This window comes from Vulpes lagopus, chromosome 12 (assembly GCF_018345385.1).
Source record: "Vulpes lagopus strain Blue_001 chromosome 12, ASM1834538v1, whole genome shotgun sequence".
Lineage (NCBI taxonomy): Eukaryota > Metazoa > Chordata > Mammalia > Carnivora > Canidae > Vulpes > Vulpes lagopus.
This window is the reverse complement of record NC_054835.1, coordinates 7,222,945-7,466,749: the sequence shown is the minus strand read 5'-3', so window position 1 is coordinate 7,466,749 and position 243,805 is coordinate 7,222,945. Positions and strand designations below refer to the sequence as shown.

At 44.5% G+C, this 243,805-nt stretch overlaps 6 protein-coding genes and 1 pseudogene across 15 annotated transcripts; 4 read left to right on the top strand and 3 right to left on the bottom strand.

The window, feature by feature from the left end:
• Positions 1 to 4,382: 4,382 nt before the first annotated feature.
• LOC121473173 (transcriptional adapter 3-like) lies at positions 4,383 to 9,595 on the bottom strand. Its single transcript, XM_041725212.1, is given in 3 exon segments — positions 4,383 to 6,539; positions 9,235 to 9,450; positions 9,506 to 9,595. Coding segments are annotated over 3 exon segments (1,626 nt in total). The 3' UTR covers positions 4,383 to 5,219.
• A 580-nt stretch (positions 9,596 to 10,175) lies between these two features.
• FNBP1 (formin binding protein 1) lies at positions 10,176 to 153,806 on the top strand. Its single transcript, XM_041723795.1, has 16 exons — positions 10,176 to 10,345; positions 63,741 to 63,856; positions 76,084 to 76,140; positions 76,842 to 76,989; positions 96,414 to 96,476; positions 96,897 to 97,001; positions 124,221 to 124,349; positions 125,657 to 125,803; positions 129,670 to 129,864; positions 130,814 to 130,996; positions 136,757 to 136,771; positions 140,848 to 140,957; positions 146,108 to 146,240; positions 148,010 to 148,131; positions 148,414 to 148,550; positions 150,328 to 153,806. The coding sequence occupies exons 1-16, from the start codon at positions 10,322 to 10,324 to the stop codon at positions 150,504 to 150,506; spliced, it is 1,863 nt and encodes a 620-aa protein (XP_041579729.1). The 5' UTR covers positions 10,176 to 10,321; the 3' UTR covers positions 150,507 to 153,806.
• On the top strand, positions 132,238 to 132,332 carry LOC121474320 (annotated as a pseudogene).
• Positions 153,807 to 161,302: 7,496 nt separating the features above from the next.
• Positions 161,303 to 204,324, bottom strand: USP20 (ubiquitin specific peptidase 20). Of its 10 annotated transcripts, none has more exons than XM_041726404.1 (28): positions 204,246 to 204,316; positions 198,777 to 198,928; positions 195,420 to 195,579; positions 191,511 to 191,652; positions 190,264 to 190,359; positions 186,361 to 186,414; positions 184,309 to 184,371; positions 183,798 to 183,929; positions 182,599 to 182,695; positions 182,053 to 182,122; positions 180,399 to 180,512; positions 178,909 to 178,987; positions 175,825 to 176,272; positions 175,303 to 175,443; positions 174,964 to 175,079; positions 174,513 to 174,685; positions 173,914 to 174,008; positions 168,777 to 168,810; positions 168,532 to 168,577; positions 167,451 to 167,631; positions 167,252 to 167,378; positions 166,587 to 166,756; positions 166,423 to 166,504; positions 165,313 to 165,421; positions 164,382 to 164,484; positions 163,112 to 163,183; positions 162,541 to 162,715; positions 161,303 to 161,502 (listed from the first exon to the last, which is right to left on the bottom strand). In XM_041726404.1, exons 5-27 carry the CDS (start codon positions 190,342 to 190,344, stop codon positions 162,555 to 162,557), a joined length of 2,748 nt encoding a protein of 915 aa, XP_041582338.1. In that variant the 5' UTR covers positions 190,345 to 190,359; positions 191,511 to 191,652; positions 195,420 to 195,579; positions 198,777 to 198,928; positions 204,246 to 204,316; the 3' UTR covers positions 161,303 to 161,502; positions 162,541 to 162,554. The 10 variants fall into 10 exon arrangements, with proteins under 10 accessions (XP_041582338.1, XP_041582346.1, XP_041582337.1 ...); XM_041726412.1 differs by lacking the exon at positions 204,246 to 204,316 and adding an exon at positions 204,123 to 204,142 and having other exon boundaries at positions 161,303 to 161,498; XM_041726403.1 differs by lacking the exon at positions 204,246 to 204,316 and adding an exon at positions 204,123 to 204,140.
• Positions 204,325 to 204,472: 148 nt separating this feature from the next.
• Positions 204,473 to 211,339, top strand: C12H9orf78 (chromosome 12 C9orf78 homolog). Its single transcript, XM_041726438.1, has 9 exons — positions 204,473 to 204,639; positions 204,980 to 205,039; positions 206,206 to 206,257; positions 206,389 to 206,459; positions 207,222 to 207,299; positions 208,045 to 208,242; positions 208,913 to 209,049; positions 209,143 to 209,241; positions 210,682 to 211,339. Exons 1-9 carry the CDS (start codon positions 204,557 to 204,559, stop codon positions 210,771 to 210,773), a joined length of 870 nt encoding a protein of 289 aa, XP_041582372.1. The 5' UTR covers positions 204,473 to 204,556; the 3' UTR covers positions 210,774 to 211,339.
• A 1,184-nt stretch (positions 211,340 to 212,523) lies between these two features.
• On the top strand, positions 212,524 to 219,789 carry TOR1A (torsin family 1 member A). The gene is made up of 5 exons (XM_041726436.1): positions 212,524 to 212,797; positions 213,226 to 213,491; positions 214,594 to 214,769; positions 214,867 to 214,994; positions 219,169 to 219,789. The coding sequence occupies exons 1-5, from the start codon at positions 212,620 to 212,622 to the stop codon at positions 219,417 to 219,419; spliced, it is 999 nt and encodes a 332-aa protein (XP_041582370.1). The 5' UTR covers positions 212,524 to 212,619; the 3' UTR covers positions 219,420 to 219,789.
• A 2,615-nt stretch (positions 219,790 to 222,404) lies between these two features.
• TOR1B (torsin family 1 member B) lies at positions 222,405 to 228,375 on the bottom strand. Its single transcript, XM_041726500.1, has 5 exons — positions 228,111 to 228,375; positions 227,243 to 227,508; positions 225,402 to 225,577; positions 224,641 to 224,768; positions 222,405 to 224,310 (listed from the first exon to the last, which is right to left on the bottom strand). The coding sequence occupies exons 1-5, from the start codon at positions 228,307 to 228,309 to the stop codon at positions 224,069 to 224,071; spliced, it is 1,011 nt and encodes a 336-aa protein (XP_041582434.1). The 5' UTR covers positions 228,310 to 228,375; the 3' UTR covers positions 222,405 to 224,068.
• Positions 228,376 to 243,805: the final 15,430 nt, after the last annotated feature.

The following is a 243,805-nucleotide window of genomic DNA, read 5'->3' as shown; positions in this document are numbered from 1 at the left end:
GGATCCCACCCTGGGCCGAAGGCGGAGCTAAACCGCTGAGCCACGGGGCTGCCCCTTATTTAGTTTTTAGATTCTGTTTTAGCTTGCCATACAAGTAATGCATGCAGTCTGCCTGAAATCGTTTAAGTAAAAGAGAAAGTAAAAACCACTAGTGTATTTTATGACAGAAAAGGATTCTTAACGTTTTAATTGGAACTAGGAACTGAAATTAACATCATATATTTTAATAGCCCTAACGGGCTGCACTCAGGCTAAAAAAAAATCAGTTGAGAAAATTGAGTAGGAGAAGGATGGATGAAGGATTCAGGGAAAGGGAAGGTCCTAGATTTATTATTATTTTTTTAGCTCTGTGCAATTTTGGTAAAATCATGAATCTGTGAATTCCTCCCTTGAATAAAAAACCGGTCCAAATTCTGACACACCCTCCCTAAGGACGAAAGTAGGGCACTAAGGTGGAGGCAGGAAGTTAGAGGCATTGTACTGGTGGGTGAAGCATATCTCTTTTTTTTCTCCAACCTATGATCTTCAGCCGTCTATTACAAATACGTAATCTTATATCTTTGAACAGAATTTTTATCCGATCTTACGCCCCCATTTTACAGATAAAGAAATTGAGAACTAGAAACTATATTTTAAGAATCCATAAAGGGAGATGATATTAGTTAAGTTTATTTAGTGAGTGATTAAATTTGCCAACTCTTCTGCTCAGTACTTCACATATACTTATCTCATTTAAGGCCACAAAATCCTTATAAGGTATATATTTTTATTCCTTTTTTAAAGGATGAGACTGAAAAAAAATAAAAATAAAGGATGAGACTGGGTTAAATTACTTCATTCAAAGACCTCTGCTCATTTATAAATGACCCAGATGGAATTCTCATTCAGGCCCCAACCCCAAAGCCCAGAACTTAATCTCTGTCCTGCATTGTAAAAAATCATTTGCATATTAGGCATGAAGGGTCCTTGGATAATCAACAGATCCATCTAGGTGTTTAACAAATTTGAAAACAAATCCGAGGACCTCAAATGACTTGCTCATGATAATACAACTAGTTGATAATTTTCTGCAAGTACCTTTAGAACCAGGACCAGAACCTCCTCTGCTTCAGATATGGGTCTGTGCTTCTTGCAGTATACATACATGGTTATCTAATTCTTATCATTTTAATCTTTCAAAAAAATAGAAGCCCAGAGGCACCTGGGTGGCTCAGTCAGTTAGGCATCTGCCTTTGGCTCAGGTCATGATCCTGGGGTCCTGGGATGGAGCCCTGTTCAGCAGGGAGTCTGCTTTCCCTCTGCCCTCTGCTCCTGTGTTCTTTCTCTAGCTCTCTTGCTCACTCTTTCTCAAATAAATTTTTTTAAAAAAATTTTTTAAGCCCAGAATATAAGTAACTAGTGTGTTATCAAATGCTAGAAAAATTTTCAGAAGGCATTTTAAAACTCAGCATTGTGAGAGAAGACAGTAGGAATATAAAATAAGTGATACTTTCCTTTTGGTATCAAGAGGATATTTCAAAGACAACTGATTCTCATTTCGGTGTGAAACTAGTTGTTCAAAGAAAAGGTGCGTTTTTTAAAAAGATTTTATTTATTTCAGAGAACGCGAGTGAGAGAGCATAAGCAGTGGAGAGGGAGAAGTAGGCTGCCCACAGAGCAGGGAGCCTGATGCGGGCTCAATCCCAAGACCCTGGGATCATGACCTGAGCCAAAGGCAGCCACCCCTGAGCACCACCCCCCATGCTTGAAAAGGTAATTTTTTTTTTTAATTTTTATTTATTTATGATAGTCACACAGAGAGAGAGAGAGAGAGAGAGGCAGAGACACAGGCAGAGGGAGAAGCAGGCTCCATGCACTGGGAGCCCGACGTGGGATTCGATCCCGGGTCTCCAGGATCGCGCCCTGGGCCAAAGGCAGGCGCCAAACCGCTGCGCCACCCAGGGTTCCCGAAAAGGTAATTTTTAATTACAGTTTCATTTTTAAAGACAGTCTGCAATGCTTTAGAGTATTTCTGTTCTTTACTTTTTAAAGCAGGGTACCATTTTTGAGACTCTCTGGTTTTAAATTTGAATATACCAATAGGCTTCTAAAAGTAGAACGATCGGGAAGAGTCTTAATTTCATAAAGTGATTTAATACTCATGAAACATTTAAATAGTTTATAAAATAGATAGCTTTTGTCTTTTAGTTTCTGGAAAACAATTTTACAAGGGATTAAAATTGGGTTCTTATTCTTTGCTTCTTTTCCCTTGGGAATTCTATGTGACCTTCACAGGGTCACATACCAATGGTATCTGTCCAGAAGTTTATAAGGAATAGCTTCCTTCAGGTATTTGAGAGCCATATTGTACCCATCATTAGTTTGAAATTGAGAGAATTAGGAAAGGGAACGCTAATTACAAAATGTTTTTAGACAGTTACCTTTCAAATTCGGTGCAAACTACCTTGGCAATTATATTTAGGCACATAATTTCAGAGTTTCAAGAAAAGATTATTTGCATAATCATGATGCTGTAACTGGAAACAGACATGTTGAGTAACAGAACAAGTTATGCCTGCTCCTCCCTGGCACCATTTTCAAAGGGACATTAAACTTTAAGGTATCAACAGAAAAAGCCTGGAGGGGCTGGAAAGACTCATCTCCTAAACTTGACTTTTAACCTCGCTCTCTTAGTCAAGTCTATATTGTTTTTTTTTTTTCCATTTCCTCTAACTTTGCAGGATCCATTAAAGTTTACCATTAATAGCTGAATTTATTTATTTATTTTTAAGATTTTATTTATTTATTCATGAGAGATACAAAGAGAGAGGCAGAGACACAGGCAGAGGGAGAAGCAGGCTCCATGCAAGGAGCCTGATGTGGGACTCAATCAAATTTGGTATTAGTTTAAATTTAATTTAATTTAAAATTCCGGAAATCTTATGGAAATTAGTGGGTTAATATTCTCTGGTTGTAATAAGATATACTTGGCATTTGTTTGTTTTGTTTTGTTTTAAATATTTTATTTATTTGAGGTAGAGGGGAGAGCATAGAGGGAGAGTGAGAGGGTGAAGCAGACTCCCTGCTGGGCAGAGAGCCCAATGCAGGACTCAATCCCAGAACTCCGAGATCATTACCTGAGCTGAAGCAGACGCTTAACTGCTCAACCGATGGAGCCGCCCAGGTGCCCTTGCCATTCATTTTTATCAAAAGAGTTGATATTTCAGACCAAAACCTCTATAAACACAGTGTGAAAAACCAGAGATGAAATTGGCAACTGGCGATACATTCAGAAGTCAAATGTCACTTTCATTCTTTGACTTGAAATACCATTTCGTGGGATGCCTGGGTGGCTCAGCAGGTGAGCGTCTGCCTTTGGCTCAGGGCATGATCCTGTAGTCCCAGGATTAAGTCCCACATCTGGCTCCCTGCTTGGAGCCTGCTTCTACCTCTGCCTATGTCTCTGCCTCTCTCTGTGTCTCTCATGAATAAATAAATAAAATCTAAAAAAAAAAAAAAAAAAAAAAAGAAATGTCACTTCTTGGGGCATGGGAAGCCAACCAAGTCTTGCAGGGAGTCATCTTCTTGGAAAAACTAGGCTCTGGCATGTCTTAAATCCCATGGTTTGGAAAAAAAAACTGTGAAGTTCACTTCTCAATTTGGTGGCACGGTATATAACTTGCTCAGGCCACAGGACACCTGTTTTTTTCCTGGTTTCATGCACAGCTTTGTAGATCTTCAGGGGAATTCCACCATCAGATACAAAAATTGGTTGCAGTTTTAAGATTCTACTCACCATAGAGTTGCTACTTTTATCCCACTCCAACTTTTTACACTTGACTGCCTTCTTGGGTCCTTAGTGAGAAGTCTGAATGCTAAACAAATGAAGAATTTTAAGGTAGAAACTAATGGAAGCTATTTTAAAGGGGAAGAAAAAAATCCTGGGAAGTTTGTTATGAATAGTTCCTCAGCAATAGACAACCAATCAATTGTAGTTCAGGCAAGCCGCTTTGCTGCATCAGAAGTGCTTAAAAGATTGCTTTCTTGATACAAGTAAAAATCCTCTAGAAAACAAGAGGAAAAGAAGAGGAACCAATATTGGTGTATTGGTGCTCTTACGTGCTAAGCATTTTACACGTATTCTTTAATCTTCAAAGTGCAACTACAAGTCTTCGTGACTTTGAAGTAAGTAGCATTATTTCCATTTCTTAGAGCTCTTCTGTACAGGGTTTTCCCAATCTGGCTATCACCAAAGATTGTGCGCAGTGCCAGCGCTCTCACTCAGCCTCAGAACAACCTACAAGCTACCTGTTTCACCAGTGAGGAACCTGAAGCTCAATTTAAGTTAACATGCAAAGGTCATACACACATCTAATAAGTGTGGGACACTAAAATTCCAATTTAGCAATTACAAAACTGATCTCCTGTAAAATGGATGAGATGAAGATAGAAATATCTATATATCAAAGGCCCTGAGTGAGATGTTTATTATTTGCTAGCAGTGTTAGAATCGTCAAAAAACCCTAGTAGAATTCTTGGCCTCTAACTACATAGCAGCCTGTACAGAGTCTCTAATAAGGTCCACATGGTCAGACATTTTGGTGTAAAACTATGTAGTCACCCACAGAGATCATAATTTTGTAAATCATTGTCCTTCAAATGTTCCTGAGAGGGGAATCAGGTGTGCTTAACCCAGACTGATCCTCTGTGTAATTCAAACATTTACATAGAGAGGGTTCAGAATACTCCCTATGAAAATTGAATCCTAAGTAGGTTAAGTCACAGTAATTTGTTAATTGGGAAAATTCTTCGTATTAGAATTATTCTTTTCCTATAAGAGAAACGGAAGTAGATTTAGTTCTTCCTAGAAAATACTGTGCTGTATTTGTTTTCTGTTTTGTTTTATTTTGTTTTGCTTTGCTTTTTAAAAAACCACAGCAGTCACTTTACTTTTAGCTTTGCACTTTACAAAACCACAAGGGAGAAGTCCTTGAGGGAGAGGGAAGTAGGAGTGGGGGATAGTAAAGAAGGGAAGCCCAGTAGGGCCTCCCATGTCCTGACTGTACAGAACTAGGCCAAAAGACCCCAGGGAATGGCCACAGTCCTCTAGAGACTGTTGCGATTTGACATTTAATAGGCAGCCACAGGCCTGAGGTTCAGGCAGCCCAGAGAAGGAAGTTGGCTTCCTACCCCTCCTTCCCCCAGGCTAGGGGAAGTCAGCTTGCAATTAGGGGTGAGGGCTACCCATCCAGCAGCTTTAGGATGCTCTCAGGCTCCTTCAGAGTCTTCCAGGCCTGGTCCTTCTCCTTGGTTGGGGTCTGCTTCTTCTGCCAGGCAGCCATGATCTTCCAGAAGGCGTCCATGACCTTGTTGTCTGCCATGTGGACCCACTGCCTCAGCTCCTGCTGGCTTACCTCCTCTTTTGCCAGCCTCATCAGGTTGTGCTTCTTGGTACGATTATGGGCACTGAGTGCCTTCAGCTCGGTCTGCAGTTTGTGCAGCTTGGCAAGGACTTCATCCTCCGAGTCCTCTGCAGGGCGGTCCTCAGACTCTAGCAGGCCCCGGGCAATCAGCTCCTCCTTGATGTGCCTCTCCAGGGACTTGGTATGTGGCACGCTGAAGGGCTTGTTCTGATTACAGGGAGCGGTGCTTGCCCCATTGGCCCCTGATTCCTTCCCAGACATGTCAGGAATAGGAGAATCCTCCATAGGGGAAATGATATTTTTCTCCACAAGGGCCTGTAGGAGGTGCTGCGTCAGAGCACCAAAAGGGTACCCATCTTCAGGCTGCTCGTGCTGGGCCTCAGACTTCTTCAGCAGGGCATCCACATCTTTAGTGTCCAGTTCAGTCAGTGGCCCCATGAGGCCTTTCTTTTTGTCAGCCACAGCTGCTGCCCGGGCCCCATCCTTCTGTTCCTCCAGCAGGTGCTCCTGCACCCAGCATTGGGAGCAGTGCTTCCCCAGGGGTGGGATCTTATAATGTTCAGCCTCGTCTTCTGGGGGTTTCAGTAGTTCCTCTAGTATGCGTACTTCCTCACTGGTGATATCAGCACAGTAGGGCTCTACAGAGGCCCAGAACCTGTTGGGGGCATCATTCCTGGGGATCTGTGGCATGTCAATTGGGTCATCAGTGAATTCATATTCCTGGATCTTGGGCTGAAGGTTTTTGGATTTGGGATGCCGGGGACCAGGGCCCGGCCCATGACCCACCTTCCCTTCCAGTTTCTGCTTCTTCAGCTTTCCATGTTTTGGGGGAGCTCCAAGCTCATGGTTTCGACCCAGCTTCAGGAATCGTCAATCACCTTTCTTATCCTGCCAATCAGTGAGGATCTGGGTTTCAGCTTCAAGAACCCACAGGCACCAGCTGGCAGAGGAAAGCAGGGTCTCAAGCTCCAGCTGCAGAGTTTCCAGCTCTTCAGTGCAGATGCCATCATCCTCAGAGCGGGCTAGCATAGCCGTGTAGCATGGACAGACCTTCAGGTGGTCCACAGACTTGAAGTCATGGAACTGCAATGGGCAGTCCTTCAGTACACTCGTGGTCCAGGATATGGGACCCTGTGACTACCCGGGATGTTCTGAGGATTATGAAAGGATGCTTGTCAAGAGCCCCATTCAGTGTCTGGCACAGAAGTGCACCTGTTTAATGGCTGTGCTGTATTTGTTTTATCTTTTTTTTTTCTCCTGCAGGCTTCTCTTTATCCTGAGCAGTGGTTGATTAGTTTAGTTAGTTTTCTTTTTTAAGAATTTATTTATTTAGGGATCCCTGGGTGGCGCAGCGGTTTGGCGCCTGCCTTTGGCCCAGGGCGCGATCCTGGAGACCCAGGATCGAATCCCACATCGGGCTCCCGGTGCATGGAGCCTGCTTCTCCCTCTGCCTGTGTCTCTGCCTCTCTCTCTCTGTCTCTCATGAATAAATAAATAAATTCTTTTTTTTTAACTTTTATTTATTTATGATAGTCACAGAGAGAGAGAGAGAGAGAGAGAGAGGCAGAGACACAGGCAGAGGGAGAAGCAGGCTCCATGCAGGGAGCCCTATGTGGGACTCCATCCTGGGTCTGCAGGGATCAGGCCCTGGACTGAAGGTGGCGCTAAACCGCTGAGCCACCCGGGCTGCCCAGTTTAGTTTAGTTTTGTTTTATTTTTAAATTTTATTATATATATATATATTTTAAAGATTTTATTTATTTATTCATGAGAGACACACAGAAAGAGAGGCAGAGACACAGGCAGAGGGAGAAGCAGGCCCCATGCAGGGAGCCTGATGGGACTCGATCCTGGGACTCCAGGATCACACCCTGGGCTAAAGGTGGCACTAAACCTCTGAGCCACCAGTACTGCCGCTAGTTTTGTTTTAGAGTTTGACATTTTCAAACCTTTTCCAGGTATTGCCCAAACTTAATGAAGTTAAAGATATTTGCAGTGCAGTCTAGTTAACCTGGTTTCATATAGTGCTGCTACGGTGGCTTCTAATGGGTTCTTATAACTGTTTCCTGCTTACTCATCCTAAAAGGTTTCGCCTTGATGTGGCATTTTTTTCTTCTGCTGTCCTTTCTTCTTCTTTCCCTTCTTTAGAGCAGCAGGTTGTCTTTGCTCCTGATTAGCATATTTTCAGAAATGGTCACTCTTTTTGAGAAGTCTCTAAGAACACAGTCAAGATTAGATCATTGTATTTGGAAAAATATTCAAGCATTGGCAGGGAGGAAAATTGAGTTGATTACTGAGCAAGATCTTTGTAAGCCAACCTGCATTTCACTTACTGTTTCCAAATAGCAAACTAAATTGTGCAGCATTGTTTGAAATTTTAAGCCCTCCAGTTCACTCTGGTTATCAGTCTGCCTTGGGAGTCAGTGGCTGGCCATCTTGATTGTTACATACCTAGCAGGCTTAAAGAGTTCTCAGACCTGGTAACAGTGAGAACAAAATATTTAAACACACACACTAAAAACAAACAAATAGGGGAAACTTGTAACTGGAAAAAAGACCAAAACAGTTTTGACAGTTTATTGTTAACTGTGTCCAACAAAGGAAGTAGACTTGTAGGTTTATCTGCAAGGGTTTTTCAGCTCCACCCTTTCATGGAAGAGAATGATAACTTGTTGATGCCGGTCGTGGTGGGGTGGTAGGTATGGGAGAGATGCATTACTGTGCAATATTTCTAAAATGGGGCCCATTTTAGTTCAAAGTTGCTCAGAAAAGTCATTATTTTTTAAGAGTTTTTTTTTTTTTTTAATTTATGAAGGGGGGGGTGTGGAGACACAGGCAGAGGGAGAAGCAGGCTCCATGCAGGGAGCCCGAAGTGGGACTTGATCCTGGGACTCCAGGATCACGCCCTGGGCTGAAGGCAGCGCTAAACCGCTGAGCCACCCAGGCTGCCCCATTATTATCATTTTTTTTTAAATTTATGATAGTCACACAGAGAGAGAGAGAGAGAGAGGCAGAGACACAGGCAGAGGGAGAAGCAGGCTCCATGCACCGGGAGCCCGACGTGGGATTCGATCCCGGGTCTCCAGGATCGCGCCCTGGGCCAAAGGCAGGTGCCAAACCGCTGCGCCACCCAGGGATCCCCATTATTATCATTTTAAAAAAAGATTTTATTCATCTGTTTATGAAAGACACAGAGAGAGGCAGAGACAGAAGAGGGAGACAGGCAGAGGGAGAAGCAGGCTCCCTGCAGTGAGCCCTATCAGGACTTGATCCCAGAACCCCAGGATCACCTGAGCCACCCAGGTGCCCCAAGCGTTCAGTAGTATTAAATCAGAAAAGTTGGGGAGACAGGACCCAGTGATTAAAAGAAAGTTGGAACTCCAAGAATTCAACATAGCTTCTTGGAAACAATTGTGTAGACCTTTGGAACAAGAGATAGAAAAGTACCTAGTGGGACACCTGGGTGGCTCAGCAGTTTAGTGCCTGCCTTGAGCTCAGGGCATGATCCTGGAGTCCTGGGATGAGTCCCACATCGGGTTCCTGATGGGGAGCCTGCTCCTCTGCCTCTCTCTCTGTGTCTCATGAATAAATAAAATGTTTAAAAAAAAGAAAAAAGAAAAGTACCTACTTAAAAACCAGCTCTTGTAGCACCAGGCTGGCTCAGTTGGTGGAGCTTGCAACTCTTGATCTCAGAGTTGTAAATTCAAGCCCCACCTTGGGTGTAGAGATTACTTAAAAATAAAATCTAAAAAAAAAAAAAAAAAAAAAAAAAATCTGCTCACAGTTTACCAACCATGGGCCAAGTAACAGGTGCTTATCTCCTGATCCTTACCAGCACATGTTGAGATGGGTAGTTACCAACTCCATGTGGCAGGCGGGGGCTCTGAACTTCTAGAGGGATGGAGCCCTTGTCTGTGGCCACCCAGCTAGTGCAGGTGGGAGGCCAGATTGGAACCCAACACGTTCTCAGTGGACCCAGCGCCTTTGCCACTAAGCGGCAACGTGATTTCACATCTGAGCGTTTCTTGGCCGAACGAGTTGGGAACCACTGGTTTCAGAGATTGGAAATCACGGGTTGTATGTCCCTGGATTCCTTCCCCAACCACTATGCTCGGAGCTGCTTGGTGGCTCTCGGCCTCCATGTCCCTATCTGTATCCTGCACAGACCTCACTGAACCAGGCCCCACGCCCATCGCGCAAGGCTGCAGGGCACCTCAGGCCTCCGCGGCTGCTAGGCAGTGGCGGGGGGGGCGGGGGGGGGGGGACAGGGCATCCCGAGCGAACTCTGGTCCGCGTGAATGGCTGCCAAGGAAAAGTATTGTCCTTAAGTCCAAATTGGTGCTTGGTGCGGCGGATCAACTTCAGGCCTCCGTAGAGCCCCGGTAATAACAGGGGCCGGCTCCGTTCAAAGGCGAGAGGTTGTTCTAAGAGCAGAGAGTGTGGTCGCTAATAATGAAGAAGTCGGCGCGGAGAGTTCTGCGGGTTCCAGGTCCCGGCCGCACCCCCTTCCCCACTTCCCTCCGCGTGCTCCGGGACCCCCGGGCGGCGCCCGGGAGGAGGGGGGCAGTGGGCGGGGCGCGCGCGTGCGCGAGCTGTCAGGCCGGCCCCGCCCCCGCCCCGCCCCCCGCCGCCGCCCCTCCCTCCTTTTCCCCCTCCCCTCCCCTCAGTGTGGGGAGGGCTGGCGGGCGCTGCGGCGGCCGCGGCGGCTGCTTCCCCGGGCCATTTTGCTGAGGAACGACGAGGAGGAGGAGCTGCTGGAGCGACCCACGGAGAAGAGCGGCGAGCTAGAGGAGGCGGCGGCCGCGCGCGCACCGGGCTTTCCTCGATCGCGGGGATCTCCAGGGGCGAAGGGATCGCCGGGGAGGGGGACCGGAGAGCCGCGCCTGCCGCGCGGCGCGCCCCTTCCCGCCCCCTGCACCATGAGCTGGGGCACCGAGCTCTGGGTGAGTGAGGGGCCGGGCCCGCCGGGCTGGGGGGCGGGGGGAAGGTGCATTGCGCGCCTGGGCAGGGGGCGCGGGCCGGGCTGCTTTGGTGGAGGCGGTGGCGTGCGGGTCGGGGTCCCCGCGGCCTGCGGAGGAGACGCGGGGCTGTGCCACTAGTCGGCCTCGGCCCGAGCAGGAGGTGCAAGCCCGATTCGCCCTTCCGAGGCGAGGGGAGCTGGTGTGGGTCCTCGGCCGCCAGAAGAGAGGGCACGGATCCGGGCCCCCCCGCGGCCTGGGCAGGGGGTGCGGATCCGGGCCCCCCCCCCCGGCGGCCTGGGCAGGGGGTGCGGATCTGGGTACCCCCGGCGGCCTGGGCAGGGGGTGCGGATCTGGATCCCCCGGCGGCCTGGGCAGGGGGTGCGGATCCGGCCCCCCCCCCGGCGGCCTGGGCAGGGGGTGCGGATCTGGGTACCCCCGGCGGCCTGGGCAGGGGGTGTGGATCTGGATCCCCCCGGCGGCCTGGGCAGGGGGTGCAGATCTGGGTCCCCTCGGTGGTCTGAGCAGGGGGTGCGGATCTGGGTCCCCCCCCCGGCGGCCTGAGCAGGGGGTGCGGATCTGGGTCCCCCCCCCGGCGGTCTGAGCAGGGGGTGCGGATCTGGGTCCCCCCCCCGGCGGCCTGAGCAGGGGGTGCGGATCTGGGTCCCCCCCCCGGCGGCCTGAGCAGGGGGTGCGGATCTGGGTCCCCCCCCTCGGCGGCCTGGGCAGGGGTTGCGGATCTGGGTGCCCCCCCCCGGCGGCCTGGGCAGGGGGTGCGGATCTGAGTGCCCCCCCCCCGGCGGCCTGGGCAGGGGGTGCGGATCTGGGTCCCCCCCGGCGGCCTGAGCAGGGGGTGCGGATCTGGGTCCCCCCCGGCGGCCTGAGCAGGGGGTGCGGATCTGGGTCCCCCCCCCGGCGGCCTGAGCAGGGGGTGCGGATCTGGGTCCCCCCCCTCGGCGGCCTGGGCAGGGGTTGCGGATCTGGGTGCCCCCCCCCGGCGGCCTGGGCAGGGGGTGCGGATCTGAGTGCCCCCCCCCCGGCGGCCTGGGCAGGGGGTGCGGATCTGGGTCCCCCCCGGCGGCCTGAGCAGGGGGTGCGGATCTGGGTCCCCCCCCCTCGGCGGCCTGGGCAGGGGGTGCGGATCTGGGTCCCCCCCCCTCGGCGGCCTGGGCAGGGGTTGCGGATCTGGGTGCCCCCCCCCGGCGGCCTGGGCAGGGGGTGCGGATCTGGGTGCCCCCCCCCCGGCGGCCTGGGCAGGGGGTGCGGATCTGGGTCCCCCCCGCCGGCCTGGGCAGGGGGCACGGATCTGTGTCGAGCCATCCACCCTCGTGCCCGGTAGGGGCCCAGGTCCCGCCGGGTGGCTGGGCGAGAGGTGCGGATCTGGGTCCCCCGCGGCCGGAGGAGGGGGCGCGGGCCGGCCTCCCCTCCGCGGCGCCCCGAGGCCAGTGCGGTGTGTAGAAGGAGCAGCCCTAATCCCTCGGGGCGAGGAACCGACGCGCGGCTGTCCAGCTTCGAGGGGGGCGTGGAGGCCCTCGGATTTTTGCGGGCTGCGTTAGTTGTTCGGGCGCCCCAGCGGCGAGTGTCTAGGGCTGTTCTCCCGGAGAGGTGCGGGCGGATCTGGCGCTTCTCTCGGGGCGGGGTGGCCTCGGCCCGGCCAGGTCTCGGGTCTTGGGTTTGGGGGTACAGGGGCGAGAAGTGGCGTCTTCCCTCTAGAGGCGAGGACTTTTGACCTGTGGCGGCGCGGGGCGCACTTGTAGTTCTGGAGGAGCAGCTCAGACGCCGGATTTGCCGTGGGGACTGCGGCGTTTGGCCCAGAGGGGAAAGTAAGCCGAGTTAGGGGGAGAATTTTGTGTGATCACCTTCAGGAAGAGGCGTTCGCGGGAACTGCTCGGAGGAAACAGTTTCGTACGGGAAAGGTTGGCGGCGAGGGGAGCCCTCGGAGGTCCTTAACCTGGGGCTGCGGATGGGTAAACAAGCAGCGCGGTGGCTGGAAGCTCTTGCTGGGAGCTGTGTCCCCGGAGCCGGAGCTGGGCGACCAGGGGATGCCGAGGCAGTGCACAGGCCGTCCCCGGAGAGGAGAGGCTGTGGCGGGTGGAAGGGAGCTCGTTTCTCTGCCTTTCTCTGGATTCCCGGGGAAATCCCTGGGCAAGGGATGGGCAGTGGAGGGTTCAGAGGGAGGAGTGGATGAAATCTCCATCATTGCACTGAAATGTTCTCAAGATGAGCCATTTCCCATGGTGAGCCGGGAAAGTGCCTCCTTTCGGAATTCCATTTGTGAAGGGTGTGGAGGAGAAAGTGTAGGGTGGTAGTTGCTGTCTGAACTGAGGCCAAGAAATCTCACGTCAAAATAAAACAAGGTTAGAGCAGCTACAGAAACAGAGCGCATCCTCCCTTAATTTTTTTTTTTTTTTTTTGGCTTTAATTGTTTTTACATAACCACTTCTTAGGCTCAGAAGCAGCTACTGTCATTGACACCAAAATCCTGAAGGCAATAGCTCCCTTAAATTAGAGTAATTCATTTTACAAACATCCTCTGTCCAAAGGAACTGGAAGATTTCAGGTGATGTGTACGAATATTCATTTTTAAAATAAAGTAACTGATGGCTTTACATATTTGTACATACATCCTTAGGCAAAATCTATCATGTTAAGGGCAGTGATTCTTCCCTCTTCTATTTCTTCTCTACTCCCTTTGGCTCTTAGCTTACCTGGGATGGGGGAACAGATCAGAAGTAAATTTTATCAAGATAAGAGAAATTCTGGCACGATCTCTTTTCACTTGTTCAAACAAGAGAAAGGAATTGAGGAGGAAAAAATACAGTATATTTTTAAGTGCAATAGATAGGGCTAAAGGGAGTGAACGTGATATGGACATTTCAGTAATGTTACTGAATGGCATAAAAGGTGATCAAGAAAGAGAAAGTAGCTATGCGAAGAAAATGGTACAGTAGCTCCAGTCACCTGCCTTGTTCTCTACACTTCTTTTAGGAGGCAGAGGGGTGAGAGAGAGTGCAAAGACAATTTTGTTGAAAATAAATAGGAACTGGAATATGTATGATATGTGATATGAAGCCTTGATTGGTTCAAAATAAATTGGGATGGTGGTGGGTAGGGATGTTGGCAAAACAGGAGTAGTCACGAGATGATAATTGTTGAAGCTTGGTGACCGGCATAAAAGGGCTCATGATACTATTCTTCTGTATATGCTTGGAATTTTCTGCAATAGAAGTAAGTGGAAAAGATTTTTAAGGGGTGGGAGTAGTGTGTACTAGACATTTTTTTCACTTGGTAACTTTACAAGAAAGAACACATCAGTTAGAATTTTGCATATGCAAGTATATGTCAATGAAGAGTTGCTGAAAAAAAGCATTTCACTAGAGTATGGGCCTTTGTCCTTGAGTGGCTTATAGTTTACTGGGGGGAGGGGGGGAGGAATGAACACATGACTTGCATTCATAAAAGAAGTGTACTAGCTGAGTTTTAAGATGAAATGCCAAGAAGTAAAAAAAAAAAAAAAGAAAGAAAAGAAAAAAAGAAATGCCAAGAAGTATAAGGGCAACAAAATGTCTCTTTTCAGCTTTTTTATTTTATTAGCACTTGAGATTTTTTTTTTTTTTTGAGTAATGAAGGATTCTGATAAAGAAGCTTCCAGTCCTTCAGTGGTAAGAAACTGGGTAAAGTGCCATGTTGGGCAGCACCACACAGCCCAGCGGAGAGCAGTCATTGAGGGTTTTCTTTGAATGGTGGCTTGGACTCATGCACGCGGGTAATGAGATAACGATGGGGTGCAAAAGCCTAAGTTGGTAGAATTATGTTTCTAGGTGGAGGGAGACTGTGCTATGGTTTGGATGACCATGAATTATTTGTAACAGGTGGTTGCAGCTTTTCTAGACTTTCACAAATACCACCAGGTTTTACACATATTTTAGGACTTTAGTCAAGATCCACACAGGCTTTTAAAACCTTCGGGCTTCTAATGGGCACTTTACACCCAAGGCTTGCTCTAAAGGCATGTCCTCCTTTTAGGTAGAGTAAAACCTTTCTCTCTCTCTCTCTCTCTCTCTTTTTTAACATCTCTGTAAGGGGTGAGCTTTTATATTCCAGGAAACTTTGAGAAATCATGAAATGTCAGGAAGTCATCATACCACTACAAAAATGAACTCAAACCCATAATTTGTAATAACTTTATTGGATTAGTTTGTATTTAAATGGGAGGCTATTTTTGTATCAGAAGGGTCATAACAAAGTACAAATGGCTGTTTTAAAGTGATTCGGATATCATTAAATAGTTTCTGTACAACTCTTAGTACTAGTCTCTTTTATTTTTATTTTTGGTGTTTTTTTTTTTTAATTTTAATTTTAAGGAAACTCCACATTACACATGGGACTCAAACTTAGAACCCCTAGATCAAGAGTCACATGCCCTACTGACTGAGCCAGCCAGGCACGCCCCCCCCCCATACTTTTCCCTTTTAATCGATTTTTAATTTTTTTTTTTATTGAACAACTACTGTGTGTAAGACACTGGATCTAACTCATGTTATATATATCAAAGGATATTAGCTTATTTTGGTGAAACCCTACAAAGTAGGTTTTAACTCTAGTCTGCAAAATCAGAGTCAAAAGAGAGATTTATGTTTCTAAGATTAACCCAAATGCATTTACACAAGCCTCTGTTACAAAAGGTAACATTAATAGGGTAAATTGATTATGCTGACTTGTTGAAATTGTGACTGGTCATTGGAGAAATGGCCAAGCAAGAATTTCTTACATTTGAATGTTTTTTGTTACTTACTTAGTAGGAGGAAGTAACAAGTTACTGAAGTATCACTTCAGCTTTTTATTCACTTGCTCATTAATGCGAAGTATAAATAAACCTGCTGGAAATTTTAGCATTCCTCATAATTATTCTAATCTTTGCCACTAACAAATGACTAAGTGGCAGAACCTAGTCTTGTGGTCTCCTGGTGTCCTCTCTGCCATCTTCATTTCTTTACTTTGTGTTAATAAGAAATTGGAGTAGCCCAAAATATCAAAAAGCAAGAAAACAAGCAGAGAGATTTTTTTAACCTGAAATTCCAGGACAATGCCAGACATGCTATGTATGCTATGTATGTATGTATGCTCATACATACATGCTATGTATGCTCGACTGTGGTGATATTGATTGTGGTGTGCACTTTTTAGAGGCAGCCCTGAAAGAGTTATCTACCAACTGTACTGAGAACAATGCCTGACTCATAGTAGGAGTTCAGTAAATATTTATTGGGTAAATGAATGAACCATTTTTCCCTTTTGTTTTAACATTTGCTTTTTTAAAGTAACGGGAGAGTAATTTTAACCGCCTTTCTGCCCTTTGGCAGTTGTAAACATTTTTGATAATTCTAGGCATCTTTTTTTTTTTAATAGACTTTATTTTTTAGAGCCATTTTAGTTTCACAGTGAAATTGAGTAGAAGGTACCGAGAGTTCCCATATACCTACCCTGCCCTCAAATATGCATAGTTTAGGCACCTTTTTTGCTTTTTTTTTTTTTTTTAATGTTTTATTTATTCATGGGAGACACAGAGAGAGGCAGAGACATAGGAGAGGGAGAAGCAGGCTCCCTGTGGGGAGCCGGATGGGGGACTCCATCCCTGGACCCAGGATCAAGCCTTGAGCTGAAGAAGGCAGACGCTCAACTGATGAGCCATCCAGGCGTCCCCTTTTTTACTTTTAAAGTAAAACTTGAAGTTTTTTTTTAAAGATTTTTAAAATTTATTCATGAAAGACAGAGGCAGAGACACAGACAGAGGGAGAAGCAGGCTCCTCACAGGAAGCCCAATGTGGGACTTGATCCCCAGACCTGCATCACACCCTGAGCCAAAAGCAGACACTCAATCTCTGAGCTGCCCAGGGGTGCCAAGGCTTGAAGATTTATTTTATCTCCTCTGCTGTTCATGTTACTTCTGCTGGCTAAGTATGTGCATTTTTAATATAAGAACACTTCACAGTGAGTTAAAACTAGGCAAACTATTTCTTTCTTAATCTTGGAATAATTGACTTAAAAGTCCCAGGTTTGGGTGAATGATTACCTTTTCTTACTGCAGAATCCTAAATGTAGGGCAGTATTAACAACAGGTTGCTCTTTTTGTTCTTAACCATTCAGAGATTTCCATTTGGGATAAAACATAACAAGACCAACAGAGGAGACAGATTTGTGGTGAGTGGAGCAGAACTGCCTCAGAAGATAGTCTAGGTTGAGTTTAATTCTGTCATCCGTGCCTTTCCATTAAAATAGGCTTTGCACCACCTTCTCTGGTTAGTATATATCAAACAAAACGTGGGAGGTCTGGCAGTCCTGATTCACTCATCAGTTTGTTGCCTTCACTCTGTACACTAGACGTAATCCTGAAAATTAGTATAAACTACATTTTTGGTCAATAACACTGTATTTCAAGCCCTATAAAGGAGTTTTGTAAATGTCGGTGCTTACTGTGTGACCACATTATAACTCTTGCTTTACGTTGGTGTGACCCGGAAAATGCTCTTTGGAGGACTATTCACGTATCACCCACTTCCTAGCTAAAGCTAATATTGTGTTTCCTGCAAGTATTACTCATACTTGTTTCATCAACACCGCCCACATTTAAAAACAAGGCTTTATTTTGACACTTAAAAATTGCAAGCTACCAAGAATACATGAATGCCCCAGGAAATTAATCTAATTAGATTTTAGAATGTGGGTGTGAAATCTTCTGGAATTAGTATTTATAATGAAATATTTGTTTCCTTTATTAGTAATCTATACTCATACTAGCTTCAGCCTAGTAATCTGTCTAGTTAAAAAAATATTAAAATCAGGGGCACTTGGGTGACTCAGTTGGTAAACATCTGCCTTCGGCTCAGGTCACGATTTTGGGGTCCTGGGATCCAGCCCTGTGTCCACTCTCTGCTCAGTGGGGAACCTGCTTCTTCCTCTCCCTCTGCCTGCTGCTCCCCTGCTTATGCTTTCTCTCTCTGTCAAATAAATAAATAAAATCTTTTTTTAAAAAAAGTTAAAATCAGGGGGGCCTCTGGCTGGCTCAGTTGGTAGAGGATGCAACTCTTGATCTTGGGGTCATGAGTTTGAGTCCCACATTGGGTGTAGAGATTACTTAAAAGTAAAATATTTTTAAAATGTTAAAATATTAAAAGGCCAAATACGTATATTATATTAGAAACCTATTGAGAGGGGTCGCCTGGGTGGCTCAGCGGTTAAGTGCCTGCTTTCAGCCCAGGGCCTGATCCTGGGGTCCCGGGATCGAGTCCCACATCGGGCTCCCTGCGTGGAGCCTGCTTCTCCCTCTGCCTGGATCTGTGTCTCTCATGAGTAAATAAATAAAATCTTTAAAAAAAAAAAAAAGAAAAGAAAGAAAGAAACCTATTGAGAGTATACAAATTTGGGGTTTTTGAGAGTATGCAGATTTTTAACATTGATTAATCATGGTCTTCCAACTGGACCAAATTTTAACTCCTAAATTTCACCCAGTTTGTGAATTCTGTGCTAATTTATGGAAAACTTGACTTCAGTTGTTCCATACTAGAAATAGATTTAAACCATCACCTCGGATCCCTGGGTGGCACAGCGGTTTAGCGCCTGCCTTTGGCCCAGGGCGTGATCCTGGAGTCCCGGGATCAAGTCCCACATCAGGCTCCCTGCATGGAGCCTGCCTCTCCCTCTGCCCGTGTCTCTGACTCTCTCTCTCTGTGTCTCTCATGAATAAATAAATGTTTTTTAAAAATCTTAAAAATAATAATAAAAAATAAACCACAACCTCCCCCAACAACAAAAAGATGACACTTCCAATTTCTTGTTGCAAAAGCTATAATACCTGTTCACATTTAAGCTATGATATCATAATAGCTATATTGTGTGTTTTTTGAAATTTAGAACATGCCATTCTAGTAATTAGAATAAAGGTTTTAAGTAGAATTTTTTTTTTTAAAGATTTTATTTATTTATTCATGAGAGACACCAAGAGAGAGAAAGAGAGGCAGAGACACAGGCAGAGGGAGAAGCAGGCTCCATGTAGGGAGCCTGACGTGGGACTCGATCCCGGGTCTCCAGGATCATGCCATGGGCCCAAGGCAGGTGCTAAACCGCTGAGCCACCCAGGCTGCCCTTTTAAGTAGAATTAGCTTGTAGACTAACATCTATGGTTTTAGCATATACAGTTCAGCAGCTATAGTCTCCATTTGTGCTTCTCTACCCTCTTTATGGGTTATAAAAGTAGAAATAGCTTATAAGTTGCATAAACTCTATAGTTCCTATAATATTTTCACATGTAGCATGCCCTATTGTCTTACACACACTGTTGAATAGTTACCATCCACATTGCTAATAATTGAGAACTTACTGTGTCCCATGTGCTTTCCATCCATCATCTCATTTAATTTTTCCCAAGAATCCAGTGAGTTAAGTACCATTTATGCCGGCATCTGGGAAGAAGATACTAAGAAGGAGTTAGGAGTGCAGAGTTTAACTGGGAAGTAACACACACCTGTGAAGAAAAGAGAGAAGAAGTGTAACTGGGAGAAGATCCACTAGACCAGGGCAAAGAGTACCCATTTAAGGAATCTCACATTGGACAGAAATGGCCAGGCTGTTGTACTGCCTTGCACATTCATTGGCCAAGGGCTACCCCAAGAACAGTGTGACCTTGGCTACTATCTTACTCAATCTTTGGCTGGTGGTTGCCACAAGAAGACTGTGACTTTGGCTCACAAGATAAGACAGACCCTATAGTTTGCTCACTATACTTGCCAATGGGCAGCAATTTCTTTCTGGAAGAGAGATCTGAGTGGCACATCTCTGCACTGGCCACAGCCACACCATTAATTTTTTTTTAAAATAAAAGATACATTAGAAAAGTGAGGTAGCAGGCTAGCATTACTATATGCAGTGGAGAAGACCAAGGTCTCTAAGTACACTATGTGGGGCCAAAAAGATAAGAAAAAGAATGCCAACATATTATCTTCAAGCTGGATGGTGAGTACATAAGGGTTCATAATATTACCTAATGTAAGTATGTCTGAAAATGTCCATAATAAAGAGTTCAAACAATAATATTTTTGAAAGCATTAACTTATAAGGTTTGCAAGAGAGGAAATTGAAGCTCAGAAGGGCAAAATAACTTGCCCAAGTTCACCGAGTAGGAAGTAGAGATTCGATGCCACATCTATGAGATACAAGAGCCCTCTTCCTCAACCTTTAAACTTTTTTTAAGTTAAAGGGATCCTGGCTGGCTCAGTTAGTAGAGGGTGCGACTCTTTGATCTCAGGGTTATGAATTGAGCCCCACATTGAGCATAGAAATTACTTAATAAAAAAATCAATTAAAATAAATGTAAAAATATGGGACACCTGGGTGGCTCAGTGGTTGAGCATCTGCCTTCGGCTCAGGGCATGATGCCAAGGTCCCGAGATCGAGTCCCACATCAAACTTCTTGTGGGGAGCCTGCTTCTCCAACTCTTCCTTGTCTCTGCCTCTCTCTGTGTCTCTCATAAATAAATAAGTAAACAAACAAAACTTTTAAAAATTAATTAAAAAATAAAAATTTATAAGTTAATGCTTTCAAAAATATTATTGTTTGAACTCTTTACTATGGACATTTTCAGACATACTTACATTAGGTAATATTATGAACCCCTTTGTTCTCACCATCCAGCTTGTAGATAATACGTTGGCATTCTTTGTCTTATCTTTTTGGCCCCACATAGTGTAGAGACCTTGGTCTTCGCTGCGTATAGTAATGCTAGCCTGCTACTTCACTTTTCTAATGTATCTTTTATTTTTTTAATTTATTTTTTAATAAATAGAGAGGGGGTGGGGGAGGGGCAGAAGGAGCTGGAGAGACAGAGCATGTTAAGCAGGCTCCATGCCCAGCACAGAACCAACCCTGAGATCATGCATGACCTGAGCCGAAATCAAGAGTCTGGTTTTCAACCTACTGACCCACCCAGGGCTACCTCACTTTTCTGAGGAATTAGGCAGAGAACCAAGATTCTTCTGCCTATCATTTAAAATGTGAAAACAACCTAACCAATTGTTATGTGCCCAGTATGCCTTTATTAGAGGATTTAAATGTATCCTTGTGTAAGCCAACAAAGAGCATGTGAGTTTAATAGTTTTTTTTGCCATCTTATAAATGAGTCTCAGAGTGGTGAAGCTACTTACCAGACTCATCAAACAACTAACGCTAGTATCCGTGCTATAGGTTTGGGTTGGTTGTGTTTTGTGTATGTGTGTGTGTGTTTTTCCTGATACCCGACAAATGTAGTTTTTAAAACTGCATCTTCTGTATTCGTAGCTTGCAAGCCCTTTTCTATCCATCACTCACTCATATTTCCCCATCATTGATGTAGGTTTTGCTTTCTAAAACCTTTGCTGTTACTCATATTGAGAAGCATTGAGAACCAGTGACTCATGGTATTAAGCCCCAGCGGAAACTGTTATGAATGAAACATATATTCCAGCAGGTGTTTTGAGTGTGTCTAGTGGTTCCCTCATTCTTTTAAATCCAAAGTTCTTTTTTTTTTTTCCTTTCTAGTTTAAAGAAATTAATTTGTAAAGGTATTAAGAGTAAGATCAAGTTTCTGGTATCAGGGATGCCTGGGTGGCTCAGGGGTTGAGGTCTGCCTTTGGCTCAGGGCGTGATCCAGGGTCCTGGGATCGAATTCCACATCAGGCTCCCTGTGGAGAGTCTGCTTCTTCCTCTACCTATGTCTCTGCCTCTCTCTCTGTGTCTCTCATGAATAAATAAATAAAATCTTTAAAAAAAAGTTTCTGATATCATTGTCTTGCAAAACTATGTCTGGTTGTAAAGTGTTGTTGAAAAGTATTTTTTTTATTAAACTGAGAAAGAGGGGATCCCTAGGTGGCTCAGCGGTTTGGCGCCTGCCTTTGGCCCAGGGCGCGATCCTGGAGTCCCAGGATCGAGTCCCACGTCCCGGCATAAAGCCTGCTTCTCTCTCTGCCAGTCTTTCTGCCTCTCCCTCTCTCTATATCTATCATGAATAAATAAATAAATAAATCTAAAAAAAAAAAAAACTTAGAATGAAGAGGTGGTTGATATGGACCATTCAGGGGTGCTCTGGCTATCTTGGGCAGGGCCTTCAAAGTTTTGGTTCTTGGGGACTAAGAAACAAAAACATTTTGGGACGCCTGGATAGCTCAGCAATTGAGCTTCTGCCTTCAGCTCAGGGCATAATCCTGGGTCCGGGATTAAGTTCTGCATCAGGCTCCCTGTGAGGAGTCTGCTTCTCCCTTTGCCTATGTCTTTGCCTCTCTTTCTGTGTCTCTCATGAATAAATGAATAAAATATTTTTAAAAAAGAAACAAAAACATTTCCCCTCTTATCTACAGCAAAAGAAAATGTGACACCTTTAAAGGGATCTATTCCCTTTATACTCCTGTTTGCACAACCAAAACTGAGAGCAGGTTCCTGAAATGCATTAAAATGCCCAACAGGTTCTTGGGAGAAACGGTGTGGGCTTTGCCAGGTGAGAGAAAGCACAGCAGGGCTCAACTTGGACCTCACTGCTTGCCTAACCAAATAACTTATTAGCACTGGGCAAGCCCTCACATTTCTGTTCCTTGGTTTCCTCACCCATAAAGTGGTTTGATGCTTGCTTCCTCTTCACAAGAAAGCAGAAAGGTGAGTGCTTGTTTGTAAAGTACTTTGAGATGGTTCGATGAGAGGTGATGGGTAAATATGAATTAGTATAATAATAGGAAAGAAAAAAACCCTGTTTCTTGGGAACCAATTGCAAAATTCTCCTGTTGTAAGCAAAACTCATGAAAAATAAGCCATTCACTGTCCTTGCGTTCTGGTTTTCACAGCAAAGGCTTTGTCCTTTGATTTAAATTTCTTTTATGTGTTAACAATAAAATAAAATAATAGTAGAAAAATGCCTGGAAATCATTGCTTTGGAAAGGAAGTCTGGATTTTAGGAGACCATGCATATTTATCTTTTTTCTGTAAAAGGTGTTTTAATATAAAATGCACTCCAGGGGTGCCTGTGTGGCTCAGTTGGTTAAGTGTCTGTCTTTAAGCTCAGGTTGTGATCCTGGGGTCCTGGGACCAAGCCCTGCATCCGGTTCCCTGTTCAGCAGGGAGTCTGCTTCTCCCTCTGCCCCTCCCCCTGCTGTTCTCTCTCCTTCCCTCTCTCCCTCTCTCTCAGATAAATAAATAAAATCTTAAAAATAAAATGTACTCCAAAACACTAACCATAATAATGCTTAGCAATATACTTGAGTCTACTTAAGATATAATTTTAATGTTACCTCTCCAGGGGAAATAGTTCTCTTTGACTATTATTACCACATTTTTAAAAAGGGTTTATTTATTTATTTGACACAGAGAGAGCCAGAGAACAAGAGTGCACAAGCAGGGGGAGCGGCAGGCAGAAGGAGAGGGAGAAGCAGACTCCCTGCTGAGCAGGGAGCCTGAGGCAGGGCTTGATCCCAAGACCCTGAGATCATGACCTGAGCTGAAGGCAGACACTTAAATGACTGAGCTACCAGGCACCCCACCACAATTCTTTTTAAAGTTATTCTGTCCTTGGGATGCCTGGGTGACTCAGTTGGTTGGACATCTGACTCTTGGTTTGGCTCTGGTCTTGATCTCAGGGTCGTAGGATGGAGCCCCTCATCTTTTCTTCTCTCTTCTCCCACTGGCCATCCCACTCTGCTCTCTCTCACTCTCTCTGTCTAATAAATAAATAAATAAATAAATAAATAAATAAATAAATAAATCTTTTTAAAAAATGAAGTTACTCTGTCATATCACAAGAAATTGTAATTCTGTATGTTAACTAGACTGTGATCATTTCACAATATTTACAAACAGAATCATTATGTTGTACATCCAAAACCAATAGTGTTTTATGTCAATTCTATCTCAATTTCTAAAAAAAGGTATACTGAAGTCACATTATTTCCCCCCAGAAGCTGGATGTTTGCTGATTGAGACATCTGATGAATTATTCTACACTTCGGCTTAGTTTGAGATTGATTTCTATTTAGCAAAGAAAACTAAGAAGCTTAAAAATATCTGCCTTAGGATGGATATATATGGAAATGCCTGGCAATGTTTGGGCAAAGAAATTTGGATTTTATGAGTGTTTGTGCATGTAAAATATATTTTTTACCATGACTTTAAAATTTTAAATTTAAATTTACTTAGCCTTAAAAGTAGGCTATCTAGTATTATTTGTTCTTATATATACTAATAATCTAGTATTATTATTCACTTCTGTGAAAAATACTAGCATTTTGATAGGGATTGCATCCAATTCTGTAGATTGTTTTGGGTAATATGGACATTTTAACAATATGGGACTACACAAAAATAAAAACTTTTGTTAAAAAAAAAAAAAGCTTTTGTATGGTGAAGGAAACCATCAACAAAACAAAGTACACTGAATGGGAGAAGATACTTGCAAACGGTATATCTAATAAGGGATTTATATCCTTTTTTTTTTTAATTTTTTTTTTTTATTTATTTATGATAGTCACAGAGAGAGAGAGAGAGAGAGGCGCAGAGACACAGGCAGAGGGAGAAGCAGGCTCCATGCACCGGGAGCCTGATGTGGGATTCGATCCCGGGTCTCCAGGATCGCGCCTTGGGCCAAAGGCAGGCGCCAAACCGCTGCGCCACCCAGGGATCCCGGGATTTATATCCTAAATATATAAAGAACTTGTACAACTCAGCACCAAAAAAAAAAAAACAAAAACAAAAAAAAAACAAAACTAGAAATAATCCAATTAAAAATGGACAGAGACAGAGAACATTTTTCCAAAGAAGACATATAGATGGCCAACAGACACGTGAAAAGATGCTCAACATCACTAATCATCAGAGAAATGCAAATCAAAACCACAATGAGATATCACCTTACACCTGTCAGAATGGCTAAAATCAAAAAGACAAGAAAGAACAAATGTTGGTGGGGGGAAGATATGGAGAAAAAGGAAGCCTTGTGCCCTGTTGATGGGAATGCAAATTGTTGCAGCCACTGTGGAAAACAGTATGGAGGCCTTTCAAAAAATTTAAAAAATTGAATTACCACATGGCTCAGTAATTCTACTACTATTTACCCCAAAAAAGAGAAAAACTCTAAGTAGGTTCCACACCCAACATGGGGCTTGAACTCATGACCCTGAGATCAAGAGCAGCATTATTTGCTATAACTAAGATATGGAAGCAGCCCAAGTATCCACCCATAGATAAATGGATAAAAGAGATGTACATATATACAATAGAATATTACTTAGCTGTAAAAAAGAGCGAGATCTTGCCATTACAAGAACATGGATGGATCTAGAGGGTAAATGCCAAGTGGAATAAGTCGGAGAAAGAGATACCATGTGATTTCACTCATATGTGAAGTTTAAGAAACAAAACAAACAAAAAATGAGTGACAATAAAACAGAATCTTAAATACAGAGAATATACTGATAGTTGCCAGAGGGGAGAGTGTTGGGAGATGGGTGAAACAGATAAAGGGGATTAAGAGTACACTTACCCTGATGAGCACTGAGTAATGTATATAGATTATTGAATCATTATATTGTATACCTGAAATGAATATAATGCTGTATGTTAATTATACTTAAAAAAAAGATTTCTCATCTGTACAATGAGGATTTAATCATTAAATAAAGAGAATAATCATGTCCCATTTTTTAAAAAAAGGGTTATCCCCTTATGTTTAATTTTCAAAAGATACTAAGGTGTACATGAAAAGTTTCATCCTAGGATAGATTTAATTCTTCTTTTTTTTTTTTTTTTTAAGATTTTACTTATTTATTTGAGAGAGAGCACACAAGCTCAAGGAAGGGAAGGGGGAGGGAGAAGGAGAAGTAGACTCCCCGTTAAGCAGGGAGCCTGACGTGGGTCTTGATCCCAGGACCCTGAGATCATGACCTGAGCTAAAGTCAGACACTTAATTAGCTGAGCCATCCCACCATCCTAGATTAGATTTAATTCTAGATTGCTGTTCTTGTTTTTGGTAAGAGGATTGGTGATGTTGGTGGCAAATAATTATGACTTTAGTATGTAAAGGAAAAAACTAAACAAAATTATGAAAATTATATCAGATGAATGATACAGATGTGATGTGTATGATTGAAACTTCCATATTTTGCCCAAAGTATCTTTTAAAAAAAAAGAATTTTATTGAGAAAGAGCAGAGAGTACAGTGGGAGCAGCAGAGGGAGAGGGAGAAGCAGACTCCCTGCTGAGCAGGGAACCTGATGCAGGGCTCAATACCATGACCCTGGGATCCCAACTTGATCTGAAGACAGATACTTACCTGACTGAGTCATCCAGGTGCCCCCACTGTACCTATTTTTGAGCATCTAAGAGCCAAGACATGATTCTTACCCTCTAGTAGTTTATAATCTAGTAGGGATGCAGAAATATAGACAAGAGATCACAGTGCAGTGTGAGAAGGACTAAGGTAGGGTAACTCCACGAGAATATGTACACAGGAATATAACTCAGTTGGGGAAGAAGTGTCTTCCATGTGGAATCCTAAAGGGCTAGTTGATTCCACAGGTGAAGGTGGGAGAGTCAGGTTGAGAGGGTGATCCAGACAGCCTTCCAGGAACAGGGAGAAATGCTGTGTCCAAAGGTCCATACACAGAAGAGGACACGGGACTGGAGAGCAAGCAAAGCCAGTCAAGAGGAGCCCAAGGTAGACTGAGGTTGACAACTATGTGAGCATTACGGCTTTGTCTTGAGGGCACACACGATACCCTTGAAGTGAGGAAAGCAGGTAGCCACGTGCTCAGTTTTGTAGTCTCCTTACTGCAGGGTGGGGGTTGGACAGAAGCTAGATTGCCTTAGGCCCTGCTAGGTTAAGAGCTGATTGGAATCATGGCAGGGGTTGAAGTATAGAGCACCCATTAGTATTATTTTTATATGGGTGGAATTAGGCTAGAATGAATTTGCTAGGAGACTTGGACGCCTAACGAAGGTCTAGCAGGGTACATCTTGAGTGGTGAGCTAGGGGGTTGGGAGGATGAGGCCAATTCATCTCTTTGGCTTGTGGGTTAAATAGTATGTCAGCCTCAGGTCTTTTTGTCCCTCAGTTGGAAACAAAACCAAGACTTACAGTCAATTCTTCCTGGTCCTCTCGTTTCTTGCTCACGTGGCACAGCCTTGACCAGGTTTGGGCAAGGATTTGTACCTCAGCTTTATTAAGCTAACAGATATAGTATTTTCAGTATGCCTGGAGGTGACTCACACTAATCAAATTCCCAAGACTGATGAATAAGCCTAAATGCAGATTTTAAATTTAAGCCTAAATGCAGATTTTAAATTTATAATAAGAAGTATATCCATAAAGAGACAAGCTATTCCTATTTGCTGATCTACACGTTTTCTCTCTGTAGGTTAATCTATGTGAAAAGCTAAATTCTACACAAAGTTTCTTGGAGAGCATAAAATCAAAATAGATTGGGATGAATTTAATACATTTGACACCAAGTTATGGAAACCTAAGGCATCTATCTCTTCTGGAGGGATGGATTTGCATTAAGGACAGAATAGAGTCTGTTTCATCCATGTCATTTATATGATTCCCTTTTTTTTCTTCTAAGATTTTATTTATTCATGTGAGACAAACAGAGAGAGGCAGGTATAGAGGCAAAGGGAGGATCAGGCTCCTTGTGCGGAGCCTGATGCAGGCCTCGACCCCAGGACCCTGGGATCATGCCCTGAGCCAAAGGCAGATGCTCAACCACTGAGCCACCCAGGTGCCCCAATTCTTTTTTGTTTAATCTATTCTTTTTTTAGAGAATCTACAGGGTACTTAATTGTGTTTAGACCTTTTAAATTCTAATCTCTGTTCAATCTTGGGTCCCTGAGATTACATCCAGGTCCCCTGATTGAATATTGGGTGCTCATCATCTCACTTTCCAACATTTCCCAGACTGGCAAATCTGAGAATCCGTCATTTGAAAAGCTCTCCTAGGTCATTCTCATGGCAGCACTGTTTCACATTTTGATTCCTCTTGGGCATTCTAGGTTTCTGCTCATTTCATTCTTTATAAGAAATGTAAAAGGTAGCCACATTTTGGAGCTCCTTTCTTAATCCTGCCAACCACTTACAAACATAACCATTCCAAGATACTTCTTGTTCATTATGTTTTTCTAGTTGTGGTTTCCTCAAGTACCCAGTTAAATCATCAATTCATTCAACAAGTATCATTGACCACTGCCAGACATTGTTTTAGGTAAAGGGAAAACAGCAGTGAGCCAAAAATGTAAAAACTTTTGCCCTTCTATGTGGTCTTTCTATCTCTCCCTCTTTCTTTTTTTAAAGATTTTATTCTTAAAATAATCTCTACACCCAACGTGAGGCTTGAACTCACACCCTGAGATCAAGAGTCACATGCTCTACCGACTAAGCCAGGCAGGCACCCTTCTTTTACATAACATATCTGATCGTGATAAATACTATGGAGAAAAATAAGGGTGTAGAGTGTAAAATACTGGGAACTAAAGGATTAGGATTGATGGGGAGGAGAACAAAAGTATAGTGCTGGACATCTTTGCAAGATGCCTATTAGATATTGAAATATATTTAGTGCCAAGTAGATAAATATATGCATCTGGAACTCTGGGAACAGGGCCAGTCTGTTTGGGTCAGATTGCCCAATATGAGTTTGGGTAATCAGAAAAACTAGAATTAAAATGATAAAATTCTGAGCTCTTATTAGAGTGATAGTCTGCCAAACTCTCTCTCCTTTTTAAGTTTATTATTATTATTATTTTAAAGATTTTATTTATTTGTTCATGAGAGACACAGAGAGAGAGGCAGAGACACAGGCAGAGGCAGAAGCAGGCTCTATGCAGGGAGCCCAACGTGGGACTCGATCCCAGGTCTCCAGGATCACGCTCTGGGCCCAAGGCAGGCGCTAAACCGCTGAGCCACCCAGGGATCCCCCTATTATTATTATTTTAGTAATCTCTCTGCCAAACGTGGGGCTTGAACTCACGATCAGAGAGCAAGAGTCACGTGCTCCTCTGACTGAGCCACCCAGGCGCTTCCCTCCAAGTATTCTTATTTAACTTTAGAACTCTGTCATTTAGCAAAACTATCATAATACACTGCCCTTTTGGACAGTGGCTGTTCTGTTTGTTGAACTGTTTACCTTACTAAAAATCATTATGTGGAACTTGTTTTATTTCGGGAGGAGTGTAGACTATTAAGAGTTGATTGGTTTGGGGCAGCCTGGGTGGCTCAGCGGTTTAGCGCCGCCTTCAGCCCAGGGCGTGATCCTGGAGACCCGGGATCGAGTCCCACGTCGGGCTCCCTGCATAGAGCCTGCTTCTCCCTCTGCTTGTGTCTCGGCCTCTCTCTCTCTTCTCTGTCTCTCATGAATAAATAAATAAAATCTTAATAGAAAAAAAGAGTTGATTGGTTTTGTAAATTGTTATAAAAGCCCAATAAACAGATCTTGAAGCTTTGATAGGCTTAGAAGTAAAACCAACGTACCATTTCAAATATGAGAAAAATAAAAATAAATGGCCACTGATAGGCATTTTGTTTTGGGTAATGATTGGAGAAGTTAACGTCACACGTGTATCATTTTAATAGGGTTTTGTAGATGGTCTAATAGGGTAGACTGTACCTGTTTGAGAGGTGCTTGTTCTGACATTTGGAGATGAATAGGGAATGCTGGGAATCATTCAATTCACACCTGTGGGCTGAGATCTCTGTTGCACCTAATATTGTTTATTTTCCTCTTTCTGTTTCTCAGAGGTAGTTTAAAATTGGTAATACAGGATCATTAAATAAATAAATCAGATTTGGGGAGAGCTCTACTTCAAATGATGACAGATTCTATTTTGCAAAGATTGCCACAATAGTATCTCCCATTCCACATGTTTTTGTTGTTGTTGTTGCTTTGTTTTTTGTTTTTAGATTTTATTTATCCATTAAAGAGAGGACATAAGTGAGGGGAAGGAAGAGTGAAGGGGCAGAGAGAGGAAGAAGCAGACTCCCCACTGAGCAGAGAGCCCGATGGGGTGCTCGATCCCAGGATCCCGGGATCATGACACTCAGTCAACTGAGCCAGCCAGGTGCCCCTCCCACTCCACATGTTCTTACAATGTAACTCCTTCTGTTCAGAGGAAAGAAAGGGCTTATGTCCCTTCTCCTTGAGCCTTGGCAGATCTTTGTGATTGTCTTGACCAACAGGGTATGGCGAAAGTGGTGCCTTGTTATTTCCATGGCAAGATCACACATATGGTGTGCACTTTTGCCTTGCTCTTTCAGGATGTTACTCTTGGAGTCCAGATAGTCCACATCAACAGACCATATGAAGAAGCCAACTGTAGAGGTTCCTGCTGACAGCCCAATTGAGGTCTCAACTAACACTGATAATCAGCTGCCAGCCATATGAGTGAAAGGCTTCCAAGATGATTCGAGCCCTTCACCATCGAGTCCCCACAGCCTTTAAGCTTTTTCATTTGGGGCCCCAGCCACAGAGGAGCAGAGATAAGTTGTCTTTGTCAGATTGCTGACCCATAATAAAATGGCTCTTTTCCACTAAGTTTCAGTGGTGATTTATTGTACAATAATAATTGGAAAAATATCCTCGGATGTCATAGTAGTTAATAGTAACACTGCCCCTTCTCTCTTTATTCAACAACAGGACTACCATGTATCCTCTTATTCTACCCTAAGGGGAAAAATAAGATTACTCTCTTTTTGAAGAAATCCCTCAGAATATGAAATTGAAAAGTGGAAGAATGTTAAAAAAAACATTAAAGATAACTTTTTATATATATTTTCCCTGAAGGTGATGGAATAGGAAACTGAGAAGCTCTGACATGAAGACTTATTGGAAGAAAAAAAAAAAAGAAACTTCTTAAACAGTTTGTTCTAAGGCTCTAGTCACAAGATTATGCACTTTGAATACAATGATTCTGTATCATTCTTTATAAAATCGTAGTTTGTACCTTATGGTCATATCCATCCACCTGCAGGAAAGGACACCTCATTTTGATTCCCTTTTGTAAGAAATAGTTTTACCAATTTTCTTCTCTGAATCCATCTCCTCCTTTTTTTTTTTTTTTTAATTTATTCATTAGACACAGAGAGAGAGAGAGAGGCAGAGACATAGGCAGAGGGAGAAGCAGGCTCCATGCAGGGAGCCCGATGTGGGACTAGATCCCGGGACTTCAGGATCATGACCTGGGCGGAAGGCAGGTCCTAAACTGCTGAGCCACCCAAGGATCCCCTGAATCCATCTCCTCTTTGAGATGGAAGCCATGCTGATCCACTTCAGAAGTGTTATTTGACGGGGGCACCTGTGTGGTTCAGTTGGTTAAGCATCTGCCTTCAGCTCAGATCATGATCCCAGGGACCTAAGGTCAGCTTTCCTGCTCAGTGAGGAGACTGCTTCTCCATTTCCCTCTGCCCCCACCCCCTCACCACCACCCCTCGCTTGTACTCTCTCTCTCTCAAATAAATAAAGTCTAAAAAAAAGGTGTTGTTTGAGGAATATCAAATAAAATGTAAATTTTTCTAGAGTTTCACTTTCTTTTAAAAAAAGATTTTGTTTACTTATTTGACACAGAGAGAGAGCGCACAAGCTGGGGGAGCAGCAGGCAGAGAGAGAAGCAGCCTCCCCCCTGAGCAAGGAGCCCTATGTAGGGCTTGATCCCAGGACCCCAGGATCAAAACCTGAGCCAAAGGCAGATGCTTAATTGATGGTGCCACCCAAGTGCCCCGGGAACTTCACTCTACAGACAATCCAATGTTCTGGAGGCAATGAATCTGCCAGACTAAAGCCAAACATATGGATTTAGTTCTGTCTCTGCTACTCATTCTCTCTGCATCTTCACTCTTTGAGTGAGGGACTGGGGCTAGATAGTCTCTGAATGGTTGCTTATTTAAAAATTGCTCTATTTTATTTTTACAAGCCTTCTACAACTTAGTGTGTCATATCATTCAAGAGTCAGGTCTAGAGCCAGACTACTTGGTTCGTAGCCTGATCCTAACTAGCTGAGTAATTCTGAGCATGTCATCTAACTTTGGTTCCTTCATCTATAAAATGGGGATAATCATAGTCCTACTTGACAAGTTCAATGAGAATGTCGAGTGAGTTAATGAGCAGTAAATGTTAAGAGTTAAGAGCAGTAAATGTCTGACACAATAAGCTATATGAGCATTGGCTGTCATTAGTCACCTTTATGTACCGCTGGTGGTGATATTTCATTCATGTCTTCAATCTCATGTCCAGAAGAAACTGAATGGGTACTTCCTTATTAGGGGATTGTAGAAGTGATCAATGAATTGGATATAAACTAGACCATGCAACCTCAAGTCCCTTCAACTCATGTATTCTAAGGTAGTCTGAGTTCTGGGATCAATTGATGTTGAGAAAGTCATCTCAGGAGTACTGATGCATTGTAAGTGGGGAACATGTCACTGTAGAGTAGCTATTTCCAAGACTAGAAACTCTATTGAGAGGTTTTATGTATAGTTCCCACACTGGAGCTCAATTGCTAATGTTAATAGGAGGCTTGTAAAAGGTTCAACAATTCAAAAAGTGACACATAAATAGAATCACTGGATACATTCCTTAAGTTGTCAGGCACTCGGTACGGATTGAATGTCTTGGGTGTGACACCATAGGCAAAAATATCAGGGACTGTTTTGCTCAACAAGAACTTTTTGGCCGAGAAACCTGAATGGCTTGTCGTTTGATTTGTCACTTTAGTAGATCAACAAGTAAATAAGGGAGGTAAATGATACCATTCCAGAAAGACTTTAGGCAATCAGGCACTTCATTTCTAGGTAAAAATATTCAACCACCTAATGGAAAAGAATGTAGGCTGATGGGTTCTTTCTTCTTCACTTTCTGGATTTCTTTGACTATGAAGTGCCAGTAATTGTCTAAGAAAGTGGCATGACCAGTCAATTAGAGGAGAAGAAAACTCTCAGGAGGAGTTGGAAGCTGAGTGGGCTGAGATAAAAAATGTTTCTGATTAACTCCAAGCAGATCTAGAAATTACCTTTGATTATTTAAAAAAGATTGAAAACTTTCATAGTCAACTGCAGAAATGTCAGTAGTGTTCAGTGAGGTATCACCAATATGTGGTAATCTATAGAAAAGATCTGTTTGTTTAAAAACACGTAGTATTGGGCAGTTTGGGTGGCTCAGTGGTTTAGCGCCACCTTCGGCCCGGGTCCTGATCCTAGAGACCCAGGATCAGGTCCCACGTCGGGCTCCCTGCATGGAGCCTGCTTCTCCCTCTGCCTGTGTTTCTGCTGCTGCTGTGTGTGTGTGTGTGTGTGTGTGTGTGTGTGTGTGTGTCTCATTAATAAATAAATAAAATCTTTAAAAAAAAAAACACATAGTATTTGTTTGGGGCACAGACCCCACCCAGATCATGTGCCTGGAGTGTGCAGGCTGGCTGTTCAATGATTGCCAAGGTAGGCCACGCTGAAGATGACACTTATCTTGGCTTTTTTAAAAACATTTTACTTATTTATTCATGAGAGACACAGAGAAGCAGAGACACAGAGAGAGAAGCAGGCTCCATGCAGGGAGCCTGATGCAAGACTCAATCCCAGAACCCTAGGATCACAACCTGAGCCAAAGGCAGATGCTCAACCACTGAGCCACCCAGGTGCCCCCTTATCTTGATTTTTCAGTGTAGCAGAGACTAATATAGCTCAAAGGGAGATTCAAGGATACTGTTGTATGTACTATTTACTTGGTAGTCTTTGAACTGTGTGTGGGCCAATCCTTAGACGCGAGGCAATCTCATATGGAGTGAAAATAAAGAAAGCAAAGGAGAAAAGACAGAGCCTAGGGGGCATGTAGGATTTGCTAATGTGGATGGAAAGCTGAGTTCAGGGAAACTGGGTAAAATGCTAAATGCCCAGAATTGAAAAGAAAAGAAAAAAGAAAAGAGAAAAGAAAAGAAAAGAAAAGAAAAGAAAAAAATAAGACTCGTCCTTTGGATACTGTAGGCAGCTCCAAGGGTGCTGTGGAGAGAACACTTAGGAACCTGGATTGCCTAATATGGAGTAGGTGAGTCTGGGACCTGAGTGCAAACCTAACAAGGCCCGAACGTCCCAGAGTTACAGCTAAATTTAGACAACCCCTAGCACACTGTCTCTTCCAGCCGCTTGTGGCTTCTTATCCTTCAGACAAGCCAGCCTGCTTGTGCCCCAGCTCTGTACTGCTTTGTCCTAGCTTTGCCTTCTGCCAGGAATGCTCCTACGCCAGGTAGCTCCCTGGCCCTTCCCCTCTTTCTGCTAGCCGTCCTTGCAGGATTTCAATGACATCCTTCATGTAGTTACACACTTAAATGAACTCTGATAGTTCAGCATGCTAGAAGTCTCTGTTAAAGATGCAAAATTGGGGAAAAGTTGTGATTCCAGAAGCAGGATTTATTTCTTAATTCTTCATGTATTTTTAAAAAGATTTTATTTATTCATTTGAGAGAGAGTGAGAGAGTGAGCATGAGCAGTGGGGGAGAGGCAGAGGGAGAGGGAGAAACAGTTTCCCCACTGAGTGTGGAGCCCAGCTTGAGGCTCCATCCCAGGACCCTGAGATCAAAGGTGGATGCTTTAACCATCTGAGCCACCCAGGAGCCCTCTTCATGTGTTTTTGAATAGCAACTTGTGCTCATGGTGCCTATTTCTCCCAGTTACTCTTTCCCTTCCCTGGAGGCAGCCACTGTTAGTAGTTTCTTGTGAATTCTTCCAGAGAGCTCTTAAGTGTTTGTAAATAACAGCCCCTCTCTCAGAGCCCCATAACAAACAGCAACATTCACACCTTTGGAACCTTCCTTTTTATCACTTACACTATCTTTGTTTTCTCTTTTCCCTTAGCTACCTCATTCTTCTTAATGTAACTTTTTTTTTTAAGTAAGCTCTAGACCCAAAGTGGAACTTGAACTCATGATCCTGAGATCAAGAGTCACATACTCTACTGACTGAGCCAGCCAATAGCCCCACAAGTATCAATTCTTCTTTTTAAATATATTTTTATAAGATTTATTTATTTATTTGAGAGAGAGAGAGAGAGAGAGAGACAACATATGCATGAGGATGGGGGGGGGTGCAGATGGAGAGAGAATCCTCAAGCAGATGCCCTGCTGAGCATGGAGCCTGATGCAGGATTCAATCCCAGGACCCAGAGACCATGACCCCGGCCAAAACTGAGTTGGGTGTCCAACCAACAAGCCACCTAGGCACCCCAATAGTATCAATTCTTAGTTAATGGCTACATAACATTCTATTCTGTGGATATATTGGAACTTACTATGGCCATTTAGATTGTTTTCCATATTGTTCCCTATTAAAAATAGTACAGATTAGGGGCACCTGGGTGGTTCATTTGGCTAAGCGTCTGACCTTGGCTCAGATCATGATTTTGGTCGGGGTCCTTGAGATAAGCCCTGTGTTGAGCTTCCTACTGAACTGATACACTACTTCTTGTCCTCTCCCTGTGCCCCTCCTCTTGCTTATGTTCTCACTCTCTCTGTCCAATAAATAAATCTTTTTAAAAAAGAGTACAGATAAATAGTCTCATACATTTGCATATGTATTTGGAGGATAGACACCAGGAGCTTGTATAGGCCAAACCACCTTCCAAAGAGTCCCCAACAGCCTGGGCTCTCTCTGGCATGTATTAGAGTCCCGTGGTCCTACATCTCCGCTGACAGTGTATGGCCAAATAGGTTGCTATCTGCTAATCAGTGGCTAAAAATGACATTTTGGTGTGGTTCTAATTTTCATATATCTTTTCAACGTTTAAGAACCATCTTCTTTTCTGTAAACTCTTCAAGTCCTCTCTTCAATTTTCCATTAGGTGGTGACAAGCAGGATGCAAATGTGGTTTACCAAGTGAGTACACTGCTAAGGGGCTGATGCAAAATGACCTCATCTTAGATAACGGCATAGTAATAACTCAGAAAAGAGAAGCTACATTAAATCTAATCTCCAAGAATGTTTTATTGACGAAAGCAAGCAGACTTAGATAAAAGCTTCTCTCTCTCTTAAGTTTGTTTGTTTGTTATGTCATCTCTACACCCAGTGTGGGGTGCAAGACTCACATCTCCAAGATCAAGAGTCACATGCACCTCCAACTGAGTGAGCCAAGTGCCCTAGAGCCTGTCTCTTTTATTTTATTTATTTACTTTTTAAAGATTTTATTTACTTATTCATGAGAGACACACACAGAGAGAGGCAGAGACATAAGCAGAGGGAGAAGCAGGCTCCATGCAGGGAGCCTGATGAAGGACTCTATACTGGGACCCCAGGATCACACCCTGAGCCGAAGGCAGAGACGCTCAACCACTGAGCTACTCAGGCATCCCAGAGCCTGTCTCTTTTAACACCATACCATTCTACATTTAGACTGACTACCATACCTGTGTCCTTTTTTGTCATACCTTTACTGAAAAAAAAAATCTCCTAAGACAAAGGTTTAGAACTGTATAACTTGATATACAATAGCGATGAGATTTCTAAAAATTGACTCACCATCTTTTCATGTGACTGGTGTACTGTCACAGGCAAAATCCGAGTCTTTTTCCAGTTTGGCAGCTGTCTTATTTACTGAGCACCTACTACATGCAAGGGACTATTCTAGGTGCTGGTGATACACCAGTTCAAGCTGTTATCTAACTCATGTGACTTCCTTTTTTTTTCTTTTTTTAATTTTTATTTATTTATGATAGTCACAGAGAGAGAGAGAGAGGCAGAGACATAGGCAGAGGGAGAAGCAGGCTCCATGCACCGGGAGCCTGACGTGGGATTCGATCCCGGGTCTCCAGGATCGCGCCCTGGGCCAAAGGCAGGCGCTAAACCGCTGCGCCACCGAGGGATCCCCTCATGTGACTTCCTAATATAGATTTAAAAAGTGGAGAGAAGGAACAGTTTTTAAAAAGGAATAGTAAAGATTAAAATTTATATTTCTCACAGAAGTGAGGGATAAAGGACCTTGGTTCCCTAAGGAGGTATACCTATGGCCAATAGTCATATGAAAAGATGGTGAGTGTCATTAGTCACCAGGAAAATGCAAATCAGAACCACAACAAGATACTACTTCACACTGACTAGAATGACTATACCCAATAAAGTGGAAAATACCAAGTGTTAGGGAGGATATGGAGAAATTGGACCCCTCGTCCATTGCTGATGGGAATGTAAAATGGCTTAGCCACTTTACATTCCAGCCAAATGGTGTAAAACCATTTGGTGGTCCCTCAAAAAGTTAATCATAGAATTCTCATGTGATCCAGGAGTTCCAGGACTGGGTATAAACCCCAAAGAATTGAAGATAGTATTTACTAGAGTAAATATACCAAAACGTTCACAGCGGCACTATTCACAGTGACAAAAATCTTGGTTGGTAAGAACAACCCAAATGTCCATTGATGGATGGCTGAATGAATAAACAAAATGTGGGATATCCACACAATGGAATATTATCCAGCCATAAAAAGGGAGTACTGACTTATACTACAACTTGGATGTACCTTAAAAGCATGAAGCTAAATGACAGAAGCCAGATGCAAAAGACCACATATTATATGATTCTATTTATATAAAATAACCAGAATAAGTAAATCCATGGTGACAGAAAACAGATCTGTGTCTGCTGAAGCCAGGAGAGGAAGAAATGGGGAGTGGCTGCTTACTGGGTACAGATTTTTACTTTAAGGTGATGAAAATATTTTGGATATTGATAGAAGTAGTAGTTGCACAATGTAAATTCAGTGCATGGCACTGAATTGTTGACTTTAAAATGGTTAATTTTATGTTATGTGAATCTCATCTCAATTTTGAAAAGAAAAAAGATACAAAACAGATTGATACTGGGCATCTTAGTTATCTTCATGATGGCAAAGAAGTCATTGGGGAACCACATTGGTTTTTAGAAATTCAAAAGCCATTGTGGGTGCTGTATAAAACAATTGATCTTTAGCTCTTCAGAAGGGTCCTGTAAATATTCTTCCAAGTAATTAAAGGATCCCTGTGTTGTGTTTGAAGTCTCCCTCCTGATGGTCTACATAATCTTGCTGCAAAACAGGTTGTGAGAGTCTGTTAGGCACTATTTAAAATCATAGCCACAACATCAAACCAGACTCAAAGAATTAACTGGGGGTTGTTCCTTCTGCAAATTAATTATCTGCCAATCAGTTGTTCAGCTCTCTGCTAAAACCAGTATGTTGTGGGTTTCAGTTCATCTGGCTAATGGCGGTTTTCCCTGAGTATGGAAAGTGTGGGCCAAGGTAGAAAGGAATGAATGGAGCTCACAGTGAGCGGTCAAGGTTGACTTTTTTTTAATCCCTTACTGGGATTACAGTGTGTGAATGAAAATCACCATTTAGTTCTTTTTAAAGGCTACTATAGTTAGATTGGTTATAAACATTATCCAGTTACCTGTGTTGCAACTTACCTCCACAAACTCATATTGTGCAAGGCACTGAGCTGGCTGCCGAGGGGGATAGATATGAAGATCTGATAGCCGTCCTTAAGTTTAATAGGGGTGAGATTTCTAGAAAGTACTATAATAATTTTTCATTACCTAAAACCCCATCTGTTCTGAATGACTGATTTTATGTGATCTTTTATCAAGGGTACTTTGGAAAAAATAGCCAACAATTTGACATTGTTTTGGAGAAGTCTTTAAGATTTTATTTATTTATTCATGAAAGACACAGAGAAAGAGGCAGAGACATAGGCAGAGGGAGAAGAAGGCTCCCTGCAGGGAGCCTGACACAGGACTCGATCCCGAGACCCCAGGATCAATGACCTGAGCCAAAGGCAGACACTCAACCACTGAGCTACTTAGGTACCCCCCCCCCCGCCCTTTTTAAAACAGAGATGGGAATCTATGTGTATCAGTTTACTAGTGATTTTAATTAGCCTTAGGAATGGAGGATGTTAGAAGTAAATCTGACTCTGCCCTGACATCTACACATTTTATGTTCTCTGACAAAGGGCTGAAAGCTGCTGGCCCCTTGGAAAAATGGGAGCCTTCCTAAGTTCTTGAGTGCTCACCTGCCTTGAATCTGTTCAGGCATTCAGAGCAGAGAGTAAGAAACTTCAGGTTTCAATGGGACTACATTTCTGCTGAGTTGGTGTAGCATATTATTCATTCATTGTTCTTGTTCGTAATGTTCAGTGTTTTCACTAGTACCTTTTGATTTTGTTGAAGTAGGGTAGTTTACATGTTGCAGAAATAGTAGGGGTTTTTTTTTGTTTTGTTTTGTTTTTTGTTTTTTGCTGTTGTTGTTAAGATTTTATCTATTTCTTTGAGAGAGAGAGAGAGTTAGAGTGAGCATGAGCAGGGAGGGGCAGAGGGAGAAGGAGAAATAGAGGGAAGCCCGGTTGGCTCAGCGGTTTAGCGCTGCCTTCCTCCCAGGGCGTGATCCTGGAGGCCTAGGATCGAGTCCCACATCGGGCTCCCTGCATGAGGCTGCTTCTCCTTCTGCCTGTGTCTCTGCCTCTCTGACTCTCATGAATAAATAAAATCTTAAAAAAAAAAGAAGAAGAAGAAGAAGGAGAAGACTCTCTCCTGAGCACCGAGCCTGACTCGGGGTTTCATCCCAGCACCCTGAGATCACAACGTAAGCCAAAAGCAAGAGCCCGACATTCAACCAACTGAGCCACCCAGGTACCCCTGGAAATAATAGTCTTAAGTGATTATTGTTCTGTTGGGTCTCAAATAGAAATTAGACAACATTTAGTGAACCAAAAAGGGAAGGGGGTGGTCAATGCCTAACACAAGAATAGTTAGAGGCAGTTCTAAAGTAGCCTGATAGGGGCGCCTGGGTGGCTCCGTTGGTAAAGTGTCTGACTCTTTTTTTTTTTTAATTTTAAAGATTTTTTGTTTATTCATGAAAGACACAGAGACAGAGAGAGAGGCAGAGACACAGGTAGAGGGAGAAGCAGGCTCCATGCAGGGAGCCCGAAGTGGGACTTGATCCTGGGACTCCAGGATCACGCCCTGCGCCGAAGGCAGGCGCTAAACCACTGAGCCACCCAGGGATCCCAAATGTCTGACTCTTGGTTTTGGCTCAGGTCTTGATCTCAGGGTGGTGAGATGGAGCCCTGTGTGAAGTTCTGCACTCAGAGAAGAATCTTTTTGCGATTCACCCTCTGCCCCTCCCCCTCACTTGTGCTCCTTCTCTCTCTTGTTCTCAATCAATCAATAAGAAAGCCCATGTTCACCTATATTGCTGATGTGAAAATAAACCTATATCACAAGGGTCTCCTAGGTGGAGTCACTGCCGTGGATACTATTTGTATCATGCTAGGGTTTCAAGAGCAAATTTGAATTTCCCTCTCATCATTCTCATTGAGAAATGTGACTAAAACAGTTCTGTTGCCTAAAAGGCAAATCAGCAGAACAGCTCTAAAGGGGGCTTGTAGTGATTACTTTCCAGTTCTGGAGACATTTTTATTTTTTATCTAGTGGAGACTTGTTAAAATAGTCCAGTGTTTAGATAGATAAAATCAGCATTGTGCCTTTGTTTTTTTTTTTGTTTTTTTTTTAATTTTATTTATTTATGATAGGCACACAGTGAGAGAGAGAGAAGCAGAGACACAGGCAGAGGGAGAAGCAGGCTCCATGCACCGGGAGCCCGACGTGGGATTCGATCCCGGGTCTCCAGGATCGCGCCCTGGGCCAAAGGCAGGCGCTAAACCGCTGCGCCACCCAGGGATCCCAGCATTGTGCCTTTGACTTCTCAAAAAAATTTGAGGTTTCTCCTTGGCCAGCCATTGCTCTGAGAACCTAACCAAACAACAAGACAAACAAATCAAACAATCGTTGACTTCTTTCCAGCTAATTATTGCCAAATTTGAATTTATGTGGCAGATTTTGGCTCCAGATGGAGCAGTCATGATGATCTGTTTTTGGAGCTTTACTCATTGATTTTTGTAAACATTACAGCAAATTTAAAAAATTGATATTCTGAAATATTTTCTTAAATCTCTCCTTGGACATATCTTTCATCCAAAATAATCACTATCAAACCCATCAAGAATTTTTATGAGGGGATTCCCTGAGTGGCTCAGTGGTTTAGCGCCTGCCTTTGGCCCAGGGCACGATCCTGGAGTCCCAGGATTGAGTCCCACGTCGGGCTCCTGGCATGGAGCCTGCTTCTCCCTCTGCCTGTGTCTCTGCCTCTCTCTCTCTCTCTCTCTCTCTGTCTATCATAAATAAATAAATAATAAATCTTTTTTTTAAAAAAAAAGAATTTTTATGAAACCGATGCATTTGAATTGTCAGCTTAATCCAAAAAAAAATCTTGGCTGGTTTGTGTTGACTTTTATCTGAGGAAAGAATATACCGGTTTGAGTGTCTTTTTTTGATGTATTATTTTATTATTTTATTTTTTCTACCCAGCAAAAGGTGATTCTTTCTTGGTTGAAATAAAGTTCCCACTTCGGGTTTTCAGGGGACAGAATTTTCAGAGTTTGTAGAAATTTTCTTAGTACAATCTAGCTATGCCCTATTCTTCTTTACCTCCAGCTTTATTATTTTTTTTAAGATTTTATTTATTGGGGCACCTGGGTGGTTCAGTGATTGAGCATCTGTCTGCCTTTGGCTCAGGTTGTGATCCCTGGGTCCTGGGATGGGTTCTGTTTTGGGCTCCCTACGGGGAAGCCTGCTTCTCCCTCTGCCTGTGTCTCTGCCTCTCTCTGTGCGTCTCTCATGAATAAATAAATAAAATCTTGTTTAAAAAATAATTTATTTATTTTAGAGAGAGAGCATGAGGTGGGGGGAAAGGCAGAGGGAGAAGGAGAAAATCCCAAACAGACTCTGTGCTGAGCGTGGAGCCCAGCGTGGGACTTGATCCCAAGACCTTAGATCACATCCTGAGCTGAAACCAAGAGTCAGACACTTAACAGACTGAGCCACCTGGGGAACCACTACCTCCAGCTTTATTGAGATATAACTGACATAAACATTGTGTAAGTTTAAGGTATATGAGTTTGAACACTTATTTATTGCAAAATGGTTACCACCATGGAGTTCCCTGACACCTTCATCATGTCACATAATTACCGTTTCTTTTTTTGTGGTGAGAACTTTGAAAATCTACTCTGTTGGCAATTGTCAAGTATATAATACAGCATTTTTAGCTAAAATCACCATGGTGTCCATTAGATCTTTGGCGTCTATTCACCCTGTAATGGGAAGTTTAGATTCTTTGATCAATATCTCCGCATTCCTCCCACCTTTCCCTTCTCCAGTCCCTGGTAATCACCACTCTACTCTCTATTTCTAGTTCAGCTTTTTTAGATTCCACATATAAATGAGATCATATAGTATTTGTCTCTCTCTGACTTATTTCACTTAGTATAATGCCCTTAGGGCCCATCCATGCTATTACCAATGGCAGGATTTCCTTCTTTCTCATGGCTAAATATTCTATATTATATATATAAACCACACCTGGGCAGCCCGGGGGGCTCAGCGGTTTAGCGCGCCTTCAGCCCAGGGCCTGATCCTGGAGACCCGGGATTGAATCCCGTGTCGGGCTCCCTGCATGGAGCCTGCTTCTCCCTCTGCCTGTGTTGTGTCTCTGCCTCTCTCTTTCTGTATCTCTCATGAATAAATAAATAAAGTCTTAAAAAAAAAAAAACCCACACCTTCTGTGACCATATGTACTTATTTTAGTAAGAAGTAACTAACTATATATAAAAGTGGATTCTCTATATGCTAAATACAATTTTGAGATAATGGAAATTAGAATGAACCTTAGTAATTCTTTTTTCTTCTTTCTACAATAATTTTTAATTAGCTGTGTGTGAAATGTCATTTGACTCTTCTCAAGACTACAGGTATGTTTCTAAGTTTAAGGAATTTCTCATTAACACTGGCTCTTTAGATATTATTAACATAACAGTTTTGCCAATATATTTATTCTGTCTGTTATGTCCTGGGGAATACAGGGGTGAACACAGATGGACAGAGGGGGCTGCCCTCATAGAGCTTACTAATCAGATAAATGTGGATTCATGCTCTGATCCATGCCACAAAGAACAGGATACGCAACATTGAGAACATTGAGACTGGACGTGAGAAGGAGCCAGCTAAGTCTGGGGAATTCCAAGAGGCTTCCCTAGAGAAGTGAATATTGTCTTGCTAATTTATGCTATCTTTACGAATAGGGCCTGAAAAAAGAATTACACAGCCATGCCTACAATTAAATTATTTGTAGTTCTCCAACAGAGAGGCTCCGTGTCCTTTTCTTCATTAGTGTTTCTTATAAATGACTGATGGTGCAGAGAGAACCGTCCAAGAGAAAGTTCACTTAATTTGAGGAAATCCTGACTTTTTTGTACTGTGTGCTTTAAAAGTAGTTCTGTAATTTTTTTTGTTATCAATATTGCTAAAAAGAAAGAAAGTAAGTAAGTTGCTAGGAAGAAAGAAAGAATGTTGCTAGAAACCAAGAATGTTGCAAGAAAGAAAGAAAGAAAATAAAAAAGAGAACAACCCCAGGAATTAAAAAGAATTTCTCTTTTTAAAGGTAAAATATTGGTGCACATGGATGTTTATAGCAGCTTTACTTGTAATTCCCAAAACTCAGAGGTGAGATACCCTTCAATAGGTGAATGAATAATTCAAGTGTGATGCATTTAGGCAGTGAAATATTATTCAAGCAATAAAAGAAGTGAGCTATCAAACCACAAAAAGACACGGAGGAGTTTTAAATGCATATTGCTAAGTGAAAAAGCTGTCTGAAAAGTGTACATACTATCTGATTCCAACTCTATGACGTTCTGGAAAAGGCAAAACTATGCGGGCAGTGAAAAGATTGCCAGTGATTGCCAGTGGTGAGGAGGAAGGAAAGGATGAATAGGTGAAACACAGAGGATTTTTAGGACAATGAGACTATTCTGTATATCATCATGGTAGATACAGGGCATTTTCCATTGGCAAAACCCATACAACACAAAGTGAACCCTAATGTAAGCTATGGACTTTAGTAAATAATAATGTGCCAACATTGGCTTATCAATTGTAACAAAGGTACCACCCTCATACAACATGTTAATAATAGCAGAAACTGGAGGGTTGGAGAAGTAGGTGTAGTGTATGGGAACTTTGTACTTTCTGCTCAGTTCTTCTGTAAACCCGAAACTGCTGGGAAAAAAGTATATCTTCTTTTGTTGTGTAAAGATTTATTTATTTATTTGAGAGAGAGAGAAAGGGAAAGAAAATCTCAAGCAGACCCCTGCTGAATGTGGAGCTGACTCTGACCTGAGCCAAAACTAAGAGTCAGTCTGAGCCATCAAGGCGCCCCTGGGGGAAGAAAAAGTATAATTAAATTAAAAAACAAATCAGTTTGAAGCACTAAGATCATTAAGTAACCTATTATATCATTGACTATGTTGTTGGAGCTGTTAGCTGTTGAAAAGGGAAAAAATTATCTACAGTTTTTCTTTTTTTTCTTTTTAAAATATTTATTTATTTGAGAGAGCGAGAGCACAAGTGGGGGTGAGGGGGGGGGAGGCAGACTCCCCAATAAGCAGGGAGCCCAACACAGGGCTTGGATCACAGGACCCTGGGATTATGACCTGAGCTGAAGGCAGGCACTTAACCAACTGAGCCACCCAGGTATCCATGCAGGTTTTATTTTAAACCTAAAAGAACCTTCCCCTACCTTTTAAAGAGACCTTGTGTTTTAGAAATTAATGTTTTATTGATGTATGATTTATAAAATAACATCTTTCTGAAGATTCCATTTATGAGTTAAATATTTCCTATTTTTTCTTCTATTTTTATGAAGGAGAAAGTGAAGTTGTATTTTCAAGAATATTTTAAAAAGTCAAGTTCATAATGGTGCTATATTGCAATAACGAGACTATGATCTGTTCGTGTGGTTGGCTTGTATTTCTATTCACATTTATTTCTAAGGAGTAAACAAATAAACAAGAAACAAACAAGTTAACCTTCAAGTTGAAGTTTATGTTAGAGGTGCTTCAGGTCAGTGAGATGAGAACGAGGCTATTTGTTTAAATATTTCTTGAAGCAAAACATAAACCTGACTTGTTTTAATTACTGTTTATAGTAATTTATGATGAGGATTGTAAGGTAACCTCCTCTTGTATGGTTGGAATTTATTTCCTTTATCTGGAATAAATGTAGGCTTAAAATGACGTGGAAATTTGCATTGCACTGCCTGAAGGACATGGAAGAAATGTAACTTTGTTTCAGTATTTTTATAAGATAACATCTAAACATTAAAAATTTTACATTTTACTATTTGCATTAAACTATACAGTTGAATATTCAAGAGTATTATTACTATCTTTACGGCTGGGTCAGAGGCCAGCTCCTTCCTTTCCACTTAAAATTATAAATACAAAAAAAATTTTAAATACACCCACTCAAAAATAAATAAATAAATACACCCACTCAACCTATGTGTGGTGGGTTTCTGACTTAGGTTACCACCATAAATACCCCCACCCCACTCCAACAAAGCACCTGAATCCTTCTCTCTTACCAATTTCTTTCATGAACGTTTTTCAACTCTTTTCCATCTCCATAGAGGCTAAAATTACAGACTTTGGAATCACAACTGGGTTCAGGTTCCAGTTCTGAGCTGTTAGCTAACAGCTATGATCTCATGTCAAAAAATGGATTGCCATGGGATTATTGTGGGGGCAAAAGATGCAAGATTTGTGAAGGACCTAGCAACATGTGGGCAACCAACACCAGAAGAAATCAAGAGCAAGGATCATTTTGAGCAAACTGTCTAGAGAAGAGGTTAAGTACACAGACTCTGGAGCTGTGGATTCAAATCTTATCTCTTCTAGTTAATAACTGTGTGGGCTTGGACAGGTCCTTTAACCTTTCTGGGCCTCTTTTACCCTTCTCATATAAGGGGGTAGTAACAGTGTCTGCTGCCTAGGATGGTTGTGGGAATTAAATGAACTGTGTAAGTGCTTGGAGCAAAGAGTGCACACAGTACAAACACTGGAAGTGCTAGTCATGATTACTACTATCACAACCTGAACATCTATACTCAGGAGACTGGGAACTCAGGATAGATGATGTCTGTTTCAAATGAATCTTACCAAATCTTTACCCGTGATTGCAAAAAAAAAGGGGTGGGGGCAGACTAGCCCAATTGATATGACTAACAAAATTAGATATATTGGAATTAAACCATTAACACCCCTGCCAAAAGATGTAGTCAGATTGACCCGGTAGATTATCTGAAATTACCAATACATCCCGGATCAATAGAATTGCTTGCATTTGCATAATGTTTTGAAGAAATATGGGCACTTCTCTCTAAATTAGGGAATTCTGATGGTCCTGCCAGAAATCTCTAGAACACTGGGATTTCTGCTCACAGATTCAGGGTGATGGTCATATAACCACCGGCAGTGTGGGATTAGTTGCTAGCTCACACCACGACTAATTGATGTGCCAAAAAAGAAAATGGAGTCCTGAGTTAAAGATGGTTTTACCTGCTCTTTTAGGACACAAATGTTAATGATCTGACCTGTTATGGTACTGCTATGATGTTCAATTTGTAGTAAGTTATTATTTAGCTACTTACTTCCTCAGTGCCAGTTTAAAGCACTTTATACTGTATTGACTCATTTTATGTTCCAACAGCTCTACCAAGTTGGTACCATATTTTTTTTTCATTGCCTCATTTTTGGTTTTGAGATCTCAAGAGAGTCCACCTCTCTAGAACCCCAAACCCAGATCCCTAAGTACAAAGTAGTCAGAGAAACAGTGTTTACCCTTGCAGTCTTTGTGTTAAAGCAGAAGCCTAGAAAGCATGAAATGGATACAGAGAGTCCATAAACAATATCAGTATAAATTCACTATTCTCAGAGCAAGCCAGTGACTTCCCAGCAGACTCCAAAAAATCCTTTTAATGGCCAGCATGGCCCTGGATGGTCTGGCCCAACATGATCTTTCTGACTTCTAACTCTTTTTCCTTTCTAACTTTTTTTTATTGTGGTAAAATACACATAACACAAAATTTGGCATTCTAACCATTTTTAAATGTACAGTTCAGTGGCATTAAGTGTGATGTTATGACTGTTTTCACTTCTGGGTGAGGAAACTAGCACAGAAGTGAAGTGACTTATGCTGGTGGGGCGAGAGTATTCGCTGGAGCATGGGCAGTCTGACCCTTGTGCCTCATGCTGCAGAATCTGCAACACAGCCCCCACCCTCCAACTCCTGCAGAAAAGTGCCTAGTGTGATCAGCAGTGCTGTGCATGTTCAGTTTACTGTGTGTGTGTTTTTTTTTTAAGATTTTATTTATCTGAGAGAGAGAGAGAGCATAAGCAGGGGGAGGGGGAAAAGGAGAGGGAGAGGCGGACTCCACGCTGAGCAGGAAGCCCACTGCGGGGCTCCATCCCAGCACTCTGAGATCATGACCTGAGAAGAAGGCAGCCCATTGACTGAGCCACCCAGGCACCCCTTCTTTTGTTTTTAAAGCATAGAATGCTTCATGTGTTGGTTACATTAGCATTTCCCCAAAATAAATTTTTAACTCAGAAATAGGAGCTCAGGGGATCCCTGGGTGGCGCAGCGGTTTGGCGCCTGCCTTTGGCCCAGGGCGCGATCCCGGAGACCCGGGATCGAATCCCACATCAGGCTCCCGGTGCATGGAGCCTGCTTCTTCCTCTGCCTGTGTCTCTGCCTCTCTCTCTCTCTCTCTCTGTGACTATCATAAATAAATAAAAAATTAAAAAAAAAAAAAAAGAAATAGGAGCTCAAAACATTGAAGTAAGATGAAGCTGAAATAATTTACAACTACTCCAAAAAAGAGCCAAGCGTGGTGGGTCTTCTTTGAAATATCTATTAATGGTTACTTCTAAAACTTGAATGGCTTCTGGCTATTAGGAGAGCTGACTACTGTGTATAGTTAATGAAAGGAATACACTTGTACTAGGATTATAGGTAACTAAACATTTAACTATCTCACATTCTTTGGCAACACCTTAGGAAAGGCAGCTGCGTACCAGAATGTTTTTGGTGTTTTTTTTTTTAAGATTTTATTTACTTATTCATGAGAGGTTTTTTAAAAAACTTTTTTTTTACATGGACCTTGGGGACTTGAAAGCTCCTAATGGAATGACTGGAAAAAAAATATATCATCTTATATATGTAAAATTTCATATGAGGGTGTGTTCTTCATAAATACTATTTTCAGTAGCTCCATGAGAGCAAGGCACTCTTCTGTTGCTTCCAGTTGGCATTCCTCAGCACTTTGCTGAGCAGCTGGCACACATTATCCTGAAATCCAGAATAATAAACTACGTATGTGAACTAAACTTACTTTGAACATGGGCTGCAAGGAATTACATGGTCGGATTACAGTGATGGTTGGAGAGGTTTCCATGGACTCATTCATTCATTCAGCAAATATTTATCAAAGGGTATCCAGGTGGCAGGTGGTTGTGCCATGTTAGTCTTGACTGATGAGGCAGGATGTGGAGTCAGGTACAGGTGAGGCATGCCGAGTGAGAGAGGTAACCAGTGTTAGCACTGTTGCTAAGAGTGTCACGTGCATGGGGTGCCTGGCTGGCTCTCTTGGTAGAGGGTGCAACTCTTGATCTCAGGGTTGTGAGTTCAAGCCCCATGTTGGGTGTACAGATTACTTTTTTAAAAAAGGTTTTTTTTAAGATTTTATTTATTTATTTATTCATGAGAGAGAGAGAGAGAGGCAGAGACATAGGCAGAGGGAGAAGCAGGCTCCCCATAAGGAGCCGAATGCAAGACTCAGTCCCAGGACCCCAGGATCATGACCTGAGCCGGAGGCAGACGCTCAACTACTGAGCCACCCAGGCATCCTCAGATTACTTAAAAATTAAAAAAAAAAAAAAAAAAAAAAAAAACTTACAACAGATTTGTGAACTCAGCCAAGCACAGTGGTGGCAGGGCCTAGCTGCTACAGAGAAGACATGTTTTAGACAATACTCATGTGTATGGGCAAAAAACTCGAGGACTGTATTTGTGACTAATTGTATAACAGGTTATTTTAGTTTCTGTTCTGTGGAAAGTGTAAAGCATTCCAACAAAGGGTTTTAATGTAGATTTTTTTTTTTTGCACCCATGCTGTTGATTGCTAAATGTAATAGTCTGATCATGACACTGAGTAAATGTGTCTTTAAAAAAAACAAAACAAAAAAACCAAAAAACTTTGAAAGAGTCGCATGTGCACCTTTAATAAGTGGCTTAGTGTAAAGGTAGCAGCACTTGGCAGTAGATTCAGGAATTTCAAGGAAAAGGCAGTTGAAAAGGAATCTTCGATTCCTTTTCTTTCTTTTTTCTTTTCTTTTTCTTTTTTTAAGTAGACTCCACACCCAATGTGGGGCTTGTACCCATAACTCTGAGATCCAGAGTTGCTTGCCTTATTGACTGATCCAGCCAGGTGTCCCTGAATCCTGGATTTCTACTTAATGTTATATGACATGTTGGTAGAGACACTTTTCCTTTTACTGAAAGTATTAAACTTGAATAAAATGACAGTGTTTATGCTATTTTGTCATTAATTGCTGCCAAGAAGGGAATGGTAATACAACAAAATGGAGGTAGAACTTACTTCATAATAGACATTTACTTATGTGATTTTCTTAAGTGACTTTAAAATAGTAATTCATGGGATGACTGGGTGGCTCAGTTGGTTAATGGGCTCAGCTCAGGTCATGGTCTCAGGGTCCTGGGATTGAGCCCCACGTCCAGCTCCCTGCTGAGCAGGGAATCTGCTTCTCCTTCTCCCTCTGACCTTCTGCCTCTCTCATGCTCACTCACTCTCTCTTATAAATAAATAAATAAATAAATAAATAAATAAATAAATAAATAAATAAAATCTTTTAAAAATATAGTAATTTGTAAAATTAATATTATACTATACTGATGATCAGAACAAATGCTCACTGAAGAAAATGTTGAACACATGGAGAAGTATAAAATAGTGGGGGGAACCCCTCAAGTTCTAAACCCTTGAGGTAACCATGCATTTATATGTCTCCATGCCAAAATGTATATAAAATTTATAATTAATCAAAGAAGGAACAACATGTATACCAGATATGACAGAGCTAGTATGACAGTCCCAATATATGAAGGGATTATGCAAGATATAAGATAAATACAGAGTTCCTAATATATAAATGAATAAAGATTAAGAAGAGAAGCTTGGTCGGTGGAGCAAGAGACTGTTGATCTTGGGATTGTGAGTTTGAGCCCCACATTGCAGGTAGAGATTATTTAAAAATAAAATAAGATAGAGTGCCTGGGTGGCCCAGTGGGTTAGGCATCTGCCTTTGGCTCAGGTCATGATCTCAGGGTCCTGGGATCGAGCCCCACATTGGGCTCCCTGTTCGGAGGCAGGCAGGGGGGAGCCTGCTTCTTCCTCTGCCTCTGCCCCTGCCCCTCCTCCCCCCTCATGCTCACTCATGCACTCTCTCTCTCTCTCTCTAGTAAATAAAATCTTTTAAAAAATAAAATATTTTTTTAAAAAGAGAAAGGAAATAATTCCAAAGGCTAATGAACATGACTGAAAAGGTTAATTTCTCAAATAATGAAAAGAAATGCATTTGCTTATCAAATAAGCAAAACTTTCTTCCTCTTGGTCTTTTTTGTTCGTTGGTTTTTGTTTTACAAATGGTGATATTCAGTACTGGTCAGGATTCAATAAGATAGTACTCTGTTGGGGAGTATGTTATTCGTTTGCCTTTCTGGAAAGGGATTTGGGCAACAATCATTTCACTTACCTTGGAATATCTTTCTTTCCATGACCAAAAGTTTTTAGTTTTTATACAGTCAGGTTTATTAATTTTTTTCTTTATGGTCTTAACTTTTATTTTTAGATCCTTAATCTATCTTGAATTAGCTTTTATATATTGTAAGAAAGAGGTTTGATTTCATTTTTTCCAAAAGACATTCAATCATCCAACACCTTTATAAAATTTTTTATTTGTTTATTTTTAAATATTTATTTATTTGAGAGAGAGAGAAAGAGCACAAGAGGGAGGGACAAAGGGAGGGAGAAACTTAAGTAGACTCCACACTGAGTGCGGAGCCCAACTCAGGGCTCTCAATCTCACGACCCTGAGATCTCAACCTGAGCTGAAAACCAAGAGTCAGATGCTTAACTGACTCTGCCATCTGGTACCCCTAAAGATTTTATTTTAAGTAATCCTTATACCCAATGTGGGGCTCAAACTCACAACCCTGAGATCAAGAGTTGCATGCTCCATCGACTGAGCTAGCCAGGCTCCCCTGTCCCAGAATCTTTTATTGAACAGCCCGTTCTTTCTCCATTGACTGATGATGACAGTAGTGGCAATGGTGATGATGTGGTTATAATTAACACTCACTGAAGGTTTACCATGTGTCAGGTAGTATTCTCGGCATAACATTTAATCCTTACAGTAACCCTATAATAGATCTTGTTTTTACCCTCATTTTTTAAGACAAGAAACAGAAACACAGAGAGGTTAAGTAGCTTGTTTCACGTGACATAGCTGTGATGTCAAAGAGCCAGAGTTCAAACTAAGCCATTCTAGCTCCAGAACCCAGGTCCTCAGCCATCCGTTTCTCTATGTTTTCTATATGGCTTCTTCTTTCCCATACAAAGTTGTTTTTGCATGGGCCTGTTCTGTTCTTTGCATTTGCCTATTTTTCTGTCCCTGGTCAGTACCACACAGCTTCTTAATTAACTTCATTATAAGTCAGTGTACAATATGGCTATTGCCCCACCTTGTTCTCCTTCATTGTGCTTGGCTAGTGTTTGACCTTTGCAGCTTCCATTTGAATCTTTGAATTATGTTCTCCAAAAACTTGGTGGGACTTTACTTGAAACTACATTGAATCTACAGATAATTTGGAGGAAGGTTGATGTAGTTACAGTAGATAGCCTTCCAATTTGTGAACATGGCTCATATCTCTCCATTTATTCCAGTTTTCTCTAGTGCTTTTTTTTAAGATTTTATTTATTTTTATTGAGAGAGAGAGATAGAGGGCACGAGCTGGGGGAAGGGCAGAGGGAGATAGTGATCTCAAGCAGACTCCCTGCTGAGTAGGGAACCTGACATGGGGCTTGACCCCACAACCCTGAGATCATTTCCTGACCCAAAACCAAGAGTCAGACACTTAACCGACTATACCACCCAGGCGCCCCTTGTTTAATCATTTTAAAACACAGGCTACAAGTCACAACCCTTAGAGAAAAAGAGGGATTGTATTAGTTGGCAAACACCCAAACAAAACTGTCCTATGGAATCCTGGCTGTGGTCTCCAAAGCCCTGGTTTATCTAGCCCCTGTCTTTCTCCTTCTCATACCTTTCTTCCTCTTTATCTTCACACTCAAAGTATATTGGATAGCCTTCATTTCCTCCAGTTTGCCGTGTTCTTTCCTTTCTGGAACCTCTGCACGTTCTCTTCCCTCTGCTCAGACTGTTTCCCCCTGCCCCACCTTTTCCCTAGCTGACTTCCTTCTCCTTTTTCAGCTTAAACATCACTTCCTCTGAAAAGCCTTTCTTAATCCCAGGTCCAGAACCAATCCCACACTTCTGTGCTCCCACTACCTTTTATCTTAGTTAAAACTCCACTGTCTTCCACTGTAATTCTAGTGCCTGGCACAGAGCTTGGGTCATGGTCAGCCCTCAGTAAGAAATGGTTGAATTATTGCAATTTATTGGAAAGAGGGTGTGTGGGTTAGATTGAAAGTAACAGAGACTAAGAAAAGTGGCTCAGATGATAAGAACACATATCATCTCACACTAGAGTCCAGAGGCAAGGAATTCTGGGATTGGTGAGTCTGGTGATTTCCTCTGCCATACTAGCATATCAGGGATGCTTCCTCCTCATGGTTGCAGGATGGTTATGGCAATTCCAACCATCACAGGCAGTTATGACCATGCCAAGTCAAGAAGAAGAGGAGTTTTTAGGGAGAGTGACCTTTCTCAGTAGTCCTACCCATAGATATCCCACACATCTAGTTAGCCAGGATGACAGCTCATGTCCATGTCCTAGCTGCAAAGGGGCGGGGAAAAGATATAATTGAAGTGCTCTGCCAAAGGCAAGGTGGGATGACAATGGGGTAGCTGCTGGACTGTCCAGCAGCAAGAGGGTCTGTCCCAAGGGATATCTTACAGAATCAGAGGCTGGAAGAACTGGCCGATCTCACAGAGGACTTCAATAAGCCAGTGCAAAGCTCAAAGGTATATCCATTTTGAACACCCAGGATAATGTCTCCCATCTCTGGAGACAAGTGGTTTTGTTTTTTTGTTTGTTTGTTGTTGTTTTTTTCCTAATTTGGCATGCACAGGGATAAATTTCACCTCTTAGCTTCAGCACCTGTTCCTGGAGAGCTTCTGGTTGGTCCAGTCTAGTGTGTTGTATGGGTCCTTTGGTTCAGATGCTCAACTGTGGCAGTGGGCTGGAGAGTTGGGATCCCTTGTCTTAAAAAGAGAACAACACATATGTGTTTGCTTAACCTTCTTTATTTAAAATTGGAAGTGAGCTAATTGCCAAGTGTTTGGAAGATCTTTTGCATTAATGTTAAAACTAAATTTCAGGTGACAGGGCCTAAAAATTTTTTTCCTATGATATTTTTCTAATATTTTACACCCCTTCCCCACACACATGGAAATACTTATAGAGTTTAGAAATGAGTCAGGACTTTAAAAATCTGTTTTTTTCTCTTCTCATTAAAAATTTAGCTGATACGCTTTGTTCTCGTTTAGGCTTTGGATTGCCTTCAAAGTTCTCTTGGTATTTAGAGTGTGGTTTCTTCCTTCTTCCCCCTCCCTCTTTTCTTCTTCCTTTAGGTTGGTCATGAACTTGTTTCCTGGGGGCGAGAATCACCTGTAGAGAGAACAGTGTGGGATGTTTGAGAGGTATACTTAGTTCTCCAAGATTTAAAGGAATGCGGGGCAGCCAGAGGGCAGGTAACTGAACTCTTGTGTCTGCTGATTGAGCAGGCTCAGGACAAGAGACCAGTTCATATTGAGTCAGGCTGGTCTGAGCGGATATATAGAAACCAGGAAATGAGCAAGTGGATTCCATTTCCAGGCTGACGCCAGACACTAATGATACTGAACATTTGTATTAAAGATGTTCATGTCACAATCACGACTTTACAAAGCCCCTCTTGCATTGTCACAGGGAGACGGCATTTTTTTCTTTTAAAGAGCAAGATTTTGCTTTCTGGGGCTCGTTTCTGTCTTTCATTAGAGCAGATTCAAGGCACTCCACTTCCGAGTTAGAGCCATCTTTCTAAACCCGAGTTTTACTGCTTTATCATCTTTAATACTTTTCCTCTTCTACTAAGATATTTGACAATGTCTGACTGAAGGAGTAATTTTTATTGTCACTTTAAAAATTACTGCTTAATTCTTTATTTTATTATTATTTTAAAAAGATTTTTAAAATTTATTCATGAGAGACACACACACACAGAGAGAGAGAGAAGAGAGAGAGAGAGAGGCAGAGACACAGGCAGAGGGAGAAGCAGGCTCTCTGTGGGGAGCCTGATGCAGGACTTGATCTCCCAGGACCCCAGGATCACGACCTGAGCCAAAGGCAGATGCTCAACCACTGAGCCACCCAGGTGGCTCGAAAATTGTATTCTTTGCAGTCTCTTTCCCTCAGTAATTTGAGGCAGGTAGAGGTGTTTATTTTTGTTTGTTGCTTTTACTGTATCCAGGGGAACGGAGGGGAGCCAAAAGTGATTGAGGTGTTCTAAGAACATTGAAATAATAGGTTTGAAGCTTATCGTGGCTTCCTAAAGGAATATATTCCGTAGCGATTTCCCCTCCAAATCTCATCAGACTCCAGGATAGTCAAAATTCTGGGGCTTTTGGTATAAGTTAAATTTTTCACCCTCTCTTCTCCTTTCAGGATGCAGTGTGAAATTTGGCATAGGACATCCCTGCATTCATCAGCCCCACATCTGCTCTTTTCCATGCCCTTCCATTTGTTCTACATCCAGCATCAGCCTCCTTGCTGCCCTTTTACACAATATAATTATTGTTATAAAAACATGAAAATGCAGCTTTCAGATTCTGTCTGCTTTTCTACATTCTTTATATCACTGACTTCATCCACATTCTGTTGCCTCTTAAGCTTCAGTGAAAGTTCTCTTGTGTGTGTGTGTGTGTTTTAAGTTTTTATTTATTTATCTGAGAGAGAGAGAGAGAGTGAGAGCAAGCATGGGGGTGGAGAGAGACAAGCAGATTCTGTACTGAAAGTGAAGCCTGATGTAGGGCTCAATCTCAGGACCATGAAATCATGAACTGAGCTGAAATCAAGAACTGGATGCTCAGGAATCCCTGGGTGGCTCAGTGGTACAGTGCCTGCCTTCAGCCCAGGGCGTGATCCTAGAGTCTCGGGATCAAGTCCCACGTCAGGCCCCCTGCATGGAGTGTGCTTCTCCCTCTGCCTGTGTTTCTGCCTCTCTCTCTCTCTCTCTCTCTCTGTGTCTCTCATGAATAAATAAATAAAATCTTAAAAAAAAAAAAAAGAATTGGATGCTCAACTGACTGAGCTACCCAGGCACCCCTAAAGTTTTTTTTTTTTTAACTCACACATATGTTTTCATCTTGTGTTTGTTTATATTCTTACTTCTTGGATTCAGAATACAATTGCTGGAAAGAATCATAAACAGAAGAGTTCCTTAGGATTTTCATTTTCACAACAGAGTTAGGTAGATTGTGACTGGTTACAGCAAATATGCCTTAATCAGTACCTGGTTTTCTGGCAATTTGTGGACTTCCATTTTAAGGAGATTCTGAATTCAATAAAGCCTTTCATTTTGTGTGCTCTTCCTTCCTTCCTTTTTTTTTTTTTTTTAAAGATTTTATTTATTTATTCATGAGAGACACACAGAGAGAGGCAGAGACGCAGGCAGAGGGAGAAGCAGGCTCCTTGCAGGAAGCCCGACACGGGACTTGATCCCGGATCTCCAGGATCACGCTCCAGGCCAAAGGTGGCACTAAAACCGCTGAGCCACCCGGGCTGCCCCTGCTTTTCCTTTCTAATTAAAATCTTTTGTATTAATTTGACTGTCCAACCATGACACTCTGATGCTGGAGCTTCTGTTTTGTCAATCATGTCACAGACTCTTGCTTTTCCACCCATCAGGACACCCTTCCTAATTCATAGAACCTATTTCAGAAATAGCAGATAAATGTGTGATTTTTACAGGATCTGTGTTTACTGGTATTGTGAAGCCAGAAGGTGTCTGTGCTCCTTAAAATAAACCCTCTATTGCTGTCCTTTGCCATTTGATCTGTTCTTTCTGTCTAGACAATGAACTTCCTTTGGTAATGTTTTTTTCATCACTTCAAGGTTTAACACTTTTATGTTGAAAATAGATATTTTGGTATTTCTGCCTTTTTTTCTTAAGATTTATTTGTTAATTTGAGAGAGAGAGAGCCAAATGGTGAGGTAGGAGGGGGAGAGGGAGAGAGAGAATCCTCAAGCAGACTCCCTGATGAGCATGGAGCCCAATGTGGGGCTTGATCCCGGGACCCTGGTATCATGACCTGGACTGAAACCAAGAGTCGGCTGCCCAACTGACTGAGCCACCCAGATGCCCCAAGGGTATTTCTGTTTCTAATATTATGTATGAGAAAAGTTCTTTTATTTGTCCACGGAGATTAATTGAAGTCTTTTTTCACATTTCAGATCTAGCATTTTGGGTGACATTCGTGATGACACATTTTTGTTTGTAAAGGTTTATAAAACTTTCCTATATATACAGCTACTGTAGTATTCAGAACCAAATTGATTTTTAAAAACATTTTTAATGGAAGTTTTGTTACATTTACTCTGGGTAAATCTATATGTGCTGACGCTTTTCTCTCAAAGATAAGAGGAAGCTAATACCAGTAATATTATCCCGAGGGATTCTGTTCAAATAGAGCCATTTAAGGTCTGCTTCTCAAAGTGCCCTAGTCCTTAGGAAAGTGAATTTATCCTAAATTAGAGTACCCTAAAACAGTGATCTAGACCACATGGATGGAAGTGGACCCATGATATAGAAGGGATAATTCTCTTCACTGAGTGAGTCACTTGCTGCAAGAAAGACATTTGTGGAGAGCTGGCCTCAGGCCTCAGGATACCCTTCCTCAGAGTCTGAGCCATTGATACTGGAGGCAACTTTAGCAACTTAGTTTCTTACCAGATTGGCTTGTTCCAGGGATTTTTTTTTTTTTTTTTAAGATATTTATTTATTCGAGACACAGAGAGGGAGAGGCAGAGACATAGGCAGAGGGAGAAGCAGGCTCCATGCAGGAGCCCGACATGGGACTCGACCCTGGGTCTCCATGATCAGGCCCTGGACTGAAGGCGGCGCTAAACCGCTGAGCCACCGGGGCTGCCCTGTTCCAGGGATTTTGAATTTGTGTTGGGGTTTAGTACACTTTTCAATGACAGGAAGTACCGTATTAAAAACTGACCCATACTTTGGAGAAAAACTTCCTTGTGGCTGACTTGGGTCTCCTCACTTTAAAGGAACTATCTTTTCTTGTCAGTTCTTTTGCATACTTGGAGAGAAAAATCAGATTTCAGAAGACTTCTTAAGCATAGCCAAGAGCAGTCATTTATATACTGACCTAGAGAGCCCAGTCTTGGCACAGACTGATGAATTGCTATTGTAAGTACATGAAGGCAAAATTTGTCTTGAATTTGTCATGATTCTTTAGGAACTCTGATGAAGACATAATGAACCAAACAATGGCCATGGTTCATACTTCTGGTTCAGTCTTCAGTGTGCATGTAACCAGACCTGAAAATAATTGGAAAATACAGTAATTGATTAATGTACATGTACTCTCCTCATTTGTCTCTGCAGCTTACTCAGCCTCTTGTAGCCAACAGCTCCTGGCACGAACCTTTGTTTGGTTTGAATTCAAGGAGCAATAAGAGGTCAAGATGGGGCCCATCATGTTGTACCCAGCTACTTGGAAACATCCATTTGAACTTCTCTTGGCAATTTCGGAGTTAATTCTTGAGTGTATATATAGTAGGCACTTATACATTAAACATAATTTTCCATTAGGTCATATATCATCTGACTTCCTTTCAAAGAGAAACTTTGAAGCTTTCTTTTTTTTTTTTTTTTTAAACTTTTTTTTTTCAATTTTCATTTATTTATGATAGTCACAGAGAGAGAGAGAGAGAGAGAGAGAGAGAGGCAGAGACACAGGCAGAGGGAGAAGCAGGCTCCATGCACCGGGAGCCTGATGTGGGATTTGATCCCGGGTCTCCAGGATCGCGCCCCGGGCCAAAGACAAGCGCCAAACCGCTGCGCCACCCAGGGATCCCACTTTGAAGCTTTCAAATAGAAATTTTAGAGTATGTATCATGAAGTAATTCTTAAAGTGTGATTAAAGTGTGATCCCTGGACCTCCAGAGGTTCCAGAAACCCTCTTATGGAGTCCACAGAGCCAAAATTATTTTCATAATGATACTAAGACATTATCTTTCTCACTATGTGGATGTTTACACTGATTGTACAAAAGTGATGGTGGGAAGGCCACTGGCGTGAATCAGGGCAGTGACTCCACATCGTACCAATAGCTCTTGTATTCTTCACTGTTAACTGTTTTTTTTTTTTTTTAAATCAGTTTTATCTAAAAATGTCCTTGATGAAATGGTAAGATTTCTGTGGTAATTTCAGTCTGTGGTAATTTTACTAAATCTGAACTGTTGAATTTATGACTTTTGAATAGTATGTACAACAAGATGGGAAGTACACCTAGAGCACTGAGTGTTACCAGGATACTCAGGTGATGGTGTTGTAAGCTGAAATAACTGCTTTTTTCATGGATACTATTTTTACTTAAGAGAACAATTGGTGGACAAACTCTTGGGCATTTGTCAGATATTTTCTCAAAAATAAGTGAAGTGAGCCTGTCACTTTAAGGAAACAACTATTTGTTGCCGATGATAAAATCCTAGCTTTTAAGTAAAAATTAGAATTTTGAGGGATGCTTGGGTGGCTTGGCGGTTTAGCGCCTGCCTTCATCCCAGGGCGTGGTCCTGGAGACCGGGGTTTGAGTCCCACATCCGGCTCCCTGCATGGAGCCTGTTTCTCCCTCTGCTTGTCTCTCTCTCTCTCTCTCTCTCTCTCTCTCTCTCTGTGTGTGTGTGTGTGTGTGTGTATGTCTCTCATGAATGAATAAATGAAATCTTTTTAAAAAAATAAGAATTTTGAAAAATTTGTATTTGCCACTGTGAGCTTGACAGGTCCCTGGTATTTAAAGACTCATCAGACTCTAGATCTCGGAGTCATAAATTCAAGCTCCATGTTGGGCATAGAGCTTACTTTATCAAAAATAAAATAAAAAAGACTCACTAGAGAATATGAGATAGTTAACAGTATAAACAAATGTGGTTTTAAAATATAAAATATTGAAATGTGAAATGTGTAAACACTTGGAAGATCTTGCAAGTATCAGTGAAATAATATTTCTAAATGACCAGAGCATGATGTAATACAATCACGTGCAGGTAAAAGATCCATTCAAAGCACAGAATTGACTAGTGCATTTTATTATAACCCGATATGAAAAATTCATTGGTATAGTTTTAGATCTCACATTGCAACTAACCTTTAAGAAACTTCTATTAGTTGCGTCTTGGTGTGGTATCATCAAACAGTATCCAGAATGACCTAAAAATACCATTGAAATACTCCTCTACTTTTTTACTATGAATCTGGTTGCAGTCTTATTTTTTTGTATACTTCAACCAAAAGTAAGGAATCACACCGGATTGAATGCAGAAGCATCTGAACACCCAGCTGTCTTCTATTAAGCCAGACATGAAAGAGATTTGCAAAATACACAACAGTGCCAGTCTTCTCACTTCTTTTTCTTATTGTTTTGGAAAGGAAAGTTCTTAAAAAGAAAACAGTGCTAATTATTTTAACATGTAATGGATTTAGTGTTGTCTTTTTAAATGAATTAATAAATATGTTTAAAAACTCTCTCAGTTTTTAATATCTGATAGAGTAAATTATGATAGCCATAACCCACATAAATAAAAGCTTTTGGAGATGGTTAAGGAGTCTTCAGAACTGTTATTATATAATATCACAAGAGAAGGGGTGCATTTTTTATAATGGCCCCATCTCCAAAGTGGCAGCCCAGGTGGCTCAGTGGTTTAGCGCCTGCCTTCAGCCCAGGGCGTGGTCCTGGAGACCCAGGATCGAGTCCCATGCTGGGCTCCCTGCATGGTGCCTGCTTCTCCCTCTGCCTGTGTCTCTCATGAATAAATAAATAAAATCTTTAAAAAAAAAAGTGGCAACGGCTATTTTTTTAAAGGGCCATTTATAATATTTGCCCACAAAGGAGTCTTTTTAATATTGGAATGTTTTTCCATTAAGTTTTCCACATTTTGGTCAAGAATGTAAGTGGGTTGATTAGTTTTTCATCTGTTTTGAATTTGCTTTTAGTTGCTGTCAAAAAAGTCCATGCTGTGGCAATCCATGTGATGGGAGCCATAGAGTGTGGCATCATTAGAAATGCTTTAGTATTTTTAAAAATTTTATTTGTGACAATATTTTATTTCATTTATTTTTTTAAGTAAGCTCTATATCCAGAGTGGAACTCAAACTCATGACCCTGAGACCAAGAGTCACATGTTCCACCAACAGAGCCAACCAGGCACCCCTAGAGATGTTTTAATACAGCATAAAAAGAACAATACTATATCGACAAACAAGTACTAGCCTTATTTGTTACTACTGAGTAAAGTTTTTAGTATTAAGATCTTCTATCTTATTTTGACCTTATTTAAGTGCCTTATTATAGCTTGCCAAATGTTCCTGAGTATAGATAACTTTATTGAAAACATATTGCTGGTTTGGGACCAGTAATTTTTAAGGTAGACTCAATTCAAATGTAGATTTAAAAAAAAAAAAAAAGAGTTTTGGTAGCAAGCGCTGTTGTTCTGTATTGTATACATGGGGCTAAAAAAAGAATTCCATACTAATAGGGAAAAATAGGTAGTTAGACCATCCTCAGGACAATCTAAGAAACTCATGATGGTGTTAGCAAGTTTTCAGGGAAACCCCTATAACTCCTGAAAAATAGTAAAGTTCTGAGGATGGGAGAGGAAACAGGAGACCACTCTCAAATGATGGGAGGGCTGTGGAAAGGAGTTTTTAAATAAATAGGATCGCTATGAAACTAGATTAGCAAAGGGTTACCTACTGACCAGCCCAGAGCTTTATTTATTTTTTTTTTATTTATGATAGGAACACAGTGAGAGAGAGAGGCAGAGACACAGGCAGAGGGAGAAGCAGGCTCCATGCACCGGGAGCCTGACGTGGGATTCGATCCCGGATCTCCAGGATCGCGCCCTGGGCCAAAGGCAGGCGCCAAACCGCTGCGCCACCCAGGGATCCCCAGCCCAGAGCTTTAAACAAGCCTTGCTCTAAATAGCTAGTAACGGGGCAGCCGGGGTGGCTCAGTGGTTTAGTGCCGCCTTCAATCCGGGGTGTGATCCTGGAGACCCGGGATCGAGTCCCACGTCGGGCTCCCTGCGTGGAGCCTGTTTCTCCCTCTGCCTCTCTCTCTCTCTCTCTCTCTCTCTGTCTCTCATGAATAAATAAATAATATCTTAAAAAAATAAATAAATAGCTAGGAATGATTTGTAAGCATTACTTGAGTTGTTTGTATATTTGTTCTTTCAAGTAGTTTCAAGTGACCTACAGTCTTGTTTACACTATTAATTTGCTTGACAACCCTTGTCTTTATAGATGGCATAAATAAATCACCTTCCTGACTAGCATTTCTTGAAGTGGAATCTTGATGCCTGTGGAATATATTATTGGAGACCAAGAATCAATGAGAACCTCTAATAGTTGTCCCTTGTTTTTTTGTTTTGTTTTAAGATTTTATTTATTTATTCATGAGAGACACACAGAGAGAGAGAGACAGAGACAGAGACAGACCGGCAGAGGGAGAAGCGGCTTCATGGAGGGAGCCTGACGTGGGACTCGATCCCGGGTCTCCAGGATCACACCCTGGGCTGAAAGCGGCGCTAAACCGCTGAGCCACCCGGGCTGCCCTGTCCCATAAAAAACATATGGTAATATAAACGATCATTCGATCGAAAGACAAACAGTTGACAGTGATTCTTTTCCATGAGAAGAAACACACCAGTAAAACCCAACAGTCTCTCAAACTGTTCTGTGGGTCTGGGTGGGAGTAAAGTGGAGGAAATGAGTTTTCTTTAAGAATAGAATTTCAGGGATCCCTGGGTGGCGCAGCGGTTTAGCGGCTGCCTTTGGCCCAGGGCGCGAACCTGGAGACCCGGGATCAAATCCCACCTCGGGCTCCCGGTGCATGGAGCCTGCTTCTGTCTCTGCCTCTCTCTCTCTCTCTCTCTCTCTGTGACTATCATAAAAAAATAGAATTTCAGACATTGGAGAAAAAGTGTTTTTGACTCTGCCGCCTGCCCGCACCCACCCAGGTTGGACTTCTAGGGAACTGTGTGTACTCATTTTACAGTTTGCACAGCTTTGAATGGAAAACAGAGCAAAAGTGTGAGTACAGGTATCAGGTCGAAGATGCTAGAGTCTTTTTTGTTCTTTGTTTTTGTTTTTAAGATTTCATTTATTTATTCATGAGAGACACCGAGAGAGGCAGAGGGAGAAGGAGGTGCAGGACTGGATCCCAGGACCCCAGGACCATGCCCTGAGCTGAAGGCAGATGCTCAACCACTGAGCCACCCAGGCGTCCCAAGATGCTAGGTTTTAAAACCAAGCTGTGGGATGGCACCCAGTGTGTCCTGTTGGATCACACACGCCTTTGACAGGATTAAATTGTGGCTTTGTATTTTTATCCTTGATTGGACTCTTTTCCCATTTGACATGGTCTTCATGGACCGAGTTGTGAAATTAGACAGGGATTGATGCTGAATCTTTAGGCAAATGATTATACACTGGGCTATGTTCAGTGGCCCTCGGTGGTGAAGTCCCAGGCTGGGGCCAGACGTGCATTTTCTATTCCTGCCACACACACAGCCCCAGGAGACAGCAGACATCTTTCTTTCGTGGCAGCTCCCCCTTCCCTGACACTCCCTTCACTTCCCCAGGCCTTTGTGGGCTCTGTGGGTCAGGCCCTCCTCACTAACTCAGTGCAGAGCTGCAGCCAGCTTTACTCTTGGATCCCTGGCTGTGGCCTCAGCAACTCTAGCCCACAGGCCTCCCGCCTTGAACTCCGACTTAGATCTGCATTCCCAGTTCCCTTCTGGACCTGACACTCCCTCGAGCAACATGCCACTTCAACCCAAACGCTACCTCTGGGCTCTCTAGTCCCAGGAGCCAGAGGCAGGGAGGCCTCCAGAATCCCGCCTCTCCTTCATATCCCTTTGCAGCCTCCTCCTGCAATCGGCTGCTGAGATGAGTTGATTGTAGTTGTTTCAGGTCCATATTCCCTCCTCTGGACTAGGGAACCATCTCCCAACTTCCACCTCCTGGCGATTCCAAACACGTCTGTGGGGATGACATCTCCCCTTGCAGGTTCAGCAGCTCACTTGTGCCCACTTCAGAGAGGTGAAACTACTTTGCACGTTGTTTGAGGCCTGGGGTGATGGGCTGGAATCTGTCTAGTTTCTTACCCACCACCATCCTTCCCTTGGATGGTGGGACCCAGCCCCCACCTTGGCTCCAGCCTGACAAGTCACCCCCCCTTCCCCACTCCTGGATATGTCCATGCCTTTGCAGTAGCTGTGGCTAGAGTACTCCTCTCATTCTTCCAGGCTAGGAACCTGCAGGCATCTGCAGATGGGGCTCTATTTCTGTTCGTCAGTTACCCGGCTCAGTTACCGGGCTGACACACAGTGTGGGGTTGATAAATGTTTCAATGTTTGAATAAAGTCCGCATGAGTCATTTTATTTATCTGTTTGAAGAAAGCAGCGTTTTGTAACTCCGCAACTCCTATTGCTCCCATTTGCTTGCCCCAAATTTCCATGAGCTGTTAGGAATCAGAGATAGCAGGTAAGGTGCTGGCAGCACCACTGAGTTGATCTGGGTGTTTCACCTCTCGGCTTTTGGAATCTGGGAAAGATATTTTCCTTTTCACTGGGACATTAACTATATCCTCAAACCATGTTTCTAACATGAACAAATGGGTCAGAGTTCAGTACCCCAGGCAGTTTTCAAACCAAATTTGGTAATGTTGATTTAAAACTGCTCAACAAGAAAAGCACCCAGTCTAATCATGGAAAATATTAGAACTGCTTTCTACGCAGCGACATATTGTTGAGAGACTTGTTCACTGAAATTATATTAATCACAGGGAAGGATTATAAGCTCTCTCTCTCTCTTTGTTTTTTAAACAGGATCAATTTGACAACTTAGAAAAACACACACAGTGGGGAATTGACATTCTTGAGAAATACATCAAATTTGTAAAGGAGAGGACAGAGATCGAACTCAGCTATGCAAAGCAACTCAGGTAAGTTGATATAGAAAAAGGCTATTGGTTAACTGCAAAATGGATGTAACTATAATTTATATTCTCATTTATACTATGAATGTATAGTCCTTTAGATATTTCATTTCCTCTTTTATGTGAGGTAATATATATGAACAGAAATCATTGCTTTTACTATAGAAAATTTATTTTCATGGAACAATAAAAATAAAAACTAAGTTATTGCCCTCTGGCTCTGGTTTTTTTTTTTGAAGGATATTTTCTGAATATACTTGGAAAAATAAGTATATTCTTTTCAGAAAACTCCTAATTGAAATATAACGTATCTGTGCAGAGAAGTACACATCCTAAGTGTACAGCCCCAGAAATCTTCAGAGTGAACACCCCTGTGTCACCAGGACCCAGATACTAGAAACAGGCAAATCCAGCCCCAGAGGCCCCCTGCCCTTCTGGTGCATCACCCTCTTCCCATGGTTGTACACTCTTCTGATTTTGAATGACACAGACAGTCTTGTCTACTTTTGAACCTCATGTGAACATATTCACTTATTAGGCACTGTTTGTATTTGCCTTCTTTTGTTGTACATTATGTTTGTGAGATTCATTTATGCGGCTGCATACAGTGGTAGCTTCTTTTCATTGGTGGTTGGCATCTGGGTGTGTGAGTATACCACAGTCCATCCATTCCTCTGCCACGGATGATTGCTTGTCCCGTGTGGGGTTATAAAGTCTGTCTACACCCAGGAGTGGAAATGTGGGGTCATTGATGTTTAGCTTTAAGTAAACTGTTTTCCAAAATGCTTCTCCCGATCTGCCCTCCATCCAGCAGCCTGTAAGAGTCCTGTGGAGCAGCATTTTAAAAGTGCTTGGACCTCTTACATCTTTAACGATGAAATTATCCAAGAAATGTGTGCTTTTAGATAAAATGTGTAAAAGTTGTTGGTAGAACAAAGCTGGAACTTGATGTGGCATGCACAATCTTTAATGATCTCTTGTTTGGTTGAATTGGTTTATGCAGATTATTTTAAGGCCTATTAAAGATCTGACATACACACCCCCCACCATACACACACACAAAAAGAAACCTGATAAAGATCCAGATGACTTTGGCATAGAAACATTTAATTTGAACCCAAAGAGTGTCTGTAGAAGGAGTATATTCATGTGTCACTGAGAGAAGGTAGATTCTTTTAGAGCTGGTATTGTTTATAAATAAGCACCTGAATGGTGCATATGGATTGCTTTTATGGATGACAAGTTTTGTTTCCATTGAGTAAATAAAACATAAAACGTATTGCTCAATGAAACAACCGTTATGACTTGCTGAATCCAGATCGATTTCTAGCACTGTGTATATGAATCAGCCTCTCATCCTGAACGTAGGAATAGGGAAGGGGCTGCTTCATGCTGATTATCTAAATATTGCACTGGTAGTCATAAAATGGCTTTCCTTTGAAAATGGGATACATACATCTTTAGCCTAAACACGGTCTTGCCTTATGGATTTATCTGTGTTTGTTGTCTCTCTTTTTCTATTAGCTGACGCTTGTCTTCCCTGACACCTTTGTCACAATCTTGCTTTGTTTGGGAGGTTTGTGATTAGATGCCATTAATTCAGCACTAGCAAGTGTCTGCTCCATTCTGTGTCACGAAGGGAAAGGCCTTTCTTAGTTCCTCCTCTGGATCACACTCTGGCTTCTTGCCCTTTCTCATCACCCTAGGTGAGGGATGGAGGATGCAAGTAACAAAATGGGAGGCTCTTGGAAAAGAATGCAAATTCCAGTGTGGGTTTAGGGTAAAGTATAATGGCTCTCCATTGATGTTTTACCCTCTTGTAGATCATGTTTCACAACTTGAAACAGAGGATTAGTATTAGGGTTCTGATAGTAATCTCTTAATAAGTACTTTTCCTGGGATTTAAATAGATATTTAGTAGGCTCTACGCCCAATGTGGGGCTCAAACTTACAACCCCTAGACCAAGAGTCACATGTTCCACCAACTGAGCCAGCCAGGTGCCCCCTGAGATTTAACTATTAACATTTGTTTTATTACATCCCTAAGAGGTGTCGCAATTTGTCCTTGTTGGGAGAAGGTGATATACGGGATCAGGAGTAATTGAACAAATGCCTTCAAGATGATTACTAACCCTTCAGACTGTTCTCCTTGATACTGAGCTGCAGTGCTGATACATAAGCATCCTCTCTCCTTTGCGGGTTTGCTTCCCCACTCACCCAAGTGACTCAGCATCTCCCCTTTCTGCAAATCCAGCACCTCCTTTCCCATCCTCACCACTTGCTTGCTATGTCACTGAAAACATGGAAGAGGTCAGAAGATGACTTCCTCAGACTCTCAGCATCTGACCGCATGTCTCTGTGCCCCCTGCCCCGAGATGCTTCTGTCTAAATCCAGGCACAACTCGTGTGCACCAGGTGTCACCTCTACCTCTGACTCTGGAACTCAGCCCCAGTGGTTCTCTCTCCCATGCCCTCAGTTCTTCATTCTTTGGTGGATTATTATCCCCATCGACACATGAGCATGCCGTCCTTCAAAAACAAACTTCCTTTGAACTCACTCTCCTCACCGTCTGCCACCATTTCTCTGCTCCCCTTTCTAGCCAAACTTCTCAGGAGTATCTTCCTTGCTGGCTCCAGTCCCTCCCCTCTCTCTATGTTAAACTAACCCTGCACCACTCAGCCTGAACTGCTCTTCAGGTGACTTCCATATCCTTCAACCCAGTCACCTATCCTCAGTTCAGAGTCCTTGGCCCATTAGCAGCTTTGACGAGGTAGATGCTTCCTCCTCCTTCTCTCTTGGACTCTGAAATTCCAATCTGGCTTCCTTCCTACCTCACTGGGAGTTCCTTCTCACCCTGCTTGCTGGGTTCTCCTTCTCCCCCTGCCTCTTCATCCGATGTGCGCTAATACCCAGTCCCTGTCATCTTACCCTGTCGATCTGTATTCCCTCGAGAATCTCATCTGGCTTTAACTATGATCTCTGTGACAATGGCTCACAGATGTGTTCCTCCAAGGTAGACCTCTATCCTGGACTCTGACACAGATTATGCATCATCTCCAGTTGGATGTCTAAAACCTATCTGAAATACGTGTCTGAAACCGAATCTGTCCACTTAAAATCTAGATTTGCATAGCCCAACTTTTCCCTAGGCACTTGAGGGCAGCTCCCTCCTTCCTTGTTAGGTCCGAAATCCTGGAGTCTCCTTTGGCTCCCCTCTTTCTCTGCCACTACCCACTCCCATCCCCAGTCTAAGCCATCGAGAAGTCCTGGTGACTGTACTTCGAAAGTTTATGCAGGATCTGACCCCTACTGGTAAACTCCACTGTGGTCCAGTCTCCATCACCTCTCACCTGGGTTATTATGAGGCTTTTAACTGCTTTCTCTTATTCCCTTCTTATTTCCTCTTGTCTGTTTTCCACAAAGCAGCTAGATCTTGGCAGTCTCTTCAAAATTCCAACAACTCCACATTTTACTCCGTAAATCAGAATCCTTACCATGGATGTCCTACAAAGCCCTATGTGATCATATCCCCCAACCTCTGACATCATTTCTTTCCTCCTTCTCCCTCCTCTCTGCTCTAGCGATACCAGCCTCCTTGCTGTTTCTTGTACACACCAGGCATGCTCTCACTCCAGGGCTCACCTTTCCATGCGGGTATCATTTATATGTTCTTCTCCTCAATCCACAGGGCCACCCCCTTGCCTCCTTCAAGTCTTTCCTCAGATGTCATCTGCTCAGTGAGGCCTACCTCATCTGCTGTACTTTATGGCTTTTCCATAGCACTGATAACTTCCTAACATTCTTTATAATTTTCTTAGATATCATGTTTACTGCTCATTTCTTCCACTGCTCTCCACTACAATGGAAGAAGCCCCTTTAGGGCAGGGGATTTGAGTTGTGTTCCCTAGAGTATCCCAGTAGTATGGAACAGTGCCTGATGCATACTTGGTACTCAGTAAATAGTTGTAGAAAGAGTGAATTGACAGGTCCGGATCTAAGATGTTTGGTCCTTAGTGCTTCAAGGAGAATCATGTGTTTGCACAGGCTGTGAGAGCTGATGAAGGCTTACCAACAAACAGAACAACCAATAATATGTCAACAGAGTTCCAGGGGAGCTCTAAGGAATGAGATACCTTGGAGCTCACCTTCTCACTGTGGAAAATAGACTCCACATGCAAATAAGCAAAATATCAAATCATTTAAAGATAACATTTATCCCAGATAAGAAAAGCCAGTGACATAATAGAGCATGATGGTGGGTGGGGGTTACTTAACTAGACTGGACAGGGAAAACTGTTGCTTGAGAACAGAAGGACAGAGAGGGCAGGCATGCCAAAGTCTGGACATAGCTCTTCCAGGCCAAAGAATCAGCAAGTGCAAAGGTCCTGAGGTGGAAACATGTTCAAGGAATGGAAAGGCCAGTGTGACTGATGCATAGTCCATAAATGCTTGCTTGAAATAGCAGTATGATGTTGAAAAAGCAACATGATCTTTTTGGGGAGACCTCTGGTATTAAGTCATTTTAATTTTTTTTTAACATTAGAGGAAAAGAAATGCTAACTGATTTTAGAAGCAAAGGATGATAATTAGGGCTCTGATTTCTATAGGTTTAGACATACTACAGGCCAAGTCCCAATCCATCCACTGCCTGGTTTTGTAAATAAAGTTTTACAGAAACACAGCCTCATCCATTCATTAATGTATTGTCTATGGCTGCTTCTGAAAAACAATTTCAATTGACTAATTGCCACAGGACCATGTGACCTACTTGCAAGTCTATCTTATCTTTTACAGAAAAAATTTACTGACCCTTGTTATACTTACTTCAGAGTTATTTAATATTTCTTCAAGGCAATGTAAGGTCAAATTCCTAACAAAGTTTTAAAACATCTCATATGACCTAAGAGCACCAATTATTGATTGCCTGTTCAACTGTTAATTTAAAAAAAAAAAAAAAGCTAAATTATTTGTTATGACCAGATAATGAACTCATATGATTAAGAATTCCAGAGGTATAAAATGATATACCACGAGGGACGCCTGGGTGTCTCAGTGATTGAGTGTTTGCCTTCGGCTCAGTGATCCTGGAGTCCTGGTATTGAGTCCCACATCGGGCTACCCCTGCATGGAGCTTGCTTCTCCCTCTGCCTGTGTCTGCCTCTCTGTATCTCTCATGGATAAATAAATAAAATATTTTAAAAATAAATAAAATAAAATAAAGTAAAATAAAATAAAATAAAATGATGTACCATGAAGGGTCCCTTCTCTTACCCTGTCCCTGGGTACAATAAATGTTATCAGTCACTTGTTTATCCTTCCTGAGAAATTTTATGCCAACACAGGCACACGAGGGTGTGTTTTCTTCCTTGTTTCCCCAGCAGTACTGTGTGCCCTTGCTTTAATACATCCTGGAGATTGTTCTGAGGATTCATTATTTTTGCGGTTTTAGAATATCACATTGGGTTGGTGGACATGTTAATTGTTTCCAATTGTTTGCAACTCTGAACAAAGTTGCAATAACCTTGAGTAATCCACTTGGACAAGACTGTCTATAGAGACTTAGTTCCTAAAAGGAGTGTTCTGGTTCCGATAGAGTTCCCCAAATTGCCACTGAGAGGCCATGACCCTGTGGCTCATACCAGAGCATGTACAGTGCTACTTACCTTGACCCTCAGTACTTCTTGGTGCTGGTCTTTTTTTATCTTTGCCAATGTGATAAGTAAAAATTGGAGAGTCTGAGTCTTATTTTTGTTTCTCTTATTATCAGTGAGATTGAGTCTGTTTTTATACATTTGAGCCATTTTACTTCCTTTTTGATGAATCATCATGTCCTGCTCAGCTTTTTTCTTAAGTTGGAGTTCATTGTCAATAAAGGGTAATTATATAGAAATCATTTTATAAAACATAATGCATATTGTATATATAAGGAATTCAACTTACATTTACTTTCACAATAAAAAAGACATACAAAGCAAATGGAAGGATTTGCCAAACCATAAATATTAAACTCTTATAAGATTTAGCAGTACGGTTATGGAAAACTTGCAGGATGTCATTTCTGTTTTCATTTTAACTCCATGTTATAATTTTAAACAGACTCAATTGACTCACTGCCAAGTAAGATAGAGAAAATAATAGTTACATGTTTTGTCTCCTCTTCTAATTGAGTTATATAATTTGTTCTGTAACATGGTCCCACAGTTAATTTGTCTTAATTCTGCATTTATTTATTTGTTTGTTTAGATTTAAGAGAGAGAGGGGGAGAGAGTGTGTGCATGGTGGGGGAGGGGGAGCGGGAGAGCAGGAGACTCAAGCAGACTGTGCTGAGCGCAGAGCCGGATCCCGGCTGGATCCCACGCCTCTGAGATGATGACCTGAGCCAAAGCCAAGAGTCAGATGCTAAACTGACTGAGCCACCCAGGCGCCCCTTAATTCTGTATTTAAATATAAATGTATTCTCACCACCATTCCTTCTACCACAGCCTCTCCACTGTCTCTTGGCATCAAAAATAAATGCAAATATTTCCTTCCCTAATGAGAGTTTGTGGAGTAATCTTCGAGTTCATGCCTGTTTGAGAATACCCCACACCTGATAATAATTTGGCCTGGTTGTTCTCCAGTAATGTTTTCTTTCTCTCCAAACTTTGCTGCTGCATTGTTTTTTGGTGGAAAAGTCTGGAGCCGGCCAGATATTTTTTTCTTTGTAGGTGACTTGCTTTTTTGACAATATATGTGAAGAATTTTTTGTTCCATTTAGCAGTTTGATAACATCTCCAAGCTCAGCCTTGTGGTTGATCATTCTTTGTCAGTTTCCTTAGAGCCCTTTCATATGCAGATTCAGCTCTTCATTTCAGGGGAATGTTCTTCAATTCCATCTAAATATTTTTTCTGTACTACTTACTGGGTTGTACATACTTCAGAGATATGAGATTTCCTCATGTTAAAGTGTTCTGTTCTTTAGGTAAATTTTTTTTTTTTTTTTTTTTGCTTTTGTTAGTTGCTTTCCTTATTTTGATTATCTCAAAACTTTGCTCTGTTCAATTTGGTATCCAGCCCACTTCATTTATTAGTTCTGTAGTGTGTGCTTTAGTTCTTAGTTCATTTCCTTAGTTTTGTGGTCTATTTTAGTTTGTGGTCTGGGAACTCTTTGCTTTATTGGCTTTGTGTTTTTATTAAGTTTGTCAGTAGTGTAAAATATTCTGGAGGAGTTTGCTTTTGCTTCTTTTCTTCCAGATTGGGTGTTTTTGTTGTTTTGGTGTGTTTTTGTTTTGTTTTTTTGTCATTCCCTCCCTCCCTCCTTCCTTCCTTTCCTTCATTCCTGCCAATCTTTCTTCCTTCCTTCCTTCCTTCTCTTCCATGTTACATATCATGTCTTTTCTCCTCACTTATGTTCAATATGGGCACGTCAGTGAAGTGGTTAAGAGAACAGACACTAGAGCCCCAGGACCTGGAATGAACTCTTGATTCTTCCATTCAATAGTAACACAACTTGGGGCAGATACTCTCTGTGCTTCATCCTTTTCAGCTCTTTTTGGGAAAGTACAATTCTCTGATCAAATTTTATTTTGCTGTCTTTATCTGGAAATCTTGTGGTGAGTTTTTTTAAAAAGAAAGAAAGAAAGAAAGAAAGAAAGAAAGAAAGAAAGAAAGAAAGAAAGAAAGAAGAAAGAAAGAAAGAAAGAAAGAAAGAAAGGAAAAAAAGAAAAGAAAAAAAAAGAAAGGAAAAGAAAAGAAAAGAAAAGAAAAGAAAAGAAAAGAAAAGAAAAGAAAACAAAACATTCCTGGACCCAACCCTGGACCTTCCATTTCGGAGGGCCTGGAACTGGGCCCAGGTATCTCCTTTTTAAGCTTCCCTGTGGCTCTTCAGATCAACCAAGTTTAAAATCCAGTATCCTTATGAGAGGATTATATTTTTCTCTTACCTCTTAATTAGCCTGTCTGAAGAGCAAGTTTAATATATAAAACACTTAAAATTTCTTAGAAAGATCCCATAAATTTAAAACTACTCTTTGTGGTTTTTTTTCTTGCTTGTTGTTTTTTGAGTAACCTCATACAAAATAGAGTGAGAAAGCCCATTTCCAGAGAATGGAAATGAAAGTTGATCTTTCTTTCTAGTGGTCCCTGAGAGAAATATCTTGATTTTCCCTTCCAGACCTTTTAAGCTTTTAGTTTTCTGCTGGCATTTATAGAGTGAATTATTCATTGGTGCTTTTAAGAAGCATTTTGAATGCTGTATATGCTAACATGGTCAAAGTGATACTCATTCATCACAACTTGATGGTCTTTAAAGGCTGTCACCCACAACAGAATATCACCCGTGGTCCTTAATCCTGGTTAGGATTGGACTAGTAAGAAGGAACTATAAAGAGTGCTGGTTTGGGGGCACTTGGGTGGCTCTTATGGTTAAGTGTCTTGCCTGCCTTCAGCTCAGGTCATGATCTCTGGGTCCTGGAATAGAGCCCCATGTTTGACTCCCTGCTCTGCAGGGAATCTACTTCTCTTTCTCCCTTTGCCCCTCCCTCCTGCTCATGCTTTCTCTCTCTCTTTCTCTCTCTCTGTCTCAAATGAATAAATAAAATCTTTTTTTTTTTAAAGAGTGCTGGTTTTACCTGAATATATTCAAGCTACATTTCCTTCAATTGGATATTAAATTTAAATTGTTTTTTTTTTAAGATTTTATTTATTTATTCATGAGAGACACACACAGAGAGAGAGAGAGAGACAGGCAGAGACACAGGCAGAGGGAGAAGCAGGCTCCATGCAGGGAGCCCGATGTGGGACTCGATCCCCAGTCTCCAGGATCACACCCCAGGCTGCAGGCGGCACCAAACCTCTGCGCCACTGGGGCTGCCCCAAAATTTAAATTATTTTTATGAAGGCTTAAGACCAGAAGCTAAAAGGAAAATGTGGATTTATTAAATTTTAATACATTTTTAAAATATGAAGTGGGTTTTTTTGGTTTGTTTTATTTAAGTAGTCCCTCGAGCCCACGTGGGCCTCAAACTCCCAATCCCAAGATCGAGAGTCACTCACTCTTCTGACTGAGCCAGCCAGGTGCCCCAGAAAATGTGAATTTAAATAAATCGTTGAAATAGCAGTTTCAGCGGTACCTCGGTGGCTCATTCAGTTACATGTCTGCCTTTGGCTCAGGTAATGATCTCAGGGTCCTGGGATCGAGCCCCTCATGGGGCCCCCTGCTCAGTGGGAAGCCTGTTTTCCCTCTCCCCTGCCTCTGCTCGTTCTCACTATCTCCCCCCATCCCTCAAATAAATAAATAAAATATATTTTTTTAAAGTTTCAAAAGAATTTTTATATAAGATGTGAATTTAGAAGTGATATTTTCAATTTATAATTTATAGTTAACAGAAGAAATGATTAATATTTTAAACCATGCATTAAAAACATCTCACATACAGGGGCATCTGGGTAGTTAAGTTGACTAAGCATCTGACTCTTGATTTCACCTCAGGTCATGATATCAGGGTTATAAGATCAAGTCCCACACTGAGGTCTTCCCTGGGTGTGGAGCCTGCTTAAGATTCTCTTTCCCTCTCCCTCTGTCCCTCCCCCCACCTTCCTCCCCCCCCTCTTCCTCTCTACAGAAAAAAAAATTCTCGCATGCAGCTACTAGGGTTTTTAATACCCTAGTCTCCCATATATGCCTCTCTATGTATATGTGGAAAAAACCTTTTGGTTATATAGACATCTGCTTTCCATGTGTTCCCCTCCATCCCTGCCACCCATAACTAAGATTGGCTATTTTTATTAAGTCTACCTTTTAAGGAGTGATATTGGTAAACTAACTCAAGAGCTATACTCTGCTTTCAACAAAGATGATTTCTCTCCTTGCATTATTTTTTTCAAGTATCTTTCTTTCTTTCAAAGATTTTATTTTTAAGTAATCTTTATACTCAGTGTGGGGCTTGAACTCACAATCCTGAGATCAAGAGCTGTGTACTCCACCAACTGAGCCAGCCGGGGGCCCCTAAACCACATTTTTAAGGAAATAACTGCTTTTCAACATTTTTTTGGACCTAGGTTATTAGGTAACTGTACTATGCATCCAGAGTATCAGCAGAGAAAATGTGACATGGTTTATTTATTTTTAAAGCTTTTATTTAATTTATTCATGAGAAGCAGAGAGAGAGAGAGGTAGAGACACAGGCAGAGACACAGGTAGAGAAGCAGGCTCCATGCAGGAAGCCCGATGTGGGACTCGATTCTGGTACTCCAGGATCATGCCCTGAGCCGAAGGCAGACACTTAACTGCTGAGCCACTCAGGTGTCCCTAATAGTTAAAAATTAATTATAATTTTGAAATTATATACTTATGTCTTCAATTTACTTTTATTTTCTTACTATTATTTTAAATAAGCTCTATGCCCAATGTCAGGGTTGAATTCATGACCCTCGAAATCAAAAGTCAGGTTCTACCGAATGCGCCACCCAGGCATCCTTCATATCTTTAAGTTGAAACAATCGATATTCTGTTGGGTATTATATATTCTCCCAGAATTTCCAGACTTGAAGGAGCAACAGAGGTCATTTCATCCAACCCCCTTGAATGCACAAATGAGGAGCTGGACCCACAGACTTGCTCAGTCGTTTGTCTGGAGTCATGCCATCCTAGGGCAATGTCCTTTTTACTAAAGTCCATTGCCTCATGTCACCTAGTAGCACCTGTTAGAGATGAAATCATGTCCACTTTGTAAAGTGTACCATGATCAAAATTGTAAATTTATGGTGGTGTATTTTTTTCTAGGTCAATCTGTAGATTCAGGGGAAATGAAAGAATGTGAAATAATGAAAGGAGTTACTAGAAAAGAGGAATAGAAACCTGGGATAAACAGGGAAGTGAGTACTGAGATGCGGTCAAGTGAAGACCCTGACTGTGGACCATTAGTCAGCCTCTTCTGACTATTTCCATAAAGTGTAGCCACTAAAGTCAGGTCCCATGAGAAATCAGCCAGTGAAACCCATGTGAGTGAGTTTTGTGTTTTCAGCCTTACCTCCTGGTTTTTGTGTAAATTTAAGCATGTTGAATATAGAGATTATCTGGACTCTTGACCCGGAGGTGAGATTAGGAAGAGAAATGTAAGTGATTTTGGCTCATCTGAGTGTGTTCAGTGCAAACCTGCTAGGCAGGTTGAAAGTTCCTAATTAAATGTCTTAGCACGAACATCCCCCAAATTCCTTTCTTTTTCATTATCTCTTTTGTGGGAGCAGCCACACAGCCTTGACAACATGTCATTGGCATTTGGATTTTTTTAAAAGATTTATTTATTTATTTTAGAGAGCATGAATGGGAGGGGCAGAGAGAGAGGGGAAGAGAGAGAGAGAGAGAATCCCAAGCAGACTCTCCACTGAGGATGGAGCCTAACACAGAGCTCAATTCCATGACTCCAGGGTCATGACCTGAGCTGAAACCAAGAGTTGGATGATTAGCCAACTGTGCCACTCAGGTGCCACTCAGTGCCACCCAGCACTTGGATTTTTAATTCGAACATTTTGACATAGTCCATACGCTTTCCTTGGATCATCGTGAAGATGATCAGGAGGGAACGGTGGCCTGGTAGGAAAGTTCAGTGCTACAGGTGAAAGCCACTGCATGTATACATATAGTCTATACTCTCCAATTAAAGTCAGGTTTTAACAGCCAGGCTAACACCCAGTTGGTGGCCCTTACTGTTCTTTTTTTTTTTTTTTAAGATTTTACTTATTTATTCATGAGAGACACACACAGAGAGGCAGAGACACAGGCAGAGGGAGAAGGAGGCTCCATGCAGGGAACCCGACATGGGACTTGATCTCGGGTCTCCAGGATAACGCCCGGGGCCAAAGATGGCACCAAACAGCTGGGCCACCAGGGCTGCCCGGCCCTTTCTGTTCTCAATGTGCTCTACCTTTGAGACAAAAGATTCAAAGCTGTGTGATCCTTCATATCCTGAGCTTTATCACTCATATAGAAACATGGAAGGAAGCAAGGGCACCTGGCTGGCTCAGTCGGAAGAGCATGCAACTCTTGGTCTTGGAGTCATGAGTTCCAATCCCACATTGGGCATAGAGATGACTTAAAAAGGGGGGCGTGGGAAGGAAGGAAATAAATGAATTTCAGTTGTGGATATTTTGTGATTTTTTTTTTCTCATAAGCAAAAGCACTGATTTCATCTTTCTTTTTTGATTTCTCAATCATCTTTCTATAGAAGGTGACAGGTCTGCATTTTTCTTTTAGGAACCTCGCAAAGAAATACCAGCCTAAGAAGAACTCAAAGGAGGAAGAAGAATACAGGTCTGTTTAATAATGCTGATAATTATGTGGTGATATCTTTATACCCATCGTGATAAGGATGAAGGAAAGGATGAATGAAATCAGCAAAAAGAAGCTGCATTCCCCGCTTATATTTGTGCTAGTTTTAAAATTGGCAGTGAGAACAATAAAAACCCTACTCAACTAACTTATGCTGAGTCACTAGACCTATTCCAGATTGTTTCAATTAAGGTAATTGGGAAAAGCTTAGAATATAATCTAAGCAAATACAGGAAGTGTGGATTATGCATTCCACAGTGTTGGTTTGCTTTTATAATATCAAGAGTCTCTTTCATTGAGAAATATGTCCTGTTCATTTAGAAATTAAGGCCCCTTACCGTGCACAGCCCTTATAATGTATTATGTCTCTAATTTAGATCTAAATATCCGTTGCATTAGTACCTATAGCAGGTAAAGGTATTTGGGGGTCATATTTGGACCAAGTATTAACAAAGGCAAGTACTGGTTATGTAGAGTGATTCAGTGTCACAAAATGCAAAGTGTTTCAGTTGTAATTAATTCTGAGCCATTTCAATGAGAACACTCATGAGTAATGAACTGTCAGGATCCTATGGGAGGTCAATGCACATTAACCTGATTTTAATTAATATTTCATCAGCACATACAGTGTTAGAAGGGACGGGGTATTGTTTGAAAAGAGTGGCATGTGTTCACTTCCGTAGGTATACGGCGTGCAAAGCCTTCCTTTCCACCCTGAACGAAATGAACGATTATGCTGGGCAGCATGAAGTTATCTCTGAGAACATGACCTCAAACATCACTGTGGAGTTAGCCCGCTACGTCCAGGAACTGAAGCAGGAGAGGAAATCGGTAAGAAAAATATGTTTTTTCTTCATAAGCGATGGACCAGGGGTAACGGGAATATCCCTAGAAGCTTTCAAATTAAATACAGTCATATAAGGTGGTAGGTCTTGAACTTGAACTGAATCGTGTAAAAGTTATGGACTCTGTTCTTAGAAGGTGTTTCTAGGTCTTTATAAGGGTCCCTCAGCCACTGAAACTTATCTGGAGACTGCCAGGATGCTAATCCCTTTGAGGAATTTAATTATATTTGAGGACATAAAAAGAGTCATAAAAAGAGTAAGCAATATAAGATTATATATGCGGTGTGGAATACATAGTATTAAAATAAATCCTTATAAAATGTTCAAAAACCCAGAAAGATGATCCCAGGTACATCTACTCTGTTCTTTGGCTCCTTCATCCTCTAAGGAAGAGGACCATTTGTGTTCCTCCTACCTTCACTATAATCTTTTCATAGCTTTTATTGTTAACAAAGGAGAAAAATGTATGCTCACACAAAGTATATTCATAGTCAAGGTTTTGCCCTAAAAGATTTATTTTTAAGCTGTGGTCTGTATCATTGTTCTCTGATCAATTATTCGGTACGTCATAATTTGTTAGTAATAAAGTAGTAAAGCTGGCCAGTGATAATACGTTTTTCATTTAAATTTGAGTCCACTGTAATTCTTTTAGTCTGCTGGAGATGGAGGAGCCAACAGGGAAGATGTGGTTCCTGCTAAAATGGGGAGAGATATTAAATAATAATGACCAAAATATTTACCTAATTGCAACTGTGATAGTTGCTACAAGTATGAGTACAGGTGCTATGGGAGCAGATGATAGGAATACCTAACATGCTCCTGCTCAGAATCCAGGAGCAGCTTGCCAAGGCCCTTACCACCTAATGTTTTAACAAGGATGAATAGGAGTGGCCTGGGACAAGCAATAGAGGGAGCAGCCAGTGCAAAGGCCCTGAGACAGGAAAGTATTTGGAACATCTGAAGGGTTTACTTCTATCTAAGCTGTAAGTAGGTAGCACATGGCTTTGGGTATGTTTAATAGTTAATAACAGATCTGTGCCTTAAGATCACCCATTCGTCTGGAAAATATATATATAAATAAAACACAATTCATAAACTGAGATGAAGTTTTTATCTATTCACATTAGAGCAGTGATCTCAACAGGGCACAATTTTTCTTACCACCTCAGCAACATTTGCCAGTATCTGGAGATAGTTTTGGTTGTCTGGGGGATTAGATGGGGATGGGAAGGCTGCCATCGGCATCTGATGCGTAGAACCCAGAGATGCTGTTAAACGTCCTACAGTGAGCAGGCCAGCCTCATCAACAAAGAACTATCTGGCCCATAATGTCCGTAGTGCCCAGATTGAGAAACCCTGCCCCAGAGCCCCAAGTTAGATGACAGCATCTTCCAGGCCATTCATTAAAGAAGATCTTTTTTTTTTCCTGTGATGGAAAGGAAGCAGTGAAACAGAATACTAAGGTTCAGAATGAACCACAAATGCCTAATGTAATCATGAAGCAAATACAATAAATCCGAACATGATGTTGGACTGCTTCCCTGGGTTCTTGAACTTCCCTCAACCTTGCAAAGTTTATACCTTTTCCCTGTTTGTTTCTTTGTTCAATGCTTTGTTTCTCTTGACTGACCTGCATCTACCCATACAGCTTAGAAATTTAGCCACCACCCTAAACAAGAACTCTCTGCAATTACCTTAATGCAGAGTATAAATTCTGTTTCTGGAGTGAATCATGAGATATGAACCCACATAACCTGGCTTCCTGTTACTTTTTTGAATCTCTCTTCCTCCAACAGTATGGCCCCCTTGCTGCTCCTCATCCTTGCCCTGTGTGATCCTGCCTCAGGGCCTTTGCACCAGCTTTTCTCTCCTTGGAAAGCTTTCCCTCCAGATTTCTGCAGAGCTCACTTGCTGACTTCTTTCTTGGGAATATCATCTCCTGGAGGTCTGTCTTGTCCACCTATTTAAAATTACAAAGTCCCAGGGCACCTGGGTGGCTCAGTGGTTGAGTGTCTGCCTTTGGTTCAGGTCATGATCCTGGGGTCCTGGAATTGAGTCCTGCATCAGGCTCCCAGGAGGGAGTTTGCTTCTCCCTCTGCCTATGTCTCTCATGAATAAACAAATAAAAATTTTTTTTTAAAGATTTTATTCATTTATTCACAAGAGACACAGAGAAAGAGGCAGAGATACAGGCAGAGGGAGAAGCAGGCTTTATGCAGGGAGCCTGACATGGGACTCAATCCCAGGACTCCAGGATCATGCCCCTGGGCCGAAGGCAGACTCTAAACCTCTGAGCCACCCAGGGATCCCCAAATAAAGCTTTTTAAAAAAAATTACAAAGCCCCACCTCTCCTTCTTCTCCTTGTTTCCACCACCTTCCCTGCTCTACTGTTTTCCCATAGTGCTTACCCAGCATCTAACATTTTATGTGTTTGTTTGTTTTCTTTCATCTCACTCTAGAATGTAAGCTCCACGAGGGCAAGAATTTTCTGGGCTACTCTCCTATCCTGAGCACCTGGATGAGTGCCAGGCTGGGACGAAGCAGGCTCCTGAGAAATACTCCCAGGGTGGGAGAAAGATTTAGGAAGTAGAGAGAAGCAGTCTTAGACTCAACTTAATTCTTAGTTAGACTTTGTGTCACTAGCTGAGGATCCTTGTTATTTCTTTTTTGTGTTGTGATTTGGTCCTTTTGTTTTTATTCACTCACTGCTAATCATATGTTTTTCATACATATTTGTAGTTTGAATTCTGTTCCCTTTATTTAATCAGAAATTATAGTAATTTATAGAGTAAATTATAGGTGATACAGATACACATTAAATAATATCTTGCAATACGTAGTGTTCCCTTTATTTTTAGGGAGAATTACAAGCACACATCTCTGAGTCAGATGTTCTGCTAGGAAGAACTGCAAAGACCATGCTCTCTTGAAATGTTTTGTCATTACATTAAATTGACATTTTAGGGAATTCGAAACCTTTTAAAATTCTAGAAAGAATCAATAGGCAAATGCATATCCCTGTTGTTTTAATACAATGCATCATGAACATTTTTGCTTTTCTTCTGTGTAATAGTTACCATTATTTTGAATGACTGCATAATGTGGCATTATGTTATATGTTGCTTTGCTGTGATTTTAAAAATTATTCTGATAATATTGGCTATTTAATTGCTTGTCCTCAAGTCTTCATTTTTATGGATTATAATCACCAATATCTATTAGGCTTTTATTTCATCCTCATAGCACCCCTTGGGACATTACACACTCTACCCCAGACCAGGAGGCTGGAGGTGGCAAGGCTGGGATTCAGTCCCGTACAGGGTGGTGCATCTGGGTGTCTCTCTAAGCCCATGCATGTTCGCATGCATGTTTTTGTTTCCACTGAGTTATGTTCTTTAACCTACATCCAAGGATGCCAGGTTATACAGTGTGAACATCTTCACGGGCAGTTAGCTGTAGATAAAGTGCTCCTTGAGGTCAAACCTCATAGAAATAATCAATATTTCTCCTTTAGAGCTTTCCCTTTTGACTTGCCTGACTCTTATTAGAAAGTGATCTTATTTTCAAAAAGATCCATGACTCCGGTCATGACCTGAGCTGAAACCAAGAGTTGGATGATTAGCCAACTGTGCCACTCAGGTGCCACTCAGTGCCACCCAGCACTTGGATTTTTAATTCGAACATTTTGACATAGTCCATACGCTTTCCTTGGATCATCGTGAAGATGATCAGGAGGGAACAGTGGCCTGGTAGGAAAGTTCAGTGCTACAGGTGAAAACCACTGCATGTATACATATAGTCTATACTCTCCAATTAAAGTCAGGTTTTAACAGCCAGGCTAACACCCAGTTGGTGGCCCTTACTGTTCTTTTTTTTTTTTTTTTAAGATTTTACTTATTTATTCATGAGAGACACACACAGAGAGGCAGAGACACAGGCAGAGGGAGAAGGAGGCTCCATGCAGGGAACCCGACATGGGACTTGATCTCGGGTCTCCAGGATAACGCCCGGGGCCAAAGATGGCACCAAACAGCTGGGCCACCAGGGCTGCCCGGCCCTTTCTGTTCTCAATGTGCTCTACCTTTGAGACAAAAGATTCAAAGCTGTGTGATCCTTCATATCCTGAGCTTTATCACTCATATAGAAACATGGAAGGAAGCAAGGGCACCTGGCTGGCTCAGTCGGAAGAGCATGCAACTCTTGGTCTTGGAGTCATGAGTTCCAATCCCACATTGGGCATAGAGATGACTTAAAAAGGGGGGCGTGGGAAGGAAGGAAATAAATGAATTTCAGTTGTGGATATTTTGTGATTTTTTTTTTCTCATAAGCAAAAGCACTGATTTCATCTTTCTTTTTTGATTTCTCAATCATCTTTCTATAGAAGGTGACAGGTCTGCATTTTTCTTTTAGGAACCTCGCAAAGAAATACCAGCCTAAGAAGAACTCAAAGGAGGAAGAAGAATACAGGTCTGTTTAATAATGCTGATAATTATGTGGTGATATCTTTATACCCATCGTGATAAGGATGAAGGAAAGGATGAATGAAATCAGCAAAAAGAAGCTGCATTCCCCGCTTATATTTGTGCTAGTTTTAAAATTGGCAGTGAGAACAATAAAAACCCTACTCAACTAACTTATGCTGAGTCACTAGACCTATTCCAGATTGTTTCAATTAAGGTAATTGGGAAAAGCTTAGAATATAATCTAAGCAAATACAGGAAGTGTGGATTATGCATTCCACAGTGTTGATTTGCTTTTATAATATCAAGAGTCTCTTTCATTGAGAAATATGTCCTGTTCATTTAGAAATTAAGGCCCCTTACCGTGCACAGCCCTTATAATGTATTATGTCTCTAATTTAGATCTAAATATCCGTTGCATTAGTACCTATAGCAGGTAAAGGTATTTGGGGGTCATATTTGGACCAAGTATTAACAAAGGCAAGTACTGGTTATGTAGAGTGATTCAGTGTCACAAAATGCAAAGTGTTTCAGTTGTAATTAATTCTGAGCCATTTCAATGAGAACACTCATGAGTAATGAACTGTCAGGATCCTATGGGAGGTCAATGCACATTAACCTGATTTTAATTAATATTTCATCAGCACATACAGTGTTAGAAGGGACGGGGTATTGTTTGAAAAGAGTGGCATGTGTTCACTTCCATAGGTATACGGCGTGCAAAGCCTTCCTTTCCACCCTGAACGAAATGAACGATTATGCTGGGCAGCATGAAGTTATCTCTGAGAACATGACCTCAAACATCACTGTGGAGTTAGCCCGCTACGTCCAGGAACTGAAGCAGGAGAGGAAATCGGTAAGAAAAATATGTTTTTTCTTCATAAGCGATGGACTAGGGGTAACGGGAATATCCCTAGAAGCTTTCAAATTAAATACAGTCATATAAGGTGGTAGGTCTTGAACTTGAACTGAATCGTGTAAAAGTTATGGACTCTGTTCTTAGAAGGTGTTTCTAGGTCTTTATAAGGGTCCCTCAGCCACTGAAACTTATCTGGAGACTGCCAGGATGCTAATCCCTTTGAGGAATTTAATTATATTTGAGGACATAAAAAGAGTCATAAAAAGAGTAAGCAATATAAGATTATATATGCGGTGTGGAATACATAGTATTAAAATAAATCCTTATAAAATGTTCAAAAACCCAGAAAGATGATCCCAGGTACATCTACTCTGTTCTTTGGCTCCTTCATCCTCTAAGGAAGAGGACCATTTGTGTTCCTCCTACCTTCACTATAATCTTTTCATAGCTTTTATTGTTAACAAAGGAGAAAAATGTATGCTCACACAAAGTATATTCATAGTCAAGGTTTTGCCCTAAAAGATTTATTTTTAAGCTGTGGTCTGTATCATTGTTCTCTGATCAATTATTCGGTACGTCATAATTTGTTAGTAATAAAGTAGTAAAGCTGGCCAGTGATAATACGTTTTTCATTTAAATTTGAGTCCACTGTAATTCTTTTAGTCTGCTGGAGATGGAGGAGCCAACAGGGAAGATGTGGTTCCTGCTGAAATGGGGAGAGATATTAAATAATAATGACCAAAATATTTACCTAATTGCAACTGTGATAGTTGCTACAAGTATGAGTACAGGTGCTATGGGAGCAGATGATAGGAATACCTAACATGCTCCTGCTCAGAATCCAGGAGCAGCTTGCCAAGGCCCTTACCACCTAATGTTTTAACAAGGATGAATAGGAGTGGCCTGGGACAAGCAATAGAGGGAGCAGCCAGTGCAAAGGCCCTGAGACAGGAAAGTATTTGGAACATCTGAAGGGTTTACTTCTATCTAAGCTGTAAGTAGGTAGCACATGGCTTTGGGTATGTTTAATAGTTAATAACAGATCTGTGCCTTAAGATCACCCATTCGTCTGGAAAATATATATATAAATAAAACACAATTCATAAACTGAGATGAAGTTTTTATCTATTCACATTAGAGCAGTGATCTCAACAGGGCACAATTTTTCTTACCACCTCAGCAACATTTGCCAGTATCTGGAGATAGTTTTGGTTGTCTGGGGGATTAGATGGGGATGGGAAGGCTGCCATCGGCATCTGATGCGTAGAACCCAGAGATGCTGTTAAACGTCCTACAGTGAGCAGGCCAGCCTCATCAACAAAGAACTATCTGGCCCATAATGTCCGTAGTGCCCAGATTGAGAAACCCTGCCCCAGAGCCCCAAGTTAGATGACAGCATCTTCCAGGCCATTCATTAAAGAAGATCTTTTTTTTTTCCTGTGATGGAAAGGAAGCAGTGAAACAGAATACTAAGGTTCAGAATGAACCACAAATGCCTAATGTAATCATGAAGCAAATACAATAAATCCGAACATGATGTTGGACTGCTTCCCTGGGTTCTTGAACTTCCCTCAACCTTGCAAAGTTTATACCTTTTCCCTGTTTGTTTCTTTGTTCAATGCTTTGTTTCTCTTGACTGACCTGCATCTACCCATACAGCTTAGAAATTTAGCCACCACCCTAAACAAGAACTCTCTGCAATTACCTTAATGCAGAGTATAAATTCTGTTTCTGGAGTGAATCATGAGATATGAACCCACATAACCTGGCTTCCTGTTACTTTTTTGAATCTCTCTTCCTCCAACAGTATGGCCCCCTTGCTGCTCCTCATCCTTGCCCTGTGTGATCCTGCCTCAGGGCCTTTGCACCAGCTTTTCTCTCCTTGGAAAGCTTTCCCTCCAGATTTCTGCAGAGCTCACTTGCTGACTTCTTTCTTGGGAATATCATCTCCTGGAGGTCTGTCTTGTCCACCTATTTAAAATTACAAAGTCCCAGGGCACCTGGGTGGCTCAGTGGTTGAGTGTCTGCCTTTGGTTCAGGTCATGATCCTGGGGTCCTGGAATTGAGTCCTGCATCAGGCTCCCAGGAGGGAGTTTGCTTCTCCCTCTGCCTATGTCTCTCATGAATAAACAAATAAAAATTTTTTTTTAAAGATTTTATTCATTTATTCACAAGAGACACAGAGAAAGAGGCAGAGATACAGGCAGAGGGAGAAGCAGGCTTTATGCAGGGAGCCTGACATGGGACTCAATCCCAGGACTCCAGGATCATGCCCCGGGCCGAAGGCAGACTCTAAACCTCTGAGCCACCCAGGGATCCCCAAATAAAGCTTTTTAAAAAAAATTACAAAGCCCCACCTCTCCTTCTTCTCCTTGTTTCCACCACCTTCCCTGCTCTACTGTTTTCCCATAGTGCTTACCCAGCATCTAACATTTTATGTGTTTGTTTGTTTTCTTTCATCTCACTCTAGAATGTAAGCTCCACGAGGGCAAGAATTTTCTGGGCTACTCTCCTATCCTGAGCACCTGGATGAGTGCCAGGCTGGGACGAAGCAGGCTCCTGAGAAATACTCCCAGGGTGGGAGAAAGATTTAGGAAGTAGAGAGAAGCAGTCTTAGACTCAACTTAATTCTTAGTTAGACTTTGTGTCACTAGCTGAGGATCCTTGTTATTTCTTTTTTGTGTTGTGATTTGGTCCTTTTGTTTTTATTCACTCACTGCTAATCATATGTTTTTCATACATATTTGTAGTTTGAATTCTGTTCCCTTTATTTAATCAGAAATTATAGTAATTTATAGAGTAAATTATAGGTGATACAGATACACATTAAATAATATCTTGCAATACGTAGTGTTCCTTTTATTTTTAGGGAGAATTACAAGCACACATCTCTGAGTCAGATGTTCTGCTAGGAAGAACTGCAAAGACCATGCTCTCTTGAAATGTTTTGTCATTACATTAAATTGACATTTTAGGGAATTCGAAATCTTTTAAAATTCTAGAAAGAATCAATAGGCAAATGCATATCCCTGTTGTTTTAATACAATGCATCATGAACATTTTTGCTTTTCTTCTGTGTAATAGTTACCATTATTTTGAATGACTGCATAATGTGGCATTATGTTATATGTTGCTTTGCTGTGATTTTAAAAATTATTCTGATAATATTGGCTATTTAATTGCTTGTCCTCAAGTCTTCATTTTTATGGATTATAATCACCAATATCTATTAGGCTTTTATTTCATCCTCATAGCACCCCTTGGGACATTACACACTCTACCCCAGACCAGGAGGCTGGAGGTGGCAAGGCTGGGATTCAGTCCCGTACAGGGTGGTGCATCTGGGTGTCTCTCTAAGCCCATGCATGTTCGCATGCATGTTTTTGTTTCCACTGAGTTATGTTCTTTAACCTACATCCAAGGATGCCAGGTTATACAGTGTGAACATCTTCACGGGCAGTTAGCTGTAGATAAAGTGCTCCTTGAGGTCAAACCTCATAGAAATAATCAATATTTCTCCTTTAGAGCTTTCCCTTTTGACTTGCCTGACTCTTATTAGAAAGTGATCTTATTTTCAAAAAGATGACTCTTGAAAACACAGTAGAATGGGATCTTTTCCACTTTCTGGTGACATTTAGTGACTAGCAGAAGTGCCACAACAGAGTTGGAACTCAAATCCAGGTCTTCTGGTGTCATATCTAGTTGGCTTTTTTGCCGTGCTGCCAGGAAGGGCTGATAGCATGGTTCAGATCTTCTCTAGAAGAGGGAGAACCCAAACCAGTAGTGTGTTCACGGCTCCCTTTATGGCTGTCAGGCCAAGAGAGGAAAAGACACAGGCATTCCAGTCAACAAATGGGCTCGGGATTCTGGTAGCCAACCAGCTGTGAAACATCAGACAAGGTTACAAAGGCTCTCTGAACCCGGAGTTCTGAGTCTGTAGTGAGAGCTGATCACAACCACCTTACCAGGTTGCAGGCCACGTAGGAGCATCGCATTTGGGTGTATTGATACATAGGCATGCATCCTCGGTAGCTCTTATCATGATCATTCTGTTTCTCTGTACAAAATTTCCTTTCTGTCCCAGAGCTTTTTTTTTTTTTTTTTTTTTAGATCTTATTTATTTGAGGGAGAGAGAGAATGAGTACAAGCAGGGGGAACAGCAAGCAGAGGGAGAGGGAGAAGCAGGATCCTCTCTGAGCAGGGAGCCCAATGTGGGGCTCTATCCCAGGACCCTGGGATCATGACCTGAGCTGAAGGCAGATGCTTCACCGACTGAACAACCCAGGCACCCCTACCCCAGAGCGTTCTGATCAGGGTTTGTTACAGAAAGCAGGACTGTACACAGGCTTCCCAGTGACCATATATCATAATAATATGGCCCAGTGCATTTAAAGAGACCTTTCTAAAAATGTTAAATTGGTGGATGGCATTGAAACAAGCTGCTTTCACCATTTTAGGTCTAGCTAGTATTTCTCATAGCTGACCAGAAATAATGTCTTGCTTAAGTACCAGTCTTAACCATTAGTATAATATGTTTTGGGCCATTTGATATAGCAGCGAAATCCTATCTGCCTACAGGGATGATTTTGAATTTACAGGATTACTGCTGGATCTCATTACTGTATAGAGTATTTCCAAGTTCAGTTTGGAATACTGCTGTGAAATTATTTCTCCTCTAGATTTTGCTATGTTTAAATAGATGAATCTCTAATAAGGGTCTGCATGGCAAAAAATAAATAGCTCATTCTGCAGAAGACGTTTCCTTCCCTCTGGATTTGAAAAGAAGGAAGGAAGTAGAGGGAGAGATAGACATTCTTCTCATCTTGGGGGCCATTTTATGATACTGAGCCAGCTGTTTGTCCTTTAAATCTTAAAAATCTCTCGTTGTAAAATAGGATAATACTTGTTGTTTATGTTCTTTGGAGAAAAGATGGGTTTTAGGGAGCAATGTCCACGTTGACTTTGTTCCCACATTACATGTAGCTCTGTCACATAGTATTATGATTAACCAGTGTTTGTCCCAAGACACAAATCTGTAGGCTCACTTTTATGAAAATTCATTGATTTTTCAAAAGTAACTTCTTTAAAAGGAAACCTTGACTTGCTGTCTGCAAGAAGTTTAGGTTCTTTCCTGCCTGATGTCTGAGCCAGTGACAATTCCCATCGGGAAGTGTGAGTAGTCCTGGGAGCCCACAATGAGGAAGCTCTTAATTTCTTCACCTAACGGGCTCCACTGCAGAAACTATATTTTTGGCGAGATGCTTACATTCTCTTTGAAGTTAATAGACTCAGTGGCCAGTCTTTGAGGTGAAGATAAATCAAAGTACACAGTGACAGTTCCTTTGCTTTGTATTCAGTTTTTTGTCTGCAAATGTAAATTATCAATAAATCTGTACTATGTGACAATGTCTAGGACTTACTGGTGTTCTGTAGAAATTACTGGGAAATCAACATTCCTTATAAGGCAACATGAGTAGTTTTAATGTGTAAATTCTAGAAATTTTATACTTGCCTGATTTTCCTAGATTTTGATAGATTTACGGTGAATATGATATTCATCTCTTTTAGCTGACCACATGCAAAAAGAACTTCTATTTCTTGGGGCTCCTGAGTGGCTCAGTTGGTTAAACATCTAACTCTTGATCTCAGCTCAGGTCTTGATCTCAGGGTTGTGAGTTCAAGCCCCACACTGAGCTGCATGCCCAGCATGGAGCCTACTTAAAAAAAAAAAAAAAAAAAAAAAAGAACTTCTATTCCTTTTATGTACTCTCCCCCCTTTTTTGAAGGCGGAGGATCCTATGATTCATTTATTAGTTACCAATATTTTTATTTTTTTATTTGCTTTTTTTTTTTAAGATTTTTATTTATTTATTTATGATAGACAGAGTGGGGGGGGGGGGGCAGAGACACAGGCGGAGGGAGAAGCAGGCTCCATGCAGAAGCCGGACCTGGGACTCGATCCCAGGACCCCAGGATCACACCCCAGGCTGTAGGCGGTGCTAAATCACTGCGCCACCGGGGCTGCCCTAGTTACCAATATTTTTAAAGAATGTTACCAAAACTCTGGGTGAAAGAACAAAAACTTAAAATTTTTATGAAACAAAATACTCATTTTTCCAAGTTACCTTCTAGATGTCCCTTATAGACAAAGATCTATTGATATGTATAGAGACTGGTATAGATGTGTATATGCAATATCTCTATATAAATATATTACATGTATATAACACTTAAGCATTTTAGCCATATGTAGATATAATTTATATTTTTCTTTATTCCCAATTTAATATCATAAGCAGTTTTCATTTTTCTGCATGAAACATGTAGTTTTAATAATTGGAATTTTAGTGGCAATGCATTATTCTAATGCTATTATCGTTCACTTAACTAATTCTTTAATATTTGATCTATAGGCTATTCCCAGTTTCTATTTACTTACTTTTAGTTATATGAACAATACTACAGAGAACTTGTTGCCTTAATAGCTATTTTGAGTGTGTGGGTGGGGATCATTCCTCCAAGCTAAATTCCCAGAGAGTATAAAGTCAAAGCCTACATGACTTATGGTTCTTAATTAAACTTTGGTCAAGTAGAGATGAGATTCCCAAGTCACTGAAATGATCAACGTGGATGTGAATTAGCAGATCTGAGATCTGGATAGTTCAGAGTTGCTATCAGATATGTTCTTCCATAAGAACTATGGTAAATACACTCTTGTCAATTTTTGCACGTTGAATCAGATTATTAGAGAATTTCAGAGAGGTTGTTTGGTTCAGTTCCAGACTTTGAGTCTGTCTCAGGGGCTATCCACTGTGATCACCACTAACTGCATAAGAGGGATTTATGGAGATTTGTAGCTCCAGAAGGGGAGTCAGGAGGCTCCGGCCAACATTTACTGGAACCTCCAAATAAACTTCTCCCAGCAGGTGGAAATTATGGTTCATTACAAAATATTGGCCAGGAGCAGAATCGCTTTTTTGGCAGTGGTTTCTGAAAAGTTCTAGAGGAAACAATTATACAATACCTTCAGTGACTCACTAAAATTTTTATAAACTCAGAGAGTGCTTACAAGACCTCACATTACTTGGAATTGACCAGTTATATTTTTTCCCTGAGGTTTCAGGGATGTTTAAAAATTGATGCTAAAAGAACAGTCGACTCCAAGTTAGGTATTGGGTAGGTCCTATTTAGGAACTTAGGGAGGAGCTTAATTTCCCATAAAGAAGCTTTATAGCATGGACTGACCCTACTATGTTTAGAACCTATTTTTTTTTAAGAGCTTATTTATTTATTCATGAGAAACACAGAGAGAAAAGCAGAAACATAGGCAGAGGGAGAATCAGGCTTCCTGCGGGGAGCCCAGTGCAGGACTCCATCCCAGGACACCCCAGCTCACCATTGTCAGCGGGGGCCCTGGAGCCCAGCAGTAGTTGGAATGATGCCCTAGAGCTGTGAGATGCAGTGGTCTCTTTATCCTACCCAAAAAGAAACTTTGGGTCCCTCAAACTCCTTTATCACACCCCACTCCAATCTGCATTTCCTCTGATCAGTAAATGGCAGTCGTTTTTAACCTAGATGCTCTGGCCAAAACCATAGGGCACTCAGGGCTTCTTTTTCCTTCACATCCCATCTTCTGTATGATATCATCCTGTCGGTTCTACCTTCAGTAAATGTTCTGAATCCAAACGCTTCTCACCCCTCGTCTGGTCCTCATCATCTCCCCTGGAGGACTGACCCTGACCTCCTAATTCATCCCTCTGCTCCCAGGCTCACCCCATGGTCTAAGGCGCAGCTCCCCATCACTACCTGTGCCACCAGCTGTCCTAGGAGCAAGTGGAGCAGCTTCCTCCCTGGTCCCTCTGCTGTGCCTGCCCTGTTCGTTCGGTACATTCTCCACATGGCAGCCCACGCAACCCTGTGATAAGGCACATCAGACCACCTCCTCCCTTCCTTTCTTCAGCCTTTTGGTAGCTTTCCCTCACGCTCACGTGGCCTAGGAAGCCGTCTGTGGTCCAGCCCTTGCCTGCTTCTACCTTCTCTCTCATCTCGGTCTGATCACACTGGCATTAGCCACTGTATGAACACACCAAGCCCTTTCCTGCTTCAGGACATCTCCGCTGCTGTTCCAGCTGCTCAAAAGGATGTTTCCTTCCCCCGACCTTTCAAGTTCATGCCTACATTGTCCAGATCTATCTAAAATGCCGCTGCACCCAACCCTCATCCCCCCACCCTCCCACCCCCATCCCCTTGCCCTCTTTCTCTTACCACTCTGTCCAATAGGTTTTTTTTTTTTTTTTGTCCAATAGGTTTTAAAAGGACACCACCTGGCATGAGCAGCAAACTGCACGTGGGGACATGCAGTTAATATGCGTAGAATGAATGACTGAATTTGGTTGTAAGAGCTTTCAGCATGTGTGTGGAGGGAAGGATTACCACCCCTAAAGTCTCACCCTTGGTCAACCTGGCACTGTGTCTGAAACTTACTGATGGTGATTCTCCTTGTCTGGGTTTGGAAGTAGCAGAAGGGGTCAAGTGAAGGACATGATTCATTCACTGTTTGATATTGATCATTTTAAGATTCTTTCATCCTAAGAGTCATTCAGGAGATGCCTGGCTAGCTCAGTCCATAGAGCATGTGACTGTTGATCTCTGGGTTATGAGTTCAAGCTCCTTCCCCTGCCCCCCAGCATTGGGCATCCAGCTTACTTTAAAAAAAAAAAAAAAAAAAAAGCTCATTAAGATTCTTCAAAACAATGAGAATTTTAAGGAATATGAAAGAAGGGATTACTCTGAAGAAGGGACAAAAGCCTCCTGGATTCCAGGTAAATTGTGAAGTGTAGAGCGGTCTGGGTAGCAAAAGCCAGCATGAGAATGACAGGAGCAGTGGGGAGAAGGCACACTGGGAGACAGAGTAAAGGCAAGTTGGCACTGGCTGCTGGACCGTGCATGGGGTCCCCTGCCCGGTGCCCAGATGGTCGGTGGGGGATGAGTGGTTAACTAAGCATGACACTGGGAAGTAGGCATGTTAGGAACTTGAAATAAGTTCACTGAAAAGGTATTTGTGTTATAAATGGATTGGAGAAAATGGACCTTCCTGAATAAATCATATTGATTTAATCATTTGACCATACTGGGTAAATCAGAATTTGACTACCATCACACTTCAAGGTTTATGGTTTGGGATTGGAGTGAGGGAGTGAAGTCCTCCCTGAAGCAGGGCTGACAATGTTTGAGTTTCCTCCAGGGTCCCAATCCATGCCTCTGCCACAGAGATGCAGAGTTGCATTAATTAATCCGGAGTCAGACTTAGAAGCTGCTAGTGTTCAGACCCACCACACTGTGGATTTTGAAGAAATTATAATATTTGTCACAGACATATTTTCTGCAAGCTTCTTTTTTCTTTGCCCTTTTCAAGTCTTGTGTTCCTTTGTTTTCATCTGTGGAATCTGAGTCTTATTTAAAATTCCAGATGGTTGACTGTCCTCAATTGAGTGTTTATTCTCTTTTTTTTTCCACTTTGTTTTTGGAAGTGGCTGTTCTCACATCAATGCCATATTTTGCTTTTTTATGGAGTTTTAAAAATTAATGGTCAATTATATATAAATAGAGTAAAAGCAAGCAGCTGTTGTACCTAATTGTGGAGTGTGAATAATAACCATCTTCACAGCCTAAGTATAATCTCTTGCAGTGCAGTAAAACCTTCTTGGAAGCTTTGTCATTGTAGTTTTTCTTTAAGTTAGTGCTTGCTTATTTTAGGTTCCCTGTGATTCTTATCTCAGCTGCCCCTGGTCGCTGGGAGAATCCTATCAAAAAATTGGAAGGATGCTTTTATTATTTGTATAGGTTTTACCTGTATAGTTTTGAGGTTCAACCAAAAAGTTGAAAGGAAAGTAGGTTTAGCTGTCAGCTGAGATACCATCAGGCATTTTCACAAGTCTGTTATTACATCTGAAGAGAAATGAAACATCTTGCTTGCAAGAGAAAGACAGGAGCATTTCTCTGGGTCTCTAGAGATGGCATTTCCCGTCTCTGCTGATAGGAGAAAAGCGCCGTGATGACTTCACTTTGTGGCACCAAAAGACTTATTATCTTTTTCTAGAGAACAATTCCTCTTTATTTAGAGCTCGGAGGCACACTTTTTGGAGACACACTTGCTCACTGTCCAGTGAAGAAATGCTTTGCCATTGTTTGTTAATAAGTAACAAACACATCTGGCAAGCTGGTTTGTTTGTTTATTTTTGTAACTGTTAACTAGCTTTTCCGATTGAAGGAGGACACAGATGACTGCTGCCTAGGTCGCTGGATGCCCAGGATGGTCAGGAGGGCTTCGGTTCCACCTTCTGATTTCCTAAGGAATTGGGCAGCACCACGTATATTTGGGTGTGTTGTAGCCAAATGAACTTTAGAGGAACACATACTATGAGAGATACATATGAAGGAAAGTGACTGACACCTTGATTTTTCCTTACATCACAGGAGACATTAGGATCTCAAGTGTAGTTCTCAGACGATTATTTTAGTTGGATAGAACTGTGCAGGGCAGCCCCAGTGGCGCAGTGGTTTGGCTCCGCCTGCAGCCCGGGGTGTGATCCTGGAGACCCGGGATCAAGTCCCACATCAGGCTCCCTGCGTGGAGCCTGCTTCTCCCTCTGCCTGTGTCTCTGCCTCTCTCTCTCTCTCTGTGAATGAATGAATAAAATCTTAAAAAAAAAAAAAAAAAAAAAGAACTGTGCAGTCCTTTGTGGGAGAAAGCTCGTCAGTCAAGTCAAGCTCCACACCTGTGCTTGAAAAATAAATTCATATTTATTTTTAATATTAAGTGCAAGAGTAGCAAGATAATTTAAGATGTGGGTTTTCAATTAAAATCAGCCCTCATGTTCCCAGAATGTGATCTTTTAGGAAGGGAGGGGAAATCTCTATTGTCTTCAGAGAAGATTTCTTTGATGATAAAGCCTAGTCAACCTTTCCTGGCAGTGCATGTCACTCACTATCTGCATGTTCTTGTGTGTGCGTTTCCTCTCTATCCAGGACCAGTCTCACATTTTGTGAAAACATTAATTTCAATAGCATGAACCTAGAGTGTAGCTCTGATTTGGCCCTAAGGGGTTTTTTTCCCCTTTGCTTTGGGTCTGTCTAAATCTCAAAATAAAATTGGGGGGAGAATGGGGAGATCTTTTCCACAAATCGCAGAACACACTGATCCTGCTTGCAAAATAAGGGATCGTCCCCTTGACAATTCAAGAACATCATGGTTCTGACCAGGCGGGACTCCCAGAGCCCCTGGGACCTCCCTGAGAGGGAGAGGGCACCGCTCAGCGGGTTTCTCTGCCTTCCTGTCTGTGTCTCCCCGCACCGCCGCCAGGGCCTCCCTCAGTCCTGCCCTCCATTCAGTGTTCAAGTGATCTATGTGGCTTTCAGAAAACTCGCCTGCATTTTGTATTTCCTCCAAAGTTCAAGATTTTCCGAGCTCTGCCCTCAGCTCTACTTCTTACATCCGTGGCCTTCATCCTGTTTCGCTTGTTTATTTCTAACCTTAGACTCAATCTCTGGTTTCATCCCTGTGTCTGTTACGAAACTTGAGGAATGAAGCCCCCAGGGGTTTCTCTTAGATTCATAGAGACCAAAAAAAGAAAAAAGAAAAAAAAATTGCTGGATGGATAAAACTTGCCGTAAAAAGGAGCTTAAAACAGTGAAAAGTGGTCTCAAAAGAGAGACAAGAAAACAATCCCTTATACAAGAGCACTGTTCTTAAAAAGACAAAATCTGATTTGGTCTCCTCCTTCCTGTCCTCCCCAGTCCCCAGCCCTCCTTGGTGACTTGGGTTCTGGCTTGTGGGGACAGAGAGGTCTGAGGCTGTGCTGAGGAGACCTGTTCCATGGGTCATGTTTTCCACCTGCCTCCTGGCCATGGCACATCCCACCACGGAGGCCTGCCTTGTCCCTCTGAACACAGACAGCACATCCAAGCCCCGTCATCGAAGAGAGGTTGTCTAGTAAAAGGAGCATTCACCTTGCTGTGGAGGGGGTTTAGGAGAAGCAGTAGGGTGCAGAACCCTGGAACTAGTCAGGGTGGGGAGCTGCCATGGCCCCTGGGTCTTACGGGGGAAAGGGAGCATTGCAGGCACTTCAGAGGCAGGTGGGAGTGCTTGGCTGGAGCTGTGGCCTTGAGTTGAGGACCCAGCCAACCTAGAGCATCTTAGCAAGAGGAAGCTGCAGATATAGATATAGATACAGATATAGATATAGATATATAAATAATTCATGCCCTCTGATGTGCCCAAGCCTCTGAGGCAAATCTGACAGGACTGGAGGGCAAGGGAGCTTGTGTGTGATCCATGCAGGCCTGCCTCTGGGGACACGGAACAGGGCAGAGAATGGATTTGGGAAATCCTTACCACATTGAGAAAGTTGGTGATGTCACAGATATAGGATATGGCAGGATTTAAGAAACACTGGGGATTGTAGGCCACTGGATGGAAAGAACACCGTTTTCTTAATATTTCCACGTGTTCTCAACTGGTCGTTCTTTTGGTGATCTCATCGAGGCTGTGGCTCTAACCACCCCCCTGCTGCTGATGACGCCCACACTGATCGTGTGTTAGCGTTGACCACTGTCTGAGCTCGCCCTTGGCCATCCAGCTACCTGTTAGGCCTCCACTTGGGGGTCTCTTAGAATGTCAGCCTAACACATCTAAAGCTGTGTCCAATTCCCTCAGGCCTGCCTCTCTCCTAAAGCTCTGACCAGCAACCTCAGAGCTCAGTGTCTGCCCACATCTGATCCTGGGGTTTTCCTGAACAAAGGACACCTAGATTCTGACCCCTGCTCACCACCTGCACTGCTACCCTGTGGTCCAAGTCTCCTGCCTCTAGGGTTGGAGAAAGCCTCCTACCTAGAACCTTCCTTCATAACATGGCCTATACTATGAGTATATACGTCTATACTCAGAGTGAACCATGGCTCCCAGCTCATTCAGATGAAAAGTCTACAAGACTCTATACAGTCTGGTTCTTTCCCCTCTGACCCCCTTTCCTAATATTCTTGAGGCTCACCCTGGTCTAGCACTCTAGGATCCTTACTTAGTCAACACAAGGCCTCAGAGACTTATCTGCCTCAGAGACTTCACAGATAGCAGGAGGAGTGAATTTATTTTAAAATCTAAAAAGGTCTAAGTAATGGAAACATCCATCCACACAAAAGTTTTACAAAAATATTTGCATCAGCATTATTTATAATAGCCCCAAACTGGGAAAGCCCTAATGTTCATGGGCTGTGAATGGATAAAATGTGTATATATCCATACAAAGGAGTGCCACTTGGCAGTAAAAAGAAATAAAGTACTGATACACGTGACAACATGGATGAACCTTGAAGACACTGCTGCTAAGTGGACATTATGTACTAATGGAAACATTATGCCAGTCTCAAAAGACCTCATATTGTGTGATTCCATTCATAGGAAATAATCCAGAACAGGCAAATTTATAGAAACAGAAAGTGGAGCGGTGTTTGCCTAGGGCTGAGGATGCAGGTGGGGACCACAGCTAAGAGATACAAGCTCTCTTTTTGGGAGGAAAAAAATGTTCTCAAATTGTGGTCATCATTGCATCATTCTGTGACTAAACCAAAGAGCATGGAATTGTAGAGTTTAAATGGGTGAATCGTGTGGTATATGAATTCCTTCTCAAAGCAATTAAAAATAAAGATCTAAGTGATTGCTGTCTTAGCAAACATTCCTGTCATTTTTACAAGTGGTGTCTGTAAGTCTTAGAATTCAATATTATCATATCTGAAGTCTTAAAGGGAACTCCGTGACCATTTGCATTTTCACTTCCTCTTTATTTTTTTAACTCTTATGTTTCTTTGGGGTGCATGTGCTAGAGAATCAGTATTTAAATGTGATTGAGGGGCACCTAAGTGGTTCAGTCGGTACAGCACGTGACTCTTGATCTCAGAGTCATGAGTTCAAGCCCCACGCTGGGTGTAGAGCCTACTTTAAAAAAAAATTAAATATAATTTAAGTGGATGAATTTTCTTCTCACGTGTGAATATGAGAAAAAGGGGGTGCTAATTACTGTGTTTTCTGCTTCCAGTACTTTCATGATGGGCGGAAAGCACAACAGCACATAGAGATCTGCTGGAAGCAACTTGAATCAGTAAGTGAACAAACAACTCAAGAAATGTCTGTAGACTTTCTATTTTGAATGTGGGCTTGAATTGATCAGCCAGTGTAAGACAAAAACAGCGTAAAAAATAAGGCCAAAGAGATGCCTTTAGAGATTTTTCTAATTTGAATCAAACTTGTTTCTAGACACCATCATCGAGGCTAAAATGTTGAGCCCAAAGAGCTCAAGCAGAGTGATTTTCTAATAAACCATGTGGAAAGAACAAAGGTTAGACAGTTTGGGTGGAAATAAATGCAGATTTTAGAATAACTCTTTGAAAATAGGACATGTAACAAATCAGCTCAGAGGAGAAAGCTCTTCGGGGGATTTAGATAAAATTATACCTTCTCATAGGAATCTTGAGGTTTCATTAACAACTGCTCTCCTGCCACCACTTGCCTCTACTTTCAGAGTAAAAGACGATTTGAACGTGACTGCAAAGAGGCGGACAGGGCACAGCAGTACTTTGAGAAGATGGACGCTGACATCAATGTAACCAAAGCAGATGTTGAAAAGGTGAGGTGAAAGTGAGAGCTCCTCTTTCACTTCCTTTCTGCGTGCCTGACGCACCTCCTCCAGACTGCCTGTCCCCTGGCTCTCCTTGCTGATGTCACTCCAAAAGCCCACTGAACCTAGGATCAGCTGTTAACATTTTGTGTCACTTGTCGTGGGGACCAGAAGCTGACTTCTGGGGAGTCTCCAGTGTTAATGATTGGGGTAGTTTGTTGACCTGCATAGTCCCAGGATGATAACACAGAGGCTTAGCCCAGGAGTGGCTGGGGTGGGGTGGGGGAGCTTCCGGAGGCTGTGGCTTTCCCTTAATGGCTTTTCAAAGAAAAAAGTCAACCCCTTTAATAGCCAGAGCAGACCAGCTCAACACCATCTGGAAGAGCTCGGCTTGCTTATAATGCTTCCGCTAGGGAGATAAAGGGACTCGCAGGCCAGCCTGACTTGCAGTTGATACACTCAGGTTGTTGGCAGGTTGTGTCCCATCAGGGGCTTTTCTCCAAATGGACTTGCGTTGCAGTTAGGAATATGATAAAGCGAGTACTGTACCTTCTTGTGGTTTCATATGTGTTTTTCCCTAGAAGCTGAATTTTCTTTTTCTAAAAGTCATCAATACAGTGTAAACAACATTAGGCTGTTAAAAGACTGTATTCATCCCATGGCTTCCCCCGGGGCTGTTTTGGCATCTTGCAGCATCATGCTTTACGTGGGGAGAAGCCCAACAGTTTTCATAGATTTCTTTCACTTTTGCCAGATTCATGAGAGATGAGTTTAGTTAAAAAACAGTATAGATTGTTTAGTTATTTGTCCAAGTCTGCCAATTCCTTGCTTAAAGCCTACGTTTATATTAGCACACCTTCCTTGAGAATTATCTTTTTTTTTTTTTTTGAGAATTATCTAATATATTAAAATACACATCGTTGGTGTCTCTATTTGAGCTTGAGTGGGGATACTTTACCAAAAGATATATTAATGTGCTGATAAAGTTACCATAAGTTACCATCAATTTGTTATAAATTCCTATGAAATCGCCCAGTCCCCAAAGGATTTAAAATGTGACTCATAAAATACGTTGATCCAGAGTTTATCAAAAAATTGTTCGGGGCTAGATGAGGTATGTCAGTATATGTATAACATACCTAGCAAAGGTATGCATCCTTTATCAAATATTTTATTATCCTAAAGGTAAGATCACAGTGATTTGTATTCATTTAAAGATTTTTTTTTTTTTGAAATTATTTTTTAGGAGCACCTGGGTGGCTTGGTGGTTGAGCAATTGCCTTTAGCTCAGGTCATGATCTCAGGGTCCTGGGACCAAGTCCCACATCGGGCTCCCCACAGGGAACCTGCTTCTCCCTCTGCCTGTATCTCTGCCTCTCTATGTCTCTCATGAATAAATACATAAAATCTTAAAAAAAAAAAAAAAAGAAATTACTTTCATGGCCTTTTCTTAACATAAAACCTATCCATGCTTATTATAGAAATACCTGAGGGTAGCCCGGTGGCTCAGCGGTTTAGTGCTGCCTTCAGCCCAGGGTGTGATCCTGGAGACCTGGAGACTAAATAAAATCTAAAAAAAAAAAAAAAAAGAAAGAAAGAAAAGAAAGAAAGAAAAGAAAGAAAGAAAAAAAGAAAGAAAGAAAGAAAGAAAGAAAGAAAGAAAGAAAGAAAAAGAAAGAAAGAAAGAAAGAAAGAAAGAAAGAAAGAAAGAAAGAAAGAAAAGAAAGAAAGAAAGAAAGACCTGAAACTGCAAACAGCTAAAGGGGGAAAAATATAAAACATCCAACTATTGTTAATAAAAGTTATTTTACCTTTCAGAGACTTTTCTTTAAAAAAAAAAAAGTATAAGTACAGTGTAAAGAATAAGAACCAAAAGAACACTTTTAATCTAGAAGCCAGCTTAAGAAAGAAAATCTTAAAAAAAAAAAAAAAAAGAAAGAAAATCTTATTGATGCCTTTGAAGTCTGTCCCTAACTTCCTGTTCCTGATCCCCCACCCTACAGGTGTATTTTATCTTTAATTTGGTGTTAATCGCCTCCGTGCTGTTTGTCCCAACTTTACCACAGGCATATGTATTTCCAAAGAGCATATTTATAATTTCTTCCATTATGTAAACAAATTCATACTTTCATTTATTTTTTTCGGACTTGATTTTTTTCATTCATTATTATGTTTTTTTACTTAATTCACATGGAGTATAGAGCATGTGACTTTTATACATTAATGTTGGAAGCAGATGCCTTGCTAAACTCTTTTTATCTCCACTTTGGTTGTTTTTGTTTTTGTAGGGACAGTCCTATCACCAGCAAATAATGACAGTTTTATTTCTCATCTTTATTTTTCTTTTTTTAAAGATTTTATTTATTCATTCATGAGAGACACAGAGAGAGAGACAGGCAGAGACACAGGCAGAGGGAGAAGCAGGCTCCATGCAGGCAGCCCGTCGTGGGACTCGATCCCGGGTCTCCAGGATCATGTCCTGGGCTGAAGGTGGCGCTAAACTGCTGAGCCACCCGGGCTGCCCCTATTTCTTTCTTTTTTTTTTTTTTTTTAAGATTTATTTATTTACTTATTCATGATAGACACAGAGAGAGAGAGGCAGAGACACAGCAGGGAGAAGCAGGCTCCATGCCGGGAGCCCGACGCGGGTCTCGATCCTGGGCCTCCAGGATCGCGCCGCGGGCCAAAGGCAGGCGCCAAACCGCTGAGCCACCCAGGGATCCCCTGCCCCTATTTCTTATTTTTAAATCCTTATGGTTTTTCTTTGTTTTTCTTATCTGGCTCTGTTGGTCACAACCGCCCTTGTGCTGGCGGAAGCAGTTGTAATGGCCCTCCTTATCCTGATTCTTGATTATGAAGAGAATACTTCAAATGTTTCTCCATTAGCATGATTTTAATAAAGCCTTTATCAAACTAAGGGATTCCTTTCTTTTCCTTTTTTGTCATGAAGTTTTTCTTTCAACTTGACTTGTTTTTTTTTTTTTTTTTTTTAATTCATGAGAGGCAGAGAAGCAGGCTCCACGCAGGGAGCCCGACGTGGGAGTCGATCCTAGGTCTCCAGGATCATGCCCTGGGCTGAAGTTGGTGCTAAACCGCTGAGCCACCCAGGCTGCCTGAGGAACTTCTTTATTTTATTTATTTATTTTTATTTATTTTTTTTATGATAGTCACACACAGAGAGAGAGAGAGAGGCAGAGACACAGGCAGAGGGAGAAGCAGGCTCCATGCACCCATGCACCGGGAGCCCGACGTGGGATTCGATCCCGGGTCTCCAGGATCACACCCTGGGCCAAAGGCAGGCGCTAAACTGCTGCGCCACCCAGGGATCCCTTTATTTATTTATTTATTTTTTAATTTTTATTTATTTATGATAGTCACACACAGAGAGAGAGAGAGAGGCAGAGACACAGGCAGAGGGAGAAGCAGGCTCCATGCACCGGGAGCCTGACGTGGGATTCGATCCTGGGTCTCCAGGATCGCGCCCTGGGCCAAAGGCAGGCGCCAAACCACTGCGCCACCCAGGGATCCCTCAACTTGACTTGATATTGAACACTATCAAATACTTTTTCTGTTTTCTTTAATCCATTAATGCTATAGATTACACAGTTGGTTTTCTTATATTGAACCAAATTAGCAATCCTGTGACAAATCCAACTAGGTGGTGATGGTTTTTTTTAGATGCATAATCTGAATCTGTTTTGTGAATATTTTACTTTAGAGTTTTGAATCTTTTCTCATTGAAACTGATCTATAATGTTTCTCTTTCTTTTCCGCCCTAGTTTGTTTTACTTATTAGTTTCAAAATAATGCTTTTTTCCCCCTATTCTCTGAAATAATGCATGTAAATTGAAATTGTTTCTTGAATGTTTCATAATACTTCACTGCGGGAAAGTCTCTGACTACTGAGTCAATTCCTTCATTGTTGTCTGCTTCCTCTTTGGTCCATATGGCAGGTTGTATTTTTCTAGATATAGACCCATTTATTCTAAGTTTTCAAGTTTATTGCCTTCAGGTTGCCTATAATATTCTCTCACCTTAGTGTTTGCTGCCTCTGTTGTTGTGTCCCTCTCTTTACTGACTCCTAATATTGCTTATTTATACGATTTTCTCTTTTCTGAAATCATTTTTATTCACGTTTTCCGAGAACCCCAAACTTATTGTTGTGGAACTTCCCTTATCTATTTTTATTTTCTATTTCATTTAGTTTCTTTTTCTTCTTCTTCTTCCTTTTCTTTGGATGTATCCTCTTGCCCTTTCAGAAATTTCTTTCTTCTTGCCGACCTCATTTCAGGTTTCATCTTTTGTAGTGTGAATGTTTAACACATTTCTCAGGGCGCCTGGGTGGCTCTGTCGGTTAAGTGTCCAATGCTTGATCTCAGCTCAAGTCTTTATCTCAGGGTCATGAGTTCAAGCCTTGTGTTGGGAGTCTACTTTAAAAAGAAAAGAAAAGGAAGTAGCACATTTCTCATTCACATACAATTTTATCTGCAACCCACAAATTTTGATATGGAGAGCTACTATTGTTTATTTTGAGATACTTTTCATTTCCTTTACTGTTGAATCTCTCCTGTGATTTATTTGGAAGCCTATTTAAGAATTTCCAACTGTGAAAAAAAAAAAAAGAATTTCCAACTGTGGGTACTTGGGTGACTCAGTCTGTTAAGCATCTGCCTTGGGGTCAGGTCATGATTTGGGGTCCTGAGATCAAATCTTGTGTCAGGCTCCCTGCTCAGTGGGGGTCTGCTCCTCCCTCTCCCTCTGCCCTTCTCTCAGTCTCTCAAATGAATAAATAAACCTTTTGTAAAAAAAAAAAAAGGTAAAAGTTTCCAATTGTATGACATATTTAAATTTGTCTTTTCATTATTGATCTCTGTAATTTAATTGCATCATCATTCTAGGAAGTCTGAGTTTGAGTCTTTGGTGTTTGTTGAGACTTGTTCTATGGCCCAATACATGGTCAGCTTTTACCAGCATTCTGTAAATAATTGAAAAGAATGTGTATTATCCATCTTTACATATTTTCATTAGATCCAATATGCTGAGGATTTATGCAAATCTTCCCATCATGAAGATTTTTTTTAAAGATTTTATTTATTTATTCATGAGAGACACAGAAAGTGAGGCAGAGACATAGGGAGAGAAGAAGCAGGCTTTCCTAGGGAATCTGATTTGGAACTCAATCCCGGGATCCCAGGATTATGACCTGAGCGGAAGGCAGACATTCAACCACTGAGCCACCCAGACATCCCATGAAGATTTTTTTTTTTTTTGCCATTTGTTATATAATTTTTTGAGACAGATGTGTGACTTCTGTATGCCTTGCTTTTCCTGTCTGTAGAATGGGAACACAAAAGAACAGGACTGATGAGAGTATTCACTGCGTTAATCTTTACACTTACACTTAGGTCTATTGTAAAGTTATTTTATTAAAAAATAAATTTGAGGGCTGCCTAGCTGGCTCTTGATTTCGGGGACGTGAGTGTGAGCTCCACGTTGGGTGTAGAGATTACTCTTTTAAAAAATTAAATAAAAAAAAGAAAGCCTTTAATAAACAAATAAATTACTTAATTAATTAATTTTATAACTGTAATATCTTTAGTGTGTTTGACTTTTCATGCATGTGTAGTGAACTTCTTTCTGCAGTTATGCTTTCAGCCTTGAAATCTGTTTTGCCTGTTTTATATCAGTTCTTTGGGCTAGTGTTTGCCTGGAGAATCTCCCCGATACTTTTACTCTACATGTTTTGTTTCTTTGTCCTCATATTTAGATGGGGCCCTCATAAATGGCACATGGCTAGATTTCTTTTTAATTCAGCCTGATGGTCTTTGTCTTTCCCTGGAGAATCTGGCTGGATTCATGTATACTGACCATCTCATTTTCTTTTCTCTTTGTCTCATTTTCCCTGTGTTTTCTTACCTCTTGCTCTGATACTCTTTGTTTCTTGCCTTCTTGCATTTTGAAATTTTTGTTTTGTTTACTTTCTTCATTCCATATTTTTACCTATACCACTTTGGAGATTATGTATTCCCTTTCTGTGCTTCCTAGACATTTTAATGTACATATTCAGCTCAAACTATGTAGTCTTTTAGGATCTTTACTAATGTTTTCCCATCCAACACTTTAACTAAACTAGCTCCCTTTGACTACTGTAATTTATTTGTGAGTATTTGGGGTTCAGTTATACAAGTTAGGCTTTTGTAATTTCATACAGTCCTGTAAGTATGCCTTCTACTTTCTGTGTTTACCATTTCTTTTTGTATCTGGGATCTTATTCCTTCTTCCCAAAGGGCATCCTTTAGAACTGCCTTTAGCAGAGATTTATTGCAGTAAAATCTGTTTTTGTTTGATTGGAATGGTCATCACTCTCATTCTTGAAAGATGATTTCTCCATGTATACAATGTCAGGGCAATTGTGTTGTACCTGGAGGAGGAACTTAATTCCACCATCTTCTGGCTCTCATTTGTGTTGAGAAGTCACAGTGAGCAAGAAGTCAGTGTGACTGTTAATACTTTGAAGATAATATCTTTTCTTGGTAACTACAGAGATGTTTTTTGGGTCTTTGTTCTTCACTGAATTTCACTATAATGTATCTAACTGTGAATTTCTTTTTCATGTTGCTTTTGATTCAGTGAGTTTATTGGCTCTTGGTTAGAGTTTTTCCAAAGATGTCTATCTCCCATTCTGCTATTTCTTCTGGAACTCTGATTATAAGGTGCAGGTTAAAACTTCTACTCTGTATCCTTTCTGCCTATTATATTAACCTGCATTTATATTTCTCATCTTTGTCTCTCCCTGCTGTACTCCATCTAATTCCTTCAGATATAATTTTCATTTCACTAATTCTTTATTAAGCTGTGTCTAATCTGTGGTTTAATGCATCCCTTAGTTCTCTCATTTCAGTTGTTACATTTTCACTTCTAGAAGTGCCTTTAGGCTCCCTTTAAAATCTGTGTAGTCTTTTTGTTATTTTCTGGTGACTTTGTCACACTTTTATGTCATATTTTACTTCTTGAAACGTATTAACATACTGATTTTATATTCCCTATTTGATTGATTTCAGTATCTATAATCTTTGTGAGCTTGATTCTTCAATTTGTTGTTTCTGCTGACTTGCTCATGGTGACTTATTTCCTTGTGTATTTTGTGATACATACATTTCTGCTATAATCCCATGCATGCATTGCTGCAAACCTTCCATTATGCAAGAACACTTCTAAAAATAACAAACATTGCTTCTAGGGAAAATAGGCCTAGAAACAGATCACTCAACAGTTAGAGAATTTTGTAACCAAAATACCAACCAAACAACAACCCTACTAAAACTAACCATCTGTATCGAGCATCATAACTCTTGTTTTTGAGATGTGTGTCCTTCCAAGTATTAGGACCTTCAGAGATATAGGTCCTTGGGAGCATTCATTTCTAATGAGACTACTTTCGTCAAAATGAGAATTCTGATCCAAGAGGTAGTTTTTGGCAGTTATCCATCATTTTCACACAGCAAGAAATATCTTCCCAGTTAACATAAACATACCGTGAAAAATTGCATATGGTTGGCAAGGCTTGTGTGTTATACCAGTGTCATGGCCCTATGTTTCAGTCCTATAAAAAAGTATAAATCACAGCAGAAAAATATGTGAGGCACACAGAACAGATGGCGTGATTATGAATGTGTGTTCCTTGGGATTTTTATCTGTGGCCTAGGTATAAAATGGGTTCTCCAGGAATCTGGCATTCCCTAGGGTCGCTCCAAGCCAGGACTGCATCAATCTAAATTTCGAGCTTGGGGTTTGAGATCCACACATGCTGTGTGAGTTCTGGCCCTTTATGTGGTTTAGAAATTTCCACAATGATTTTTTTTTCTTTGTTTTTCTCCCTCAGGTCAGACTCAAGTTAGTTATCAAAAGTCCAATTGCTGAATCCAGGTACGGATTTAGGACTTTCTGATAGGTCCTGGCCAAATTAAATTATTCTCCTTGACTATTTTGCTATTTCCAAGGATATATTACTTTTTCTTATCCTGAGAACATCATCTTATTATTTTTATGCAAGTACCACTTATCTCCTCTCCAAGGATATGATAAATTACCCAATTTTAGCATCACAAACATTGAAGCAGGTAGAGCAGTGTCAAAACATTGGAATTAGTTATTTTGCCTAAGAGTGTGACTTGGAACACTATAATTTCCCCAAACAGCAGTTTGACTGTTGTATCAATGCTCTGCTTTATCGCTGGTTAAGCCTCTTCTCAGTATCAAGCTGAAAGGATGTGGTGTTTCAGTTCTTATTGCTATATATGTAATTTCCCATTGTGACTTCTGACAGTCTTTGAACCTAATATAAATGTCTTTTCCCCCAGTTTCTGCAAATGATTAAATTATCCAATTATATTAGAAATAATTCATCTCCTCTTGTGCAGCAGTCAGTTCTGCAACACTTGGAATGATATAACTGTGGTTACAAAGACACAACTCTTCCCACTATTGGCAGAATGGACTTTTCTAAATTGTGTTTGTGTTTGATGATCCAGGTAATGTGAATTATATGTGCATGCATCTTCTGAGCTACTTAGGATCTAGGTTTCAGCCTGATTCCTGCACTTTTCATAAACACCGTGTTGAAATCACCTAAACCTGTCCACGTCCGTGTGGGGCAACAGTAGACTTTTGCTTCATGTTCAGCATCAGTATGCGGCCAGATATCTAGTAATTTGTTTGTAAGAGGGTTTGTGTTGTCCATGAGGCACCCAGCTTAACTAAAAATAAATTTATATTTATAAAATAGACAATTAAAAAAAACTGGTCTTTTTATCTCTGGGCAAGTTAATAGATTTGGATGCTGTGAGGATGCCATGTTCCTCAGAGGAATGATGAGGGAAGGAACGGTTTTTATTGGTGATGAAACTCAAGGAAGTGGGATCCCTGGGTGGCTCAGCGGTTTAGCGCCTGCCTTTGGCCCAGGGCATGATCCTGGAGTCCCGGGATCCAGTCCCACATGGTGCTCCCTGCATGGAGCCTGCTTCTCCCTCTGCCTGTGTCTCTGCCTCTCTCTCTCATTCTCTCTGTGTCTCTCATGAATAAATAAATAAAAAATCTTTAAGAAAGAAAGAAAGAAAGAAAGGAAAAGAAAGAAAGAAAGAAAGAAAAGAAAAGAAAGAAAGAAAAAGAAAAAAGAAAAAAGAAAAAAGAAAAAAGAAAGAAAAAAGAAAAAAGAAAAAAGAAAAAGAAAGAAAGAAAGAAAGAAAGAAAGAAAGAAAGAAAGAAAGAAAGAAAGAAAGAAAGAAAGAAAGAAACTCAAGGAAGTATGCAAAGTATCCCTTTGCCAAGATGCAGCTGTCAGAAAGTTTTGAACTTGAAGACTTAACATGAGTTCTAGTGATTAGGAATTAGGTGATAGGGATTTGCAAAAGAACCAATATATGTTAGAATAGGTATGACCCATGTGCTTAAGTAGAAGGTAAAACCAGCACTTTCCTTCCTTTTAATGAGGTGAAAAATATATCCTTACTATCTTTCTTGTAATATTGAGATGTCAAAGGACTGCAAGGGAACATGGAAAAATCAAACCATCTGTGTCTTACTCAAATATAGAATTCTCCTCTAAAATAATAATGAGGATAAGATGAAAGTATTCTATGCTGTCACACCTTCCCCAATCCCAGGCCCTCCTCAGAAGCAATCACTCTTGCCACTTGGTATGTATCCTTCTAGAATAGAACTATTCCTAAACATAGTTTTTTAAGAATGCCTGGGTGGCTCAGCAGTGGAGTGTCTGCCTTTGGCTCAGGGCATGATCCCGGGGTCCTGGGACCGAGTCCTGCATTGGGCTCCCTGCAAGGAGCGTGCTTCTCCCTCTGCCTGTGTCTCTGCTTCTCTCTGTGTGTCTCTCATGAATAAATTAATAAAATCTTTTTTAAAAATGTTTAAAATAGTTTTTAATTGGGGCACCTAGCTGGCTCACTTGGTAGAGCATGCAAGTCTTGATCTTGGGGTCATTAGTTGAAGCCCTACATTGGGAATAGAGCTTGCTTAAAAAAAGAAAAGTTTTTTTATTGAGGTGAACCTACATACAATAAAGTGGCCACATCACAAGTGGACAGCTCACTGAGTTTTCAAACATATGTGAAATCATGTGCTACCATCTAACATAGGAGACATTTCCAGAACTTCCATAGGCTCCCTTGAACACTCCCCTGCCCCAAAGGTAATTATTATTCTGACCTCTATCATATATTTGTTTAGCCTGCTTCTGTACTTTATACACATTATTCAACAGATAGTCTTCTGTCTGGCTTCTCTGACTCAATATTATGTTTGTGAGATTCATATTTTGTTGCATATGGTGATAGATGGTGTTGCCCATTTTTTATTGCCATCTGGTGTTCCACGTGTGGATATACTACAATCTGCTTATCCATTCTCCTGTTCATGGACATTTGGATTGCTTCCATACTGAGGCTAAATTAAGGAAGAAGCTACCATGAACATTTTTATACATGTCTGTTGGTGGACATGGTCTCTCACTTTTCTTGGGTATAGGTGTGTACCTGGCTCTGGTTGCTGTTATAGAGCTCGACAAGGTGGCTGTACCAATGGACACTCCCCCAGGGACTGCTCCTCATCTTCACCAACAATAGGTGTTATCGTCTTTTTATTTTAGCCTTTGGGATGAGTGAAGAGTGGAATCTTGTAGTGGTTTTAATTTGCGCTTGCATTTTCTTGATCAAGAATGATGTTGAGCATTTTTTTGAGCCATGTGAATAACCTGTCTTATGAAGTGACCAAATCTTTTGCTCATTTAAAAGTGGATTTTCAAGGTGACTGGGTGGCTTAGTCGATTAAGTGTCTGCCTTCAGCTCAGGTCATGATTTCAGGGTAGTGGGATCAAGCCCTGTGTCAGGCTCCCTGCTCAGCAGGGAGTCTGCTTCTCCCTCTACCTTTGCCCTCCACCCTGCTCTTGCTTTCTGTCTCAAATAAATAAATAAATAAAATCTTTTTTTTTTTTTTTAAATCTTTTTAAAAAATAGATTTTCGGGATCCCTGGGTGGCGCAGCGGTTTGGCGCCTGCCTTTGGCCCAGGGCGCGATCCTGGAAACCCAGGATCGAATCCCACATCGGGCTCCTGGTGCATGGAGCCTGCTTCTCCCTCTGCCTGTGTCTCTGCCTCTCTCTCTCTCTCTCTCTATGTTACTATTATAAATAAATAAAAATTTAAAAAAAAAACAAAAAAAATAGGTTTTCTTCTTTTTGGTATATAGACATTCTTTATGAGTGTGTATATGTATGTGTTTATACATATGTTCATAGGTATGTATATTCTTTTTTTTTTTTTTTGGTATGTATATTCTTATACAGTATGCTTTTGTGTCTGGCGTCTTTTGATGAACATGACTTACCAGTTTTAATGAAGTCCAGTTTACCAGTATATTTTTAAAAGATTGGTACCTATTGTTTTCTGTTTAAAATATCTTTACTTATTCCAGTAAAATCTTTTGGTATACCTTTAACTGATAGGGGGGTGATGTTTATCTTATAATTTTCATCATTGCTATCAAAATATCCTTGCGCAATGGAAAAGCCTCGACACGCAGAATATTATTGTTTCCAAGTCACACATTTTTAAGGATCATACTTATTAGTACAGAGAGCCTGTCTTTCCCTGGCCCCATCTCTCAGAAGCCCGGCGCCATCAGAACTGACATGGTGCCAAAGGACCGTTGTTCATTGACACCCTGAGCAATTAAACTCTTCATCTAGTCTCCTTTTTTTTTTTTTTTTTTAGGTTTAGAGCTTAGTGTGTAGACAAGTGGGCAATTCAATGGAGTCAATATTTCAACCTTTATGTAATTTGGAGATTACTTTGAGAGAATCAGAATTCAAGCATTCACTTGTTTTAGAAAAATGTTTCTACTCATTCTTTTCTTGCACTTTGCTTCTGCTTGGTAGAGCTTTTTATCCAACTAAATTCTGAATTTGTCTGTTTCTATTTTCACATGCTCCCCTCCCTGCTATTTTTGTTGTTTTTGGTTTTTGTTTTAATTTTAGGGAATTCTAATGGAATCATGATTTCTTGGTCTTAGTCTCATTTTCAAAAAACATTTAACGGGTTGAGTTGCAAAATGTTCATGCTCACCCATCCATTCCCCGACCCATTATCTCACAATCGTGTGCTGGCCAGGTGTGGGAGTGGCATGAACACCAGCATGTAATCACATCACACATTCATCCACTCTCAGGAGTTTGCCTTTCATTTTCTTCCTAGTACTCAGCTCTCTTTGTTGTGAATTTTCCCATTTGCCCTCTAACCAACTCTTCAATGGCATTTGGTGACAAAGTCTTTATAGTCAGGTTTTATCTGTCACTCTGCTTTGGAAGAATAGCATGCTAGACAAAGTTGGGTGAGGAGCAGTGCCTAATCTCTGCATTCTGATAGAGCTGCAGTTGGTTAGTGTGGTGTTGGGATGAAAAAGGAAAAGGTTATCAAAATGAATGGAATGTGAACTAATATTTCTGAACAGAGAGAACACTGTTTTCTAAATGCATGCATTACACGGAGTTCATCCATGTCAGGCAATGAATAATTCCCTTTCTCTAATTCGCCCTTGCCTTGTGACTGTTGGCTCTTACATAATTTCTAAATGCAAAATAGGATATTGTCTAACCAAAACTGCAGTTCGTGGTTACAAGTAGCTACAGTAATTGTGAGTGAGTTCAAGTTATGTTTTTAAACTCTGGTGTCAGTTTCTCCCTTTCATATAGGTCCAGTTTCATTTATCTTGTATGATTCTTTTACTGCCAGAATCTGAATTTTATAGGCAGTTGTTTGTCATGAAACAGTTAACCGTGGCTTCTTTATTCAAGTTCATTGCAATTCTGAGTATTGACCAACCAGAAGAATTCTCTTCATACAATGCAAGAGGTTCCCTTACTGGATTTACTCCTGAGTCTTGTTATATAACCTGATTTGAGGAAATGTTTTAAAAGTTAAATTAAATTCAAATCCCAACCATCAGCACTTAGAAATGTGGATCAGCTTCTCAGGGAGTTTGCATTTCCATTTTTGTGTAATATTATGCCTCCTAAAATATGTGGCTGTGAATGTTCTTAGCTTTTAAATTCTATAGAGATGTTCCTATTGTGAAGTAGATTAGGAACTTCTGAGCCATTTATGAAGGAAAGCAGAATTGTAAGAAGTATGTGGTAAAACTTCACGTTTCCAATGATAATAAAATACACATGGGCTCTTTTGTATGTCATATGTTATATAATTGAATATTTTAAAGAGAAAAATAAAAGTATAATAATTTATGCTAATTTTACACAAGAATGAAGGAATTTACTTTGAATGATTATCTGTTTGATAGTTATCTCAGTAAAGCAAATGAAATGTAGCAGTTGAAGGCTTCTTCAGTTGGAAGTGGTGTGGAAGGCTCTGTAAAGTCCTGGCAGGAGAGGCTTGCTTCTATTCTAACTGAAGCCAGCTGAATAGCAGAGTGTTAAATTTTTTTACCATTTGGGGAAACAGCCTCTTGTAAGAAGACTACTTTAGTCATTGTACGTATAAGGAATTGTAGTATTGAATTTTTTCACTGCCCTTGCTCTAACTATGAGGTTTGACATCTTTATTGAACATGGTAATATCTTGAGTACTTTTCCCAAATTCATTTCATATAAAATGTCTGACTGGTTATCTGAGGGAATTATTCACTGTAACAATTAAGAAAACAGCAAAAAAAAATTTTTTTTGAAAGAGGAAGTGGTCAATATGAATACAGGAAACAAATTTTGCAACTGCAGCTTGATCTTTTGGTTGAAAATGCTTTTTATTTACAATGAGAGAAAAATATGTACAATTAAAAAGAGACTCTCAAAAATGGATATTGTTGCTATAAGTGAATCAATGTTCAACTCAAAGATTCTGGAGAAAACACTTTTGCTATTCTCTTGTTTACATATCTATCTGTAGAGTTTATATTCTGTGTATTTTGTCTCTCAGTTTGCCTGTATTAAATGAACATCCTGAATGGTTTCAGTTGTTTCGATTCTTAATATTTGTCCTGGGTGATAACGGATATGTTTTCCTCTTTTGACACTTCACATGGGCAATGGAATTTAATGAAAATTTTCTGCAATTATTAGGTGTAAAAATAAATGTATTTATATTTGGAAACAGGACATAACTTTGATCTATATCATAAGGGAATATTAATAGGATGCGTTTTGTGGTTTTTTTAAAGGCTATGATACTTAATGTTAGTTATACCATTAAAAATGAATTTGTGGGGGCACCTGGCTGGTTTAGTTGGTAAAGCATGCAACTCCTGATATCTGGGTCGTGAGTTTGAGCCCCATGTTGGGTGTAGAGATTACTTAAAAAAAATAAATAAACTTAAAAAATGAACATGTGATAGGAATGTTGAAACATGCACTTATTTACTACAGTTAAATTTTTTTTTAAGATTTTATTTATTTATTCATGAGAGACACAGAGAGAGAGAGGCAGAGATACCGGCAGAGGGAGAAGAAGGCTCCATGCAGGAAGCCCGATGTGGAAAGCCCAATGTGGAAAGCCCGATGTGGGACTCAATCCTGGGACTCCAGGATCACACCCTGGGCGGAAGGCAGTGCTAAACCGCTGGACCACCAGGGCTGCCCAGCTCCAAATTTTAATTCATTTGCTAGCAATTGTTACTATCTCTATATTGTAAACCTTAATTTTCATTTATTTGTTTCTGAAGTAGTGGTTTTTATGCTAAAAAGAAAAATGGAGTTTGGTTAAATAAACATCCAAAAAGAAACAAGGAAATCAAAATGTCAAAATCTCAAGAGTATCAGGAATGTTGGGGGTGGAAGTGCTACCAAAAGTGAATTTATATAGAGATGAAATACATATAAAAGTCTCTTCAAGGAAATATTTCCAGTTTGCATTATTTCATTTACATTAAAATGTTGACATGAGAATCTGCCTTAGCCTTGTTTTAGTGTTCCTAAAAGCATAACCATTGACAAACCTCCATGTTAATCTGCAAAATAGCAGTAGAAGCCAGTAAGATGATATAGCGATCATTCTTATACCCCAGACCTGACGATTAAGATGAATTAAATAAAAATAATACAAATATAAGTATTCATAATATTTATGAACATATGAATACACATATAAAATAAAAATGAATTAAATACATTAAAATGATATTCACTTATTGAGGCGTGTGTGATAGTGTGTAGCTTTAGACACTTGGCTCTCACTGTTTTAAAGGCTTTCATATGGCAACTCAAAATATTCTTATTTTATTTTATCTTATTCTATTTTATTTTTAGAGAGTGAGAGAGAGGGTAGGGACAGAGAAAAGGGGAGAGAGAGAGAGAACCCCAAGCAATCTCCATGCTCAGTGCAGAGCCCCACTCTGGGCTCAATCTCAGGACCCTGAGATCACAATCTGAGCTGAAATCAAGAGTTGGATACTTAATTGACTGAGCCACCCAGGAACCCCGTTGTTTAATAAAATATTTTAATTTTCACTGATAGTAAATATCCAAGCAAGAGCTTGTTCTAATCTTGCTACTATACAGAAGTGGGTTCATTTCTTCTTTATACCACTCACTAATGGTACGGCATGAGGCAGTTTGCTTCATCTCTGAGTGTGTTTCCTATTCTATGAAATAAAGATAATACTGTGCACCTCAAGGGCTTGTGGTGAGGTTCCAGTGGTATGTGATATATATAAAGGAGAGGCCTTTTTTTGGACTGCAGTTAATTGGTCAACACTGTTTTCCTCATCTGTATTTTGCCTTTTTGTGCCCTTCTCTTTTGATTACTTTTAGCTCCTTCCTCCTCTGTTCCTCTGCCCCCAACCTACTGTGAATCAGTTGGGTATATTTCGAATATTCTAGGACTCTAGGCATTCCACAAGAATATTTATTGAACAAATAGTGCACAGCATCAATAAGATTATAAAAGGTGTGTTTCGTGAGGCCCCTGGTTAGCCAATAATGAAGAAATGGAGAGACAAGGAAAACTTGAGTCCATTGGGCTCCCTGCTCAGCTGGGAGTCTGCTTCTCTCTCTCCCTCTGTCCTTCCCCACCACTCATGTTCTCTTTCAAATAAATAAATAAATAAAATCTTTTTTTTATATAAATTTATTTTTTATTGGTGTTCAATTTGCCAACATATAGAATAACACCCAGCGCTCATCCCGTCAAGTGCCCACCTCAGTGCCTGTCACCCAGTCACTCCCACCCCCCGCCCACCTCCCAAATAAATAAAATCTTAAAAAAAAAACAAAAACTTGAGTCCATTGGAGAATAAGATAGAGTATCGTATGTTATATGCAAACCTGCATGGTGAAGATAATTAGAACAATAGCAGTTTAAAAATTAGTTTATGAAATACATTGTATGTAAAATTACCTGTCCTTCTAAGCAGCAGATACTAGGAATTCAAAGTTGTTCGTGGATTCTGCATCTCTAAAAGCTCTATGCAGATTATAGGTTGTTGAGATAGGCCTGAGGACAGAATTGGAGCATGAAGATGAATGATGTGCAGAAATTGAAAAGATGGAGCAGACAGAGAGCAACTCAGTGGAAAGAACCCCATCCAGGCTCTGAGGGGAACATGCTGCCCATGTTGACCTGCCTGGTGGGATAGGCGACTGAATAGAATCTCCTGCAGAGATGAAATGAGAACAGATTACGATGGATATTAAAAGCCAAATGGCAGAATGAATGTGACCCTGATTAAATGCTATGGAACCTCTCAAAAAAACTCACACTAGAAAAGTGCTTTATATTTTCCAAAAGTGTTTTAATCCTCTCTAGAATTCTTTTGTCCCTTTCTAGATGAAAAGGATAAGGCTATAAGACGTTGAATTATCACAGCCTACAGTGGCCCTGCTGGATATGACACAGCCAAGATTGAAGCACATTTCTATGCATCAAATTTAGAGGACCATATGGCTTCACTACTGATTATGTTAAATGAGTTCTTTACTGTTAATCACTGTTCTTACCTATGGAATTATGCAGCTGCTAGTGAGTTGGAATGATATGATAAATAGCAATTGACATGAGGCCTCAGTATCAGGGAGTCAAGGAGGAGAGGCAGGGGTTGGCCTCAGCTACCATCTGTTTACCACCCATCCCCACAGCTCTAGACATGTGGGGCAGGCCCCAAGTTGTTACTTCTTACCTATTATTCCTTTCTGAATTAAATTTCTTCCTTCCTGGATGAGAGGTTGTTTTACTTTTTGTCCATGAGGGTTTGTGAGCAGTAAGTTCTTTATTTGTCTGAAATGTCTTTATTTTGCCTTCACTTGAATGCGATAGTTTAGCTAGATACAGAATTCTCTGCTGACAATTATTTTCTCTAAACATATTTTGAAATATCATCCCATTGTCTTTGATCATTGATCATTCCTCTTGGGAGGTTGGCTGTGTACTTAATTGCATTCCTTTGTAGATATGTGACTTTCCTGCCCCAGGTGTTAAGACTATCTTTGCCTTTGGTGTTTTGTAGCATTGCTATGATGTTTCAAAGTATAGATTTTTTTCCTTTCTAATTTTTCTATTTGGGGTTCAAATGGGAATTTGTTCCTTTTGTAAATGTGGGGACAGCTTTCAGGTGTTAACTCTTCAAATGTTGCCTGTTTCATTCTCTCAAATTGTTGGTTTGGGGACTCATAGTAGATGTGTGTGAAACTTCTCATTCTATTTCATGTGCCTCCTAGCTTTGTTTTCATTCCTTCCCTTTCTTTATCTCTATATATTACATTTTATGTAACTTTCTTAGCTACTTCATGAATTCTCTTTAATTATTCTATTTTTTAAAATATTTTATTTATTTATTCATGAGAGACACGGAGAGGCAGCGACATAAGCAGAGGGAGAAGCAGGCTCCCTGCGGAGAGCCTGATGTGGGACTCGATCCCAGGACCCCAGGATCATCCCCTGAGCCAAAGGCAGACTCTCAACCACTGAGCCACTCAGGCCTCCCTAATTATTCTATTATTTAACTCACCTATTACATTTTAAAATTTCAGTGACTGTATTTTTAGTTTCTAGATATTGTATTTGGTTCTTTTTCACATATGCTTCAACTTTTTTTTGTTTGTTTGTTAAATATTTTATTTATTTATTCATAGACCCAGAGAGAGAGGCAGAGACACAGGCAGAGGGAGAGGGAGAAGCAGGCTCCCTGCAGGGAGCCCGATGTGGGACTCGATCCCAGGTCTCCAGGATCACACCCCAGGCTGCAGGCGGCGCCAAACTGCTGCGCCACCAGGGCTGCCCCACTTCAACTTTATAATGTTATTATTTTCGTGAGTTCTATTGCTTCTTTTATTTCTTCAATTATTTTTAATATTCATTCTCTCTCTCTCTCTCTTTCTAATAAATAAATAAATAAAATATAGTATTTAAAAAGTGGAGGGGGAGCATCTGGGTTGCTTAGTTGGTTAAGTGTCTGCCTTTAGCTCAGGTCATGATCCTAGGGTCCTGGGATCAAGCCCCACATTGGGCTCCCTTCTTTGCAAGAAGTCTGCTTCTCCTTCTCTCTCTGCCCCTCTTCCCGTGCTCTCTCTCTCTTTCTCAAATAGAAAAATTAATTAAATAAAGTATTTGAATATTCTTGTTTTATATTTTCTTCCAAATTGTTCTTTTAGCTCAAGTTCTTATGGTGATAATTTTTCTCTCTCTTGTGTCACCTCTCATGGTAGTTTATTTCCTTGTGCATTTATGATTATTGTCTTTTTCGTATGAGCGTGTCTTCAATAGGGCTGTTTTTTATTTCTCTCTGAGAATCTCATAAAAGCAGGATTATATGGAACCCAGCAAGGTTTCTATATCGGTTTCTTCCAGGCAACCTGGGACTAATTTTTATGTTAATTACTTGGGTTGGGAATTCTTGTACCATCTGTAATAATAGATACAAGTTTAAGATTTTGTTTCTCAGAGGATGCACTTCCTCTACTCCACCACATTGCCTGAGACCTTAACAAGCTTCCTTGCTGTCTTCTCTCGTCACTAGAGAAATTTTGTTAGGTATGACCTCGCTGAAAGAAAAGCAGAGAAGATGAACATTGAGATTAAAGTAAAAGAAAGGGCCTGTGGTCTTATGTCTTGAACTCGCTGATGGTATATGCTGAATACCACGTGGAAGATTTTTAGTATTAAACCCCCTATCTATTAAACAGATTAAACATCTATTGTGACTTGGGTCCTAAGGGTGAACAGCTGCCAACCTACCACCAAACACATCAGATTTCTTAGAACAGGAAGCCTGTATTTCTTTTCTTTCCCTGGGGAATGTAACATGACTACTTTTTTTTTTTTTTTTTTTTTTTCCTCTTCTGAGGAATGTATCTTTTCTAGAACTGCATTCAAGTGCTTTCAGTATTTTTGTTCTTTACGGTAAAACCACAGCCATAGAGAATGATCCTTTGGGCATTAACTTTCTAGAATCCAGGCTGTCATCTTCAGCTGTATTTGAAACCTTATGAGTGTCATATTCTGGGGTGAAGTTATTATTGAGAGTAGAGGGAGAAGAGAAAGAGATCATCAATTTCTACCCTGCCACAACTGAAAGCCAAGTCTCTTGCCAATGACAATGCATTAGAAACTGGGGAAGAGAGGGAGCCAACTCTTGGAGACCATGATTTATATTTTACCAAGCTCTCTGAGCTCATACTGAATTTTTGACCAGCCTACTTTGAGGCTGAGCCAACCTCAAGATGAACGAGATCAGCTTTGGCTTCTCTTTTAGCAAAAATGGTCACTCACCTTGAGTAAATGGATATTTCAATTTCTACTTTTCAAACAAGGCAACCAGAGTATAGGGAAACAGAAGGCCTTTTCTTAAAACTGTTTAGCAAGTGAATGGCCCATGTGGGATTGAGATGCTGGTCTCATTTGCTATCTTCCTGTGTTCTCTTCTTCTTCTATTTCAGTGACTGTGCACCAAAGTAACCTACAATCCTGGAGCTAGAAGTTGTAAGACTGTTAAAAAAAAAAAAATCAGGAAATTGCTGAAATATTTTAAGCATATTTCTTTGGTTAACTTATTTTGAAGTTTTTCTCTGTTTTGTATTTTAGCTGCCTTTATAATTTATCAAAGACAGACTCATTGTTTTGGCAAGTCCCAGGCTTGGAAGTCTCCAACAAAAACTCCCAGCACTCCATCTGAATAGGAATTTTTAAATGCATTCTTAGTCTTGAACTTGAAAATGCATTCTAGATGCAACAGTTTGCTGGGAAATTTAAACAATGCCATTTATCATACAATAACATTGTTCCAGACAGAGAACTTTTTCATCTCTTCCTTTGTTAGTATCCCTCCTACTACATTTTCTTTTTAGAGTCTTTTTTCTTTTTCTTTCTTTCATTACTTTTCTTTCTTTCTTTCTTTCTTTCTTTCTTTCTTTCTTTCTTTCTTTCTTCTTCTTCTTCTTCTTCTTCTTCTTCTTCTTCTTCTTCTTATCTCAAAGGCAACCCATGCCTCTTCAATTTTTAATATTCTGGAATTAGAATTTGTTTCTTTAATCTTTTTGACAAAATAAAATGTTCCTTAACTACTCTTTTAAGAAGTGATCACTATTAATGTTTTATTTTCACAATAATTATGCTGAGAATGCTGTTTTGGAAACTCAAGAAAACTTTTTATTTTTTAAAGATTTTATTTATTTATTCATGAGAGACACACACACACACACACACAGAGAGAGAGAGGCAGAGACACAGAGGGAGAAGCAGGCTCCATGCTGGGAGCCCAACGTGGGACTCGATCCTGGGCCTCCAGGGATCACACCCCGGGCTGAAGGCAGCGCTAAACCGCTGAGCCACCCGGGCTGCCCAAGAAAAAAAAAATTTTTTTTTAAAGATTATTTATTTATTTATTCATGAGAGACACACAGAGAGAGGCAGAGACACAGACAGAGGGAGGAGCAGGCTCCACGCAGGAAGCCCGATACCGGACTCTATCCCAGGACTCTAGGATCATGCCCCAGGCCAAAGGTGGCGCTAAACCACTAAGCCACCCGGGCTGCCCAAGAAAATTTTTTAAAATCACATACAGCTTTCATTTTCCCTAATCATTAAATACTCTTTTATATATATATTTGACTGCATCTTAGGTCATCAAGGATATGACATATTTAACCAATGATATTACTAGGCATTTGTTTCAAGTTATTGTCTATTATAAATAATACTATGATGGATATCTTTTGTGGACATTTGAAATGGTTTCATTAAAAAAAAAAAGAAAAAGAAAAATGAAATGGTTTCATTAGGGGGGCTCCTGACTGGCTCATTTGGTGGAACATACAACCCTTGTTATTGGATTTGTGAGTTCAAGACCCACCCTGGGTGTGGAGATGACTTAAAAAATAAATACACATAAAAATGAATTAATTAATTAAATTATTTCATTAGGATAAATTCCCAGAAGTACAGCTGCTGAGTCAAGGACTAGGAAACATAAGTTTTACTCCTAATCACTGACAAATCCTAGAGAAATCTAGTATACCAACTAGAGTTTTCAGGGATTCTGGGCTGGTTGCTATTTTAATGGGTCTCAAATGCCTAGAATATAGGTTAGAGCATTCAGTAGCCCCTTCCTTCTTTGTGTGCTGCCAAAGTGTGTGTGCTTCTCTTTAACCCCGAGTCCAAACGGAAGGGGTGCTCTGGTGGTCAGAGCTCCTTGCCAAACTGAGAATCCCCAAGTTTGCCATCTGTGAACTGGGGATTGTTGTATTGTGCTGGTGTCATTGCATGGCATCATGTAGCTGTGCTTCTGGATTGTCCAGGGCTTGCCCCGGGCTGCCTTATCTGCTGTTGGTGTTTTCACAGATCACAGATGAAGGACTCCAGGTTGTCATGTTCCCAGTGGTTGTCAGAAGGTGGAATGTACAGGCACTTTTACTTTCTAAACCACACAGTTCTGTAAATGGGAATCATGTACAGCAAGCAAATTTTTGTAACTGGGTGAAAAAAGAACTAATGATGGAGAGAGGCCAGATAACCCAGGTTACCAAATATGTAGATTTTATTTCATCTATGATATATCTTTTTAAGACTTTATCTTTTTAAAGTCTTCTCTACTACACCCAACATGGGGCTCAAACTCACAAACCCCGAGATCAAGAGTCACATGCTCTACCAACTGAACTAGCCAGGCTCCCCAGTTTTATCCACAATATTAAATCAGTGGCTCAGGTAGTTTAAAGGGGGTGCATTTGAAGCCAAGAGCCCTACTGGATCCTTGCTGTGCCTAAAGCCCAGGCCACTCACCCTTCTGGATCCTGGGGATAGTGGTCAAGCCCATCTGCTCCCTGGGTGGAGCTGCCTCAGTCTCCAGCTATTGGATAATGATTATGGGCACCCTGGCAATAATGCAAAATCATGAATTCCAAATAAAATCTCGATTAGTCCCCTTTTCTGTCCAGCCTAGAATACAGTTGGTTTCTTTTTATGATAATGATGAAATAACACATTGAAAGTATAGCTGCTCTGGAAAACATTTACTGTCATTTGAGCTACCATGGTGACTGTAAATTATTCCTCATTGCTGTCCCCAGATTTCTGGAAGTAAAAGATGGGCCTTTTAAATGTATACTATTACATGCCTTTAACAAAGTTAAAAGTGGCTTTCCTAAACCTCTGAACACTGCTGTACTAAATGGTTTATCATTTAAGAAATAGGAGCATATATAAAAATGCAGGAGATCTGAGGCCATGTTCAAAAAATTAATAAATCTCATTATTTATTTACGGTAAATATGTAAATGAAACCAGTAAGTATTTGCCCATTTTTGTGAAAAGGTCAAAAGCCATGAGCAGCCCTGAGAAAAAATGTGAGTGTGTAATTTCTTAAGCAAATCAACCATGTTCCCCACGTGAAAGTGAACACATTTCTTAGTACACCCTACATTCTCTACTTATGACAGCTGAGACTCAGCTAACAGCGTTGTTTTCTTCCCTTAATATCTGAAAAAAATAACACTGAACTGAGCAGGAAGTAGCTGCACATTTTGGCCAATGCTAATAGTCTAAATTTAACTAACTAAATGGATTATAGTATTTTTATCTTTAAACCCGTAAGGATTTAGAAGCATCGGGCTGCAGTTCAGTTTCTAAATTATTGTTTTCCTTATTTAGATACTTCAACTCTGACCTTTCAGGCAATCCAGCTTTACTTCCATAGGACATTTAGAGGAGCTGTGTAAAGAGCCACCATGCAGTGAAGTCATGTTCAAGCTTTACATACTTAGGCCTGTTTGGATTTATCTGGGGAGATTCCCAAGGGTTTGTCAAAGAAATTCTGAAGTTTAAATTCAGTCTTTCTGATTGACAGTGGAAGTGGCTTAGATCTTATTCAAAGATGTCTGTGATTTACAGCCTTAGGCAATTGTGGTCATTCTGGATTTTTTAAGAATATTTTCTCTAAATTCTATGACTGACTCATTAAAGAAAAACAAAACCCCAGAACCCTCTGAACTTCTCTTGGCCCTACAGTTATGTTGCTATAAGATGTAATGTCTTGTATTCTTAGAACAAGAACTTTAATTTAATTGCAAGATACAGCTTATGGTCTGGCTTGGGAAGGAAATACCTCTTGAAGATAATAGTCACTATTTTTAGAATGACTTAAACAGAGATGAGAAAAAGTGGTCTTTATGATCTTCATTTAGCCTTAGACTAGGAGATACACTCTCTAAAATATATAGTGATGACTTACGGGTCACTCCGGATGAGTTTTTGAAAGCACTTTTAAAGATATTTTTAAAAACGTATTTGTAAACGTGAGTAACCGACTCAAGGCTAGTTTTAGAGACTCTTCTAAGTTCCATCACAAAATTAACATAAGAGCTTATGAAACAAAAATAGATTTTCCATAGTAAAACTTGCTCAAACAATGGCACATTCCTGGGCCCTGGATTCAAAAGTGGGTATTAATTCAAAGCAGCTGGATGCTGGGATTGAGAATAAGACCGTCCTGTCTTCCTGCCCCAGCCCTGCAGGAATTTGATGTGGGACAATATTTTACTGCCTTTAAGTGCTTCTCTGTCCAATTAGAGAGAGAGGGAGGAGAGAGAGACTGTAGGAAAATAATACATACACACATACACTTTGCAACTTTACGTCCACATGTTTGCATTCAAGAAAATCTCCCAGGGAGATCATGCTTCTTTAACATAAAAGATAGACCATTCCCTCTGACATATGTTTGTCTGATTTGTTTTCTTCTACTCAGCTAGCTTTCCAGGCTGGAGGTTTATATGAATCATTCCTGATTTCAGCTTCTTCAGCTCCCATCTAGTGGTCCCTAGTTAGGTTCCAGGATCACTGCAGATAAAGCTTGTAAAGGGCATCATGAAACTATTACGAGTTAATATGCTCACGAAAGCAATTATGTAATCCAAGTGAACACAGTATTATTAGGGATTCAGGGGAACTGAGGAGGTCATGGCTGCCACTTCCAAACAGATGGTGGTGGGGTACCTCTGGCAGGGTGCTCCAGTTATGAGTGAAACATTCCATGGTTAATATGTTGGGTGTAGGGATCCCTGGGTGGCGCAGCGGTTTGGCGCCTGCCTTTGGCCCAGGGCGCGATCCTGGAGACCCGGGATCGAATCCCACATCAGGCTCCCGGTGCATGGAGCCTGCTTCTCCCTCTGCCTATGTCTCTGCCTCTCTCTCTCTCTCTCTCTCTCTCTCTCTCTGTATGACTATCATAAATAAATTTTTAAAAAAAAAATTAAAAAAAAAATATGTTGGGTGTATTGTCAGGAAGCTTGTATCTGCTCGGGGTGTGTGTGTGTGTGTGTGTGTGTGTGTACATGTACGTACCTACCTACACATGCATAATGATGACATGTTGCTCTCTGTTTCAGAGCTTAAGCTATTTTAAAGATTCACCAAGTTAGAATAATTTCTCCAAAATAAATAAGGGGACTCCATCTTGTAACTTGTTACTTTTATTTACAAAGGAGATGAGGAAACGACCCGTCCCCCTTGAATTTTTGTAAGACTTTTTCTGAGGAAGGTTTATAAATGAAATAGAGAATTTTTAAGAAATTTAAGGTCTACCTGGGAGTTTCCTTGTTTTTCTTTTTTTTACACAGTCACAACAAAGTGATACATGATAAAACTAAGTAATTGAAAGAGTTAAAGGCTTTTTGTGTTGGAATCGTTAGGAGAACAGATGGTATGCACGGAGGTGGGAAAGCTATTATTTAAACAGAGGAGGCCTAGAGTATACTGAAAGGGCATGGATTTTTGAGGGTAGCTGGGGACTTAACATTTTGGGGACCAGATTCATATATTTACTAGTGGACACAGTAGAAGCAGAAGCTAGAGCATATGGTCAGGAAGGGGGTTAACAGACGGCCGACAAAGAGGAAGAATATGGCCATTGAAGTAACCAAGGGGAGATGAGAAGTATATAAAAATGAGATTTTGAGGGTTTTGAGATCTCTAAAGCTCTTGAGAAACTAAGAAAAAAAACCCTCAGGTAATCAGGAAATCAGTTTGGAAATATTTATATTGTGAACCTTTGTCTGAGACGTATTGGAGAATAGGATGAAGGAAGCAACTCTGAACAACCACATTGAGCTTTCACCAACACGCAGATGAGTGAAATGTGTCAAGGAAGTGAAAATCAGGTGAGGCCTCCGAGTCACAGAGTCAGGAAACCGTACAGAACACCGAGATGCTGAAAATCTGATAGTAGGTGCTCCCGGTGGTCAGGCAGAAAGTGGGGCACCGGCTTTACATTTGAACGTGTCTGTGTCCTTTTTTTGTCCTTAAAAACGATTGGGTTTACTAAAACAAAACAAAAAACAAAGAAACAAAAAGTTCTCTTGGTTATGTTGGAACGAGGCTCTTTTCCTGTTGTGTTTTTGGCTCAGCGTGGGAGTCAGCCAAGTCACCTGCGGGCCAAGCCACCTCTTCATCTGGCAGGGGGTAGTTTTTGCCCTGCATGAATTCAGACTGTGTTAGAGATTCATGAGGTCATACTTCTCCAGACATCTCCAAAGTGCTAGATGAATCTATGGTGGGCTCACCAGCATAACCATCAGTGGTATTTGTGAATGACTTCAGAGTTTTCAGGCATTTTTGTTCAAATGTAACTTTTTTTTCTTTTTTAAAAAAGACTTTATTTAGTTATTCATGAGAGACACAGAGAGAGAGGCAGAGACCTAGGCAGAGGGAGAAGCAGGCTCCACGCAGGGAGCCCGATGTGGGACTAGATCCTGGCACTGTGGGATCACGCCCTGAGCCAAAGGCAGGTGCTCAACTGCTGAGCCATCCAGGTGTCCCTTGTTCAAGCTTTAAAATCAATTCTGCAGGGGTGCGCAGCTGGCTCAGTTGGTGGAGTGTGCGACTCTTGATCATGGTGTCATGAGTTTAAGCCCCATGTTGGGCGTGGAGCCTGCTTAATTACAAAATAAAAATAAATAAAATTGATTCTGCAGTTTGTCGACAATTGCCCCCTTTTGCGTAGGTGTGTAATTAACCAAAATGTGAATTAGAAGAGAGAAACAAATGCATGAATTTTATTATTGATTATTTAGGAGAAAATCAATGCAGTAAAACACAAAGAAGGTGCCATATTTACTACTTCTTTAAACTATACACTAAAAGTAAACATCTGAGCACCTCGCTAGATCAGCTGTAGAGTATGCAACTCTTGATCTCTGGGTTCAAGCCCTATGTTGAGTGTAGAGATTACTTAAAAATAAAAATAATAATAATAATAATAAAAAACATCGTGGAGAGTGTTAGAAAGGTCCATAAGGATCACTGGTTCCTATGCCTTTGTAATTCATGAACTCCACTGAGAATTGCATAAAAAAAATTCTGGATTCCTCCATCCCCTCCTATCTATCTATCTATCTATCTATCTATCTATCTAAGCACAGGTTCTCACAAGGGTCATCTAGGTAACATAAATATGTGAATTGGGCCAAGCACAAACAATAAAGAATAGGGGCACTTGTGTCAAACTAGAAAGTAATGCCAAGTTAAGACAATAGAGAATGGTAGGGTTTGTGAAAAACTAGGGTGCACATCCTTACCTAAACTAAATTCAAGATCTAAACAATTTCTAGAAAATAACACCTGCTAAATATAATGCATTGGAGGTCGATTTGACTGCAAACCCCTCCAGTTTGCAACTCCAGGCTCTTATCATATGTAAACATTTGGATACTCTCATTTTTTTCCCCAAGGCGCGACAACAAGCTCAAGTACGTCACCAAATGGCAGAGGACAGCAAAGCAGATTACTCATCAATTCTCCAGAAATTCAACCATGAGCAGCACGAATATTACCACACTCACATCCCCAACATATTTCAGGTAAGTGATTCAGGCTTCTCAGATTGGCTTTGCCTTTAGAGACACATTTGGAATCATGATTGCTGGGCTTATGAGTATTTACAGAATTCTGCATTTCCTTGAGCTGAAGTCACTTTTTGAAGCATCCAGGGGTTGCTTACGTGGGTCAGTCGGTTAAGCACTTGACTCTTGATCTCAGGTCTTGATCTCAGGGTCATGAGGTCAAGCCTTGAGTTAGGCTCTGCTCTGGGCTTGGAGCCTAGTTAAAAAAAAATAAAAATATAAACAAACAAATCAAGCATCCAGATCAAGCATTGACTGGCAATAAGAAGAAATATAATCTTTTTTTTTTTTAATTTTTATTTATTTATGATAGTCACACACGAGAGAGAGAGAGAGAGAGAGAGAGAGACATAGGCAGAGGGAGAAGCAGGCTCCATGCACCGGGAGCCCGACGTGGGATTCGATACCGGGTCTCCAGGATCGGGCCCTGGGCCAAAGGCAGGCGCCAAACCGCTGCGCCACCCAGGGATCCCTAGAAGAAATATAATCTTAATCTCAGGGTTAACCAATGACCTTTGTAGATGTCCTTAGTTTGCAACTGCAGCCTTCTTTGCCAGTCTTAGAAGTACAAGTCTTAGATTAGCACCCTCTTTGCTAAAAGGACCATTCAGATTATAAAATGCCAACTAAATTTTAGGAGTCCTAGCAGAATCCATACGGCTATAGGATTTGAACACATGACAGTCTTTTTCTTTGCATTGTTTTTCTTTTGGCTACTTTGGGTTGTCAGAAATGGCATGAGAAAAGTTGTAGACCTGTTCTCCCACACTGGGAATCTTTTACAACTTGTGTCCCATTGTAGAAAAAAATAACAAGTATTTGCCTCTTAGTGTCTACACACATAGCAGACGAGAACCTCCAACTAGTAGAGGGAAGATACACTCGTTACATTTCAGTCTGGGCTGGGTTGAGACCGTTAACCAACACCAGGCTTTTGGTAGAGTGAAGTAGCAGATCAAAGGCAGAGGAGATGTTTGAAATGTATCACCAAATGGTGTCAACGGGAAAAGTACTTGAGCTTGGGGTTCTCACTGAAATTGGAATGGAATCCCATAAAGTATACATTTGGGCAGCCTAACAACTCATAAAAGATGTGTACAGCTGACCAAGACAGAGGCAATAATCATAATGAAAGTATAGCTCTAACCCTACCGATCGGCCTATTTCCCTCCCAGACTGTTTGCTCAAGGTAACAATGCCACTGAAAGCAACTTCTGTGAGTCATAGTGGACCAGATTGATTTCATGCAAAATCTAATGTTGCAGAAAATACAGGAGATGGAAGAACGGAGGATAGTGCGAATCGGAGAATCAATGAAGACCTACGCGGAGGTTGATCGGCAGGTGATTCCGATCATTGGGAAATGCTTGGATGAAATAGTAAAGGCAGCTGAATCAATCGATCAGAAGAATGTAAGTATTGTAGTTTGAACTTAATTTACAACGAAGGATTCTGGTTCCATTATTTCTTTCTTCTGTCCACAGTGACCTCGCTGAATTATGGATAGTTGTTTCCAGTTCTTACGAGTACTCTGCAGCCATAGTAACACCATTTTAGAGTGTTCTGTTCAGCCTTCAGTGTTTTGGATTTAGCTCTCACATTTCTTTTCCAAAAAAACACAGATAAGTCTGGGACATTACAGAATTAAATTGAAATGTTTTCCTGTCAGTTGGCTGAGTAACCCCACACACTGGGATCTGGTTCTTTAGGGCTCTGTTGCATTTCAGGTCAGATAATTCTTTATTGTAGGGGCCTGTTTTGAGGACTTCAGAGTGTGTAGTAGCATCATCCATGGCCTCTACTGACCAGATGCCAGTAGCACCCTTCCCTGGGTTATAAGGATCAGAAGTGTCTAGACATTGCCGTACATCCCCTGCAGGACACAATCGTCTCCATCTGAGAACACTACTTAGGGCCAGTGTCATTCATTTGGATTCCTTTCCTAGAAACCTACCTATTTCCCTCAACAAAAATAACTAGGATACCACTGTAGGCTTTTACAAAGATTTATTAATTTGCAAAACCAAATATTTAACAAAAAGCAATGTCAAGAGTATTCTTTGTCATAAGAGCATCTTGGAATGAGCCCAGGCAAGGAATCAAAGCTGTCTTTCCAATATGAGCAAATCTTAGCATATAGATTCTTCATTGCCCTAAGGACATTTTAGGTGTATTAACATTTAAGGCCATATGTGTAAAAAAAATTGTTATCAATCCAATGTGCAGAAATACTTCCAAATGTGTTAAATGATAAGTGTTTGTAGAAAGAATAGTTCCAGTAGCAGGCATATTTTTTTGATTTTAGAATTCCTCGATCTCTATTTTTATTAACATCTATTTGCCAAAGCCTCCTTCTTTGGTGATTTCAGCTAACTTTTTTGGGAGAAATTACTGATGCTTCTTAATTGATGGTGTTTCCCCCACAAAGCTACATTATGCCAAGAAGTAGTTGTAAGTGATCAAACCATCCTTTTCTTACACTGAAAATCTCTTTATTTGATGGTTTTATCTCCTTTAAGCACCTCTAAGTCCTTTTGCTGAACATGAGTCTTGGTTGAGACACGTGACTGGTCATGCATCCATGCAGGTCAGTTTTCCATGGTATGAGTGCCTTTTCCATTTTCTTACCGCTGTTACTTCATTGATTTTGGACATCTTTGCATCCTCAGCTTTGGACAAAGTCTTTTGGTGGCTCATAGATGCCTCATGGAGAGAGATCGAGAAATAGTCTTGGTGAGGCTTTCCCTCATCACACTGTTTAAAATGTCAGCAGTCGCCAATAAATGACTGTAGGGAGGGATCTTTTAAAGGGAAATAATAATCGTGAGATTTATAGGTAAGCTTTCACCTCTATTGAATCTTGGCTTTTTTTCTTAGCTTCATTGACTTCTGGCATTGATTAAATTCTGAAACAACCCTGATTTTAATTTTTTGTATTAGAAGCTTGGAAATGTCTTTTTCCTTGAAACTTCACAGTTTTATAAGATCATGTCTGAATGATGGTTTCCCTTGATCATTTTTATCTGGGAAATTGTGAGCACCCTAGATCTTTATGATATTTCTCCCATTATGGGAGCCTTGTTTTCCCATTATATCACTGATCATTCTGTTTCACCTACAACCTTTATGTTACTAAATCCAAGAGTCTTTCTAGGTCTTCATTTAAGCTCATATTCAAGAACTTGAACTATTAGCAGCACCGGCCCCCACTCAAACACTCTCCTACCTGCTCTTCCTTCACTTGATTCCCAGGAAACCATACTTTGATGGCTTTTCTCTTTACTGACTCAGGCTCCTTTTTTTGTTCTCCTTTTCCTTCTTACCATTTAACTTGGGAGTAACCTTGGGCTTTGATTTTGGGCCTGTGTACTCTCCACATTCGTTCCTTGGAGTAATCTATCGACTCTTAATGCAGTCTCAGAATCACATGATTACTTGAAAGTTCAAACTGGTTTACTTATGTGTGATTAGTTTCCATTTATATCAAATGACCATGTTCTCATTAGAGCACATCAGTGAGTCACTGGCATACCTGGGCTTATAGATCAGAATCTGCTACCATACATTTAACTGCACATAACAAGAACAGTAATGTCTTGCACAAGGTGGTTTGTTTTTTCTCTCACGTAAAAGATGTCTGGAGGCAGAAGGTCCAGCCTTGGCATGGGCAGATGATTTGTAAGTTCTCAGGAACTCAGGCTCCTCCTAGCTCACAACTTTTGATGGTATGACCAAGGGCCCATGCCATCCCTTTAAAGAGTCTTATTTTTTTTATTTTATTTTTTTAGAGATTTATGTATTTGTTTGACACAAAAAGACAACATGAGCAGGGAGAGCAGCAGGCAGAGGGAGAGAGAGAAGCAGGCTCCCTGCTGAGCAAGGAGCCTGATACAGTGCTCAATCCCAGGGCCCCGGGATCATGACCTGAGCCAAAGGCAGACACTTAACTAACTAAGCCACCCAGGCACCCCTAAAGAGTCTTCCTAAAATTGTACACCATCCTGTCTACATCTCAGAGATCTCAGAGGTCAAAACTTAGATGACCTCCTCCTGCTATACAGAAGGCTGGGGATTGAAGCCTTTAGGTGGGTGGCAAGATGCCCAACTTAAAATCAGGGTTCCTATTCCTAAGAAGGAAAGGTGGTTGGCTATTGGAAGTCTGCAGTCCATCTACAAAGTACATAGTAGCTAAAATAACTATGACATACCAAAATGGGGGCTTATATTAAAAATCAAGATCTGGGGATGCCCGGGTGGCTCAGTGGTTGAGTATCTGCCTTCCGCCCAGAGCATGATCCTGGAGACCCAGGATCGAGTCCCACGTCGGGCTCCTGCATGGAGCCTGCTTCTCCCTCTGCCTGTGTCTCTGCCCCTCTCTCTGTGTGTCTCTCATGAATAAATAAATGAAATCTTAAAAAAAAAAAATCGAGATCTTTCCAGATTGTCTTCTCTAGTAGTTTTTTTTTAAGTCAGATGATCATTGACTTCAAATGTTACTACAAATCACATGTGCTCTTACAATATTTTACATATACATCTATCTACCTATGACATTACGGTTGTGATTGTCTTATCATTTGTCTTACCACCTAAGCCTGAGAAGATGTACCACACCTGAAGTTCCTAGCAGAGTGCACACCCTAGAGTGGGCTTTCAGCTCATTGATTTATTCAGCAAACATTTGTTGCACACAGTTCTCGCTGTGTGCCATTTAGGTTCTAGGGATATGACAGAGGAAAAAACAGAAGACAGTTTGCGTGTGAGTGGGGAAGTGGCCATGAACAAATGCATATGTAAGGAAAAATCACACAATAAATTAATATCCCTGAACCACAATGAACCAAAGAAATGAGAGAGATTATCTACTCTTGGCTTTGATTTTGCATATGCTACATTACCTTAAGAACTTCAGGTGAGAGCCAGACTTTTGGATCATTGTATTTTTCAAGGGAAGTGCATAACAGGGGCCCATTTTTTTCTGCTTTAAGCAAAGTCCTTCTTATTTAATATTTGTTTCTCCAACTCTGAAAAAATGGTTATTAAGAGCATCTTCCCATCTCAGCTAGACAAACAGCTTTATGAATAGGCTATTCTTTCTAATGATAAAAGTCTTACTAGAAAACAAATCTGTTATTAATCAATATAGATATAATTCTATAGATAATTGTAGAGATAACAGTTCTTGACAATATCATCTATAGGGGGTCATCATAATCTGTTGTGTGAAAAGCATTTGCCCGTGTTTGAGTGTCTTCGTGTTTGATGGGTGTAATTTCAGGATTCGCAGCTGGTAATAGAAGCTTATAAGTCCGGGTTTGAACCTCCCGGGGACATTGAATTTGAGGATTACACTCAGCCCATGAAGCGCACTGTGTCGGATAACAGCCTTTCGAATTCCAGAGAAGGCAAATCAGAGCTCAAATTTGGTGGCAAATCCAAAGGAAAGTTATGGCCATTCATCAAGAAAAATAAGGTACTGATGGTTGGACCCAGTGTGAAATGGGTTTTATAAAATGTGGAGATTTTTTACTTTCTCTGTTAGTCTTTAAAAAAACCAAAAACCTAAGAATGTAAACCTGTAGTTTGCAGAATGCAAAAAAGAGCTAGCTAGCTAGTGTGCTATTTTATTTTAAATTATTATTTCTTTGGTGGTGGTACCTTTGCCATGGCCATTTGTCTTATTTCGGATGCATTGCCACTTGTATGGTGTCAACCACACTAACACTGACCTCTACTGACCTCTCGGCCATTTCCCATCATGCCTTTCACTGCTAAGTCTCCTAGCCACCTGGTCACCTCGGCTGGGAGAGGGGACACTGCACAGAATTTCTAGAACGATTTATCGGCAGCTCTCATTGAAATCGTTTCCATGGGCTAAAACTTGGTCTGAATTCATGTTAACCATGTGCTTCCATGAACATTTTGCGTTTTCTTTTGGTAGCGTGATACATAGGTGCATGACAGCTTTAACCTGGGCATCACATGCGGTCAAGGCAGCACTACTGCGCTCTCCTGACAATAACTTCGAATTTAATTTTCAAAGACTGTCTTGCTGTTTTGATAACCTTGGCATCTAAGGTCCTTTATTTGCTCTCATCGAGCTCTCTTGGTTTAGGTGGTTTAGAAATCTCTACCCTTCTGGCCTTAACTGGTTTAGCATAACTAATCAGAAACAGTTTGCATGTGAGAGTCTGCATGAGCTTCTTGTCAGAGATTTCTTGCTCTTCTTCTGTTGCTTGACTACTAAAACTTCCACTTTCGTCATATTCTACATGTTTTCTTTTGGACCATGGCCTAAATATTTAATCGTTTGTGTTTGACTTGCTTTGGATTTCAAATATGATTTGATGCTTATTTTTGTTTTGTGTCTTATCTTCTTGTTTCTGATTTTACTCTGTCACTGCTCCATCTCTTACATGTAGCTTATGTCCCTTTTAACATCCCCCCATCAGCCTCCCCCTCCTCCCCCTGCCTCTGCCTCACCCTCTGCTGTTCCCAACGGCCCCCAGTCTCCCAAGCAGCAAAAGGAACCCCTCTCCCATCGCTTCAACGAGTTCATGACCTCCAAACCCAAAATGCACTGCTTCAGGAGTTTAAAGCGTGGGGTAAGTTCTGCTCTGGAATCGTGTGTCTCTTGTGCGCTCTGGTTGCATGTGTTGTTCTGCATAACCCATTTTGTTTGTGAATGAACCCATTGTGTTTTCCCCATAACATGAACCGGTAAGGACCTGTGATTCACCATAGCTAGAAAGAAGAACAAGGATAGAAAGAGGAGAGAAGAAAGAAGGAAGCAGAATGGATGGGAAGAAGAAGAGAAAGCCAGCCAAGCCAGCCCAGAGTCCTTTATGTCTCGAGCACATTTTAGAAAGGCTTTTCTCCACTTCCCTTTGAACACATCTAAGTCATTAATATTCTACCTCGATTTTACCAAAAAAGGAAGCTTAGATTCAATTGCTAAAGCCAGCAGCAGACGAGATGAGGAATTGGAAGTCACTGTATACTCAGAAAATAATTGCTTGATAATTGCTGCAATAATACAAGCATCACGAAGATACTTCTCTCTGAGCTCAGGGTTCCTTTGAACCTCAGGGTTCAAAGGGGAAATGTCACGAGTTTACAGGGGTTTCTTTAGCTATGTTGGTGAATTTATATGATGGTGCTAAAATATCTGTTGCTGGAAAGGCCTAAGGCCGGATTTATCTTTAGAGGCTAAGATAATAAATGGCTGACATTTACTGAGCACTTATGATGTACCAGACTCTCTTCCATGGGACCACTTACTTTCCTTCAACTGGCCTAGGAACCTGGGTACTAAGACATCTTTATTTTACTGGTAAGAAAACCAAGGCCTAAAAAGATGAAGTTAGGAAGAGGTGAAGCCAGAGAGGCTGCTCTTAGTCTGAGGTTCTGTGACATCCACATTCGGGGAGCATCTATTATATAGATATGGTTGACTCATGAGTGGATGTCATTTGGACTCCAGTTTGCCATTCAATTATGATTGTGCCTAGCTCACAGGGCTTTGTGAAATTGATCCAGTAACCAAAAAGAGTTACCAGTTTGGTTTATAGGAAAAGACTGGAATAAAGTCATTTGGAGCTTCCCGAGTAAATCTAACTGAGCAGCATAGTCTAAGCCATCCCCAAATATCCTTTATAATAAATAATGAAGCGTGGTAATCAAGAGTAAACAGGCATGTGTGCTGACATTTCCACTAAGGTCTTTTATCCTGACCTTTGGGAATTGTGGTACAGTGGTTGTGGGATGTGTTTTCATACAAACATAATTTTTACTCTTCCTTCCTTTGGGTAAAAGAGAATGTAAATGTATAATTGACTAAAACAAGGGGCAGCACATACGTTAAAATTGGAAGGATACGGAGGAGATTAGCATGTCCCCTGCATGTGGACGGCACTCAAATTTGTGGTGTTCCATGTTTTAAAAATAAGTAAATAAATAGAATGAGGGACAACACCCCCCCATTTCTTTATACACAGAGTTCAATCTCAGCGTTTTATGGGAAGAATACATATAGTTGGTGAAATTACCTTGTCTTAAGATTACTCAGCATATCAGGTTAAGAATTAGAAATCAATTTCCTCAAGATTTCAAGAGAGCCATTGTTAGAAGGCAGAGCTTCAGAAGTGGATGATAGATCGCGTTGAGCTCTATAATTAGATCTCAATTCCTGGCTGGATCAGGCTGGCTTTTAAAACTCCCCGTCCATCCTGCTTGCTCATGGGAGAATTGCCAACATCTGGCCAGGGTGTTTTTGCTGGACTATAAAGTTTTACATTAACTGTAAGTCAGTTAACCATCTCTGCCACTTGCAGGACCTTTATAGAGCACTCATTTATTGTGTTTCTAATAAGTACCTCTGAATGGTCTTTTGGAATCTCACGACGGAGTATGTTGAATATTTGTGATTGTTTACCATTTGTTTCTGTGTCTGTTCCATTCTCTCAGCACTACAGTCTGTTGGTTGCAAATGGTTTTCCGAATCTGTGTTTCCTGATGTTCTCTAAATGTTTAGGAAAAGACCAAAGAATGTCAGTAATCAATAAGTGTACAGGAAAGACAGCTAGGAAAAATACAAGCCTTAAAAAGAAAAACAGTGAAATGAGAAACAGGCTATAATGATGATTTAAAGGAAACCCCCTCTTTTAAAAATTGCTAATTGGCAAAATGAGTTCTATTTCTTACTCTTTAAATCTGGGCTCAGCAAAAACAGTTAAAAAAAACTTTTTTTTTTCTCAATGCTGAGTGTGTTTTCCTGAGAGTTAACGTGCACACAGACGCATTCTAGAAGCATTAGTGAATGAATAGAAACATGTTTCTTCTTCCCTCCTTTTTGATCAGCCTGTTCTTAGCAAGGGTCAGATTTGAGGTCCCTTCCTTCAGGAAGTAGCAGTGAACAAAAAAGAAAGAAAAAAAAAAAAAAAAGGAAATGCATCACAGAAGTAAAATTAGGAAGTTCAAAAATAAAAAACGAATCTGAAGTTTGGGGAAATAAATTTGATTTTAAAGCAATCTCAACACGGAAGGTATATGGATTACGGGGCCCATGACGAAAATGATACTGTCCTTATTTTCATTTATTCTTCTTTTTTAACTCTAAGACTATTGTACCAAAGATAGGAAAAGTGTCCTAGAATAATAAATCTGTGATTTTAACACATCTTTTAATTTATCATGTTTTGCAGCCTTCAGATCTAGATTTCAATCTTTTGTTTCTATTACTGTATAAATCCTATGCAGACATTTCTTAGCATAGCCGATTTTGTGTCTAAGTAAACAGGATAAAATGTTTTTTGTTGTAAGTTGTTGGCATCTGTAAGGAAATTTTGTTTCACTGAACATTTCTAAAGTATGCCACCTGAGAATTATTAACTGTTTCTTCATCTTTATGTTAAGTCAAGAAAAAATGAAACTAGATAGTATGGTCTCCGTTTGCAATTTACAAATGTAATCTTATTGTCTTAAATTAAGATGTATTTTTCTGGTCTGGGCAAGGTCCTTCTAGATCTAAACTATGGACATAGTTTGCCCATGTTTTAGAATTCATTGCATGGAAAAATCCCATGAAAGTTGATCAAAAGATTTGGAAAATCCTTACTGATTGTTTGTCAGATGTTACAGTTTCATGGTCACTTTAATTTTATTTATCTTGTTCTCTTGCTGATTATTGGCAGACTCAGTCTTTCTGTTTTCACAAAGAACTCATGAAGAGGACAATAGGGAAACCCACGTATGCTTTTGAAGCTAGGGACTATGTTGTAAGTTTACCTGTGACGGCCACGGCATACGGTCACAGCACAGGTACTAACCCCTATGAGAGCACCAAGACTGGGGACCCAGCGATGAAATTCTCCACTGGGAGATCTGGACCCAGAAAAGGCCTAATTATGAGTATAAATTCAACCCCAACCTACTTCATCTGGAAAACTTGGGTGGGAGAAAGAACCAACTTCCCAATGACAACCAAACTTCCTCAAAATGCCAATGAACCGAGCTTGGCTTTTCCCCCCTCTGTGTTGACTGCGACTGCCATCTGAGAAGATGTCACTGGGTATGATTTTACAGCAGAATCGCACCCATAAATGCAACTGCAGAGTGTGGTCACAGCAGAAGGACACTCTTAACAGATGGCAGTTGTGTTGCACGAGGACCCACATCCCAGTTTGAAAGAGGTGGATCCGTAAGGGGGTGATGCCCTAAAACTTGCAGAACCAAAACGATCACTGGAGTATGAGCAAGGTCACGGAGTAGTAATGTGGCTTTTCATGGACCTTAAACCCATTTACTTATATGTTTATTTTCACTGTCCCCTTTCTTCGTACTGGAGGTTAGTACCTGTGGCTGCACAGTAACACATGGATCCGCTAGCTCTGTGTTCCCTCATGTGTTATTGACATGTGTGGCTCCCAAGGCTCCATAATTATTGCCTGAAACTGACAGCTTTTTAGTTCCTCAGATGTCTTGCAATGCACTTAATGCAATCTTTAAAAGTATTCTCTTAAATGATTCGGTTTCTAATGTTAAGTGATCTAACTGGCTGGCTTACCAACTTAAGACCGGAAACTGGTTTGTGATTGTTACAAGAAGACCACATCCCATGATGGTGTTCCTTGTAGATGACCCATCACTGTGCACTTCAGAAAATTGAATTTGTCTCGAAAATCCGATATTTCCTCTTGGTATTCAGATTTCGTTTCGGTCCCCATAACTCATTGTTATTACGAAGTGGTAATATTCCTCTGCTATTAGTTCCGATGTTAGAATTCTTCTTTTGGAATGCTTAAGGAAAAATATTTATCTATGCCTGTGAGTAACAGAAGTACCCAAATAGAGACCAGATAGTGTACAGAGGGCAAATGTTGGGTCTTTGAATTAGTGATATTTAGATAGTAATGTGTGAGAAGACATTTGTAGGTGGTAGCGTGCTTTATAGGGAAGATATTTGCAAAGTTTTCCGCTGTGCACCCTCAGTGTTGTCTGTAAAGAACTCAAGATGTGACAAATCGATCTGTGCTAAAGCTCACAGGAGAGGCCCATGAGAACAGTCATGAGTATGCCAGGATATACCTTGTTCTCCCAAAAGTTTTGTCTTGTTTCTTCTTTCCTCCAAGTCTTTTTCCCCACGGGGGCAATTTCTTTAAAAGTGGGATGCCTATTTAAAAAGAAGTGTCAATTTTGAGTTAATCTTATGTATAAGATTTTTTAAAAATCTGCTTAAGGAATTTTTAACAACCTCCAGCTCATTTTAAAATCAAAGGGCATTAATAATAATAAAAAATAAAATAAAATAAATAAAATCAAAGGGCACTTTCTTTGGTACTTTGTCTCCAACATATTTTTGATCCTACCACAACTGCCTGAACTTTTAGGATTGATGCCCGCTGAGTAAAAATGCACCGCACTCACAAAACACTGCTTTACAGCCACAGAGCATGTCTCAGCATTAATGGAGAACCAGATGTTTTGTTTTGTTTTTTATTTTTTCTAATTTTGAGATGCCTTCTCATCTGTTTCGTGTCCAGTGATCACTATGCCTTTGTTAATCCCCAGACCCAGGAGAATTACACCTGCTGTGTCCTGATAATTGTCAGGAAATCCGTAGCAAGGCTTACCTCCTTGGTAGTTGAGATAGTTGACTCTGTTTCCTAACAGTAACTCTCAGGGCAGCTACCCCCGTCAGTTCCCAAATACTATGTTATCCCCGTGGGTAGGCCTCAGAGTGGATGGAGAGCCTCTGAATACACCTTCTAAGTGGTGCAAGAGCATTGTCCTCCCTCCAGCCTCGTGCAGAGAAGCTTCCTGGCTCCTGCGGGTGGTTTCCTAGAGCAGCTTCCAGTCCCTGGTTACCTGTTCACCCATTCAAGAATTTGCCTCAATGCCTTCAAGTGTTCATATTTATTAGAGTTTCTTAAGATAAATACATTACTTGTCCATTGTGGAAGTCACTGCTCTTCAGACCCCCTGCAAGTAAAACTTTCCATGTAAACGCGGTGAACAAAAAGCATACGTGATTATTTTTGTCTTTTATTATCAGCATGTGTCACCAACTGTGAACTTATTTTAGCTTATATCCAGGCTGATGTGACCCATACAGAACTGTGAATAGAAAGTCTCCTTTTCTGTCTTTATCCTTTGCCCTGGCAACGTGGCAGCTACAGGAAGGTTTTGGCAGGGGCCAGCCCCTCTTGTGAACGTTTGCACAGATCCGCTGCAGTCATTTTCACAAGCAACAGGTGAATTTATGTGTTATGTTAATACGGTGCAACTGACCGAATTCCTCTTCTTCTGATGTGTTGTCTCTTTCTCTCTTTTCTCCCCCCTGTTACGTCTCCAATTTTTACATGAAGCTTTCTCTCAAGCTGGTAAGCACAATTATTCTATGCATGTCCTGAATCCTATCAGGTTTTTTGGTGTATGTTTCTCTTGCGTGTGCTTTCGTTGGTGTTTCTTCATTAGACCTTTGCCATATAAAGGTCCAGAATCTACTAAAGGTGGTCTTAATCTTTTCCAGTTGCTAAGAAAATTAACGCTTAACTGATGATTTGGTTTCTTTTCTGATTGGGGCCTTAAGAGGATGGCAAATGTTAGTAAACTTTATTTAAATGTGAGCATAAGTATAAATATTCAATATGGGGGAGTTTATTTACTGGATCATTTGGAGTAAAAGTAAATTTGACAGCTGAAGATACTCCTCCCTGGGAGCCACAGAAGCAGATGAAAAATGTGCAGAACCTGAAGGAGACGTGCAGAAATGGTGCCAGTCTCAACTCAGGTCCCAGGCGGCCTGTGAGAATCCCAAACCACGGAATCTAAGTTGCTTCATAAACACGAGGGTGCCTTGTGCGTAGCTGATTGAAGAAATCACAAGGTGACTTTATGGACAGTGAAAAGAGCCTCCTAAGCCTTTCTAAAATAATTGACTTAGTGTTCCGTGTCGTTCCTACCTAATTGCGTAGCCCTAGTAAACAGTCAGACTAATCATTTAATTTATTAAAAGAAACTCTTAACTTTATAACCCCTAACTATACTGTAGATATGTGTAAGTTACATAGTATTCTCACCACCACAGCTGAGAATGTCCTAAAATCATGAACAATGATAAACTGCAACAATTCAACCAGGAATAGGGTCAGTTCCTTTATTTTATTTTATTTTATTTTATTTTATTTTATTTTATTTTATTTTTTATGTTTTTATTTTTCTGGTGCCAAAACCCGGGATCAAACGGGTCAGTTGCTTTAGGCACTGCTGCTGCTAATGCTGGATGGTGGTTTCTGGGTTATCCTTATATACATATTTGTATGTGTGTACAGGGATACATATATGTGTGGATACCCAGAATTTTTTCAGCCTGACTCAGTATTTGGCAACCAACCCAACCCTAGAGGAAATGAATATTTTATTAAATGGAACATATTTCTTAGACCGTGAAATAAAATCCCCAGACGAGTCCTTAATTAAGGTCTCCATGAGAAGGAAAACATTCTAAATGTTTCAATGAACTACGTTCGGCAGCAGCATGAATTTGGGAGAAATTGGGTCAATTAAGTAGGAATCTCTCAGGTACCAGGGTTCCTTCCTTGCTGTTTCTGTATTTCTTCTTCTTCTTTTTTTTTTTAAGATTTTACTTATTGGTTGATTTGTTCGTGAGAGATGCAGAGAGAGGTGGAGACACAGGCAGAGGGAGAAGCAGGTGCCCCATGGGGAGCCTCATGTGGGACTCAATCCCAGGACCCCAGGATCATGATCCGAGACAAAGGCAGAGGCTCAGCCACTGCGTCTGGCCGCCCAGACGCCCCTGTATTTCTTCTTTTGCTGAGGTGCTAGCAGCAAAAGATAATATTAATAATAATATTAGGCGATCTTTCTGTCTGACATGGGAATCATTTTACTGATCTGGTATTGAATTGGTGCTTTATACCATTACTTTGAAGCTAATAAAGAAAGGAAGTGTTCCCCAAAGATGCCCGAGGTGGAAAAAAGTAAAATGACAAGAAGCAGCTAGCTATTGCTTGTGCTATCGGGGGGAGATGCTCAGGAGCAAGAGTTTGCTTCCCGAAGTGTGTAAAACAAGCTCCTCCTAGAGCCACAACCATATAAAATATCCCCACACGCATTGATCCCCTCTTGCAAAACCAGTGACATAGGTGTGGCCAGTCTCTTTGCAAACTGGGCCCCTCCAAAGATTTCAGAACGTCTACTCTGACTCAAAGCTAGAAATATAAATCCCTTCATGGCAAAATGAATCATAGGTCAGTGTATTGTTTAAAATAATCCAAGCCTTAAAAGGCTAATTGGACACAATGGCCTTTTAAGGTAGTGCCAGACACCTTATGATCCTTTGGATCTAGAAGAAGCCATGACCTGAAAGCAATGTGAAGTCTGTTCGGGGCATTGCTCATGAGATTAGTTTCTAAATAATGATACAGAAACACAGAATGTCTATTGGAAGGGACTTATTTCATTGGTTTATTATTTAACTGTTTTTAGTTTTCATAAATAATTAAAGTTAAGTGTTTCACTGTATAGGGAACTTGTTTATAAGTCACAAGTACTGTGTTTACGCACCACTGCAAACCCACCACCTGCTCATAGTCTACACCCATGTCATCCCATACGGTAGCTACCCATCACGTGTGCCTATTTACATTTTAGTTAATTAAAATGCAATAAAAATGTAAAATTCAGTTCCACCATTGCACCATGTGTGGCTACTGTACTGACTAGTGCAGAGATGAGAACTTTTCCATTCTTTGTAGGAAAAAAATTCTTTGGGCCTGCTAGCCCCTAGTTAGTTAGGCTTAGTAACTCTTAATGAGTTAACATGGAGCACTCACTGGATTTCCTGGCTTCTGAAGCAGCGTGTCTTGCCCTGTGTTATGGTGCATTCTGGCACTGGAAAAAAAAAACAAAACAAATCTTAATTTTGGAAAACATGCTGATTCAATTTAAGTAAACTCAGCATGAGTACATACGAGGTATCGTGCTTTCGGGCTCAGTGACAAGCACACAATTTGGGTCTCAAGTATTACAGATGGTAATAGCATATGGGACAGAAGAAAACAAGTCTGATTTATTTCCATATTGAAGATGAGTTTGCATCATCTTAGTTTTAGAGGCAACTAAGCTTGCTTGGCTTGCCATGAGGGAATAGCCATTTGTGCTCTGGTTTCTCTCATCTCCCTCTCTCTCTCTCTCTTACATATGTGCACACATGCGCGCGCGCACACACACACACACACACACACACACGAGTCTGAGAAACTCCACTGAAAGGGCTGTGCATGGCCTTCCGGTAAATTACTAAATCACACGCTTCCAGCACAGCAGCCTGGCCTTCTGTCATAAGCAGCCAGGGAGCCTCGGTCACAAGCATCATGTCAGCTGCTTGGCAATTTCAGCTCGATTTTGGAATTCCATTATCCGGGTCCTCTCTTTTCCACCCACACTCCCAAACCAGTGTGTTTAACTGGTTCTATAGTAAAACCTCTTTTTTAAATTTCTTGGCTTATCCTTGGCTGTTGAATACGCTTCTCTCTCCTTATGAAAAACGCTTTATTGAAGTAAAAGCACTTGATAACCAGTGGCTTAGCCACAGCTTCTGACATGTAAGCATCTGAGGAAGTCTGCAAGCTCTATTTAGATGGCAAGCACCTTGGAAAGACAGTAATTCTTTCTGAAAGGGGATCAAGATATCAAAATAGGCTCCTTCTGCTGGATTGGAAACAGCTGACATGGATTTTGTGCACTGGGAAGTTGGTGCGGAGGTCGAGGAGCGTGCATTCTACATGGATTTTGTGAGGTCACCCTACAGATGTCAAAAAGGAGTGACCAGACTTTTAGAGGCAGCAGGGAGAGGAAACATCAATGTTTTCATGTCCCTTTCACCCACATTCTCCAAGGAACCAGATGTCCCCTCTGCCACTTGGGGATGGAAATGTTTGGCCTCAGCCTGTGTGAAGAAGTGGGAAGAAAGACTAGGGAGTAAAGCAGTGCCTTGGACATGAAACAGTCGCTGGGGGCACTTGTCCCTGTTGTATGAAGGAAGCAGAAACTTCAAACTTCCTTCACACTTTAGGGTTGCTACCAGCACTGCCGGTCAAGTGAAGAATCCGCCTCAAAATTGGTTTTTCATCCATTCTCGCAGGGGTCAGAATTTTTTCTTCCCCACTCTCTTTCTGTGGCCTTGCTTCCTTGCCTTTGCAGTGGTGGTTTGGCCAGCAAACCTGAACCCCGAACCGGTTTGTGGGACTTTTTTTCAGTTGCATGCACTGAACTCACATCTCAGCTGGGTGTCGTGGGAAAGAGCTTCAGTTTAGCTCATGAAAACACACGCAGACATCTGCATCCTCTGGTATCTGGGGAATCTGTCCTGCAGGCTTCACTTAGTGTCTGTCCTCAAGGAGTGCTGCTGGCTCACGCATGTTTGCATTTGCAGGGTGCCACACCGGAGGATTTCAGCAACCTCCCACCTGAGCAGAGAAGGAAAAAGCTGCAGCAGAAAGTCGATGAATTAAATAAAGAAATTCAAAAGGAGATGGATCAAAGGTAGAGTGGAGCAATACGACTTATTAAGAAATTCAGCTTCAGTGTGGAAAGATGGGAAACCCTAAAATAGCTTCAAGAGAAGTGATTATTTCAGCCCTGTGTTTTGTCACAGAGGGTCTACTGGATGGCTTCATTACAGATCGGGAGAATTCTTTTAACAAAGAGGTTTTTACTCTGAGTTTGGGGAACAAAATACGTTTGGTTATCTTTTTTTTTCTTTCTTTATTTCAACATTTCTCTTTTTTTCTTTTTAAGTTTAAAATTTTAATTATGGTAGAGTTAACATAGAGTGTTATGTTAGTTTCAAGTGTACAATACAGTGAGCCAACACTTCTATACATCACTCAGTGCATTAAGTGTCCCCTTGGGACACTGTTTCCCCCATCCCCCACCTTCTTCTTTTTTTTTTATTCATGAGTGTGTAGCCGAGTTTTTTGTACAAGTGAGGAAGACAAACGTGGCATTTCTTTTCCTTGCCCCACATCCCAGCTTTGAGTCCAAGATGTCCTTGTCTTTTCTATTTGAGAATAAGTGACAATCAACCTTCCCAGTTTCTCATGTCTCTTTACCTTTTTATAAAGCATGTTAATGATGTCTAGAAAACAAATCACGGTATGTCTTATTACACACACTGCTAGCCGTCAGAGGTGTGGTATTTGCTTGCTCTTGAGAAGCTTCTGCATCAAAATCCCGCTGCTGGGGGTCCTGGTTTTCTGAGCTGTTTTAGAAGTTTGATCCCAGCATGATACACATACAAAAAAATAATAAGAAGAAAAGACTTGATATCTCTTTTCATTTGCACTTCCCTCCCCACATTTATAACTTGAAGATCTTTTCTACCACTTAGGGGATACTTGCTAACGATCCTGATTGAAAACCCCTTTATTAACTGTCTTTCACCTTATAAATTCTTACTGAGTGAATTAGGTGAATCATTCATCTATTTGAGATTTTCTAAAAGATATACTTGAGATTTTGTGCTCTGTAAATAGGCCGAAAAGTGATGCTACATAAATGCAGTTATGGCAAAGCTGGGGTTAAAATTTGGTTATGCAAAAGCCAACCAACCAACAAACAAAATTGGTTAGGCAGTACCATTTTAGTACATAGCAAAAGAAAAGTACTTGTTTGTTCTTTTACCCCTCGTAGAGCAACTTCTGAGAAATGGGTGGTTTTATTTACTTATTTTTATTTTTATTTTTTTTAGAGAGAGCATATGGGGGTGGGGGTGGGGGGCAGAGGGAGAGAGAGAACCTGAAGCAGAGACCCCTCCACACCCAGCACAGAGCCTGACATGGGGCTCGATCCTACAACCCTGAGATCATGATGTGAGCTGAAGTCAAGAGTCAGACGCTTAACCGACTGAGCTACCCAGGTGCCCCAAGTGGGTGAGCAGTTACATTCTGTATGGGAATAAGAAGTTCTGACCCAGGTATCTGAAACAACATTGTAGAAATTGTCCAATAATTATGCAGAGAAATTTCTCTGCCACTGGGTTGTGGCCTCGGAAGCTGGTTAACTTTATAACCTTCACGGTAGCCTTGCTTGTAAGAAGGTAAGTCCTGTTTAACCATTCACTAGATGACTGTTTATTGAGCATTTACTGTGTACAAGGAAATATCCTAGACCCTGGAAATAAAGAGATGAACAAAACACATAAAAACCTCTATTCTCAGGGCAGCCCCGGTGGCACAGCGGTTTGGCGCCGCCTTCAGCCCGGGGTGTGATCCTGGAGACCTGGGATCAAGTCCCACATCAGGCTCCCTGCATGGAGCCTGCTTCTCTCCCTCTCCCTCTGCCTGTGTCTCTGCCTCTCTCTCTCTCTCTCTCTCTGTCATGAATAAATAAATAAAAGCTTTAAAAAAAATAAATAAAACCTCTGTCCTCATGCAACTTACACTTTGCACAAGAGGAACAAGGCAGGACTAATCAAATCACAAAGTGTGAGGGTAGATTTAAAATGCCCTGGGGTTCAAGGGTGCCCAGCTGGCTTAGTCAGAGGAGCATACCACTCTTGATGTTGGGGTTGTGGGTTCCAACCCCATGTAGGGTGTAAAGATGACTTAAATAAATAAAACTTTAAAAAATATTAAAATACCCTGGGTTCAAACCTATTCTCGGTTCTACCTATTTCTGTTGCCGACTTTGGACAAGCTTCTTAAGCTCTTCTTGAGCTTAAACCTCGGTTGACCTTACCTCGGTTTCCTCATCTTGAAAAGGAAGTTAATAATGAGGATTAAATGTGTCAGTGTGTGGGAGGTGCTTGGACCAATACCTGGCACATAGTATCTATAAAATGAAATGAAATAAAATATGTTCAATGTAAACAGACTACATGTTCCAATTAGATTTTCAGAGTAAACCAACAACAACCCAAAATCCACCTGTATACTACCTACAAAAGGCACATCTAATCCATAAGGTATAGAAAGGTTGAAAATAAAAGAACGGAAAAAGATTGGGGCACCTGAGTGGCTCAGTCGGTTTAGTGTCTGCCTTCGGCTTAGGTCATGGTCCCAAAGTCCTGGGATCAATCCCCACATCAGGCTCCCTGCTCAGTGAAGAGTCTTGCTTGTCCCTCTCCCTCCTGCTCATGTTCTCTCTCTCTGCTCTGTCTCAAATAAATAAAATTTTTAAACAAACAAACAAACAAACCCCAAAAGAATGGAAAAAGTTATACTATGCACTGGTTGGCCAGTGCCAACCAAAGGAAGACTGAGTTACAGGCCAAAAAACCCTCAAACTAGTCAGCTCAAGAAGATCAACTTCATAATAATAAATGCTTCAAGTAACAAACAGCTCAGTTTCAAGCTGTAGGACTGTATGACCTCAAAACATAAAAAAGGTTTTGCGATTAGCCCTTTGATATGAGTATGTGCAAGAAATGCAAACACATTGTTAAAAAAATTTTTTTAAAAACACATTGTTGTGGGGGGAGATTCTTAATGCATTCTCTTGAGTAACTGATAGAACAGATTAACAGATTCAGGGTAAGATATTTAAATAATATAATTGATAAAATTGGCCTTGTACACATCTATCCAATAATTGCATGGTGCACATTCTTCTCAAGCACACATAGAACATTTCCAACAATTGAGCATGTCCTGTTTTCATGAAGCAAATCTCAACAAACATCCAAGGGTAGACACCGTTCAAGATGTGTTCTCTGAAGCCTGCAGTAAAGCTTAGAACATTTAGAAATTAAGAACTAATTAGCTCCAGGGCAGCCTGGGTGGCTCAGCGGTTTAGCGCCGCCTTCAGCCCTAGGCGTGAACCTGGAGACCCAGGATCAAGTCCCATGTCGGGCTCCCTGCATGGAGCCTACTTCTCCCTCTGCCTGTGCCTCTGCCTCTCTCTGTGTGCGTCTCATAAATAAACAAATAAACTCTTTAAAAAAAAAAAATAACTGTAGCTCCAGGTAACTCAGAAACTAAAGAAGAAATCCTAAGAAATATTGGAAAATAGAGCAGAGCTGAACCCGAACCCACATTCTACACCTCAGTTACTAAGCAATGCTCAGAAAGGGAAGTTTATGCTTTCTATATATATTGAAAACAAAAAGCAGTAAACATCAGTGAGCTGAGTATCCATCTTAAGAAGTTAGAAAAAACACAGCAAATGGAACCAGAGGAAACAGAAGCCAGGAAAGAGTGTAAATTAATGACATAGGAAAAAAGTATGCACTCATCACAGAGGTTCAACAAATCCAAGAATTGGTTCTTTGAAAAGATGCATAAAATTAAACTTCTGGAGAGACCTATCAGGAGAGACAGAAGGAGAAGAATCCAAGGTGATGAATCTTGACAAGTCTTTTGAGAAGTTTTGCAGAGAGATAGGGCTGTAGCTGGAGGTGTAGCCATAAAGTCAAGAGAGGAATTTGTTAAAGGTGGACATTACAGTTTGTTTGCTGTAAGAACATTTGTTCATCTCAGATACTTACTGAGCATCTACTGCGTGCCAAGTATTGTCCCGTCCCGGGGAGATAACAAGTTAACAAAAGAATCTGAGCTCGTAGTGCTTCCTCAGACAGCTTCCATTCTAGTAGGAAGAGACCAACAATAATAAGCATAATAATAAGTTATATAATGTCGGGAAGTATACACACTGTGAGAAAGAAGTGGAGCAAAGTCAGGGGGCGGGGAGCGCAGTGGATGGAGGGCTGTAATGGAGATGCAGCCTCAGGGAAAGTGAAGTGTACCCCCAAAGGAGCAGCAGGATGGAGGGGCTCAGATGGAGGGGTGAGGAAGAGCAGAGGCGTGGTGAGGACTTATGGAAATTCTCTTCCTCATATTTCTGTATTTTCAGTGAAACTATTTCCCATGACTCAAAATATGGCTTGGTTCGTTGGTCTTATGTGTATAGCAGGTTTAGACTGCTTTTTTCACTGAATGAAGCTCATTAAAGTTGACCCATTACCACCTGCTGAGTCATTTGCCCTGAACTTTTTACATCTTGAACCCTTCTGAAAGTCCCTGGAAGCCAGAGTTCAAAAATAATAGAGCCCTTTGGGCCTGAAGATCGCCCCAGCATGGCTGCAGCACTTCTGTAGGGATTCATTTACTCAGGCTGCTGTGGGCGCGCCTCCAAGTAGACTTCAGGAAGAGTGTGGAATCTTGCGACATGTAGCTTTGAGGCTGCATTGCCCGCCTGTCGTGGATACCAACTGTGGGTTTGGTTTCTCAACCGTTTAAAGTGTATAATGAAATTTCCAAAGCAGTTAACTGTGCTTCCCCATGAGGGGAACAGATGGTAGCCCAGAAGACCCAAGATGCCGGCTGTAGCTTTGGTTTGCACCAAGAATGTGCACCTGGCTATTTGGGTTTTGTTTGTTTTTGTTGTTGTTTGGGGTGAAGGGAGGGATAGGACTGATTTATGTTTCTCAGTTGCTGAGGGCACTGGGAGGTACCAGATACCATTTAGAAAAGGCAACCAAAAATTTCATATCTGGCTCTGGATTATACAGATTTGGGGAGCAGGATTCTTAGAGAGTTTTACGATGAAAACAGGCCCCAGTCCTGCCTTCCATCCCATACTGTGACACAGTCTTCGTGTGCTCCCATTTGCACAGTGTTCAGGGTGGTAGGAGAATCCACTTGGCTGATCACCTTCACTGTGTCCTATTCTTTCTTTCTTTTTTTTTTTTTCAGAGATGCCATAACAAAAATGAAAGATGTTTACCTAAAGAATCCTCAGATGGGAGACCCAGCCAGTTTGGATCACAAATTAGCAGAAGTCAGCCAAAATATAGAAAAACTGCGGCTAGAAGCCCAGAAATTTGAGGTATGAAAAAGCTGTGGTTGAAAAGCTCTGTCGGAAAAAAAGAAACAGGGTAAGGGCTGGGGGTGGGGGCGCGGCATGGGGATGCTCTAGAGCACCCATGCGTCGTGGGCTCTAAGAGGTGCAGTTGGATTTGGCAGGGTGCGTCTCAAGTCATGATAAAAGGAAAAGTAGTCACTCACTGGCTGTTCTGCCCCTCTGTCCCTAATGTCCCCTAAAAGCTACACTGATCAAAGCTGTATTTGTATATGTTGTTCTTTGGTTTTAGTGTATCACTTAGTACTTATCCTACTTCAGTGCCTGTTGATAATGGGTCCAGCTGGGAGCATGCGATCGTGAGTCCAGAAGTTAAAGAAATCATGTCAAAAATGGTTCTTACAAAGGACACGTTATCAAAGGTTTATATATGTTAAACCCGGTGAGAGACACAAATGAGAAATGAGTGGGGAATATAAATAATAAATGTTTTAAGGAGAGAGAGAAAAAGAGAGAGGAGCACTCAAGAGCTATGGACAAAAGGCTTCTATAAATTTAGAGACTACAGAACATGGAAAAATACATCAGTGACTGATTGCTCCAGGCTGAGTAGGTGTTACTTCTAGCAATGAAGGATCAGATACGGCTTTTTAAAAGTGTTCTTAGGGATCCCTGGGTGGCTCAGCGGTTTAGCGCCGCCTTCAGCCCAGGGTGTGATCCTGGAGACCCGGGATTGAGTCCCGTGTCAGGCTCCCTGCATGGAGCCTGCTTCTCCCTCTGCCTGTATCTCTGTCTCTCATGAATAAATAAATATTTTTTTTTAAAAAAAAGTCTTGCTAGAATCTGTAAGTCAGTTATTACTGTTGGAGTGTTTAGAACCTAGAAATGTCCTTTTCTGGTCATTTTTATCCTTTTGTCTTTTTTTTTTAGATATTTCTATCTAAACTATTTCAGATGTTGCCAAAGATAATTTTACCTTATTTGACTTCCTCTATACAGGTTTCTTTACTATTAAAAAGAGTGACAGTCCATAAAAAAAAGGCGAGGGGAAGAATGTGGCTCTCACACTGAGTCACTGCTTACGTGTGGCAGGGCCCTCCTGTTCTCGGTGTGACCTCACGGTCACAGAATTGTGGAACCAGAAGGAACTAGAAGTGACTTATCTGAAATCACACAGATGTTTTCTTTTTTTTTTTTTTAATTTTTATTTATATATGTATTATAGTCACAGAGAGAGAGAGAGAGAGGCAGAGACACAGGCAGAAAGGGAGAAGCAGGCTCCATGCACCGGGAGCCCGATGTGGGATTCGATCCTGGGTCTCCAGGATCGCGCCCTGGGCCAAAGGCAGGCACTAAACCGCTGCGCCACCCAGGGATCCCGACACAGATGTTTTCAAAAGCCCAAGAGTAGAGGGGCACCTGGGGGGCTCAGTAGGTTGAGCATCTGGCTCTTGATCTCAGCTCAGGTCTTGATCTCACAGTTGTGAATTCGAGGTCCATGTAAAAAAAAAAAAAAAACCCAAGAATGTAATGCAGTCCAGTGCTCTTTCTGTCGCATTGTGACCGTTGTCTAAACACATTTGCTTCTACCTCTCCAAGGTGAGATGAACTGGAAGCAGTTGCCTGTGAGTCCCTTATATAGCTGAATGCAGATACCCTGGGGCCCCCTACCCCATGTGATTTTTCTCGAATCTCAGCTTCAGTGACCATTGAACCCCCACATTTGGGGCCTTCAGACTCTATGGTCCAGCCCTCAGCTGAGCTCAGACCAGGTCTTTGGTGGCTTTTGCTTGCAGGCCTGGCTGGCTGAGGTGGAAGGCAGGCTGCCAGCGCGCAGTGAGCAGGGCCGCCGGCAGAGTGGAATGTTCGACGCCCAGAACCCGGCCACTGTCAACAGCTGTGCTCAGGACCGTGAGAGGTACAGTATCTGTACCGAGCCTGCTGTCCGGCAGGAAGCAAGTTTGCTTTGTGTTCATGTCCCAATTCTGGAGTCTGGAAATGACTGTAAGGTGCTTGTTCTGTACCAAAGAGCCAGTGGTGCCTGATCTGCCCTTTCCCCATCACTTGGGTCCCTGGTGCCATGTGGGTTGGTGACAGAGCACACGAGGTGACCTGAGATGGCCTTTGTGACAGCGGTCAGGGGCTATGAGTGTTGCTGGGCAGTCGCTATAGTTGCCGTGTGGTTTCATTTCTTGAGCAGCCCGGATGGCAGTTACACAGAGGAGCAGAGTCAGGAGGGTGAGGTGAAGGTGCTGGCTACGGACTTCGATGACGAGTTTGATGAGGAGGAGCCCCTGCCCGCCATCGGGACTTGCAAAGCCCTCTACACGTTCGAAGGTAACCTGCGTCCGCCTGGCTCCCTGCTTGCGCACGCTGACCCTTCTGCTGTGATTGGACCTTCTTCCGAAGCCTTCCAGATCTTTCTCTCTCTTCTTACCCTGTTGTTCTGCTCATGGTCATCACCATCATTATCTAGCTCATGACTGTGTACTTTGCCCACTGGTCCATACAACAGAACAACAGCTTTTGGGGAGCTTATTTGCAGCACATAGCATGGAATAATGATTATTTCATCCATTCATCCAATACTTCTGGAGCTCTTGTCTTGTAAAACCCCCAAAGGGGTGGGACGTGGGGTGGGGGTTGGCGTAGCTTCCACCCTTGGAGAGAGAGAGAGCCAACTTTTGGGGGAGGTCGGCTGGCAGCATTTACCAGAGGAGGGGTACAGAGTGATGGGGGTTCATGGGACGGTGAGCTGACTTCTTTAAGAGAATTAATTCGGAATACTCCAGGCTGCCGAGCACCAGAGGTAGGAAGGTGAGGGAAGCATGGGCTCATGGGGCTGGAGCTTAGATGTCTTAGGTGGGAGTGGAATCTGAGACTAGAAGTGGTGTCACTGGGGTGGGGGGTGTGTAAGAGAATCGTTTGGATTTGATTTGGCAAGAGTTGAGGAGCTATTGACAGCGTTTGAGCAGGATGATGATACCATGAGAGCTGTACCTTAGGACATTTATCATCATGTGCGTAGGGCCAATCTGAGAACAGAGATAAAGGATTAGAAAGACCAGCCCAGGGGCACCTGAGTGGCTCAGCGGTTGAGTGTCTGCCTTTGGCTCGGGGCATGATCCTGGGGTCCTGGGATGGAGTCCTGCCTCGGGCTCCCTGCATGGAGCCTGCATCTCCCTCTGCCAGTGTCTCTCATGAATAAATAAATGAAAGAAAGAAAGAAAGAAAGAAAGAAAGAAAGAAAGAAAGAAAGAAAAGAAAAGACCAGCCCAGAGTTGCCAGAACGCTGTACCGTAGAAAGATATTAAGGATTCTGTGTAAGAAGCAGTCCAAGCTCAGGGAGATTTGGGGAGCTCCAGGACAGAGGGAGCTTACGGATGTCCTCACGCCAGGCTACACGTTCAATGCGACAAGAAAGCACCAGGTTCAGTGTTGCCGACTTTACCTCACTCCCAGGCCTCAGCCCTGCCCCCACGGCACCCCTGGAGGCTGCTCCCCAGACAATCTGCCCTCCAGAATGCTGTGTGCTCAGCGGGATGCTGGTCTTTGCAAGTGGCCTTGGGGACCCTGGTTAAAGAGCTGGCCCAGAGATGCCGAGGTCAACAAACTGCTCAGACCCATGGCTGATGGGAAGCGAGGATTCTCGAAGGTGCCTTCCTAGGGCCCCACCTACGTGGGAAGGTAGGAGGAAGTTGTAGTTTGGGAGGAGACACAGCCCACCCAGGTTCAGGGCAACCTGGAGGTGGACGTGTGTTTCAGGCAGAAGAAGTGGAACCTGAGCTCCTGACAAGAACCAGGGCCAGACAAAGAGAAGCGGGGGTAGTGTCTGAAAAGGTGTCATTAAAGTTAGAGACAGAGGAAGAGCAGAGCAAAGACGTTCCCTGGGGAAACACCTGGCTTCCTGGGTGGGGGAGGGGGGCTCCCTGAAGAGCTGGAGAGCCGCCGGGTGAGGGCCTGGAAGCTTCCGAGTGGGAGGAGCCCTTGCAGGGACCCGGAAGGGTCCATGCCTCTGTCGCTTGCTGCAGTCTTCTCATTGCTTTGCTCCCCTGTGTGCTCCGCCTTGTTTTGACAGAAGCCTGCCTGACAGGTTCTGTTCTTGCTCCTCCAGGTCAGAACGAAGGGACCGTCTCCGTCGTGGAAGGAGAAACACTGTACGTGATAGAGGAAGACAAAGGTGACGGATGGACCCGCATCCGGAGAAATGAAGATGAAGAGGGTTATGTCCCTACTTCGTACGTCGAAGTCTATTTGGACAAAAATGCCAAAGGTGCTAAGACTTATATTTAATACCACTTAAAAAAAAACCCACAAAAACTGTAAAAAAAAAAAAAAAAATGGAGTTGTCTCTCCTTACCACTAGGACTGTTATAGGCAGTTCTTCCAAAGCCTGGACGGAGGACACCGGAGTGCATGTTGTCACATGGCCACACGGTGGACTTGTAGGCATCCACTGAACACCCGAATTTCCTTGGCTAGTTTTGACTATAATCATGTTTCTCTTGCTCATGAAATATGATGTGGAAAGCTGCCAACTGCCAATTTACGGTTCTGTCATTCGAAATCTGATAAACATTTCGTACTTTGGCAGTATCTGTAGGTATCCAAAAAAAAGTTGCCTTTAGCTTCTAATTGGTATCTCTGGATTTAAAAAGTCCACACACATCAGAGGGGCGGGTAAGACTTTGGAGACTTTGGTTCTCGTATCTCTAGCAAGCATCTGCCATAATCTGCCATAAATTGAACCACCTGAGAATGTTACATTTGGTAACTTAACACATTGAACTACTCTAGGTTTTGGGGTTTTTTGTTTTGTTTTGTTTTGTTTTTTAACTACCCTAGTTTGTTTAATCTTACAGTCACTTGCTTTGGAGGAAGTCGTAAATAAAACCTTCCCCCCCGCTTGAAAGAATAAGATGATTCCTATTTTGGTACTGAAAGTGTATAGTTTTCCTTAAACGTGTTTAAGATCATTGGTAGATCGTTGTGATCATTCTATCACATCTGCATGATCCCAAACAACTAGTTGCAATCCGGAGAAGCCTGGTTAACAATGAACCAGTTGACTTTTTTTACTTAAGACCACTTAAAAAAAAAAAAAAAAAGGCCACTGAGCTCCCCTCTGCCATTGACAGGGTTGATCAGATTCCCTGGTACTGTTTCGAGAACTTACAAAAAAACCTAGCATGCTTCTGTTGGAGGTTTGGTGGCAAGTGGAGCTGTATTCAGCTCACACGTCCCCAGGTGGGGCTGTAAAAAGAATCTGGTGCAGCAGCTGCTTCGACACGCAGACCCCAGCTCATCACTTCTCAGAAGTGTTTTGGGTTTGTTAGGTTTTTTGTTTGTTTGTTTGTTTGTTTGTTTGTTTGTTTTAATCGTTGGTATCTTTAAGACCCAACATGAATTCACTGAAAGTCATTTTAGAATTGCTAGCTCATTTTATATAATTAATCATTGCCAGACTAAAATAAAGTATTTCACCACCTTGAAAGGAATCTGGGTCACGTGGGGATGTGCATTTTTTAAAATTGGCAAGATGGGTAGTGAAGTCGGTCACATGCATAGGTGGGTACCAAGCCCAATGTTTGTGCCCACTCCAGGAATCTACCCTGAGATCGCAGAGAACCAGCAATGAATGGCTCACAGTAAAGGTGTCAGGCTCAGATTTTCTTTTTATTTGGTTTTGAGAATTACTTATTCATGTCCTTCCTACTTTGAAATAGAAAATTAGCTCCTTGCTTTTACATTGTGAGTCCCTTTTATAAACTCAAGTCAATTTAAAGCTGACTTTACCCCCTCCTCCCAAAAAAAAGCTGATTTATGAAGCAGCAGCAGCTCATCAGGAGTCTGACACCTGGCGGGAGTTAAAGGTGCTTGTTTGGATTCTAGCAGAAAGGTCACTACATGTCTCAAGGACCGCCAGAAATGGAATTTAGTAAATTTTAATGACAGCCTGATTTTTAACACACGTTTTACTTTTAAAAATAATGATAGAAAGTTGCAAAGACAGCAAAACCCGATCTATCCCTGTGCCCTTCAGCCAGGGTCCTCCAGCGGTGGCTTCTGACATAACTGTAGTATAATACCAAAAGCAGGAAACAGACGTGGGTCAGCCTGCTTTTTGAAATATAATTTCATGATTCAGATTTTTTTTGCCTTATTCTACTTTTACTGACATAACATTGATAAAGCCATTCACCCTGGACCCCAGACCTCTCAGGAAAATCATTTCTGTTCCCCCTTTTAAATATTTGCAGCAAGTAACTCAGCTGACCCTGAAACCACAGGGATCCCTCTTCAGGAGCAGGGGGCGGTCACAGCACTAGGCATGGACCCAAGCAAACGGGGGACCTAAGATATTAAAATCAGAGCTTTCTGTCCAGTGATGGACTCAGCTCCAGCCTATGAACTGCAGCAGGAAGCAAACCAAACAGTGAAAAAGCCTTAAAACGGCCAAGACAAGATGAGCCTTTTGTTTTTTTTTTTTTTTTGGCACCCCAGATGGGACACGAAAACATGAGCCTTTTGAAGCCTCCCTTGGAAAGTATGGCGTCCGTGACATTGTTGTGGTTTTACTCTATTTTTTTTTTCCTTAACAATTGCACCAATTTGATTCAGAAAATGGATCAGTTGGTTTGTGGGAGCTGGGGGTCAGGTTTGGGCACATAAGTTAACATTCATGATTTTAAGTTGTGTGCCCCAAGCCTTAGCAGAGACAGCTCAGGGTAGGGACAGAACAGTGAAAGACACTTCACAGCCCAGTGCCAGCCGGTCAGTGCACCCCAAGTATTCGAAGAAGTCCTGAAACCATTCCCAAAGAATCAGAATCCCCATTTCTGCCCACCGTATACTTTGGTTTTCTTCCCTAAATTTTATTTCTCATAAAATGAAAGAAGCCAAGTCTCAACTTGTTAAGAAAGTTTTCTCCTTTTGAGACACATTTAGAGGGGACTAGTGTATGTGTAGAAGCCTGTCCTCCCCACCTGGTTTCTCAATCTGCTTGGCACCCCCAAGAACACTGTCCCCCCAAACCCACCCCAGCCCGTGGGGCTGCTGCTTCCCAATGCCCAGAACTCCAAGCAGCTATTCTGTGCTTGTGCACTTGTGTGTGTGCATGTGTATGTGTGTGTGTGTGTGTGTGTGTGTGTGTTATCTACGATGTGACTATTTAATAATTGCCAAAATATTTAGACTAGAGGAACGTCCAATGGGTCAGTTGGATTGTGACTTTATGATTTTGGTTTTGTTTTTTAAATTGTTTTCTTGTTAAATACGTTCCGTAATCCCCAGCCCTCAGCCACTCCCCCTCCAGATATTTGTATATACTGCCATTTAAAAACTAAAAGATGACTTGAATTCATTGTTTTAACGTTTGACTCTTTTATCTGTTTGTTTTATTGGTGATTCTCCTGCCTAATGACCTTTTTTGTTTTTGTAACCACTGGGGAAGCCGGGAGGACTAGGTCCCCGGCCGGCAGCTCCGCGCTTGAGTTTATTGTAGACACTTGTGTTCTGAGTAAGTTCTGTTCCAATACGGCCAACATGATTGTCTCTCTCTCTCTCTCTCTCTCTCTCTCTCTCTCTCTCTCTCACCCTAAAAGAAAAGAATCTGTCTGGCACCTTTTAGTTGTACCCTTGTACCTGCCTCTCTAATAAACGTATTTTTCTCAGTGTTGTGTATTTTAAATGATTTGTCACCTTTCCAAGAAAATGATTCTGTGTCATACGGGGATTTAACTCTTTTTGTCTTCAGTAATGGGGAACTTTTTCCAGCCAAATGCTTTTTTAAAAATCTGCCCTTGCTCCCCCTTTTAAATGATGACACCTGCTCTGTTTCTCGCCCTGTACGCACCTGAGGGCTTCAAGAGTCTGTCTCCCCTTCCTCTCTGCCCCCTCAAGATGAAGAACTTTCACTGTTGATTGCTGAGTCGACATTGAGTGACAAGTGTTTCCTTTTCACCAAGATGTTCCATGTTTTCATAAAAGGGCTGAGTGTCGGATGGGGACAGAATCGGGCCTTGAACGTTCCTTGAATCCTCCTGGGAAGCTGGGCCTGTTTCTTTCCTCCGAAACTCAGTGTCCCCAGAAAGAGGGGTCAGGGTGGATGGGCGCAGGGTCTCCCGTGGGGGCCTCTCTCCCCCCACCGCCCCGAAGGGAAGGCTAGCTCCTGAGCCCGCCTGAAACCGTGAAAGTTCCTTATCTCAGATGTGCCCCCGCACCCCACTGGGGGCACAACCCACCGCTCTCAAGCTGTCCCCTCCGGCGGTGCAGTTTGCCAGGCCGCAGAATGCCCGCCCTTGACCGCCCACCTCCCTCTAAACGGTCTTTCTCTTTCTGTCTTTTTGTGTTGTAGATTCCTAGAGGCGGCTGCGGAGCCGGAGCCTCGGTGAGCCTTCCCAGGAGAAACCCTTCGGTCTGCTTGTCTCCACAGGCCTGGGCGCGCACGCAGACTGCTCCCGGGCTGGGCCGGCCGGTGGCCCTGCGACATCTCAGCCTGAAGCGACATCCCTCCTAACCTGCCCCTGCCACGCGGCTGCTTGCCTTTTTCATTCCTTTCTTTTGACAGCATGCTTCTCGTGGCCCAGCTCCTCCTCCCGTGGCCCAGCCCAGCCACCTCTCCGGGAGCAGGTCTTTCCCGTGTCCTCATCCCTGTCCCAGCGTGCGTGTGGGGCCACGGAAGACAGCTAGACACGTGCTCCCTCCTTGCCGGGCCCCTGCCTTGGCCCTTGGTCTACCTGGAGCATCCTGGCCCATCCATGGTTCACACTGTGCCTTTCGTGAAAACTTTGCCACTGGCCTCCCCCTGGGGAGACCGACAGAATCTGGACAAGGAGGGTCAGGTGTGCTCAGGTGGACTAAGCACCTGAGTGTCATAGATGTATCCCGAGCCCGTTGACCATTCAGTGATCCTTTTCTGGTTATGGGTCCTTACCTTGTACTAGACGACATTTCATAGCCTGAGATTGTCCATGGGGGGTCCTGGGGCAGGCACGCACATGCACACACATGCACACATGCATCCCCCTCTGGCTTGCACTCAATCTCACTCACATTCACGCACACACTCACACACACACACACACACACACAGAGGCATTTTTATTTGGGGCCTGCGCTCTAGCTTGGAGAAGTCTCCACTCGAAGTCCAATTCCATCTCGAGGGCCACACACAGAAGCTTGTGTCCACCTTCTGTGGGGTCCAGGGAGGACCTAGCCCACCTTCTCCCTGTCATCACCCCGTCAATGAGAATGGCAGATCGTGGCACTTTATAAACAAGCATCACAGCTCGGCGTTAGCTCGTCACAAGGTGACAATTCCCATCTTCCCATGAATTCCGAGATTTGCATCTTAAGATTTTAGTGCTTTCCTCACCAAAGAGCCTGTGCTACGTGTGGTCCTTCGGGTGATCTGTGGCGATGGCTTCTGCATATGCTCACGTGCCCCGCAGGCCCCAGAGACGGGATCGAGTTGGCTTTTTGACCTAAGTTTCCTTCTTCTTATGGATCCTTGAGGAAAACATGAGGCCATGTAGCTCATGGCCACTCATGCCTTAGAGCAGCAGTAGCTTCCCTTCTTCTCTGGTGCAGATACAGTCGAGAGAAATCATTGGCTGTGCATTTCTGTGAATGAGGCACCATCCGAAACCCAAGAAGGAAATCGGGCCTCTTTCTTCTCTCGTTTGGCTTTTGGTAACTGGGTGGTCAGTTCGAACATCCTCAATTCTTCTTGACTTTTATGAGTCTAAGACAAGGCTGTCTTATAGGAGCCGAAGGGACCAGGGCAGAAACGACAGGTGCTAAGGGCTGGGCCTGTGTTCAGTGGCCCCCAAAGAGTGGTTCCTCTCAGCAAACCAGGGTTGATCACACCCCACCCTCTGAGAGCAGCTCAGTGACTAGAAGCCTCCAGCCAGCAAATGCCTGGGGTAAAGCAGGTAAAGAGGAAGTGGCTTTGGGTTTGAGCTGAGCCAGCCAGCATGAGCCCCTCCTCTTCTGTCTCTTTCTGTCTCTGTCTCTGTTCGTCTCTTGCCCTGAAGGGGGGCTAGGCCCTTGGGTTGAAGACTACCAGCCTCCCTGCCGGAGCAGCATACACCATGGGTGTCTCGGGGCTGCTACATGGGCAACAGTGCCCCTTCCCCATGGCGGCGGCCCACCTGTAGCAAGCCACCCCCCACCCCATCTCGTGAGAGGGCTGGCTTGACCGATGCCCTAGAAGCCGGGCCTCCCCTGCATCCCTGCAAAACCCACAGGCGTGTGGTTAGGATGGGCAGTCCTGGTGGCCCCACAAAGGGCTCCTCCTCCAGCGGGTGGGTGGATGGTCAGGAATCTCCAGGGTCTTCTGAATCTCACCACCCCAAGCTGGCCACTCTCCTCCGCTCCACAAGGATGCTAAATGGTCTTTTTATAAAATTGATTTTAGAGCCTCGGTAATGCATGTGCGTTGCATCTTTCATATTCTGGGTCAGGATAGATTAATTTCTCGCAATGTAGAGAAAATGGTATAAGCTGCAGTGATTTGTTCTTTTAATGTCTGTTCAGCCCAATATAGAATATGCTCGTATCTTGTAACCCCTGTGCAAACCCCCCCCCCATTTTTTTCCTTCTGTACCACCTGTGTCCAGAAGAGAATGGATCATAAGCGCTTCTCAGTGTTAACCTGGGTGTTTGCCTCCCAGCCAGTCTGTACAGCTGCATGGGAAGGGCAATGCTGCAAACCCAAGCTCATTACAGGAGATAAGTTATTATAGGATAGTTGAACTGTATCATTTATTCTGGGAATCCTCCTGGGAACTCATCTATATATGAGTATGGACCAGTTCACGTAGAGTAGAGACGGGGAACTTTCCCATCTGCTTCTCAGCTCCCCCCTCACCCCCCCCCCATGCCTGTCGTGTCTACGCCCATGCTAGAATAGTGTTGTTTTTAAGAATGACTAAGTTTTAAAGCACCTGCCCTGAACATGACCTGAAAACAAAATGAAAGAGAGGAACTTGTCATTTACCCGGTTTTTCCTTTGCAAGATAAAAAAGCATGGAAAGCTGTAACGGGATTTTCCTTTGGGTTTTTATCGTGCTCACCTCCGGGCTCAGGCCAGATAAGCTGAGGCTTACTTATCTTGCTAGCCACAGCACAGAGGCCCCTCATGCCTTCTGGTGACATCTGTAACTACAGGAGAAAGTTTACTGAACATGAAAAAGCTACACTGATGCTAAGTATTTTTCCAGAAATCTTAGTTTCATACTTCCTCATGCCTCTGCCTCCCATGCTTGTATCGTCACAACACTTCTTTAAAGAGTGATCCAAAATTCTATTTTAATCTGATGTTGAGCACCTTTAAACTTTCTGGTTTATTTGTGTGTGGCACTAATCCTAAACTTTGAAGGCATTTCAGTGTTGTCACGGCCCATTGCCATTGTGAAGTTTCTGGAACTGCCCATTTGTCTCTGGAGATGGAATTAAACCAAATAAAGTGCTTCCATTGGAAGGCTTATATATTGACCTTGTAACTATATGTTAATCCTCTAAATGTTAAATAAAAGTATAATCTCTGTTATGTTGTCATGGGACTTTGTCGCGCAGAGAGGTGACCCGGGTACCTGAAGCAGGCAGGGCCCCTGGGCTGGGGGCTTGGGCCCATCTGCACCTCACGGATTTACTGTGTGAACCCAAGACAAGTCCCGAACCCAAGACAAGTCCCGAACCCAAGACAAGTCCCGTTGCCATCCGCTCCGGCTGGCTTGCAACCTAGCATGCTCTAACCACAGCGGCCTGCCGGGCCGCTGTGATGTGGGATTCAGGGTGATTCAGGACGGATTGGGGGAGGCTCCTTAGGAGCAGGAAATGTTTTTTCCATGTGCATTCAGCCGGCAGCTACTCTGGGTCTTCAGGGACCCTGATGTGTGGGGTGGGGGTGCGGGGACCACAGGGCACGTTTGCATCCCGTGGCCAGTCTGCCCCGGCATCTGGCATCTGGCATCTGGCATCTCGGTGGCTTGGCTGCAGTAACCGCAGGCTTCGGCGCGGGTGTGGGACACCGGAGAGTGGGGGCCCACAGGATGTGCGCCGCGGGAGGCTCCGTTTCCCCGCCAGCTCGGGGAATCCCACCCCAGGCTTTGGGGGCTGGTACGTGGTCTGTGTGCACGCCTCTGCAGGACCTCAGGCCCCTGAGAACAGTCGGGAGAGAGTGAAGCGGCCGCAGAGCTGCCGAGAGCTGGGAGGGGAGGCCACTCCCACAATCCGATGTGAGTGGCCTTTAAAAAAGCTAGAGCTCGGGATCCCTGGGTGGCGCAGCGGTTTGGCGCCTGGGGCGCGATCCTGGAGACCCGGGATCGAATCCCACGTCGGGCTTCCGGTGCATGGAGCCTGCTTCTCCCTCTGCCTCTCTCTCTCTCTCCCTGTGTGACTATCATAAAAAAAAAAAAAAAAAAAAGCTAGAGCTCCTGACTCTGGAGGCAGCCGACCTCCCCCAGCGGGTCTGGGCATCTCAGCAGCCTTGGGGGGGGGGGGCCCACCCCCACCCCCACCCCCACCCCCGCAGGGCCTGGCCCCTTCTCCTGGCCACACCCAGCCCGCACCCAGCCCAACCACTCACCACTCGGCAGCACAGGCAGTGGCAACCCCTAGCAGGAGAGGGGCCAGTGAACCAGGCAAGACGCCACAGCAGGGCTACTGGGTGGAACTAGGCTGGGTGGGGAGGGGTGTCGAGTGTCCCTTTTTTTTTTTTTTAGTTAAAGCAAAAGAAGTTTCCGGAGTTGTAGGCCCCAACTCTGAATCATGAGGGAAGGTGCAGGGGTCACCTGGAACAGAAACGAAGCAGGCCTAGCTCAGTGGGGCCAAGGTCCCCCTGTCCTGGCTACAGGAGACCACCCCTTCCTCCCTGGCCCCTGCTGTTCTAAGAAGGGGAAGCAGTAAGCCTGTGGCAAGCACCCTCTTGGACCTGGGATTAAAGTGCAAAATCTGGGGGTGCCTGGTGGCTCAGTTGTTTAAGTGTCTGCCTTGGGCTCAGGTCATGATCCCGGGGGTCCAGGGAGCCTGCTTCTCCCTCTGCCTGTGTCTGCCCCTGCTGTGCTCTCAAATGAATAAATGAAATCTTAAATAAAGCGCAAAGTCTGTGAACCTGCACTCAGCAGCCACTCTGTGTACATCAGGAGCTACATTCCCAGAGGTGTGTCCATTAGGGCCTGGTTTCAACCTTACCTGTCCAGGGTGAGTGACCTTTATTATAAATGACTTCCCACCAGCTGGGGGCATTGCTTCGCCACAAAAGGTGGAGCAGAATCTGAGAGCCCCCTCCCCCCCACACTGGAGGGGAGGAGGGGGTGCAGGAGAGGGTAGAGTGAGGGAGGGGCAGGGAGGATCCTGGGCAGTATCTGCCCCTCGGTGTGCACACCTTCCCACTGTACCAGGCGGAGCCCTGTCCCTACTTCCAGCACCCCAGGCACCCCAGACACTGCCCAGGCCAGGCTGCTCACTGGTCTCAGATCAGGGGAGGGCTGGGGCTGGCATCCTATGGCGTCCTCAGGACAGTTTTCAGAAACACACACTGTCTGCAACATGGACTGCCCTTTCCATAGCTTCTCCTAAGGGCGGTCCTCTTTTCTGCACCCTGCTCCTCCACAGCAACCAATGCCCCTCTCTGCAGCAGGGAAAAGAGCTGGGGTGATTCCAAACCACCACTTGCTTCCCCAAGGCTCTGTGGGGCTCAAAATGAGGTGGGGTGAGACCTGCAGGGTCATTTATGTTTGCACTGAATTCTAGCTAGAACGAAAGGTAGGAAGCTACACTTTTTGGGCGGCCTGTACCTTGCAAATGCATTTTCTGATGCAGGTTTGTGGGCAGAAGTGGGCAGACAGAAAGGCCTGTGCACTCTGCAGCAGCTGGGCCTCATGCTCCCCTGCCCGCCCAGTGGGGGCTCTGGCTCCTCTCAAAGATGCTGCTGGACCAGCCTAAGGGGGGGGGGTACATGTGGAAGAAAGACCAGAGGGGGCCCCCCTGCTGCCCAGTGTTTCCCGACCCCACTAGGTCTGTGAGGTGAACACCTGAGGCTTCCTGCTTTGTCTCCAGAATCCAGCATCAAAGTTTGGCCAAACCACTTAAAAGCCTGGTATGTCAAGGGAAAATATAAAGGAAGATTTTAAGGTCAGGTGGTACCTCCCTATCTCCTGCACCTTCCTGTAGTTCAGTAACCGTGTGTCTCCAAACCTCCAAAATCACTCAATCCTCCAGACAGAACTTCTTCATTCCTATCTTCCATGGTAAACAAGAAAGGCCAATCCCAAAATCTGTACCGTGGAATTCCACGTATATGACATTCAAAAGTGAGCAAAGCTGAAAACAGTGCTTAGATTCAGATACACATAGACGTGGGAAAGTTATAAAGAAAAGTGGGGGATGAGGGACAGGCCAGGAGCTAACTCTGCGGGTGGAGGGGGTAGCTGTGCTCAGGAGGGACCCACGGGGGCTCGTGGGGACCAGTGATGGGTCTGCACACTCACTTCTGATGGGATTTCCCAAGTATATGTGTGTTTCCAGAAGTACATAAAAATCTCCAATTCTTCTCTCCCCACCAAACCCCAAGAAGTGTAAAGAAAACCCAACCAAAGCCACAGGGAAAATAAAACACTAATATCATTAAACATCAGGGAGCTCCCCGCACAGGACCCCGGCAACTGCGATGCTGTGATCGGAGGCACCAATGTCCGCCGTCAGCCAGGGAGAGGGTGCTCCCAGCTTGCAGGGTATACCCCGAGTGGCCGGGGCACGGTGCAGTGCCAATCGGGGATAGGCCCTGGGATGTGCTGCCCTACCCCCCACCCCACATCTGGCCTCACTTCTCTGGGGTTGGGCCCGGTTCCAGGAGAGGAAGGCCTGTGTTCGTGGCCGCTCTTCCTCGCCCACTCCTGCAGGATCCAGGGGCTGCCTGGTTTCCAAGCCCCGCCGAGCCCACGCCCGCAAGACCACGCCCGAATGCCGCATGGTCTGGAAGGCTGGTCACCCGGTGCAGCCCCCACCCCCACCCCATGCAGAACCCCCCTCCTCCCTCCAATAACAAAGCGAGCGTGGCACACAGACGACAGTGTGGGCCGAGGGGAACGCATAAGTCTTTATTAGGACAGTCTGAACATCGACAGGCCTCGCAGACATCAGGCGAGTTTGCAACCTGGCGCGGAACCTCTGTCACCAGCGGGGGGCGACCTGCAGCCGGCAGCCGGCTGCAGCAGGAACTTTCAATAGACTGTAGCAAATGTCAAGGGATTTCCAGGGCGCTTGTTCTTGGACCACATGCTACCTTGGGGGGAGCGGGGAAGGAACCGGATAAGCTGCAGGGCGCTGCCAGGATCCCGGCCCCATCTGCTTCTAGAGCCTGAAGGCCACGGGGTGCGGGGACCTGGCTCCCATGCACTCTGGGCCTGACCAGGGGGGCAGCTCGCCCCAGTGGCTTCGTCCAGGGGCTTGGGGGCCACCTGTGCTCACCCCAGCACAGCCTCACTGAGCATCCAGGGTGGGCTTCCGCAGCAGAGCCGTACCTCCCCAGGCTCCCCAGGACAGTGCGGGGAGAAAGGGGGAGTCCCCACCCTGGAAGCTGCATTCACAGCAAAGGACAGTGAAGCGGGGTATGCTTCTGTCCCATTGTCTGGTTCCCTGGTGGGGGCAGCACAGGCAGCCAGGGACACAGGGACCAGCTGCCTCCAGAAACCACCTCTACCGACAGATCTGCCCCTCACCCTGGGTCCCCATCACAAATGAGTCCCGAGTTGTCAGTCTGAGGTGAAACGCCGAGAGCAGCCCAGGGTTCCGGAGCCTTCCTGTGATCCCCAGGATGGGGCCAAAGCGGGGGCTGGGGAGGAGTCGGCTCCAGCACTCCTGCACCCCAGCTCCCAGCATCTCCTGGAGCCCCTCCCGCCCTTCCATTTCTAGGCCACAGCCCCTGACTTGCAGCTCCAGGGACCAAAGCTGGGCCCCGATGACAGTAACAAGTGGACACAAAGGCCCCAGTTAAGGACCCAGGCAGTTAAGGAGCCCTGGTCGTGTGAAGAGCCTGAAGTAGATGTTTCCTGGTTGTGACATTATTCACTGGAACCCAAACAACTTTTCTGCCTCTTTACACATCTGGGTTTCCAAAGCAGCCTGCCTCTCTTCCAGGCACAGATACACCCTCCACAGGGATGGGGGCAGAGGCAGGGGCCTGTGGGGACACCTGGGTCACTCAGCCCAGCAGGACCCACAGGAGTGTTTTTCCAAATAGCCTCACAGAAGGTGTGTTGAGGGATGCATTCTTCCAACGCACAGGGGCAGGAGAGGGTCTCTGCAAAGGGAAGGGACTTACAGACTGGCACCAAGTCAAACGGCCCGGGTCTCGGCTTCAATTTTCTGTTCCCCGTGTAAGCTCTCTGGGTCCTGGAGCTGGGCCACACTCTGTCGGATGGCGACCTCCGGGCCACCACCATACAGGTTATTCAGGTAGACCCAGGTCTCCTCTGAAATCTGCCCGTAGTCGGCTCCTGCGGGGCCCAAGAGGCCACCTGGTTGGGGCTGGGCCTGTGCTAACCTGCAGGCCCCTCCCCCCCCTCAGCGAAGTCAGGGTCCCTGGCAGTAGGGGGGCTCCTGGAGGTCCAGGCCCCAAAAGGGAGGGATGGCAACCTTGCACCTCCCCGCACGGCTGTCAAATAGCACTCTCAGGATGCTCCAGTGGGACATCTATCCTCTGAGAAGCCGGGAAGGCACATCTCTGGCTGCTGCCATTTCCAGGGTGTGGGGTTCACACAAAAGGCAGGCAGAGGCCGGCACAGGGCATGGGTATGAGCAGCAGGGTCCCTGGGCCTGTGACTGGTGGCCGGGAAGGACCGTGGGGAACCTGGTGGGCCTGGGAGGTCAGGGCTGGCGCTGGCGAGACTCACCCTGCTTCAGCTGGATGTGGCCACTTCCTTTGACCTGAGCGATCCTGCTGTTGTCAATGGGCCCCGGGGGCTCTGGAACAGATGTGGCTCAGGCTCAGTGCTTCTGGGCCTCTGTAGCAGCAGGAAGAGACCCCAGCCCCCCACCACGGCCCTCTACCTCTCCATAGGTAAGAGACAGCCTCAAGGTGGGACCCCTACACTGTGACCCTGGAGGGGCTGTCCGGGGCCCAAGGGGTCTGTGTAACGTCCTTACAGGGACAGGAGCTTGGGCACCAGAGGCTCATCCACAGAAGTTGAAGAGCCAGAAGGGACTCGGAGTATCCCTGGAGCCTGCAGAGGGGATTTCTGGGACATGTGCACTAGTTTCAGACCCCTCACTGCTGATGGCAGTGGCCACTCGCTGAGCACCCTTCTCCAGACCTCATGTCATCCTCAACATCACATGACTCAAGAGCGGTTTCCAGAGGCAGGGGACAGGACTGCCCAGGGAAGAGCTGGCAGGAGGCCATGCCAGGGCCCGAGGGCAAGGCTGCGACACCACAGCCAGGCGTGACCGCCTCCACATACACTAGGGAGCCCTCGGGCACCCCTGTATGGGGCTGGATGGCAGCGAGGCCCCTCTCCTTCCCCTGAGGCCAGGCTAGGACTTAGGCCCTGAAGGGCAAATGTCCCCTGCAGAGCCTGCTGGCCCTGCCAACCCTGCATGTGGGGCTTGGGGGTGGTGAGGCAGCCGCTGGCAGGCCAGAGCTTGAGCTCCGCTCTTTCTTGCCAGATCTGCAGGAGGCTGCCTCCGCCTCTGTAAGGCCAGAGGTCAGAGGACACCATGTCCATGTGTTTTCCTAAGAGTCTGAAGCCGTCTGTCCACTTGAATCTTGATTTAGGTCAAGAGACCCCACAAAGGAAAGGGCCCGGCAGGTGGAAGGCAGCCCTGTCTGGTACCATCAGGGACAGTACGTGAGGGAAGGGGCAGAGCAAGACGGCTCCTATCCTACTGCAGCAAGAAGGCCTGGCCCTGGGGCACGGGGTATGGGGTAACCTGGCCTCGGGGCGTGGGAGGCAGCAAGGGGGTGGACAGGGACCCCAGTCCTGGGGCCAGAAGAACACCTGTGCTCTCTGCTCCTGTAGGAGGCAGACACTTGCCTGAAGGGTGGCACCTAAAACCTGCTGGGCAGCCACAGACCCAGGGCCCCCCACTCCCCCAGCCCTCCCGGCAGATCTGAAGCCTGGTGGCTCTCTTGGAGGCGGTGTGCCAGACGCATGCTCCACTCACCATTGTCCTTGCCCTTGACAAAGGCCTCCCACTCCCGAAACCACTGCATGCTGATGCAGTAGATGACGCTGGGAGACTCCTCCGCCTGGAAGGCTTTGTTCAGCTGGGCCACCACCAGGGGGAGCAGAAGGGAGGGTCAGCTCCAGGGCCCCAACACCCCTGCCCTCCCCCCTCTCCTCCTCCCTTAGAAAACACCAGATCCTCAAGGAGCTCCCAGACAAGCTCAAAGAAACCTCTCCCGTGGTCCCGCAGGTAACATGTTGGTGAATCTCTTGAACTGAGATTACAGGCAGGCATGGTTCCCTCCACTTAACAGGACACACTGATCTGCTCCCTCATTAACTATACTGACGCGTCCTTTTCTCAGAGGCACAAAGCTCCAAGTTTCCAACTGTCTTTTACCCACGCTCCACTACTGACTGAATGGCGGGTGGTCCCAGGTCACCCAGTTCTGAGCAGCCCCAGGCCCAGGCGGGGTCATGCTCAGGACCCCCCACCCACCCTGGCCTCACACACACCTACTTCCAGTGCAGAAGCCCCTTTCCTAAATGAGATCATCCTGGGTCCTGTTTTGCCACTTGCTTTTTTCACTTAATATACCTGCCCTGTTGGTTGGTTGGTAGAACCCCATGGTTCTCACTGGGGTGTGGTGGGGACACTAACTGTCCTATCACACACAGGACAGTCCCCACGATAGAGTCCCCCAGCTCCAAACAGCAGCACTCTGCTCTTTCCACAGTGGCTTAATAGCGCACCTCAGCCTCCTGAACCCGACCCTCCTGCCAGTAAAATCTGAAATGCCTGGTCACTGTTCTCTCATAGGATAGGCCCTGCAAAGAGAGCCTGACTGCACATGGCTCTTTGGCCCCCAAATCCCTGTGTGTCCCCAACAGAGGCTGCAGGCATGACACCCTCCCGCACCCACACACACCTTAATGAAGGTGTCGATCTCGATCTGCCTGCGCTTGGCCAGCGCCTCGATCTCTACCTGGCAGATGGAGCACACGTACAGATGGTTCACAGCAGGGCCGCCCCCAAACCTGCACCCAGAGGGAGGGCAGGGAGAGAGAGGGAGAGAGAGACACAGCCCTGAGGGGAGCGTTCCAGTAGGGGAGGCCGCAGAGCTGGCCAAGAACCTCCAGCCACGTGGTGAGTTTCTCCTCTTTCTTTTCCTCCTCTTCCTCCTCCTCCTCCTCTTCCTCCTCCATGGCTCCCAGATGCTGCCAGCCCCCCCCGCCCCCCGGGCAGCTCTGGGTGCCCTGTGCACAGCCTGTTTGCCTTTCTGTCTTCCTCACTAGACTGGCAAGGGGACCTGCGTACTGGTGTGCCCCAGCGTCCAGCACAGTGCCTGCCCCAGGGCAGCTGTGTCACAAATATATGTTTAAAGGCCAAAGGACAGATGAGCATTCTCGCTTCCTCTCCGGGCTACTGGGCACGAGCTGCTGTGGCCAGGAGCCCACATTCAGAGGGAGGCAGAAGGTTGTCTTGTCTGCAGATAGGAGGGTGGATGCCCATGGGATATGGGGACACAGCTTTCTGTGGGGCTCTGACCCGCCCCCCCCCCCAACTGACAACCAGGCTGAGTCTGCACCTGACCTGCCAGAGGAGGTGGCAGGCCTGTCCTAGGAGGGGCCCTCCCAACCTGTCTGGCCACTCTCCTGGCATGACGCATCCTGTCTGCCCATCTGAAGAGCCACCTGGGCCTAGGCAGGTCCTCAACACGAGAGCCACGTGCTTCTGGTCGTGAGGGACTTGAACCTTCTGGAAGACCCACGGCCACACAGCCTGGGCCGCCCCGAGCCGGCACTCCCAGGACTAGCTGGAAGGGGAACTTGCTTGCTTTTGCTTGGGCCGGTCTCTCTCCCTCCCGACTGTGAGGATCCCAGGGACCCCCGCACGTGTCTCATTTGCTGCAGTCACCATGCTGCTTTGCTGCCTGGGCGGGGGTGGGGGGGTGGGGACCGTGGTGGCATTTGCTCCCCAGCTTCCCTCTCTACCCCGCTGATGTCCGGCCAGGACAGGAGCCAGCACAACACCCTACCTATTGTAGAGGTGCTCCCACACGTTCTGGGGCAGGATCACTACCAGGTCATCGATGTAGTGGTATTTGTGGGGCGGGATGCCTGTGGAGGGAGGCATAGGGATGGAGGGCTAGGGGGCTCGGCCGCCCATCCCACACTCCAATCCCAGAGGAAGTGCCCTCACCTCCATGGGAGCAGAGGAAGGTGTGATTCGTGATGGGCCCTGGCTCAGCAAACGTGTTGAACTTGTTGAGCCATTCTCGAGACACGTAGAACCGTAGTAGGCTGGGCTCCCGCATGGCAGCCAAGGACACCACTTGCTGCCGCTCCCGCACAGCCTCCTCACTGCTCTTCCTGCAGCAGGGGATGGGACAGGGGTGGGGCACAGATAGGCAGAGCAAGGGGTACGGCAGGGTAGAGCAAAGATGGGGCAAGGATGGGACAGGGGTGGGACACGGGTGGGGCAGGAAAATCAGGAGCTGCTGTGTTCAGACTCTCTCCATGCTGGGGCACCAGCCACACATGCCAGGGGTATGTCTGGAGCCACCTATCACCGCCCTCCCCAACCCCTCAGCAACCCAGCAGCATCCCAGCAGCCTTGCCACCCTTGCCAGAGTTCTGGCCATATCACCTTCCAAAGGACCTCCACAGAAGGCCCAAACTCAACTTCCTGGGTTTCCCACTTTCCCCTCAGCTAGAAGATTCTTTCTTACAAACTGAAACCCTAACTGCCCGGGCCTAGGACCCTCCCAGGCACCACTTGCCTCCACGCACATCCAGGCCCCCAGATCACCGGTCTGTTCCTTAGCCAGACCCAGCCCTACCACGACGGCCTGCCCAGGGTCCCACCTGTAGAAGAGAACGTAGGCCTCAGCGCTCTGCACCACCGTCTCGTGGACCTCAGTGACATACTGGTCGTCGAACTCATACCACTGCCCGTTGATCACATTTTGGCAGTAGGCGATGTAGTGGCCACCTGTGCCGGGAGAGGTAGGCTGGTCACAGATACCCTAGGGGGCGGGGATGAGGTAGGGGTGGCTGGACTCACTGCCTGCTGTGCCGTGGTGGCAGATGACTGACAGGAGATCGTAGGTGGTGATCTGTGACGTGCACTCCTTGGCAAGGAAGGGACGCAAGTCCAGTCCCTCGAGGGGGAAGGAGACGTGGCTGCTGATTTTGAACGAATACATGACCTCATGCCGAAAACGCTTCAAGTGGATATACAGGATCTGGAGAAGGCGAGGGAGGCAGAGGTCATTCCAGGCAGGGCTGGCCAGGCCCTGTGGCCCCTGCTAACCAAGCAGGGTCTCAAGGCTGGACTCTGGGAACCCCACTGGCCCACTGTGGGACCCACCCAGATCTCATCAACCAGGGGAAAACAGGAAAATTAGCAGCTAGAGCCTTCCAGAGGCTGGGCCAGCTGAGGGGTCACCTCATGTCCCCTCACAGAGGCGCACGTGATGGCAGGGCCACACTGACAGCACTGGCTATAGAGACAGGCTGTCCCCGAGAGCTGCGCTGGTTGGTACAGGAAGCTGGCTGTCAGAACTCTGACAACCAGTTCTGTGGCACTGAGTTTTAGATAGCTTTTTCCCACGGGCTTCCCAACCCTGCTCAGCACCACCCCAAGCACCTGCTGTCTTGGGTCACTCTCCTTTGCTCCAGCCACACAGGCCTTCCTGGGTTTGGCCAAGCCCATTCCTGCCTCAGAGCTTTGCCACCGGCTCCTTTCTCATTCTCCCCCCACGAGGCTGACACCAGTCCCTGGGGGCCCAGGGCTCACTCAGCCCCACTTCCTCAGAAAGGTGTTCCCTGACAGGGACAGCATAGTGGCCACATCCCTCCCCACACAACTGCCTTCCTCCAAGTGGCACTCTCTGCCCACACCTGGCCCACACCTGCAGAGCATAGGAGGCGCTGAGGGAGAGTCCTAAGCCACAAAGTGAAAGATGAAACCCTCCACCTGCCGGACCCTCCCCTCCCTGTAGGTCTCTCAGCCAAAGCAGTAGACTCCCCCCAGCCCTGGGCCTCTTCAGCTCAGGCTCCCTGAGGCAAAGGGGTTTCCCTCTGTCCTACACTCCACCACCTGTCAGTGACAGGCAGAGACAATGAGAGGCTGCTCTACTCACCTCGGGCAGCCGCAAGACCTTACAGTACTTCACCCCATTTCGCAGCCTGGCAGGGAAGAACGGGTGAGAAGTGGTGAGCATCCCATGTGGGGGCAACAGGGCCCAATGAGCACCTTCCCAACATGGTCACCTCTGTGAGGTCAGGATCAAACTCTCTGGAGGAACCAGAGAAGTACGCGGGACACAGATAGACAGCGGGGTCGGGATGGGAAGTTGGGGAGAACCCCCAGAACACACATACTTACTTTTTACACCGTTCACAGCTGTACATATTATCACCTAGGGCAGTAAATGCAGACAACAGTGAGCGGTGACAGGAAATGGGAACAGAGGTGAACATAATGATTTATGCTTACGAAACATAACCCAATATGCTGCCTGCAAGAGACTCACTTCAGCTTTAAGGGCACAGAGGCTGAGAGATGGGGACAGAAGGAAACATTCCCTGCGGATGGAAACCAACAGAGCAGAGGTGGCTGTACTGATACCAAATAATAGAGACTTTCAGTCAAAATCTGTCACAAGAGACAGAGAGGGTCACTATATAGTGATAAAGTAATTCAACAAGAGGAGGTAACCATTGTAAATATATGCATCCACCACCGCAGTGCCTAAATATTTAAAGCAAATATTAACACAACTGGAGGGAGAAATAGTAAGCACTACAATTAATAGTTGGGACTTTAATTCCCCACTTTCAACACCAGGCAGATCGTCCAGACAAAAAATGAATAAGGGAACCAGACTTGAATGAGTATAGACCAAATGGACCTAACAGACATATACAGAACACTACATCTAACTGCACCAGAATGCACATTTTCAAGTGCCCATGGAACATTCTTCAGAACAGCTCCAGGAGCTGGGTCACAAAACAAGCCTTAATGAATTTGGGAAGATGAATGTTATATTGAGTATCTTTTCCAACTACAGTGGTATAAAACCAGAAACCATTAATAGGAGGAAAACTAAAAAATTCACAAATAATACACGTCTCAACCACCAACAAGTCAAAGAAATCAAAAGGGAACTCAGGAAGTATCTCAAGACAAACAAAAATGAAAACACAACATACTGGCACATATAGGATGCAGCAAAAGCAGTTCAAAGAGGGAATTTCATAGCAATAAATGCCTATATTAAGAAAAAAAGAAGATTTCAAATGAACAACCTGATTTAGGAAATGAAAAATAAACTAAGCCCCAACTTGGCAGAAGGAAGGAAATAATAGAGATTGGAGCAGAAATAAATGAAACAGATGAGGAAAATAACAGAAAAAAGGTCACTGAAACTAAGAATTGGTTTTCAGAAAAGATAAAATTGAAAAAACCTTTAGCTAGATTAGCAAAATGACAGAGAGAGAGAGAGAGAGAGTGAAAGAGAGAGGGAGAGAGGACTCAAATAAATTATAAATGGAAGAGGACTCTTATGCCTTTTATGCCTGATGCCACAGAAACACAAAGGAACATAAGAAGCACTTTGGCCAATTAATTGTACACCAACAAACTGGACAACCTAGCAGAAATGGATACATTCCTAGAAACATACAACCTAGCAAGACTGAATCATGAAAAAATAGAAAATCTGAATAGACCAATAATGAGTAAGGAAATTGAAGCAATAAAAAACAAACAAGCAAACAAACAAACAAAAACCTCCCAACAAACAAAAGTCCAGGACCAGATGGTTTCGCTGGTGAATTCTACTAAACATTTAAAAAAGAACTGACACAAATCCTCAAACTCTTCCAGAAACTGAGTAGGGTGCACTTTCAAACTCATTATGAGGCCAGCAGTACCCTGATACCAAAGTGAGATAAGCACACTACAAGAAAACTATGAGCCAATATCCTGATGAATATAGATGGAAAAATTCTCAACAATATTCTAGCAAACCAAATCCAGCATCATATTAAAAGGATCACACAAAGGATGACTAAATGGAATTTAACCCTTGGAGGCAAGTATGGTCTATCATACACAAATCAGTACACATGATACTCTACATTCATAGAATAAAGGATAAAAATCATCTGATCCTCTCACAACAGAAACAGAAAAGGCATTTGAGGGATGCCTTCGTGGCACTAACAAAAATAGCTGTGAGACTATAGAAAATATAGCCCAAGGTTCCTGGCTCAGAGCTCCTGAAGTCGTTATACTTTCCTAAGTGGTAAGAGTACTAGGAGCACCATTTGTTCTGATATTTGCTCTTTGACCCTGCTTCCTGACACAAAATTCCTAAGCCCCTCAGAATTCCCTAGGTGATGGCAGTTAACTTTTGGCAGTTAACTTTCATTCTAACAAGATGACCTGGGGGCGCCTGGGTGGTTCAGTCGGTTAAGCATCCAACTCTTGGTTTTGGCTCAGGTCATGATCTCATGGGTCGTGAGATTGAGCCCAGCATCGGGCTCCCTGCTCAGTGTGGAGGCTTTTGGGGATTCTTTCCCTCTCCCTCTGTCCCTCCCCTTGCTCACATGTGTACCCACTCTCTCTTTCCCTCTAAAATAAAGTTAATAAAATCCTAAAAAAAAAAAAAAAATTTAACATGGTGACTCTGGATGGCTCTGGAATCAGAGCGAGTCACCAAAAAGACCAAACCATGATTAGAAATTTGAAATTTTCAGGGACACCTGGGTAGCTCGGCAGTTGAGCATCTGCCTTCGGCTCAGGGCATGATCCCAGAGTTCCAGGATGGAGTCCCCCATCAGGCTCTTTGCACGGAGCCTGTTTCCCCTCTGCCTGTGTCTCTGCCTCTCTCTCTGTCATGAATAAATAAATAAAATCTTTAAACAAAAAGTTTGGAATTTTCAGCCACATTCATGTTCTACACAGAGAGTTTATAACTGATCCTGCCTACATGAGGAAAAAACTCAGTGGCAAGGGGTTTGGAGACCTTCCAAGTTGGTGAACATAATGGAGACAGGGAAAGTAGAGAGCTCAGAGAATGTGGAAGCTCTGTGCCCCTTCTCTATAGCTTGCCCTGTGCTTCTCTTCCATCTGGCTGTTCCTGAGTTACATCCTTTTACAATAAACCAGTAATCTAGTAAGTAACAGCTCTAGCAAATTACTCAAGCTCAAGGAGGAGAAGGACCTTCAATCTATAGCTGGTCAGTCAGAAGCACAGGCGACAACCAGGACTTATGACTGGCCTCAAGTTGGGGAGGGGAAATCCTGTAGGACTGAGTCCTTAACCTGGGGGGTCTGATGCTGTCTCCAGGTAGACAGTGTCACAATGGAGTTGAATTCTCAATAGCCAGCTGGTGTCACGAAACTGCTTGGTATGGGAAAACCACCACACATCTGGTGTCAGGAGTGTTCTAAGAGTAATAGGACAAAGACAGAGTTGTTCCTACACAATGACCAGACCAATGAGGAGATACCCTGCATTCATGGGTCAGAACAATAAATACTGTCAAAAAGTCCGTATTACCCAAAGATGCCACTCATCGATAGAGTCAATGGAATCCTATCAAAAGTCCAGTGATATTTTTCACAGAAATTTAAAAAAAAAACTAAAATTCATATGGAACTACAAAAGATCCTAAACAGCCAAAACAATCTTGAGAATGAACAAAGCTGGAGGCATCACAATTCCTAATTTCAGACTATAGTACAAAACTACGGTAATCAGAACAGTGTGGTACTGGTATGACAACAGACACAGACCAATGAACAGAACTGAAAGCCCAAAAATGGGAGTCCTTGAGTGGCTCAGTGGTTTAATGCCTGCCTTTGGCCCAGGGTGTGATCCTGGAGACCTGGGATCAAGTCCTGCATCAGGCTTCCTGCATGGAGCCTGCTTCTCCCTCTGCCTGTGTCTCTACCTCTCTCTCTCTCTGTGTCTCTCATGAATAAATAAATAAAATCTTTAAAAAGAAAAAAAGAAAACAGGGAAAATACTCTTTGACATTGGTCTTGGCAATGATTTTTCGGATAGGACACCAAAGCATAGGCAACAAGAACAAAAATAAACAAGCAGGACTACATCAAACTAAAAAGCTCTGCACAACAAAGGAAACAACTTACAAAATAAAGAAGCAACCTACAGAAATGGTAGGAAATATTTGGAAACCATATATTAGATAAGGGGTTAATATCCAGAATAAATAAGGAATTCATTCAAATCAATAGCCAAACCCTGCCCCCAGATAATCCATTCAAAAAGTGGCAGAGGACCTGAATAGACATTTTTCCAAAGAAGACAAACAAATGACCAACGGGTACATAAAAAAGATGCTCAACATCACTCATATCAGGAGAAACTCAAATCAAAACCGTAATGAGATATTACCCCACATCTGTTAGAATACCTCTAATCAAAAAGAAATTTTTAAAAAGTGAGAGAATAGGTGCTGGCAAGGATGTGGAGAAGGGGATCTTGTGCATAACTGCTAGAATGGAAGTTGACATAGCCATCATGGAACACAGCAGGGAGGTTCCTCAAAAAATTAAAAATAGGACTACCATACGATCCAGCAACCCCACTTCTGGGTATACATCCAAAGGAAATAAAATCAGTCTAGAAAAGACAGATGCAGACCCATGTTTCTTGCAGCATCATTCTCACAAAAGCCAAAAGGCAGATGCAACCCATGTGACCACTGAGAGTTGAACGGATAAGTAACACATGGTTTACTAGTGGAATATGACGCAGCTTTAAAAAGGAAGGAGATTCTGACACCTGCTACAACACAGATGAACCCTGAGGACATCACATTGAGTGAAACAGGCCAGTCACAAAAAGACAAATACCACATGAGTTGACTTAGATGAGGTGCCTAAAGTGGTCAAGTTCTTAGAGACAGGAAGTAGGATGGTGGGCGCCAGGGGAGGGAGAAAATAGAGAGGTGCTGTCTCAGGGGTAGCCAGTTTCCATTTTGTAGAATGAAACAGTTCTGGAGATTGATTGCACAACAATGTGAATACCATCAATGCTACTAAACTGTATCCTTAAAAATGATGAAGATGATAAATTTTAGGTTATGTGTGTTTTATCACAATTCATCTGATTTTTAAAAAGAGCTTTCCCAAAGGTTTGAAAGATGCCAAGCACTCAGAAAAATGGGAAAGGGACAGGAATGGGGGAATTTCAAAATAGGAAATTAAAGAGTCAAAACACTTATGCAAAATGTCCAAGCTCATCAGTAACCAAGGAAATGCAAAATGAAAGCACAGTTATCATTTCTGTCCACTAAATGGGTAAGCAAAAGAAAAACAGATGAAGCCCTAAGAGCTCCAGGTGGTGGGACTGGGCGGATATGCAGTCCCAGGCCCAGCCTGACATTGGGGCGGTGATGGGGGCTGATACTAACAGTGAGTTCCAGAAACCAGCTGCATGCTCACCCAGCAATCCCCTACCCAGCCAGCCCACACCACTCACCCTTCAGTTCATCAGCAACAAAGAAAGCAGCAAGGCAGTCTTCCAGTGTGACGACTGGCCCCCAAAACCAGCTGGGGGTACAGGATACCAAAAACCTAGGGAGACAGAAAGCGGGTGGCAGGGTACTGCCAGGGTCTGGGCAAGACAAAGACTTGGCCCCTTTGGGCCCAGAGAGGCATCTCAGCCAGGTGGGTGGAATGGGCAGAGGTCTGGAGCCAAACACCTGGGCCCACCAGCCAGCAGCCCAGTGTCCTTGGGAGAGTGACATCACCTTTCCCTGAGCCTCATCTTCACATCTGTGAAGTGGCTCTGGTCACACCGGCCCATCCTCTAGGCCGATGGGACTCCCCTGGCCATCTGCAGGCCTCGTGGCATACAGTGGGGGCTCCGGAAAGCTGCCCACCGCTCTTCCTGCTGGGCTAGGCCTGCTCTCCAGTTGCTCATCCTTTCTAGCTGCCGCCTGGTGACTCCCCTGACATTCCCTCCCTTCAGATAAGGCCCACCCAATCCAGGCCATCCCAGTGTGGCTGAGGAAGCTCCCGCCCCACTCAACCAACATCTGCACATCGTGTCTCCAACAGGCAGGAAGGCAGGCCTACCTCCGGATATATTCCATGATGAAGGCGAGCCAGCCCTGGGCGGCGTAGCTGTCCCCACAGGCACCCGGCTTGGCCGGCACATTCTGGTAGATGGCCGAGTGGAGCCTAGCCAAGTCCTCCTTGCCAGGAATGGGCAGCGACAGGTCCTGGAATGTCTCCACCGTGGTGGACACCTGTGAGGTTAAAGGTCAGTCTGGGTTTCCACCTTCCAGGGTGCCGCCCTGCCCTTACCAAGCAGAGTCTGCAGCCCGAAGCCCAGCCACCAGATGGCAGGTAGAGGACAGAGCGTTGGCTCCCCAGCCCCTGGACATGGGAGCCAGGCCATCAGGGCCCTCCCCATCCAGAAAGGCAGGGGCCCCCTGGTGAAGAACCCATTCCCCTACCCCAACCTGAGGGAGGGCCACCAGGGCCACTGAAGGCTAGCCTGGGCCTCTCTACTCCCAGGGCTCACCCGGTCACAGGTGAGACACTGCACGAGGCTGAGGATGGAGCCGTCGAAGATGTCAGAGATGACGCTACGGTAGCGCTGCTCCTTCCGCCTGCGGCTGCCTGCACTCAACACCTGGGCTGGGGGCACAGCACAGGACTAGGCCCAACCCCACCAGCCAGTCTGGGGCAAGGAGTGGCACTGGGGTTTGCTTGGCGGGGACTTGGGGTCATGTCTGTGTCACATGGTGGGGTATGCAGCTCTCTCCCAGAGCCTGGAACACTGTCAGTTAAGATGGGGAGCCCCCACTCGCACCCCTGTGGATGCCCTGCTGACCCGCCCTCCCTGCCCCACCCTGCAAACCTTTCTTGAGCACGTACGATGGCCCCATCCTCACAGGGCTTGCCCGAGGAGGGCTGCTGGCCAGCTTGGTGTGGCCCTCGTGGTGATGTACGGGGCTGCAGGGACGGGAGGTGCTCCACATGTGGGCCTCGTTGTCTGGCTCTACGGGCAGACAGGAGACCATTGCTGGGCCTGGGGAGCCACTCCAGCTCCGTGGCCTGATCAGGAAGGGGACCTGCCAGCATCTACTGTGGCCCGAGGCCAGAGCCCACCAGGTGTCCTCTGCCTTTTGACCCCCACCGCCCTGGTGCCCACCAAACCTGCAGGACACATGTCCTCCAGTGTTCAGTGGGGGCCACAGGGCAGGCTGAGCCACACCCCAGTTCTGAGTGAGTCTGCACACTACGTGGTCCTCACCCCAGAGGGGCTCTGATGGGGGGCCCTACAGGGAGGGACAGGCCAGCGGGCCAGCACAAGTCGGTGCCTGGCACGTGGGACGTGCTGGACAAAGCGGGTGGGGATCCCCAAGCAGCTGTCTGGCACCTGGGGTCCGGGAGGGGCTGGGGGACTGCAGCGATGGTGGCTGGGCCTCCGATGGCTGGTCGTCAAGGGCAGCCATGGCCGTGTCCACATCAGCGTCCTCGTCCACTTGCTCCGAGCTGGTGCGCTGCTGGCCCCAGGAGAACTTGCGGTCTTTCATGCGCTCCTTCTCAGAGATGGCGCGGCCCGCCTCATCGGGGATCAGAAGCTCCGCCTCAGCCTGCGAGCCGCCCCCGCCACGGCCCTGCCCGTCACCCTCGCCCCGGTCGCTGCTCGAGTCACAGGACAGGAACTCATCCTCTGATGGGCTCCGGTCGCCCTCCCGCTTCTCGTCTGTGTCACTCGAGTCTGAGTCCCGTGTCTCTACCAGCGCCGTGGCAGCCGCCACCACTGGCTCCTTGAGCTCCTCATGTAGCTGGTCCATCAGGCAGCACAGGAACTCCTGGGTGTCCTGGAAGCAGGGGTTGCGTCACCAGGGCTCCCCCGGTGCAGAGGAACCTGCCGCAAGCATCCCGCTGCTTCCCGGCCAAGGTCACCAGTGTGCAGATCCTGCATGTGCAGATGCACTGGGTGGCCCTGACAGTGGCCTCCATGGCAGCTCTGTCCCAACCCCTGCTCTACTGAGGATGCTGCAGCCTCGAGAGGGTAAGTGACCCCTCCCCAGTCATGCAGCTGTGAAGTGGCAGGTCCAAGATCCCCACTGGGTCCGTGTGACTCCCCAGCTCATGCTAAGCACTTATAACCCTGTTTCCACTCAGTGTGAAAGAGTGGAGGGGTTTGCATTCGGCCTCGGAGTCACCTTGCTGCCTACAGGAGGGGACCCTGGGAAGGATGAAGGTGACAGACCCATGTGTATGTGACAGCTCAGGTGACTTTTGCAGGGGTGATGCCAGGCAGCAGGCCAGGGGCCTGCACCCTCCACCCCACCCTTCTTCTGGTCCTCCCTGCTCTCCCCACACTTCTGCCAGTCCCTGGGCCCACTCCTTCCCTCACCATTGTGGCTTGTGTGGTATGGGGACAGGCTCTGGAGGCAGGATGTCACCCTTCCAGAGACATGAGCATGACCTATTGAAGCTGACCCTTCAGGCTGATTGGGCCTCGAATCACAGCAGTGGCACTTTTATTATGACCTTTGACTAAATCTCCACACAGAGCAGAAAGCCTGGGTGGCAAGGCTTCCCACACCTGTTCACGGAGCCCAGCCAAGAGGTGCACACACACAGGTGCTTCAGAAGGCCAGGAGCCAGTGGCAGCGGCTGGTCTCCAATGGCTGGGGTAACTGGTGCCATGCTGGGCCACTGGATTCGAGGCCCTGCCCCTCACGGTGCCCGGCATCAGCAGCAGTACCCCCTGCCCAACACCTGATCAACATCATGTTGGATCACGGAGTAGCTGCACCCAGCCAAGCCTCCCCAGCCTTCCATCAGGGGTATAAAGAGAAGGGCCTCGTTCTCTCAGTTTGGGACAGGGAAAGGAGGGCTCTAGATGATTTTCCTCAGGCAAAATGTCCAACTCGAAGATCAGAAAAATTAATCACTAGCTTATCCTACACTGGGGAGTTGGGGGGAGGGATTCATGGGTCCTGTGTCAGAGGCCCTGGAAGGTTTAAGAAATGGGCCATCGAGGGCAGCCCAGGTGGCTCAGCGGTTTAGCACCGCCTTCAGCCCAGGGCCTGATCCTAGGGATCTGGGATCAAGTCCCACATCAGGCTCCCTGCATGGAGCCTGCTTCTCCCTCTGCCTGTTTCTCTGCCTCTCTCTGTGTGTGTGTGTGTGTGTCTCATGAATAAATAAAATCTTAAAAAAAAAAAGAAAGAAAAAGAAATGGGCCATCGAAATGCCATCTACTTTTCTTTCTGGTTCTTCCTTTTGATAATGGTACTGTGTTTGTTGCTAAAATCTCAAGCCCTGGGGAAACGTGACAGCATGCTCTGGTCATTAACAGAGGTCCACAGCTGCATCTACGTTTCAGACTCAGAAATATGTTCCCTGTGTTACATCTAAGAACCAGAGACAGGGATGCTTCTGGAGCCCGGTGAGTGTCAGGCAGCAGCCCTGCTCCATGGTGTCCTCATAGAGAGCTTGGGGAATGGCTCAGCTCAGCCTGTGTCCCACCCTGCTGCTCTGTGCTGTGTAACCCGAGCAAGCTGGAGAACCTCTCTGAGCTTCAGATCCTTACCTATAACATGGGGGTGATGACAGGGCCCCCTTCAGGAAAGCTCTGTAAGGATAAACAGGGCTGTCCCTGTGTGGCAGGTAGTGACAACCTAATAAATGGGAGATGGTGAACTGTGATCATGGAGGACACGGTCACTTTCTAAAAAGGGTGGTGTTCGGGTAGTGCTAGCTTCTCAGTCAGGAGCCTGGTGTTCATCCAACTGAGGGTGTAGGGAGAGGAATGCCCAGCAACCCTCATCCTGGGAAGGGACGGCAGGCAGGGTGGTGGGGGCCAAGGGAGAGGACGGAAGGCATCCCTTGTCTAACCGCTGCGCTCTTCCTGGCCCCCACCTTCGGCTGCAGGGACAGCCACCCAGACAGACCCAGCTCCACCCGCAAGCCTGGCAATGAAGCCCTAGGCCGTGTGGCATCTGACCCGGGGACCAGACCATGTGAACTATCAGCTCAGCCTGGGACCAGGGTAAACATGTGGCTGCATTCTGCTTCGTCTTGGTCCTGAGTTTATGCAATAGAAAATATCAGTGATTTCCAAAGGGTCCCCTAGATTTATAAAAACTTGTAATCAAACATCTTCCTTTAATAAAAGTGAAAGTCTGCCTGTGATTGGGGAATGAGAAAGCATGTGCCATTTTGCACGCAGTCAGACTCTGCAGCCAGCCTGCTGGGGGTCCAATCTCCCCTCCGCCATGTACCAGGCACGTGGCCAGGGCAAGTGACTCAGCCTCCATACCGTCAAGTAGAGAGAACACCCAGAGGCTACCGTGTCCTCACACACACGAATGGCTCAGGCAGTGTGAGGAGACCTGCCCTGTAATGCCGAGCTGCCCTGCTGTCTTCCATGCTGGTCTGGGCTTCAGAGCTGGCCCTGGTAATGGCCCTGGGTGTTCCCTGCACAGCTCGGATGGCCTACCTGCTGAGCATAGCCTCGGAACATCGGGTTGACCAACTTGATCCCGTGAGACAGGCTGGTGGGAACCACATAGCTTGGGCTGTAGAAAGACCAGACCTGTTAGCACAGGTGGCCCACTTGGAGCCACATGATCCCATGAGGGTTGGTAAGCAGATGGACCAGGGTGGCTGCATCAGACTCAGTGAAGTGTCTCCTGAAACTCTGGGACATCCTAACTCAGCCAGAAGTCCCTGCCAGCTCCCATATCCCCACAGTCAACAAGGAAAATGTCAAGTCACCGCTCAACCAGGCAAAGAACTCTTGACTGGCTCAGCATCATTTCCCCTTAGTCTAGGACAAGCCTACTTTAAAACTGGTTTCTTTCTGAAATACTTATGGTGTTTTTTTCTAATTTCAAAAGTAATACATGTTCATTATTGTAAAATCTAAAATTTCAGAAAAGCCCAATAAGGAAACATCACCACGAATAGTACCACCCAGAGATAAATATCATTCAGATTTCCAGATTTTGGGGCACCTGGGTGGCTCAGTCGGCTGAGCATCTGCCTTCGGCTCAGGTCACAATCCCAGAGTACTGGGATCAAGCCCCAAGCTGGGGTTCCTGCTCAGGGGGGAGTCTGATTCTCCCTCTCCCTCTGCCCCTCCCTCTCTCTCTTGTTCTGCTCTCTTTCTCCAATAAATAAATAAAATCTTAAAAAATAAAAAAGATTTCCAGATTTTTCCATATAAACAGACACAGGTAGAAAACAAACTTGGGGGGATCCCTGGGTGGCTCAGCGGTTTGACCCCTGCCTTTGGCCCAGGGTGTGATCTTGGAGACCCGGGATCGAGTCCCACATCGGGTTCCCTGCATGGAGCCTGCTTCTCCCTCTGCCTGTGTCTCTGCCTCTCTCTCTCTCTCTGTGTGTGTCTTTCATGAATGAATGAATGAATAAATAAAATCTTAAAAAAAAAAAAGAAAGAAAACAAACTTGGCTTCTAACAGAACTGGAATTATATTCCATCGCACTGTTTTATCATCTGCTTTTACACATGGCATATTTATTTCTATGCTCTCATTTTAAGCTACTCCCAATTTTCCTGGAGAAACAGGTTTATTCCAAACTTCTAGTCTTTAAATTCAATTCATACTGAACTAAGCCCCTGCCCCATCAGCACCAGCCACCACTTGTGCGAGTCTCTCCCACATGCATGGTGGTGGCTGGGACTTGGGAGGAGTCACGCGCATGTCTCTGGGCCTTGGTACCCATATCTGGGAGTGGCCGCAGGCTCCAGGAAATGTCACATTCAAATTCTAGCTCCATCTTTCACATGCTGGATGACATTGAGCCAGACACATAAATCTCTCTGCACCTCAGTTCCCCCAATTTGTAAAGCAAGGTTGCCATGAAAATCACACAGGTGAAGTGTGGCCAAGTACACAGCGAGGGGCCAAGAGAAAAATCCCCAGCCCCACGTACCCGCCCAAGGTCAGGGGCTCAGTCACTCACCGTCTCCTGTGCCAGACCTCAGAGACCAGCTTCTGGTAACTTTTGCACAGGGCTGGCTTCTTGTCTGTGCGCACCAAGCCTCCACACTCCAAGAAGAACTGGGTCAGCGGAGGGCTAAGGGCAAGGGAAAGAGCTGGCTCAGAAAAGGAGGGGCATGTGGCATTGGTGAGAAAGAACTGGGTAGAGAACCAAAAGCCTCTGGGGGGGAGGGGGATACTGCTGCCTCTGAGCAAGAAATGTCTGCAGATGACCTGTCATGGGGTGAAATGTGCCTCCCCAAATTCACATGTTGGAGACTTCAGAAGGTGACTGTATTTCGAGACAGGTCATTAGGTTCAAATGAGGTCCTCAGGGTGGGCCCCAGTATGATATGACTGGTGTCCTTACATGAGGAGGAGATGGGACACAAACATGCCCAGAGAGAAGATGGCATGAAGACACAAAGAGAAGGTCACCATCTAGAAGAAGAGAGGCCACCCCAAGACACTAAACAGCCCCCTTCCCTCTCTCAGGGCTGCCGAGTTGCCCACTTCAGGGGCTGTGGGGTCAGGGGATGGACGGCTACTGCCCAGCCGTGACAGGATCCAGTACCTGCTCCTCCCACCAGCCCACTCGGTGGAAAACTTCCCCTACCTGAAGATGGGCAAACAGTAAGGGAGTTTAATCCTACCATGTGAAGACAGCTACTCTGAAGATTTTAGGCTCATAGCCTTCCAGACTTTCCTAGGCACACATCCTCTCCCTCCTACACATATGCAGGTACTGAATCCTTACCAGGTGAGACGTCTGTGTACCAGGCATAGGAAATGCCCTGGCCTCACGGAGCTAGCAGCCTATCCTAGAGAGAAACTAGGCATTTCTCCCCCAAATGGGACTGTACCACACAAAGCTTCATGACCTCCTTCCTCCCCTCGCCATATTCTGACCCCCTCCCATTCAGTAAATACTGTCCTGCACTCACTGTAAAGCTGGCCTTTAAATGTGGACCATTGAGGGCAGCCGGGTGGCTCAGCGGTTTAGTGCCGCCTTCAGCCCAGGGCGTGATCCTGGAGACCCGGGATCGAGTCCCACATCGGGCTCCCTGCATGGAGCCTGCTTCTCCCTCTGCCTGTGTCTCTGCCTCTCTCTCTCTGTGACTCTCATGAATAAATAAAATCTTAAAAAAAAAAAAAAAATGTGGACCATTGGGGCACCTGGGTGGCTCAGTCAGTTGAGCAGCCAACTCTTGATTTAGGTTCAGGTCATGATCTCAGGGTCCTGGGATCAAGCCCCACATCGAGCTCCCTGCTCAGCAGGGAATCTGCTTCTCCCTCTGCCTCTGCCCCTCCTCCTGCTTATGCTCTCTCTTTCTCTCAAATAAATAAATAAAATCTTAAAAAAAACTAAATGTAGACCATTAAATGGTTCCCCATAAACAAGAAGATAAGAACATCCCCCCAGGGCGTGCTCCACTTCTCAGATGACCTTCCCAGGATTAATTCTGACAGGAGGGAATGCTGGGTCAAAGGGCATGTGTGTTCTAAGGGTTCTGACGTGCATCCGTATACATGCATCTGTGGGTAACACACACAGCACAGCCTGGGGGCTGCTGCTACTTCCAGGGCGCCGGGCGGCAGCTCCTGGCCTCCAGCTCCCAGACGATGTAACAACCTACCAGTTGGACAGGGCCTGCAAGGCAGCATTCATGTAGCAGGAGTTTCCGAGGTTCTTCATCCCCGTGAGGCCTGGGAACCAAGGCACATGGAGGACAGAAGGTGAGGGTCCTGCCCCTCCTACATGAGCTGTGGCTCCTGAGCCACCAGGCCCCAACCAGGGGAGGACATGGGAGGCTGGTGTTCCACCCCCAACATCTGCCAAGTGAGTTAATGTGCTTCCTGCTCACAACAGCTGCGGGTGCTTGAGTGTTTCAAATAGGCAGACTCCTTTGCCCTCCACCCAGCCCGGCCCACCATCCACACTGCACAGGTGAGGAGGCCCAGAGCAGAGGGGCCAGCCTGCCCAGGAGGCACACAGCTGAGATGGAGGATGAGGATGGCAGGCTGCTAGGACTCAGCTGGACGGCCAGCACTCCAAGGGAAGCCACCTCGCTCTACAGGATATCGATCAAGCCACGTTTCCCTGCCCATGCGGCGCAAGGCGCACCCACAGCTGAGGCCCCCCATCCGGCCCAACAACACCCCCTTGTTCTGGGGTCAGCTACCTCGAGGCTTCAGGTCATCATCCTCTGACTCAGACTCTCCTTCGTCGGCCACAGCAATAGGGACAGCTTTCAGAGGGTGGGAGGGCAGTGGAGAGTCCTGTGTGAAAGATGTGGAGTGAGGAACACTCCTTAACACAGGTAAGGGGGTAAGGAGGGAGGGGTGGGGGTCAGAGCCCCATGCACTGTCCGGGGGCCCCCCCTCCCCAACCACCCGCAGGGGAAAAGGAAGCCCAGCCCCTAGCTACGAGCCCGCACTGAGTCAGCCCATCTGAGCAGAGGACACCCCAGAAAGAGATGGCACCGATGGCCTTACCTGGGAACGTGTATTTTATTTACAAGAATTAAAAAAATAATCTTATTTGTAATAGATTTGGCAAAAAATAGAAAACAATAGCAAAAGACAACGCAACTTTCCTGAGACAATCACTCTACGTCATATGCATAGACAATCATATACACGGCTATGCAGATTTTTAACTGTTAGCACACATAGGCCCCCAAATAAAATACTGTACACATACTGTCTTATAGTCTTTTCTGTAAAAAATCATAAACATCTACCATATTTGCAAACATATTCCATAAACACTCATGGAGTGCCTAGTAGGTGACAGTGGCCATGTAAATGTTGAGTCATGGTGCACACACACACACACACACACACACAGGCCTCCCTGAGCTCCCACTCCAGCTGGCCAATCTGACAGCCAGCATACTGACCCTAGTCCGAGGCTGGCCTCCAGGCGTGGGCTTGCTGGGCCCACCACCTACAAGTGCTGCACAGGGTCTGGCTTGGAGCATCGTTAGGAGGGTTTCCAGACATTTCCCACATAGAAACATGCCGTGGTGACCACTGGGGGTTCCCGTGGGATATATCTTAGAGCTGGGGTTGCGGGGGCTCTCCACAGGCCCCAGGCCAGGGCTCCCACAAGCCCTGTACTTGCCCACAGCCTCCCCATGGCCTATGAACTCCCAAAGGGAGGCCCTTCCCAAGAGGACCTTTGTGTCCTCAACCCCCAACGTGAGCCTTAGCCCAAAGTCAGGGCTCAGTAAGCATTTCCTGGCACCCGAGAACACTGCCCAGGAACAGATGCCATCTGGGACCCACCAATCCCTGCTCTACCAACACCTGGGTCACAAGGCCCTGCCCTCGACATGTGTCATCACCACCTGCACTGACCCCACTGCACCCCCTTTACCTGCTCCGAGAACCTGGGTGAGGGGCCTGCTGGGTGGGCTGCCAGCCTCTGCTCCAGGAACACCTCCTTCTCACAGGCGTAACACCACACCCGGAATGTGGTCAGGTTCACAGTCAGGTTATGCTTTTTTGCCTAGAGGGCAAGATCCAAAATGAGGTTGAAGACACACTGGCCTAGTAGCAGGTGCCCTGAGGCTGCAGTGCCCTGAGGTCCTGCTGCAGCCTCAGTAAAAGGCCCTGCTGGGACAGACACCTGGAAGCTTAGAATCTGCTCATCCTCCAGCCAGGAATGCCAAGGGCCACCCCTGATCAAACACATGCATATGCTATAAGCTTGCACCTGCATATCAGCACTTGCTCCTTTATAGGAACCCGGTTATGCTTATTCCTATTTTACAGACATAGCCATTGAGGCCCAGAGGGGGCAGATGGAGCTCAGAGGCTGCTGGAGCCAGGGCCTGAATTCGGGGCCAGCTACCTGCAGGGCCCACGCTCCTGGCCACAGCACTCACCTGAGCATGAATGGTGCTGTGGTCAGCGAAGGATTCTCCACAGCCAACATAGGGGCAGGCGACCTGCAGAGAGGGAAGGGGAGAGGCTTGGGGCTGGCCCATCTCTGCCATCAGGACCCACAAGTGACTGAGGCCCTGCCACTCCACGGGACAACAGGTTTACACACCTGCAGTTCCAGCTGGACAGGATGGCTACCATAAAAGCTGCCCCTGACCTCTGAGTGAGGTGGGCAGGGTGCCCTGGGCTATTGACCTCCTGCAAAGACCCCAGGTGGGGTCACAGCTAGATGTGGGCCAAGCTGAGGCTTGGCTATGTGGCACCCAGCACTCTCCCACACTTCCTTTCGGGGCAGTAATTAGGACCCACAAACTGGGCCACAATTGTGGCCCACAGAGGGGCCTGTATATTCCTGATGACCTCGCCTTTGGCCTTGTGCTCCCTTGTGCCAAACTGCAGGCATCCAGCCCAGTGATCAGCCTGCTTCTCCACAGATCAGCACTATACAGGCTTGTAGGACCTCTGGTCACAAAGGATGTGTCATTTTCTCCTAGGGGAGGGGGATTCCAGAAGGCAGGACTATGTCTCATATTTCTTGCTGTCCCCCGAGGGCCCAGGCTGTATCCTGTGATCTACTTTATAACGGAGTGATAGATCCTAGAGGATGAAACCAGAGTGCCCTGGTGGCTGGCCCCTGTGTCTTCTGCAAAGACAGACTTGATCTGTGATGTCCTTACCTGCTCAGGTCAGGGTTTTTTGGGTTTTTCTGTATTTGTTTTTAAAACGTTTTTTTTTTTTTTAAGATTTTATTTATTTATTTATTTATTCATGATAGACACAGAGAGAGAGAGAGGCAGAGACACAGGCAGAGGGAGAAGCAGGCCCCATGTAGGGAACCTGACGTGGGACTCGATCCCAGGATTCCAGGATCATGCCCTGGGATGAAGGCAGGCGCTTAAACCGCTGAGCCACCCAGGCTGCCCTTGTATTTGTTTTTATTTATTTTTATTTATTTTTTTTATTTATGATAGTCACACGGAGAGAGAGAGAGAGGCAGAGATACAGGCAGAGGGAGAAGCAGGCTCCATGCACCAGGAGCCCGACGTGGGATTCGATCCCGGGTCTCCAGGATCGCGCCCTGGGCCAAAGGCAGGCGCTAAACCGCTGCGCCACCCAGGGATCCCTGTTTTTTGTTTTGTTTTGTTTTGTTTTTTAAGTTTTTATTTATTTATTTATGATAGTCAGAGAGAGAGAGAGAGGCAGAGACACAGGCAGAGAGAGAAGCAGGCTCCATGCACCGGGAGCCCGATGTGGGATTCGATCCCGGGTCTCCAGGATCGCGCCCTGGGCCAAAGGCAGGCGCCAAACTGCGCCACCCAGGGATCCCCGGGATCCCTGTTTTTAAAGAAATTTTAAGTGGCAGTCATTTTTGGCATGATTATAAAATACAATAAATACATACTTATAGAAAATTTGGAAAATACTACAGAATTACAGAAACAAAATGGAAACTAGCCCAAATTCCACCCCTACTACCCCCGACAGAAAACTGCCATGCTTTGATATCTGTTACTCTTTTTAATAAGCAATAACAATGAGACGTGACCAGATTTACTGGGCATGGTCTACGGGCCATGCACCCCGCTGAACCCAAGTTGCCCAGCATGTGGCCCCTCCTTTACAGGCTGGGAGACAGGACCCAGGCTGGCCCAGGGACAGGCTGCTACTAAGGAGAGCCAGGGCTCAGAGCCAAGCCGAGATGCCTACAGCAAGTCTCACATAGATGTGCGAGTATAGATGTTGCCTTTCGCGCAGATGGGATCATTTACACCAGGGTCTTCCACAACCTCCTGTTTTCTCTTGTCATTTGTAGTGGCTGCCAGGTGGCCAGCTGGGGGATGTGTGGTCTCTGGCGCCCTCTTGGTTTGGGCCATGCACCTGAGACATCCAGGCCCCATGCCTGAGGTTTCCAGGAATACCCACCAGAGACAGACGCTCCCAGCCCAGAGTCTAGACCAAGCTCCACACTCCCAAAGGCGAAAAGGATGCCTTACCTGGAGACAGGCCCACAGGTTTGGTCCGGTAACACCACACGACTGACAGGCTCCCTGTGTGAGAGGAAGGGCCAAGAGTGAGCAGCCTGAAGGAGCCACTCCAGCCGGAGGTGCCACACACCCCCACCATTGCCAACGGTGTACCCCAAAGCTCTCCACTTAAAGGCTTATTTTTTGCCTCGAAAAGGCTTTCACCCACCTGTCAATCTAAATGTCCTTCCTCACAGGGCACTTTATACTTTACTGTTTGAATTTTATTTCATCATGTGCTGCAAAAACATTTTCCATAAAATCATCTGAAACTTAAAGAGACCTGTTAATATGCTCTTTTATCGCACCCTCCACTCTTCCTTTGATGACCGTGTAAGCCTTTCTCCCCATCTAGACTCTGGGCTCCATGAAAGAGGGATGGTCTTTGTCTACCCTCGTGACTTCACAGAGCCTGGTACAAACTGGGAGATCACTATGTTTGCTGACCACAGAAAACACCGAGTGCTCTGGTCTTCTGGGTGGCAGAGCCTGCTTCTTGTCTACCAGTGTCTCCTCTTCTGGCTTTAGTAACAGAATGCATGGCTCTGGGCTGAGCACACAGCCAGCCAGCCGCAGACTATTTCTCGACCTTCACTGTGGTTACCAGACTTAGTTCTGGACACAGTGACAATGGAAGTGATATGTGCCACTTCTAGGCTGTGCATGCACACACACACACACACACACACTCACACACACGTGCGCCCCCCCACCCCCAATGCCTTCTCCTTCCATTGGCTGGAAGGCAAATGCAAAGGCAGGAGCAGAGGCAAGGACTCTGCACTCAGAGATGAAAGCCATGTGTTAAGAATGGCAGCGCCCCCCGCCTGCCATCCCACCTAGCTCTGGACTGTTCCAGGAGAGAAAAGGAAACGTCTACCTCATTAAAGATACTGTATCTCAGGGTCTCGTTACAACTTAAAATGTGCCCTAAATAATCTTGTCTGCACATGTGTTCAAACAGCAATTCCCAGGTAAGCCTCCACAGTGCCCAAGGGGCCTCCATCAGTGGAGGTGGGTTCTAAGTGCCAGCTCTGACAGCAGTTACATACAGCATGGGGCTCAGTCAGAGCAAGAGGGACACCTGCTGAGGATGACCATGGCCAAGTCCTTCACACATTGCTCACATTATTCCCGCCACTCTATGCTGCACTCCTTTTGGACAGATGAGGAACTGAGGCTCTGAGGTCCTGCTGGGCTACAGAGCAGGCTTGGGAAAGGGAAGCTGGGGAGGCTGAGTCATCGAGCCCCCACCAGCAAAGCAGACCTCCTCCTCCCATGCTTCCAAGGGGAACTTCTCATTCTCATGAAGCACAGTTTATGGCTCTGACGGGCTGAGGTGAAGAAAGTTGGAACAGAGGTTTGCAGCCTGACAGGGTCTCCTGCTGAGGTTGCCATGGGCAGCAGGAGACCCATTTACTTCATGCCCTCGAAGCAGTAGCCCCTACCTTCCTGAATTTGTTATCTCTTGTGATTTTCTGATTTCAACAATTCACTTCCATCTTCCAGGGCGTCCTTTTTGCTTCAGTCATTTGAATGGCAACAGTATCAAGCACTTCTCTTTTTTTAAGTAGGCTCTGAGTCTCTGTGGGGCTCGAGCTCAAGACCACGAGATCCATAATCACGTGCTCTACTGACTGAGCCAGCCAGGCACTGAGTATGCTTGTTCTAACAGTCCAGATGACACGTACACACGATACACAATTTGAAGTAGAGAATATAAATGCAGGGGGATCCGTGGGTGGCTCAGCGGTTTATCGCCTGCCTTTGGCTCAGGGCGCAGTCCTGGAGTCCCGGGATCGAGTCCCGCTCGGGCTCCCTGCATGGAGCCTGCTTCTCCTTCTGCCTGTGTCTCTGCCTCTCTCTGTATCTCTCATGAATAAATAAAATATTTTTTAAAAAAGAGAGAATATAAATGCAGAAAGCATCTATGTGCTGGAATAATGTAAACCATGTCCCTTCATACTTTCTTCTGATACAGATGTATATGCACATATATTTAGGGCAAGGGGTGTGATTTGTAGGAAAAATAAGATCATACTATACGTATTCCTCTGACTCATGCTTCTGCCACCTTTTTGTGGTCATCTTTCCAAGTCTGTACACAGACACCACACCTCGTCCTTTGCAATGACCACAAGGTGCTCCACCCTGTAGGCACAGCACAATTGACCCCCTCCCTTCTTGATGAATATTCAGACTGCTGCCAGTTTTCTCTTACAAATGATGCTTGATAAAGACTGCTGCATTTGTATCTTTATAACTGGTGCTTATGTCTCTGCTGGATAAACTCCCACAAGTGGAATAGCATCTCCGAATGAACAGGAATGCCTACCTAGCCCAGCATGTGTGTGGTCTCCTTTCCTCCATCACTGTCAGCGCTGATCGCATCAGCCTGTGGTTCACCCGGCAGATGAAAAAGCCATCATCTTGCTATCACCAGCAATACCCCTGGCCACTGGTGAAGTCAAGCATCTTCTTTTAGAAGTTTCTTGGCCTTTTGTATCTCCTCCACTGTGACCTGTTCCTATCCATACCTCTTCCGGTATTTTAAAAACAACCATGGTTTCATTTTGTAGATTCCTGGATGCTCAGAGAAGGGTGGAAGACACGCTCCCCGAAATACAGGCCTGAGACATCTCCAGATGTTCTCAGTCTTCCAGCTCCAGAAGCACTAACACTTCCAAAAGGCTGTATGACCCAGTCCAGATCTTCCCTCCTTGCTCCCCTCTTTGCCCTCACGTCCCCCTATTCCTGTCTCTTCTGGAGGAAAATCCCCTTGGCTTGTCTCATTTATTCCTTTGTGCAGACTCAGAGAGAACCCAGCGTTAGTGCAATACACCACAGCCTCACTCCACCCCTCCTCCAGACCACAGAGAAGCGAGAAACTACTTCAAAAGAAGCCACAGGTACTTTGAAGACCTGATCCTGCCTGCAGGCTCAGATGAAGCCAGCTCAGGCCAAACCCAGGACCTGTGCCCAGAAAGAAGAGCTGGCAATTTGTCTAGGAATCTGACCCTGGACCCCATTCCCAGGGAGTGTGTCCTCCACATGTTCTACCCTCTGATCTGCCCTCCCCACCCCCTACACACAATGGCATTTCCAGGAGACCCTTCATCACAGCATCATATCCCCCACATGCGAAGAAGAGCCAGGGTGCCCACCCATGGAGGCTCAGTTACAGGGCTCATACAATGAGATACCATGCAATTCCAGGGCAAAGAATGAGAAAACTGTCTATGTACACAGGGTTGGAAGAGCTCCAGGATACACTGTCCTGTGAATAAAGCAAGTTACAAAAGTATCTGCAGTATGCTACCTTTTATGTAATGAAGGGGGAAATGAAAAAATCAGCATATTTGCATTTAAAAAGTCTGAAAAGGAACAAAAGAAACTAAGTGGCTCCCTAAAGGTGGGACAGGGAGAGTGAGCACAGAGGGTGGGAGGGGGATTTCTCGACATTGATATTTTCATATTGTTTGATTTTGAACCACAGGAAACCCCAGTCAGAGAGAAAGGCCCTGCGCTTTGGGCCTCCCAGGGCCCTCCTCAGGTCACAGGTGTCAAAATGCCCATGGACTTTCAAAACATGATCCATTCTTTGCCTTGGAAAGGCTCCATGCTCCCACTCTGGCAGCTAATGCACTGAGCATTGGTGGCTTCCAAATGGAGTGGGCTAAGTGATAATTAACGGCTATTAAGACACAGCCCCCGGAAGGCCTCCCAAACAGACGCCAGCCCTTCCATTTACACAAAAGGCTAAGCAGAGACTGTCGGGAAGCCAGATCTTCCATAAACCTTTGGAAACACCTCTACCTCAGGACCGCAGTGCCCCAGGTGTGGGCCCCAGCTCTGTAAAGCCTGACCCTTTACCTTAGATTTGAACAGCAAGTCTTCCTTGGTTACCTCCCCTATAGAGTCAAGGTGAGGACAAAAGTCCCTGGAGTCCCCCATTCTGGCTGGTCTCACCTACAAGAAAACACAGGGAGCCTGGGTTAATGGCAGCCACTGCTGGAGGGAGGCAGGGGCTACTGGTTCACCACATGACTTCGGTCTTGAATCCTGGCTCTGCCACATATCAGCTGGTGACTCGAGGAAGCTACCTAACTTCTCTGAGCCTCAGTGTCCTTCTCTGGGAATTGGGCCTGACAGTGACATTGATCCCAACGGGTTGCTCAAGGACATGTGAAACTGATGAAATGTGAATAAACCCTGTGGGTTGTACCAATGTCAACTTTACTGGATGGAATGCTGTACTATAGACATATCAAAGATATGGTACCACTGGGGGAAACCGAGTGAAAGGTATTTAGGACCTCCCAGCACATTTATGGCAACGCCCTGAGAGTTACTACTATTTCAAAAGAAAATGTATAAAAATGGATTTGCTTTAGCCACTCAAAACTTCAGCAGAAATCACACCCCCACCTGACTGCTGATTCTAGCTCCAAACCATTGTCACAAAAGGTCCAAACCAACCAAGGACTGAGTGGCATCAAGGTGGTTTAATCAAAGCCAAAGGGTGTGTGTCCACCACAGGAGGTTGACCCCTACCTCTCCTGGAAGGCCCCTCCCCATCAGAAATGGTCAGCCAGGGGGCAACTAGCCCAGGCTCTCAGCCAGAACAGGTGCCACGGGTGCCATCAGGTTCCAGGTAGCACATTGAGTGGTTTCCATGCATTATTTCATTACAAACCTCCCCAGCCATCTTCGAGGCAGCTGTGGTTCACCCCATTTTACAGATTAGGAAACGGGGCGTCCTTCTTAGCTCATGTCTCACAGGAAGGAGTGCTACAGCCAAGGCCCTGCCCATGTTCGCTCTCTTTTTAACTTGGGAAAATGTAAACACGCAGAAGCAGACAAAACTGCACCCGTTACCTGGCTTCAACCATGAGCCATTCATGGCCAACCCTGCTTCAGCCCAACCCCCCACTTCCTCTTTTTTTTGGCAGGAGATTCCCAGATACGACACCATTTCATCTGTGCACGTTCTTCTAAAAGATAAGGGTTTGAAAGAAGGAAAAAAGATATAACCACAGTTCCGTTATTTCACCCAAAAGAATTTCTTCCTCAGTCCGTGTTTAAGGGCTACCCTGGAGACAGGAAGGTTGTGGGCCTACCTCTGTGTAAAGTGACACCCCCAGGGAGCAGCCGACATCTGCATCCTCCGTGGACAGTGGAGAGCCAACAGTGGTGGCCGCGTCAGCAGGAGTGAGTGGAGGCCGTGTCAGCAGGGGTGAGTGGAGGCCTCGGGCAGGACACCTGGGGAGACAAACCAGCTATACTTCATGCAGCTCTATTATTTTAAAATCCCTCTTTGCATGGACCAGAGGCTGAAAATTGGCCCAAATTCCTACGGGGCGGGGGGGGAGGCAGGTGAATTTTTGGATATTTGGGCAACCTATAAGCTGGACAATAAAAACACACCACTACCTGGATAGCGAAAGAAGGCTTGTATAGAGCTGGCAAATAGAGCCAGCCCCACCTTGAGGGTGTGCAACCCTTCAGTAGCCACTGCTGGGCATTACTTTTGTGATCCCTGAGAGCAATGACCTTCAAGGGTCTATAAGAGAGGCCAAGGGCCTCTCCAGCTACTGCTCCCTCTGGCAGCCACAGCACATTAACCCTCCAGACAGAAGGCTCAGCCCCTCTCACGCATGCCACTGGGACCCTCAGATCATTCTTTGTGCCTCTTCCAAGGATCCTGTGCTGCTCAGAATCCCCAACCTTCAAGTCTTAAGCAACCCCAGGTTAGAGGCACAACGGAGCCCATCCACATGTCACCACTGCCCCCCACCCCACTTCCCTGCTGGGACACAGTCTCCCAGATGTGGCCAGTTCAAAAAGGGAGAGGCAGTTAGAAGCTAACACTTAAAATAGTCACATGACAACGATGGGTTCAAGGTTCTAAATTCCAAGCTTCCTCACTTGAAGCCAGATTTTTAGGGTTTTGGGTTTTTGCTTTTTTTTTTTCTTCCCATTTCCACTGAGGTTAAGTGCACAGGGTTGGCAAGCTGCAGTACATGTGGGGGATGGGCAGAGTGGGGAGGGAGGGTCTTTGGTGTGTGCCCCATCTCTCCAACTAGATCACAGAGCCAGCTTATGAGCTTGATGCCCAGAGCTACAAACAATGCTTAGGACAAGGATGATGGTGACAGGCCCATCTTGATTCATATGTGCAATCAGACTACTTAAGTTCCTCCAAATCCAGATTGGGGGGAAGAGCCCTGTGGCCAACAACCCTCCAAATACCCTCATTGCCCCTGTCTTACAGAAGAAACAAAACTAGAGCTTAGTTAACTATAGGACTTGGCCACAGTCAATCCTTAGCTAGTAAGTCATGGGTGGGTATTTGATCAGATTATCTGGTACAGAGCCATGCTCTGAATCAGGGCTTGGCAAATCTTGTCTAGGACCTACCAGGCAGTAAATAATTTAGGCTTTGTGGGCCATGTTAATCTTTATCACACATTCTTTGTATTTTTTTAATAATGTATTAAAAAACAAAACAAAACAAAACAAAATGTATTAAAACAATTTTTTAAAAAAATTCTTTGGCACCTGGGTAGCTCAGTGGTTGAGCACCTGCCTTTGGCTCAGGTCGTGATCCCTGGGTCCTGGGATCAAGTCCCGCATCAGGCTCCCCACCTGCTTCTCCCTCTGCCTCTCTGTCTCTGTGTCTCTCGTGAATAAATAAAATCTTAAAAAAAAATCTTAGCTTGAGAGCTCTGCAAAATAACCTGGGCTTGCTTCCATAGCTTACTGCCTCCTGTTCTAAATTACTGTGCTGTTGGGATCTCACCAAAACGAGCCTGGATCACGGACATTCCATGTTTCACGGCAAATCACCATTTTAAATAAGGTAAATAGCAAAGAAGAGTCCAGAGGTTTAACGTGGCTCCAGATTTTTTCCAAGTAAATACTCAGGGTGTGTGCAAAGACAGAATGATAAAAGATATGTGCTGTTTATAATGGGGGGAACTGGATTATAATCTAAGCTAATGACAACAGGTATCAGACAAATAATGACACACCCACACTCTGTTGTACTGTGCAGCCACTAAAAATGTAAATATTGAATCTTCCTATCCACAAAATTAAACTGGATCTAAGTATATAGAGAGATACACCATGTTTGTGGATTGGTGCACTCCATATTGAGATATCCATTCTGCCCAAATTGGTCTACAGATTCCATGCAATCTCGGTCAAAATTCCAGCAAGCTTTCTTGTAGAAATTGTCAAGCTAGTTCTAAAATGCATACAGAAAAAAGTCAAAACAATTTGGAAAAAGCACAAGGATGAAAGACTTAGACCATCTGACTGAGGACTTTCTATAAAGATTCAATCATCAAGTCAGTGTGGCATTAACTCAAACACAGACACACAGCTCAAGAGAGTAGAAGCGAGCGTCTGGAGTTAGACCTGCACATATGTGGTCAAATGATTTCAAAAGAGGTATTGATAGCAGTGCCTGGGTGGTTCAGTTAAGCATCTGCCTTCAGCTCAGGCTATGATCCTGGAGTCCTGGGTTCTAGCCCTTGCTTTGTGCTCCACATTCAGTGGGCAGTCTGCTTCTCCCTCTGTCACTGCCCCTCCCGTTGCTCATTCTCTCCCCTCTCCTCTCTCTTAAATAAATAAAATCTTTTCTTTTTAAAGGTACGGATATAATTCAACAGGCAAAAAAGACAGTCTTTTCAATAGAGGTTCTCTATATGGGAGACAAAATTACCTTTAACCCCTACCTCACATCATACACAAAGCTTATTTAGAAATAGAACACAGGGGATCCCTGGGTGGCGCAGCGGTTTGGCGCCTGCCTTTGGCCCAGGGCGCGATCCTGGAGACCCGGGATCGAATCCCACGTCGGGCTCCCGGTGTATGGAGCCTGCTTCTCCCTCCGCCTGTGTCTCTGCCTCTCTCTCTCCCTCTGTGACTATCATAAATAAAAAAAAAAAAAAAAAAAAGAAATAGAACACAGACTATGTAATTGGTGGCCAACAGAGGTTTTAAAAGATCTTCTCTTTCTTCTTATTCTTTTCCAAGGTTCTCAAATAGTCGGGCTATTCCAAAATACATCATTGAGATGCACAGCTCGCTTTCCCATTTTCAAATTGATGACATCTTCCCCTAATTCTTTTTCCTCTAGTTCTTCATTTGCTCATGGCACTGCCAGAGCTCAGCTCCAGAGTCCTTCAGTTTTTCCCCTTTTTCTCTGGCCTTCACATCAGTCATCTGCTGCATCTGCAGATCCTCCCCGAGCCACACACACCCTTCTTCCATTTGTGCCGGAGGGCTCTGGGCATGCTGCCTGGCTCCTCCATTACCAGACCCTGCTGCTATTTCCTGCTGCTGCCCTTCTCAGAACATACGTGATCAGTGACATCTTTCAAGGCTTATGCATGTGTTTTTATCAACATACTTCTTAGAATTGTAAAGCCCCAATGTTCACCATTCTCAACCCCGGCAGCACCCTGCCTTCCTCCGACTCTTCTGCCCCTCACTTCATTCACACGATTGCTACCTGCCATAACGAGGGCTAAACAGTCCTTTGTGTTTTTGTTTTTTTTCCAGTTCTTTGTATTTTTAACAAGCCTTCTCTCTTCCTCACCTTCTGTTTCCATAAACTCAGTATGTTTTCTTTTTCTTTTTTTAAGATTTTTATTAATTTATTTGAGAGAGAGAGCATAAGTGGGAGGTGGGGGAGGGCAGAGGGAGAGGGAGAAAGAGAAGCAAATGCTGCACTGAGCAGGGAACCTGACGTGGGGCTTCACCCCAGGGTCTCGGGATCATGACCTGAGTCAAAGGCAGATGCGTAACTGACTGAACCAACTGGGAGCCCCAATATATTTTATGTGCTTGTATTTCTTTATCTGTTTTTTTTTTTTTAAACCATTGGCAAGCCTCTGATGTGAGTGAGCATGTCTACTTTGGCAATAAGTGAGATGACCTTCATTTTCACATAAACTCAATGTCCAACGGTTTAAGCTTATGTCCTGAAGGAGCAATGAAGTAGAGCAACACCGCACCTTTATCAGGCTTCTGATATCTGTTCACCGGAAATTCTGCACTTAGTCTTCAAATTTACTAGCAATGTGGTCAAAAACAGGCTGCCAGCAATTACATTATGGGCTGTATCTCCAAATCCTGGGGTATCAGCTATTGTGAGCAGCAGTTGAACACCATCTCCTTAAAACAAAACAAAACAAAACAGATGTATTTATTTGAGAGAGAGAGCATGAGCAGTGAGTGTGTGTGTGAGCGGTCAGAGAGAGAAGGACAAGCCAACTCCCTGCTGAGCAGAGAGCCCGATATGGGGCTTAATCTCACGACCCTGAGATCATGACCTGAGCCAAAATCAGACACTTAATGACTGAGCCACCCAGGTGCCCCAACATCACCTCCTTTGATTAAAACTCCGGACTGTTCCACCTGTGCAGTCTTTTTTACCATGGGAAGTACCTGAATGCCCTGGAAACTACAAATCTGTGAAGAATAGGAGTTGATTAACATCCACGTTCCCAATCCAGATTAACCTATAGCCATAATGTGACAGGTAGCCCCTGTCCACCAATTTTCTGTATACTTGGTTTGGGAGCTTTGCAAACGCCACAGAGCCTTCGAGGTCCATCCATGGAGCTACCACGGTGCTGCTGCAGATGCACCTCCCTCAGTAGGGGTGGATCTGAGTGATCCCACATCCCTGACCACCCCATGACAAGCCCTGGCATAGTCCAGGCAGCCAGTTCTGGTCTCAGACTTCACAGCAGCAAATATTTAAACTCTAGAACTTCTAGAGGAAATCATAGGAGAGAACCTTTGCAAATCTGGAGTCCACAATGGTCTTAGGACACAAAAGGTCTTCATTATAAAAGGAAACATTGAAAAACTGAGCTTTTTCAAAATTAAACATTTTTCTTTTCAAAAGATGCCATTAAGGAAATGGAAAAGCAAACTACAGACTTGGAGAAAATGTTCGCATTACATGTATCTAACAAATATCCAAAAAATATATACAACCAAAGGAGGATAAAGTGTTCACTTCCTCTGTGGAAGGATAAACTGCCGATTTTGTGAAATGGGTGAAGGATTGTGCAAGTACTTCACCAGGTAAGAATGGCCAACAATCACATAAAGGCATGCTCAACATTGTTTTTGAGATAACATCTCACAACACCAAAAACATCTAAAACTAATAAAATCTATAATACCAGGTGTTGCTGAAGATGTGAAAGAATTTCATTAATAGGACTGTAAAACAATGTCAAAAGCTGGAAAATAGCTTGGCAGTTTCCTACAAAGTCAAGCATATACTTGTCACATGTCCCTGCAATTCCACTGTTAGATATTTGCACAGGAGAAATGAAAACATACCTCTACACAAAGACTTGTATGCAAACATTCATAGTAACTTTATATGTAACAGCTCAAAATTGCAAAGACCTCCCCGGGTCCAACAACAGGAGACTGAAGCCAACTAACAGTGTATTCATAGAATGACATACTACTCAGCATCAAAAAGAACCCAGGATAGGGGATCCCTGGGTGGCTCAGCCATCTGTCCGAAGGCAGGCACTTCAGCCCAGGGCATGATCCTGGAGTCCCTGGATTGAGCCCCACATCAGGCTCCCTGCATGAAGCCTGCTTCTCCCCCTGCCTGTGTCTGTGCTTCTCTCTCTCTGTGTCTCTCATGAATAAATAAATAAAATCTTAAGGAAAAAAAAAAAAAAAGAGCCCAGGATATACACAGCAACAGGGGCAATTCCTTTTTTTTTTTTTATTTTTTTTTTTATTTTTATTTTTTTTTTAACAGGGGCAATTCCAAGCACATTAAACTGAGTCAAAGAAGTCAGTTACAAAAGAGTACATAGTCTATGATTCTCTTTATATGAAATTTCAAAACAGATAAAAACTAATCTAAGGCATTAGAAACTGGGTCAGTGGTTGCCTGGGGCAGAGGGTGAGTCCATACTGTAAAGAGGCAAGGGAACTTCTGTGGTGTTGGAATGTTCTAGATCTTGACTGGGGTGGGATTTAGCCAGGTCTCTATACCTATGAAATCTCAGGAACTGCATCTTTAAAGTGCATGCATTTTGGTGCATGTAAATTATAGCTCAATAAAGTTGATCAAAAGTCCCTTTTTTTAAAAAAAAAAAGATTTTTCCTTTTCTTTATTTGTAAGTAGGCTCTGTGCCCAATGTGGAACTTGAACTCATGACCCTGAGATTAAGATCCACATGTTCTACTGACTGAGCCACCCAGGTGCCCCCCACTTCTTGGTATACACCCCAAAGTACTCAAAGCAGGGACTTGGATATTCATACACCATGTTAATAGCAGCATTAGTCACAAGAACCAAAGGAGGAAGCAATCCAAGGGTCCATCAAAAGACGAACAGATAAAAAAATGTGCTATATCCATACAACAGAATATTCTCTAGCTTTAAAAAGGTAGAAAATTCTGACTCACACTTCAACAAAGATGAACCTTGAGGACATTATGCTAGGTAAGATGAGCCAGACACAGAGATAAATACTATACAATTCCACTTCTAGGAACTACCTAAAAGAATGAAATCTATAGAGACAGAAAGTAGAATGGTGGTTGCCAGGGAGAGGGAGGGGTCATGCTTAATGGAGACGAAATTTCAGTCTGGGAAGAAGGGAAAGTTCTGGAGATGGATGGGGGTGATGGCTGCACAACAATGTGAATGTGATTTAATGTCAAGAGGCTGCACACTAAAGATGACCAAGATGCTACATTTTATATGTATTTTAATGATATTTCAAAAAATTTTTCAAAAATAAAAAAAAAATTCTGAGGTTGCATACACACACACACACACACACACACACACACACACACATTCCCCCCAAGGGCAGGGACTTGTTTTGTTCACTGCTACAGCCCAAATACCTAGAATGGCATCTAAAACAGTGACTTCTCAGTAAATACTTGTTGGGTGGATCAAAGGTATAAAAAGCCATAAGACACCACCACAGAAAAATTCCACTTTGATAAACTAATCTTGCTTTGTGCCTACGATGATGTTATCATCATTCCAGGGGGATGGAATCAAAGTGATTTTTGTCTCCTCCTCTTTTGCTTGTCTGCCTTTTAACAATGAATTGATGTTGCTTTTGTAATACACAATACACAACCTGATAGGTTACTTGTAAGTATCTTTAAAGTTTCCAAAATAAAAAGAAAGTCTGTCTGGCCTAGTTGGTAGGTAAGTTGTCCCTCCTGGGCCCTTGCTTTTCCCCAGATCCCTGAGAGAACACTGGGGGAGCTTGACCTCCATTCCCTGGGGGCTCTCCAGACCCTAAACAGGACACCTGAGGTCCCTTTTAGAGCGGGGCAGCACCCGAGTGGTCCCAAAATACCTGACAGAGGAAGTGCTTCAGCTGCTGAGTGGCTTCAAAGTCTAACCCTTCACCATGTGACTCATTCACTTGAAGATCCTCTCTTAATGCCTTTGTTTTTGTCTTATTAACTTCCATGTTGGATTATAATTTTTCATCTCCTCCCGCCTATCCTGAAAATAGAAAAAGGCTTTTTACGTGGCTTCAATAAAATTAATATACACCTCTGTAGAAGCTGGAGAACACTGACAAACATAAAATGGCATAAAAATCACCTGGGATCCTTAGGAATGTGGTGGTGGTGGTGGTTACTGTGTTAGTTACTCTTGTTCATGTGTATGAATGAAACTAGAATGTAACAGATACAGTTTGTATACAAGGTTTTTCTGTTTATATCATGTAGATTTTTCCTGTCACTAAACTTCTTTTCAACAATTTCATTTCTAATGGCTGAATAACATCTCACATACAATTTAAGCTATACCTGGGATGCTGGGGTGGCTCAGTGGTTGAGCTTCTCCCTTCGGCTCAGGGCATGATCCTGCGATGAGTTCTGCATCGGGCTCCCCGTGGTGAGCCAGCTTCTCCCTGTGCTTATGTCTCAGCCTCTTTTTTTGTTTCTCTCAAGAGTAAATAAATAAAATCTTTTAAAAAAGAAAACAATTTAATCTACCCCTTACCTGGCTGCTTTCCTACTCTTAGCCACTTAGGATATTTGTGTGTGTGTGTGTGTGTGTGTGTGTTACGATTATAAATAAGGCAGTGAGAAATATTTTGGGATATAAATCTTTGACTACATCTTTGACCCAGGAAAAATTACTGGGTCAAAATGTATGTTCTGAAGGCTCTGGATACATATTGACAAAATTCCTCCTAGATCCACTATCTAAATGTATCTGCCTACCAAGGAGCATGCCCAACATAGAAAAGTTTGAAGTTGGGATCCCCAGGTGGCTCAGTGGTTTAGCACCTGCCTTTGGCCCAGGGCGTGATCCTGGGGTCCTAGGATCAAGTCCCACATCAGGCTCCCTGCATAGAGCCTGCTTCTCCCTCTGTCTGTATCTCTGCCTCTCTCTCTCCCTCTCATGAATAAATAAATAAAATATTTTTTAAAAAAGAGAAAAGTTTGAAGTTGATTAACATTTTTTTTTCAGAGCTGATGGTTAAAAACATCAGTGTGTATGGAGGGAAAAGCTGAGTGGCAGTACCGTAAACCGTGGGTGTTTACTGTTCTGCACACAGCACCTGAAATGTCAGAAGCACCTGGTCTACAGGCCTGCGTTCCATTTATCTCCGCTGCCTAGAAGCTTTCACTTCGTTTTATCTTGGTACCCAACTGGATTGGCTTGGGGTAATGGGACACATGCCAGGTTTGGGCCCTGCCCTCATGGGCACATAGGCCTGTATTTCAACACCAGGGTAGCTGTTTGCAGCCACTGGGGATGCGATCGTTACTAGTGGCAGCCACCTTTTCCTGCGCTCATACCCCATGCCGGCTGCTTTCACATACGTTAGCCCCAGGATTGACCCTAATTGAGGGAGGCAATGAGACAGCTAGCCCTGCGTTCAGCAACTTGCTCTGAATGCTTGGTCTCCTCTCCTGGGGCAGAGAAAGCTGCAGGAAAGAGGCCCTGGCAGGTCTGGCACAGAGCCCACCCATTTCAGGCCCCAGTGAGGCTTCCGAGAGTGTTCAGCATGAGGGGGAGCCTGCAGCAAGGAAGTTGGGGGGAAGTGCTCCAGCCGGGCAGACAGGCAGCACCTCTGGGCCTGGCACCAGCCACTCAGACCAGGCCTAGGGTGCCCATTACTCATCGTTTTCCTGGCAGTTCTGGCTACCTCCTCCTCCCAGCTGGGAATCCAGTTCCTTAGGACGGGAGATGGGATGCTGCCAAGCCCCTGCCAACACGGGGACACCTACCTGCCCTGATCCTTATCATACCAGCCATCTCACACTCCACATACCTGCCCATACCCCTCAGACCCTCAGAGTATGATCCCTTTTCCTTCCTCCTGCCCTCTTCTCTCTCTCCTATTTCCAAGCAACTCCATTTCCCCTAAAGCCCAAATACATCCCTTCCATCAACCCAGTCCTAATTCCCTAGAGTTCAACATCCTCCTGACTCCCAAGCAGAACCCACTGCCTTGGGAGTGGCCTTGACAAGTCTTGCTTCCCCCACACTTCCGTTCTCATTTGCCTTACCCACCTCGCCCCTGCCTAGAATGGCCCCATGCAGTGGAACTGATACTAACGGCACTCACTGAATCCTTACCGCTGTCCTGGAAGGCAGGCAACACTGGGTGCTCAATCCATCTCCACCTCCATCACTAAAGGAGGAGAGGCTGAGGTCAGAGAGGTGGAGTAACTGGCTGGAGGTCACACAGCTACTGAGCTGCTGATCCAGAATTTGAACCCAGGACTGCCCTCCCTGAAGTCAGTGTTCTGAACTGTCAGCTCCACATTCTCCCAAACAGCTCCAGCCAGCCTGGAGTGGGGACGATCTTTACCTCCTCCCAGCCAAACACCCCCATTCCAAGGGCAGCTTCCTCTGGCCTCCTTCACAGGAGCCACTTCTGAGTCATGATTCACAAAGCACTTTTCTTCTCAACTTAAACTCCTGAAGTCAAGGAGAACACCTCTGAAGCCTGGTACTGCAACTTGTTCCAGGCTCTGGAAAAAGAGTCAGTTCACTGGAGAGGGCATGGGTTTGGGGCCACCTCAGGCTGGCAGTTTTGGGGGGTTAGTAGGCTGGAAGCAGTGACTGGTCCCAGCCACTGAGAAGCCACAAACCCTGGAGTGCTCAAGTAAAAGCAGAAATATAGACTGAAAAACCCTGAAACCGCAAAGCAGGAGAGGCACAGAGGGGTTCATGCCAAAAGTCTCATAGACAGTAAATGGCAGAACAGGGACTCCAGCGGGGAAAGAGGCTCAGAGAAGGGAAGGGTCATGCCCAGAGTCACATGGTAAATTGGCAGAGCTGGGGCTTGAACTGAGAGTCAGGACCTAGAATTCACTCTACTGTTATATCATATTACCGACCTAACCACAAATGAGAATATATTAATTTAAATTTGCAATTCGGTCCCACCTCCTATTCGTGATTCCCTCACCTCACTCTATTTCCATACCAATCATCACCCGCTAATATACTTTACATACTTATGTCATTAGAACCTAACGTCCATGGTGCCTGGGTGGCTCAGTTGGTTGGGCATCTGACTCTTGATTTCTGCTCAGGTCATGATCTCAGGGTCGTGGGATTAGAGAGCCCTGCCCTCAGTGTGGAGTCCTCTTTTCCCTCTTCCTCTACTCCTCCCCATTATTCCCTCCTTCCTCATGCTCTCATTTTCTCTCTCTCAAATAAATAAAATCTTAAAAAAAAAAAAAAAACACACACAGCAACAACAACAACAACCTAAAGTCCACTAGATCAGGGATCTTTCATCTCTTTTGTTCCCTGGCATACTTCAAGCACTTAGAACAGTGCCTGCTTCATATAGTAAAAGCTCAGGAAATACCTGAATAAATAAATTAGTCCAACAAAATTTTATTGAACACTTACTGCAGCCAGGCTGTGAACTGCAATGGCTTTGCTTCATCCCAAATCTACCTAGACATTAATGTTCACTGAACCGTGAAACAAGTCTGACTCCAGAAAGGAGCTAGCAAACCAACCCAAAATAAGCCAAACCCATACATTTCCTTAAACCACCACTGTCAAAACTAAAACATGACACATCTCTAAAGAGAACCCAAATTTCCTGGAGGCTCCCTCTGAGAAGCACTTTCATCTCACCCCCCAAAAAGGCCCAGCAACACTTAAAGAGTCTGCAGCCCCTTTGCCCAGCCACCCACTGCCAGATTCACAACTGCCACTTTCCAAGCACTGCTTTTGCTAAACAGATCTCAGACCTGCCACAACCCAGGTGGTGAGTAGCATGGGGCACTCCGGCCCTGCCAAGCAGGGACAGCTCATTGGTACCAGGTGCTCCTCCCTGGGATGTCAGAAGAGAAGAGGGGTCCAGAAATGTCCTTGGCCTTCTGGCCCTCTCCTTAGGGCTGTCCAATACCTCCTAGTAGGAGGGTTGCTGGGTGGGCAAAATCAGAGCCACCTCTGAAAAGCGTGACGTCTGCAGACATGGAACTCCCTGGGTTCCCGCAGCAGCGCCCAGGGAGCCTCCCCTTCAGCCAGCAGGGACAGGGTGTCCAGTGATTCCCAGGTGCATCTGGGGTTCGCTGAACCAGACTGCAGAAGGCAAGACTTTGAGATTTTAATATATGGCTTTTGACCAAAGCCAAAAAGCTGTTCCAAGAAGTCCTGAGTCCATCTGTCTCGGTCCAAGGAAAAGAGCAGCAATCTCGAGAGACTGTTCCAGAGAAAAGGAAGGCATTCCAGAAGTGCTGCCCTGCTTCTGAATGGTCTTCCAGAAGAGGAAACCAAAACAGTCTCCATCAGCGCCTCCCCCCAACCAACAATCACAACAGCTACAGCAAACATTTACTGAGCTTCTACTGTGCATAACCTGCAGCAGAGGTGGGCCTGCCACTGATCCCTGTTCCACCTTCGAGCTGTGTAACCTTAGGCACCTATTGCCTTTCTGAGCCAAAGTCTCCTCGCTTGCGAAATGAAAAATAACTCGATCTACTTCATAGGATTGTGGGAGTTCACAGAGACGATGCTTAGCCCCGTGCCTGCCACACAGCAGTGCTTAGTAAGAGGCAGTGCTTGCAAAGTAAAGGACCGGCCTATACTGAGAAAAGGAAAACTATTTACGAGGTTTCTAAAAGTCCTGTAAGCCATCATCGATACATTTAGTTATTTCCTAAGCGGTTCGTTGATGCCTGGTTCTTCTCAAATAAATGTAATCCTCACAGCATCCTCGGGGTGGAAAGGCGGAGGGCAGGGCGACAGTCGTCGTGACAAAGGACGAAAACAAGGCCCCTGAAGGTCCGGGGAGGCGGCCGGCAAACACACGACAAAGGGCCCTCTCTCTGCCCTCAAACCCTCCGGAGTAGGTTCAAAACCTCGGACGCAGGGATGAAGTGGCTGGAGGCCCCCCCTAGCGGGGCAGTCGGCGCCAGGACCTTAATTTACCATTGCTAAGAGGTGGTCATCTTTTATCCCTAAAGAAAAAAAATGCACGTCAAGGCCCAGACCCTGGGGGAATAAGTCAGCGCCCCAAGACGCGGTGCTTTCAACTCGTGCTGGGTCAGGCGCCGCAGAAATAAAAGAGATGGCGGCCCCCAGTTCCGGAGCAGCAACGAGCCCCCCAGGGTTGCAAGTGGGGCATCGGGGCCCCGAGGGCACCCCGGCGCCGCCGGAGGAGGGGAGAGGGCGGCAGCGGCCGGGGGTCCTGGGCTCCGCTCACCTGGCAGCGGCGTCCTGCGCACCTGGCAGGGCCAGGCCCCATCCGGCCCGCAGCCAGGCCAGGGGAGCCCCTGCCGGGAGAGGCCCGGCCCCCCGAAGCAGCCGGCTGCGGCCCGGAACTCACCTGCCGTCGCAACCGCGCCGCCGCCGCCTGTCAGTTAAGCGCACCCACAGCCGCAAGGCGCAGGGCCGTGGGACCCGCTGACCGCGCCCCGCCTCCTCCCCCTCGGCCGCCCAATCGGGAGAGGCGGACGCCACGGCTGGGGGCGGGGCCGGCGGGCAGTGTGGGCCGGGGGCGGGGCCAGACGAGCGTGGGGCGGGGCCAGGCGGGGCCGGCGCCAGGCTCCCTGCGCTCTGACCGCACTGCTACGCGCCGGAAGCAGCCCCGGCCCGGGAACAGGGGCGCGGCGGCGGGACCGCGGGGCCGGCGCTACCATGCCGGTCACCGGCAAGAGTTTCCGGCGGCGCCGGGCCGACTCGGAGTCGGAGGAAGATGAGCAGGACTCAGAGGAGGTTCGGTGCGTTTGGGATGGGGCTTTCAAGGGGCAAGAAGAGAGAGAACCGACGGTGGGACTCCTCACCCGCGAGGCGCCTCTTTGTGAGCGGAGATTGTTGTCCCTTTCTGCAGACAAAAAAACTGAGGCTCCTAGGCTTGAGGCCCCCGCCGCAAGGCCGCACAGTTGGGAGAGGTGTCCCCAGGATGCACAGTGGATCTGACACCCAGTGGTTCTAAGCGCAGGGTCGTCTCCTGGACCATTGTGCCGGCCGTTCAGCACCTGGGCCGGGCACCCGTCGAAGCTGCCTTTTAAGTCTGGACTCCGCGGAGGGTCTCTAAGTCTGTGCGTTGCCTTTTTTCAGATTAAAACTGGAAGAGACTCGCGAGGTGCAAAACTTGAGGAAGAGGCCCAACGGGGTGAGGTGGGTACCACGAGGGGACCCGGAGGAGGAGGAGGCGGCGGCAGGCGGCGGTGGTGGCAGGGATACGCCTCCGCCTGGGTCGCCGTCACGATGACCTCAGAGCTCCTTCTCTTGACACACTGTAGGGCGTCCACTGCCCCGAAAGGAGTGCAGCGTTGTTTATAGATGTTTAATCAGGAGATGGTCTCACCTGTGTGGTCTTGAGGTTTGCTCCAGAGGTGCAGAAACGGGTTATTAACTCGTGGTTTTATTGCGCCCGATATATTAACTCATGTTTTTCTTGGACCCGATTGTGAAATGCACATTTACTGTTAGAAGTTTGGAAAATTTGGGATCCCTGGGTGGCGCAGCGGTTTAGCACTTGCCTTTGGCCCAGGGCGCGATCCTGTAGACCCGGGATCGAATCCCACATGAGGCTCCCGGTGCATGGAGCCTGCCTCTCCCTCTGCCTATGTCTCTGCCCCCCTCTCTCTCTCTCTGTGTGTGACCATCATAAATAATAAATAAAAAAAAATTTTAAAAAAAAGTTTGGAAAATTTAGAAAAGTGTAATCAGAAAAATAATCGGCACCCATACTTCTCCCATCCACAGGTAACCAGTGTTAGCATTCAATGTTCTGGCCAATCTGTTTTGTCTCTTTTGTAGAGATTGTGAGTGCTTTCCTTCTATGCTGTTTGCAACTCATTTTCACATTTCGGGCATTAACATTGTGGGTTATTTTTCCAAAAAAAAACTTTTTAGGGGCAGTATAGTATTCTGCCACGTGCATGTGCCATAATTTGTCAGTTAATCCCCTACTTAGTAAGGGCCAAAACGCAAATGATCACCAAATAAGGGTGCAATAGGTATTTTTCTACATCTGCCTTCAGCTTCATTTTGCCCAAAGGCTAATCTTAGTAATGAGGTTTCCATGCCAAGATAATGTCAAATGGCCTTGTAAGAGAGTGTACCACTTCACCCTACCCTCCCCCAACCCAGTGCTCGCTGAACTGCGTTTCATGCTTGTAGGCTTTCCCATCTGGCTTTGAGGCCCACTCCACAGATCTTGCCTTTGCTCTAATGTTGCAAACGTACAAACTTCCTAAGTGTTTTTTCTCATATCTCGGTTGTGCCATTTCTCTCTCACTCTCACTCTCTCTCACTTTTCCTTTTTTGTTTTTGCTCAGTGCTGTGGCCCTGCTGGTAGGAGAGAAGGTACAAGAAGAGACCACCCTAGTGGTAAGTTGTGGGGTCCTCCCTGGGTAATGGGAAGCTGTGGCTGCTCTCCAGTGGGTGGTTGTGTTTTTTAAAAAAGAAGGCTACTGCCAATTATATAGATGCTTCCTTCTAATTGTGTTTGCTTTCTGCAGGATGATCCCTTTCAGATGAAGACAGGTGGTATGGTGGACATGAAGAAACTGAAGGAAAGAGGCAAAGATAAGTAAGTGCAGGCATCACTGAGGTACACATTAACTTATAGGCCCTGCCTGGGTCTTTGTGACCCCAGAGAGCTGGGGCCTGCAGCAGCAGCTTTAGTGAGACATCCTGAAGTTTCCTTTGTGCTTTGTAAAGGGTATGTAGCTTAAAAACAAATGAAAGCAGAAACTTTTTTTTTAAAGATTTTATTTATTTTAGAGAGTGTGCGTGTGCACACACATGCGCTGGCAGAGGGGCAGAGGGAGAGGGAGGGAGAGAATCTCCAGAAGACTCTGCTGAGCATGCAGCCCAGCGGGGGGCTTGATCCCACAACCCTGAGATCTGGACCTGAGCCGAAATCAAGAGTTCGATGTTCAACCAACTGAGCCCTGCTGGCACCCCAAAAGCAAAAACTCTTGAAAAGTTAGCTTAGTGTGCTACAGATACTCTCCTTTCATAAAGGTGCATTGTTTAGTGTGTTTCAAATCCATGTAGAAGTTTTTTTTTTTTTTAATGTCCTAAAAAGAACATAAAAACACAATTATAAAAATAGTAGAAAAGTAAGAAATAAAAGTATCTACTCATTCCCCAGAGAAATCTCCAGAGGCCAACAGTTTTGCTTTCTTCTGTTTCTTCTCCTTACGTATCATGTATATATTTTTTCCCAACCATAAGCACTTTTTTCCCCAACCATAAGTACTTTTTTGAGCACGTTTTGCTTGTATAATATCAAATTTGGCCTCACTGAGTTGTGACTTTAAGACTGCTTCATTGCTTCTCCTTTTAGGATCAGTGAAGAGGAAGACCTCCACCTGGGGACGTCATTTTCCGCAGAAACCAACAGAAGGGATGAGGATGCCGACATGTGGGTATCAGTTTGCTGTGAGTGATTAGGGGTTGACTCCAGCCAGATAGAGTCCAAGATATTTAGTCACAGGTGACATTATCCAGAATTATCCAAAGGCAGCAAAGTTGGCCTGATACCCTACCTAGGCTTTCCTAAAAATTCATTTTTTCTTTTTTAAGATTTTTTATTTATTTCTTCATGAGAGACAGAAAGAGAGAGAGAGGCAGAGAGACACAGGCAGAGGGAGAAGCAGGCTCCATGCAGGGAGCCCGATGTGGGACTCGATCCCAGGACTCTAGGATCACGACCTGAGCCGAAGGCAGATGCTTAACCGCTGAGCCACCCAGGCATCCCCCTAAAAATTCTTTAAAAGGGTGGTTCTTGGAATTTTAGATTCCTTGACTAGTAATATTTTCCTGAACTTGTAGGAAGAAACATCGGACTTGCCCACTTTTTTGTTAACACGACTTAAACAAATGACTACATCTACCATTACCATTCTGTCTTCAATGAGCCTTACATCTATTAACATCAATAGATTGGGAGGGCATAATGTCATAATAGAGGTTAGTGCTTTAAGTTGAAAAAAATTTGCTTGATGAAAAAATTCAAGTTATTTTTCTGTATCTCATTTTTCCATGAACTGATGAAAACTTCATGGACCATCACTGCCCTGTGGGCCAGTGTTGGGGACCACTAATTTCAAAGACATTTTTTGTGAACTTCCTGCCTCTCCCTGAGGCCTGTGGCTTTCTCATTTCAGGATGAAGTATATTGAGACAGAGCTGAAAAAGAGGAAAGGGATTGTGGAACATGAAGAACAGAAAGTCAAGCCGAAGAATGCAGAGGACTGTCTCTACGAACTTCCAGAAAACATCCGTGTTTCCTCAGCAAAGAAGACCGAAGAGATGCTTTCCAACCAGATGCTGAGCGGCATCCCCGAGGTGGACCTGGGCATCGAGTACGTTTCAGACCCCTGGTCTGGCCTCTCCCCTGCCCCTAGCCCACTGAAGAACGCTCTGCTTTCCAGTTAAGGGGACTGTCTCCTTGGAAACTCACAAATAACAACTATATTTTCTCTGGCAGGCTGAGATGTTTGTGCCCACAGTGTCTCTGGAGGATTACTTGGTATTATGAGACTTAAGGGACAGTCTCCTGAAAGCAAAAGTGTGCTGTTTTGTTTCTTGAGATACAGTAGCATTATATTGGTTTCAGGTATACAACATAATGATTCGATATTTGTATACAAGTGTTTGCTTTTATTCTTTGTTCACAGCTCTTCAGTTCTATTCAGACCCTTGTATTCCTCTCTTTTATTCTAGCAGGAGCAATGTTGAAGGCTTACCTACCCCATGATCCTCCTTTTTATTTTTTGCAAAACCTCTGCTCTAACACAGGATTGTTATGGAAGAAATACGATGGTCAGAATCCTCTTTGGGTGCTGTAGGAAGCTGGAAGACATCTAGATTCCCTCCTCTTTTCTGGACTTCTAGCTTTGGTAAACTGTAGAGCACTGTGCTCCAAGAAAGTGAATCTCCTTATGCACTGGTGGGCTTCTAGCCTGACCATTAATTCTGTCTGAGGACCAAAGGTAAGGCAATCTAACACATGTGGCTCCTTTTTCCCCACAGTGCTAAAATAAAAAATATCATTTCCACGGAGGATGCCAAGGCCCGTCTGCTGGCAGAGCAGCAGAACAAGAAGAAAGACAGTGAGACATCTTTCGTGCCCACCAATATGGCCGTGAATTATGTGCAGCACAACCGATGTAAGCTCTGGGGAAGTAGCCCTGCCACATTGGTGTGAGGTCCCCTCATTCCCATACTTTGTCTGACACATTCCCTGGTCTCTTTTGATCCAGTTTATCATGAGGAGCTCAATGCCCCCGTACGGAGAAACAAAGATGAGCCCAAAGCCCGACCCTTGAGAGTGGGTGACACCGAAAAGCCAGAGCCTGAGCGTGAGTGTATCAGAGGCCTAAGAGCTGCCTGGAGCAGTCATTGGGGCCCGTGGAGGCAGGGTGGACTTTGGCTGGGGTAGAGCCTGGGCTGTGGGGCCAGGGCACCTGGGTTCCACTCTATGCTCTGGACCATGGCCATGTGCCTTCCCCTTTCCAGGCCTCGGTTTACTCATCTGTAAATGGGGATAGTAATAAAACCACACATTTGGGGTTGCTTCGAGGATTCACTGGGCTATCAAATATAATAGAGAATTAAAAAACTAGGACATTTCAATGAGCAAAAATAAATTAAAAGTTACTCACAGTTTCACCCAAAGATATGCGCTGCTAACATTTTTATGTATAACCTTCCAGACTTTAAAAAAACGTGTATAGAAACATATACTGTATACATACAATAGGATCTCATAGATTTTTACTCAGTAGTGTGCCCTGCATGTCTCTCTATGACAGTAGATAGACATTTTACTGTTGAGTGGCCATCTCATGTTCTACTGTAGGGATATACTGTAGTTCAAACTGGACTGGACAAACACTTAGGTTGTTTCTCATCTTTCCCATTTATTTATTTATTTATTTATTTATTTATTTATTTTCATCTTTCCCTTTTAAACACTGGCTGGACAAACACTTAGGTTGTTTCTCATCTTTCCTATTTATTTATTTATTTATTTATTTATTTATTTATTTATTTATTTATTTAATCTTTCCCTTTTAAACACTTTTTGCCTATATCATGTCCTTAGGCTCCAGGCCAAGAAGTCACCAAATGCTCCTCTAGAAGTGGGGTGATTTGTTCCCCCACTAGCAACATCCAGCTGTGTCCCTTTCCCTCTTGCTAACCAGCACCAGTGGGAGGAGGGGGGATGATCCTAAGGAAAAGCTGAGCAGGCTATTGTTTTCCTTTCCCTCCTACTTGGGAAATTATTTTCTGTACCATCTTGGTTGCATAGTCTTTGATTGCCAGAGTTTTGTGTTATTCACACATAGTAAGCAAGGACTTTGGTGTCACCAGACTTGGGTTCAACTCTCAACCTACTTTTGCTTTCTGAGCGACCCTGAGGAAGTCACTCTGGACAGTGATGGCAACATGCCCCTGTTCAAATTGCTGTGAAGGTTAAAAGAAGTCGTATCTCAAAGTGTTAAGCACCAGGCCTTGTACATAGCCAGACTCTCACTGCAGTGAAACACCGACTGTCTGGCCACCTAGTCTGCTGCTGATATCTGCATATGCCACCATACTGTCACTTGACTCCACCCTATGTTAATTTTCATTCACTCAATAACAAGTATTTACTGAGGCCCTACCAGGTTCCTATTTACCCAGGTAGGCACTGGGGCTCCTGTGGGGAATGAGACAGGCTTGGTCCTAGCCTAAGCAGAGCTGAAACCCATCGGTGGCTTCCAACGCGGCAAACAGCTTTTCCTCTTCCTTTGCAGGGTCCCCTCCTAACCGCAAGCGTCCTGCTAATGAGAAGGCCACTGACGACTATCACTATGAGAAGTTCAAGAAGATGAACAGACGGTACTAAGGGTGGGAGAAGGGAGAAGTTGCAGACTGGGATGTAAATAGTGCTGTCCCTCCCATACTCCCTTGATGAAATGCTTCTTGAACAGAAGTTTGCTTCTGTTCTATTTGCTAGCAGACCATTCCAAAAACAGACTCTTAGTCCTGCTGCTTACCTGCTGGATTTTTCAGGCACTGCATTTATAACCTTTTGAAACAATGTGTAGTTTCCCTATTTGGGGGCAAATTCTATTCTTGTGAGCGTTATTAAATCTTGTTTGTAAATATGTTGACTTTCTCTTAATATTGGCCCTGAGTCTGGAGGAAACAGCTGTTCAGAGTGAGATAAACTCTTTAGGTTGTGCTGCTAATTATTATATATGCAATCGTGTCTTCTACTTTCAAATACCTGGAGTTCAGAGATACATCCTTCACTGTTTATGATGGATCCACCTGACAGCAGGAAAATCTAGGATGGGATCAAAGGGACACTGATATTTTTTGACTTTTACAGTCACCTGTTTTCACTAAGAAAGACAAACAGTTTCTATCATTTTTAGGACTTAAGTATTAAATATGAAATGAATCCAACCTTCTTGTTTGTATTGTGTCTCCTTATACTAACACTAGGTAATGTGTTGTGAGCCTGGAGGTGGGGGTTGGTAGCTCAAAAGCAAAATTTGTTTACTGAGAGATTTTCTCTTTGAGTTTAAAAGACATCGGCAGGCTCCAATCAGCTGGCTGTTGGGGGCAGTGCCCCCTGTGCTTTCATTTACCTGAGCACTTACACAAGTTGAGATGAGAAAAGAGCCAGTTTGGTTGACCTTTGGGCTGATTTTTAGAGTGGATGTTGTGGTTAGAGACTTTGGCTTGGAGTCTGAGCTGAGCCCTGCTCACAGCCTATTTTGCCCTTGGACAGATCTCTTTCCCTCTGTGCTTGTTTTCTCATCTGTAAAATGGAGAGTGTTTTATTTTTCTATTTTTTCCTCCATTAGAATGCATGGTCAGTGAAGGCAGGAATCACATCTACCTCATTTTCTTAAATCCCCAAAGTCTAGTCCATAACCCAACACATGGGGAATCCTCAAAACCCTGACTGAGTGAATGAGTGTAAGTAATTTTTCTGGAGAAATCTGAGGAACACGACCTCATCGAGGTGGTGAAGGTCAGTAATAGTCATAAATCATGTTGCTGTATCATTCATATCATGTCATGAAAATAGCAGGGTACCCACATCTAGAATGTACCTCCCCAACACTGCTATCCCCAGTCTAATAATGAGAAAAACATCCCATCCCAACAGCGGGGTATCCTACAAAAAATTTGACCAGCACTCCCCCAAAACTGTCAAGGTCATCAAAACCAAGGAGGGCTTGAGAAAGTCTCAGCCAAGGAGGAGCCTAAGGAGACATGAGAACGAAATATAATGTGGTATCCTGGATGGGATCCTAGCTCAGATACAGGACATCAGGTAAAAACTTAAGGAAAAATGAACAAATTTTAGTTGTATCAATGTAGGTTCATTATTTTAAATGAATATAACATACTAGTATGTTAATAAGAGAAATTACGTGGGAGGGCATACCTCGCTGTACTGTCTTCTCAACTTTTCCATATATCTAAAATTGTTCGCAGAAAATAGGCTTACTTTTAAAATAGTGCCGCCCCCACCCCCGCGGCCTCGGGCGCTCAGGGGCTCGCCTCCCGGAAGCGGCGGAGGGCTCCGCCCCACCCCGCACAAAGATGGCGACGCGAGGAGGCCCGCCCCGCACAAAGATGGCGGCCGCGTCGGGGAGGAACCGGAAGCGCGGTCTGGCGGTAGCGCCGGTCCGCGACAGCGCCAGAACGCGCGGGGCGGCGCGGGTCCGGGCATGAAGCTGGGCCGGGCCGTGCTGGGCCTGCTGCTGCTGGCGCCGTTGGCGGTGCGGGCGGTGGAGCCCATCAGCCTGGGACTGGCCCTGGCCGGCGTCCTCACCGGCTACATCTACCCGCGCCTCTACTGCCTCTTCACGGAGTGCTGCGGCCAGAAGCGGAGCCTCAGCCGGGAGGGTAGGACGGGCGGGCGGGCGGCCGGCGGGGCCGGGCCGGGGGAGCGGGGGCCGCAGCCGGAGCGGCTCCCGGCCACGACTGGGGACGGGCCAGCGTTGGTCGGAGACCCGAGCCGGCGGGCTGCGGGCCGGGCCGCCTCCTCCGCCAAGAGTTTCGCTTCTTCCCAGCTGGGGCGGGAGGCGTGGTGGGAAGTGTCCCGGCGGCGCGGGCGGCGGCCGCAGCCAGCCCTCTCCTGCGGGGCGGGGCGGGGCGGGGCGGGGCGCGGCCTGGCGCGGCCTCCAGCCCCCCGCCCCCCGCCCCCCGCGGCTCGCCGGGTGCTCCAGCAGCTTCGCCGGCCTTGCCGGCCGCCCCACGCGCCTGTACGCTCCTCGGCTAGCTCGCGCCAGACACACAGCCACCCCCTCGCTGACTAGCTTTGTTTTTCCCAGCGCTGCAGAAGGATCTGGACAGCAAGCTCTTTGGACAGCATCTCGCAAAGAAAGTCATCTTAAATGCTGTGTCTGGCTTCATAAGCAACCCGAAGCCGAAGAAACCTCTCACCCTTTCTCTGCACGGGTGGACGGGCACGGGCAAAAATTTTGTCAGCAAGATCATCGCGGAGAATATTTACGAGGGAGGTCTGAACAGTGACTATGTCCACCTGTTTGTGGCCACGCTGCACTTTCCACATGCCTCCAACATCACCCTGTATAAGGCAAGAGCAGAATGTTGGAATCCTTCCTGGATGATGCAGGGTTGGGGGTTTCTTTGTTGTGGGGTAGGATTTGGGGATTGCGAGTTAGACTCAGTGAGCCCTGGGCAGCCCCGGTGGCACAGTGGTTTAGCGCCGCCTGCCTGCAGCCCGGGGTGTGGTCCTGGAGACCCGGGATCGAGTCCCACGTTTTGGGCTCCCTGCATGGAGCCTGCTTCTCCCTCTGCCTGTGTCTCTGCCTCTCTCTCGCTCTCTCTGAATAAATAAATAAATCTTTAAAAAAAGAAGAAAAGAATGAGTGAGCCCTGAAGACGTCTACACGTGTGGGTTCCCCTTTGAAAGGTGTGGAAGTTAGGAGGGTTTGACATGTATGGGGCGATTATACCATCCAGGCTCTGCGGTGGTTGCTGAAAACGGCCCGGTATGATTCTCAGTTCAGTAAGTGGGGTTAGAGGTGGATGTCATTACGTCCAACCTAAGGAGCATCACATTTCACTCAGTGTGTAAAAGAGGACACATTTCTAGAAAGGCCTAAGGTTGTTTAGCTGAAGTGTTACAAACTGCTTTTACGGCTTAACTCACTGATTAATAACCTGGACTTTGGCGGCAGACACACCTGGTTGTGAGTCCTAACTCTCCCACCTGCCACCTTTGTCATCTTGGGACTGAAGAAGCCTGGTGTGCACACAGGATATGTATTAACATCGCCATTTTAATGAGAAGGACCAGCAATTCAGTGACACGGCATCACTATGATATCCACACAGCACAGGAATTATAATCAACGTGGGGCTTTGGAGTCAGGCAGGGCAGGGTTCGGATCCCAGCTCTACCACGTACTAATTTTGTAATCTTAGGCAAGATGATGAAGCTCTGTACCTCAGTCTCCTTATCAATAAAATGGGTATGATAACATGCGCTGCATGGAGTTGTGAGGAACCAAGGAGCTTGTGTGTGTAAAGTTCTTAGTACAGTGCCGAGCATGCAGTGAGCCTTCCGTAAACAAGGCCATTGTGGAAACAGTTGTAGCATTGACGCTTATGCCAGTTGTTTCCATTGTACTTGCTGAGAACTTTGTGTTGGCTTTTCCCCTTTGTCACTCAAGGACCAGTTACAATTGTGGATACGTAGCAACGTGAGCGCCTGTGCCAGATCCATCTTCATATTCGATGAGATGGACAAGATGCATGCCGGCCTCATAGATGCCATCAAACCTTTCCTAGACTATTATGATCATGTGGATGGGGTTTCCTACCAGAAAGCCATCTTCATATTTCTCAGGTAAGGTCCGGGCCGGGACATGATTGAAGAACCCTGAGCCCAAGTCCGTGGGCTTCAGAACGAAGCCCAGTCCTCACTCACCGGCATTCTGTTGCAGCAATGCTGGAGCAGAAAGGATCACAGACGTGGCTTTGGATTTCTGGAGGAGTGGAAAGCAGAGGGAAGAGATCCGGCTCAAAGACATGGAGCCGGCCTTGTCCGTGTCGGCCTTTAATAACAAGAACAGTAAGTGCCCGCTTTTACTAACCTCTCTCATTCATGACTGTCACTAAGCTGTAGATCATTGGCATCACCGTAGCCCGGGAGCTGGCTAGAAATGCCACTTCTCAGTCCCTTCTTCAGACGTACTGAGGCAGAATTTCTTGGAAGAATTTGTGTTAAGCTCCAAGTGGCTTTTATATACCCTAAAGTTTAGAAAGTGCTGTTCTAAAGAAAGAGGGATGTTCTTGATTACCAAGGTCTTAAAAACTAGTTCCTTGTTTTCTTTAGCTATATCCTATTTCTTTGTGGAAGAAAAGCAGGCAGCTGAGCAAAGAAGGGCTGCTGTAGTTGTGCCTCCAAAAGAGAGGACCTCTCAGGTCCCTTTCTTTTCTGTGTTGCCCAGGAACTGAGGTTCTGTGCACAAGAATAACAGCCAAGCAGTGGATGGGCCCTTGTTCTGCACTGGACACCATGTAGAACGTTCTACCTGCAGATATCCTCTGATCTCCACAATAACTTTGTGGGGTAGAAACTGTCACTGTCCCCAAGGAAACTGAGGCCCAGAGGGAGCCACTTGCCCTAGGCCGCCCGGCCTGTTTGGTGTCTTTGATCCCAGAGCCTGAGCCTTTCACTGCCAAACTCCTGGTTTTCCCAGTGAACTCACACACCTTTGACCTTGAACCCTTAGAGAGAGGAAGACCCCACAATGCAGAATGATTCACCAGGTTACCTGGGAGCCATGTGGGCTGTTACCATTAAAGTCTGCTTTGTTCAGTTTCCTTCATGAGCTTAGAAAACAAAAATTCTCCTTTGAAATAAGGAATTTATGTTATTGCAGAAATACGTGAACAGTATGGGGTTTTTGTTTGTTTGTTTGTTTTGTTTGTTTTGTTTTGTTTTATTCATGAGAGACACAGAGAGAGAGAGAATGGCAGAGACACAGGCAGAGGGAGAGGCAGGCTCCATGCAGGGAGCCCGATGTGGGACTCGATCCCGGGTCCCCAGGATCAGGCCCTGGGCCGAAGACAGCGCTAAACCGCTGAGCCACCCAGGCTGCCCAGTATGGAGTGTTTTGTATCTGTTTGTGTAGCTGGAGTATTTACTATGAAAGCCAGGATATTTTGTAACCTGTTGGATGGTTTCCTGGCATGCAAGCAGTATGAACACATGCACTAGAAACCTTAGCCTAAATGCTGCAGCAAGATGAGGCCAGTTGCCTAGAACCCATGTGCTGGGAGGTTTCAGAGGGTTCCAGAGAATAAGCTTCAGAATTGACGGACCTGGCCATTTCTGATTGTGGCCTCAGGCAGATGGCTGAACTCATTCATTCATTCATTCCACAGATGTTTATTGAGCCCCTACTAGGTAACAGGCACTAGTCCAGCTGGGGACATCACAGTGAACAAAAGCAAATCCTTATCCTCAAGGAGTTTATATCCTAATGGTAATAAATAAGGAAGGAAGTGGGTCGGATGATGAGATATGTGTATCTATGTAGAGATAGAGATATGTTTTCCTCTCCACCCCCAATAGGTAAAAAGTAAGTCAATAAAGAGGGCTTGAGGGTGCTGGACTGAGGATGGGCTACAGTTTTAAATAGAGTGGTCAGGAATGGCTCACTGTGAGGGTGACATTTGACCTGATCCAAGGATGAGGGTGTGAGCCATGTGGATACCACAGGGAACAGCATTCCATCAGAGGGAACAGCACATGCAGGGCCCTGAGGTGGGGGTATGCCCAGGATTCCTGTGGGGGTCCAGGAGGAACAAAGGAGAAGAGGGGGTCAGATAAGAGGTGAGACTTGCACTGGCAGTACTGGTCATGGAAGGCCCAGAGAGCCATTGAGAGGCTTTGGGTTTGACTCCTAATGGAGGAGGGAGCCCCTAGAGTGTTTTGAGCAAACAGTGACATGACCAGGCTTGGTTTTAAGTGAACAGACTGAAGGCAGCAGAGGCAGGGACACAGGCAGGAGCTGTCCGACAGTGTAGAGGAGAGATGCTGGTGGCCTGGCCCCTTGTGCCAGCAGTGGGATCGGGCGACATGGTGTGATGAGGATGCGTTTCGAAAGGAGAAACATTTAGAAGGTGCCGTCACATTTCCTGAAGGATCAGTGTGGTAATGAGAGAGCACCGAATCAGGGATCCGGCTTGCTCAGTGGAAAGGGTGGCACTGCCATTTCAGGGGACAGACTATGGATTTGCAAGTTTGTGGGGCCAGATGGGAGATGGAGACAGTTGTGAACGGTGAGCGAGGCACCCCTGTAGAGATGCAGGGCAGATGTTTGGCTGTTCAGTGGGGTTCCCCAGGGGTGCTCAGCTAAGGGTACAGATTGGGGAGCGGTCGTCCATAGGTGATTTCTCAAGAGACTGAGATCCTTGTCCTGCCAGAGCACTTCCCGTGGTGCTGTTCTGGCCGTGTGGGCTCTGCGCGGAGGTCACCTTCTCAGCTGGGCCTTGGCTGCCCACCCTGGCCAAGTAGCCTGTCCTCCTTGCCCACTCGCCCCATTTCAGTGCTCACAGCCCCGGTCACTATCTGAAATTGTGAACCGGCTTATCAGGGTGTGAATCCCTGAGGGCAGCATCCATGTCTGCCTGGCTCCGTGCTCTCTCCCCAGGGTGTAGGGCTTGCCTTGCCTGACACAGCAGGCCTTCAGGAAATGAGCTGTCCCACTTGTGAGCCACTAGCTTTGTTCTTTCCCATGGCCATACTCCACCCCATCCAGGCAGTGAGATCTTTATTGAGCACCAGTTCCATGCAAAGCACTGCTAAGAAAGGAGAGAGTATGTTTTGGTTGTGATTTATAAAAAGAAATACGTATTAGCTCTTTGTCACCATTTCTGGTACAATTCTCCTAAAACACTCAGAATTTCCTAAGTAACAAGAGCCATAAAGATGTCTTGATATTTATAACAAACTTGTTAACCAAACCTGAGTTTGTGTAAATAAGAGGACTTTGGGGAAGCATCTAAGGGGCATGCTCCGGTTTCCAGGGGAACCAAGCATTGTACCTGGAGGGTTGGAACTTTCAGCGCCATCCCGTGACCCCTGGGGACAGGCCAGGGGCTGGAGGTGGAATCAGTCACCAGTGGCAATCAGTGATTTGATCAGACATGCCTATGTAACGAAGCTTCCATAAATATCCAAAAGAATGGAGGTTCAGAGAGCTTCCAGATTGAACGCATGGAGGGTGGCAGAGAGTGGTCCCCTGGGAGGGGGCATAGAAGCTTCACATCCTCTCTGCATTCCCTGCCCTCTGCGTCTCTTCCATCTTGCTGCCGTCCTTCCATCTGGGTGATGGGCTTTTACTGAACTGAATTGTAGCACACCCAGCTGGTATTGGAGAATTGCTTGAAGGTGTGAAAAAAAAAAAAAAACCCTCCACATGTCAGAATTGGTGTCAGAATGAGACCAGAATTAAGGCACCAGAGTTAAGCAGCAAAGCAGAACAGAAACTGTTCCAAGTGTGGAAGTGCTGGGTGTGATCCAGCAGCAGGTGTGCTATTGTCAGGAGGGAGCGTGTGCTGGGTCCCCCCCGGGAATCCAGGAGGGAATGTGACTGGGTCAGTGGGTGGGTGCACATAGAGCCAGCACTCATCCCTGGTGAAAACACACAGCAAAGTCTGTACCCTGTGGCCGCACCAGAGTGCTGTGTTCACACAGTATGGTGCTGAGGGTTCTAGTTCTCAGTTTCTCAATGCCCCATGTGGTTTGGATGTGCTGTGTTTTGCACGTGCGGGCAGCAGTGCTGGTTTCTGCCCTGTTGCTGATCCAGCTGCCAAAAGTCCAGTGAGTCTGGGTTCCCCAAGTAAAGGAGTGGCTAGTCCCTCCCTGGGGACTCCCTTCTCCTTGAGCTTTCTCTGAAACCCTGCCAGCCTGGAGACCTGGTCCCCTCCGTACTGCCCTCCGCCTCTGCTTGTTCCCAGCAGCCTGGGTTCATTTGTCTCTCTCCCGCTTCAGATCTGTAGGGCCATCCAAGAAGCCTCCCCTGAGCCCAAGGCATAAGGAAAGTGCCATGTCACCTGTGCTTTACTCTCCTGAAGGCATCACAGTTTGATTGTGCCCATGGACAGGTCCCAGGTTACTTCTGTTTCATTGGATCGTGGGCCCCACCTCCGGGTCTGGCACCTAGTGGATGTGTGAGGGATGGATGGGTGGGTAGGTGGACAATGGATGAACAGCCCCTTTTTCTTTTTCCCAGGTGGCTTCTGGCATAGCAGCCTAATTGACCGAAATCTCATTGATTATTTTGTTCCCTTCCTCCCCCTGGAATATAAACACCTAAAAATGTGCATCAGAGTTGAAATGCAGTCCCGAGGCTTTGATATTGATGAGGACATTGTCACCAAAGTGGCCGACGAGATGACATTTTTCCCCAAAGAGGAGAGAGTTTTCTCTGACAAAGGCTGCAAAACCGTGTTCACCAAGTTAGATTACTACTACGATGACTGACACGGCACTGGAGTTGCTTCAAGTTGGAACACTCTGCTCTTTTCCTATATCTCCCCCAGCTTCATACACTGGAAGAGGACTAAAGTGAATGCTTCCTGTGGGACAGGACAGGCATTGCCCCAGGCAGTGTTCATCCAGCAGAGCCTTGCCAGTGTCCTACCCTACAGATCATGGACTTTGAAAGAGCCCCCAGAGCGTTCAGAAGAGGAAGCAGCTCCCAATCCACTCGGCCCAGGGCTCATGATTTTTTAAAAATCATGTTTTAATCTCAAGTGTTTCTGTTTCAAGGAAGGACGTCTAAGTTTTATTGAAAATGTGGTAACTTTATTTAAAATGGTTTTTAACATTATGAGAAACTTTTCAGGCTCTACATTGCTGGCTTTGTGTGTGTTTTTTTTAAGTTCCTGTCACCATATCATCTAATGTTTTGTCTTTACTGCAAAAAAGCACAAGCCTGGGTCCTTGGCATGTAGTCCCTAAGATGGCATAACCGGGGACCAAGGCTGGAGCAGTGGTCAGACCTGTCACGGGATGACCATCGCGAGCAAGGGGCAAGGAAGTGTTTAGATAAAAGGACAAGTGTATAAGAGAACACTCAGGCAAGTCACAGATAAGCCCTTTCCAACATTCCAATCTCAGTAACATTGTGAACTATGGGAATGATTTTAGCAACATTGTGAACATTTGTTAGAAACAGTTTCCTTGAAAGAAAAGTCTTTCTGGGCAGTCCTGGTGGCTCAGTGATTTAGCGCCACCTTCAGCCCAGGGCCTGATCCTGGAGACCCGTGATCGAGTCCCACATCAGGCTCCCTGCATGGGGCCTGCTTCTCCCTCTGCCTGTGTCTCTCATGAATAAATAAATAAAAATAAAATCTTAAAAAAAAAAAGAAAAAAAGAAAAATCTTTCCAGCTTGTCACTTGCCAGTCATTCAGCTTTGCAAAGGAAGACCCTTCTCTGCTTTCCATTCCTGAATGAGCCATGTGTTGTCTGGCAAGTTTTGCCATATTTTTTAAAACTGCACTCATTATTAGCCTTTGTTATTTTGTTTTAAAGATTTTATTTATTTAGGACACTTGGGTAGTTCAGTGGTTGAGGGCCGCCTTTGGGTCAGGTCATGATCCCGGGGGTCCTGGGATCAAGTCCCACATCGGGCTCCCCACATGGAGCTTGCTTCTACCTCTGCCTGTCTCTGCCTGTCTTCTCATCATGTCTCTCAGGATCTTTTTTTTTTTTCTTTCTTTCTTTCTTTCGATCTTTTTCCTTCTAAAAATATTTTATTTATTTGAGAGAGACATCGAGAATACAAGTGGGGGGCAAGGGGCAGGAAAGGGGAGGCAGACTGCCCACTGAGCAGGGAGCCTGACACAGGCCTTGATTCCAGGACCCTGAGATCATGACCTGAGCCAGAGGCAGACACTTAACTGAGCTACCCAGGTGCCCCATTAATTTTTGTTGTTTAATGAGAACCCCCAAAACCTCTTAGAAAAGCTTAACTGCCCCCCATCCACCCCGAGGATGCCAAGAATAGTGTTTTTTACTTACAACTTCAAACAGGTACTATTTTACAATAAAATTGTAACTTGTGAATACACCTTTAAAGGAGAAAAAAGCCCTCCAGTGTAGGTCTTCTGTGCCTCAGCTATGAAGTAAGACCTAACCGGTGCGGTGCAGGCTGGAGTGAAGTCTAGTGCAGGGACTCTGAGGATCCCTACTCGCTTTTTGCTCCGCTGCACTGGGCTTCATGGCACTCTTGACACCCAGCTGTGGAGTCAAATCTAGAGACATAATCCCAGCTGAGATGCCAGGCGGAGTATAGAGCACTGTTAGGAGGCTGCACATACCTGTATGTAAACTCACGTGTGCCTGCAGGCCAAGGACCAGCTGGCACCCCGCTGGCACCCTGCTGCCACTGGACCCCTCTGCCTCGTGGTACCTGGCCTGCAAAGAGCCTCCTTAATCTTTAAGGGCGTCCAGGCCTCCTAACGACAGCTGCAAGTGTTGGGTCTTTTTTTTTTTTTTTTAAGATTTTTTTATTTATTCATTTGAGAGGGCGAGGGCATAAGATAGGAGGGTCAGATGGAGAGGAAGAAGCAGACTCCCTGATGAGCAGGGAACCCCATGTGGGGCTCAATCCCAGGACCCCAGGATCATGACCCGAACTGAAGGCAGAGGCTTAACCGGCTGAGCCACACAGGTGCCCCAAGTGTGGGAAGGTTTATACAGAGAAGTTGGCCTGTTGGCCTGTTCCCAGGAGTCACAGATGGGGCTGATTGTTCTCAGAGGCAGCCCCAGCACCTGAGAGCCCCTAGTTAGAGAACACAGGAGTCCCCTGACTTAATTCAGCAAGTTCAGTCTTGGTAGATGAGGCAGTATAGGGTGGAGCAGAAACTGCACCAGGCTGGGAAGCAGACCCGGAAAGTTCTGTCTCAGGACTTGAGCACCTTCAAGTGACAAATGAGCAGAAGAGGTGAGATGTTGAAGAGGGTTTGAATTTTCTAGAAAGTAGCTGGCTCATCCTCAGGCCTGGAAAGAGGGTTGGTATGAACGATTCACTCACAGGTAAGAGGCCAGGTGGAGTGTGACCAAACTGATACCTGGTTAGCTTCACTAGGACTTCACTTTACCAGTTCTAATTTTTTGGTCTGAGCCCAGCCTTGCTTGGGTTCAGAATGTCAGCAGGAAGTCATGTTTTCCCACTGCCTCAATTTCCTTCCTGTGTTAATCTTAGGAGAAAAAACTTACTAGGAAGAAGTCCACGTGGCATTTTCATCCATGGAAATATGGTGAACCCATCACCTAATCCAATGTAACTGTGTTTGTTTGGCGATACCAGCCTTGAAGGTAAATACTGACATACAGACTACCTGCCAGCATATCCGGGGCGTGGCGAGCCTCACACCACACCCTGACAGCCTTTATCCCAAGCTCAAACTTTTCAGAGCTACCAAATAAACTAGAGGAAAAAAATGTTTGCAAGGAACGTGTCACATGATAAAATTTAGGCTTTATTTTACAGTAGGTCAATTCAAGTTCTTGTCTACCTCTTACATGGGGTGAGGGAGGCTGGGCTGTCAGCCATGGCCTCTTCGGGTTACAAGTCCAAAGGTGGCCCACACGTGGTGAATTGCGTCACTATGAACAGGGAAAACCTGGTCTTGCCTGACCAGATACTCACAGGGTTACGAAAGAAAGTAACCCGGCTCCAATGTAAGAACACGTTCTAAAAATTTTAAGCCTGAACTTGGCATTTTTAAAAGACTAAATGTGACCCTCTGTAAGGCACTCCTGTGTCATAAAGATGTGACTTCTACATCTTACATATAAACACACTGCACATCGTTCTGTGGTCACATCACAGCTGTGACACATACACAACAATTCACACGGGCTGGAATCCATCTTATTTCTGGTGATCAGGGCAGTCCAGCCTGCCACTGCCATAAAGGGTGTTCTCAGCAGAGGACCCCCAGGACCCGCTGCTTCACACTGACCTTGTTCGATCTATAACAGTGACCAGGTATTACCATGCATTTAACGATAAAAATGTATAGTGTTTCTGTTAAAGAGTTTCTGATAAAGGAATAGGCAATTATTCCTTTTTTGTGTATGTCCTTCACATGTTTTAAAATAAGCTATGTCCTGTATTTTTCTATTATCTAAGATTCACAAGTAAAAACATTATAAAAAAACAAAACATATCCTTGAAAATTCCAGCATTTGTGGTGTACGATACTTACACTTCTTTGGCAATGCAGAATCTGCAAGCTGACCACTCAGTGGCACATGTCATCCATGGAGACTGAGTGTGTCCTATGGATTTCAAATGATTCTCTAAAGTGAGAGACTGCCCCAGGCATAAATTATTACAGACAATTCATTGTGGGAACCAAGATCAAATTCAAAACCAACAGTCCCATTCTGATTTGACTCTAATGATGACAAGTGGTTGGGGGCAAATCTCGAAGTGACTGAAGTTCAGGAGAAGTGGTACAAGGAAGGCTGAGATCAAAACCAAGGGAGAGTCGGCAAAGGAATTCCAGGACCAGCCAGAGCAAAGAACAGAGAGGCCTGCTGCAGAGGCCTCGGATGGAGACCCCACAGCACAGGCAGACAGGTCACCTGGTCGAGAATGCTCTGTGTGCAGCCCACATCCCCACCGGACACTGTCCACCTGAAGGTGCCACCGATTTCAACTGAGATACATCAAGCCAGTGAACACTCTCTGTGCAAAGAAACAGAGAAGGTTTTCAGTAGATGCAAACTGCTCCACGGATTGCGGCAGGGCCCTTGACTCCCTGAGTTAGAGCAGCAGCTTCTGAGGTGTGGGTACTGTGGGGTCAGAACCAGCTCTAGGTCTCACACAGCTTGTTTGCAAGGCACTTCCGTCAAGGTCACAAGGAGGTGTGTGTGTGGGGGGGGAGGATGTGTTTTTAAAAGTTCATCTTCCACCGCAGTTAACAGACGGATTGCTGTCAGCTCCAAAACACTCAATTGATTAGTGTCTTTTCAAAATTCAACTCTTAGAAACTTCTACATCCCGAAAGTCCACAGGTGCAAATGTGCAAACCCCAAAGAGGGCTCCAAAGTGCTTCCATAAGGCAAGACTCTCGCTCAGCTCCCAGTGGCCTCTTACTCCACTTGAATGAGGTCAGTGAAAATCCAACCGTGACTGCACAGTCTTGCAGCCCTTGTCTGAGTAGATTTTCTCGCTTTTGGGGAAAAATGTCATTTCCTCTGCCACTCTGGTGACAACATCCTCATCTATGGCAGAACCACGGGCCCTCATCTCTGCCCGTATACACATCTTCACATGTCTGTACTCCAGGGGGAGGAAGGGGATAAAGTAATCGATGAGGTTCCTATCTATCAGTCCGCTGTGCCACAGGCCACCTGCAAAGCAAGACACAGCTGGGTCTTCCCATTATTGTCGCTGTCACCCAACCAAGCTCACTGCTCTTACAGGGCCCAGTCTGATCCTGATCCACAGTGCATTCTTCATGCCTATACCCCTCCAGATTCTCTTTTTCTCAAGTGTGCAACAAGCCTGGTAAAAGGACTGTCAAGTTACCCCCTGCTAACTGGCTTCTATTATAGAATGCTGGAAGAATAAGTCCCTACTTCAGTGAAGACAGAGACACATGGATTCGGTGGCTTTGTGGAAGGTTTAAAGAGGTGACTCTGCAGGGAGGGCTAGGGGGCTCCTCAGCCTGGGAGACTCACTGTGTTTATTGTTGAAGACGCCGACAGACAGCACGGGTTCCAGGTCCTTCAGCTGAATGTCTTCCCTTTTTCTTCCCGCCCGCCAAAAGTCAAGGGCAATCTTAGTTATGAGGTCCCCACCTGCATTGCTGAATTTGCCAAAGTAGCAGAGTAAGATTACATAGTAAGATTCTGTGTCTGATCAAGAATCATACCTGCTCTTGGGTTTATTCTTAACTGAGGAATATTTACTAAGTGTTCCTGGAAAAGGGCAAAGTAAGCATCTGCCCTTACGGAGCTTGAAATCTGCTTTTCCAGGAGCACCTGGGTGGCTCAGTCAGTTAAGTGTCTACCTTCAACTCAGGTCATAATCATGGGGTCCTGAGATGGAACCCCACATCAGGCTCCCTGCTCATTTGGGAGCCAGCTTCTCCCTCTCCCTCTGCCTGCTGCTCACCCTGCTTGTGCACCCTCTCCCTTTCAAATAAATAAATATTTTTAGAAAAAGAAATCTGCTTTTCCAGAACTTGCCGCATAATGCTGTCTTTTGATAACCCTCAGTGGCATGTGCAGGTAACAAAATCACCTGTTACCAACAGTATCTAATGCATTTTCTCCTGCCCACACTCCATGCCATGCCAATAATAGCAACCCCAAAGTAAAAGTCAGCAATTCACTTTTGCCAGCTACCTTTGTCCCTGGGCAACAGAATGCCAGGACCTCCTTCTAGCACCAGGAGAATGAATGGCTTCTGTGCCCCTGAGAAGCCACATCCTGCTGACCTGAGAAAGATGAAGATGGCCTTCCGGAAAGACACGCCATCAACCTGCTCGTAGTAGTCTAGAAATGGCTTGATTGCATCGATGATTCCAGGGTGCAGTTTGTCCATCTCATCAAATATGAACACGGAGCTCGCACATGCGCTCACGTTACCCCGAATCCATCCTTGTAACTGGTCCTAGACCAACCATAAAAGAAAGAGGATGCAGAGGCTCAAAGGCTGTGGCTAGGGGAGAAGCACAGCACGGTTCCTCATGCTCTGCGAGATGACAAATTCGAGCTCTCTGGGATTTCAGTAAGAGCTTGGAAAATGCCTCCTAACTTCCATTCACTGGGTAACAGTTTTTCCGGAACTTTATCTATAAAAAGTGGAAACTGGCAGATAGGTGCTAAAATGCAAAGTTGTTTTTTTTCCCCCACCTTAACTCAAATGGTTTGCTAAATGTTACTTTTTAAAGGTGTTAAGAGCAAGATGCATGGATATTCATCAGTTCACTGTTACCCCGCCCATAATTTTAGCTCACTGTGGCCTGAAATCTCAAGTTCATTTTAGCAGACAGACTGAGGAATAAGAAGCTGGACTCAGGCTTGCAGTGCCCCCAAGCTGTGCCTATACTGATGCAGGGAACAAACTGAGCTGGCATTCCATGGAAAGCATTTATTCCTATGCTTTCCCGAGACAAAGATATCCAAGCAACAAGCCCTACACCCCAACACATGAAAGGCTCCAGAGGCAACCTCATCTATTTACTGTTTTCCTAGAGATTCATGAAAGAATTCAGGAAACCAAAATTATTTCTTTTCAGCAATTTCCCAGCTCAGTTTGTGTGGCAAATAGCACTGTCATTTCCTTGTTCAGTTCAGTTTGTTTCTTATTTAGGTCCCCACCTAACACTGGGGCTATTAACCTTTATAAGAACAAAGGCCACTGAAACAAGAACCCTACTAGACAACTTAATAGAAATTAAATGTAGAAATAATATCTCAAAAGGAAGAATGATCATAAAGGGTCAATTCTGCGAGGCTTTCATTTGACAAAAGAAAGCAAAAAAAAAAAAGAAAGAAAGAAAGAAAGAAAGCAACATCAAGGATTTGGATGGGAAGAACAAAGGAAATAACAGCTACTGAGGGGAAAAAAAAATCCTCTAGTCTACGGTGCTAAATGCAGAGTGTTAACTACAGACACTGCATCATAGGTGGGAGGCTTTCATGAAGCCATGTCAGAACAAATCATTTAAGACTGCTCCATGTCAGGGGCACCTGGGTGGCTCAGTGATTGAGTGTCTCCCGTTGGCTCAGGTTGTGATCCCAGAGTCCTGGGATTGAGTCTCACATCAGGTTCCCCACAGGGAGCCTGCTTCTCCCTCTGCCTATGTCTCTGCCTCAATCTGTGTCTCTCATGAATAAATAAAATCTTAAAAAAAAAAAAAAAAAAGACTGCTCCCCTTCATCAAGGGCTGGGACAAGAAATCTGAACATGCTCATTCATTGTAGAACGTGGTTACTCTGCAAACCCAGAGTTGGTGATCTGGGCCCAAGTTTCTGATTTCCCACAAGGCCAGAGAGATTGTAAGGAGCAAGTGCCCTCGCCTCTCTTGGCTCAATCTTTTAATGGAAATAAATTCACCCGTCCCACTGTATTATTTTGTGATCAAATGGAAAAAAGAAAAAGTCATGGGAGAGCTCTGCAAATAGCAAAAGGTTACTGAGGGCAAGTGTGCCTTAACTCAATGGGGCCTGGGACTACTGCAGTGCAAAAAGAAGCAGCAGAGGCCAGAGTTAGTGAGCAGGTGGCCCAGACCAGTCCAAGTGGCCTGTGGATAGGATAACACGATTCTCTTGCCTGGTACAGTTTTATCTGTTGCTCGTGAGGGAAGTGCAGAGTCGAGACAAACAAGTGGACAAAGTTACTCTTCAGGCCTTTTGAGTGAAGATTTTCAGCCACAATTTGGCTGACAAAATTCTTGCCCGTGCCAGCCCAGCCATGTAAGGAAAGAGTCAGCGGTTTCTTGGGATTTTTGTTGTTCTTGAAGCCAGTCAGCGCCTTGAGAATCACCTCTGTGGCCAGATGCTGCCCAAAGAGCTTCTCCTCTAATTCCAGCTTGAGGGCTGCAGGAGCCAGCCGGAGAACAGAGAGAAAAACACACATTAAACAGGCACCAGAGAAGCAGCACTTTCCCCAGCTGGCCAAAGCGAAAGGCACATATTAGTAAGCAGTTCAGCAGGGTGCCTGCCAAACCCCAGGGCTGGCCCGGAGGCAGAACCTCGGGTCGCAGTCACACGATGCCACTTCCACGATGTCCTCCTTAATACTCCAGTGTCTGATAAGGAAGCTAAACGTGTTCATTCATCCAGGGATGAGCCCTCTCTTGAGTGACCTGCATGCTATTCCCCCAGACACCCCTGCTGCCTTGTAAGAAAACCAAGGGCCACCTGTGGGCTTTCTGGGCAGCCGCTGCACGTCTGAAAACTACTTAATAGGACTGCCAGGGTGCAGAGAGCTGGGCACGCTGCTCTCTGCTGCTTCTCACTGTACTCGCAGGGAATCCGAGGCATGGAGGAAGGAGGCTGGGCGGAGCCCCACGACCGGGAGCATGGATCTCAGAGGGCACGGCTTCCAGGGCTGGAGTCCGGACCGAGGCCCCGTCCGTCCTCCCGCCCGCCCGAGCTCAGGGGGAGCGCCGCGCCCCTCGCGGGCCGACCCGCCCTACCCGACGCGTTGAGCCGCTGCTCCTCGAGGCAGCACTCGGCGAAGCGGCAGAACAGGTCCGTGTAGGACAGGTAGCCGGTGAGCGCCGACGCGGCCGCGATGGCGATGCCCACGCTGATGGGCTCCAACCCCGCCACCGCGCGGGCCGCCAGCAGCAGCCCCGCCGCCGCCGCACGTCCGGGCCGCGCCGCCCGCCGCATCGCCCCGCTCACAGCCCGCCAGCCTCAGCGCCGCGCTGCCCACTCACCGAGGCGCGGGCCGGACTTCCGGCTGCGGCACTTCCGGCTGCGGCACTTCCGCCCCGCAGGCCCACCCACCCCTCGGCGCGGCCGCGGCCGTGGGGGGGAGCGGGGGCGGGGCTCCGCGCCGCCATCTTTGTGCGTGGCGCGAGCGCTGTCCAGGGCCTCAGCTGTCGTGAGCCCGGCCGGCCCCGGCCCCGCCCCCGGCCCCGACCCCGACCCCGGCCCCGCCCCCGGCCCCGCCCTGTTCTCACCGCTCTGTGCCCTGCCTTCTCCCGGCCCCACGCCCGACTTTGCCAGCCCTTCCCCAGGACCTGTAGTGACCCTCCCCACGAATGCCCACCTGCCTGCCTCCTTGAGACAGCTGCCCTGCGCCCTGGGCACCTGGGCCCACCCCCCCCCGGGAGGCACCACGACTGCGGTCCCCGGCGCACAGTCCAGCCCAAGCCCGCTGTGCCATTGCTCCTGCTGCGAGGCCGGCCCCAGCCGGTGCCCGGGAGACAGGGGGACGCGGCGGTGAAGGAGGGGGGGTGGGCCCTGGCCGGCTGGAGCCCCGGGGCCGTGGAGCAGCGAAGGAAGGCTTCCGTCTACACTGGGGATCCAAGGAGTTGGTCAAGAAGTGAGGAGTGGACCGTCTACACAGAACAGAAAGTGCAAGGGGCGCCTGGGCGGCTCAGTGGGTGGTCTGCCTTCCACTCAGGTCTTGATCCCGGGGTCCTGGGATCGAGCCCCACGGCAGTGGGGAGGCCCTGCTCAGCGGGGAGCCTGCTTCTCCCTCTCCCTCTGCCTGCTGCTCCCCCTGCTTGTGTTCTCTCTGTCTGTCAAATAAACAAAAATCTTACAGAAGAAGAAGAAAGAAGAAAAAGTGCAATTGGGGGAAGTATTTCACGTGCATGAGGCTGATGAGAATGAGGATGCAGAGCTAGCAGATACTGGAATGGGAGGGCTGCAAGTGCTGTAAGGAGTCCGCCCCCTGTTCTGGGGACCACAGGGAGCCACAGAAGGTTTCACACAGGGAGCGGCGTCTCACACAGAGATCCCTCTGGCTGTTTTGTTCAGTAAGGAAGCTGGCCCAGGCTTTGCTGAAATTAGCTGAGTTCACCCATCAGCTAACCTTTCAACAGACGTTTAATGAACACCAGCTCTGCGTCAGAATGCCATATGCTGGGGATGCAGCAGGAGCAGGGCAGACAGAGACCTGTCTCCACAGAGCTCTCGGTCTGGGGTGAGGGAGCCAGACGAGCAGCAGATGGGTTACATCCAGTGTGGTCTGTGCTGTGATGTAGGATGCACAGAGGAGGCACCTCACCCGATCTGCAGCCTGGGGAAGGCTCCCCTCCATGTCTCAGTGTAGACCTGAACAACGGAGTAACATTGCTGTGGGGTTAGATTCCATTGAATTACACTAGAAGAGCAAAGTAACAGTATCATCTTAAGATGTTGATACAATAGACAGGAAATCGGGTCTTCTGTAACCATTTAAAGTTATGATGAAAATTTTCAATGTCAGTCTAAAAATGCACAAAGTATGTGTGAGCAAAAAACATGTGACAGCCCCTTCTGGAAAGCATACCCTGCTTGGTAGTCATTGGCTCTTCATCCTTCATGTTAGCTCTGCATTGAATTTATGTAGTTGGTGCCTCCCTTCTGGATTAGCAGTGGCTAAGAAAGGACTTATGTATGGATCCAGAGCTTGGTTCTCTGGCCAGATGGCCTCCTTCCTTTCCACCATCAGCCTCTTTGTTGCCACATCTTCCCTGTCTCCCCACTCTACAATCCTAGCCTGCCCTGAGGCTCTCTGCTAGACCACTTCTTTCTCCCTCCTCTCTCCCTGGGTGAAAAGCCCCAACTTTCTCCCTCAAGACCTTGCATCTGGCTGCACACTGGACATCTCCATTTGGCTATTCCTCAGACATGTCAGCACCCATAGAGTCAAACAGAAGCCTTAATTGTTTTCTGCAAACATGTCCCTCCCCCATGGTCCTTATCTCAGGAAGTGGACTCATTTCCAGCAGTTGCTTAGATCAAAAGCTAGCGCTTGTCCTGGATTCTTTTCTCCCCCAGCCCCCACTTCTAATCCATCAGCAGGTTGCTGACCTCACGTCCAAAACCTATCCAGAGCTCCTCAGTCACCACCTCCATCTTCTTGGCCACTCCTAGTCCAAGCCTCCATCATAGATGGCCACAGTAGCCCCCAGGGAGCCCCTGCCTCTGCACTTGTCCTCTCTGATCCATACTCCCCATGATAAAAGGGACCGGTGGCGTTTTCACAACAAATTGGATCTTGTCACTCCTTTGCTCAACCTGTCAATGGCTTCCAAAAGCCCTTAGGGAAAAAGCCACCCTTTGTATTCCCATCTCACAACCCCTTCCCTCTCCTGAGCAAGGAGACCCCTGTCCTCTCTGCCTGGACTCTTGCTTCAGAGTCTCACTTGGTAAAGAAATTTCAGGCCTCAGCTTGAAGCCCACCTGCCTCATCTAAAGGAACCCCCACTTCCACCACCAGTGGCCTACTGCCCCTATCACCCCAGTTGTGTCCTTTTCTATTGTCTATCTCTCACTCTGGACTAGAACTTCAGGAGGACAGTATCCGTGTGTTCTGTTTCTCTAATTCTCAACTGTGCCACATACACAGTAGGTGTTCAATAAATACGTTTAACATTCAAGGATCGCATACTCTCTAATAGGGCAGACTCTGATCTGAGGGCTTGGGATGCCACTATGGACTAAATGTTCTCATCCCTCAAAATTCATATTCTGAATGTGATGGTATTAGGAGGAAGGGTCTTTGGGAAGTGGCTGTGTCATGAGGATGGAGCCCTTAACAGGAAGATGTTAATAATACAGGAAATTGGGTGAGAGCTGTATAGAAATTGTCTGTAGTATCTGCAGATTTTCTGTAAATCCAAAATAAAAGGTTTCCTTTCTTAAAAAAAAAAAAAAAGCAGTTTTGTGTGTGCTCCTATCTGACCATCAGTGATATTGTAAAAAATCATCATCACAGAAGCTTTAATTCTTCTTAAACTGAAGTTGGTCTGTGAAAGTGAGTAAATTGCACTTCATGGGCAGAAATGCTCAAAAGACCAAATGCAGCATATGTGAAATGGATAAACTATTTTATATCCATGAAAAGAAGAGAGGATCCCAGGTGTGGGTTGTGCAGGACACAGTGGTGGGAGCTCTGGGTCCTTGGTGCTCTGGCACTGTCCTCATGAAGAGAGAATCTGATTGGCCCAACCTGGGTCAGGTATCTCGATCTTGTGTCTACTAACCATGGGCAAGGGTGTTGTTGTGCCAGAGCAGCCCCCACTTTGTACTATTTTACATATTTCTATGACATTATGTTTCCCTAAAAATGTGAATATTTCCTGACTTGTACTTTGGTCATTTATCATGAAGTTGAATCCATCCATGGCAAGTGGGAAGATGGCCACAAGAGTAAGGGCCTCAAAGCCCCCTCCCAGAGAGCTTGCTGGGGTCCAAGATGCATTGGAGCCCCAGGAGAGGATATAGCTGAACCCCACAGTTGCGCCCCAACTAATAACCATCCTGATACTGCTTTGCATTCCACTCCTGCTCTTTTAAAAAAGTTTAAAAGTTTTGTTTGTTTTTTTAAGATTTGATTCATTTATTTGACAGAGAGCAAGAGAAAGAGCAAGAGCACACACGAGCAAGGGGAGCAGTAGGCAGAGGGAGAAGGAGGGAGGAGGAGGGAGCCACATGCAGGGCTTGATCCCAGAACCCTGAGATCATGACCTGAGCTGAAGCAGATACTTAACCAACTAAGCCACACAGACACTCCAAGAAATTTTAAATTTTTAAGTTTTATTTTTTTAAGATTTTATTTATTTATTCATGAGAAACAGAGAAAGAAGCAGAGACATAGGCAGAGGGAGAAGCAGGCTCTCTGCAGGAGCCTGACATGGGACTCTATCCTAGACCCCAGGATCATGCCCTTAGTCAAAGACAGACACTCAACTGCTGAGCCACCCAAGCGTCCCTAAAATTTTTTAAGTTGTCCCATAAAACAACTTACGTAGGTTGCCTAAGTGGCTCAGCAGGTTAAGTGTCTGCCTTCAGCCTGGGTCATGATCTCAAGGTCCTGGGATCAACCCCCACATCGGGTTCTCTGCTCAGGAGGAGTCTGCTTCCCCTTCTCCTTCTGCCTCTCCCCCCTGCTCCTGCTCTCTCTCAAATAAATAAATAAAATCTTTTTTTTAAGATTTTATTTATTTATCCGTGAAAGACACACAGAGAGAAAGGCAGAGACGTAGGCAGACGGAGAAGCAGGCTCCAGGCAGGGAACCTGATGTGGGACTCGACCCTGAGCAAGGGGGCAGGTGCTCAACTGCTGAGCCACCCAGGCATCCCTAAATAAATAAAATCTTAAAAAACAATAAAACAACTTATATATTTCAAATGGACAAAAAAATACTATCATATACAGTATCTTAGGATACATTCCCTTAGAATGGAAACTTCCAATGCTCTGAGGTCTGTAAAATATACCTAGAAACTTGGCTTCTATAGAAAATGAAGACTATGTAACTCAGATCAGGGGGAAGGTAGTGGAAGCTTATGGTTCTTTTTTATTAATTGCTGTAATACTGTCCTTCGGTGGCTGAGGGAGTTCCATATTTTTTTAAGACATCAATAGACACCAAAGCTCTTGTAGGATAACTTTGATGCTACGCGAACTCTGCCATTTTGCTGGCACTGATATGGCTCTTGGGTGGCCACTCCATTAGAACTACTACTCCATTCATATTCATTTTTGTTACAAATCTTACAAAGGGGAGTGATTCTGGGTATTTAGATCCTCGTTCTATCCTAAGGCTGTATGTTCTGTTTTCATAAATTTCCCAAGCCTGTGCTGGCTGCCATTTCATGTCACTGTAACTGGAAGCCGGCTGCCTTCTTCACCCTCCACCCATCCCCTGGCCCTCATGTTGTACCATTCCCTTTACTCTTTCTGTCATCGATCTGTTGGAGTATTGCCTTCAGTGTTTAAATTGTTGGTCAAAAGCACCAGTTTGACTCCTACAGGCTGTCATAAGTTGAAAGAGCGACCAGAAAAGCCTTGATTCCGCTGGAGGCAGGCCTCGGCCCTCTGGTTTCCCCGCGGGCTGAGATTTTCAGGACCACAGACAGCGCCCCTGGTCGCACCTATTTTTCCAGAGAGTTTTGGGTTTGCCCAGAGAGGTGTCCCTACCTGATAGACTGGATGGGGCTCGGCCCGGCTCTGGGAAGACCTGGGGAGGGAAGCACTAGAGGGTGCTCGTGAGCTGCTGGTCTGAGGACTCAGAGAGGCCCATTCAAATCTTGACTCTACCACTTACCACCGCTTCGACCTTCAGAAGGACACAGAAAATAATGACAACCAAAAAAACTCAAAAGCCCAGATTATTTAAAATGCCAATGTTTACATTAACCCTTGTTCTCATCCAAGTCTTATCAGTGTATATAGTGCACAGTGTTTTGTTGTGCCCAAGATTGCGAATCCGAGAAACCACCGAGGAGCCGACACCCATGCAAGTACACGAGGGTTTATTAACAAGCTCGAGCTTGGGTCCAAGTGTACCCGACACAACCGAGCAGGGACTTGGACCCCGAGGTGGGTTCCAGCTTAGTTTTATGGGCTGGTCTAGGGATACCTCCAGAAGGGGTGGAGGAATTTCTCAAGTTCTGTTTACATTCTGATATGGGGCTTTCAAGGGCATTAAGCTCTGTTCTCGTTCTAATACGGGGCTTCCTGCCACTGGCGTTGAGCTGTTCTCATTCTAATATGGGGCTTAACTGAGGTAAGGTAAAGTTCACCTCTTATTCACTAGGGCCTGAGATGGCTGTACCTGTGCTAATGATGAACTTAAGGTGGAATGGCCTTAATTTTCTTGGCCTCCACAGTTTGGTGTTCTGCTTCTCTTGTTTGTTATTTTGTATACAATGATACCCATTTTGTTTCTACATTACATATGCTTTTATTTTTTAATTTTTTCATTTTTAGAGATTTTATTTATTTATTCATGAGAGACACAGAAAGAGAGGCAGAGACATAGGTAGAGGGAGAAGCAGGCTCCATGCAGGGACCCCGATGCAGGACTCCATCCCAGGACCCCAGGATGACAACCTGAGCCAAAGGCAGATGCTCAACCACTGAGCCACCCAGGTGCCCCTGCCCTGAGCTTTTTAAAGGCCCAGGTGCAGTTTAATGAGTTTTAACATCTGTATACTCTCACAAAACTATCACCACAATCAAAACTGGGACCATCACCCCCAGAAGATTCCTCTTGTCGTTTTGTCATCCTTCTTTCTCATCCAGCCCCCCATGTCCCTCCCCTGTCAGCCACGGATTTATTTTCTATCACTGTAGATTAGTATGCTTTTCATAGAATATTGCATGTTTTAGAAATAACATGATGTATTATTTTGTTTGTTAAATGCTTTACACTAAATGCCAGATTCCAGGTACATTAAGTCATTATCTCATTTAATTCTAAAGCAACCCTGTGGGACACTTGGGTGGCTCAACGGTTGAACATCTGCCTTTGGCTCAGGGCATGATCCCGGAGTTCCAGGATCCAGTCCCATGTCGGGCTTCTTGCATGGAGCCTGCTCTTCCCTCCGCCTCTCTCTCTCTCTCTCTGTCTCTCATGAATAAATAAATAAAATCTTAAAAATAAATAAATAAATAAATAAATAAATAAATAAAGCAACCTTATGAAATAGCAGTGGAAATCTCCATTTTATAGGTGAAGTTGAGATCCAGAGAGGTTAGCTAATGTGCCTGAGATGCTTACTATAGGAGTAGAAAGTGGTGGAACCAGAATGGACACTCAGCTCATCCGGAACTCCCTTCCCCTAAGCTCCCACCCACCGATCTGCCCCTCTCTCTCCTTCACCAAGCAGTAGATAAGCTACCTGGGTTCAAATTCTGCTTCTGCTATGACCATGTGTATGACCCTGGGCAGGTTACTGAGCCTCTCCAGGTGCAGGTTCTTCATTTGTAGAATGTTTGTAACGATAGTGTCTTCTTTACAGGGTTGCCCTCAGGGTCACTTGAGATGATGAGTGTGGGGGCACGGTACTTGGCTCGGGCAGGATGACTGAATACAGCGTCATGGTGTGGGATGTAAGTGCAGCCAGACAGCCGTGCAGCGCACGACAGGAACCAGGGAGGCAGTAAGGAGGCCTTGGTGTGGGAAACAAGACTTCTGGGAAGCTATCTCCTTGATATCTTGAACTCCTGGACTGCTATTGTCTGTTCTGCTCATGTTGGAAATGTGCTCTTTCATCTTCTAGGGGCCAAAATCTTCCTGGGCACTGTGCCTGCCTCCTCAGGATTCCCAGTGAGTAAGAAAGACTTGGTGCCACCCAGCAGGGTTCCCATCTGGTTGTGGGAGTCGGCACATCCCAGCAATTACAATTTAGCATTGTCTGTACCATGGCAGGGGTAAATATTTCCCGTTTCCCATTTATAATCCCTTGAAACTTTTATTTTATTTTATTTATTTGAGAGAGAGAGAGATCAGGAGAGAACACAAGCAGGGGAGGGGCAGAGAGAGAGGGAGAAGCATGCCCCACAAGGAGCAGGGACCCTCCCGCCGCCCAGGTGCAAGGCTCAATCCCAGGACCCTGAGATCATGACCTGAGCCGAAGGCAGATGCTGAGCCACCCAGGCACCCCCACCTTTGAAACTTTTTTCCTCCAGGTTCTACCAATGTCACTTAAGACCAAACAATTGCCCCATGGACAGTTCTTTATGAACACAATATTATTGAAAAACACCCCCAAGGTGTTGCTACTGCTACTACTGAAGCTGATCTGAAGCTCTGTCTTCCTTGTGCTTACACATACCACTCCAGCTCCTCACTATAGTTCCCTGACCAAGTGCCACCTCCAGTCCCCCAGTCAACCACAGACAGATGACCTAGGGCTGGGCTGTGGAATGACTGTCCTGGCTTGGAAACCCAGCCACACCACTGGAGGCTGTGTGTCCTCTGCAATCACTTATTTCCAGTCAAGTCTCAGATATTTACTCATGGGTTCTCTGCAGAATGTGTTTAACCCAAAGCTGGCTTCTTCTCCCTCTGGGTCCCCCTTTTGACCTCCCATGGATGTGGGATCGAGGTCTGCCAACCCACTTGTTAGGCAAAACACGACAGGCAAAGGAAATCTGCTGCCTAGATGGATCATGCACCTCTGAGGTCCAAACCCAACATTAGAGAAGAGGGTTCATGGATGGCATCCACAGGGGCTGTCGGTGTCGAGCTAAAGAAGACTCCAGTGCTGGTTTAAGCAGCAAAAGGAACTGGATCATCAGGCTGACGGAGACTCACAGGACCTCCCCTAATATGCAGAGGTGCTCAGGACCAAGGGAGGGATTTGAGTCATGTCCAGAGTGCCTGCCTCTCCCCCTCCTTCTTTTTCATCACCTTCCTTCTGTGCACCTGCTTCATTCTCTGCATAGCACCTGGCTTTGTGTGTGCTGTTCCAGACACCCAGAGACCACACACTCACTGACTTCTTCTCTCCTCTCCACTCACAACCCCAATTCCAAATTCTCAGGGAAGAGGTTTGATTGGCCCAGCCTGGGTCAGATGCCCCCCAATCCAGCCAGCTGTGGCCTGGGGTGGGGACAGCATCCCCTGGTATGGCCCATGCAAGTGAGGAAAGGACTGCTCCCGAAAAGGGATCCTCCTCTAGTGTGGATCTCCAGGCGCCCTCCAGCACGATCCCTATGCCTGCCAATCATTCTCACTCTGTCCAACAGCCCTGCTCAGCACCATTCCAAACCTAAGTCCTTTCATTCATTCACTCATCCAGAGGATTCTTTCTTACTCAGCCTTTGGTTCTACTCAGACCCTCAACAGATTGGACGAGGTCCACCCACATGGAGGGCGGCAATCTGCTTTACTCTTTACTCAGTTTACTGATTCAAATGTTAATTTCATCCAGAAACTCCCTCACAAACACATCCAGAAATAATGTTTAACGAAACATATGGGCACCTCATGACCTAATTGAGCTACACATAAAATTAACCATCAGACCCTTCAAAATAGACCAAGGGTGACCCTTCTCTTTGCACCCTTCAGGCTTATGATAGTGCTTTGCACATGGTGGGGAAGGGGGTGTCTTGTCAAGAATGGCAAAGGGGCTCAGATTTCACCCTGCTTGCAAGTTCCCATGCTGGCCTTCCAGCTTCATAGGGGCTGTCAAAGACATGAGCTTCCTAGGCCAGAGATGGGGACTTAATTACTCATGGCACAGATGCCAATAAATATATGTGAAATGAATGAATGGTTGGATGCTCTGCAGTTCTCAGCTACATAACCAGGAAATAGCAATCACCCTGATCTTTTTGGGGAGCAAGAGCTCTCCTCAGAAGTCAGTTAAAGAGATAAGATAGAGGACAAGACCAGTTTGGCAATACCTGGCAAAACTGAAGATGTATGTGCCCTGTGACCCAAAAATTCCACTCTTCAAGCTTTCATCATGTTATGGCACATGAAGAAAATGAAAGAGGGATGCCTGGGTGGCTCAGCAGTTGAGTGTCTGCCTTCAGCTCAGGGCGTGATCCTGGGATCCAGGATCGAGTCCCACATCGGGCTCCCTGGATGGAGCCTGCTTCTCCCTCTGCCCGTGTCTCTGCTTCTCTCTCTCTCTCTCTCTCTCTCTCTCTCTCTCATGAATGAATAAATAAAATCTTAAAACGAAAAAAGAAAATGAAAGAATGAGTACATCCCACTGGGATCAGTGGAGGGGTTGCTGGATGAGGGGACTGGGGTCAGGGCTCTGGCTGCCAATTGCCCACCTGCAGCCCATTCATAACATGGAGTCCCAAGTCCTAATGGGACTCACACATGTGCACAGGAAACACACTTGAGGATATTTGTTGAGGCTCTGTTTATAATATTAAAAATTGGAAGCAAAACTAATTTTCCATCACTAGGGGAATGGATAAGCAAACCATTGTCTAGTCCTACAATGGAATATTACGTGGCAAGTAAAAATGGATGAGCTTAAACTATGTGTACAAATGTCTGTAAACCTCAGGAACTAGAGTTGAGTGAAAAAGTAGCAAAAGGATACAGCACAGCACGCCATTTATTTACATGTTAAAAATGCACATGTGCTCCAACTTCAAGTTATATTACAAAGGTGTAATAAAACAGTTTGGTACTGGCACAAAAATAGACACATAGATTGATAGAATATAAAACCACAATTATATGGTGAATTCATCTTCAACAAAGGAGGAAAGAAAATGCAATGGTTAAAAGATAGTCTCTTCAACAAATGGTGCTGGGTGAACTGGACAGCTACATGCAAAAGAATGAAACTGGACCATTTTCTTATACCACATACAAAAATAAACTCAAAATGGATTAAGGACCTAAATATGAGCCCTGAAACCATAAAAATCCTAGAAGAGAGCGCAGGCAGCAATTTCTCTGACATTGGCCATAGCAATATTTTTCTAGATATGTCTCCTGAGGAGCAAAAATAAACTATTGGGACTACATCAAAATAAAAAACGTCTGCATAGTAAAGGAAACAATCAATAAAACTAAAAGACAACCTATAAAATGGGAGAAGATATTTGCAAATGACATATCTGATCAAAGTTAGTGTCCAAAGAACTGATACAACTTGACACCCAAAAACTAAATAACCCAATTTAAAAATGGGCAGAAGACAGGACCAGACATTTCTCCAAAGAAGATATCCAGAAGGCCATCAGATACATGAAAAGATGCTATTTCAACAGCACTCATTACCAAAGAACTATAAATTAAAAAAAGTGAGGTATCAACTCACACCTGTCAGAATGGCCAAAATCAACAAGGCAAAAGATGACAAGTGTTGGAGATGTGGAGAAAAAGGAACCCTCATGCACTATTAGTGGGAATGCAAACTGGTGCAGCCACTATGGGAAACAGTATGGAGGCTCCTCAAAGAGCTAAAGATAGAACTATCCCTACAATCTAATAATCATACTACTGGGTATTTACCCCCAAAATATAAAAACACTAATTCGAAGGGATACAGACAACCCTATATATGTTGCAGCATTATTTATAATAGCCAAACTACAGAAGCAGCCCAAGTGTCCATCTATTGCTGAATGGATAAGGAAGATGTGATACACACACACTGTGGAATATTATTCAGCCATAAAAAAGAATGAGAAATCTTGCCATGTACAACAACCTGGATGGATCTAGAGAATATTATGCTAAGCGAAATAAGTCAGAGAAAGGCAAATACTATATGATTTCACTCATATGTGGAATTTAAGAAACAGAACAAACAAGCCAAGAAAAAAGGAGACGAGGACAAACCAAGACACAGACTCTTGACTATAGAGAACACACTGATGGTGACCAGAGGAGAGGTTGGGGTGGGGTGGGGTGGGGAAATAGGTGATGGGGTCAAAGAGAACACGCATCATGATGAGCACAGAGTAATGAATTGTTGGGTCACTATATTATACACCTGAAACTAATATAATGCTATATGTTAACTACTGGAATTAAAATAAAATTGTAATAAAAAATGCACACGTGCTACACATTGTTTATGGATACAAATACATCTAAAATAAAAACAAAACATGACAAGGAATTGATACACTCCAATCTCAGCATAGAGATGACTTTTGGGGAGGAAGACCAAAGGGATGGGGCTTGGAGCTTTCCTTTTATGAAAGATACAGAGAAGGGGCATCTGAGTGGCTCAGTGGTTGAGCGTCTAACTTTAGTTTAGGTCGTAATCCCAGGATCCTGGGTCTGGGGTCACTGCTTCTCCCTCTGCCTGTGTCTCTGCCTCTCTCTCTGTGTTTCTCATGAATAAATAAATAAAATCTTAAGAAAAAAAAGATACAGAGAGCTGAGGGAACTATGATGGTATAAAGTAGCATCTGTTACATCTGGGCTGGTCTGTTCTTTCCTTCGATGAAATAGTTCATGATTAAATACGAGAGTTAGAGTGGCCTCCAGAAAGGCAGCCTGAACACAGCTGGAGAATCTGGCAACCTGAAGAATGCTGCTGTTTCTGCCCAGGAGGGAAGGGCTAGAAGGAGTGAATTTCCTCAAACCCTGCCTCACCTGAAGGCTCGGCAGAGGGAGGCTGGTGTAGTTCCCAAGTCTGGCCACCAGATGGCGCCAGCAACCAGAAGGGGGAAGAAGCAGCTCTCCCGAGCCCGCCGCGGAGGGAGGCGGGGGACGTATCTGAGAGCAGGAGAGGCAGGTAGAGGTAGAAACCCGCACCCAGGTAACAAAAGGACTGCTGGCTGACGCAGCAATACCACTCAGACTTCTGACTCCTTGAAATTACCCAAGATGCAGTTCTTCGGCCTTACAGGTGTCAGGTCAGCAAGGGGTCCAGCTCCCACCCCCATGCCTGCTGGTATCATCTCCCTCCCATCCACTGAATGATCCAGAGGTGTATAGGTACCCTCTGGAAGGTGGAATGATCCGCTTTTAGTCGCAAGTGTCTGGACTTTGGCATAAAGGCCCTAAGTCCACATCCTGGCTCTGCTTCTGACCAGCTGTGTGACCTTGGCTGATTAGTCTTAACCTCTCTGGGCCTCAGTTTTCCCATCTGCCAACTGGGGGCAATAATAGTAGCTACCCCGGACTGTTATATGGGTTAAATGAGATCACACACACGGAGCCCCGGGCACATAGTAGGCCTTTACTGAACGGAAGAAACCTTAGGTACTAATGCCCACACCATTCTAAAGCAAGTCGTCCCTGGGAGCAAGGACGGGGTGTCAAGCCAGCAACACAGCGGACAAAGTTTAATGCTTTCTGGAGGGGTAAAGATATCCCCAAGCACCCAGCCGGGGAAGGAAAGTCGTTGGATGTGTGATGACCATGTACAAGGAACAGCTGGAAACCCTGCACTTCTTTGGGGTGGGGGGTGGGGATGGTGACACCACTCTCTCCTTTCACTCCTTACACAAGTGTTTAGAAGCCAGCTTCCTGTGTAGGCCCTGGGACACTGTGGTGAGTAAGCCAGACACTGCCCCTCCCCCCCCCATCTCCCGCCCCCGTGATGCATGGCCCAGCTGGGGCAGAGCAAATGTGTGAGGCTTTGGGGGCAAAGGATGTGAGGTCAAGGATAAGATCATGAGCCCGAATCATGAGGCCCTATGTGACAGGCAGGCCTGTCAAAAAGAAGTCTCTCTGAAACAAAGCAAGACAAAACAAAACAAAACACAATTAGTCAATATGACCCAGCCCAGTGACATTTTAAAATAACATCAGTGAGGCGTATTTGCATACCAAGTTCACCCTTTTCCTGTGTGCAATTTAGTGATTTTCAGCAAATTTACCAAGTTATGCAACCATCACCAGTGTTAAGTCATTTTATCTCTTCAGTATGCTCCCTCTTGCACATTTTCTGTTGTTTCCTGTCCTCACCCCCAGGCAACCACGAATCTACTTTCTATCTTCATAGCTTTGCCTTTTCTGGACATTTCACATAAATAGGTTAATAACATATGGTCCCTGGTGTCCAGGGTCTTTCCCTGAGCACACTATTTCCAAGGATCATCCACGTCGTAGCATGTATCTGTTGATTACTACTCTTTATTGCTGAATAGTACTCCATTATAAGGACATTTAGGTTGTGTCCCATTTCTGTCTGGTACATCAAATTTTAACCCTGGGGGGGGGGGTGCCTAGGTGGGTTGATCAGTTAAGTGTCTTCCTTTGGCTCAGGTCATGATCTCAGGGTCCTAGGATAGAGCTCCTGGATCAGCTCAACTTCCTTTGCCACTCCTCCCACTTGTGCTCACGCTCTCTCTCTCTCTCTCAAATAAATTAATTAATTAAATATTTTGCAAAAAATTTTTTAACCTAGGCCAGTGAGTGGACTTCACACAATCTGTCAGTTTCTTGACACACAAAATGAGTGTGTGTGATTTTTCTGGGAGAAGTTCTATAATTTTCAGACTCTCAGAGGGTACCGTGACCATCCTCCCATATAGAGAAGCACGACTCTGGACTAAGTGAAGTTGGTTCAGTGAGGTCAGTCTAAATTAGGTGGTGTTCTTTATCATTCTGGTCAAAGAATGTGGGCCTATGTGTGGGGACCTTGCTCAGAGTGTTTCCTGGTGGAGGCTGGAGGACAGTGGCCAGCAATGACCAAAGTGACATGATCCTGAACCAATGCCCAGGCTGCACCAGCCCAGCAAGGATGCAGGTGGGTGCTTCTGGAAGTGTGCTTATACCAGTTCTCTCTGGGAACAGCATTAAAAAGAGTGCCAGGGTTGGGGATCCCTGGGTGGCTCAGCAGTTTGGCGCCTGCCTTTGGCCAGGGTGTGATCCTGGAGCCCCGGGACCAAGTCCCGCGTTGGGCTTCCTGCATGGAGCCAGCTTCTCTATCTGTGTCTTTGCCTCTCTCTCTCTATCTGTGTCTCTCATGAATAAATAAGTAAAATCGTAAAAAAAAAAAAAAAGAGTGCCAGGGTTCCCAGGCTAGCCCACCACGTGTGTTCACACCCAACTGTATGCCCCAGGGTGATACAGGGGAAAGAGAGGAGAGTAAAGCTCCCAACACCATCCCTAATGCAACAAGAAAGCAAGAGCCTCTTTCTTAGAAAATTGGTAGCATTTTATTTTGGGGGAAAAATCTGAACCTACAGAAAAATAGAAAGAACACTACAGTGAATGCTCACATGTCCTTCACATGGATCCACCCAATATGAATGCTCTGCCATTGGGCCACATCTCTATTCCTTTTGCTGACCAGTTCGAAAGCGCTTTGCAGACATCATTAAACTTTAACCCTGAATCCTTCATTGCATATTTCCTACTTTTTTTTTTTTAAGATTTTATTTATTTATTCACGAGAGACACAGAGAAAGAGGCGAAGACACAGGCAGAGGGAGAACAGACTCCATGGAGAGAGCCTGATGGGGACTCAATCCCAGGACCCCAGGATCACGACCTGAGCCAAAGACAGATGCTCAACCACTGATCCACCCAGGTGTCCCACGTATTTCCTGTGGTTAAGGACAACTGTAAAACCATAAACCACTACCCTACACAATTTAATTTCAATATAATATTATCAATAATGCAGTCCACATTCAGATTCCCCCAATTACCCCAATACTGTCCTTTAGAGGTTTGTTTGTTTTAATCCCAAGATCTAATCAAGGACTAAGTCTTGCATTTGGTTGTCATGGGAAGCCAGATTTGGAATTGAACCAAAATTAATGAAAATTGCTAGCCTGTGTGAGAAGTTGAAGGAGCCAGGCACCTGAGGGAAGAACTGTGCACAGAGCATCTCGGGGAACTCTTGGAACAGTCGGGGTGGGGGGGGCTGCTGCCCACATTTAGAGGACAGGTGGGGGGTTGTGTCCTAATCATAGAGCTGAGCTGCTATCACCCCAGTGTAGTAGAGCCTTGCTCCGAGTCCTCAGGCTTGAGAGTGGGGGAGC

What these genes read in the sequence shown, in the direction of transcription:
- FNBP1 (XM_041723795.1), top strand. Translation starts at nt 10,322, where the DNA reads ATGAGCTGGGGCACCGAGCTCTGG. An exon ending in GCTGGAAGCAACTTGAATCA is followed by an intron (nt 96,477 to 96,896) that starts GTAAGTGAACAA and finishes CTCTACTTTCAG; the next exon opens with AGTAAAAGACGATTTGAACG. An exon ending in CAAAAGGAGATGGATCAAAG is followed by an intron (nt 140,958 to 146,107) that starts GTAGAGTGGAGC and finishes TTTTTTTTTCAG; the next exon opens with AGATGCCATAACAAAAATGA.
- USP20 (XM_041726409.1), bottom strand. Translation starts at nt 190,344, where the DNA reads ATGGGGGACTCCAGGGACTTTTGTCCTCACCTTGACTCTATAGGGGAG. An exon ending in TGATGACCTGAAGCCTCGAG is followed by an intron (nt 182,123 to 182,598) that starts GTAGCTGACCCC and finishes CTTGGTTCCCAG; the next exon opens with GCCTCACGGGGATGAAGAAC. An exon ending in AGGTCTTGCGGCTGCCCGAG is followed by an intron (nt 167,632 to 168,531) that starts GTGAGTAGAGCA and finishes CGCCTTCTCCAG; the next exon opens with ATCCTGTATATCCACTTGAA.
- C12H9orf78 (XM_041726438.1), top strand. Translation starts at nt 204,557, where the DNA reads ATGCCGGTCACCGGCAAGAGTTTCCGGCGGCGCCGGGCCGACTCGGAG. An exon ending in GAGGTGGACCTGGGCATCGA is followed by an intron (nt 208,243 to 208,912) that starts GTACGTTTCAGA and finishes TTTTCCCCACAG; the next exon opens with TGCTAAAATAAAAAATATCA. An exon ending in CGAAAAGCCAGAGCCTGAGC is followed by an intron (nt 209,242 to 210,681) that starts GTGAGTGTATCA and finishes CTTCCTTTGCAG; the next exon opens with GGTCCCCTCCTAACCGCAAG.
- TOR1A (XM_041726436.1), top strand. Translation starts at nt 212,620, where the DNA reads ATGAAGCTGGGCCGGGCCGTGCTGGGCCTGCTGCTGCTGGCGCCGTTG. An exon ending in GCGGAGCCTCAGCCGGGAGG is followed by an intron (nt 212,798 to 213,225) that starts GTAGGACGGGCG and finishes TGTTTTTCCCAG; the next exon opens with CGCTGCAGAAGGATCTGGAC. An exon ending in GGCCTTTAATAACAAGAACA is followed by an intron (nt 214,995 to 219,168) that starts GTAAGTGCCCGC and finishes TCTTTTTCCCAG; the next exon opens with GTGGCTTCTGGCATAGCAGC.
- TOR1B (XM_041726500.1), bottom strand. Translation starts at nt 228,309, where the DNA reads ATGCGGCGGGCGGCGCGGCCCGGACGTGCGGCGGCGGCGGGGCTGCTG. An exon ending in AACAGATAAAACTGTACCAG is followed by an intron (nt 225,578 to 227,242) that starts GCAAGAGAATCG and finishes TGGTTGGTCTAG; the next exon opens with GACCAGTTACAAGGATGGAT. An exon ending in CGTCTTCAACAATAAACACA is followed by an intron (nt 224,311 to 224,640) that starts GTGAGTCTCCCA and finishes CTTGCTTTGCAG; the next exon opens with GTGGCCTGTGGCACAGCGGA.